A 288,358-nucleotide genomic window follows, 5' to 3' on the forward strand; every position below is an offset into this window, starting at 1 on the left:
TGGGGGATGTTCTCAGGTATTCAGATTTGCCAGGTAAACTTTGTGCTGCCATGTGCAGGAGGCAAGAGTGTGGCAGGCAGGAAAAGGTGGCTGAGTGTGAGAACCTGCAGGTGGCAATGCAAGAGGTAAGTGCCTGGCAGCCACACTTCTGGAGGAAGTCACTTGACTGCTGACCCTCAGCAGGACTGAAAAGGAAGGTTCTTGGGGCAGGATGGGATCTCTGAAACAATCCCAGTTAGCAGGGATCCCTTGCCCTCTTGAATCCAGACTCTCATTGGATCCCACTCAGCGAGGCTGCGGCTGTGGGCGAGGCTTGCTTTCCCTTGGCTCGGCTACTGTGTGAAGGTGAGAAAACCAAGAGACAGTGTGAGTCTGGATTGTGGCTCCCTGTCTCAGCAGTGACAGAGAGTCCCACTTCACACGCCTGTCTTCAGGGACAGTGTCACATGGCCCTGTCAGCAAAGGAAGGTGGCTTCTGTCCTCACACGCTGAGTGGGTGGTGGCAGCAGCAGGGTCCCCGGCTCGGAGTGCTAGGCTTCAGCGCTGCCTGTGGGGATTGTGCAGGGACAGAGGGGACGCTCGGGCACAGGCCCTCAACCTTCTCAAGAAGCCCTAGTAGTCTGGGTCCATTTTTATTTTTGGTGGAATTACTTAGAATGAAGTTTTACTTAGAAGTTTTTATTAGAGAAGTCTAATAAAAATGATTTACTTAGAGAACTATAATAAAAAAGAAGATAAATAAAAATGGGAAAGTAAAACACATAAAAACTTTATTGTAAGTATCACACACCTAAATTTGCATCAATTTGACACATTGCTGCTCATCTGCAGAACACACCCAGTGCAGTTTGCTTACAGGACAATCATCAACTCCTAGAGCTATTCTTGCTCACAGTGGGCCCTCCTGCCTTTACCTCCACGACTGTGTCCCACAGGGGGTATTCCTCACCCTCAAGGGGGCAAGGATGGGCAGCGGGAATCTGTTCCCAGAAGGGCTGTAGTGTGTGCAGAGGGCCAGCAGGTTAACCCAAGTGGGACAGGCTAGGATAACTAGCTAGTCTCTCCCAGGCTGAGCCATGCCAGCAAGCTCTGTGCTCTCTGCGCAGGCCCCACAGGAAGCAACTTTTCTCCCTGCTCATTTCACCCTTTACTCTGCTTCACCCTTTAGCCAGAGTGGCCACCGCAGGGCATTCTGAGCAAATAACCCCCAGTTTAGTATTAGGGGCACTCCAGAGCCTCAAGTTGGCACCGGATTTGTTACTTTTACCAAGAGCAGGGAGGAGTTGGGCCAGATTCCTGAGGGTAGAGAGGGCTCACCTCCTGCTTCCTCCCTCATGGAGGAACATCTGGGCAGTGTGGGCAGAACAGCCACTGGGATGTGAACACGTATTTAAGGAAAAAATAGTCCATAAAGAGCAGCGTGACACAGCCTTCCTGAGGTCACATGACCGGAGGTCACACGACCGGTCCCCCTCTACTGAGGACAAGCAGACTGTTCCATGTGAGCATCGCAACAGCTGCTCCCGTCTGCGAGCTGTAAAACTGCCACAGAAGCCTGCAACTGTCATGCATCTGAACATGTCGAGAAAGGCCCAGTAAAAAAATAAAGATAGAAAATACATGCTAATTTAATGGCAAACTTATCTGATACTACAATGGTAACCATCTTGGAGTTAAGGACAGTGTTGGTGGGGACCACCCTCTCCTCTTGAGAACTTCTGTGCTGAGTCTGCTTGGTCCTCAGGCTGATGTGGTGGCAGGGACACACCCCTGCCATTCAACAGCTGGGCTGAAGGTCAGTGCTGCAGCAGGAAGTTGGTGGCCACATTGAGGTCATTGTTTGAGGCCCTCAGGGCCTCCAAGGCATCCCCTCTGGAAAATCCCATCTCCATGAGCCGGGCAACCTGCAAAGAGAGGAGAAACTGAGGGCCAACACCACTAAGTTCATCCTCAGCCCACATGTTTTTCACATGACTTTGTGGGAAGTTCAAAGCTTCTAAAATAATCAGAACCCAGGTCAAACCTGATAATAAAAGATTATTAAGTCTAGACCTGGTAGAACAAGACTATAATTTCAGTAGTTGGAAGGTAGAGGCAAGAACACCAGGAGTTCAAGGTTATCCTGGGCTACAGAGTGGGTTTGAGTCTAGCCTAGGCTACATGAGACCCTGTCTCATAAAACAAAACAAAGAGGCTGAGAGGAGGGCTCAGCTGATACATCATCTGCCCTGTGAGCATAAGGCTCCCCCAGCATCCATGGAGAATGCCAAGTACAGTGGACTGCATCCCAAGGATGATTCATACCTAAGGCTGCCTGCCAGTGTGCTCTCTCTCTCTCCAACAAAAATGACTAAAGTAAACCTTTTCAGTGCTCACTGTATCACAGGGAAATCCCTCGTGATCCTTACTGTGCTGGTGGACTTTTCTTGGTGCCATGACTGCACACCTGACAGAAAGTGACTTGTGGAGAGGGACAGTCCACCCTGGTGAGGAAGGCAGGGCGCGGTCTCAGTGACCAGGAGCCAGAGAAAGCGGAATGCAGGAGCTTGGGGCCTCTTCCTGTTTCTAGCTTTTTTCAGGCTGGGAACCCAGCCACAGGAGGGTGCTGCCCACGTCAGACGGACTTCCCTCAGCTAAGTCTCTGGAAACATGCCTGACGACTCGCCCTAAGTGTCTTCTTAATCCAGTCATGCTACCAATCAAAATTAGCTGTTACACACAAAATAGTGAGGAATCAGGACTTCTGAGGCCCTGATGTGGCCCACTGGGCCAGGCTGTGGGACGGCCAGTGTAGACAGCCTGAGCTCACTGGGCACACGCTGTGTCAAGTGTGATCCTAGAGGGAGGGCTAGGAACTGTGGTGTGTGCACACACAAGCCAGCAAATGTGCCACTGGGGTCTCACTTTCGATATCACACTGATGCTCACCATGTGCTTGGCTGCTGGCGTGCCAGTTTCTTGCCTGCAGGGCACACCATGTGCTGAGTCCTGCCTGAGGCCTGGGCTTCTGCAGGTAGTAATGTCCCTGTGCAAGGAGAGCTGAGACAGGGACAGTAACCTAGAAATGGCGGCAACCTAAAGCCACTGGGGGCAGGAAGCACCAGGCTTGTACAAACCACAAATCTTGGCTGAGTATGGAGGCTTCCTGTACTTTGTTCACAGGCAGTCTCCAGTGTAGACAGGTGGTCCCCAAACTTCTCCATCACTTTTACCAAGTAAGCAAAGAATCCAGGCTGCCTGTAACCACAGCACTTGTGAGCCAGAGGCAGGGATTCAAGTCCAGCCCCCATCACAGTGAATACAGTGCTCGCCCAGGCTACATAGGAGTCCATCCCTGTCTCAAAAACAATCAGAAAAACTAAACTACAACAATAAAGTCACAAAAATATTTATAGCCTGGACTACCTACAGGATAAAACATACGGCACCTGCAATAGCAAACAGCAAATAATGAGACTTAGGAATGCCAACTCTTTGCTGCTACAAAGGGACAGATCTGATTCTTGGTCACTGATTTAAATTTTCTCTCTCGTTGCAGGGCAAGTACCGGGCACGATACATGGGAAGACCACAGGGGAGGCTGATGTGGGCAGTGGCTCTACTAGGAGGATCACTACTAAGAAGTGGGTGCAGCACAGGGGACCTTACATGATCCAGGAGCCAAGGGAAGACACACCCACGCACACTGGTTTGAAGCTGGAGTTTTGCTCATGTTGTTCAAACAGAAGGTACCATTCATCTCGATTATGGTCATGAGCATGTAGTGGGGCTGAGTGGAATTTTAGATTCCAGCAGGAGGTTTGTCCTGCAGGGCTGCATTTCTCACTGCGGCTGTGGTCTGAATGGCACGGTGGATTCAGCTCAGCCTCCCCTGCTGCGGGGAGAACAAGGCCACCTTTTTAGTGTCCGTACTCGTGTGAGCAGCAGGACAGGGCCTGCTCTATGGTCTAGACGGGGAGTTCTTGCTCCTGTGGACAGAAGTGGTCATCATGTGATGGCTGCTCTCCTTGCTCCCTCACTTCCTTTTCTTCTCTCCGCTGGCACCCAGCTCTGGGCTCACCCAGCTCCAGCTGGCTCTGTCACCCCTTCCAGGGGCTCTTCCCTCTGCTGCTGCTGAGGACTCTTCCTCACCCATGTGACTTTCTTTGTCTCTCTGGCTAGGATTCCAGACTAGAAGACCCCGGGGTCCACAGACTCGTGTTCTGAGAACACCTTTAAAAGGATCACTTTCTCCCCTCATGGCAGAGACAGCACTATGGAGCAGCTAACATCATGGCAGAAAAGAAACAGAGAAAGGGACGGGTAGGCACCAGGGACAGGGCATCCCAAGGACCTACTTCAGCTAGGTCTCCTTTCTAAGGTCTACAGAACAACCCCAGTGTCACTAGCTGGGCCTCAACCCAGGAACCTGGGATGGACATTTGTAGTCACGTTAGAACATCCCCAGGGCCAGGGATGTGGCTCAGGCAGTTCCGTGTTTGCCCAGTGCACACAGAGTCCTTGGATTTAGTCCCTAGCATTGCACAGACTGAACATGATGGTACACGCCTGTACTCCTAGTACTTGGGAAACAGGCAGGAGCTTCAGGAACTCAAACCACCTGTGATACATAATGAATTTGAGGGCAGCCTGGGATACATGAGACTCCATTTAAAAATTCACCCATCTTCGTCAGTGTTCAGTTGCTGTGAAGAGACACCATGGTCACAGCAGCTCTTATAAAAGAAAATATTTAAAGCACAAAGCTCGTTGCCATCTCATACAGCAAAACACATTTAGTCCATCTCTCAGGCTCTTGGTCTTAATAAGTCCATCAATGTCTAAACGTCTCTTTGAGACTTAATGCAAACTCTTAGCTGGCTTTAAGCCATGCTAAACAGGAAAGGATTACCTACACCAACACAGCACAGCATATGAAAACAGTTCCCTTCCAAAGGCAAGAACAGGAGTAGTGAGGCCAAAAACCAATAGACCAGAGGCCACACCCAGCAGAACAAACACCACCCCTGCTCCCCATGCCTGGTGTTGAGGGCACACATGGTCTCACACTGACTTGAGGTCTACTGGGCAGCCCTGGCTCCATCCACTGTCAAGTTCCTTGTTCCTGTCACTGCCAACAACACCACCTGCTCAGGGACTGCTGTCTATTACTCAGCCTTGCCACACTGCCTGGCCTCCCAGACTTCCCTCTGAAATGAGTAGAAACTTCCATGAGTCCGAAACGCCTGGATTCTGCCTGCCTACACCCCAGGGATGGTGCCGAGCTCTGCTGCCAACTGGGGCAGTAGATGGACCTCCATGGACTTGGGGAAGCAGCTCCCTGGGCGTCCCTGTGTACGCAGGGGGCCTGGAGACTCCGTCTTAGCAGGGTTTCAGTGCTGTGAAGAGACACCGTGGCCGGGGCTGGCTTCCAGGGCAGAGTTCAGCCCACTGCTGCAGAGGAAGAATGGTGGCACAGGCAGGCATGGCGCTGGACAGCGATGTCGGGATTCTGCAGGCCTGGCTTGAGCATCTGAAACCTCCAAGTCCACCCCAGTGACACACACCTCCTCCAAGGCCACACCTCTCAACAGTGCCCTTCCTATGAGCCTATGGGGCCACTTTCATTCAGACCACCACCAAGTCTTTCAAGTGAGTTTACAATCTTACATCCTGGAGAGCTGTGGCTTGGGTCCGGTCAGTTCCTACCACACTGTGATGGCTATTCTTGGTTGTCAACTTGACTACATCTGGAATTAACTAAAACCCTAAAGACCGGGCACACCTATGAAGGATTTTTTTTCCTCCTTCCCCCTCCCTCTTGATTTTTTGAGACAGGATTCCTCTGTGTAGCCCTGGCTGTCCTTGAATCACAGAGATCTGCCTGCCTTTGCCTCCTGAGTGTTGGGATTAAGGTGTGCGCCACCACCACCTAGCAGCACACATGCTCTTGAGGCATGCTTCCGATATCCCAGTAAAAAGTGCCACTGATTCCACAACCACATCCTCTTTGTCTAAAACTCTCCACACTACTCTTCAGCCAGACTGCACAGTTTCAATCCTTCTGCTCAGCTTTTCTGCTTGCAATTCTCACTGCAAATCTGGTTAAAAGTGGGCAGAAAAGGCCAGGCTTCAGCCAGAGTACCATGCTATTTTGAAATTTCCTTCAGATTAGTTACTTTAAAACTTAGCTTCAAAGTCTTAGGACTTGGAAAAAGAATTCAGACAGGTTATTTGTCAAACTGTAACACAAATCCCCTCTCCCGATTCCCAGCAGCACCGCACGGCCTGGCATTTACTGTGCCCTTATTGGCATTCTCATCTTTCGAGCTTCTTCCAGCCCACTTCCCCAAACTTTCAAATTCTTCCCACAACCCAGCTCCACACACTTAGGATTTGTCACAGCAATGACAGAATTTCAGTACTAAACTAGCTGATCTGTGTCCTGTGACCAGGCCACCTGGTAGAGGGACAGGGCTACTGTGGCTCAGAGGTCTAAAGCTCTAGGCCACAGTCACTTTGCCCCCCTGTGCCTGGACGGAACATTATGGACGTGTATGTGGCAACCAGGAGGCAGAGGATGAGACCAGGAGTCAGGGACGAAACACCCAAGAACCTGTTCCCCTACAGGGCCAGGACAACCAAAGACCTGCTCTCCTTCAGGGACAAGACAGCCAAAGATCAGCTCTCCCAGTGTCCTGCTCCATCCAGTTAAATCTCACTCCCTGAAATTTCTAGAACCTACGGAAACAGTGCTACCAACTAGGTACTGAAGTTTTAATACATGAGCTTACATTGAAACTCGTATTAAACTGTGACACTGTGTCTCAGGCTCCAGTGTTTTGTACCCGTCCTTTTCTCGTTTGCAACATCTGAAAACGTGGTACCCAGAGCAGCGTGCAACTCCACGGTGTGGGTCTGTGTGCCCGCGCATTCGTGTATGTGCATACACATACACACACTTACGTAAAGAGTTTACAGCATATAAACTAGTTTGGCAGTTTGGCAGAAGCCTGCTAAAACTTGAATATTTTCACCTGGCACACTCAGGCTGGGTGAGGTGACCGCGTCTCCGGCCGCTCTTCAGCCCAAAGGAGTTACTTTTCATTCTGATGCTGTTGTCAATCATCCTTCCCAAAGTTGTATCTCCCCAGTATGCTTAGCAAACCTCCAAACTCCATTTGAATCATTACTGAAGACAGTGTTTAAACAAGTTAGATCAAAGATAGAGCCCTGAGCCAATGAGCAACTTCTATGTTCAGTGGTTAATCAGTTTCAAACCCAGGTCATTCTGTTTCTACCCTCCATTCCACAGGTGGATGGACATCTCTACAGTGATGAGATGTCGTACCTCTCAGTGACATCTCTGTCAACAGGGTTATTTTGGTATCCTCAGCCCACAGAGATTTTTCTGACATTTACACATCACCTAGTTCTAATCTGGTTCATGCCGTCAGATACCAAATTTGTCATTTAGATTTCTAGGCTATTCTCTTCTTCCCTTGGGGCCTTTTACAGTGAGCGTTACTCACTTTTACAGTGAGCCCACCCTCTCCAGCTTCCATCAGCTTGAGTGACAAGGGGCTGGGGAGCTTGTGGGACACAAGTCACAGGAGAGAAAAACCTCCCTGATGTAAGCACTCTGCTGTCTCGTTCCAGCCTTGGGTTCCAATGATACCTTAAGGTGGTTCTCTGCACTGTCTCTGGGCCAGGCATAGTTGGGGGGTTCCAATTTGCTTGTGTGTTGTCTATGAACATGCTCCCAATGCTTCCAACAACTAGGCTGCTCCTGATGACTGAGTTGTGTGGGAAAGGGCCCTCTTCTATGCGTGCTGTCATCTAAGTACTTCAGGCATGGCTGTGGATCACTTGTGTTTGTATCTGGCCAGGAGCAGGTCTGTGTGCTGCTGACAGGCAGTCGTCTCAGGGGCTGACAAGGGCAGGCACCGATGTCTGGCCACAGCTTCTACCTGGTACCTGCGTTTCCCCTGTACTGATGATGCACATGAGAATCCAGAAGATGCAGGTACAAGGTGTGAGATGCACAGTGGCAGGCAGCACAGACTGCATGGGAGCCCTGGGTCTGGGGCGCTAGGCTGCCCTGTAAGCAGTGTCTGGCATGAGAACGAAAGCTTTCTGTGTGCAATCTCCCGCGATCGCTCCTGTCAGACGTGAACAACCACGTGTCCACCAGTGCTGGTTTGACAAGTGAGCTGGGTTTTTCACAGGTCTTCGCTGAAGAGTCTCGTCCTGCTAAAGGTGAGCAGCAAGCTTGGTGCTTCAGACGCTGTGGTCAGCCGCTAAGTGCCTGTGACTGCATCTGGCTGTCATGCTTGTTTTTTCAGGCTACGACGACAAGTTTGTCTGGTGTTCTCGCTGCTGACGGCCTGGTACGGGTTTATCAGACAGACCTTTAGGGCCTGCCCTGAAAGCTACAGTAAAGGGGGTGGCTGGCAACCCACTTGCTGTCGTTTCCCTGACAGACGATGACTTCACCAACGTCTGGGGCCAGGTCAACCTCTCCCCAGCAGGAGGAAGGCTTGACATGCCCTGTAGCCCAGCACGGGTTAGATGAAGGCTGATAGTGACGTGGTCAGGCTCTGTGATGTGAGCTCCTTAAGGAATAAAGACACGAGAACTCCGCACAGCCACCAGCAGGCCACACACGCTGCATCCAAGTCATTACCAAACACAAGGTTGATAGCAATCTGTATGGGAAACTTACAAAATGCCCCAAGGGAGTTTTCTGAAAAGCCTTTCCCATCTTTGCTGTCTCTCTCAGCCCACTGGGTACCTCCCTCCTGCTCTGGGGCCACGGGAGGCACTGTCTAAAACCACTGCCAACTACCAGCTTAGCGTGCCATGAGGGTTCTAGTCCAAATTCTAACCCACCCTCCGCTCAGCTTCGTTTAGAATGCAACCACAGGTGATTAATGCTCAACAAGGCTACTCCGCTCTTGGCCTCTATCTGTGTGTCTGTCTGTCTGTCATCTACCTATCATCTATCCATCATCTGTCTGCCTATCTATGTACCTATCTATCTAATCTATTTTTGAGACAAGGTTTTGATACATAGCCCTGGTCTTAAACTGTGCAGTTCAAGGTGGCCTCAAGCTTGCAGCAATCCTGTGCCTCAGCCTCCCGAGTGTGGGGTTACAGGTACAAGGGACCACACCAGCTCCTTTCAGTCTTGCGGAATATCCAGTGCTTATTTCCTGTGACTGAGGCGAGGGCCTGAGACAGCAGAATCTACCGGGCACCCAGGGAGCCTCCTCTCTCCTCCTCCCTGGGTTGAGTCCCATGGAGATGGGACTGTGAGTCCGGCCAGCTGCCTGTCGTCACAGCTGGTGTCAGTGGCCTGCTCAGCCTCCTGTGACGTGAGGAAGCCTTGTGGCTGGCTGACCCAAGAAAGGGGACACGATCGGAACTGCAGCCACCAAAGGGCACTGTCACTGTCAGCTGACAACAGGTAGACCATACTTTCCCCTCCCACGTGTTCTTCGGAAAACAGACCACACTGCGAGGAAGGAGACAGACACGCAGACGCGGTTCTTTCCTAGTTTTTCTTAAAAAAGAAAACTTTTTATTTTTCCAAATAACTTTGATGACCTCTTCACGTCTCCCTATTTCAGTATAATTACCTTATTTCTCCAGCCCCAGCTCACCTCCTGTGATACAAGTCGAATGGGACAGACCCTCATCCCAACAAGACACAGCAACACCTTCAATGACAACGGCTTGCTTTGCTCAACAAAGCTGTGGTTTCCTTTAACTTCCCTTTAGCTAAGACTGTCAAAAACAAATGGTGTTTTGGGTTTTAACTTCCCAAATTCTGGTGTGTATAGCTAGAGATGCCCACCAGATATCGGCCCCACCCCGTGCACAGCTGGGCGCCTCTCTGTGCCAGCTCATGTGCACACTCTGATGTGACAGGCAGGGCAGCATTTGTTACCTGTTAGTGCCAGCTCCCTCCCCAGTGCTGCCCTGGACGGTCCCTTGTGGGGATGCAGCTCTTTTTCATCCTAATCTGACCCCCTCTCACCTCCTGGCCGGCCAACAAGGGGTTCTCTGTTATTAACATCCCTGCCAGGGACCCCTGTCCACAGCTTAGCACGCAGCAGGTCCTCAGCAAAAGGCAGCTCCATGCCCACGCCTGTCTTCCCAGCATCATTAGGGTGGGCAGTGCAGCCAGGTTGACTTCGGGCTGACGAAAGTAAAGTCAGACATGACTGGGAAAGGAAGTGCGATTCCCCTTCTGTCAGCTTTGGTTCAGCGTGTTTAGCACATTTGTGTGGGACTACCCGAGAGCACACCGTTTAAGTGCAGGGATATTTGATATTTCCCTTCTTCCTTTGATTTACAAACAAACAAAAATATATAAATTTGACAAAATGTCATTATTTGTTACTTAAAACCTTATTCAGGGACCAAGATTATAATGTTTGCTTATTTATGGGCATGTGCCATCGTGCTGCGTGAGGGTCACAGGACCATCGTGGGAGTCAGGTTTTCGCCTTCCACCACATGAGTCTCGGAACAAACTGAAGTCATCAGGATGGTGACGCTGATTTGCTAGTTCTTAAGAGTGAGTGTGGTATCAGAATACCTGGCCAAGCAAGCGGGATGGTGGCCACCGAATTCATGAGCTCACCGAGCAATGACCACTGCACCGAGTGCCAGGGCAGTGGGGGAGGGGCTCACAAATCCCCAGCCCCAGCTGAGGAGCTGAGGAGAGTTAATGGTTGCTAGGGAGGAAAGTCATCTTTCTCCTGTGGTGTAGCCATCAGTGCAGAGCCCATGCTCCAGAGAACACCTGCACCCCGTGCTGATGCAAGCAGCCTTCGTCTACTCAGTGGGTGATTATGATTAACAAAGGACAAAACCATAACAGTGGGAGAGGGACTTGTCCAGAGGGAGTGAGAGAGAACAAGAAGGAAGTTGGGTGGGGTATGATTGAGTACATTACGTACATGAATAAAATATCGAAGACTAAATAAGAACTATTAAAAAGAGGATACAGGGCGGGGAGGCCAGTCAGGAGCACGTGTAGCTGCGGGAAAGGGCTCTCAGCCTTCTGAAGTCAAGCTCTCCGGGCCACTCAGCAGCCTCTCTGCAGCCGCACCCCTCCCTCAGCATGTCTGGCTCCCCACGGCATGTGCCCCACGGCTGGTCTGCAGTAGGCATGCCAGCATCTGTGGACCTCTCCCCATGGGCGGCTGCCCTCCTTCAGTTCCTTGTCACGGTGGTCTCCATCTCTGCCCTGCACACAGCACTGGCAACCCCGAGGACCTCTTGACAGTTCTGGGGACAGGCCAGGACTGAGTTTCTCTGATGTTCCTCACTGCACATCTCCCTAAAGAAGGCAGATGTGACATCCTGTCCCTTGGCTTCGTGGGATCACCTTTGGATAGAGACCCAGTGATGTACGAATCTACCTTCACCCCAGCCTCCTCCATGAGTGCCTCTTTCAGGTATACGAAACGGAACTGGGATACCATCCTCCAATGGGTGACGAACTGGCAAAGAGGCCATGGTTCTACCTACTAAAAATAGGGTGGGTTCTGAAAAACTTGGAATCTCAAAAAAACAAAAGTAACAGAAGCAGCTGTGATGGCAGGCATCGATGGCTGCATGCTAATTTGTGACACAACACCTTAATATACAAACGTTTTCTTTGAATATTGGCTTACAAAGCCCATGGGTATAGTTCCCACTGACTGGGTTTGCTCGCACAACTTTCACTAAAATCCCTGAGCTCTGTGTGCATAGGAGGATTTTTTTTTTTAAATTTTTCTGAGTTTAGAAAGTCACTGTTTTGTTTTTGGTTTTTTGAGACAGGACTTCTTTGTGTGTTACTGTTTCTTTGCTGTATTAAAGTTACATGAGTCAAGGGTTAGAAAGGGGCTCAGTGGTTACAAGTGTACACGGCTCTTACAGAGACTACAGCTTGATTCCCGGCACATGGAAGCACACTGTGCGGCTCACGACCACCTCTGGCCTCTGCACACACTCACTCGCACACGTGTGATAAATGACAAGTCACATGACTCAGGGAGGATGTAGTTCATCCTTAGCTTTGCAAAAGCAAACAACATGGGACCCTAACACTTAAAAAATACAAACACATTTAATTGAAAAATTAAGGATAAAAGTATGATCATATTTAAACATGCTAATCACAATTTTGATAGTGGCCAACATTAACAAACTAATTGAGATCACACACCAATTATAACTCTCTGGACTTAACTGTGAGTCTCTAGAAGTCAAGTCTTTTTTTCTAAGAGACAGGATCTCACTGGACAGCCCTGGACAGCCTGGAACCTGCTGTGTGTGCAGGTTCAACGTCACGGAAATCCACCAGTGCTGGGATTAAAGGGTGCACCACCACACCCCGCCAACACCAGCTTTTCATTCTTCTATGGTAACACACCAAGAGTGTGCACAATTATGGGCTGTGTGAACACTGATGGTCTGCCCCTGATCAGGAACATCGAAACAAGATTCGGGAAGCAAGTTGAGAAAGAGAGGGGATGGGGAGGACAGAAAGGCGTGACAGACGGTTGGAGAAAGGCGGGTTGACCTCTCCTGAGTGTGTAAATTCTCACAACAACTGTGAGGGAGAGTTCACAGCTCCTCCACAGTGATATTGACAACATGTTATCCTTAGCACTGTCATGCCGGGAGGATCAAGGAAAAACGACTCATTAGGGGAAACCCCACAGACAATGACACATTTTCACATTCTCCTCCTCCTTTTGATATCTTTTTTTTTCCTCTCCCCAAACTGCCAAAACCAAGAAACAGCTCACCTGCAGATACTTGAGGAATGTGACTCACAGCAGTCTTGGTGTCTGTTCTCACCCCACGGGTGCCTACTCTCTGTCATCACAAGGGTGTGACAAATGCAAATGACAGAGACATTTCCTCCTCACCTCTGGGATGGTATTTGCCTATGGGATTGTTTTTGTTTGCTTGTTTTTTGTTTTTTTCGAGACAAGGATTCTCTGTGTAGTTCAGGCTGTCCTGGAATTGCTCTGTTAGAACAGGCTGACCTCGAACTCTGGGATTAAAGGTGTGTGCTGCCACCCCCAAAGAGAACTGATAAAGAAGATGGGGCAGATGAACTCCGCTGGCCGGGTGCATGGCACATCTCTAATCCCAGCACTAGAAGGCAGAGGCAGCAGGACCATGAACTGAGACCAGCCTGGGCTTCAGAGGCCCTGACTCTAAAAATAAAATAAGCAAATAAAAAGGAGCTCTGGTTGCACACCTGGCCCTCTGCTGCTAAAACCTAGAGAGTTGGTGAAATATAAGCCTGAAGCAAGAAACTGCCAGGCTAAGGGACTGACAGACCCAACGATTAGCAAGTCGTCAGGCAGGTCGACAGGTTTCTGGCAAAAGCCCTGACCCAGGTCTCGGACAGGGACACGGGAGGAGCCTACTCATGCACTTCTGATCACCGAGTGTGGAAGGACAGTTTTGTAGCAGAGGCTGTGGACAAAGGGCCTGGCTGGTGTGGTCAGCTATAAACCAGCCTCTCCCAGGAGGGAATCTCAGGTGTTCTCACGGCAGTGCTGTGGATTTTAATATAATCTCACACGTGCAGCCTCAGAAGATCCCTAGGAACCCAGAGTCGGCAGTGGTGATCTTGTCGAGTGGCTTCACCTCCAGCCACCTCGCTCCAGCTGCTGGCGAAGCTTGAAAGCAGGGATCTGACACTGGTATTCATTCTCACCCAGCCTAGAGTCCACTTCACCATCAATTAACAAGATGGCCTTTCGCTGAGAGATCGCTTCTCCACGATGCCCAGCCTGGTTCACAGCTGCCCCATCTCCTCCAACCTGAGCAGTTTGTGACATTCTTACTTTTGAAGAATACAGGTTATGATTTTACAGGGGTCTCTCCAGGTCGTGCTGTGCCAAGTTATGTATTTTGAGTCCTTTTCAGGGTATAAATACAACACTTCTTCCATTATCGGCAATGTTAGTTTTGGTGACTGCATGGTTGTTAGTCTCCTCATGGAACAGTAAGTATCTCACTGATGGGGAGACACTGAGAGAGCACAGAGGCCAGTGCTTCATACACTGGTGCCTTTCCCTTGAGTTAATGTTTACTATGGTGGTTGCAAAGCTCTGGGGTTTTTTATTTTGTTTTTAAAGAAAACAGTGCCCTTCCTACTGTACAGAAATGCGCCTCCTTCTGTGCACACATTCTGTAACATTTACCAGCAGTGTCGGCACGGTCTCTGCATCTGAACTCGGTCCCCAGTCAGCGACGTTGTCGGAGATGTCTAGGTGGTCAAGTCCTGCTGGAGGAAGTCTGTCATTGAGGGCGGGATTTGAAACCAGAAGCTCGCTCCACTTCCAGTTTGCTCTGTGTGTCTGCTTGTGTCTGAAGAACTGAGAGCTCAGCTCCTGCCCCTGCGGCCTTGCCTTCCCCTGTTGCCACGCCTGACAGCTAGACTCGCCACTCAGACACTGTCAGCACAAATAAGCTCTTCCTTCTATGCAGTCTTGACCATGGTGTGTTACCACAGCAACAGAAGTAACTGACAGTCGGTGTGAGCACGTGGGTTTTGTTCCCAGTGGATTACACGGTATGACTCTTCTCACGTGGATGCTTAAAGCTGATGTCACCAATATGGCCAGTGGAATCCTCTGTGATAGTCTCTGGAGTCCTTGTGAGATGCCATCGGTCATGGATGGGCACAAGATGTTCCTCCAGGGTTTCTTGTCACCCTACCATGGAATCTACCATGTCTCTAAAAATGCCAGCTTACTTCAGTGGGCAACACCAGAGCAGTGGCTGTGCTTGTCACTACTGGGACATCAAGAGGAAGAGCACAGTATATGTATGTGTGTACTTACACACAGAGGCACCCACTCATTCACACGCACACAGAAAAACCACTGTGCTGTGCATACACTGCTGACTTCATTCCAACCCCAGTTCTCGAACTACTATGGAAAAATAACCTATAAACAAGTTAAGATATGTGTGAGGTTTTAATGCTGTCTCGGTGTATTCTGTTCAAAACTTACTAAAACTAACCCCCTCTTCAACATCAGGATAAAGCTGGATATCACATTTCTTTGCAATTTTAAGACAGTTCCCTTTTTGGTAATTTACTTCTTGAACATGTAAAACATTAACATGATTTAAAATTATAAAAGTCAAAACCACACAAAGGAGCTGCTCTCTTCCAAGCTTCTGCTTCTCTCCCAACCCTCTGTAAAGAGCCCACTTCGTCCATGCATTTTTTTTTTATTCTATTTTGGTGATGAGGTCTTGTTATGTGACCCAAGTTGTTCTGCAATTCAAGATCTTTTTGCCTTAGCCTCCAATATACTAGGATTACAGATGTATGTATGTGCTCACACACACGTGTATGCACATGCTCATGTATGCCCATGAAGAGATCAACCTTGGGTGTCCTTCATCAGCTGCTGTCCACCTTGTTTTTCTGAGAACTGAGACTTGCCAATGAGGGTGGTCTGGTTGCCGACAAGTCCTTAGCCTTCCCATCTCTGCCTCCCTAGGACTGAGATGACCAGTGCTGGCTTCATGACAGGTACTTTACCAACTATCTCTACAGCCCCAAAGTAAGCTTTGATTTCTTGTTGGTCCACACTGCTTCATGCCTGCCTGCGGTATGGATAGACTAAGTACAGGTGTCGCTGGTTACCTGCTCCTCTGAAACTTCCAGGGGAGGAGATGCTCGCGGCTCAGACCGAGGGCCATCCTGATAGTTGATATTTCGTCGCTGACGTAAAGGGGGGAAAAGCCGATTCCAGTTGATCATTCCTCCCTACGAGACAGCACAAGGGTGGTCAGGAAAGGAGCAGACCCAGACCGCTGCACACCTCACGGAGCCTCCCCCAGCAGTCACAGCCCCAGCTGGGAACGAAGTGCCATGCTGCTCTGTGGCGCTGTGAGGCAAACCCCACATCCCCAACCGGACCCTGGCACAGGCACAGAGAGAGGTGTCCTGTGCAACTGGATCCAACCTCAGCCTCACTGACCCTGTCCCAGGGTGGTCACGGCCACATTTCAGGAGCTCCGGGCTTTGCAGGACACAGACATGGAACAGGAAGTGAGAAGAAAGTCACGGCTCCCCCCGCAGTCCTGCCTTCTGTGCATTTACTCCTGGGCATCAGGTGATACAGCCACTTTGGGCTTCAAATCTCAAGAAAAATGCACGGCACCACCCTTTCTAAAAGTGCCTGTTTTTAGCTGTGTGCAGCTCTTTGAATTTACTAATTTAGAAATGTCTATTTTTAGACATCTTAGACTTCCTGAAAATTTATAGACTGTACAGTCTGAAAATCTTTCTCCTCATAAAGACCTAAACCACCTAAGGAAAATACTTAACACTGGCTGAATGTAACGGGAAGAAATGGGAATCCTAAGGTACCAGAAACAAGTAGACATGGAGAACCCAGCAGAAGCAGGCTGGGATGTAGCCAACCAGCAGGGACGTCAAGAAATCAGAGGCAAAGCCAGGCACAGAGGAAGTCAGCCTGTTTAATAGTCAGGACTGCGGTGATGGCCTAAGACATAGAAAGTTAAGGTTAGACTTCTGTCTCAGCCGGCATGCGAAGTATGCGCCACAGATTAGTGACCAGAGCATGGGAGGTGGGCCAAGTGTGCGCCACAGATTAGTGACCAGAGCATGGGAGGTGGGCCAGGTGTGCACCACAGATTAGTGACCAGAGCATGGGAGGTGGGCCAGGTGTGCACCACAGATTAGTGACCAGAGCATGGGAGGTGGGCCAGGTGTGCACCACAGATTAGTGACCAGAGCATGGGAGGTGGGCCAGGTGTGCGCCACAGATTAGTGACCAGAGCATGGGAGGCTAGACTGTTAGAACTCTGAGACGAGGATACTTTCATGTCATCGTGACGAGGAAAAGATTTTTCAAACAAAAATATGAAAAATGCGGCAAAAATCATTATATTACCGGTAAGAATGTGCATTAGAAGTTCAGCTGCTGTTGACAAAAACAAAACATCAGAGTTACCGACAACGGCACACACCGTAGAAGGAGATGTTCACAGCCTGTGACAGACAAGAGCATTCACATACACAGAAACACTAGTGAGAAAAACCCCAATGACAGGAGCCAGCAGAGAGCGTGTGTGAATAGACATTTACAGCAGAGGAAGCCTCAGGTCAACAGATACCTACTATTGGGGAAATGCAGATCAAAGTAAGGTGTCTCGCACCGGCGGGACAGAATAAGTCCGGCACCACCGCCTGCGAGGACGGTGAAGGTAATGTGAGCCCTATGGCTGCTCGTGACGGTGCATACTGGGGAGCCCCGTCTCGGATTGGGGAACTCTTCCATGCTAGCATCCACCTCCATCTCTGGGAGGTAGTGAGGGCTGAAAAGATCCTTTAGGAAGAATGTCCTGGGAGGCAATGAAGTGACAGTAACCGAGCTCTACCTTGTCCCCCTGCTCTGTAATACAGAAAGGTGCTTCAACGGAAGGTTCCAGGAGCTCCTGGCTGTCAGGCGCTTTCACACAGGGTAAATATGAACCTCTACAAACAGGAAGCACTTCCCTTACGCTGTCTTTTTCAAAAGCAACAGCCACACATTTCACAGAGGTGGAAGGAAAGCTTGCATTTTGACAAGATGATTTCTAAAGAAAGTATCTTGTGCAGACAGGCAACTGTCCCCCCACTCCTGCGCTAAACAGCAGTGACTGTTTCTAGCATCTTCAGCAGAAACTGTGTGAAAAGGCATCCACGCTCTCCAGACTGTGGTGCATTCTGGGTGAGGACCTAGACCAGAGGAGCACACTGCGGCCAGGGCACACATGGCCTTACACTGGAGCTGATCATCTTCTGCAGGGAGACAAGACGCCCAGAATAGAGAAACCAAAACAGTGACTTCTGGCATTTCCAAGGAAAGACATGAAGCACAGCCAAAGGGCCAGAGAAGCCCTGAGTGGACCTCAGCCAAGTGTGACCAGGGCATGGTGGGCCTCAGCCAAGTGTGGCGCTCAGGCTGAATCAAGGTAGAGCGTGAGTTTAGCTACGGGGAGAGCACAGGTATTTCGTCAGTGTGCTCAAGGACAGAGCAGTCTCTAGCACTAGAATGCCTGGGGGTTCAGACCACAGCTCTGCCTCTGCCTGTGGGATCCTGTCCATCAGTTTCCTCATTTGTACAACGGGAACAGTGCCTCGTGCTCAAGGGGGTACGTATGAAGGTGTGATGAGACCACTCTACATGCACTTAGGACATCTGAAGACAGCAGCCATTCTATGCCGCTGCCTTTCTTCAGCTTGCTATGGACCCTGGAGGCCCTGAGGGATGGAGGGTTGACACACCCCCTCTTCCCTGCTGTCTTGCCAGCCCAGTGTTACCCAGTACAGCTGGAGCTACTTCCTTATCCAAGAGGGTGCTCTGAAAGATTGAACTGGGGAATGCTAACAGGATATTGTGAATGTGCTGTCTCAGAAAACTTAAATGCTTCCAAAGCACCCACACTGAAAAGGGTGGCCTCTGGGGAAGCTACCCCTGTCCTCAGTTTCTCTGTCTGGGACATGCGTTATCAATCGGCTAGGAGTGAAATACGGCACTCACACTTGGGCTACTGCTGACGGACACTGTGCTGGAAGACTAAGACAGTCAAAGGTTAGCACCAAATGTGGAATGAAGGGCTAAGGAGAGGCTCAGAGGCTAAGAGCTCATACCATGCGCTCTCTCAGTGGTCCGGAGCTGTAACCCTCACTACAGGGGATCAGGTGACCTCTTCTGGTCTCCTAGGACACCCACATCCACACACTTGAGAGAGACAGAGAGACAGACAGAGAGACAGAGAGAGAGAGAGGGAGGGAGGGAGGGAGGGAGGGAGGGAGGGAGGGAGGGAGAGAGAGAGAGAGAGAGGGGCGCAGAGACAGACGGAAAGAGGGAGACGCACACACACACACACACACACACACACACACACACAGAGAGATGTACACATATACAAATCAAAATCAAAATGACTCTGAAAACTAAAATGACCGCTCAGGGACCCTGTGCTAGGACCGAGGCCGAGTTGTATGCAGGCTTCCTGACCCTGCCACAGAACAAGGCTCTCCAGGGTTTTACCTCATGGCACATACCAAAAACACAGGCATGCACAGCACGGAGGGCAGCAGGAGCAGCTCATACCCTGGAGCAACAGGGGATCAGTGTCCCAGGCCATTTCTGGCCATGGCACAGCACTGAAAAGCTCCAGTCCAGACCTAGTGGGAGGCTCTAATGGAGGACACTGCAGCTACGGTGTCCTCCGGAGTCTCCTCATCTCGTGTCCCTAAGGTTGTGTTTCGGGAGTTTCCTTCTCCATGTTCTGCTGACAAGCCCGCATCTGCTTACAGGGCTTCAGGCACCACATCTGTGGTGAGGATTCTGGCCGCGTAGCTATAGAAACAGGTGTCCTGGAAACACCTCTACCTAAATGTTCCAGAGGCACTGCACATGGAGCATGTCCCACCCCACGCTGCAACTCAAGAGTGATGTCCACATCTGCTCCCAGCAGGAGCAGGCCTAGCTCTGTCCCCTGGGACCACACTGCTCGGGTCAGACCGCTTTCCACGGCTTTCCTGTGTCCTTCCTCTACTTAAAAGCCCTTCAACCACCCCTGATGTTTTAAAGTTTTTTCCATTTTATTTGCGTGTGTATGTGTGTGCATTTGTGCACACACACCAGCATGAATGTGGAGGTCAGAGAGCATACAGGGTTTTATTCCACCATGTGGGTTGTGGGAACCGAATTCAGGTCGTCATCCTCAGTGTGCAGGGCCTGCACTTACTGAGACATCTCACAGGCCCCAAATGCTAACATAACAACAAGAGAAAAGGAACTGAGGAGAGCGCTGTTTTCTGCGTCGCCGACCTCTTTACTGTCTGGCCGAACAGAAGAGGACAGGTGCACACTTGCACCGTCAGTTCTGCTCTACCTGGGTCTGAAGCAATGGATATAAACAGAAACCGGAGGGCAGCACATACCAAGTCTTCCGTACACTACAGACCACACTCTGGCACCACCAGCAAGTCCCCAGGACAATGGCTTTTCCAGGCTGCTGCTTCTAGTGATCTTTGTTACTAACCCACCCTCGGCTCTTCTGCTTTCCCCATGAGTGGGGCTGGGAATCTCACCCTGCTCACTATACAATTCAATTGCACATTGACTGGCCTGACTCTCACACAGGCTATACACTCTACCAGGGCTCAGACTCCGTTCTGTTCTGTGCAGGCCTGGCACATTAAATACTTGGGAAACAGCCACTGCATGGATGAGTGGACAGGGACATACGAAGCACACCGCACAGCTGCGCTACATGGGGCTCTCTCAGCGGAGATACAGTTACTTATAACCTGTAACACTAGGTAGCGGGGTGCAAGGGTGGGAGGGCTGGAGGAAGGAGGCTCACGAAGTGGAGGCTGAAACAGGCTCAGAGCGCAGCAGTAACTACAGTTCTCCACACCGCTCCCACAGCTCCGCGGGAACTGCAGCCTGCCCAGTAAGCATGCACATGCTCGGCTTCACTTGTCAGCGTGCAGCATGGGAGGGGCCAGGTGAGCAGACCCACAGAGCTCAGCTGAGTTGACAGATGCACAGGCAGCACCCTGGATGGCGCAAGGCAGCCCACCGACCTGGGCACTGAGAGTAAGTTACTAGCTTAGAGGAGGGAAATACTGTCCAAGGCCACTGCTCAGCAGGAACTTCCTGGCAAAAACGGGGGAGAAAAGAAGACAGAAGTCTGCCTCCATCACCACACATTTAAACCAGCAATGCATTTTTCACGTGGCCAAGAAATGGGAGGCATAGGACAAGGCACTGGATAAATGCCCATCTGAAAAAAAACAAAACAAAATCCAGTACGCTGGCAGTATCTTGAGGCCATGAAGCTTCAGAGAAAACCCCAGAAGGCTGTGTGTAGTGCGCCAGCCTCTCTTCCTGTGCATTCAGCACAGGGCTCTGTCTGTCTGCTCTGCTATCAGAGCAGTGGCGTAGGAGGAACCGGGTGACCACTGACCCAGAAGCCCACGGGGCTGTGATGACTCTCAGTTTCAGTTTTTCTATGGTTCATCTTGCTGACCCGTTTTTGACTGAGAGCCTTCAGACTGCCCGGGTTTTCCAGCAAGTCCCATGGTGGCTGGATAGGAGCTCCACATTCTGCTGCTCAGGGGATAGCAGTTCTGGCAACATCGCCATCCTCAGCCATCTCTCTCATTCCTCTCTTGCGGTCACGAGCCTTGCTCCTTTCCTTGGGTTGGCAAGGCTGGGGCCACAGCAATGTTTCCGGAGACTGACCTGGGGACAAGGGGACACCAGGGAGGGGTACAGTGGTACGGGAAACCTATGTTATAGCCCCAAAATAGGGCTCAGCAGTCCTTGCAAAGGACTCTTCAGCCAGCACTGAGCCGGCAGACAGATGGCCCAGGTTGCTCCTGAGAGAATGGAGACAGGAGCCACTTTCACACTGGGGCTAACGACCGGTTACATCCGCTTCAACATCAGCTGCAAACTCAGCTGTAAATATTTTCTCTTTGATTCAGCAGGCAGGAGACCTGGCAAATCCTACGTGGGGAGCCACAGGAGTGGCAGGGGCACCCTGGAAGAGGAGGGCTAAGGTTCTACTTCAGCTTTTGTGGTCACCTTGGCCACAGGCTTTGGACACTGTGGGCTCCTGTGACTACAGGCCAAGTCTCTCTCAGGAGGCTGTGATAACTGAGGATGCTAACGCCTACCCGTGACTAAGCCACACAGCAAATGCACTTCTGGTTGGTTTGTTTCAGCCACCAAGGAGGTGGTACAGTGACGTGTGGATGCGCGTGCGCGCGCGCGCGCGTGTGTGTGTGTGTGTGTGTGTGTGTGTGTGTGTGTGTGTGTAAGAGAGAGAGAGAGAGCGCTAGCATGTGGGGTGTATATGTTGTGTGTGTGTGGATTGTGAGCATGTTGGGTGTGTGTGTGTATGTTGTGTGTGGGGCGGGGGTTAGGGTCTGCACAGCCCCAGTCTTGACTGGAGAATCTCTTGCACGGGCAGATTACACTGCTTCTTAGGTCGAAGGTATCTTTCCCCTCTTGATTTGACTTCAGAGCTCACGAACACCACACACAAGTGTAGGACGCACAAGGTAAGGTCTCACACATGCTTTCCAGAAAAACTAGGAATGAAAGCACATTGTCCAGCAGAGGCAGAGTCCACTCCTGCCCAGCACCTCCTTCTTCTTTCATCCTTTGGTTTGCCAAGTTTTTGATCGTTTTTTTCCTGCCTAACTTTAGTTCTATACAGAAATTAGTTACATGTTAAGTCAGAACTAGAATTGCCCCTGACACTTGTGACTGGTACATGTTTTGATAGAGAAAGAGGTGACTTTGTTGAAAATGCGAGAATGACTCAAGATTTCCCCCTTCTATGTACATCTCCTCCCTGAGATGCCGTCCATTTTCATGTCTTCAGCAATCAGCTCTCATGCCGGACTTCGGTAAGCACTTTGCCAGGGCGAACATCAGTTTTCCAATCTAACGGCAGCCAAGCTCTCCTGCAATCCTTGGTGGCTCTTCTAGGCTCAGCTCTACTTGTATCTCAAAACCTTCACACTCAAGGACGATTAGCTCTTCCTTTATGGGGTCTGCCACTACCTGTTGTGTCTTTGCTGTCCCATTCTGAGGTTATATCGTTGGCTTCTTGATGACACGGCTGCTATTCACACTTTCTCCAATGTAATCTGCACACCACTGTGGGCGACTGCACACAAGCCTCCCACAGCAGCAGCACCACAGCGGAAAAAACCTCCCTCATGATGTCTGAAACATCCGTCCTGTTTTAATGGTCCAAACCAATCCTGTCTTAAAGTATCTCCTGCCACTTCACAGAACTCTCTTCATGTAGTATACCGTCTCTTCATGCAGACCTGTGTTTACACCAGTGATCTGATTCCTTGGAATATGTGTCCCAATTTTCCTGGGGCTTCCCCCTTCTCTGTGCAGGCCCAATTTTTATTTCATGTCCACATTGCTTCACTCGCCGAAGTGCTCCTTCCTCTCCTCTGGCAGGCTCCGTGGGGCACAGTCACGGTGCTAGTTCCATAGAGTAAACCCTGGGGTTTGGGTTTCCACATGTACACGGCGGCAAGCTGAACTAGATGGTTCTTAAGCCCACTGAGTGCCTCTTCTTCCCTGGACTAGTGAGCACCTTGGAAGCTGAGCAGTGTTCTTTCTGAAAGAGCTTTCCCTGTTGGAGCGGAGCCTCCGTCCCTGCAGAGTAGCTGTGGACAGAGCCCCTCGGCACACAATGGACATGTCCCCCATCCCCACTCTCTTGAGCTCCTTTGGTAGCAGCACTGAACCATGAGGATCTGAGGGAGAAACAAGCTCCTTGGGTGCCAATCTTGTAGAGTCAGAGCAGTGGGTGGTGTCCTCCCAAGGAAGGAGGGTGGAGAAGTAAGTGAGTGTCTCTCTCATTTAAGGGATGTGCTGAACCACAAAGCATGGGCACACAGTCTGGGGAAAGTGTGGCATACACACATGGAGCTCATGACTTCATTAGGAAGATCTTGGCAAACCTTGGTTGGCCAACACGTGTTACGATCTCTGGAAAGAGGGCATGGCTCACATCTGGAAATTATGGGCTTCTGGCACATGCTGAGGGCTCGGAATGCTGGGTGCGAGGGGGAGACTCCGTGAAAGCCCAGGCTTCTCAAGATAGAGGAGTTCCAGTGCATTCTGTCTCTGCGACCAAGAAGAGAAGGGCTGATGGCTCGAGTCTATCCACATCTAACATGACGCTTCCTGGTCCATCTCTACACTCATTTAGGGTTCTAGAAGGTAACTAAAAGTGAGCCGAGGAAGAAAATCCAACAGAGAGTTAGAGTTGATTATAACTTTTGGACCTTCAAAGAAAATTACCGTCACTTTCCTACCCCTAAAGCACCATGAGACTGTGTAGTGCTCCTCTTTCTCACCAAGACACCAAAACAGAATGGAAAACAGAAATGATTTTCACGAATGTCACTTAGTGAGTCAGGTTTGGAAAAGAGAGTTTGACTGATCCTATCTTTGGGGCTGAGTCTCGTCAGCAAGGCCAGGGAGAGCAGTGGCAAGGCAGGCAGACGGCCCCGTCGCAGCAGGCGCAGATCGCCATCAGCAGCTTTCGGCTTCGGCTTCACCCAGAGCTCCTGCGTCTCGTTTTCACTTAACTGCAGATTTTTATCGACTGAGCTCTAGTGACTTATCCCACATCTGACACGACACACTCACACACTCATGGGAGAAGAGTCATAAAGGAACCGGCTCTGGCTGGTTAGACTTTGTTGACAAAGAAGCACAATAATTTGATGAGAATTATTTTCAAATCAAATCACATCAAAAAGTGAAAGAGCACAGCCAAGTGCAGATGCGCGTGGGCCAGCCTGCGTGGCATCGCCCGAAGTCGGGCCTCCGTGGCCTGTTCCCATTGGGTCCCAGCGGGGACTTGAAACGTTCACAGGAATAGAGGTGCCGCTGCCACCTCTGCCTGATGATGACGCGACACTGTATTGTGACTGTCTCGTTCTCTGTCACATCAAGCTCAGGACACAGTGCCTGGCTCGCAGCTAGCATACAAAGCAATGCGTTCCGTATAGATTTTTGTATACACAGGCACACGCGCACATGCATACACACATACACACACACATACTTTGTTCTCTCCCCACCCCTCTTTCTGGCCCCCCGTCTACTACGCTCCTCTGCTTTCATGTCACGTGTATCCACTGCTCTGGACACACAATTTGGATGCTAACAATGGTCTGTAGCTGACTGTGGTGATATTATGTAATTCTGTGAATGAAAATTAGTGACTTGCACACTTTACGTGAATTACTCAACAGAATACTTTCCTATACCAGAAATATTTATTAAATAACAAATAATTAATGAAAAGGACTTTCATACTGTGCAAGGCAGGTATGAGTCATGCTGCAGGTTGGGAGGCACCTGACAACCCTTCTGCGGGTGGAGGAGGAGAGAAACAATCTTCACAGCCACAAAATCTTACTGGGGGTAGGTGACAGAGTAGCTAATGTGCTTCAAGCCTGAGGAGCTCACTGCACTGCACGTGTGAACGGTGGTTAGATGCTGGGGGCGGCATTGACACCTGTCCTTGCATGAAAAATGACTACTTATCACCAAAACAGGTGGATGGGCAATCAGGGGAAACGCTGACACCAGCGGCCCCAAGTCTCCAGGAGCCTATACCATGTGCCTTCACACAGGGTTCACCTTAACCCCGCTCCTACGGGACACCTGAGGGTAAGGTTCAGCCTCAAGTGTGTGTTGTGCTACACGGGATCACCAGGGAGCAGGAAAATGGTTCACGCGAGTGAACAAAATGCAGGGAACCCAGGTTTTCCATGAAGACTAAACTGAAAGGTGCTGGCACCACACCTAAAGGGTGACGGCCATGCAGGACGTACTAACCCTCTGAGAAGAGGCAAAAATGAGGCCGTTCTGTAGGGACATAAAGATTGCTCAGCTCTGAACTCTACAACAAAAGGCGGCCTGGTGTACGGGTGATACTATGTTCAGCTTTGTTCTAGAAGTTGAAGCTTTTAAGGGCGACAGGTTAGCTCCCAGGTCTGGACATGTCTCAGGCGTCCTGCAAGGTACAGAATGTGTGCCCACGGCACGGCAGTGACCAAAACTCCAGAGCTCTTCTGTTCCCTCGGAAACCCTTAGGCCATCCTTTATTCCCGCGACAACCATTAGACTGTGTGTGGCTACCCTGTCTACCCGGAGCTGTCTCCCTAAATGCTATTATTTTTTCTTTTCATTTTATGACTGTGCTCCACACTGTGAGCACACGGGTTACTCAGAACAGTCCCACAGCACTCCTCCTGGCAGATGCATGAGGGTAGGGAAGGGGCTCTCAGCCCGAGCCATTCTCCAGGAGACACCATGGCAGTCTCAGACTGAATTCTAACACTACGCATGGCAGTGAAAACAACAGCAGATTCAGCCGCACCACGCTGCCAACCTGACCTGACGCCACACCAAACCCTGCACTGCACCTGTACTTCCGACTGGCCGCCGAGAAATCGAGCCCACGACTCCCTCCTCTCAGGGGACTCAGAGACGACGGCGCCAGATGAACACAGATGAACAGCAGATGGGGAGATGCAGGCGGCACAGCGCAGGAGGGTGTGGGCTCTCTCTGGGCACCATCCTCTAGAAACCTCCATGTGTTCCGCTATGTAGGAGCTACTTAAAACTTAGTCCCTGTGAGTTTTTGGTTACGTCATGAAGGCACGACTGATTAAATCAACGACCACTGCTATCAGCCCATCCTTCAGCCTTTGTTCCCACGGGAAAGCTAGGCATTGTCTAAAAGTTCTTACCTTCCCCTCACAAAGCCAGTTCCCCTGGCTGGGCCTCTATCTATGAAGAAGAGCGTCATGGGGCTGGGCAGGAGCTAGCTGCTCAGACATCCCCACGTCACAGCCCAGGCAGCCTCTAACCTGTGACTGTCCTACATCTGCCTGGGAGTGCTGGGATTGCAGGTGGACAGGCGTGGTCGGCCACCCCTGACCCGTCGCTGTCAGCTCCTTACGGCAGCCTCAGTTCCCACAGTGTTTGGGGACCCTAGTCTTTTTCTTTTGGGGCCCTTGCACCCCAAATGATGACCTCTTCAAGATTCCTTCAAGCAACCTAGACTGTGCAGGGATGCTGAGCCTCGGGAGGAACACGGTCTGCTTCACTGTCAGCAGCTGCGGACTTCTGGAGGAGGCAGGTAGTGTCTTGCACACTCACGGGGCAGTGCACTCATTGCACTAGAGCTCAGAAAGGCACAAATGGGTAAAACTGTCTTCTCTCCTCCAAGAGCTCATGGCTGGCGGGGACTAGCACGAGAGCCCATGGCTGGCAAGGTGGTGCAAGGACGGGCAGAGTAGTCGGATTTCTGAGTCTGTAACTAGCCTGGTTTGAATAATGAGTTCCAGGATAGCCAGAGTTACATAGTGAGACCCCCACCCCCATACAAACACTGGCCCTGGCCGCAGCAAGCCGGGCACTATAGGAAAGTGACTGTGACCTACTGGAGCCAGCAGCTATGTGTCGGCACAGAGACGTGAGGCTGGGAGAACAGGGCTAACATGTCAGCCACACATCATAGACGACAGACACATTAAACAGTAAGGCGTCCAGGGGAGAAGCATAACTACTTGAAGAGGAGTCCAGAGAGACCCGCGGGAGGGTCGGGGCACACCTGGAGCATCACCACGTCTGGACTTCCGGAATGCAAGGCTGCTGATTCTGACTCTGTCCAGACATCGGCCCCATCCCCAGATGAGGAAAGTCCTGGAGAGACGACAATCTGCAGGAGTGGCACAGCTGAGGAGCAACGCTCGCAGGAACGTGAGGTCACCGCCAGCAATGCTCGCAGGAACGTGAGGTCACCGCCAGCAACACTCAGGAAAGAGAGGTCACCGTCAGCAACACTTGCGGGAACGTGAGGTCACTGCCACGTTGCTACGGCAGATGTGAGCATGGGCTATCTCACACCAAGGCACAGGTTGCGTGGTGCTTCTCAGTGTCCGGCCATAGTCCCCCCCCCCCCCCCAGAAGCTCCTCCTCTGCAGCCCTATTCCTGAACTTCCAGGCTGTTCTGTGAGCCTAAACATGAGCTTGGTCTGTCTGTCATGACTTGTTTTCAGCTTGCCCTTGCAGGACCGCCATGTGCCTTTCCAACTCCGACTGTTAAGCTGGCAACAGCATTCGAAGTAACCCTGTCAATATTTACAGACACACATTTACTCATAAGTTCCCCAAATATTTGCTAAGCTCCTGTTGGTGCCCTATTATCCGTGCACTGGGGAAGCGGACAGCCTGCTCTCTGCATCCCATCACATGGCATAGGTGCCCATGTTTTGTGGCAGAGCTGGGTGGCTGCAGAGGCCACAGCTCTGATGAACTGCAAATGGCTCGGCAAGGCTTGTGTGCACTGTGGGGAGGAGGCAGGGGCCGTGTGTAAACTACCCTAACAGCTAAGAAGAACTGCTGAAAGATTTCTGGGAGTGATGTTTCAGAGACCACTGACGGAGCAAATGACGGGGGCAGACGCTGCCGTAGGAGCAGGCAAATGAGGCCACGGGCATGAACTCAGGTGGTGGAGATGATGGGGGCAGGAACAACCCACCGACATAAAGGACATCTGACACTTCACTAGAGCAGGGGCAAGGTGTGGACGGGCGGAGGGGTGCAGTGGAGGGGTGGAGTGCAGGGCCACTGCAGACAGGAGCAGGGAGAAGTACCTATTGAGGAGTCAGGGCAGCCTGTGGGACTGAGGAGGGGCAGTGAGTGCAGCAGAAATGTCTCTGGGAGACACGTAGGGCATAAGAGCATGAGTCCATCTGGGGGAGAGGGAAGGCCGTCCCATAGATGTAAACTGGGTCCAGGAACTTCAACGGGATAGCCTTGAGGCTTTGGCCCAGTGGTTACCTGTTTGGGTGGCCTTGAGTGGCCTCGAATGCAGCCCACTGCGTGAGGGGAGAGCTCCAAATAGACGTTTCCAAGAGCAGGACTGAACCGGTGCCAGGGGCAAGTGGTAGGCATAGCACATGATGTCCTTGCTAGTGATACGTGAAGCACGCCAGTCTGCAAGTGAGGCAGCGAGCCCTGCGGCGAGCCCTGCGGACTGGCTGCCCTGAAGCTCCATAGCAGACAGCAGCCCTAGGTCTACTGTAGGATAAGCATTAAGAACAAATGTGTTGGGAAAAATCTATGAAAACAAGCCCTTCCCCCAGATCAACGTAACCGGCATACAAAGGTCTCACTCACACACAAACACGGGAATCTTCCATGGGGGTTTAACAGGCAGAAGATTACTGTGTACTGGTCTACCATGCATAAAGATAAAAGGTCAAACAGCCCCATGAGGAAGTTCAGCAGGCTGTGGTAATAAAGCTTAAGAAAATAAACCTAGAAAGCTTAAGGGCAGATGCTCTTGGCTGTCCAGGCTGCTTTCCTGCTCTGAACTTCAGGCCCTTGGAGAGTGGAGAGGCGTGGCAGACAGCAGAGAGAGCCACAAACAAGAGCTGGTGCCGTTCCCAGCGCCAGTGGGAATGCATTCTCAGGGCGGACGAGAGGGTTGGTGCTTTACTCACTGGGGAAGATTGTGTGGTTGACAGAGACACCGTGTGGTATCTGAAGGCATCCATAAGAGAACATGTTGGCTCCTGGGGTCCCAGGCAGGGAATATATGATTTGTAGAAGTATATCCCCACAGAAAACTATGCTATACCAGAAACCGCCTAAGAATAAAGTGATTTCAGTGTGTGTAGTGGAGACCCATCCGTCTGCAGGCCCTGGAAACCCAGCAGAAACCCGCTGCCAGAGTTAAAGGGCACACCCGGGGTCAGCATGGGCACGGCCAGAGGGCACAAGGGCGCTGGAAAAGCAAATATGCCAGACACCATGCCAACCACCTCTGCTGCACCAACACATCTCCTAGCTCACACCTGCCACAAGTGGTGAGCCTGTGACAACCGTGAGAGAGGACACTGGCCAAGTATGGTTCAGGGACAGTCTTGAAAATGCGCAGGGAGATCACTGGAAGACAGAAGGGAACTCCTCCCATGGGAGGAGCTGGCTAGTTCCCTCAGTCATCCACTTAGCATGAAGAGAAGTGGCCTGTGGGTAATAAAATGCAGCCTGCAGATTTACCAGGCTAGCAAAAGACTTGGTTGCTCAGCCAGGAAACTGGAAGGTAAGGGCCAAGGAAACCCGAGGGAAGGCAATGAACCCAACTAAAGGGACTCTGGGGAAGTGTTAATTCCTACCACAGACATCCATCATAATAAAGGCACCAAGCAGGAGGCAGATGGAATGATAACAACCTAATTATTGCCCATCTCAGTACTGGTACAGGAAGAGTAGCCACGGCGACAGGATGGAGGTTATGCATACGCCCCATGTACCCAGGTGATCTAGATACTGACATCATCGACTAGCTAACCTGCCATCAGCAGACAGCAATAAGCTTGATAGACCACTCTCAAGAAAAAATGAGCACGTAGTGCCAACCAACACTGGGCATTGACTCTGCAGAACCACGAGTCTGTATGTTGAAAACCTACTCCCTTGGCAGGACGGGATTTAGACACAGGGTCTTCAACGGTTAATTAAGGTCAAGTGAGGTCATTCAGTGGGCCCTAATCCAAAAGAAATGGTTTCCTTATGAAAAGAGAATTAGGGCTCAGAACATCATGCTCCAAAGTCTGGCACCTTGATGTTCTGAGTTCTTTGAGGTGAAGACTCTGGATGCCTCTGAAGCAAGGTCTCTCCAGCCTTCGCCTACCATCCCATCTGTAGGGCACAGAAACCAGAATTTCTTTCCCCAAGGCAGGCCACAGACACTAGAAACCCACTCACCCAAAGTGCACGACAGAACCTACAAACCTCCCTTTCCCCATAAAGACTCTCATCTCAGAGGGTCCTATGCTGCACCCAGGAGGGGAGGAAGCTACAAAGGGCCAGGAAGAGTGTGAGCAGCCAGGCCTTGCTGGGCTCTCTATGCCATCCATCCTCCCCTCTTCTCAAGGGTCCTGTGGATCCACTGCCTCCTGTCAATCACAGACTTCACTTCCGCCTGTGCTGACTGTAGACAGAACCCTTCTCACGCCGCTCTGTGCTCTCTGTTCTCATGTACAGAGCTGAGGTCTCAGTCGTTTCCACCCCACGGCTGAGTCCCTACAAGAGCACGCGCCAGCTGTCCTCGAACATGTATGTCATACACCTGCATCGTGTGCTCCGAAGTAATGTCAAAGTCAAACAGGTCTGTAAGGACAACTCTGGTTTCTTTCTCTTCTATCCCAACCCTGGAACCCACATTCCCAATGGGGGCACAATGACATCAGACTAGATAGTGGCCTTCAATTCTGTAGGCCACTGAGACCTAAAGCCCTACCGCCTCACACCTGGGCGAGAAGGCCGGAGACAGAGAGAGGGCCGGAGAAAACCTTGCATCTCTCAGCACCCCAGAAGATGAAGGAGGAGGCCGGAAGTGAAGAGCCCAGTGTCCTGGATCATGCAAGTGTCCAAGGAAGATGCCAGACTCTTTGGCTGGCTCGAGAGCAACTTCCCCTTTCCTTGTGCCCCTTGAAAGACAAGTGTTGCGTTGGAGTTTTGGCTAATGTGGTATTTGTAGGTAACTGTGCAATGGCCCCTGGCTGCTAATGGCACACATTTATATGATGTAATCACTGGTTGTTCCCTTCATGCTTTCTTACCTGTGCTCACTTTAATCCAGGACAGTCATGAAGCTTTGCGTTCGTTCCTCATCCAGGGCACATGACTAGCCCTTTAACAGGAAGACGCTGTGGCTTTGACAAGATTACAAACACTGATACATACCCTATCCTGTTAACTAGTTGGTGTTTCTCTCCGAAATAATGCTAAGAATGAGAATGTCCATTCTGATCCACTGCTCAGCTCTGATGTATGTTACCTTAAAAACAAAACCCCTGACACTGACAAAGGCCACCCTGAGACCTAAATTCTCAGTCTCCTGCAAACACATCAGAAGCTCAGTATACAGCACAGGAGTACAACAGAGGCTCACAGGCTCACACGCAATGTGTGTACACGCGCATGCCGTCACACCTCAGGGCCGTCACGCAGGTCTCACCTGCTGCTGCCTTTGTCGCCTCACTTGTGCAAACTGAGAGAGCATCAGCTGCCGGTCAAGCTGCTCCATCCTCTGCTGCCTCTGGATGTCCACGGTGGCTCCCATCCCAACTCTGGCCTCGCTGGTTGGCTCTGAAGATGAGAAGATGGGCTCGAGGGCCCAGGAAAAGAACCGGGCCATCCTGCCAGGGATGCGAAGCAGCTGGTGAACCTGGAACACTTTGCGGTCATAGCACATGCCTGAAATCTAAGAGAAAACACCCAGCTGATTGTTCAAACGTAACAAAGACTGAGATGGTATATTTAACAGGGACTCGATAGTGACAATGTCTCCAATGGCATTTTCTAGTTGTGGCAGTGTTCCTAAGTCCCGCCACGTGGCCGAGCAGGCAGCACTCCTAAGCACTCCTGCTGTGAGAGCGCTACTCACACACAGACCAGCGCGGATTGAACTCAGTAAGACAAGCTTGTTCTATAATCAGGAGTTAGCAAAGGCCTGACCATTTCACATACCACGTACAGATACAGATGTAAGGAGAATGTCTCAATTTTAAAAGAAATCCAGGGGCTGGGAGATGGCCTGGTCAGTCAAACGCTTTCTGGACAAGCATGGAAACCTGAATTCAGTCCCTGACTCCCAGCCATACCTGGCTGCATGTGCATATAACCCCTGTGCTGGGGAGGCTGAATCATACAAATCCCTGGGGTTCACCGACCCAATAGCCCACAATACCTAGGTCCAAGTGAGGGAGCCCATCTGAAGAAGCCAGGTGGACAATCCTGGGGCAGATACCAAGATTGACTTCTGGCTTACATACAAATTAAGTTACAAAATACAAAAAAGATTTGATTATCCAAACAATCTCACACTGGAGCAACTCCGTGGTGCCCCACTGGCAAATAGCCTGAGGGACACACAGGGCCAGAAGGGAAGGACACGTAAACCCCAAATTTACCCATCCAGGATTCAAACATGGCTCTTTCTCTAGATGTTCAGTTACTCATTAATATTAGTTAGCAATAGTTACCTGTGGAAAATACTTTTTACAAACAAATCTATTTGTTGTAAAGATCGTTACAAAAGACATTTATATAGAAGGAGAAACCTCAGGATTTCTTCTTAATATGGCTTTTTAGGTAAAAATCACCATGCATATTTTTTAATACTTAAAAAACTTTAACCGGGTGATGGTGGCTCTCGCTTTTAATCCCAGCACTCGGGGTAGGGGATGTAGATGCAGGCAGATCTCTGTGAGTTCAAGGCCAGCCCGGTCTACAGAGTGAGTTCTCGGTTGCCAGCACATCCATTCCTTCACTGGCATTGGAGCCGACTTCTTTGGGATTCCAGCATACAGAAGACCAGCTGAGACACCCAGCTGCATGGGACTGAGCAACTACTAGGTTCTTGGACTCTCCATTCATCCACTGTTAGATTAGCTAGACTGCAGCCTCTAAGTCAGTCCAATAAATTCCCACATATAGATACATATTTATAAATATTCATATACATATAGAATGAACCCCCCTCTCTCCATATAAATATAGAGGGGGTTCATTCTATAGTGGTATAGTATTTGTGTTGTAATAAATAAAGCTTGCCTGAGATCAGAATGCAAAGCAGCCACACTAGTCAACCATGCAGACCAGGCAGTGGTGGCACACACTTTAATCCCAGCAGCCACACTAGTTAGTCATAGAGGCCAGGAGGTGATGCACACCTTTAACCCCAGCACTAGAGAAGAATATAAGGCAGGAGGAGACAGGTCTCAGTCTGAGGATTGTGAATACAGGATCACCACTTCGGTCTGAGGTAAAGGTAAGAGCCAGTGGCTGGCTGCTTTGCTTTTCTGATCTTCAACTTGAACTCATGTCTCTGGGCTTTTTATTATTTGTGTTACATCTAGCACCCAACATTTGGGGTACGAATTCATGAAAAAGCCGTTTGCCTGTGGCTTTACAACCACCTTCATAGGCTGGAGCTATGAACGGCCAAAGTCACAGCCCTACCAGCTAGGCGTTTCTTTCTTCTCTAATGGGGGGCTCTCCCTAAATCCCCTCCTCAGGCTGATGCCAAACTAGTAGCTGCCTTGAAATCCAGTCAGGTTTTTACTGTCCTACGGAGAAGCAATCAGCCTCACATCTTCATCATCATCATCTTCTTCATCATCATCTTCATCATCATCTTCTTCTTCTTCATCATCATCTTCAGTGGCAGATTTGGTGAGAAAACTGAGAATTATTTAAGGGAGGAATGATAAAAGAGAGATTTTTCCCACATTAAAAAATTGGGAAACACTATTACAATGGGAGTTATGTCTCTGTATGATAATTCACTGAACAGTTTGAAGACGGAACAATTAAATTTAGATGGGATTTATGTAATGTCAAATGTAAACACCAGCTTTATCAATTTTGTTTTATCACTAAAAAGTTGGTTAATCTGAGTGCTAAGATACAAATTTTAGAAAAACAACAAAACAGATCATAGAGATATTCAGATCCAGACAGAGGAATTTAATGGAGAATCAATTGCATTATAAGAATAGAGAGGAACAGCCTAAGGTTTTCTAACAACCAACCTTAATATATCCAGTAACCTTATAGGAAGTACCAAATGCTAGAGGCTCTGTAAGAGCTGAAGGGACTCCAATGGCAATGTTAGATTTTCAGGAAGGAAGCAGTAGTCTCCTCTGGCAATGCACTCACCTTTTGTGAAGCAAACGTTAAGAATGTGGTCAGCTTGTAACAGAACTACCCCCTAAGACTGGACAGACTTGGATACAGTTGTTTTAGAGCCCGGTCCACAATTGCAGTGGAGCACTTGGTTCAGAAAAGAGGCTAAGACTATGGAACAACAGAGTAAAGCTAGAGGTAAGGAAATCTCCCAAGATCAACTTTTTAGAGAAGGAGAATATGCTACTATAGAAAGAAAAACTGTATATGATGACCACACCCTGGATTTATGCCATGGAACAGCTCTGAATTCTTGGGATAGAACTGAAGAAGTAGAAGATTGAATTATTTACTAAAGTCATACAGGGTTCAAAAGAAACCTTCACAGAGTTCTTACAAAGATTGACATCAGCAGTAAATAGAATAATACCAAATTCAGAAGCTAAACAAATAGTAACTGACTTACAGGCTTTTGAAGATGATAATTCTCAATTCAAAAGGATAATTAAAGGCAAGATCAGCACCCCTTGGAAGATTGGGTTTCAGATACAATCAATACTAAATCTCATGATGATGATACTTGGATAGGAGAGGTGATTTCCAGAGGTTTGGAGAAAAATCGCAAAGTGTTTCAATTGTGGCAAACAAGGTCACCTTAAAAGGGATTGTAAACAGGGTGTTCCTAGAAGCAATGTTTTTTTCCAAGCATAATCCACTCAGAATGTTCCTCCCTTCTGGACCATGCAGAAGGTCACAAAGGCAGGCATTGGACTAATAAATGTAGGTCAACAAGGGATATTCAAGGTAACCTTTTGCCGTCAGGAAACTGCCTGAGGAGCTTCTGGCAGGCCCCTGTGTCAAATCTGGCTCTGTCATTTCCTGCCATCATAGAGGAAACTCCTTAGAGAGCAATTAAAGATCCTCATGCCTAGTGTAAGAAACCATACTGCTCTAGATGACAGAACAGCTATAGAAAAGAGGAAAAAATTCAGGAGAAACTATAGTTGAGTATTTTGGCAAACTTCTATAAATGAACAAAGACCAAAACTATAAATGCAAATAAATGACATTATCATTGAAGGCTTGGTAGACACAGGTGCGGATGTAACACAATTTTACCAGAATGTTGGCATCCAAATTGGCTCTTCAGGAGGTAAATGTTCAGTTTTTAGGAACTGGAACTTTATCTCAGGCAAAGCAGAGTGCAAGATGGGCTGAGTGTACAGGGCCAGAAGGACAGAGAGGAATATTCAAACCATGTGTAGCTAACACAGCAATGAATTTGAGGGGATGTGATTTGTTACATCAATGGAATACTCAGATTAACATTTCCCCAATCTTAGAAACAAACCATAAATTAAAATATGTTTCTGGGAAAAATATTACAAGATAGTACAAAGAACCGCCACTGATCACTCATGTTGTACAAGAGCAGGGCACAACAGTGGCTGATCTCCCAACAGCCCTACCTTTAAATTGGTTGTCAGACAAACCTGTATGGGTTAAGCAATGGTCTTTAAAAATAGAAAAACTGCAAGCTTTAGAATAGCTAGTACAGGAACAACTAGATTCTCAGCATCAACCAGTCCTTGGAAACCTCCTGTATATGTTGCTAGAAAGAAATCTGGAAAATAGAGAATGGTAACAGATTTAAGAGCTGTTAAAAGGTAATTCAACCTATAGGCTCTCTACAGTCTGGAATTCCTCTGCCTTCTCTATTGCCTAAACAATGGCCCCTTATAGTTATTGATTTAAAATATTGTTACTTCACTATACCTTTATAAGAAAAAGACAGTGCCTACTTATAATAATTCTCAGCCTGCTAAAAGATATCAATGAAATATTCTCCCACTGGGAATGTTGAATAGCCCCACCCTGTGTCAATATTTTGTATGGAACCAATTGTAAATGATACATAAGCAATTTCCTGAATCTATAGTTTATCATTACATGGACAACATTTTGCTATCTGATTCAAATATGGATACTTTAGAAAGAATCTTTGAAGAAGTAAAGGAAATTTTGCCTTGTTGGGGATTACAAACTGCTCCTGAAAAAATACAAAGAGGGTATTCTATCGCTTTTTTAGGCTATAAAACAGGTTTACAAAAAATTAGGCACCAAAGGTGCAAATTAGGAGATTGATTGCAGACTTTAAATGACTTCTAAAGATTGCTAGAAGACATTTTTTATCTACAGCCCACTACTGCGATAAAATCTGATGGACTGATTAATTTAAATAAAACCTTAGATGGTGACAAGGACTTAAACAATCCCAGGAAAATATCAGCTGATGCTGAATGAGAATTGGCTTTGATTGAAGAGAAATTACAGGAGGCACATATAGATCATGTGGATCTGAATCTTAACTGCATTCTGGTCATATTACCCTCCAAACATTCCTCTATAGGGATTTTAATGCACAGGGAAGTTATTATCTTAGAATAGATCTTTTTATAACATAAACCAAGTAAAAAATTAAAAACTTACATAGAAAAGGTCTCTGAATTAATTATAAAAGGAAAATTGAGACCGCCAATTAGCAGGAATAGACTCAGCAGATATTAAAGTTCCTTTTAAAAAATGATGAAATTGACAAATTATGTGCAGAAAGTGAACCCTGGAAAAAAGCCTGTAGTAATTTTTTTTGGGGGGAGAGATTAACAACTATCCCCAAAAAGAGAATTGAACTTATAAAGAGAACTAGCTGGATCCTTCCACACATTGTACATGACACACCCAATAACTGGAGCCTGTACATTCTATACTGATGCAAATGAATCAGGAAAGGCAGGCTACAAATCAAAAAATTTAAGTCAAATGTATCAAAGCCCTTATGATTCTGTCTAAAAGTCAGAATTATATGCCATTCTCATGCTACTAATGGATTTTAAAGAACCTCTCAACATAGTTACTGATTCACAGGACACAAAAGAAAATGCCTGCCAAACACTGTTAAGACAAGGCTAGTCAGCCCCTCAAATATCCTGCTTCACAGAAAAGTCTATTGGATATGCTAGGCCTGTAGGCCAAAGACTGAACTTCCATGAACTGGAAGTTCAAAATGGTTAAGATACCAATTTTCATCAAATTAATATATAAATTCAATGTTTCAAAATAAAATCTTATTTATTTATTAAAATTTATTCAGTTTATTTTACATGTATGAGTATTTTATCTGCATGTACGTATGTATGTGCGCCATGCGTGTGCCTCAAGCCTACAGTGATCAGAAGAGGGGATGGAGCTCCTGGGACTGGAGTCGCGGATGGCTGTGAGCCGCCCCACGTGGTGCTGGGAATCAGGAACTTTAATATCTGCTGATATTAATATCTGCAGATATTAATATCTGCTTTTAAAAATGATGAAATTGACAAATTATGTGCAGAAAGTGAACTCTGGAAAAAAGCCTGTAGTAATTTTTTGGGGGGAGAGATTAACAACTATCCCAGGTCTTCCGCAGGACCACATGTGCTTGCAACCACTGATCCCTCTCTAGCCCTCAGCGTCTTCTCAACTATTGAAGATTTACATTCTTTAAAGCAGCATGATGGGAAATTGAAGCTGAGCAAAAATGACTGCACACTTTATGACTTCCTCCTTGTCTGACGTACGCAGAGGTGGACTTCTTTGAAGGCCCAGATGGCGAGCACGTGTGCCGGGGCACACACGGGAGGAAGAGTGCACACGTGTCTAGCACTTCACTATGACAGCACTGTGCAATGTTTCAGATACTCATGGTGGATTAGAGTACATAAAGCTTAGCAGTTCATCTCCCTATGAATAGATTTACCTAAGTCTCCATAGTACTACTTAGGTTATATTAAGACTCCTTTTAGTTTTCTTGAGTCAGGGTCTCATTAGGCCGAGCTGGCTTTGAACTCACTCTAAGTTCGGATCCCCCTTCTCCATCTCCTGAGAGCCAGCAGCACAAATGTGTGCCACCATGCCCAGAGTGCACCATTCTGTCAACCGGGTGACATCCTCAGTCTCAGACAGTCCTGTCTTCAAAGTCGTGCTTTGCTGAAGAAAACAGGGGGCTTTAAAATCAGAGTATGAGTGGGGAAAAGAGTTGAGCTGTAGAATGCCTGCTTAGCACGCATGAAGGCCTGGATACAGTCTCCAACAAAGACAGGGAGAGGGAGGGAGGGAGGGAGGGAGGGAGGGAGGGAGGGAGGGAGGGAGGGAGGGAGGGAGGGAGCGAGGGAGGGAGGGAGCGAGGGAGGGAGCGAGGGAGGGAGGGAGGGAGGGAGCCAAAGGACAGAATGAGGTGCCAAGGGTAAGAGCGCCGCTCTTCAGAGGATCCGAGTCAAGTTCTAGCACTCACACCAGGCTGCTCACAGTCACCTGGAACTCCCGCTCTAAGGGCAGCTGTACTCACACGTGTGCATACCCATACACGCACACACACAATAAATCTTAGAAGTGAGGCCAGATGCTAGAATCTGCACAGCAACAGGCCAGGAGGAACTAAGCCAGGACCAGTTCTGAGGTAGGATGTCCAAAGAGCAGTGTGAGGGCCAGCAACAAAGATAACAGTAGATGATAAGATAAAGCAAAAAGGAACACACACACGCACACATCAGGGGCCAGCTAGGCCTAGAACGGAGCATCTAGCCAGGAGGTCGGGAACCCTGTTTAGGAAACAGGACACCGGCACCAAACTACCAGAGACAACTCTGGGCCCACATCTGTGAGATATCTGGGCCAAGGTCCCAGGGTGTGGCTCTAGGTTATAGGCAGGAGTCCCCACATGGCAACGACAGCAGGTATTTCCTCACAAGCCTGAGAATGTAAAACAGGAAATTGTTTTCTTCTTAGGACGCTGAAAATATGAACGTCAACTGCACACTGACTCAGGTTTCACACCATTAACCCTTCAGGAAGGGAGCCCCAGAGCAGGCCCAGAGTCAACAAAGACATCAGTTTGCTGGTGGGGGACAGGTCAGCACTCTTGGTTAGAGCTAGCCTCACCTATCTGGTCTTGTTTACAACACGCTGAGACCACAGCAAGCAGAGGCAAGAAACCATGACCCGCAGTGACACCAGGTGCCGAGCCCTCTGTCCAGCAGGGTCCCTGGGGACCACAGTCCCTACACCCCATGCGTCTCCACGACCCAAACAAGCCTGGGGGCAAACGCCTCCCTGCATATGAATGGCAGCAGGAGCACCCGAGAGCAGACCTGCTGAGGACTCGTTTCTTTACCCAGATACACACTGACTCTTCTGAAGGCCAGGCTGCTCCAGAGCACAGTGGAGAGGAAGACCGAGAATGTCTCCCCGATGGAGTCCCCCACTCCGCCACGCTGAATGCTAATAGAACAATGAGGTCAATGGCAGTCATTGCTGGTCACCCCAAGAATGAGTCTGCACGTTAGAGATCCTCAAAGGTATCTGTTTCTTGTGAGCAAGCTAGAAAGGATCACTGTCTCCATGACACGCAGAGCCAGGTGGCTATGTATGTATCAGGAGGGTGAGGAAAACTGCAATGTGGACAACTTCCAACAAGATCGCCCTGTGCGGGGTGCTGGGTGCTGGGTGCTGGGGACCTGGCCTCGGGCCCTCATGCTGTGTAGTAAGCATTGAACTCACAGCCGTCTCCTCTGCCCCACCTTGTGCTACTTATATTCAGCATCACAGGAGAAGCAAAATACAAGGCACAGATGGGAACAGATAGGGCTTTCCTGACTGCATGACGATGAATGTGGAAAACATAACAAAAGCAATGAACAACGCGAGTAAACCCAGTAGGGACGCTGTCTCCAAACAACCCTGCTTGCTCTGCACCAGCATTAAGCAAATGGAGAAAACCGCAAAAGCAAGTCTCAATGGCAGCTGTGCGAGGGTTACATATGGGAAAGCTAAATAAATGTGGATACATGCCATGCTCTGGATTGGAAAACGTCATCCTGTTTATGTGCTGGCGTGAGATGTGGGCTCCGGAGAAACAGAATAGGTAAAACTGCATGGCTCAGAGCAGGAGGTGTTTATCAGCCACGCAGGCTGTTCTTTCTATGTGTGAGGAAGGGATCTGGAAGCAGCTTAGCTGGGTAATGGTTATGACTCAAAGTCTCTCAAGAAGCTGCATTCAGTCGAGATGTTAGTCACCCTCGACTCATCTGAAGACCTGACATGACCAAAGATGAACTTCCAAGATGGGTCAAGAGCACACCTGGCAAGTTAGTGCCGAATGCTGAGAGAAAGGCTGAGCCCCTGCCATGGGCATTTCCGTGTCTCCAGGTCACAGCAGCTGGCTTTCCCAAGAGAAAGCAGAGCAGAGCAGAGCAGCTGTGTCCTGACCCACTCTTGGGAGTCACAGCATCCTGCTGGTACACCTGTCCATTTCAAGTCAGTTACCACATACTACCTAGATAGATACTACCTAGATAGGACAGCCTGGATTCAATCCATGGCACCTTAAAGGTAGGGGTGCTTGTCCCTAGATAGGACAGCCTGGATTCAATCCATGGCACCCACACGGCAGCTCACACCTGTCTGTAACTGCAGTTCCAGGTGATCTGACACCCTCACACAAACATACAGTCAGGGAAAGCACCAATGAACATAAAATAAAAATAAATTATTAAAAGAATAATAGAAAATACAAAAGACTTCAGTCTTAGTCACTGTTCTATTGCCATGAAGAGATACCTTGACCAAGACAACTCTTAAAAAAGAAAGCACTTAACTGGGGGCTTGCTTACACTTTGAAAGGATTAGTTCATGATGATCATGACAATAAGCAGACAGGCATAGCACTGAAGGAGTAGTTGAGACCTTTACATCTTGATCCACAAGCAACAGGCAGAGGCAGAGACACCAGGCTTGGTGTGGGCTTCAGGAACCTCAAAGTCTATCCTCAGTGACACACCTCCGCCAACAAGGCCAAAGCTGTTCCAATAAGGCCACACCTCCTACTCATTCCCAGACAGTTCCAGTAGCTGGGGACCAAGCATTCAAACATCTGAGCCATGAGGGTCATTCTCATCAAACCACAACTTCATATTCTACAAAATACACAGACTTCGAAAAGAGCAAAACAGTCGACAGAAGGCCCATGTTGCTGCAGGGGTAGATGGCTGGAGATTATAAGACAGAAGAGAAATATCAACACAGTTAGCTCCAAAGAGGAATAAACATTGTACTCGCCTATTTAAACACACGCACACGCACACACGCACACGCACACACACCAACCTAACAGCTCTAAGATAATCAAAACTGATTAATAATGCCCAGTCTCTTGCTAGGCAGACAATGTGAAGATATTATGTCATGTGAATGACAAGCTAATCTACCAGAAATCTCCACAGCGCACAGTGCTGCGCCTTGTCTTTGTCTCCACCTCTCCATTCTGTAACTAGCACCCTGAAACTAGCTGACGGTGCCTTACACTGTCTTCTGTGTCCACCACCCACGGGAAGGTGTGAAATACATGGTGAGGATGAGGCCTGGGCTGTCCACAGAGGAGGCTGTAGAAGGCTGTTCCTAGCTGTGTCCTTTAGTGTCAGGCTTGCGGAACTAGAGAGGCAGCCCACCTTACAGGGGACCTGGCTTCAGGAGCTGTGACTCCAGTTCCAGGGATCCCACACTCTCCTGGCCTCTACAGGGACTGCACACACATGGCACATAGACTTACATGAGGCAAACTCATTCACATACAATGTTTTTTTATAGAGACAGAACTATCATTTAATACAATAATCCCACCTCTAAGTACATAATTAAAAAATTAAAATCAGGATGTTGGTGAGGTGGCTCGGTGGGATATGAAGGGCACTTGTCGTTAAGCCTGACATCCTCAGCTGGATACCCAGGATCTGCATGAGAAGAACCAGCTCCAGCAAGTTGTCCTCCGACCTCCACATATGTGCCATGACATGTCACCCACACATATGCACATACACACACAAAATAAATGAATAAACAAAAAAATTAATGTAATTTGAAAAACTTAAAAAATAATTGAATTAGAACCCTCATTTTCCCTGTAGTGCTATCTACAATAATTGATGATCAATGTCCACTGATCCATGAACGGATAAGCCTTTTGTCTCTGAAAGGGAACTGAAATCCTCCCTATGCAACAATCTAAATGAATCAGAAAGCTCTCACACTAACTGAAACAAATGACTAATCACAAGACAATCAATGCATGATGTGTAACAGTCCCTAAGAGAAGCCCTGGGAGCAGAGTGGAGCGGTGGCTGCTAGGGATCCAGGCAGAGCAGAGCAAATTATTAAGCTCTAGTGAAGCAAATGAATAAACTCGAGAACTAACATGTGACACTGTGATTGTATCAACAACACATTTAAATGATCAGTGAGGCCAGATCTCATTAAATACTCACATCGCGATATACAGACGTGTATAAACGTGTATGTGCAGACATACACACACACAAGGAAGGAGGGATAAGAAAAGGCTTGGGTCAGGACTTGAACAAAATGCTAGAGGAGGCAGTGATGTATGGTGGGGCTGTATCTGGACGCTGGGCTCTGATCTGGGCAAGGTGACTGTGGGGATCAACTGAAGAGCTGCCCTGTGCAAGACATGGCCAGCTACGGCCAGCTAAAGCCAGCTAAAGCCACTAGCATGAACATCTGCCAGACGCAGAGGTGTGTGCCTGCATGCCTACAATCTACCATCTATGAGGCAGGGATGTAGAGAATAGGTCTGAATGCAGCTTGGGTTACGACATATGTTTCAGGCTACTCTGGGTAACAGACAGAGTGAGAGCCTATCTGAGAAAACAAACAAAAGCCCCTAAGACGATGCCAGTAACAGCAGCATCACTACCACTGCCACACGTCTATGGTCCCTGGGCCCTATGTGACCCCTGTCTGGAATTCATTGATCACTGGCCCTGGACTGAGATGCAACCTCCAAACAGATCAACCACCAAACAGACTGCCTTAGTTAGGGTTTTTATTGCTGTGAAGAGACACCATGACCATGGCAACTCTAATAAAGAAAACATTTAATTGGGGTGGCTTGCCTATAGTTTCAGAGGTTCAGTCCATTATCATCATGGTGGGGAGCATGACTGTGTATAGGCAGACGTGGTGCTGTAGCTGCAGCTGAGAGCCCTACATCTTGCAGACAACAGGAAGTCAACTGAAACACTGGGCAGTATCCTGAGCATAGGAAACCTCAAAGCCCACCCCCACAGTGACACAGTTCCTCCAACAAGACAACACCCACTCCAACAAACCTCCTAATAGTACCACTCCCTATGAGACTATGAGAACCAATTACATTTCACCTCCAAACAGATGACCCTCCAAACAGATGACCCTCCAAACAGATGAACCTCCAAATGGAACAGGTGGTTTCTTTTAGTGGGTCCAGGGTCCTGGGGTCAGGACAGAGCAGGGGGAGCAAAGAGGGAGGCAGGAAGGGAACAACCGCATAAACGTGGGTATGACTCTGTGTGTGACATGCACTGGGGTCATAACTGCTCTTTGTTTCTCAAAGGGTGAAGGCTCCCTCTAAGTGTGGGTGTCTCCTTGGAGTCTTGGGTGGTCCTGCTTCTCCTTGTGGGCCTTCAAGGCTAAGCAACCTCAAAGTTTTAGCCAGCCTTGATTTCTCTTATAGCCTCTGACTTTGTTTCCAATGAACTGCTAAATTTGGGACTCTAGCTTGTGAATTCCAGAGTTCAGGGAACTGAAGGCCTTGATCAATACATGAATTATTCACCCTGCTACCCTGACCCTGTTTGGTCAGTCTGCATGAGAAGTCTGGGGAAGAAAGAATAGACAGAAAAAAAGGAAACACAAAGAGAAGAAAAAGACACACCCAGGCTGATGGCCTACACATTAGTTCTCACCACCCGGGGGGAGGGGGTCAGATCCCCTAAATTTACCCACGTTTCCACCAGTCTTAAGACACTGGTTTGTTTACTTATTTGTTTTTGTCTTTAGAAGTAAGCCATGTGAAGAAGAGGCAGGCAAATCAGAGCCAGCACAGGAGACACCTGACGGCTTTGAGGTAAACCCATCTTCTCTTTCCGCCGCGTTCATGAACACCCAGCAGGAGCGACAATCTTGTACCATCTGAGTGTTTGCTTGAAGAGCTCTGAAGAGCCTAAGTGCCCACAGAAAACAACCCCAGCCCAAACCACACTCGGGCTCGATACAATCTGGCTTCTATGTACACTTCTACCCTACAGTGGGTAAGAGATTCTTTTTCACACTAAGATCAATCACAAGATAACCCAAGTCTGATGTGCTGTGCACAGGCCAAGTACAAAGGGTACCATGCGGGAACCACATGCTCCTGGGGACTGGGAGACAGAGGGGCAGTTAATCTGCTCTTAAATAGCTTGAAAAGGAGCAAGTGATAAAGACGTGGACTGTGAGAACATAAACCTGGCAGAAGCAGGTTCTTTCTGTTTTAATCATGGCTGAGGCGGACCACGCTTTTGAGAGTCAAGGTACATCCTAGTGGCTATGACTCATTACTACGATTCATGAAACTGCAGGAAATGGAGAAGTACCAGGACAGAGATGGTGCTAGAGGGACAGCCCCCCAACCCCCTTCAGCCCCCTACTCTGCTCCCACTACATGCTAGCCATGAACCCCACTTGGCCTTAATCCATCCTTTGTGTTACAGATACCTTTTGTATCTATGTGAATCTTCTCTGAGAATTTCCCATGGATCCAAAGCCTGTGCAAAACGTGGTCAAAGGAAACCCGGAAAGTGGTGGCACCTCATGAAGCAGGTATTTGTACTTGGCACTGAATTTTGGAAGCTTCCTTCATGAGTAATCATTAAGAAGAAACAACACAAGAAAAGATAGAAACTGTTCAAACTAACAGAAATCAGCGTATAAAAAACTTAAACTCCAGCTGAAGTTAGCTTTCCAGGAAAACATGAATAGCTTTTAGTTTCAAAGACAGCAAATAACAAACAACTTACGTATTACACCAGTGGCTCTCAGCCTTCCTAATGCTGCAACCCTTTAATAAAATTTCCCCATGTTGTGGTGACCCCAACCATAAAATTATTTTGTCAATACTTCATAACTGTAATTTTGCTACTGTTATGAATTGTAATGTAAATATTTGATATGCAGGATATCTGATATGCAACCCCTAACAGGTTGAGAACCGCTGTTTTACACAATGTCCCTGGCGCTAGGTAGGGACTAAACCCAGAATCTTATGCATATTATGCAAGCATTCTACCACTGAGGTACATCCCCAGTCCTGCCCACTCGCCCCCAAATAAAACAAACCACATATTAATTGCCAGAGTTAAGTAAAATTATTTCATAAACATGTATATATATTTTATACATGATGGCTTCCGATGGTGAAAGTTTATGTATATATATGCTCATACAGGTAATGACTTTCATGACATTTATTTATTTGTGCATGCATGCGTGTGTGTGCGCACCTGTGTGTGTGTGGGTCACTGGATCGTTAGGCTGGGCAGCAAGCACCCACCAGGCCATTTGGTGGCCCCACAGATAGGTTTTGTAATACCGTTTGCAATAAGGAATGCCGTCTGTACAATTCTTTCTTGTAGCATGAATTTTAACGTTTAGGTATTTTAGTAAGCATTAAAACCAAAAGGAAGAAAGAAAAAGGAAGTTAAGTCATCTACAGGGAAAAGGAGAAGTCACGTTGAGTAAGAGGCCTCTGGACGGACTGTGGCTTTGTGACTCTCTCAGCCATTCACAAAGAAGGCTATTGTTCTGGTTTTGCTTGTTAGAGACAGGATCTTACTCTGCAGCCTAGGCTGGCTTTGAACTCACAATCTTCCTGCTTCTGCCTCTTGAATGCTGAGATTATAGGGGTGCAGCACCATGCTCTGCTTATAAACCAAACCCCCTCTTATCTTCACAGCCTATGATATACGACCTACGGCCTCGTGATGAGAGAAAGTCAGAGAGAAGCAACACTCGGAAACAAGCGCCAGCACGCATGGCACAGTAGAAAGAACACTCACTATGCTTAGTGCTGCTACCAATCATTTTATTTTAACCAACACATCATGCTGGGGGCACCATACACGCTAAGCTCATGAGCAGTCATCGGAAACAAACAAGGTGTTATCTATATGCTGGAAAAATAAGAGATTAATATAAAGATTTAGCAGATTTGGGATAATTACTGTAAAAGAAAAAATTCAATTGGTTCATGAATGGTTCATGATAACAGACTCCTCGAAATGCCAAGTCATCCTGGAATTCTACGTCAGACACAACGGGGACCTATTTACTCCTCTGAAAAAAAAGATTTTTTTTTTTTTTTTTTTTTTTTTAGAAATTATTAGGACCCTTGAGTCCTTTCAAAGGTTAACTCACTTACTGGCTGTTAGGATGCAGACTGCAAGAGACACGCCTTCCACCTCAACACTTTAAGAGTCTAGAAAGACTAACAGCTGAGAAAAGCACCCCCAGTTCTAGAACCCGACTGTCACAGAATGAGACTTTCTGAGGTGACAGTGAGCACCGAATTTACCACCACAAGTCTAAAAACAGAATAGCGAAAGAAAGAAAATAGGACACTTAAAACAAACGTATCATAGTGTGTTATTAAGACAGACACGTTACAGTTGGATAATGAGCCTGCAGAAACCCCGCACAGTGACAAAGGTGGTTCCCATGTTCCAGCATGCTTTAGAACATCCGAAAATGAGGCTGGAGATCACCACTGCCGGCAAAACTCCGATGCCACTGCTCCTACCTGCAGCTCTCAGGGCAAAACTGACCCCTGAATGACCCTAAACCACCTCAGGTCTCAAGAACACCAGATGGCTCTCAACTGTGATCCCAACAGGACAGGACAGCTGTGAGCTCAAGGTGAGCGTGGGGGGCAGAATAAACCCAGACTCAAGGGGGAAGGGGGGAGGAAAGAGAGAGGGGGGAGGGAGGAGAGGAGGGGAGAAGAGAGGAGTGTAGGGGAGGGGGAGAAAAGAAGACAGAGAGGGGCAGAGGGAGGAGAGGAGGGAAGGGGAGGAGAGAGAAGGGGAGGGGAGGGGAGGGGAGGGGAGGGGAGGGGAGGGGGGAGGGGAGGGGAGGGGAGGGGAGGGGAAAAGAAGAGAGGGGAGGGGATGGGAGAGGAAAGAAGAGAGAGGAGAGAGAGGAGAGAAGAGGAAGAGAGAGAAGAGAACGGACAGGGAGAAAGGAGAGAGGGGTTTGGGGAAGAGGGGAGGGAAATGAGAACCAGTGTCCCCTGGAAGCCTCACTATGGGGTCCTGGGTAAATGATCCTCAGAACCTTAGCTGGGAGCACAAGATAAGGGAAGTGAATGACCGCATACTGTCTGAAGTGACCTAACAGAGTTTAGAGAGTCTGGAGAAAGTGTCACAAGCCCTCAGGGTGGCCCAAAGTCCTAGTCACTCCTTCAGAAAACAAGGGTCAGTGTGACTGACTGGCAGGGAGGGTCTGCAGTGGGGGCGTAAGTATTGTCCCCCCTTGATACGACGCACATTTCTATAAACCCATTCTGTAATTTTCTTAACTTTTTAAAGAAAGAGATGAAAACTATTTTCTATGTACACTTGTTACAAATATATGTCCACAAGTTTACATTCAAGTCATGAGGCATCAGTCTCAGCTGCATGCTCAACATTTCTTTTAAAGTGTTTTTTCCCCCCAGACAGGGTTTCTCTGTAGTTTTTGGAGCCTGCCTTGGAACTAGTGCTTGTAGCCCAGGCTGGCCTTGAACTCACAGAGATCCACCTGCCTCTGCCTCCCGAGTGTTGGGATTAAAGGCGTGCACCACCACCGCCAGCCCGGCTAAAGTGTTTTCTAAAGTGCAATGAATTTTTGTGGACCTGGGAAATCTCCAGGTGAGGATACCAAAACCTCCAGCATGCTCCCTTCTCCCCCCTCTGGCCACAAACACCGTGATCTTGGTCCCACACAGAACCACCTGACTTGGCAGGTCACCTCATCTTTTCCCTCCACAACCATGTCTCTTACACAAGTGGAGAAGCTCTCCTGAAGTGGAGTATCTCTCCTGAAGTGGAGAAGCTCTCCTGAAGTGGAGTAGCTGTTCTGCTCAGAAGGGCCCGGCATCTCCCTTCTTTGTTATCTCTTTTTACTATGAATTAGACCACTGATGCCATTTAAAACAACACTGACAAAAAAAAACATCGAAAACCTTCTTCATTCAAGTAACTCTGAAACTCGATACCAACTGTTCTCCTTTGCCTTGATGCTGGTCTTCCGTGTAACTGCGCTATTTTAGTCACAAAGGAAGGAACATCAAGCTACACCTGACACGGGTAAAAACACTGGAGACACGTGTGTGTGACCTACAATCTAAGCATGGCTTTTTTTCCCCATATTTTTTTCTTCCTTTTAAAAGATGAGGGAAATCAGGGGAAGGAGGTTAAAAAAAAAAAAAATCACACTTACAAGTCCACTTATGGCTACAATCCAGACGTAGGGGCCAGAGGCGAAAAGCTACAAAAGAAAAGAGAAGGCAGCTAAAAATGAGATCCCACACAGCCACAGCACACGCAGCCTTACACACCGCGGTGGCGGCCACAGGCACTGCACATCAACCATGCATGGCATAATTTAGGGAAGCAATGGAAGGCAAAGGAACAGCAATTCTGTTTATTTAAAAGAAAATAGGATGTTAAGCAAAAGACTCCAGGCTTTCTGTAGCTGATAACAAGTGTTTGAACCTGGCCCCTGACATGCAAAGGAAAAATAACTGAATTTCAAGGACATTCTTACAAGCGGGCCCGTAGTGACTTACAGTAAACAACTATAAATAAATAATCAGCATTAACGATGTAGAAATACTAGCCATTGTCCTTACTGGGGCAGGTAATGCTCTTTAGAGCTGTTCATATGACTTTCCTAATTCTAATTTCTTACTGGGGCAGGTAATGCTCTTTAGAGCTGTTCATATGACTTTCCTAATTTTAATTACTTACTGGGCAGGTAATGCTCTTTAGAGCTGTTCATATGACTTTCCTAATTTTAATTACTTACTGGGCAGGTAATGCTCTTTAGAGCTGTTCATATGACTTTCCTAATTCTAATTTCTCATCCCTGCTTTGTGTACATTTGGGATGGAGAACTTGCCAGCATCTGCGTCCATGACCGAGAGCACCCTTTTTTGGAATGAAAAGGCTCATTCTACTTCATCCAAGGTAGGGAGAGCTAGTTCCCCAGGTCCTCTGTGCGTGGCTACAGCTTCAGTACGTTATGGGACTCCTTGATGTGCGAACAAGTGGGTCTCTTGGGGCTCTTTCCTTCTGTTGGTTTGCTTCATTCAATTTCCCTGTGGTGGTTTTTTGTTTTATCTTATTATTATCTTATTTTGTTAAAAAAAAAAAAGTAAAATAAAGTTGTTAAAATTGAAATAAAAAGAGTATCTAGTAAAAACAAAGCAAAGGTATGAGAGCATTAGAATTTTATTTTCTAATTAATTCCAATTAGAATTAGAAAAGAATTTCTTATTTTGTTTTCCAAATTTTTGTCTGAGAGATGTGCTCAAGGTTCTAAGAAACAAAACAACAACAAATCACAAGGCATCTCCAGTGTCCCATAAGAATGAAAGGCCCCTGGCTTCCTGCAGAGTTTCGGAAGGTTCCGTGGGGAGCTGCAGAGCCAGCGGAGAAAGACAGAGAACACTGAAGCAGTGCAGTTCAGACTCACTGCTGCTACTGCGCGAAACAGACGCTTCAGGGCTCTGCACACACAACACAGGAACACGGAACACAGACATGCACGGAGGGAAAGGAGGCCGCAGCCTGTGCTCCAGTGGCTCCACTGTCCACCTGACGTTCCGTCTGCACGACGCTAGGCCGATGTATACCCAGCTCTCATAACAAGGATGAGGACAATGTGAGCAAGCATTTCCTCTTGGGAGAGGATGAATCTAAAAGCAGCCACCATTTCCTAGAGCCAGGCACTGCTCTCCAGGCATTTCATATACTAGGGTTTCTCATCAGCCACCGAGGACTTGCTCTGGGTCAGGCAACAACAGGAGGAGTGACTGGGGCGTTCTGCCCCGTGGCTCTGTGCTTGTCACCCTAGTGTCTCTCATATACACGTAAAGCAGCTTGCCATTCTGTCAGTAAAAGAACAATTTCTTCAGCCTCTGACCTCCCTTGCCTTAGCACCGCGTGCTTCTGTTTGCACTCTGAAAGGGCATGAACGTGCTTCTGAGCTGGATTCCCTGGGAAGTGAACACCTAACATTTACTACACCGCTAAGCCACCGTCGATGGCTTACATATGTGTCCCCAAACAAGCACTCCGGCTCTTAGGATGATTAAAGTTATTTGCCTGTCTACCCATCTGTCTAATATTCCTGGTTTCAAGTGTCCGTGGTAGGGAGAGAGAAAGCCAGAGAAATATGCAGGAGAGGAGCTGGGGCTGTGGGGAGACGGCTCAGTGCAGCAGTGTCTGTTACACCATCATGAAGACCTGAGTTCAGATCCCCAGAACACACAGTAAGTCAGCACAGCGATGCATGGGTGTAACCCCAGCGTTCAGAGGCTGGATTCCAGTGAATCTCCATCTCCAAAAACAAAGGTGTCAAGCAATCAGGAAACACATTAAGTCTGCACACACACCTATGGTAACAAGTATAACACACAAACACACACATGGAATATGCAAGAACACCCAGAGTGTATGGAGGGAGGGGAGGACGAAAACTTCAGGCATCTGGACTTTACAGTGGAGAGCAGGGAAGTGGTGCTGCAGACGAGGACCTGGCTGTCATTCTGGAGGCGCCTCCACTTCCATACGACACCACCTCCTGCCTCTCCAGTCAGTGCTCCTCTTATGACAACAGCAGAAATCTGTATTGACTTGGAAACTACCTGAGGTAGTGGCACTGACATCTCTTCCCTCGGGCAGGGCTAAGGGGCTGTAGTCACCAAGCTGAACCCCCCGAGGTCCTAATGGCTTTCACCCACCCCGTAACTAAGGACCTGTATGTCCTTGGTGCTTTCACCTAGCATCAGAGAAGGGAGAACCAGTCACCAGGAGACTCCAGGGGTTTCTGAACTTGACAGAGAAAGCCATGGCAGACAGAGTGAGGAGGGACCCACGTGTCATGGTGTAAGGCTGAACGGTGAGGGGTGAACACACCATGGTGAGAACACCCCAGATGAGTCACTGATAGCTGAGGGTGACAGGGAGGGGGAGGGGCACGTCACTGTGAAGCTGGCCTCTGGTCTGCCATGTGTGGGATAAGGGGCATAATGAGCGCTATTGGGGTAATCAAGGCCAAGCTACACAGGGTGCCACAGGAAGCTGCGAGAGGAAAGGAAGAAAGTGCCAGAGAATGCAGACAGAAACCTGGAGAGCACCATGCCTTCTAGCACACTGGGTGCTAGGGCAGCCGACCTTCAAAGTTTGCTTTTCAAGTCAGACAAAGGCTCCGGTGGCTTCACAGCAAGGCCATCGTAAAGCACGACTTTGCCACCATGTCTGCACCAAAGTGGGCGATGCCACTTCCGCCTTCTCTCTGTAGGAGAGCATGCTGGACCTTGACCTGGGGCCCTGGACTGGCTGGGCAAGCATTTTACCACTGCGGTTTCTCTAAGGTGTCTTCTCACTTTAAGAATTCTTTTTCATCTCATGTGTGTTTGTGTGTGTGTGTGTCTGCGGGCAAAGTCAGAAGCCAACATCGGGTCTCCTGGAGCTGGAGTTACAAGCAGTTTTGAGCTGCCTGAAGGGGGTGTCGGGAAATGCTGGGAACTGACCCTGGGTCCTTAATGGAGTCATCTCCACAGCCCCTACTGCTGAGACAGGCTTTACTTATTCTGCAGCCAGAGTGGGTTCTGGCCTTGAGCCTGCTTCAGTCTCTGAGTCTTAGATACTCAGCTTGATCATGCTTCCTGCAAACTCTGCAGCTCGGACGGCAGAGCACGCTGGGGTCCCTGTCATAGCTTCGTGTGTGGCACAGCACACGACAGACCGACTCTGACATGGATTTTCCATTTTCCACTATTCTCGTTCCACTTCAAACTATGATTCTTAAATGTAATTACAAACAACTACGTTGATTAAGTGAAAGTATTTTCCACTGATACAGATTACAGTGGAAGCTTTTATCAGATTTTTAGAGGCTATCAAAGTATTCTAGCATGTCTTCACCTTGATGCCCTCGCTCCGTAACACTTCCTCTGAGCACGATAGAGATCATCAAGACTTATGGAAACATTGTTCAAGGAGGGAAAGACAAAAGAAGAGAGAGCAAAACAAAACCAAAACCCCAAGCCACCCAGATCTGGTCAGAGAGATGTGAACATACAACGTATACTGTACCTGCAGTCCCAATATATAGATCAGTGTCTTGTTTGTGATGGACAGCGGGCCCAGAATCTGTGCCACTTGGACTCTTGGGATGGAGCAGTAAAATGGTACAAAGAGAGCAAACACGGGCGCCAAGCTATGCAAACAAACAAAGAAAAACCACTATGAGAATGGATTTCCAACACTGGCAGGAAGACATCTGAAGAGACACTTAGCCTCATTTCAGGGTGAGAGACGCATGTTGGTCTTCAAACACCCTCATGGCCAAACAATGGTCAAGTGTGTGACTCCCATCCTCACTTCAAACCTCTGGTAAGTAGTTGGGCAACGACCAAGTGTGAGTTCAATTCCCACGAGTGGCCTGGGATCTGACGAAAGAGACTGTAGTCAGCAATGGAATCTTTCCTGGTCAGATGCGAAGTCACGTAAGACTCTGGCCGGTCATCCAGCCACGGCACAGACACCTCTCACCGCCCTACTCTCTATTCCTCAAATCTCTTCCCCTTTTGTCTTAAACTCTTTTCCTTGAGGGATTCTCGCTGACTCCTCACATGGCCCTCCCCTCCCGGGTCTCCCGTTTCCTCCGTTCTTGCTCTAGTCTCTCCCTGAACACTCTCGGTGTTCTCTGTGGCTCCAGCCAGGGAAGTGAGTTTGGTCCTAACAGTGGCAGCCCCAGGCTCAGGAACTCAGCCTGAAACCTTCCCTTCAATATCTGGCTTAGTCACGTGTGCCCCGTCCTTGCTTCTCTGAGCACGTGGTCACATCCCTGGCAGGAGTCGCACTGCCCGTGCAGAGGCAGGTGTCCATCAGCAGCCGTTTCCACAGGGTCCCAATAGCACTGACTTTCCCACGGCTGGCCTCCTTCTTCTTCCCTCCCTCCATAACTCACTCCACACCCCAGCAGTGGCTGGCTGGACGCAGGCTCCTCTGGCTGGTACACATGGACATGGGTGATCCTTTCTAGAACTTCCTCTTTACTCCCTGCTTAGCAAACTCTTCTTACATGGCCCTGCTTGGGTTTCTGACTCCTCCTGATAGTTAGCAGCTCTCCCCTTCACCCCCAGAGTCATGCCGGTTTGTCTGCTTCAGTGTGTTGACGAATCGGCAGGACGCTGAGCATGTCACAGAGGATGCCCAGCACCTGAGCAAGAAGCAGCCCCTCGCCTCCAGCACTGCAAGTGCACGGTCCTATCAGGGCATGGATGCATGCACACATGAGCTGTGTGTGTGTGTCTGTCGGTATGTCTGTCTGTCCATCTCTCTCTCTCTCTCTCTTTGTGCATGCATGTGTGAGAAGAATGGTTTAGGCATACTCTTGTAACTGTTTTCATTAAACACTTGATTAGCCAATATTTTCCAATTTTGGAAACAGCATCAGTACAAAAATAATTTCATAATCACAAGGAAAATACAAGAACTACTTTTTGCCTGTATAAAGAAAGCGTCTCACACCACATGCCAGCCCAGTAACACGGTGCCCCTCCTGGTCTTCTGTACATCTCCCAATTCTGATAGCAACTATGCTATAAAAAGCTTCCTTCTTGATTATACTATTGAAAACAAAATCAATAGACACAAGCAAGGGATGGTTGGGGGAGAATATACACATAAAGCAGCTTTAACAGATATGGGCACAATGGAATAACACTACACACACACACACCACAGATACCACACATACCATATACACACCACACATACACCATACACACACACACCACACACACCATATACAAACCACACATACACCATACACACACCACACACACACACACATACACACACCATATACATACCACACATACACCATACACACACACCACACACATACACCATACACACACACCACATACATACACCACAGATACACCACACAGACACCACACACAGACACGAGAGACAACACACCACACACAGACACCAGACACAGCACCACACACAACACCATACACACACACCAGACGCACACACCATACACACACACCAGACGCACACACACACACACACACACACACACACACACCACACACATCACACACATCATACTCACCACACACATACATCATACACACACACCACACACACACCATACATACACACCACACACACCACACATACACCATACACACACCACACACATACACCATACACACACCACACACATAAACCATACACACACCACACACACACAATACATACACATATCACACACATACAACTACGAACACACACCACACACACACCATACACACACACAACCACACACATACACCATACACACACACCCACACACCACAAACAACACCACACATACACATACACCATACACACACACCACACACACACCATACACACACACCACACACACACACCATACACACACACCATACACATACACCAGACACACACACCACACACATACACCATACACACACACCATACACACACACACCACACACACACACACACCATACACATATACCATACACACACACACCACACACACATACCATACACACACACCATACACATACACCATACACACACACCACACACACACACCATACACACACACCATACACATACACCATACACATACACCATACACACACACCACACACACACACCATACACACACACCATACACATACACCACACACACACACACACACACCATACACACACACAACCCCCACACACACATATGGGAAACAAATGCAAAAATCCTCAGTAAAATTCCAGCAAAACGAATACCCGCACATATCAGTACCGTCTACCACAATCAAGCTGGCTTGATCTGACAAATGCAGAGTTGATGCAGCATATATAAGTCAATAAATGTAATAAATCATAATAGACTTAAAGACAAAAATCACATGATCATCTCAACAGATGCAGAAAAAGCCTTTGACAAAACCTAACGTGCATTTGTGACAAAAGCCCCAGAGAGTAGGGCCGGAGGGAGCAAACCTCAACACACTGAAGGCTGAGCGGCAGCCCCACAGCCAACATCATTCTAACTCGAGAAGACCCTGAAGCCGTCACATTAACGTCAAGAACTAGGCAGGGATGTCCACTGTCCCCGCTCCTTTTCAGTAGGCTGCGAGAAGCACTGGCCGGAGGGATAGGGCAAGGGAAGAATTAGAGGGACACGAGCAGGAGCGAAGTCAAATGGTCTCTATCTGCAGACAGTATTATACGTGAGATCCCAAGAATTCCACCAGAAAACTAGAAATAATTTCAGCAAAGTGGCAGGTACAAAAACAACTTACAAAACGCAGTAGTTTTTCTGTACACCAAAACCACACACTGAAAACGAGATCACAGACACACTCCCATTCACAGGAGCATCCAAGACAACAAAATGTCTTGGAACAAACCTAATCAGGAAGGCAAAAGCCCTTCACAACAAAAACTTAAAATGTCCGAAGAAAGAGTTTAAGAATGGCACAGAAAATGGAAAGACACCTTGCGTTTGTGGGTTGGTGGAATCAATATTGTGAAAAGGACCATTCTACCTAAACCAACCTACAGATTCAATGCAATCCCAGTCAGAACACCCGCAGCGTTCTTTGCAGAAATAGAAACAGAAAAACAAAACTAAAACTCATATGGAGCCAGAAGACCCCTGAGACCCAAAGCAATCTGGGACAGAAAGAACGCAGGAGGGATTGCTAGTCCAGACTTCATGATACACGACAGAGCCATTATATTAAAACAATACGGTGCTGGAGAAAGACAGCACCTTCTACAGCCGGTGCAGGGAACCACACATAATCATGAAATTAGACCCGGTTCCAGCACCCAGCATGGAATCAGACCCGAGTGGATCAAAGGCCTCAATCTGAACCCTGGACCACTCGAACTGCTGGAAGGCAACATGGAGCTCCCTACTGGACATAGGCTCAGGAAAGGACTCTGTCAGGACTCGACCTGCCAAGGAAGTAAGCCGACAGAAGACAACGAGGCTTCATAAATCAAAGAGCCCTCTACACAGTACACAGCTACCAGTGAAGGAAGCTTCGCCTCCACATGTGAGGGAGAGACCCACAAAACAGGAGAGAGTCTTTCAGCTCCGTGTTTGACAGAGGGTTTATATGGTCCAGTTGAAATGAGCTATGGCTCTGAACACAGAGTTCTCAGGAGAAGAAACAAAAAGAGGTAAGAAATACCTCAAGAGTGTTCACTACCCTTAGCCACCAGGGAAAAGCAAATTAAAATACTCTGGCGACTTCATCTCCCCAAGCCAGCATGGTCAAGATCAACAAGACAACTGACGACAAATGCTCGTGAGAACAAGGACCTCACTGCAGTGGGCGTGCAAATCGGAACAGTCCCTCTGGAAATCAGAATGGAGAATCACCAAGAAGCTGAAGATGAGTCTACCATACAGCCCAGCTATATCGCTCCTTGGCATACGCCCAAAGGACTCAAACTGCAGTCCACACATTAGTCATGACTGCTACGTTCACTGCTACCCTATTCAGAACAGTCGGGAAGTGGAAACAACCTAAATGTCCTTCAACAGATGAATGGATAACACGGCACATAGACGCAACGGAATACTAACCAGCTGCGAGAAAAAATGGAATCACGAGAAACTGCAGGCAAATGGATGAACTAGAAACGATTACATTAAATGAGGGAACCCGACCCAGGAAGACAAACCATCTGTGGTTCTTAATTCTAAGTCTTCAGGTGCGAGTACGTCAGCTGGAGTAACGACAAAACCCAGAAAAGCACTAAGGGACCATGACAGGCTGGGGTGACAGGGAGGAGACAACAGGATACAGGGATGAAGTGGGGTACGCAGTAATAATGGCGGAGGGGACTCCAACTGGAGAGTAGGAGGAAGCTTGAAACAGTAGGGGAGGGACAAATAACATCAAGGTTGTTTGATAATCCTCAGGGGATTATAATATTTCATACTCACCTAAAATTATACAGAGAATATATACATCTGTGTGTGTGCACGAATGCATGTGTGCACTCACACACACATGCACACACATCTTGAGGCTAACAATGTTCTCCACAAGAACCACAGACTAACAAAATCCCAGTATCAGACATGAAGGGAGTCTGAATGACTCCCAAAGCAAGAGAGATTATCAATGTAGCCCTTGGTTGTCTCTTAGAGGTTGAGGGTGGCCCCTACTGCTAGAGAAACCACACACTCAGAACACACCACTCGGATGACGTGAGCTGGATCTGCCTTAAAAGCATCTTTCCTATGCTCTAGCCTCAACAGTTCCAGAAAATACTACACAAACTGCCAGGGTCAGGGAAGGGCCAATCCCACAGTCCTACCCAGCTTCAATAGCTATGATCCATGACTACGAACCATCATGGCAAAACAGGCATAAAGGAGCAAGAAGTGGCAACCGCTGGCTGTCTAATTTAACCTATGGCCAGTTCAATAGGAGGGAGCTCATTCGGGCACTGGGGCCTAGCCAGCTCCAGCAGGCTGGTGAGGTCATGGGCCTCAGAGAAGAATCTATCACCACAACTCTAACTCCATACTGCACTCTCAGTCCTGCCCGTACACCACAGGCAGCTGCAGCCAACACTCCTCACCAAAGAAGCCTTTCTACAGCAAATGGAGACCATCACAGAAAAGCACAGCAGAGGACAACACAGAGATCACACCGTGGAAAGCCCAGGCCCAGTGGACGGAACATCTACACGACAGATCCCGGAGCTATGGCTCAAGGAACGTCACGGAGAGGGGCAGACGACTGTCAGATTACTGGGAGATCAGCTGTGAAAATCTGTCCTGAAAATGGCTGCATACGCCAGATCAGAACGACAGCAGTATCAACAGATATGTTAACGTGGATGGGGCATTTCCCTAAGTCCCACCTCTGGACAAAGGACTACCGTACTGGTCGGTCAATGCAGAGTAGTCAGCCTTGAAACCAATATAGACGCAAACAAGTAAGGACTCAGGAAGTTCTATTTGTATGTATTTGTGCATGCATGTACATACATGTTTAACGTATGTATGTAAGAATGGAGCACCTGCTAAGAGCAGAGAAACTACAGAGAACATTTCAGTGTAAACACTGGGTCAAACCTGGGGCTACAAAGAGTGTGGCGACAGTAGGAACGGGGCCGAGGAGGTCGAGGCACAGGGTCAGCTGGGGCTCCTTTTCTCCTCCCGGCCCTGGTATCTCACAGGGTCCTGCTTAGGAGTACATGCAACTGGGGGATGGGGGGCCTCTTACTCTTGAACACTTTGCTTTGAGTCACGGTCTTATTATGTATTCCAGGTATCACCTGCACTTGAGATCCTCCTGCCTCTGCTTCCCAAACCCTAGAGTTACAAGAGTATGCCATTACACCTAGCTATGACCTGCATTCTAATTAACTCTAGAGTTTTGAACTTTTATTATTACATTATAACCCCAAGAGAAAGAACTATAAATGACTGGAGTTTTATGTTGCCTTATGGGGAGCAAAGACTCACATTCACAAACACTGACACTCAGCTTTAGGTGGATAAAAAAAACAAAACCAAAAACAGAGCAAGGTCTAAATGCCATACAAAAGAACATATTTTCCCTAACACTACCCTAAACACAGCTGAGGCAGCAGCTGTGGTTCCTTCTCATTGAGGAGAACCAGTTAGTCATTTGTAGGCCTAAAACCCTCCCAGGTGCCATACCTCAAAGTAAAGCCCAAAGTCGGGCATGGCCCATGGTGCCCACTCACACCTTCAAATCTGAGACAGCAACTTGCCCAGAGCAGCCTTCCCCAACCACCCCAGCCATCTACTCCGTGCTCCCTGCTCTGGCCATCCTTCCCCTCACAACGGCCACCTCTAGGCTGGGATCCACTTATGTGGCACCTCTCTTCCCGGCTACAATGCAAAGACAGGACAGGGACTTTAGCCTTTATGTTTAGAGAATGTCATGACTGTGGGGGAGGGGGCACAAGTGTCACCGAACGTGTGTGTGAGTCAGAAGACAACTTGGGGGGGGAGGGTTCTCTCTCCTGTGGGTTCCAGGGACAGAGCTCTGGTTGGTCATCCTACCTACTGACATATCTTAGCTTTGGCCATTTCTGTTTAATACCTTATCCTTACTCTCTAAGGCTCAACATTCTCAATGCTTATTTGTAGGGCAAATGAACTGTCCCTTAAACTGGTATAATAGCATAGCAGAACTTGCCTTTTGTTACACACACACACACACACACACACACACACACACACACACTAAAATACTAAAGCAATCTCAAAGCGACCCTGCTTTGCTGGACAGCTGCACTGTCTCCCTTCTCAGGTCACAGCTCCTCTGCTTGCATCTGCAGCAAACGTGACTTAAACAATGCTGTAAAGAGCACGAAGCCCAGCGCTTCCTCGAGCTCACATCTCACAGAATCTCTGCCCTCCCAGAAAAGAGAATGGCAGAAACTTCAGAGCTCAGCACGCACTTACCCAGCAGGAGAGGAAGTGCAGAAATCCCTCAGACCCCAGGTCACTTCTGTCACTTCTCACCATGACTAGACACGAGACCACACGCGGAGACACTGCCAAGGCGCAGTTTACACCACGACTTCTGGGCTGTTTGGCAGAAATTTTGTGTTGCTATTTCTATATACACAAGGCTTCATAGAATACCAAAATGTTATTAGTCATGGACCAGTTTCTCCTTTTCCTCAGTTTCTGACAGCATCTGCTCTTTACACTGATGACTGTCACTCACGATGACCTTCTACATGGTGTCAACAGCTAACTCCTTATCTTAGCGATGAACTAGAAGCACAGTAGAGAGAAAATAAGTGAGTAACTGATTCATCCACCTAGTATCATTACCAGTTCCTGAGCGCATGCTACACACGCATGACCGCAGTGCAGAGAGCGAGAAAAGCGCTTCACACAAATGTCTTCCTGATGTGTGCGGGACCTCGAGTCCACCAGAACAGTAGCCAAAGCAGCCACTGTAACTTTCAACAATAAACACGCCCCGTGTGATATCTCGTGTGTGGCTACAACGCTGTCTTCAGGTACTGCCTCTTCTTTATACACTTAAAAGACGACTCTTATACCAAAGAAAGCATGGACCCCGCCAGGCACAGAGACACGTTCTTTAATCCCAACACTTAGGAGTCAGAGACAGTCCAGAGTCAGGGCCAGCCCCTCTTGTCTAAAAAAAGATGATAGATCCTACTTGCCAGAACACCTGCTTTAACTAGCCAAGTCTTCCAAATTAGAAATCAAAAAGTATCCCACTAGGACGGGCTTCCAAGAAACTGAAAACTCCCAACAGTGTCAATTTCATTCTGCTCATGTACAGAGCTAGGTGTACATCCCAGGGCCTGGCACACGCTCATGCGCAGAGCTAGGCGTACATCCCAGGGCGTGGCACACACTAGTGCTCTTTGCACTTGGCCACATCCTTAGGCCTCACTGGTGTTTAAGGTGAACAGTTCAAAGTTACGTCGTGTTTACCTATCAAGTCATAAAACTCTCTGCATTTCCCCTTGTAGGGTTGGATTATCTTAGTGCTCACTTAGTTGAACGCCTTTGTTTTATACATAGTAAGGAATTCCAGATTTGGGGCTTGCTCTCCAGTTTTCCTCTGCAGACCTATAACAGCCCTGACAAAGGGCAATTTTCACAGAATCCTGCAGCAGGGAGTGCCTCCACGCTTAGGAGGCTGCCAAGATGGCTCAGTGTAAGGAACTTGCCACCAAGCGCAAAACTAGAGTTCAATCCCAGGACCCACGTGGCAGAGGAGGAGAATCAGTTCCTAAAAGTTGTTCTCTGATCTCCTGTGTATGCCCTGGCACAGCACGCTGCAGGCACATATACAACACCAACACATACATGCAAAGTAAATAAGTAACTTTTAAGGCCTCTGGGACATAAGCTACAATTTCCTATACAGTGACGCAATTCTCTCTACAGCATCCCTCAAGTTCAACCAGTTTACCAAAGCATCCTGTTTTAAAAATAGCATATCCCATTTTAAACAAAGTGGGTTTGACTTGAAAATCTGCCCCAGCCCCTCGTCCTACTAACCCATCTTCTAGTCCCTGGAATAAGGATGGCTGAAGAAAGCAATCTAAACTCCCACTCCAAGCAGGAGACAAGGGCTGTGGTCCCGAGAAGACTAAGCATCCTCAGCTCACTCAGTTACTTGTTCTATGATCTCTGTCTGCCACCAGCCCAGCTCCAGCCCCAGCGACTTCTGTCCTTCCAAAAGCAGCACCCCATATGACAGGCCAGATCACAGGGGAGCCAGGGGGATCACTCTGCTCTGGCTTGCTCTGAGCACTGTACACAGCCCGGGCTGGACTCATCAGTGACGTGTTCCCCAGCTTTCCTCCATCCTCCTAAGGCCACAGTCGCTGCTGATTCAGGAGGCTCCCTTGACTGGAAACAGAACTAATTTATGTGCTAGGAGGGTCTTTCTCCCTCACTGCAGAAACCTGTTAGGATTCGGGCAGCATAAACTACACTCCTGATACCACCATGTGTCCAGGCAGACAGCACTATTAGACTTGATACTTTCTTTAACCCACGCCCCCACCTCTCTCTGCAGAGTTTACTGCTTCAAAAAAAAAATTTTAAGACTTAAAATCTTTATGGAAAAATTTTAAAAGTTCCATAGATAACAGCAATTCACAAAGTCCAAGGGGCTTTTGAATAGTTTTTTAAAATCAGTATCAGAAAAAAAAATCTCACTTCCCATTTGAAAAAAAACCACACACACATTTGTGAGGCTAACTGCTGCAGCTATACTCAGTCACAGAATGACAGGAAAAAGGCACCACCATAAAAGGACGCCTGCTCAGCCTCTCTTAAAGCAACATGCCCAGTTAACGAACCAGTGTGGGCAACGCCGACTGCTACAGCGGAGGTCCTAGCCACCGTGACATGTGAGTACCGGACGAATACTTTGAAAGCCTAACTTTTAAGGTAAGAGAGAAAGAAAGAATGACACTAAACAGCTAGCTGCTCGGATTTCTTTGGGGTCATTGGCAGTTCAAATTAGCTACTAAGTGAGATAGAAGCAGTGAATGAGACCTTATTACCAAAAAGCAGGGCTGGGTTTACACACTTCAGTGTGAACTCACAATACAAGAAAACATTAGCAAATAACATCAATATTTCAGTTGTTTAATATGAAGGGAAAGGAACAATGTCACTAAAACAGTGTTCCTACATTCAGATATATTTTATATACATATGACCAGTCACACTAACTTTTAAGAGACCGTTCCCTTTGACTCCCTGGACTGCGTCTATGGACAGAAAAGCCGTTCTGATACTTGTGTTTCTCAGAGACCACTGGCAGGAGAAATCCTGGGGCAAAGGTTTATTTTCTAAAGCGCCAAATACAGAACAGTATTTTCTGCTTTGCAAAAATATCTTATCAATATTCTCCCACCAGCAAAGATTAATGATCAGCCCGGTCTTTGCTGCCTCAGAAGAAAAATCATTCTAAAGATCAACTCTTAATAAGAGAAAAATAAAATCTATGTCATTGGTTTCTATTATTAAGTGACCAGTAATGCTAAATAAGCCTGCATACTAATATTCTAGAAATCTTTAAAGAAAATCATAAAAATAAAGAATTATATGTAGTGATTTATAAAAACCTCAATTTCCAGGGTGAAAGCAGAGGTTTTACAGAAACATAAAACAAGCCATGAAGGGACTTCCTCTCAAGAATGAGGGGCTTTTGTTGGTGTGGTGGTGTTTTCTGGTTAAGGGCGTGAATCTTTTGGCGTCACCCTGAGTACAGCAGAGTGTAACAGTTGAGAGAGGAGCTTGGGATCAGTCTTCAAACCTAGGCTTGGCCTCGGGCTGAAGTTGCTCAAGGTCTCTGGCTTCAGCTGCTTCATTCGTAAAGTGGGGAGAAATGTTTCTGCCAAGTTCTCCTGGCACCGCCTCTCGTAGTAGGTGCTGGGCCACGGCTTGCCACCCTCGCCCTGCCCGGCAGCCCACAGAAGGATGAGGCGAATAGGCAGCGTTTCCTTGCCCTATCATTTCTGTGCAAATTATTTTCTGAAGATGTCTACTTTCTGTGATATTTTATGTGAAGCCTCAGCAGGTGCGGATGTTCACACTGTGCTTTCTAGTATCTCAGAGCGTTCGTCTCTGGGGCCTAACGGTGCTTTGTGAGCCTAAACCTACCAGAGCGTGTGGCTCCTCTCCACAGAGCAGCCTCCTCACTGGCTCGCTCTACACGTGGGTGGCTGTGGAAATAAGTCCTTCTCTAAGCTACTTTTGGCGGGCTTCCTAGAGTTAACTTGGGCCACGGTCAGTCGGTCCCAGCACATAGGCTAGGCGTTTATAGAGTGACTGGGGTTAGCAGCCTATGATGTAAAAATGCACACACGAGGGCTGCTGAGCTTGACCTGCAGACACCAATAAACGCAGTGTCTACAGGGAGACCTTCTCTCTGCCACGGTAAGAGGTGAGGCACTGGAGGTGAGCAGTGTCCTCCCATCTGTCCCACACTGTTGCTGCAATTCTGGCTAGGTCAGTCTCGCAGAATTCTCCACATGTAGTGGAGGTGCCAGGACTCATGGTGTCCTGCTAGCCCAAAGAGGAGAGAAAGTATGTTGTCAGAAATGGACACAGCCCTGAAACATAGCACAAAGGCAGGTCAACATCATACAAGCTATGCTGGCCTTCAGTGTTCTCTTCCAATTGAAAACGGCATTGTTAAAAATAGTAAACTCCTTTCTAAATCTTCAGTCAGAGGCTGTGGACCCGTCTCTACCATGTTCTGAGCTTGAGGCTAACCAGGAGTGCAGAGACCCTACCCTAAAAAACAAACCAAACCTCAAATACTCAACTGTCCTTCATTTGACTTAAACATGTCCTGAGTTAGTGATTACTTCACTTAGGGTCTCCCATCGCCCTCCTCCTCCTCAGTCACAGATAAGTAGGCACGTGTCAAAAGCTCTGAAACACCTTCCTGTTTTGTTGCTTTCCACTCCTTGTGCCTCCATCTGGGAAACAGGAACTCAGGACAACACATCCTGTGTTGAACGTCATTTTTCTGGCGGCAAAGAGTGAGTTTAAACTTAACGGCTACAGCTGTGCCTGCGGCCACCTAGGCGCTCTGTCTCCGCTGCCTGAGTGGCTGGCAGAGAACTTTCCGGCAAGGATTAGGGCAGCTGAGATTTGGCCATCCTTTTGTATCTTTGGGGTGTAAGAACTGCCGCTGACATCCCCACTCTCGAAACTTCACAGGAGTGCGAGAGACAAAACCACAACTTTACCAATGCTTTGCCTTCCTGGGCGGGGTGGGGTGGAGGGGGAGCAGAGGTTTGGAAGCTTCCAGGGACAGAGTGAAAGATGCCAGAATAAAGAGGGGAGATTGGCAGGGGCACAGATTCCCAGAGGAACGCCCAGTCACCAGAGGAAGCAAGGAGAGAGGCCTACGATGAAGGAAGCAGTGATGGTTAGCTTTCCACCTGCCCTGGGCCTGTGGGCCCCAGATGGCGGGCTCTCCAGAGAAGAGGCCGCCAGGTCACTGCACGGCATAGAGAGGAAGGACTTTAGACAGCAAGGTCACAGACAGCAGGGAGGCAGATAAGGACTCGAAGCTGTGGGGCAGGGTGAGTGAGGCGCAGTTAAGGCTGGAAGAAAAAGACCCAGCAACTGGGGAAGGACAGAGCCCTGACCTCCCAAATGGTTCACACCTCAAAGAATCCTGAGCAAATGACTGAACCCACCCTTAATTCAGCACAGCCACAAAATAAGGAGGTTTAGCTTAAAGCTTAAAGCTCCCTTCAGCTGGAAGGGCACAAAGTGAATGCTGTTTCTAAAAGCACTCTGAACCCAGAGGAGTAATTCTGGGCGCACACACCCTCATTACAAAGGCCTTTCTATACGCACAGAAGATCCCACCAATCCTGCCACATGCACACACAGGGCATCTGCCCTCCTTGTGCTGAAGTGTGCGTGATAACGGCCACCTTTAAATCCTTACAGTAACTTACAATGACATCACCAGTTCTGATAATTATTACAGCCACTGCTAAAGCTGCCAAAAGCCACACAAGGGATAATTACTGAAAGGTTAAAAAAATATCTGGAATATGTCCAGCCCCAAATATGCAGGACAGAGCTCAACCAAACACCCCTCCCAGACACCCCCATCCATTCTAACAGGCAGAGCCCCAATAAGCTGTGCCCACTGAGTCTGACACCTGAGAGGCACCAAGGGCAAACTCAGACAGGTGGACACCACTCTGCTGTCCTGACAATGTCCCTGTGCTGTCAGTGGTTGGAGGCAGGCATCTCACGGAGATGATTACTCCAGTCCTTGATTTGTCACACTTCCAAAAGCTAGGGAAAGCAAGTTCCCTTCGAGCAGGCTGATCATGCTCAACACTACCGTGAATAAAATCAATGTGTTTTGTTCAATTTGGGGATAGGATACACGAGAAAAGTAGAAAACAGTCAACAGATATAGACACAGCTATCAAATCAGGATTCAGAAATGACTGCAGAAACCACTTAGTAACAGATTTACTTAATCAGGGCACTGTGGCGTGTCCTGGTTAGCGGCACATGTAACCAGGAATGGACAACTGGGCAAATGTATCTGGTGCTCCTTCTGCAAGCTGACAGAACACTTGCCACCTGCCCACTGTACAGACACACTGTACAGCACACGCAACAGCTGTTAGCCAACTGAAAGGGGAACAAACGCTGATCTCATGCTGCAGGTGTTGACACTGGGCTAAACTCAGATGTCCCTGTTAAATGAGAGCAAAGACGCGTGGACACACTTGATGAGTGCTCATGCAGCTAGGTAATCAGAAAAGAGCAAGGCGTGGTTTCTTCCCTCCCGGGAGCAGCTCCTTATCAAAGGCATTGAAATAGCCTTGGCTACTGGCCTGCTGGGTCTGTGCCACGCTCTGTCCCTTTAGAGGACAACCTGGTATCCCAGCATCCCATGTCTTCACATCCCCTCCCCGTATCCCATCATCCTGTGTCTTCACGTCCCTCCTGGTATCCCATCATCTTGTATCCCCCCTTTTCCACCCATTTCATCTCCCCCGATTCTAAGCATTTTTTCACAATCTTATCCTTTTTCAAGATAATAGCCCAAACTATGCCAGCAGAATCCCGGGAAGGGCTGGGTCATTTGTAACTTGACACCAACCCCCCCCCCATGATTTCTATCTGAGCCCATTGCTTTTAGTGGCCCCTCTGCTTGTTTTTCAAAGTGTAACTTCCTCTTTGGCACACACAAGCAAAGTCATCCCTCTGACCAAGGCAGGTCTCAATCCAACCCAATCTTACCAAGGTAACAGACAGCTCAAAACATTGTTAAAGCTGAATGTTGACAAAGGCCCCCTCTTTGACTTAAGGCATTGATAATTCTCAGATAATGGTGACACTTCAAACACCTTAGAGCCCCAAAGCTATTACTTTAGCATGAACCAAATCTTTGACTATGATGAAGGTTTTGTTCTGTTTCTGTCATGAGTAAGAAGAGCCCTCTAATTCCCCAAGCAAATGAATTAGGCTAGCAGAAGTCTATGTAGCCTTTGAAACTTCACAAATGCCTTCATGTTGGTTCTCAGAGTAAATGTTTCCTGAGTACAAATTACATCAGAGCTTAGGCAATTTTCTTAAACACTAAGCAGTGAGTTTTGGGAAGATGTTTCCCTTCTTTTCTGTGGGAAGAAAAAAAACCAGTCACTTCATGTCTACATGCCTGGTTATGCAAAGATGAAATGATAATATCTCAAGAAATGTTGGCAACTCTACAGGCAAAGAAATAAGTTTTACAAACAGACAGACACAGACAGACACACTTTCAAGTACACCAGGGAACGACTCTGGAAGGTAGTCTGCAGAAGAAACGGCTTCACACACACGAGGAGGACAGTGGGAGCGAAAGGAGCAGACGCCATGTTAGACAGAACAAACCGTCTCTGCTCTTAGCAAGAAAACAAGAGGATAACAAGATTGCCTCCAGGTGTCCATCCTCAGGAGGAGTGGGAGTTGGGAGGCAGACACATCCTTTTGTTCGTTCATACGTTTAGCAAATAGTGCTTTCAATGTTTAATGTTTTGTCTGCGTGTGCTAGATCCCTGGAATGCAGATATGATTCCTTTTTTATATTAGAGGACAGATATAAAATGGAAGGAATGGCTGTTCCTCACAAGGGTCAACCCTGAAGAAAAATCCCATTTTATGCACCTCAGTTACTGTCTACGCCTTTGGGGAAGACGTCAGCAACTTGTGTTGTCCTTTAGTATGTGGAATGTGGAGCCAAGTATACAATTCATCAAAAGCATTGTACTGAAACTATCATTCTTGTAAATATTAGTGTTCTAAAGGAAACAGATTTAGGGCACACCCTGAGGGCTTTTCCCTACTACAGTGACATATTACAGTACTTTCAGGTTTAACTCACACACACATATGTAGGTTTATGTATGTGTGCATACAGAAATATTCTAAACATGTCAGAAGCTGCTGCCTAATCATAATTAAAATGAAAAATAAAGAGCACTAAAATGTAAGCTATACTTTGAAAAGGCCAATTTGAGACCAGTCCAGGCAGACTAAACACAAGGGCACACATGACACTGGCGTGTGTGAGAAGGACAGCAAGCAGTGTGAGCTAGGACCTCGTGAGACCGAAAGAACATCCAGGCATGGTATCTAGCCTTCAATTCTGGACCCTCTAAGATAAAAAGGTATCATTTCTACATGCCCAGGATCTGGCATATGTAGACTAAAAACACTACAAGAAGTGTTTGCTACCTTAGGCCTCACGAGAGTAATCCAGTAGATGGTTAAAGAAAGGAACAAGTTCTAACTCTGAGGGCACATAAGAAATTGAGATTTGCTGAGCAAAGGAATTGAATAACAGCAGCCAAGGACACGAAGGATTTCTCCCTCAATATGGAGATGATAAAGTCACCTAAAATGACAGCATTGAGGACACAGAAGATAGAAGCAAGGTTTGAAGACAATGGCAAGGTAACCGTTTCCTTGTGGACTCAATCCCCAGAAGTTGCTAAATACCCCAAATGAACACATTTACAAACTATCTCATCTCCCTTACCTAGGCCACTTTCTGACCTAACCTGTTTACATGTTCACACTCTAAACATGCTGGCTCTGGCTGGCTCTGGCCCAACAGTGGTCAGTTAAGATCCCTGCCCAGCCTGGCCTCGGGGCTGGCATCCCCTGCTCTTAGGAAGAGTGCCCCACCTACCCTGGGGAAGCTGACCACATGCGTCATGCTGCAGTCTGAACTCTGAAACCACAATGTCTCAGTTCTTTAAAGGCTCATGAGATAGCTGCCCCTACAAAGGACTGGTCAGAGAACCATGGAGCAGGACCCAGCATGGCCTTTAACCCTCAGGTCCATAGGAGGTTCCTGCCAGACACAGTTCAAAGGTAGGCACAGCGAGTGAGCAGGAGTCATGTCTGAAGAGTGTCGGGTGGTGAGGCTCTTGCAAGAAGACCTAAGTAACATTTCTTCCTCCGGTGAAACAAAAAAACATTACCTCACTTCAGTCAATCCATGCCGGTGTTCCGAATGGAGGCTGTATGGACACAAGTCCCCAGATCACTCCTACAGTGTTATTTACTGGCATATATACTATCCAAGCAGACCTCTTTCTCTTGTGTGTGCGTGTGTGCACATGTGCATTTGTGTACGCTCTCCTCCCCAGAGTAGCATGTCGTGTGACTGGGTTTCCTTAACGTAACTTCCTGTTGAGAAATAGTCATGTGTTGCTACTTTCACGCCCCACAGCATGGGCGAACCATAGGACATCCTGCAAGTCGCTAACTGGGAGAGTCTGTGTTGTAGTTAATGCTGAGCTGAAGGCTCCTGCACCCGAGCTGTTCTGAAACCACTCCCACTTTTAGGTGTACCAGGCACGAGAACACATTGCGCTGAAAGCCTCGCCCAGCAATCGTTAGCAGCAGACACACAACGGCATCTCTTCCCTCTCTTCTGCTGCGGTGGCTCTCCTAATCTTTACAGTCGTGGTTAGCGTAGAGATTTGGCAACTCCACACACATTTCCCCCCATGAGCATTTTTTTTTTTTTTAAGATCAGATTCCAGGAAGTAGCTTTGGAGAACTCCTCAAAAATGGTAGGTGAAATTTTCAGGGGAAGAAACTCTGCAAAGCTGGAGAAACATTTGTCAGAGTTGCTGGCGCCCGCTCCTCAGCGACCGCCTTGTCTAGAGGCCGCACTCCCCTGTGCCTAGCCTTGCGTCCTGAACACGGCAGAGGAAGCCTTCCCACAGAAATGGGTGGATCCCACTTTTATTTCTTTCACTTCCAAGGCAAGAGCCTGAGTTTTTATTCCTACACAAACCATGAAGCCATGTCTGTCTTTGTTGTGTTGGTTTTGATTTCACTAATTTCACAGTTGTCTTTTTATTTACTTCTGATTTTGCTGGACAAATTTGGTTCTCCGGCTTCTTAAGCTGTACGGGTAACAACTGTTTTTCAATCTTTCTTTTTATTTCATTTTAAGCATCTCAAAAACTTCCAGAGTGGTGCCTTCTTTAACTCAAATGTCTTCATTTCCGAGTTCAATCTTCACTGCTTCACCGTTGGTGTCTACGTTAGCTGTGTATAGTCGGGCTGTGTGACCAGCTCCGGCTTGGGAATCTTCTGGCGACCTATTCTGTGGCTGAGCTTGAGACACCTATGTCTTCCACACACATTCTGCTAACTTCTAAACCATGCTGAGCAAATCTTCAAGGCGTTTCATTTTCTTCTCAAGGATATTATTCATATACACACATGACTGCCCATTATGATTGTGGACTTGCTAGTCTTTCCTTTAAACCACATCAAATTTTGATAGCTTAGGCATATTTCAGAATTATTCTTATATCCTTTGTGGACTGCTCTCTTTGTTTGTGTCTGGGTCTCTCTATGTTGGTTATCCTGGAACTTACTCTGTAGACCAGGCCTTGAACTCAGAGCTCCACCTGCCTCTGACTCCCAAGTGCTGGGATTAAAGGTGTGTGCCACCACTGCACAAAACCTATTCTTTTTTTTTTTTTTTTTTTTTTTTTTGGTTTTTCGAGACAGGGTTTCTCTGCAGCTTTTAGAGCCTGTCCTGGAGCTAGCTCTTGTAGACCAGGCTGGTCTCGAACTCACAGAGATCCGCCTGCCTCTGCCTCCCGAGTGCTGGGATTAAAGGCGTGCGCCACCACCGCCCGGCAACAAAACCTATTCTTAACTTTGGCAGTAATACCATCTTAGCTATTGGTATCAAAGCTGCCTTGAGTCCCTTTTCCTGAAGTTCTATTGCAATCCACCTGTCCTCAGTGGATCTGGCTAGTGTGGGTTCCCCACAGCTTTATCCTGCACCTTTCTACATTATTCTGAATTACATCGTCTTCGAAAGCTCCACATGGGTAGTCTTCTCTTTAATAGATAAGTTCAATCCATTTAGACTGGTTAGGACCTTTCCACTGCTTTCCGTCCCCATCCTCTCCTCTCACCTCACCGTTTCTTACTCTGCTTGGCTGTGCTTTAGGTTTTACTTATAGCCTGTGAGGGCTCATCTGTCAGCACCACACACCACCCAGGGCTCGGGGCCAGTGCCCATCTCTCTTCTCAGGCTGTCAGACAAGGGAACAGAGACCCCGTCGTCCACCAAGCAGCGTAGGCATAGGAGTAGATCTGGAGCCAGTGATTCCAATCGATCTTGACAGACGACTTCCCCTTTAACACACAGCAGCAGCGGAAGAGACATCTCAAAGGCTCCCTTAATACTGGGATTTGTATACATACATACATACATATATATATATATATATTGAAATTTATAAAGACAATCTACAAAGAAGTGATTATTTTCTTTAAACTATAATCACAGAATTTATTGCTCAGTGTTCTTGCTTTCATTGGTGTTCACTCTTTTATGTGGAATTTTGTTGTCAGAATTCTTAGATTTCCAACTCAGGACTTGAAATTTGTCTTAGCATTATTTATGACCAAGAAAAAGAATTTAAACAACCCAATATGCAGTGAGGAAGTAGCTACTTAAATTATGCACTAACACACTGGAGTACTGAAGAATATTGATCCAACACTTTGGAAAACTGGGCTATCCATCAGACGCCTCACAGAACCCAGACGTTAAAAACAGGTAAATACACTGCCATGGACATTTATTACTACTAAGACACAAAACACCACATGATGTCACCGCTCCTGGGCACGTATGTCAACACATACGATACCCTCAACTTAAACTTCTCATCTGAAGCTGCTTGAGTCTCTGTGCCCCACACATCCCCAACACCTCCGCCTCCAAAGGGAAGGGTGCCCACGGCTGAACGGCATGGCTAGCCCTTGGGAATTCAGGTTTTTCCTCACTTTTTTTTTCATTTTGAGAAAGGATACCTGAGCTGCCCTCAAACTTGTTAGCCTCCAGAATAGCTGGCATTACACTTTTTCATCTTAGTGATGAATACTACTTTACTCTCAGCTCTACCCGCCCGAGCGTGTCTCACGCTAGGTGAAGGCAGACCAGCTTCACTGCACTGCATGTGTCACTGAATGCATTTCCTGGCAACCTGGAAGAAAAAAAACTCAACCTAAATTCAGATGAAAAGTCAAACTTAATGCCCATCTGAAATGTGGGGAACTCTACACGATTTTATTCTTAACCACACAATGATTCAGAAACGGGGGGATTTCTGCCTGAAGTTAGTGCAACTTCTCTTGTTGCAAAAAATGTACTGACCTATTTAGATGGTTCTATTTCCTTTGCCGGAGCTCTGACAAAGTCACTAACTGTAAAAGTAAACACATAAATTTTATTCTCAGTTTATTCCAGTTAAAGTTTACACACTGAGAAGTTTTAGGTAGATGTATAAATGACTGAACAGCTGAGTTAACTAGTTTTAGCTAAACAGTCCCTACTTGCTTTCTTCCTAGTGACCCTGACCTCTGCTGGATACAGAAATGGCTAACAATTTCACTACAGCGCTGGCAGCTTCTCAGGGCAATAACTGTGACCTCTATGCACACCACGGCACAGCCAGGATACTAATGCCTCTGCATTACAGCCTTGTCTTCATCATCGGGCTGGTGGGAAACCTGCTGGCCTTGGTTGTCATTGTTCAAAACAGAAAAAAAATCAACTCAACCACTCTCTACTCGATGAACTTGGTGATTTCTGACATCCTGTTTACCACAGCCTTGCCCACTCGGATAGCCTACTATGCCCTAGGCTTTGACTGGAGGGTCGGTGATGGCCTGTGCCGGATAACTGCCCTGGTGTTCTACATCAACACCTACGCAGGTGTGAACTTCATGACCTGCCTGAGCATAGACCGCTTCTTCGCCGTGGTGCACCCTCTGCGCTACAACAAGATCAAAAGGATCGAATACGCGAAGGGTGTTTGCATCTCTGTCTGGATTCTAGTGTTTGCTCAAACCCTGCCTCTGCTCATCAGACCTATGTCCAAGGAGGAGACCGGCAGGACAACTTGCATGGAATACCCAAACTTTGAAGAGACGGCTTCCCTCCCCTGGATCCTGCTTGGGGCGTGCCTGCTCGGCTATGTGCTGCCGCTCGTAATCATTCTCATCTGCTACTCCCAAATCTGCTGCAAACTCTTCAAGACTGCCAAGCAGAACCCACTAACTGAGAAATCGGGTGTCAACAAGAAAGCTCTCAACACAATCATCTTCATCATCGTGGTGTTCGTTCTCTGTTTCACGCCTTACCACATATCAATCATCCAACACATGATTAAGAAACTCTGCTCCCCTGATGCCCTCGAATGTGGCCAGAGATATTCCTTCCAGCTCTCCCTGCACTTCACAGTGTGCCTGATGAACTTCAACTGCTGCATGGACCCCTTCATCTACTTCTTTGCATGCAAAGGCTACAAGAGGAAGGTCATGAAGATGCTGAAGCGGCAAGTCAGTGTGTCCCTCTCCAGCGCCGTGCGGTCAGCCCCTGAGGAAAATTCACGGGAAATGACGGAGTCCCAGATGATGATCCACTCCAAGGTTTCCAACGGAAGGTGAAAGGACACACCGGGCTTCACAACAGAGTGAGCTGCGCAGTGGCCTCTGCAGACGGAGCTCAGTCCCACTGCTGCTCCGCCAACCGATGATGCACTGAGATCCAGTCCATCTCGAGGGAACAACAAAAGCAAGTTCTACTCCGTAGCTGAAATACTGCATGTATAAGGGAAGGCTGCCTCAGTCAGTCTTGATGTGAAAGCACTGCTCTGTGCTCCTCAGAACGCAATCGTTGCTGTCTCTGGCAAACGGTTAAGACAGATTCCACTGTACGTTATCAGTGTAAAAATGTTAATACTGTAATACAGCAAACATATTTCTTAATTTACACCTTTTAATTTTAGACTTTATCTCCCCAGTTTTTATTTGCTTGTTTGTTTTGTTCTGAGACAGGGTTTTTAAGGAAAAGTTTGTGGAATAAAGAACAGGAGGTAACAAAAGTATCAGTATGGCGGTGCCAGTGACCAGCAGTGGTTCCAAGTATAGCAAACGAAGGGTTAATGTAGAGAGCAAAGTGCAGGTGAGCATCAGTGGCTGAGCACGGAGCTCCTCCCAGGCAGCCAGGACAGCACTCAGGAAGAAAGAAAGGGCTCTCCAGGGAGGCTCTCAGTAGAAGCATGGCTACATGCTACACTCCTCACTCCTCTGAGGACAAAAATATGCATGGATGCTTTGTGTTCCTTGGCTTTCCAAAGATCTTTTTTTGGAAGTTGGTAGCACCTGGCATATATATATACCTGTAGATTAGCTTTTAAAGCAGTGGGAGCAGTGAGGATTACAATTATAATTGCCATACTTGCCTAAATAAATCAGGAAGTAAATGCACAATTTATAGAGACAGGATTTCTCTGTGTAACAGCCTTGACTGTCCTGGAACTCACTCTGTAGACCAGGCTGGCCTTGAACCCAACAGAGATCCACCTGCCTCTACCTCTCCAGTACTGGGATCAAAGGCATGTGCCACCACTGGCTGGCTATTTTTTTCCTTTTTAAAAAACTTTTTTTTATAATTTATTTTTATGTGTGAAGATGTTTTGCCTGTATGTAAATCACCACACCGTGTGTGAGCACTGCCTGAAGAGGCTAGGAGGTGGCATCACATCCCCTGGGACAGGAGTTACAGATGGTTGTGAGCCACCATGGAAGTGTTGGAAACTGAATGTGGGTCCTCTGGAAGAGCAGTCAGTGCTCTTAACCACTGAGCCATCTCTAGAAAACCCTTTTCCTCATTTGAGACTCTATCAGTCTAGCTGGCCTGGAATTCTCTGCGTGGAGAGGCTAGCCTTAAACTGTGTATGATCCTCCTGTCTCCTGCCTCCTTCATGCTGGGACTAGAAGTATCACAGTGGCTTGCTGGGATTCTTTGTGACATTATACACCTGCTCACAGGGCTGCCTTATCGGCAGCGTGGTTTCCTAAACACTGTTTACCTGATCAAATTTGCTTTCCCTTAGTCCTGAAATTTCCCCAGTATAGTTTCTCAATTGGTAAAGATACCAATTTAGATAGTAGGGAAGAAATAAAACACTATACCATGAGTCATAATTTCAATTTTTATTGAGGTGTATGCCCTGGAAATACTTTATTTTAATAAAATTAACCTGTTTTGTTATTTGTCTTTCGAGACAATGTCTCATTATATAGCCCAACTGGCCTTGAACTCATTATGCACCCCAGGAAGGTCTTTAATAATTAAAACCTTTCCTCGGACACATACTTGTAACCCCAACAACTTGGCAGTCAGAGGCCAGCCTGCAAGAGGGCTACAGTGTAGCAAGCTCTGCTCCAAAAGAAAGATGAAAGTGAGCCTCCCGAACTGGGCCCAGCTTGGAAAACACATCTTAACCATCACTGCTGTAAATATGCTGAGAGTGACAAATGGTGTCACTTTCACAGGGCCATCTGGTCTTAAAGCCACTAACAACAAATGGCTGGTCTGGGGGAGGCAGGTGAAGTCCAGATCCTGATTCCTTCCCCCACCCCATCTCTGCATTTTCCAAGTGAGGGTGGAAAGAGCCAAACAGTACATTTTGTCAGGGTGTGGCTAAGCCAGATTTCTAGAAAGAAACACTCTTAAAAACCAGGTTTCTTACCTTCCCAGCCCTGAAGGCCAGCAAGTTGGTTCTGTGACCTCTCTGGGGCAGAGATGGCTTGAGTGTGACACGCTCTGGTGCCTGTCAGGCTCCCCTCCTTCTCCCCCATCTTACCACGGATAAGTGACTCTATCTTGTCACCTACAGCACATAGCAAAATGGTGACCTGCAAGCCTCTCTTCCACTATGGCGTGTTAAGTCTCTGGGTCCAGACAAAAGGGCCACCAGCTCTCCACTCAAGGCTGCCAGTGCTCAGCTCCATCACCAGGCAACTGCTCACACGTGACCTGGGCACACGCGCCCCACCTTGGGCTTCACTCAGCCTTCCTTTTCTTCCAAGCATTTTACCAGCAAGTGAACTTGGTGCATGAGGGCAGTGGTGAGCATGGAGGAAGTGACCTGCCAGACCCTGGCCCGAGTATTTGTGGTATCTACTGCACAAATACGACAAACTCTAACAGACACATAGTAACAGGAAGCTGCAGACTCTTCAAGGAGAGCAGGCAGCTACTGGATAATCTCACTCCTCTTTTGTAACCTCATTTTTATCTCTAAAAATATCATTCAGTTAATTTAAAAATTCTCAAAGCTATTTAGTCTAAGCTCTGTTAAATGTGAGGCTGGAAGAAAAAAAATAACATCTTGAAATTTGCAAGCAAATGGATGGAGCTAGAAAACATCACCTTGAGTGAGGTAACCCAGACCCAGAAAGACAATTATCACATGTACTCACTCATAAATGTTTTTTAAACATAAAGCAAAGAAAAGTACCCTACAAATCATAATCCCAGAGAACCTAGACAACAATGAGGAGTCTAACAGAGAAATACATGGATCTAATCTACATGGGAAGTAGAAAGTAGAAAAAGACAAAATCTCATGAGTAAACTGGGAGCACTGGGGACTTTGGGAGAGGGTTGAAGGGGAGGGGAGAGGCAGGGAGGGGAGCAGAGAAAAATGTAGAGCTCAATAAAAATCAATCAATCAATCAATCAATCAATCAATCAATGTGAGGCTGGAGAGATGAAACCGTGGTTAGGAGCACTGGCTGCTTCCAGAGGACCCAGTTTCAGTTCTAAGCACACACATGGCAGCTTATAACCACCTTTAACTCCAGTTCCAGGGAAACTGATGACCTCTTCTGGCCCCCTGGGGTACCCAGTATGCACAAAGTGCACAGACATACAAACAGGCAGAACACCCAAGCACATAGCATAAATAATAAAATTATTTATTTAAAAAAGGTGAGTTAAATGCACTGACTCCTCAGTGAAAGTTCAGAACAGTAAACACCAGACAGAAACAGCACTGGCTACATTTTAAAGCGCTCCAAACTGTCCAAAGTAAATAATTTCTATTATCATATTCTTGGCTTTCAAAATTCTGTGAACCAGACAAGATCTTTCACACTAATTCTAGAAAAGGCAACTGGCCAACCAGAGGCAGGATGGGGAGGGTAGCCTTAATTCCACCAATAAGCCATGAAGCCACTGACTGTGTGGGCATAAACAAAGGTAGGAAAGGCCTCACTGCCACGTTACACCACAGACTACAAACCCTTCCCGTAGGGCAAATCACTCGGCTCTGGGGAGGTATAAAGTCGGCCGTGGACTGCATGAGGTCTGGGGCTCGCTGTGCACACAAACTTCTTGAGTACTGAATTTCTCCATGAAATGAAAATACGGAAGAACACATGAACTCTGCATGTCCTAGAAGATCCTCCAGGTCAGACGTGTGAAGAAGCAGAGCTCGCTAGCCAGGGGCTCAGCCACGGAACTGGAGACAGAAGTACGGCTGCCTGGACATAATCTAGCGTTTCAAGAGGCATGAGCAACAGCCCAACACCAGGAAAGGCAGCGTGCCGTTTTCAAAAGGGACACACCCATCTTAACTTAGCCCTTAAAGGACCTATTCTGGTAACTTTTCAGCCTGCTGTAATTTGTTATTCTCTGAAAACATCTAGCTATTAAATATTCAGATGGAGGAGAAATGGAAAGTGAGGGGTGACTGGGCCCAGGGGGGTGACCGGAGCGGAGGTCACAGGAGTGTTTGCTGGAGCTGCTCGCAGTGGGCGTGACACAGCAAGCTTAGAAATGGCTGAAGACCAGACACAAGGGCACAGGGAGGATGGAACCAGGGCTCGGCCTTGTCTCCCCTCAGCAGCCTGGCTGGAAGCAAATCATGCTGCTGCCTGATGAGCATGCTCACTAGTCAGTCCCCCTCTCAGCAGGCCCCAGGCTTCCACTTCCTGTGGCTTTCTGTGCTGAGGACCTTCCTCCATCACCCATCTGAACCTCGGTCTGTTTCCCAGAACAGCCTGTAGTTTCTCCACCTGCACAGTCGTTATCACCTGCCCAATCGGCCTCCTCTGTGAGGAGGGTCACGTGGTGTGGAAATCTCTGCTTAGGCTGCTCTGCTCTTCTCCCACAGCCCCGCATCACCCCAGAGACCAGAAGCTGGCTGCTGGGCATCTATATTACCTGAGCCTCTCCTACCTGCCTCTCAGCTGGAGTCAGAAACTGTGATTCTTCAGGATGACACACTAGTTCTGTGACGACCGGGGTGGGGAGGAAAGCTGGGATAGAAATGAGGACCTCAGCATGTTCTGAGTGCTCTACCACTGAGCTACACCCTAGGGTTCAACTACTACAAAACCAACCTGCCTGAGGAAGCAGGGAACTTGCCCAAAGCCTCAGCAGTAGGGAGCAGGCTCTGAGCTCTCGGCCCTCAGCATGACACTTTCTCCACAGAGGGAATCACATGTCCCTCAGAGAGCCTTGAAAGAGGTGCCGCCAGTGCCCCGTGTGTGTGCCCTGTTTACTGTGAGAGAGGAGGGAGGCGTATTTCCCCGACATTTCTATCTTGCCACGGAGAGGCCTCCGGGTAGGACAGACCTCCCACTTGGGCCCCATCTACTTGTGCTGTGCAGACACCAGACATCCTCCTGTGCACTAAAGCCCTGGGGTTCTTGGTGTGTTTCGTACCGTAGCAAAGCTAGTCAAGGATGATTAATTCAGGGTTCAACCTGCTTGGAGAGAAGGAAAAAACACTAGCATATAAGGAAAGCAAGGTGTGGTCACTATCCAGTTCTGGGGCACAAACGTGCTCTCCCCTTAAGCTCGCTTCCACGGGGTCAATAATTCCACGCCCCAAGACTGACAACAAGTTCCCCATCATATCCAAGTCCCTCTCCCACATTCTCAAGTCCTCCCAACCTGATTTCGCTCCATTGCTCAGGCGTGCCTTCTGAGTCAACAGGGCTGCTTCTGTGGCGGGTGCAGAGAGCCCACCCTTGGTTCTCATTCGCTGTGTTTACTACTCGGCTTCCTCCACGCACTGTTAGTTCTTACCCCAAATCCTAGCTCTTCCTTTCACACCCAGCTCCCTTCCTTTAACACATTTTAGTTAGTTTTTACAATCTATGCCACATAGTTGGAACCTGATCCACAGTATTAAAAATAACAAAACAAAACAAACAAAAAGAAAACACTGTGCTAGCCAGAGACCTCAAGCTTCAAGTCTAGCTGGCTACTGACCAGACCTTTCCGACTCTGTCCAGTATTTAGCCTTTCTAGACCTCAGGGTCCTTGTCAGCGAATGAGAAGGTGCTAACACGCAGTCTGCCCAGCCATCACTGCCTAGCCTGAGAACAGCTGTTAGTGCATTCTTGTAACCTCCAGCTGGAACATTAGAACCTTCACTGCTCTCTGTTCCACGCCGGGTGCGGGTCCTCACACTGCAGCTATGTGCACCTCAGAGCCTGGTGGATGTGAGGTTTGTGTACCGCATGCCATGTGCCCTAGGCAGCAACAGGGAACCAAAACATGTTTGCACTGAACTAATAATCATGCCCAACACAGCAGATTAGAAGTCAGAATGTCAAACCAGGGTCCTTTTCATTTTCTGCTGACAATGTAAGAAGATACCGCCAGCTCTTCCACTTCCTTCCACACAAGAAAAGTGACATGGTGTTTACACGCATTGATTTCTGATGGCTCAAATTCAAACTCGCTGTCAGAAGAGGAGGACGGCATGGGGAAACACAGAGCAGCTCGGTTCTCGTCCAACTGTCTCCCTCCTCACCAGCACACAGAGCAGCTCGGTTCTCGTCCAACTGTTCCGTCCTCACTGGCACACATGAGTGCTGCTTCTCACTGATGAGGCCGAGATGTCCTGGCCTTTTCTTGCTAACAACATCATCTACAGTTTTGTTACAAGAACAACCTGCAAGCCACCCTGGGGCTGGCGCACACTACTTTCTGTCCCACGTGGGAACTACTACGAGCAATTCAAAACAAAAACTAACGTACGTTTTGATTGGCTTCTTTTCCGTTTTCTCAGAGTGTGAAATTTATTTCTGGCTTCTGTACTTGTAAGAACAAGTTTTCCCATGCAGGTTGCGAGAGAGAGAAAGAAGTCTATCAGAAGCTGCACAGACTACAGAAACCTAGAACCTTCTTCTGAAGCTGTAGCATTCTCACTGTTTGTGAGAACAGCCCCAGAGCCCATCCCTCAGCCCTAGAGTGCACAGAAGGGTAAAGCCAGGGACGGCCATGGAGTGGAAGGGAACTGGCCTTGTCTAAAGCCCAGCTGTGGGCAGGAAGACCCCGTGAGACCCCCACAGCATCAGGTGAGCAGAAACTGAAGCAGTCCTTAGCCTTTCCCAGAGTCCTCTGCGGCAGGACAGGGCTGAGGGCCCCCCCCCCTCTGCACTTGGTGTCGGGAGAGTCCGGGCTGAAGAATCCGGTGCAGACACTATAGGCTTGACATGCAGAATTCAGCCATCAAACAGAGGAAAAACGAGACAGTTTCTCATTATGTGTTATCAAACTGTTTGAAGCTGTATGGTAGACGAAGAGCTAGTAAAGTACTACTTTCTGTACGCCTGACATTTTCTGTAGCAAAATTCTAAACGAGGCTCAGCATAGCTCACGCTTTCCCACAGCTTTGTTACAGCGAGAGTGGGAGCTGAAACTCGGGAGAGTGGAAAGGGCGGGGGGTGGGGGGGAGACCTCTGAATTGCCACAACACAAATCACATAAGAATGAAGACACAGTGGCCACATTCGTCCTATGGTCACACGTGAGGGCAGACTCAACAGATCTTCACAAATCCTAACTAAGAGGCAGAGGGTGGGGACAAAGTCACCATCAAAGAACAAGTTATATCAGAAATCCACATGAAATGTGAACTAACTCTCTCTCTCTCTCTCTCTCTCTCTCTCTCTCTCACACACACACACACACACACACACACACTCATACACGCACGGGCACATGCACACACTCACACACACACCAGACCTGGACACACTGCTTTGCACACATATAACTGAAGTAAAACGTAACAGTGACATTCTTGGATGTCCGTCTGTCAACCATGGTTCAGTTCTAGAGAACGGAAATCGCTCATCTCCTGTGTACAGAAACAGATTCGGTACCCAGAGCTGGGCTCTTATGAGGTCACTGACGGGGCTCCAGGGGACGATGCAGGTCTTCCTCGAGGGCCCGTCTCCTGGAACAACACACAAGAAACACAAGGAGCCACAGGCGCCACCCTGGTGGGCCTGGTGAACTGCGCCAACAAAAGGTGGATTTCTTGTGTTGGTTCTCTAGCTGAATCTGAACTCAAGAGCCACATGGAAAAGGTGGACCAAGACTGAGACTATTGGCCTCTACCTGCACATGCACATGCCTGAATACACACACACGTGGAGTTACACATTCAGGCAGATGTGCACATGCACATGCCTGAATACACACACAGGTGGAGTTACACACTCAGGCAGATGTGCACATGCACATGCCTGAATACACACACAGGTGGAGTTACACACTCAGGCAGATGTGCACATGCACATGCCTGAATACACACACACGTGGAGTTACACACTCAGGCAGATGTTTTTTAAGTTTATGTCACATGCACAAAGTCCTGGGTTTGATCCCATCGCAGTGTCTCACCACCAAAATAAAACTTTCCTCAAACAGGATCATTTTAATATTCATTCTTTAAGGTCACTCCACATGTTTTCTCCATGTCGTCGCTGCTATCAATCAACAAATAACCTTTGTCTGGTTAGTTCTTAAAACATGAAAGTATAGCCGGGCGGTGGTGGCGCACGCCTTTAATCCCAGCACTCGGGAGGCAGAGGCAGGTGGATCTCTGTGAGTTCGAGGCCAGCCTGGTCTACAAGAGCTAGTTCCAGGACAGGCTCTAAAAAAGCTGCAGAGAAACCCTGTCTCGAAAAACCAAAAAAAAAAAAAAAGAAAAAAAAGAAAAAACATGAAAGTATGTATGTATTTACTGCATCAGCCAAGGAAGACAGAGCAAGTCAACCTCCGACGCCCGGCTTAGGTCACACCTTAGTATTAAACGTGACGTGCGTGGTGCAGTTTGAGCAGGGGAGAACCTTGAGTACCCGCCTCTAGCCCTGAGTATCTATGGCATCTGCTGCTGAATCAGCCAGACGCAGGGACCGACTGGGCAGCCCGAGCGAGCAGGCCTGCCCCAAGTCTGGCCCCTCAGAGCCACTCTAGGCTTTTCCTCGTCTGACCTCAGATGACAAGGATATGGTTATTTCAGAACTCAACATGTAACATACTCAAAGATTCAAGGCTACCTAAAATAGGTATGAGATTATTTTCCTGTGTTATGTGTCTCGCTATGGTTACCAAGACGTGGTTAGGATTTTGAAATTTTTTTCTTAGAACAATACAACGATCTGATTCTAAAATCTTTTGTAAGGTGCAGCTTTCCAATGATAAACAAGAACAGGAAGTGAATCTTGACTACAACGAGCCTTCCGCTTCACTGCTCGGTGATCATTTCACTGTCACCTGCGTCTGACTGGACCGGGGTCACATTCCCCTTCACCCAGTCCTGAAAGTTTCCCTACTTTGATTCCTGTCTGAGCAAAGCCTGCTCCTATCAGGCTGGAAATTGTGACACACTCAAATATTTTGAGTCCAAGAGGAAGACAGCTGAAATAAGGGAATTGAGCAGTAAAGCAAATAAAAAGCAGAAATGAAAACAGATGTTAAACTTCTTCGTAACAAGTTTTTACTAATAGTCTCCACCGAAGCTATTTCAGTCAACTACTAGAAATATCCTACCTGATTGGGGGCCTTAACAAGCTTCACTAGTCATGAGCCTCTAGGGTGGGGGCCAACTCTTTCCAAGGTTCTATTTACTTCCTCTCAGCCAGGCTACAGCCCAGCACTGAGCAGTACCCTCAAGTGTCATTTGGTAACACCTGGGAACATGTGAGGGAAAGCTGGGGTGTGATAATGGACAGGAAAGCACCCCACAGCAAAAGGCCATGTGGTCGAGGCCAGGCATAGTAACACATGACGGTAACGTTGGTACTGGGGCTGAGGCAGGAGGAGCCGTGAAGTCACAGGCAGCCTGGTACATAAATCAAGTCCAGGCTGGCCTGACAGGAACTACACAATGAGAACCTGCCGCGCCCCCGTGTCTGCGCTCTGTGCGCTAGAACCCAGTTCGCGAGCTTCAGGCAAGGGGCTGGAGGTTGAGAATACACACGCAGAGACAGACCAACACGCAGACCTTCCAACACTGGTACCAAAAGCCCCCCTTTATTAACACCATGGAGTCTTAAATACGCTGCTGTCAATGGCCAACAGGTGAAAATCCCATCCTCTGATCCTCTAAGCTAGGCACAGCTTCTAGTAACTTCAATTAGAAGGTTCTAGGAGGGAAAGGCAGCTGGAGGCCAGGACTCATTAGTCCCAACAAGAACTGACCTTGAAAACTAGTGAAGCCACGATGTCAGACACGCCAGCACCGAGACAGCTCTAGTTTAACTATGCCACTGCCCTTCACGTGGGAATAGGAATTCACGGAAGACACAACCTTGGCTTCACACGCCCTTCCAGTGACGGCTCGCCGAGCCTTATAAGCTGGATACAATAGGTTTATCAGATGCCCTGGCAAAATGATCTGGGCACTGAAATGCCTGCAGCGTTCAAAGCTTAAGTCTCCGACCACATAAACCAAGCGAGCAGCTCCGCACAACACGGGGATTCTGAAGGCACCATTATTATCTCAAGCAAACGGACTCTTCACTGTCCAGTGCGCAAGCAAGACACACTCCCTCCTCCTTCCCTGCCCTCGAGCACAGTGCTGTTTCCTCCACCGGCTTAGGGAGAAGGTTACTGAAAGGTGCTTAGCTTGCTTCTTTGATGGAGTCCCACCTTCCAGGGTTACTCTAACGATGGCTGGGTACATGCCAAGGGCCAGGTGTGGGGGACAGCTCAATGTCTGACTCAGGGCCAAATGTTAGATACCTGCCTGGTACCAGACACCCAAACCCTGAATTAAAGCAAAAGTTTGAGAACTTTTCGGGTGAGAAAGATATTCTGAGAAAATGCAAATGAATGGATTCTGTTTCTAGGTTCGAACCTGCAAATGATTTTCCAAAAATAATATTTCAATCTTTTAAAGCTACCCCTAAGCCCAATTTTCTTTTCATGTGAACCCAGGAACTTGTGTGCACTCTACTCCTGAGCTACGCCTCCAGAAACCTGAAATTCAATCCTTTTATTCTTTTCATATGTATTATCTTAGGCAATTTACCAAAGGAAAGTAGAGAAAGAAACAAGAGCGGGAGAAGCAGACATCGACGATTCCTGCAAAAGAATCAAGGGGGATCTGGTGTGCAGCAGCTGGGATGTCGGTGACAGCGGCAGGTTCTGGAATTAGAGGATTCTCTCTGCTCCCTGCTGAGCGGCTGGGAGGAGACAGTATATAATTACAGACCCAGGCACGCTCCGCTCCAAGAGCACAGGGAAGGGATGGTTCACTCAGGGCGAAGCAGGAGTCACAGAGCTAGATCAAGGAGATTCACATTAGTCTTGTGAGGGAGAGAAAGTGGTAATCAGGTATGGGCAGGAGGGCTTGAAATGACACAGGACAGAAAGGGAGTGCTGAGCGAGGCGACTCGGATGTTAGAGCGGGCAGAAAAGCAGAGAACAAGGCTTGACCGGCTGGCCAGCTGGCCGTGGTTCCCTACAGTTCCTGGGGAGGAGCGATCAGCTGCATGTTTGTAATGCCTGTGCCCACTGCGGAGGTGCACGGGCTAAGGAAGAGCTATTGGCTGACTGCTTGTGTCCTGTAAAGTTCACCATGAAATCTAATTTCTAAATTAATTGTGTGTGAGTGCTTTGCCTACATGTACACCTGTGGACTATGTGCACCGGGCGACTGCTGAGGTAAAGGAGAGAGCATCAGATCCCCTGCAACCAGCTACAGAGGGCTACGGCCACCATGTGGGTGCTGGGAACTGAACCCAGGTCTTCTGGAAGGGCATCAGGGCTCTTAACTGCTGAGCCGTCTCTCCAGCCCTTTTGAAATCTAGTGTGGTGTCAGTAGGAGCGGGGCTTTTGGCAGGTTAGGCAGAGAACACAGTCTTAACAGGATGCCCTTACAGAGGGCATGTAGCCAAATACCTCCTCTGTCCTGCCGCGGGAGGGCAAGGAGACAGACAGGAAATGGCCATCCCAGCCCCTCATAGTAAGAAATAAGTCTGCATGGTTTAGAAGTGTAAATCTACGTATTCTAGGAACCTGAGTAGAAAAAGACACTGAGGCATCGTGGTGAGAAAGACTTGTCAGACACAAGATACACCCTGGTGAAGAGGCAAGGGTCAAACAACACCTTCCTTATTATTTCGTTTCTATGAAATTATTAGCAGTACCGAGAAAAACTGGTGGAAAGAAAGACCCACAAGAGCCTGTGACCCAGTTAAAGGTGAAGGTGGATGAAGAGGCGCAGGTTGTGATGTGGAAGCCCTCCCTGAGACTGCTGGATGGTGGCTGTTTATCTCATGGCTTTTGTTCTAAATAAAACTGAGAAGAGGAATTTTCTGTAGTCACTTTTGTTCTGGGTCATTGCATTCAAGTCTTCCTCTGAATGGCCTAGCCATACCAACAGGGAGGGGACAGGGGGATGGGGAAGCAGACAGGATGTGGAAGGCAGCCAGGGAGATGATTAGTCACTATAGCATCTAAATTACCCACTGAACTAAGTTCAGACCCGCAGCACCCCTGGAATAGCCATGCATGGCTGAATCTTAAAACCACCAGGTGTGGGGACACAGGAGTGAACACAGGAGCTGGGAGCTCCCTGGCCACCCAGTCTAGCTCTAAGAGTGAGCCCAGGTTCAGAGAGAGACCAAAGAGGACAGCAACAGAGACTACCCAAGGCTGACCTGTGTGTAGGGAGAGCAAGGAAAAAGAAGGAAGAAATAGAACAGATTCAAGTCTAAGGCCTGAGCTACGCTGGGGCATTCACCAGGAGCAACTGACAGGGGACAAAGCGCCTGAACATCTGTTGTGACCAACACTCAGACCATGCTCTCCACACTGACAGACAGCAAACCGCAGGCCAGCCACTTCTCTGGCTTCACTGCGACCAGAGGGCCATTGCTCTGGGGTGAAATTCCAACTCTGTCAACTGAGTTACATATTCCTATACATATTTCGTTGTCCAAGAATAGTTTCTTGTGGATAAAACACCTAATATTACCAGTTATGCAATGATTCTTTTAAACAGAAATTAAGGGTGTCAACACACACGGTGCCTGTTTAAGCGCAGCTTGCCTAGTCTACAGTCAAGTGCACTGAGGTGGCCACTTCACACGTGGAGGTCCTGGGGCGCTATTTGGAGAAATATCACTTCTAAATGATCATCTTTCAGGCTCTGACTATCTACCTCAGTTCTCACCAGGTAGATGAATAAGTTAGAGGGCTAACTGCTGCTTTCTGTTAACTGCACCCACATTACCCACTTCCCTTAAAGTATCCCAACGGCTGATATTCACACTGACCACAGATGAGGTGAGCAGTGCTCTCTGTGGCCGCATCTAGACTGCCCAATCCCCAAGTCTACGGCTTGGCACCAACTCTGTCATCACAGGCTCACAAAATTAAAAAAGGAATACACAAGATAGTGAGGGCTGATTCTGATAGTGAAAGATTCTGGTGGGATGAGCTCATTTGTTGGCCTTCTGAGTTCTCTGGGCTAGCCCTCGAGCGCTGGCTTCATCCTGCGCCGGGCAGAGAGAACAAGCTGGGTAAGATGGGACCTGTAACAAACTCATAATCTGCTCAGACAACGGGAAAGGCTGGCTGCGTCCGGTGAGGCAGTCTTGCTGATATGGGTGTTTTCAGAAGGAAACATCAGGTCCCTGTGCAGGTCAACCTGCAGGAAGTTCCCTCCTGCTCCCTCTATTACCCTCACCCTGAGTGCAGAGAAAGGAGGGTGGTCAGAACTCAATTTGTAAAGAAATAAGGCTTCTCTGCTGCTGTGCTAATCACCAAGGCAACCTGGGGAGGAAAGGATTTATCTGACTTACACTTTCACCCCACAAACCATCAGAAGGAAAGTCAGGGTAGGAACTCAGGGCAGAAACCTAGAGGCGGGAGCTGATGTGGAGACCACAGAGTACATACACTGCTTGCTGGCTTGCTCTCCATGGCTTGCTCAGCCTGCTTTTTTTATTCAACCCAAGACCTCCTGCCCAGAGGTTAGACCCTCCCCCTCAGTCATGTCAAGAAAGTGTCCCATAGACACGCAGACGGGCAGCCTTCCCAGGTGACTCCAGTCTGTGTCACGTTTGGAGTGAGTCTTGAGGAGATGCTCATGTTGGTTTGGCTGAGCAGGAGTGGGCTGCGATGGAGGCTGTGTGAAACGCAAAAGGGACCAGGACACATGTTTGTGGAGTAAGACAAAGCCTGCTTGAGGGAAACCAGGAGCTTCTGGTTGAAGCCTGTGCCAGCAGTGGGGCAAGATTCCAGCACGAAGAATAGCCACTCAGGCTCTCTCCCTTCCAGACCTCGGGATCATGGGGAAAGGCCACTGGCTGAACGGGGCAGCCCTAGTGGCTTCTGTTTCGTCTTACCACCCACAGCATCTCTGTGGTCACCTTGTGTACTTTTCTTAAAAGAGAAAGAAGGAAAGGAAGGGTTGAGATGCAACCTGAGCACGGCCAAGAGAGCAGTCTTCGCCAACGCTCACCCGATTACAGCTCTCCCGAGGAGTGGGACCCACCCACCACCACCACCCCATCTCTCTGAAAGTCACGGGATAAGAAACTGTGCTGTGCTGGGCTCTACTTTCATTTGTGGTCCTGGCCAGTCCCTGGCCCCCGCTCTGGTAAGCAGGCCACGCCAGACTAAGGCACACGATGTAGAACTTCCTACCAGCCCCTAAGAACTGCAAAGGTCAGCTGTCCCCTTGGCTGGGGCTTCTCAGGGTGCCCCCCCATGGCAGCTTCATCTCTTATCCTTCCTACAAGCTGCATCCCTTCAGAAGGCTCTGCTCCAGTCTGAAGGCCCTGCAGGGCCTGGTGCACTGCTCTCAGGGTAGTCTCTTTCTAAGGCTTTCCCACCTCGAGGCCCAGTCATGGCCCCCAAGGCCTGTCCTGAAGGGCACTGACTGTGTGCTCCTTCCCAAGCAACTCCTCCCTGCTCCAGCCTTCTCTTCTCAACCCTTACTTCCCCCCCAACCCACCGAGATGACACTCTGTCCTGAGAGCCTCTCCTCACCCTCGTGGAAGCTTCTTTTAAGATATCTCTAGAGGAATGCCCAGCCACGCCTACTGCGCTAGCTGGTCTTGCCGTAAATCCTGGCTGGTACTGAGCAGGGGTCCTAAAGGGTCTATGGGGACTCCTCGGACTGACGAAGGTGGCAGCGTGCACTGCTCCTCCGTCCTCTCACCACTACAACACGACCTTTAATAAAAACTTTGAATGCTTTAGAAGTAATCTTGTAATCTTGTATAATCAACAGAAAGAAAAAATGTTCTCACCACTGCCAATAGTCTTAAAATGAGACAGAAAACAATTCTGCCAGGTAAGAAGGAGCCGAGCCCCTGTGGGTTCATCCGTTTCCCCCAAATGCGTTAGAATGGCACGGAGAGGCCTTTTCTGAAGGCACACAACCACCACGACAGAGAGCAGCTGACGGTAAAGCAATGATTCCTGGCTGGAGAACAGCACTGCACACCTCCTCTGACCCTCAGACTACCGAGAACCTCACGCCGGGAGGGCAAGGCAGCCCGTGCCACTCCTCTCCAAGGAAGACAGTTACACGGTGCTCACAACCTGCTGGACGTCCTTGCAGGAGCCTGAAGCAGCGATGGTGGTGATGGTGGAACAGCCTGACCTGGACTGCTTGCCAGACATGCCTTGAGCCCTCTATTTAAACCCAGAGCTCGTCCTAACACCCAGGTGTACATGGTGAGAACGTGGCCTCTGTTTGCCTTCCCAATTCCCTTTTGCAGGTTAGCAGCGTCGCCTCGTCATTGGCTGGGATGAGAAGCCAAACTGGCGTATCAGGGCTCAGACTCTGGTAACCTGTAACCACCAGGACAGTCACAGCCGAGTCAACCGGAGACCAGTGGTGCTGAGCTGCAGAAGCCGGGGACTAACCACCCAGAGGCCCACAGGGCAGTCACAGGTGGCCACCAGTCTGCCTACCCACAGCGGTGGGATACAAAAATGCCTCTTTTTGATCTTTGTTCACTGTTCCTAGAAGAGAGCTCCTAAGCCCTTGGGATTTCCTGCCTGACAATGACAGCGGCTTTTCTGACGCACAGCCTGCCCCTTTCAACAGCTTCTGAAGCACATGAGTCAGGATCCTGAGAGCCCCACACAGGCTCGGAGGGAACAGGAAAGGTCAGACAGTGGAAGGCTGGAACTTTCAGCCCCACCCACGCCCAGGAAGGGGTAGGAGGGTGGGGGATCCCTCCTGCGTCTGCCTCCCGTGTGTAGGTGACCCCACCCAGATTTGTATGTGGGCACTGGGAACCTGAACACCAAGCACTTTCCCAACTGGGTCCCTCCCCTTACCCCTTCCCCCATCCTCTTTTAAACTAGATCTTAAATGTGAACGGCAAAGGAGCACAGAGTTGAGCAAAACCCCGACTAAGAAAATCGGAAAATAACCAGGAGACAGGGAATTCGGGAGAAGCAGACTCTGGGAGAGACCAAAGGCGCTGTTCTTTCCTGTCTGTCACAGGAAGACAGAAACACTGCCTCTGTGGGACAAAAACAAGGCACCAGGAAAAACCAAGTTGGAAAGTTAAAAAAGAACCAGTTACACTTTAAAAGGAGATAGCCAAAATGTTTACCTAAATAAAGAACAAAGCAGCGGTTGCAGAGACAGTCTCTCGGGCACTAAGGCAATGTGAACTATGAAACTAAGTGTCCCCAGCTCCTGCCAGGTGACTGAACGCAAGGGCTCTAACACTCTGGAGTTAGCTGCCCTGCCCAGAGGACACTCAAACAGTCCCAAGAAGAGGAACAGAGGCTTCCTACCCTCCACCACAAGGATGAGTAACTCTGGAAAATGAGTCTCCAGGTAACTCTGGCTCCTGCCTGCCTGACATTCTGAGGATAACTCATGAGGACCAGAATCAGTAACGTGTTCTGGAATTCCCGACCAACAAGAGATAAGGCAACAATCTTCAGTGGCTAAGCATGAAGAACATGCACTCCAGCCTCCAACTCTAGATAAACACCCAACAGAAACCTGTGCGTGTCCATGCAGAAGAGGAAGAGGGTCACAGAACAGCACTACAATACCCACATTACAAGGCCCTTCCATTATCGTGTGTGGATTAGCAGCAGTGTAGTGATTTACACAACATTACCCTACACTAATGGCAAGAAAGGCTCCATACATGTACTGCCAAGATAGAACTGAACACAAGACAAAAACAGATCTGACCCAGCCAGTGTCTCCATTATGTGGGCTGAAGCTGACAGACTAAACTGGGGCATTAAAAGTCAGGGTCATGTTGAAGAAGTGGTAACCGGGGGCACAAAAACAGGACTTCAGGGAAGGTGCTAAGGAACGACATCCTTAAAACTCAAGATCTGAGCTCAGGGTGGTCTATTTCAGTACTGCAGAAGCCACCATTGAGGGAAGGACAGACACGAGTGTTGGGGACCCCGAGCTCAGGGTGGTCCATTTCAGTACTGCAGAAACCACGGCCACTGAGGGACGGACAGACACGAGTGTCGGGGACCCCCGAAAACAGCTCAAACTGAAACCAAGTCTACCAGCTGTCAGGGCAATGCTACTTTAAGAAGTTATTCTCTAATAAAAAAGATAGATATTTGAACATCCACACATAAAAGTAAACAGATAGTTTTCAATGTATGCTTTAGATTCTACACAAAATTTCAATAACTTGAGAACTAGAATTCAAATTTAATTTGATAACTGTAAATGTATTTTAAATAATTAATATTTTAAAAGGAATCAAATCAAAGATTAAAAACAGTACAAACCAAAACACCCGCACCTCCCAAAGAAACGAGCAACAGCTCCCACCACTGCGTACAGGCTACAGCTTGTAAAATGTCACAGCAGGGTCTGTGAAGTTCTGTGAACTGCCTGTGGAAGCTCCTTCTGCCACGGTGACACAGTCTGGAGCCAACAGGGAAGGAAGCTGACCTGTGAGCATGTCTCTGAGGGATCACCTAACCGTATTAATTGATGTAGGATGACCCAGCCCACTGTATGGGTCCCATTCCATAGGCAGGGGGTCCTAAGATGTGTGAAAGTAGAGAAAGCAAGCTAAGCCATAAGCAAATATGCATTGATTTCTGTCAGCTCTTAACTGCGGATTTATGTGACTAGCTGCTTCAAGTATCTGCCCTGACTTCCCCATGATGATGGGCTCAAGCCTGGAACCATGAGCCAAATAAACCATTTCTCCCTTAACGCTGTTTTGTCCAGGTATTTATCACATCAGCAGAAAAGGAATAAGAATGTTGCCTCACCCTCCTGGCCCATCTCGTACCAGCCTCTCAGTCCCCATCACTGTGTAGCTCCTCATCACCAAGGTCACACCTCCACCCGAGGCCTTCGCACTGCAGGTCCTCCACTTCCATCCGAGGCCTTTGCACTGCAGGTCCTCTATCCGAGGCCTTTGCACTGCAGGTCCTCCACCCGAGGCCTCCGCACGGCAGGTCCTCCACCTAGAAGATGATTCCCCACCTAGAAGATGATTCCCTAAGACCTCACCCACATGGCTTACTCCTGATTCTTTCAGGTCTCTGCTGAAATGTCCCAACTTCTGAATGTAAACCCAGGAGAGAAGCCAACCCGGGACACCTTGTCACTCCTTGTCACGTTTATTTCTGTAAGAAGTACCTGGAAGATTGTAGATCATGATTTTTTGCTTTACTGCCTCTCACTCTGAGCTACAAAGATGAAGGGGCCACTGTCTGTTCTGGTCAGAGCAGAATCCCGGTGCCCATGATAAGGACGGGTCAGAGAGGAGAAAAGCAGGAGAGCTGTCACCCTTCCTGTGCACGAGGTGTCTGTGTGCTCAAATGCCCACAATGTACAGAACACACCCAAGGCTCCTTTCCTCACCCTGAAAACTGTTCTAAAAACTGACTAGAATGAGCTTTGCAAAGAATAATTCACCATAAAGCATTAGCACATTTTCTAAACTGCTTTATCCCACCCAGTGGGATAAAAGCCATTTCATGAGTCAACTTCCTGTTCCTCATTTTACCCTTTTTTAGAACTCACGTGCACGTCTCCACCAGCCGCCAAGTCCTTCATCACCCCTCCTCTGGACCACGCTGTGTCTCTTACTTACTTCCTTTCTGAGCTACAAAGAATGTGTGTTTATTGTTGGCATCCGTACCTTTGGTCAAAGAAATGCCAGAGGTGGGTATTAAGATCGACCACTTAATCTGTACTCAACATTAACCACATGTATGATATGGAAAGACCATCGCTGAAGTGTGTGATGTATGTTGATAATATTCATACCACTGGATAGACAGACTACTTTCCTATCAACATTTACAGAATTCTGGTAAAAATACAGTTTGTGCCTCACACAAAACAGCTACTAAACACTATCACTAAATCTCCTTGATTAAAAAACATCTGCCTCCGACTTTCCTTGGTTAGTCCCATAACTTTCAAATAATGGTAAGTATTTTCTCTTAAGGCAAACTATTAGGGTCGAGTTGCACGTTACCTTACTAGACACAGTTAAAGTCTGGATTCTGAAGCTCAGAAAATGGCTCAGAGGGTAAGAGTACTTGATGTGCAATGGGACCAGAATTCGGATCTCCGGCAGCCATGTCAAAGGCTGGGGTGGCTGTGCACACCTGTACCTCAGCTGTGGGAGGCAGAGATGGCGGATCGCTGGGGCCTGTTGACGGCCAGTCTAGCAGTCAGTGAGACCCTTTCACAGGGGAACGAGGTAGAGAGGCACACGCAAACACAGCATCTCCAATGGTTTGAGATATGCTTGCTGTGTGGTTTAGGAATAAATCAATAAACATGTGCACAACAGTAAATCCTTAATTCTCTCTGTGGCATAACTGCTTCTGATTTAGGGCAGCCAAACTGTTAACGCTGTTTCTGGAACCTTCTATACCATCCTTCTATTGATTTTAGTAGAAAAAATGTTATCACTTAATAACCTTTTAGCTCCTTTTAGTAATATTTAATAACAGCCAAGCCCCATGTAACAACAATTTTACCAAGTTCCAATACTACCACCTAGTGGTTCCAAGTGTGACTACAGGCAGAGCATATTAAACTACAGGAAAGGCTAGCATCTGGGTTATCACTAATGCGCAAACTTAGAAATCTCTCTAAGAATATCTAGGGATATGTGAGAACACAGTTTACTGGTGACATCTGACCTCATGGGAGCTTCAAAGATGACCGCTTTCCAAATCATTTCTGTGTAGCCTTAGCTGTCCTGGAACTAGCTCTGCAGCCCAGCCTGGCCTCCTGCCTCTGCCTCCCAAATGCTGAGGTTAAAGGTGTGCACCACCACCAGCCAGTTCCCGTTCACCTTCAATGCCAGGATTCTCTCGTTCTGTCCATACTCACCACGGTTCCTAAAGGAACGTACTCCAAACTTTACAAACAGGCTTCGCTGACAGGACAGCAAGTCCATCCCTTAGACGACCAGGTAATTTATCTCACTGATGGAGGCCCCTACACGGCAGTGAGTTCTGTCCAGGACATGTTCCACTGTATTGCAGTGGACAGCAGGGAACTTCCGTAAAACAATGCTCCCCTGCTGGGCTCTGGTGAGCACACCGCTCCCACGCCTGGCTCTGGTGAGCAAAGCGCTCCCATGCCGAGCTCTGGTGAGCACAATGCTCCCATGCCAGCAACACAACTGCCTCCATGCTCCCTGCCATGATGATAATGGACTGAACCTCTGAAACTGTAAGCTGCCACTTCAATTAAATGTTTTCTTAATAAGAGATGCGGGATTCCCCTCTGTATGCTGCAAATACCACTGGTTAATAAAGAAAACCATCTTGGGCCTGCACAGGGAATAGGTAGGTAGGGAAGACTAAACTGAATGCTGGGAGAAAGGAGGCAGAGTCTGAGAGAAGCCATGTAGCCCCTCTGGAGAGAGATGCCAGAAATTCAGCCTGAAAGCCGCAGACGGCGATACACAGATTAATAAAAATGGGTTAAATTAAGATGTAAGAGTTAGCCAATAAGAAGCTAGAGCTAATGGGCCAAGCAGTGATTTAAATAATATAGTTTCTGTGTGCTTATTTCTGGGCTAAGCGACCAGGAAAAGACAAGTGTCCTCCTTACTGCAAATTGGCACTCAACATGGGGCATAAAACCTGAGAAAGCTTAAAAAGAAATTCTAGACACAAAAAAACAAAGTTTAATACAGTTTCTTGGTAGCCACCATTTCTTTTTCTAGAAGAGTTTGCAGCAAGGAAGGTACCATGGGCGCAGTAAAAACTGCGTGATTTCTTTAAAAAAAAAAAAAAGCGGCAGCTTCCTGGTTTGCCAGCACAAACGCTCTGGCTCTTTTCGGAGGTCCAGCTATGGAGCATTTAAACGGGGTTTGTGACCTGAGTGCTACAACTTGCTTAATGACAACATTAGACCTGCTGTGTGCCTAAAAATTGGGCTTAAGGTTAAGGGCTGCTTTCCCAAAGGACCCGTGTGTCTACGATGGAATATTACGGATTATATATTCTTCTATATGATACAGGAAGGAAATATTGACACATTACATCATGGATGGAACCTAAGGACCTTGTGCTAAGTGAAATGAATTGGTCACAAAAGACAAACACTGGGACTGAGGGATTCAGCCGCTACCGTGTTTACTGCACGCGTGGGGGCCTGAGCTCAGCTCCTCGGCACACACGAAGCTGGATGCAGCAGCCCTCACTTGTAACCCAGCAATCCTACATTGAGAAAGGAGCTGGAGACAGGATGCTCTCCAGACATGCACAGCAGTAAATGGGAGAGCTGAGGTTGTCCTCGGACCTCCAGGCACTCATTGTGGAGGGGATAGAGATTTTAAAAAGACAGGTATTCTTCCATTCTACTTCTGGGGTGGGAGAGTCAGACTCCAAAAGGCAGAAAGTAGACTGGGAGGTTTGGGTTTGAGTGGAATCTCATTTGCTGGGTGCTAAGCTTCAGTACGGGAAGCTGAAGTAATTCTGCAGACGGGACACAGGACGATGGAGTGAACTCGGTGCTGACTATCCATTTACGATTATGAAGACCTGGGGCAGGAAAGGTCAGACAGGAGAGATGAGAAGGTTGGAGATGAGCTAACCCAAACCAAGGATGTATGGGAAACCTAATACTTGCAAAGTAATTTGAAAACATAATTTGAAGACAAAAACCCTACGTGGTGAGCAATGTGCCCCTCAGAAGACGAGCTATTGAGTACAAGTCTCGGGGCTAGGCAGTGGTTAGGGAGGTTGCAGAGGCCCTCCAATGGAGGCTCCCGCCTCTTCTCTTGGCTGCCTACGAGCTCTAGATGTAAGATCCTCTTGCTGAAGACCCGTTGCACTCTGGGTGAAGGACATGTAGAAGTCCAGCCGACACTGCGCTGGGAGCTCGCTCCCTGCAGGCTATCACATGCACGCCACTGAAGGTTATCCATGGGTATTATCCAGCAGGAACCGCAGAACGCTACAATACTGACTGCCAGGCAGGAGGAGTCCACTGGCACCACCGCAGGATGAGGGTTATGGTGCAGCCAACCGCTTTCCGATTGCATCTGAGACATGCTCTATGGGAAGGAATCTGAGCCTGGTGCTGTGAACGTGGTCAAAAGCCATGGTTCAGGGGGTCATAGGCCCTGTGGTAGGTTTTTTGTTTGTTTGTTTTTGTTTTTCGAGAGAGGGTTTCTCTGTAAACAGACCTGGCCTTGAATTCACAGAGATCCCACCCCCAAGTGTTTCCTACTACCACCAGGTGGTAGTTTTAGTGAGATTGGCCCCATGGGCTGATTTGTTTGGATATTTGGTCCCCAGCTGGTGAAACTGTTTGGAAAGGAGCAGGAGGTCGGTCACTAGCGGCAGGCTTTAAGGGTTTAAACATCTTGCACCATTCCCACTGCCTGTCTGCCTCGTGGCTGTGTCTCTCAGCCTCCGCTACAGCACCGTGACTGCTGCCATGCTCCCTACCATGATGCTCACAGGCTCTAACCCTCTGGAGCTACATGTTCCAGATAAACTTTCTCTTCTATAGATGCCCTGGTCATGGTGTTTTATTGCGGCAACAGAAAGGGAACTAAGGCAGGCCCTGGGGAAAGACCACTACTGCTGCTTTACTGAACGGATGGATGCGTCATCAAACTGCCCTCTAAATACTGATGTGTCTACCAATGGATCAGCTCTGCTCTGCCTTCAGGGGCTGCAGGGAATGTAGATTCATAACTGGTCAGAGTGCCGAGGAGAAGCCTGGGTCCCCTGCTCAGGCGAGACATCTGTATGGAGCCACTGCCCCTAGGGCTCAGGGAACATGGCAGAAGTAAAGGAACGTAAAAGACGGGGGGTGGGGGGGGGGTGGTGGAAGAGTGCTGGAAAACTGTCTTCTGGACGTGAGTGCCCACGGCTACGGGGACCTGCACGAGCTGCGCCGACAAGAGCTGTCAGCATTCTGGAGGGCAGCACTGACTGGACTGAGCCAGGGGAGAGAAGGGAGGAGGATGCAGATGGGATCAAGACACACTGTATACATGTATAAGATTGTCAAATTAGTAAAAGGTATTTTTAAAAGTTAAGATGGTAAATTTATGGTGACATGCACATACATTTTGAAAACATGACGAATTAGTTCCAATGCTACCTCACATTTAATTATTAATCAAATACCAGGTACATGTGATATTAAAAAGTGGAACCCTACAGAGGAAAACTGTTTCCTAAAATAAACAGGAGGCTTCTAATGAGGACAGAAATAGTCTATAAGCCCAGATGTCTCAGAAGACTGAAGGGCACGTGATTACAGGTTACTACATAATATAGAAATAATCCCAAGTGAATGTTAAAACATCTGCACAATTTATCACTCAATATTCTTTTGTTGTAAAGGGGCTGCTTGTTTGTCCCCTCTGCCTGGCTAGCTTACACCCAAAATAACCACACAGAAACTGTATGAATTAAAAACACTGCTTGGCCATTAGCTCTAACTCCTTATTGGCTAACTCTTACATATAAGTTTAACCCATCTCCATTAATCTGTGTATCGCCATGTGGCTGTGGCTTACCGGCAAGATTCTAACTAGTGTCCATCTGAAGCAGAGGATCCATGGCGTCTCTCACTTTGCCCTTCTTCCCAGCATTCAGTTCTGTCTTCTCCGCCTACCTAAGTTCTGCCCTATCAGGCCCAAAACAGTTTTCTTTATTCATTAACCAATGAAAGCAACACACAAACAGAAGGAACTCCTATACCAAACTTTATTATTTTATTTCTTAATTTATTTTCAATTAATTTGTTTCAATTTAACGAGATTTAAAATCAGGCTAAAGGTCAAGAGGCAAGTGTCACCAACCATCTGTAAAAGCATAGGATCCTATCAGACAGCATTGACAGCATCCATCACCAAAAGGAGGTAAATGTGAATGAGGAATCAGAAACTATTCCACGTCTAACTAGCTGCATAAGGACTCTTCCATTAAGTACGTTACAACCAACTTCTCTGGAAACAGCCAACTCTAACCACCCCGAACACTGTCACATTTGAGACAAGCCTGCTGACCAATCTAACCACCCCGAACACTGTCACCATTTGATGTCTTTAAGATGACTTCTGTCTAAAAACAATAGGCATCCGTTTTAAGCCACAGCACAACTTGAGGAAAACCCATTCTGGTTGGATCACTAGGTCTATAACCAAGGGTCTCCAACGGGAAGCACGATGCTAGACACTGAAATATCTGAGATGCCAGTTCTTTCCTAACAAAGCCCATAAGATGAGAAGAAAGAAACAGAGGGAGAAGCAGCCAAGGATCAGTAAACACACAGAGATGCCACAGACACCTCCTGCTACTAACTCTAAAGCTGTAATTACCAATCCCTGACAAAGTGTGACCTCGTACACAGGCAAGGGCAACGCCTCGCTATACAAAGAAACACCACAGTAATCTGCCCTGTGTGTCTCTCCAGCCACTCCTGTGTGTGCGTGCCTACAATGCACATGTGTGGGAGGGGTCAAAGGACAACACGGGGTATCTTTTCTCAGGCACTGTCCACTGGCCCGGACAGTATCCTACGAGCCTGGAACTTGCCGAGCAGACCAAGCCCTAGGATTGAGCTGCCACTGCCACTCCTTCCCCAGTGCTGGATTAAAGCCATCAAGTTTGGATATAAGAGTGAGTATATGAGTGAGTGTGGGGGTGGCTGGGTGAGTGTGTGGGTGAGTGTGGGGGTGGGTGGGTGAGTGTGTGGGTGAGTGGGTGACTGGGTGGGTAGTGGGACGAACAAACAAATGAACAGGAGTCCTGGGGAGCAAACTCAGGCCCCCCATGTTTAAGCACCTCGCTGACTGAGCTACCCCCACGTTTAAGCACCTCACTGACGGAGCCACCCCCGGTGTCTAAGCACCTCGCTGACTGAGCTACCCCCGTGTCTAAGCACCTTGCTGACGGAGCTACCCCAGTGTCTAAGCACCTCGCTGAGCTGTCTTTGCTGGGATTCTTCAGGGCCTGCACTGCCTGCTGGAGACAAACCAGCAGAGACTGTCCATACAGAAAGAACAGTAAGCAGACAGCACCGCTGAGACGTCACCTGAACTGTCAGTGTGTTCAATTACTTCACAGTCCGGAGAGGAAGACCTATGGACAGTTCTGCTTAACAAAACCAGGGTAGCTTATCAGGAAGGGAAAAACCAACAACAGGGATGCCCCTGCCACAGCAGGCTGATCGTGTCTTCAGGAAGTGAACTTCAAAATAAACAAAGTACAGAGAAAATGCGTGCAAAAGATCGCAACAAAGGACCAGTGAGGATAGGACAGCAAGGACAGCTCGACGGGGCCCAGTCTTCCCAGAGAGGAGTCCAGGCAACTGAGGGTTTAAGCGCAGAGAACCCTGCCAGGCCCCATCCTACGAGATTCATTTATACTCATCCAGAAATTTGGGGGGGCCAAAGTGCACACTGCATCGCAAAGTAAAAAGGGGGTTGGTTCTCTGTGCGACCGCACAGCGCCAAGGCCGGTAAGCCAGCCCGGAGGAGCCATGGTTCAGGCAAAGCTTGAACAGCCACCCAGGCCCAGGTGACAGGGAAATTCACACATGCTGCAGGGACATTTCAGTTAGGCAGAGACAAAGACAACTAGCATCTGGTTTCTACAGAACACAGAACAGAAGCTACCAGGTACACAGCAGTTTGCAGAGACTCCACGTGGTGGAAGTCGCGCTCCGCAAAGAGCTTCAGAGGCAGTAGCTGCCTCATCCCCACATGCCAACTCTGACAGCCAAGCTTTCCTGCAAAGGTCTCTCTGAACAGGACAGGAGATATACCACACGCAGAGAAACTGTGGCATCCTCAAAAACCGTCTGCCTCTTTCCCCTCCTGGTCTTGTCCTGCCCCTGAGGCTGAAGGAGCCCCTGGCTTCCAGCCGAGTCCCATAAAGAGAGCAGAGGGCAGACGAGAGCTGTCTGAGGTGAGGGCTTATTTATTCCTTGGCTCCTTCCTGCAAGAGAGCCTAGTCAACACCTCTGTACACAGCCGATTCACAGGGCTCTCTCCTTCCGGGCTCTATCACCTCCTGCCTGCATCTCTTTAGGTCTATGGTGAGGGTTACTGAGCAACTGTCCTCAGGTCCTGCCACAGGGGCCCTGCTACATCTTGACAATCCATACTGTTTCTACCCACCAAAGCAGTGACCACCTACACACTTACTGCAGCCTGGCCACTTTGTGGAAGCCACAAAAAATGGAATCACTCATTAGGGATTTCTTCTCGCGCCACTTTTTGTCATGAGGTTCATTCGTGAGGGTCCATCCCTGGGCAGGAAGATCATTCTGCTGTGCACACACTGATTCCAGTCTGTGGCTGGGGAGGCTGGGCTGCTCCTACTCTGGAGCTTTCCTGTCTCCTGGGGCACATAAACATTCAGTCTCACTGGCTAGGTACTAAGGAGTGGCCCGAGCTGTGGCATCTGTACAGCTCAGTTTGGGTACTTAATATCAAAAGGTCTTCCGTGTTTAAACTCCTGCCAACACACACACATTAAGCCTTCCTCCCTGTAAGCATTCTTACAGGTGAGCAATGTTATTTTGCAGGTTCAGTTTTCATTTTCATGTGCACAGAAGAAATTAGCAGACATGCACGATTGCTGATGATGTGAACACACTCGGGTTTTCGTTTCGCTTTGCTTGAGAGCCTGTTCATCTCGGCCACTGGGTGGCAGAGTTCCTCCTAGATGCAGATCCACTGGCTGGGAGAATCCAGCCATGAAGTAAGTCTTCTGTGGTGAGGAGAGAACAGGAAAGAACTGTCTGTTCCCTCAGAAATCGCTACTTCCGAGGGCCAACTGTAACAGCGCTGGGGGGAACAGACAACCATGGTGCGCCACCGTGCCGTTCACACCACACAGTCTTCGGCACACGCCGGGGACAGCAGGACTGATGAGACCGTGGCTATGAAGACCTGCCTGGTGGAGAGACCCTCCCACTGCTCTTCTCAGTGATACACATAATGGCAGAAAAAAATCCAAATCAAGTAATTAAAAGATGTTCATTCAGATGCACTCTTGGCATGCAGAAGCCAGTACAGTAAAACCCTGTTTCCCACATACTGGAAAACAGGCTTGTATTTAAACAGCCTGGAAACAACGCTCTTATTTCTTTAGCAGTCAGGATTAGTCAGCTTTAAATCACTGTCACCAGTAACCAAGATAAACCTCTAAACACAACAGGTTTATTCTGGCTCGGTTTTAGAGGCTTTCATTCTGAGACTGGCCCCACTGCCCCAAGTGTGTGGAAAAGGATCACACACTCAAGGCAGGGAGTGCATAGTAGAGCAAACCATTTATCTCCTGGCTGCATCTCAGACCCACACTGAGGGCATGCCAAGGACCTCCCACTTAAAGGTCCGTCCCACCTTCTGAGAATAAATTCCAGGCTGAAGACTAAGCTTTTGAGGATCCAATGACAGCACTGGCCCACCTAAGTCCTCTTTCTTCTGACCTGTGACCTAGTGTCACACGCAATGTCCTCGGTCCTTTAACTGAAACTTCAAGTGCATCACAATAGCCCTGGGTTCTCAGGGAGAACTCTGTGAACCTTGGCCGGGGCACAAGACTTCAGCAGCTGCAGGACTGGTTAAGTTGCCAGGTGGAGTCCTCTCTAGAATTTAACGCAGTCTATGACTTTGCTGCTTAGTAAACTTATCTGTCATATTGATTGTCATATCTGGGTTCAAGTCCTTCTTTATGAGGTAAGTAACTGTCTGATTATATGTTCATATCATTTTTAAGCTGCACAAAAAGAGACAGAATGGGGAAGGCTAAATCACAGACAATTTAGAAAATTAAAAGAAGCTTCTCTTCATTCTAAGTGGCTATAAGAGTATGTCTATAAATCACTGGGATTAAAAAAATACATCTAGATCATCTCTCAGACTTTATTCAGAAATTCCTACTATTCGAATCACCCTGACCTTCAACTCCTGAACCCTGCCCTTTTGAAGCAGCAACAGTTGAGACACTGGTCTGAGAAAGTGAGAAGCAGAGACAGGGCTCCCCTGTCACATTGGAGTGCCGGGGCGGGAGGGGGAGCGCTAAGGTTCCTCCCTACTGTAGCTCTCTCTCTCTGTCGTGCTCACGTCTCCGTGGGGACGGCTGTGGGCCGGTCTCTGAGAGCTTGCTCTCCACTGTCCCACGCTGGGACAGGCCAGGTGCACAGTCTGACAGCTGTCTCTGGCTGGAGTGCTGGCAGGGGATCAGGATGAACAGCTCTTGCACTTGTATGGGTGACCATGACACACCCACCCGTGGCACAAACAAAGCTTTACCCAAGGAGCGTCTTCCGCGGAGGCAGGCTGCGTACAACTAGTAAGCCGTTTCTACTTTCAATGGTGTCCTAGCTAAATCATATTTATTCAAAAGCTGGGTTCTCGTACTAAAATAAAAATTCACTCACACAGACCAAAACATCTGATAAAGTGAAGAGAACCTGCAGCCCCTGGGAATACGAGGAAGCCACTTTGGCAGGAATCAAGTTCCTCTAACATTCAAAACATAGTGAGGAACGGCCCTGAAGTTCCGGTGTGAGAGTAAGAATTTCCCGCAGGCAAAGGAGACTTAAACTTTGACCCTTGACCTACTGTCTCCTGCCGCACACTCTAAGCCAATGTCTTTAGCTCTGAGACCCTTCCCAACCTAGAGTCACGGTGAAGAGCTCAGGACGGCCACACACACAGACCTTCCCCCTAGGCTCCAGGTCTCGAGCTGTCCCTGCAGCTGTCAGACATCATCAGCTGCTCCTCAGATGTGACCTGTGACAACTCTCAAGGCACAGGATGCGGTGGCAGAGCATCAAAGCCATCGACACAAGCACAGAGCTGGGTCAAGGAATCTTCCAGGCCAGTTCCGCATGAGAGGGCAGAGAACAAGTCTGAGAAATGGCAGCCAAGGAGACGGTCTACAGGTGGACCTGCTGAGCCTTTGGGAAGTCCCTAATCTGCCTGGTGCCTTGCACTAAAAACTGGAAGTTCTCAATTAGGAATGCTATGTACAGGAAAAGACTCACGTCTTAATGAGAAACACCCCAGACACAAGTCTGCAGCACTTCCTGTCAGAAACCTTGTCATGGACTGGGTGATGCAGCAGAGGACACACTGGGTCCCAGTCACACTCCTGTGCGGCACAGGAAAGAACATAACTCCATATAGAACATTTGTGATGCAATTTAGCAGTGATGAAGTCACATCTAGAAAAGGAGCCAAGGCAGTCATTACTACAGTAGCAGAAGGCCGGGCAGCCTCTGAGTACCACACGCTCCATTTCCTTACTGACAGGAAGCACAGCAGTGGCCTCCAGTGACTCTAGAGTACATTCGTCTGGTTCCCGACAGTTTGTTACCTTTGTAGAACGAATGGTTACCACTTGTGAGTCAAGAAGCAAGGCTCTCAAACTAGCTCAAGTTCAAGGAGGGCGGGGTGGGAGACAGAGGCAGGGAGTTGGGTGCAGTTCAAGGCCAGCCTGGTCTACACAGTGAGACCTGTCTCCAAGGGGAGGAAGGATGAGGTGGCTACAGCTGTATTAAATCCCGTATTAAGAACGGAGAAGGAGCTGTGCTTGGTTAGCCTTTAAAATCTGGCAAACCCTGTGTGACTGATGTGGAGACACTGAGAACTCGACAAGAGGCAGCTCACTTTTAAGAGAAAGTTAAGTGCAGAGTAGCTAGACAGCAACGATTTGGGCTGCTCGATTCGCCTCTCGGAGGTTTCACTTCCCTTCTTAACTGAGGACACTCCTATATGCAAATTCTTCCATCACTCAACCGGTCCTTCCGAAGATTTGCAGAGACAGTCAGGCAAAAAAAAATAGTAAAATAAAATAAAAAGATGGCTGCTAGACGTCCTTGAGGTGGGGGGACAGAGTGGTGGGAGCAGATCCGCAGGACAGAGCGCAAGCAGGAGCCACGGGGTCCAGCTGCAGGTGCCTGGGAATTTGGAAATGGGAGACGCACTATGACATAATTTACAAACCTGGGAGACGACTGAGGAGCCTGAGTGGCAGGTGCCCTTCACAGGAGGGACTTTTCTGGAGTAGATTCTGCGAACTTCGGTTGTAGATCCACACAGGCCAACAACAAAGCTGGACACAGTCACACAGCCTACAGAGAGGCCAGGCTTTGAACCCTGCTCTGCCCACACCAAACCTCCTTTCTATAAATGACACAGACTTCTGACATCAAAACAAGCAGTTACTTCAAGAAAATTTCCATTCTTTATGCCTTTCTTCAAGATATGCTATCATTTCAAGAGGAGCCTGAGCGGAGCAGGACTTCATAAACAAATCACTTGTGAAAGAAAAAAACCACATCCAGGGTAAAGCCCCATGCTGAGAACTTATTTCAGAGCACTTCCTGAAAGAGGCCGTGCAGCACTCAGCCCAACAGCCCCATATCGGTACTACATCTCCAAGAGCCTTTCCACAGCACAGCGAGCCGAGATAGAAGCACCACTACTTAACCCAAGCTCCGAGAGCTCTTCACCGGACCCGCATATCGGCAGAGGTAAGCGCCATCCAACAACCTGGTGGTAAATCATCATTATCAGAAGGTATGCTGGGTTTACTGAACCAAACCTCTGCTCCGCCTGACAACACCCTGGAACACGCAGCTGTCCTTTCTCCAGGACCTGACACTCGTTTCCAGAGTTTTATGTTGACAGTAAGGGTAGAGTTTTAGAATTTTTTATTTTTGAGATTATAATTAAATCATATCTTCCCTTTCCTCTCAAATCCTCCCCCTATACACCTCCTTGCTCTTTCAAATTCATGGCCTTTCTCATTAATTGTAGTAACACACACACACACACATGCATGCGCGCGCACACATGTACACACATGTACACACACATATGTCCTGCTCAGTGTGTGTAATGTTACTTGTATGTAAGTCCTCAGGGCTGGCCATGCAGCACTGGACAGCCAGTGGTGGGCTCTTCCCTGGAGAGGGCCATTTCTCCCACTTTCAGCACAGGAGGTACCAGTCATTCTTCATGTAGGGCTGAGACCTCACGGTCTTTCCCCCCACCCATTTAGCACAATGTTGATGACACAATATATCATAAGGTATCTTGATGTCTTTGTTATGTGGTGTCAACTATATTGTTTCATGAAATTTGTTGGTTTCAAGAAAAAAACTACAGATAATCATGGAATTAAGTATTTCGAAAGTTAACCAGAAAGCCAGTCAGTTTTCAACACTTCCCCAAAACCTTGCAGAAAACAGCCGGTACGGTAACACGGAGACACATCACCACACTGGAGCAAAGGCACAAGAAGAACTGGTGACAAGTGGACTACAGAAAAGCACCCCAGGAGGGTGAGGGCAGGGCAGCCAAGCTGGTTTATATGTGTAAGCATTTCCACAGCAGTGTCAGAGAGGAGGAGGAGGACTCTGAAATTCATTCACTCTGCGATGCTATTCTAAAGTCCACTGAGAGTTAAAACGTTTAAGCCTCTAAGTAACCTTTGCTTAATAACAAAAATTTAACTTTTCAATGCAGTAATTTTATCATTTGGGTAGAAACTAATATTCTAGTTATATAAATGTTTGGGAGTGCTTTTCAGACAGGGCCTCACTGGCTGCCCTGGGACTCACTGTGTAGAGCAAACCGGCCTCAAGCAGAGCTCTGCCTCCCTCTGCCCTGAGCACTGGGATTAAAAGCAGGTGCCACCATTCTCGGCTTTATTTGGAAACGTTAATACACGTTTTTATATATAGGATTTTATTCCAAAATTACATTTAAGCCAAATGTGGGACAAACAACTATGGGAAGAAGGGAGGGAGGAACACACGGACCTCACGCTTGTCCATGGTCATCGGCTGGCCATGGGCTGTGATCCCCCTGTGATTTCACTGAGGAGATATCCCAGGCTGAGTCAGAGATGAGCACCCTACAGAGCGACTCTGGTAAAGACAACTACTCACACACCCCCACATCACAAAGATATGCCTCCAGGTTCCATCTCTTCAGAGTGAGCGTTTGTAAGTCTCTGCTGGCATTGCACCCCGGGAATTTCTTCACACTGACAGCGCCTTATTTATAAACACTATTAAACTAATTTCTTTTCTAAATAAACACTTTCGATGGTGGGATTATTAGTTTCTATATACACAAGTAAGGACTTCTCAGGCCTACTTGACTTTGACAGAATTTACGTGCTTCTAGGCCAGCAGGAGCAGTAACTAGAAAAAACATCCTCAAAGCACTGCTTTCTCTGCCCCACTGATGTAACTGCACGTTGAGGAACAAAACATATCAGCCCCTGCCTCAGATACTCCGAACTGTCTACTTGTTGCTCTAGGATGCTAGTAGATCATGACAGAATCGTAGAGAGCCTAGACCTACGACACACTAGTCCAGACCTATGACACAGTAGTCCAGGCCTACGACACAGTAGTCCAGACCTACGACACTAGTCCAGACCTACGACACACTAGTCCAGACCTACGACACACTAGTCCAGACCCACAACACAGTAGTTCAGACCCGTAACACAGTAATCCAGACCCACAACACAGTAGTCCAGACCCACGACACAGTAATCCAGACCCACGACACAGTAGTCCAGACCTACAACACAGTAGTCAAGACCTATGACACAGTAATCCAGATCCACGACAATCTTAAGAGAGTTTAGGGTGACACTGGGAGAAATGTCTGCAATGTCAAAAGAAGGTGTAGGGTCAACAGAGAACTACAAGACCTCACTGACAAGGCAGGCCAGAGCCGTGAGGGTCAGCTCACCCAACGCTCACAGACCACTGAGCGCTTCCTATCGTGTGCTAGAGGGGCAGCAGAGACAGAGCAGCAAGAGAAACCCAAGTTCCTACGCGCTCACACACGAGAGCTGCTGTCTCCGCTGCTTTGGCTCCGTTAGTGTTCTGATGCGTGCTTTGTAAGTTATGATCGTATCCAGTGAAGAAAAAGTATCTGAACATTGCTTATTTGAGTTATAAAATAAAGAGAATGAAAATGATAAAATTTGACAGGCCATTTTATAAAATTTAAAATCCAGATGGGCCCTTTCCCCATTACTCCAGAGAATTCTTACTGTCTCTTAATTGATTATTTGGGAAAGAGATAGATAAGCAAGGTCAATGAAACTGGACAAATCTCCAAGAGCATCATGGTGCCTGAGGACATCTGAACTGACTGGGGCTGGGCGTGGTCGTGTACACCTTTAATCACAGGTAACTCAGGAGGCAGGGCAGGTAGAACTCTGTGAGGGGAAGGTCAGCTTGGATTAAATTGTGACTTCCAGGACAGTCAGGGTTATATAGAGAAACCCTTTCTCAAAAATAAAGGAAGAGAGGGAGGAAGAAAGGAGAAAGGAGGAAAGAAACTAAAGAAATCAGTAAATAATAACAATAACATCTAGGGCATATGTTCTTGAAAACTACTAAGGCGTGTACCTGGACTCTTGGATATAAAATGCCCTCAATATTCAAGTTCACTAACAGCAGAGAGACCTGATGCTGTTCAGCCTGTTTCCAACCCCAAGCTCTTATCCCCATTTCCTTAATGGTCCTTACAGTTTCCACACATCATGGGCACCGGCCAGCTGTAAGATGACCACCCCCCGCAATCGCGACCAGGTGGCCCTTTCTAACAGCTCATACCCAGATGAGTACAAGATCGCGGCCCTAGTCTTCTACAGCTGCATCTTCCTGATTGGATTATTTGTTAATGTCACCGCGCTATGGGTTTTCAGCTGTACGACCAAGAAGAGAACCACCGTGACTGTCTACATGATGAATGTCGCGCTGCTGGACTTAATATTTATTCTGAGTCTACCCTTTCGGATGTTTTACTATGCAAACGGTGAATGGCCATTTGGGGAGTACTTCTGCCACATTCTTGGGGCCCTGGTGGTGTTTTACCCGAGCATGGCTCTGTGGCTTCTTGCTTTCATCAGTGCTGACAGATACATGGCCATAGTACAGCCAAAATACGCCAAGGAACTGAAGAACACCTGCAAGGCTGTGCTGGCCTGTGTGGGCGTCTGGATAATGACCCTGACCACCACTGTCCCTCTGCTCCTGCTCTATGAAGACCCCGATAAAGCCTCCTCGCCTGCCACCTGCCTCAAGATTTCGGACATCATCCACTTAAAAGCCGTCAACGTGCTCAACTTCACCCGGCTCGTGTTCTTCTTCCTGATCCCGCTGTTCATCATGATCGGGTGCTATGTGGTCATCACCCACAGCCTCCTGCGGGGGCAGACATCCAAGCTGACGCCCAAGGTGAAGGAGAAGTCCATCCGGATCATCATCACCCTGCTGGTGCAGGTGCTCATCTGCTTTGTGCCCTTCCACATCTGCTTCGCCTTCCTGATGCTGAGCGGGGAGGGAAACAGCTACAGCCCCTGGGGTGCCTTCACCACCTTCCTCATGAACCTCAGCACCTGCCTGGACGTAGTCCTCTACTACATCGTCTCCAAACAGTTCCAGGCTCGGGTCATCAGCGTCATGCTGTACCGCAATTACCTCCGCAGTGTGCGCAGGAAAAGCTTCCGATCTGGCAGCTTACGGTCACTTAGCAATGTGAACAGTGAAATGCTTTAAGTCAGAGCAAGCAAACTGTCTTTAATCTCATTAAAACTCTCTGTCTACCTACTCGTGGGTGAGTCAGGATTCTATACCATTTTACCGGCCTCTTCTCTGGTAAAAAAATAATAATAACAATAATAATAAACTTTAAAAACTTCTGTGCTATTTTATTATTCCAGCAACATAATTAAACCCTGAGTATTCTGATATGCTCATTTATTTTTATCTCACAACTTGTATAAGACATGTGCATGAGCCATTTGTGGGGGTCATGCTTGTGACCCCAGCATTCAAAAGGCCAGCCCAGGCTACGTGGTGAGACTCTGTCTCAAAAACATTAATAAAAATACAAAGAACAAGTTCACGAATTACTTGTGGAGGGCCACCCAAATCAGGTTCCATCCCAAGCCTCATCTGAGCAGTCTGTGAAATGCCTTAACGTTTTTTGATTAACTTCTGCACACAAGTGAGGGAAAAATAAGTTACTGTTCAAAATGATTTGATAGATCCCCTTCTGTCAGTTCACACTTGGAATGGCGGTCCAAATTCAGTGTGCTATGTTCCAAACACAGCAGCTCTGCTCAGCCCACCACAGGAACACAGCTGACGGCAGCAGGGAGCTCCAGCGGCCCCATCCTTTCTTTCAACAAGCGCCTGCTGCCTCCCAAACCCCAACCCAAGGCAAACGCTGGGAAGGTGACTGAGACCCCATCTCTGCCCCACTGAACTGACACGCTCCTAAGACATGAGATGTGCAGTGGTCAAATAACTTGTTAGCCACACTACCAGCAGCTTGCTCTTACACGGCTAAAGATACATTGTAAAGGTTTTTCCAGGCCACATGTTGGATGGGTAATCTCAGCTCTGGTCCTGGCCTACCCATCTGGTTTCTCCATAAAGAAACGTCTTGTCTAAAAGCAAAGGATCTGAACATCACATAAACATAAACCACTCAACTGAAAGCTTCCTCTACAAAATCACCTCCATGACTCTTCTGTCCTGGAGCTCAGAGACCCACCTGCCTCTGCCTCCCTTCAGGTCTCGTACCAAATGTTCAATAATAAGCAAACTGTTTACAAAAATGTCCTGTCATAACTACTGGATGCAAGAGCAAAGGAGGAGGTTTTTGATGCAGTCTCTCAACAGAGATAAAATAATGGAAGATTTCAGGCGCAAGCGAGTAAAATCCTTTAATAACGCACACAAAAGGACAAGCAATTCTGTCAAACAACAAGAGGTAGCCAAGAGCAAGCTGGCTGGGGAGGCTGGGAGTGAACAACATCGGATTACAGAGCTCAAGGAAAGAAGGAAACAGAACATGGGGCTTGCTCAGCGCCCCTCATGGCCCTGAGCACCTCCAACTCATGGGTGCTGGTCAGGCAGAAACCGAGCTCAGAAACAATGGGGTCCAGGCACTTGCGAGATGTCACAGAACTAGGAAGCTGCACAGCTGGAACCCAAATCTGTGACGGCAAAGTCCTTGCTGTCTGCTCCTCCCACTCTAGATGGAGTGGAGTCTGACCCTTGTTCCAAAGAAAATGGAAATTCAAGGTTTGGGGATTTTTGTTTGTTTTGTCTTTAATCCTAGCACAGCTGTGACAGCTGTTTCCCTTCTTTAACGCTGATTTTTATAGTGTGTACGTCTGTGAGAATGTGTATGTAATGTGAGTGTATGGAGAATGTGTGTGTGAGCGTGTGCAAATGTGTGTGTGAATATGTGTGAGTATGTGGAAGTGTGTGAGGATGTTCAGTGGGTGTGCAAGTGCGTGTGCAAGTATGTGTGCTTGTATACACGCATAGGGTACAGCACACATATGAAAGTCATAGGACAACTCCCTTCTCTGCTTTCACCTTTGTGTGAGTTTCAGGGATCTGGTGTTACATTATCCAGTCTCATTCTTACACCAACACATCACACACATGCCTCAAAACTCAGTAAGCAGCCTTTGTCAGGAACCAATAGGAGTTGGCCAGATGGGAACTACTCTGAGAGATACAAGTGTCGAGGTGAGCACAGAATCCTTCTCCAGCACCACAGCCTGCTCACAGGAGCAGCAGCCCACACCCCAGTCCCACATCAACGACAAGGCCGTGCAGAACGACAGAGAACGCGGTGTTCACGCTCAGGTAAGGCTCAGAACCACACGTTACTAACACAGTGAAGGGCGCCGCTTATGACGAGTCTGACGTAACACTAGTTATTCATCTACAATAGAGATCCAGCTTTAGAATCAAGGGACCTAATGCACCCTACAGTTCTCAAACCCACACTGTAAAATTAGAACAAGCCTAAAGTTAGTGCGCACAGAATTTTAAATATCAAGTTTCCCCAATTTCACGCTGCTGTGCACGCCTCTCAAACACAGGCTCATCTACTTAACCCTGATATGCGCTGGGTCGTCTGCAGGCGCCGACAGCTCTGCCCGCGGCTCCCACAGTCCTGCCTGAGCATGACTGCTGGTCGGTCACTGTAGGAAGCACAAAGCACAAGCTATCAGTACCCGTGCGCTGACGTGGCTCTACCCTGGGGAAGAATCTAAAAGTCCCTTCAATTTTAGTACATTTATTTTGTTATTCGGGCTAATTAAATTTGGATTTTTTATTTAATTAGTTCATAAAATTACAACAGCAAATTATCACTATAAAAAAATACACAAAACAAATTCAATTTGAGGAATTCAGAGTGGTTTATCACCACAGCACCTGGAAACCCTGAAGCGAAAGAATCGCCAATTAGAGGCCATCCTGGCTCCACACAAGACACTGTCTCAAAGAAACAAATTACAGAATGACTCAGAGCTGAAAGGAAAAGGGAAGAACCATGACACTGATTATTTTGGGAACATGAGGAATATGTAAACATACACTGGATTTTCTTTACACACACACACTTACTATATCTGAAAGTACAAAGTATCTTTTATTAGACAGACTCTCACTCACTAGGTAGCCCTGACCGACCTGAAACTCACTATGTAGAGCAGGCTGGCCTTGAGATCACAGACATCCCAAGCACCTGGGCTAAAATTGTGGCCACCACAGCCAGCTTAAAAGACCTTTAGTGAAAGTTTGTGAATCACAGTATTTCAAATAAGACTTAAGAATCCTAAATAAATAACTCCAAACCATAAGCCACTTACAATCCAGAAGGCAAATTATTGGCCACGGGGATTCCAAATGAATACTGGACAGCTTCCACAAGGACCAGGTCAAACAAGGCTGACAAGACCCAGGAGCCCAGCAAGAAGGACTAAAATAAAATGAGAAACAGAGAATGAGTAACAATAAATAACAGCCATTTAGTTAGCACGAATTCAGGTATGGGGGGGCAGGGGGTTATGGGTATACACACACATGTATATATGCATATTACATATATGTATACATGTATAAGCATAGTTTTATATTATTTTTGTTACTTTCCAAAATTGGCAAATAAACCATAACTGTTCACATGTACTAGTTTCTAGAATTTCGAGACATGATGAAAAACGACATTTAATTAGGACATACTGCTAATAAGTAGCACATATACTATTAAGCCAAGTAAGTGAGGAGCATTTTATTAGCTAAAGTTCTGGCACACACAATGCTGTGTATCTCCATCATTTCAACGGTTTTATCACGCTGTCGGCATAAATTTAAACTTTTTCTTTGGCTGATGCTGAAGCCACAAATCAGATCTAGAATCATGTAATTTAAGAGATAACTATAAACATTACACTAAGTCTTAACTAAGGACGGCATCTGAAACAAGGGTCCGGAACAGTGCTGCACGACTGTGATCCCCATTCTGGAGCCTGAGTGGGCGGTTACAAGCCAGCGGCCATCTTGGGAAAAAAGGGAAGAAGACTTTACTTCCGAGTTTGGCTGGAGATGTAGCTGGAGGCAAACCGCACTTGCTTAGCACTCAGGAGACCCTGGGGTGCCAAATGCGCAAACACAGACTACAGGGAAGGTCGGTTCACTCTGAACCTCAGCAGAAACATCAAATAACTTACTGCAAACTTCCTGCTCCCGTATCGTCTCTCAAATATTCTGAAGTTATAAATAAGAAGACCACTGCAGAAAGTGTCTTTCAAGTCAAGGCAAATAATCCTTCCGCATATCAGCCTCCAAACCTAGACAGGGATGAAAACAACCGCAGGTGAGTGCGATCTGCTCAGGCCCCTGACACACTGTCCAGCTTGAGCTCTTGGCGGTTACCACGCACATGCAAAAGTAAACTCAGTAGGCCTAATGTTAAAGCGAACCCTAGGTTCCCTCCAATGGTCACTATAAGATGCATCTTGTTACAGCAACAGAGAACTCCTTGTAAAAATGTCACCAGTCAGAGCACCTGCTACCAAGCCTGACACTGTGAGTTCAATCCCGAGAACCCACATCTCAATAAAAGGAGACAACTGATTCCACCATGGCATGCTCACCACCACACACACACTCGCGTGCACACACTCATGCCAACCGCACTACCAAAGCAGCCCACAGCTGTCTCTGCTCCAAGATGCCAGGCACTTTGTCACCGTGAACTCCAAATTCTCACAGCACTGGACTGACCCAGGGAAGGCCACGAGACTCATCTCCCTGCCTACTCACTGAACCGTCAGCACCGGAAGTCTCTGGCCAAGGTTCAAGAGGAAAAGGCCCTGAAAATGCAGGAGTACCACCACAGGCAGCCACGTCACAGAGCCCACAGCTGACACAACAGTACCACAACCACTGTGCAACTCTAGGCCAGCAAAGACGACCCCAGGCTGTGGGCTCAGAAGGCTGCTGGGCTCAACTACGTACGACGGCAATGCCTGTCATCAACGTAGAGCAGCTAAGGGACAACTGCACACTGTGGTCAAAGCATCCTGACACCCACCAGGACAATCTGGGGAGTATGACAATTAAGACCACAGTTACTAACATGCAGTGAGCTGTGCTTAATGTCAAAAACAGCTGGTAACTAGTCTTGAATAATTCGGGCTTTATTGCCATCCTCAGGGATGTGGTGTGCGGATACCTGTCATCTGACCCTGTGACAAGATGAACACCCTATCACCCACCAAGCCTGTGTCAGCTCTCCCGTGACACCTGCTGTACAGACCCGAGGGGCTGGACTCCACTGGGCACCAGGGGCAGAACACCCTCTCTTTGGTACTATTTCAGCTGCCCTTCCTCCCAGACCTGCTAAAAACATCCCCATGCTCCCCAGGGATGCCCACCCAGTCTTGGTCCCTCTTGGTTTATCATCACCCAAGGATCTAGCACAGACTTGGTTCCTCACAGTCCCCTGCTCTTATTTGCGTGTTTAGAATTCCCAGGGCAGAAGTGAGACTCCTCACCGCTCCAAAGCACTTCCTGCGAGTGCACCCAGATGCCCGAGAAGATGCCTGTGGGCAGCAGGTGGGCCAGAAGAAACCCAGGAACTGGGGGCTCTACTGCTGTGGGACACTGCTCTTGTACCCTGTAAAGATTAGTCACTTGTACTGGCTTAATAAAATGGTGATTGGCCAGTAGCCAGGCAGGAAGTAAAGACAGGGCAACGAGAACAGAATTCTGGGAAGAGGAAAGGCTCAGTCTGCAGTCATCAGATGCAGAGAAAGCAAAATAAGAACACCTCGCTGATAAAGGTGCCAAGCCAGGTGGCTGACACAGACAGAACTGTGGGTTAATTTAAGATGTAAGAGTTAATTAAGAGAAGCCCGGGGACCAGTGGGACGGAACCCTCTGTCAACACTCTACATCTCTTCCAGAAGTTCTCAAGGCTGACCTCACACTAGAAATCCTAGGGATTGCTTTTTTAAAATTAACATTAAAAATTAAAATCTTTAATGTCCATCAATTGCTCTTTTATATATAATTAAAATATTTTCCTTGGCCGGGTGGTGGCTGCACGCACCTTTAATCCCAGCACGTGAGAGGCAGAGGTGGGATCTCTGTGAGTTCAAGACCAGCCTGGTCTACAGAGCTAGTGCTAGGACAGCTCCAAGGCCACAGAGAACCCTCTCGATAAACCAACATATATATTTCCTTTTTCTTCTTTCTACTGTGAAAGTAACTGGGTCGTGTACACACGGTACCTATGGAGACCGAAGAAGACGCTGGATCCCTGGCACTGGAGTTTAAGGTGATTGTCAGCAAAGTTACAGGTGCTGGGAACTGAACCTGGGTCTTCTGCAAGAGTAGTGAGTGCTCTTAACGACAGAGCCATCCCTTCATCCGTTCTTACTCAGCTGGCCTAGGGTGAGATTCCATGCTCATGTGTATGTTCTGTGTGTGGTGTGCGTATGAATCTAAGTGTATTTTTCCTGAGCCCGAGGTGACGGTGACACAGAAGCCTCCGTCTACTGTGGCAGAAGCAGTGACACGGGTAACGGACAGACGGACACTCACGGGGACTCTGCATCCACTGTAGGCAGCGGTGCCAGTCATACCACAATGAAGGAAGAGGTAAGTGAGCTGAGACAACAGTTTATGCTCAGGGTGGGGCAAAGGAAGCCGCCAGGGCACCCACGCAGCTGGTCCTAACATCCTGACCCCCACACAAGGCCACTCATCAATCTAGAAAGCAGAGCTCTGCTCTTTCCAAGAGAAAAGTGATTCCTCGTGGTTTAGCTCTGTGATAGAAACAACAATCGGTGTATCATAAGCAAAGGAACTTGAACCATCTCATCAAACACACAGGCTGAGACAGTTTTTGAGAATGTTAACTGTGCCTACTTGAAAGGTGGGCTCTCTCCTTCCACCATGTGGTCCCAGTGGGGGAACCCAGGTTCTCAGACTTGGTGGCCTTTTATGACAGAGCCATCACACTAGCCCTAAACTCTCTTCACAGTATAAATTGCATTTCCATGAGTAAAACCTAGGATACAAACTTAGGAGTTCAGCAAAAGGTAAACCTGCAATTTCTCCATTATAACCTGCACTGCTGAAAATATCCGCAAATGTAACTAGAAAGCATGCTTGTCAACACAGTATTAGGAATACTTGTTACAGACTTGGGGACTTTGTGCTCAGCCCTAAATGAGGTATCTATCTCACGCTACGCCCTCCTAAGGCGTAGGTAGCACTGCCAACATGGGGAGGGAAGACTGTGAGCCAGGTCTTGGGGAGAGGACACGCCGAGGCTGCGGCACTCCTGACTCGGGTGGTGGCCTCAAAAGGACCTGGATGGAGAGGGGCTGAAGAGGCCCTGGTCCCAGCTAAGGCACTTTTGGCAGCTGATGGCCTTTGAACGGTTTTCTGTAGAGGTGTGACCCCGACGGGCTCTGGGGAACGGCCCTGCGTCCATGAGCCGACGTGCAGCGGTACCTGGACTCCGCTATGGGGGGGAGGTTAGGAGAGCAATGTGGTGGGCATGGGCCTGAGGAGCTGCACGGGAGAGAAAGACTAAATATAATTAAAATACAAGGATACTCTTGAAGAACAACTTTAAAATACTGCTTTTGAAACTTCAGGGGTTTTGAGGGGCTAACGAACTGAAGGAAGAGGAGGCAGGTCTAGAAAAACATCCCCTCTCCTCCCGGAGGCTAAAGGAGCAGTGTGCCTACCTGCAAGTCGTTCTTGACAGCATGGAGGTCGTACACGAAGAACTCCTGACAGTGGGGCAGCAGGAGGGGCAGCAGGGACAGGGCACTGGGGACCAGCAGGAGACTCTTCGACAGCGGAGCCTTGTCTGGGGGGAGGAGAACACGTCCAGAATGACTGGGATTTAGAAAGCAAACACAAGCAAACCCCATACATATGAAAAGCGGGGTAACTGACTGCTCTGAACGAAAACGAAGGCCGAGTCCAGAAGGCCCGGCATTTGGCTCTTACTAAAACGTCTACCAGCAGTTATGGCCAGGGACAGAAGGCAGGCGTGACCCTCTGCTGGCACTCACACAGTAAACACCCAGTAACCTCCGTACAGCACCAGACAGGAAAGGGTGAAGAACCTTCCAGCAGCTGGCCCCTGAGGATGACGGAGATTCACACATTGGTTTGAAAACTTTTTAAGGGGTTTAAGCGCTAACAGTGCTCGCTGAAGGGGTCTCCTGAGGTGTTTCCACTGTGAACACAGGAGGAGCCCCATCAGGTGTCCCATGAGGGCCCTGGGGACCGCCGCCTCATTGTAGGCAGACATCAGCTTTGTGGCTCCTTGGTACTGAGGCGACAGGTGACCAAGCATGTGACTGTGGTGGCAGGAACTGAGACATTCCGGAAGACTTGCTGCAGGCAAAGGACTTCCCGTGACAAACCTCCAGGTCATTTCATGACACGTCACAGGGAAAGGAAAGTCCTGGAAACTGAGCCAAGCCCAGGTGTGCGACAAGTCACAAGTTCTTATAGACACAGAGCAGAATGTCTTGAGCACTAACAATGTCTGCACAAGACACAAAGCACTTACAACTCAATGTCTAATATTTTTCATAAGTTATGGTGTATTAAATATTAATGTTACTACTGTCCATTTCCCTGCACATGGAGGTCAGAAGACAGCTGGTGACTGTGGGCTTTCCCTCACCACATGGGAGGCAGGGCTTCAGGGCTTCAGTGGCAGAGCCACCGACCCCAGAGACGTTTTAAAGTTAAAACTACGTACACTTACAACAACCAAGTGTGTGCACACATGTGTGCGTGGGTGCCTTCTCCCACACCTAAGTGACCAGGCAAGCGCACGGGTGCAGAGGCCATCCTCCTCTCCTGCTCGGTCACATGCTGTCTCACTGGACCTGAACTGTGCCATCTGCACTGGACACTGGCTAACAAGCCCCCAGGACCCCTCTACCCCACCCCTAGCCTGGAGCCACAGCGGCACAGGCCCACGTCCAGCATTTCCATGGGAACTGAGGACCTGAACTACGGTCTTTAGCTCGTCACTCACTGGGTCTGCCCTCAGCTAAGACACTTTGAAGATCATCAGGACGACACAAACTTTCGCCCGGTTTCAGCTACCACAGCCACTGGGCTCCATCTTCTCTCCTGGGACAACACCTGCATACCCTACCTCCCGCTACCTCACCCTTGCTCCCCAGACGGCACTCTGGGCCGCCTGCCTCCAATCCCAATGGGGTCCCCTGCTCTCTGGATCCTCTGCTGCACCGTGCTCTGCACCTCACTTCTTCCACACAGTGGCTCCAGTTCTGCTGGAAGATGTCTCCAGACTTCTTTCAGTGTCCCCCACTCTGCGGCACTCCTCAGGGTGTGGAGGACACATGCCTTACCCTGCAGAGCACAGCCCCTCTGACAGAGGACATTTCCAACTCACTAATGGCAAGGCCCCAGGAGACATCACTGAGGGTCCCTTTCAGATTCTGTACCTTATTCATTAGAAATTCCCTGCGGGTAGATTTATCCGTTACAGATGGTGCTGTGGTTATGGTGTTTGTGCAAGCATACAGAAATAGCCCAGCTATTTCCTCCCGGGTGAGACCCTGCACACATCTATACCGGAACTGCCATACAGTATTGCTCTCTCCGCCAAGACTTGCCAGATCCCAAACCTAACAGAGCGAGCACCATCCTGCCTGGGGCCTCAACAGGACAGGAGGACACACGTTGAGACCACAGCCAGCCTTAGACTCGCTGGAGCCACAGAAGTCTCTGTTCTTCTAGCCTGCAGAAGGGGAAATGAGAGTTTACCCATAGAGTATCAGAATGCATGAGGGCTCGGTGGTAGGCACTCCCCTTTCTCCCCACTCCGCTCTCCCAGTGACTGAACAGGGTGCCTCGGCTGTCTCCCTAATCCATCTCTAAAATCACTAAACACCTGCTATAAACCACGCATGTCCCTAGGTCCTGGGGTTCAGCAGGGCTGTCAGGACAAAGGCCTTACTCTTATGGTGTTATGGTGCACACCATCCACAGGAGAGAAGAAAATAAACAAAGGTAGACATATATGTCAGCTGGAAGCAAATGCTGCAGAAAACCCAAGCAGGCAAAGCCCGAGGTTACTACCCACTATGCATCCCCAGGGGCTTCCCACGCACAAGGAGGTGTTGCTAATACACACTAAATGCATTAGGTGTGGCAATGTGACTTGCTTGAGCCAGGGAAACCTAAGATATGTTACTTCCAGCCACACTTAAAGCTAGTGATACATTCATGTTCTGTCCTTCACCAGAGCTCAAGACGGCAGCCACCCCATCAGACAGATGTTTCAGCTGAAGACGGGCGTAGGGCAGATACCCTACCCCCAGGTGATTCTCAACGGCTGGGAAGTGTTCTTGCTCTTGTAAACCAGGCCTCTGATACTCAGCCTGAGGAGTGGAGTGCCAGCGGAGAGATAGCCAGGGGAACCTTTCTCAGACGTAATATTTGAACAGAGACCTTAGCAAGTAGGCCTTGCAGTCTGTAGGGGAAGGAGCTCTACCAAATGAACAGAAAGTATACACGCTCTAAGAACCACAGTCAACAGGCAAAGGGCCGTGCACACACAGAAGGACACATGCTCTAAGAACCACAGTCAACAGGCAAAGGGCCATGCACACACAGAAGGACACACGCTCTATGAACCACAGTCAACAGGCAATAGGGCCATGCACACACAGAAGGACACACGCTCTAAGAACCACAATCAACAGGCAATAGGGCCGTGCACACACAGAAGGACACACGCTCTAAGAACCACAGTCAACAGGCAATAGGGCCGTGCACACACAGAAGGCGGGATAAGCACACAGCACATAGGTGGGTCCTAGGGCCAAGGACGTGGGGGGCAACAAGTAGAACCTGAGGCACAAGGAGGTTTTCAGCCTCCCCCAGGGTGGCAGGATGTCTATGGTGGGGAAGGGTTAGGGAGAGGGATAACACCATCCATGATACGTCATTTGAGATTATGGGAAGACAGAGGAGTAGAAGCCGGGTCCAGTCAGGAGGCTGCTAGGATGATCCAGGTAAGGAACAATGACACTCACCCAAGGAGCCCAGGAAAGAAGGCTGCTGGGCACCTACAGGGACCTGTGCCACCATCCTGACTGCTCTATACAAAATTTAAATGTGGACTTGGGTTCACCAGCTCCAGCTGACTTGTCAGACCACTGCATCTAATAAGACAGAGACATGTTGCCAAATACTCCAAGAAGTCACAAATTCTAAAGGTATACTTCAGTTTTAAGAAACACATCCGTTAGTTCCCACTACAGTTCCTCCAGAGCACAGGTTCCTGGCGGCTGCTGAGTCTGGCATGCTCGCGGCTGCAGCCAGGAATCCCGAAGGCACTCGGTGGGTGTCTATTAGATGGAAGGGCTTGGATGGAGAACAGGTACTTACCCAACTGTCCTGTGATAAATACACAAACAGAAACAGCCACGTGTATACAACGGGATTTAATTCAGCCACGAAAGGGAAAGGAATTCTGATCCGTGTTTGTTACAGTATCAGTGAACCTGAGGACACTGAGCTGACTGAAATCAGCCCATCACAAGAAGACAGCTCCAGCAGAAACCGAGCATGGCCCCTGGTGTGGACAGCTCCAGCAGAAAACCTAACGTGGTCCCTGGTGTGAATAGCTCCAGCAGAAAACCAAGGGTGGCCCCTAGTATGGACAGCTCCAACAGAAACTGAGCGTGGTCCCTGGTGTGGACAGCTCCAGCAGAAAACCTAACATGGTCCCTGGTGTGGACAGCTCAAGCAGAAACCGAGCGTGGCCCCTGGTGTGGACAGCTCCAACAGAAAATACCTGAGTGTTTCCACAGCACAAATAACTTGAAGGGTTTTACTGTTGATGCTCCTTTTAAAAGGTCACAAATCTGGGCGGGTAAGGAAGAAAAGATGGGTCTAGGAAGAGCTGAGCGCTAATTATTATTAGCTGGAATTTCCAGCTTGGAGGCAGTGTTCCTGACCACATCCTCAGCACGCCAAGCAGCAGCTCCCTGGAGCTGCCTCATTCCAGACTCCGCCCCTGAGATGCCTGGGACCACGCCTACCATATCTTTAAGACCCAGCCCATAGACCTGACAGGGTCCTACTCTGTTCTGTCCCCTGCCTTCCTGAGAGTCACCAGGGAGTGCTCTGCTTTGCAATGCTGTTTATTAAATCTGGATTTATTAATTTGGTTTTATTTGGCATATTGCATCGGCAGTGGAGGAACCCAGCAACTGGGGATTCAACATTTAACAATTATGAACAAAATGTGTTGTACAAGACTCTCAAAGAACTAGTAAACCTTTTAAGACTACATTATCAGGTTGGCTCCCACCAAGTGACAGATCAGTGAGGATGTTATAAGGAGCTGCATAAAGGTATCTAGAGGTATCACCCATCACCTTCCACCCTTCAATAGTCTAGACTGGCCTCTGGGGGGTGGGGGTGGGGGGATCCTACTGGAGGAAGAAGTGAGCACAAACAAAGGTTGACCAAACAGCACCCAGGGGACAGACGGAATGAGAAAGGAGGCTGAGCAGACAGAAAGGGTGCATGAGAAGTGGCTGACGGCAGTCACGCCAGTGGCATCCCCTGGAATCTAATACTGATACAACCATATCCTATGTTATATACCATGCAGCATACCGTGAGTACCCACAGGCCAGTGGGATCCTTACCTTGCTGCAGATAAAGAGAAAGACGTGTATACAGCCACAAAAGGCACTAACATCTTACAGTGGTGCATGTCAGTAACAAGTAAACGCAGTTCTGCATGGAGACAGCGCAAAGAATCCAGACTGCGGAAAGTGTAACCGTGTGACGGATACACACTAATGCTGACACCATCAAAATGACAGCTCCGGTGTTGATATGAAATGCACCCCAGAGGCTGTTGACAGACGGGCCCCCGTGCAGCAGTGTGAGGTGACTGGGTGCTATGGGGCTGGGCCAGCGCTGGACAGCCTGTTGTAGAGGTGTGACCTGGCCCTGCTGTGGGATATTAGTGTAAGATGTGCTACATCTGCTTGTGCCGTGGGACATTTGTTTAATGATGCACAGATGGGTTGCATTCTTTTATGCTGCGTTTGTTTAACTCTGTGAAGCTGTGTTACTCTGCCTGTCTAAAACACCTGATTGGTCTAATGAGCTGAACAGTCAATAGCTGGGCAGGAGAGAGATGGGTGGGGCTGGCGGGCAGAGAGAATAAACAGGAGAAATCTAGGCTTGGAAGAAGAGAGAAGAGGAAGAGGAGGAGAGGAGGACACCAGGGCCAGCCTCCTAGGCACACGGGCAGCCACAGAGCAGGCAGCAAGCAAAGAGAGGAATATAGATAGAGAAGGGTTAACGCCAGAGGAAACACAGACGGGGTAAGTTAAGAAGAGCGGCTAGAAACAGGTCACGCTAAGGCCGGGCACTCATAGGTAAGAGTAAGCTCTGTGTGGGAGCCGGGTGGTGAGCCCCAACACCCTCCATCTCCTCTCTCCTCCTTCCTTCCCTCACCAACGCCCCGCCTTACACTTCTCCCCCCATCTTTCCACCCATCACTTCTGGCTGCCATGAAGCAACCTCTGCCATTACGTTCTCACCACCATGGTAGTGCCTCACAAAGTCCAAAGGCAACGGAACCAACTAACCACACTCACACGCACACACACGCACACATACACATACAGACACGCATGCACGCACACACACGCGCACACAAACACACACGCACACATACAGACACACATGCACACACACAAACACGCACGCACGCGTGCACACACACACTCACACGTGCATATGCTCACATGTACACGCTCGCACACACGCACACGACACTGAAGACTCAGGCCACAGCAAGTGCCATGGATATGCACAAAGCTTGTTTATCACAGAGATACTCTCCTTGCATTGTCTGTATTACTGTGAAAACAGCGTCTGTAAATATCCAGATGGAAAATGGAAAATTAAATTATGTTCTATGCGGAAGATGGAGTGACATTCAACACTAACAAATGGGTAGTATAAAAATACTTCATGCCTTAAAAAGATGTTCCTAAAAATAGTGTCAGTGGCATTATAATACAGTCCTTTAAAAAACAGCACAAAAATAGATGTTCTGTAAAGCATCTACCAAAATACTAACAATGACAATGATGGTCTATTCATGAGATGTTTTGCTTTTCACACAAATCTGTTTTGATTTTAAAAAGTAATTTTTAACTAGCTACTTATTCGGGGAAAAGTTCACCATATCCTCACACTCGGAGCTCAGGCATGTCACTAGCTAGCTTCCTGTCTATGAGTAGGATCAGAAAGTAGTTTGCACATCAGAGCCCAAGCAGTAAACAAACACGCTTTTAAAACAGACATCTCTCTACCTTAGAAGACAGGAACGCTATGGCTGAAGGAACAGACCATGCACTAATCTGAGTGAGTCAAAGGGATCCATCTATGGCAAACATGGCACAAAACACCACAGTTAAGACTTCTTGGGGCCATTTGGCTCTTACTTCTCTTTGGTATGATCGAGGCTCACCACCATTATTTGTGGCAATTAACACCCCTCAGGCTGAGGGGGCTGACCATGAAATAATGAGTATAATGACTCCATTCCTGGTGGATATCCCATGACGCTACCGTCCTGATAAAAGGCCTTCCCCGGTCTCCTGGGGGGGAGGAATTCACCACTCACAGACCTCAGGTGAAGAAATGGGCTAGAAAGCTTAAATAACTTTGTCCCAGGTCACAGTTTGATAGTTAAGGGGCTGCTATTTGAACCCGGTCCTGCCTGACTATAAAAAACATGTTTCTAATATCTACCAAGAGAATATACTTTATATATTTACTCTTAAATGTAAGTAAAGTTTTGATCTTCAACAAGTCAAACATAGAAAACCATGACTCATAAATTCCACTCCTAGACCATATCCAGAACAGTGAAAGCAGGACCTCAGGCAGAAGCTGAGACGTGAGTGCTTAAAGCAGAATTGTCATAACACGTAAGACACAACCAAGTGACCACCAACAACTGAAGACATATAAACAAGACACACTCCACACAATGCAACATTGCCTGGGGGAGAGGAGTGGCATCCTGGTGCCTGCTACCATCAGGGGCAAACCTCACAGCACAATATAAACACAGCAACAGCAGCAAGCAAATGCTTTAAAAGGCTGGAAGGAGAAACCTGCTGTGTGAATTTTCCCTGAATATTTTGAGCACAGAAGACACTAACCACAGGTTTTGCTTAACCATGTGGGCTGTTACAGAAGAGTGCTAGCTGCAGACACAACGGGGAGCAGCAACCTGGTAACTGTGCCTGCCCCCACATCTGGCCTGCAAAAGTACACGTCAAAAAACCCAGTGTGGTTCACACCCTTCAAGCAGGGGCCACCAAGCCCCACCACACACACTCATCTTCCCATTAATGACTGTTTAACTAGTTGGTAAGGTTCTCGGGCTTCCCATAAAAAAGGGATCATTTAGTATCTCACAAAGTCACTTTCTCACGATTTTTTTATGAGAAAGGGATTAAACAAAAGCAAGGTGTACAGTAAGCCACCCACGAGGAGAGGTGCCTTCAGCTTCCTCCACAATTTAGTTCCCAGGCCACTCAGCTTCCTGGGAAGGATCCTGAAAAACTTGTCTCTGGTGACCATGTTGCAATTTGATTAATGTGTGCTTCTGGTGACCAATTCCACGGAGACCACTCTAAGAATGCCCAGAAGCCAAAGGATCCCGGTTTACTACAGCTACACTCATTTCCCAAGACTGTCTTCAAAGGTTGGAAACAAGACTGGAAGCCATCATGGAAGATCTTTTGTCCCTTATGCACTGGGGAGAATTCTGTGATACAAGGCACCTGCCTCATTGGCTGCTCCTTACCAAGTGCCCAGGCAGACCCTAGCTGCTGTACCAATGGTTGTATCAGGAAAATAAACAGGATAAAAGTGCTGAGAAGGTTCTAGAGCTAAAAAAAAAAAAAAACCAGGAATGAGAACTTGTCCTCAAAAGGGTGTTTATCTAAAACACCTAGACAGGATGAGTTGAGGGCAGGGGCAGTAAGTTTTAAAGGGTGTTCTCAGACAGCAGTGCAGGCTGAGGCCGGCTCCCAGGTCACAGAAACGCGCATCAGGCCTGTGAAGCATCAGCAGCCGCATCAGACACCACATCTGACTCGGGGCTACCACTGTGCTCAACCCTAGCTGTGCTCAACGCTAGTCTAGTTGGCTTTATGCTCACTGGGGAGACTTAATGTAAACACTCACCCCTTCATTAGACATAAAAGGCAGCAGCTGTTAAGTGTGCTAATCAGAGGAGAAACACGGTTACAATAAAAGAATTGTAAAGTGAGAAGGGGTAAGGACACACATGTTTCTTAAACACAGGGTAAGCCCTTCGATGGCAGACACAGCTCACAAAAGTGAGTCAGCACGCTTGTGCAAAGGTGAGTCAGCACGCTTGTGCAAAGGTGAGTCAGCATGCTTGTGCAAAGGTGAGTCAGCACGCTTGTGCAAAGCTCTCCGCCTGCACAATAACCTGTAAGAGATAAGGAAACACAATTCCAAAGTGTGGAAATATGAGGTGGGTGGCAAAAAAATGAGTTACTGTTTTTAGAACCTGGGCCCAGTCATGCTCAGTAGCCCAGGCAAGTGCCCCTTGGCACACACTCAGAAGACCCTGTTGCCAAGCAACAGTGCCAGGTCACTCACCTCAGGAGAAACCAGAAATCTGGACATGTGTGAAGTCCGCGGTTGTGAAATCGCAGCAGATAATCCCCTCCCAATGTTGGGGAATATGACTTTACGGTGTGTCTTTTGTTTATGCTGCACTTGTTCAACTCTGTGAAGCTGTGGTTCTTTGCCTGTCTAGAACACCTGACAGTCGTGATAAAGAGCTGAAGGCCAACAGCGAGGTAGGAGCAAGGACAGGGGTGCTGGCAGGCAGAGAGGATAAACAGCCGGAGAAGAGGGGCGAGAAAAGGAGAGGAGGACACCGGGGCCTGCCACCCAGCCGCCCAGCCGCCCAGCCGCCCAGCCGCCCAGCCGCCCAGCCGCCCAGCCACCCAGCCACGGAGCAAGAGTGAAAGTCAGATACACAGAAGTAAGATAGGAAAAAGCCCAGAGGCAAAAGGTAGTTGGGAAAATTTAAGAAAAGCTGGCAAGAGACAAGCCAAGCTAAGGCCGGGCATTCCTAACTAAGAATAAGCCTCCACGTGTGATTTATTTGGGAGCTGGGTGGCGGGCCCCACAAAAGACCTAGAGAGCAAAGAGTCAAAGGAGCAAAAACAAGTACATCCCAACCCTTCCACAGCCCTCTATGTCAGACCTGTGGCTTGCCCATTCCCCATCTGTGGACGCACTGCTGAGGTGGGCATCCATCAGTAATGCCAGCGCAGGACAGGGCTGAACCTGGCAGACCACGGCCCATGAGAACGCTACAGATGAAAACCTGGCCATGCTAGACCTGCCAGGGACCGCTCCAGGCATTCAAACACTCAGCACCTCACCCGAAAAAGGAAGGTCAGGCAAAGGCACAGAGCTACAAGGACACGCTAGGACATCAGAGGAGACACCTTCGCTCACTTGAAAAGACACATGTGAAACACGCGTCTGCAGGGTAGAGAGGCCCGAGTCTGACTGGAGAGCTTGGGTGATGAAAGGGCCCATTCTCTGTGAAAATTCAGAGGAGCATCAAGCTAGAAACCACTGGAGTCTGGGCTTCTACGTGACCTCCTAGTACCTCACTGGTCTGTGAGCTGAAGGAAGAAAAGGTCCCACTCAAACCTCAACCCCAAACAAGTGAAGAGTCAAATGCAGAGAGGGGAAACAAATTCCAGCCTGACAGTGAAGCGGGACCCTTGTCCAGCTGTTCTGAGATCACAACCCCCAAGACACCAGAGACGTGCAACCTTTCAGATGCAGCCAGGGCACAGGGAGCTCTAGGTGCAGCTCCCCGCACAGTGCACTCTGCCCGGCAGGAGCACTGCGGAGTCCGCCCCGTTCTGGTACCTTCTGCTCTGTTAGTTATGAGTTCCCACACTGTAACTTGCATGCATAAAGAGTTCTCTATCACTGCATTAAAAGAGTCATTGGTAATTGGAGATGCTAACTGCAAAAGTAAACACACTTCTAACAGGACGGTCACTCTAGTCTACTAACTTTATTGTTGGCTAAAAAATCCTGGCCTGCGTCCTGTTCTCTGTTACGATGGGAAGCTGATCTATTAGACAGGTGTTTATACGAACACTCTGAGACTTCTCTTTAATATAGCTGTGACTAAGAAAGACTAAAGGGTCTTTACTGCTGGGCCCAGCGCTGTCTAAAGCTACCTCCCAGTAAGAGCGATGCCACAAGCACGTCAGTGGGCCACTTGGGCCGTCCATAAAACCCTCCCCAAGCCTACTCCCACACTCTTTCCCACAAACAGCTGGACTGGGAAGAAGGCTTGCTGGCAAATAAAATCCTACAAAATTCTACAACGGAAGCAGCACATGCAGGGCTGGAAGTCTCCAAGGAGAAGAGAGCGTGGGGTGACGTCAAATTTCAGAAAAGGTAATAGGGCAACAGGGAAGAGGGTAGGACCCTGGAGATGACAGAGAGGGGACAGGGAAGAGAGGACACTGGAGATGACAGAGAGGGGACAGGGAAGAGAGGACCCTGGAGATGACAGAGAGGGGACAGGGAAGAGAGCAGGACACTGGAGATGACAGAGAGGGGACAGGGAAGAGAGGACACTGGAGATGACAGAGAGGGGACAGGGAAGAGAGGACCCTGGAGATGACAGAGAGGGGACAGGGAAGAGAGCAGGACACTGGAGATGACAGAGAGGGGACAGGGAAGAGAGGACACTGGAGATGACAGAGAGGGGACAGGGAAGAGAGGACCCTGGAGATGACAGAGAGGGGACAGGGAAGAGAGCAGGACACTGGAGATGACAGAGAGGAAACAGGGAAGAGAGGACCCTGGAGATGACAGAGAGGATACAGGGAAGAGAACAGGACACTATAAAGAAAGAACTTCACTCAGAAACAAAAGTCAGAAGAAGAGCTGAGCCCATTCAACTGGGACGGCTATCGAGTTCTCAAAACCATCTGTCAGCTCCTGCCCAACCTCTGTGCCTTATATGGAAACAAACTCGTAAGTCTTACTCACTGAAAAGGGTCTATAGTCTGCCTGAGGTTTGAGAAATAGCCCTGCTCGGTGAAACGGTCTACCACAAAAGAAGACTCATACTTTAGAGTAAAGAACCAGTCACATGGTACTAAAAAAGACCAGTCAGGCAAGCAGCTGGAGACTGAGTGGCCTGGCTGGTCACGTGCTTGACTAGCATGCATGAAGACTGGGGTTCCATTCCCCAGAAATGTATCAACCAGGATGGCAACACCATGCCTATAATCCCAGGACTCAACAGGGGGAGGCAGGAGGGTCAAAAGCTGTCATTCCGGCAGGCTAAAGCAGGGGCATCTACCTGGGACATGAGACTCTGTCTCAGAGAAACGCTGCCCTTGCAGAGGACATGGACTGTTTCCTCGCACCCCCGTGGGGTGGCTCATAAGCACCTGGAACTCCACTCCCAGGGATCTGGTGCCCTCTGTCCTCCGTAGGCACTTGTGCACATGGTGCACATACTGACAAGCAGGCACACACAGAAACGCTAGGCAACTGAAGTTCACAACCCGTGCGTGGAGAGTTTACTCCAGCAGGTGCCACAGAAAGTGACGCGAGAGTCTGACCTCGTGTGGAGAGTTTACTCTAGCAGGTGCCACGGAAGGTGACACAAGAGTCAAGGAGCAGCAGCAGAGAAGCAGGAACCGGAAACGGCACAGAAAGAGACCGCTGGGCTCCTGTATGCCTTGCAGGGCAATCTCCTTCTGTCCCGAGTCCCGGCCCTTGGATCCACAACAAATACACAATCATAGGAGTGTTAGGAGATCTAGTGACTTGTTTTCCACATAAAAATCAACCCAGGGAAGGAAACACAGAGCTTAGGAATTTGTTCCTGGGCTGATTTCTTTTTCTGTTGTTGGTTTATTTTTGAGACAGAATGTCACTGTGTAGCCCTGGAACTCACAATAGGCTCACTGTTCATTTTCATAGTAGAATCTACTGATTATGCCAAAAAATCGATCAATTAAAAATATTTGTGTATATTCTTTGAAATTATGCAAATAGTATGTAAAATACAAAAATCAAAACTGTAAGGTAAATGGCTAAATCACACACAAAAAAGTGAAAAAGACTCACTATCCCAGCTCAAGAACTGCAGGTTCTTGAAGAGAACATGGATTTTAACATTTAACACGTTAACATTTAACGTGTCCATTGATGAAACTGTTTAAATTATCATGCTCAATGGTTACAAGTGTGCAGTGAGGAAGACCCGCCCTCCACGGCTGACACACGCAGAGGACACAGCTCTCACGGCTGACACACGCTGAGGACACAGCCCTCACGGCTGACACACGCAGAGGACACAGCTCTCCACGGCTGACACACGCAGAGGACACAGCCTTCCACGGCTGACACATGCAGAGGACACAGCCCTCACGGCTGACACACGCAGAGGACACAGCTCTCCACGGCTGACACACGCAGAGGACACAGCTCTCACGGCTGACACACGCAGAGGACACAGCTCTCCACGGCTGGCACACGCAGAGGACACAGCTCTCCACGGCTGACACACGCAGAGGACACAGCCCTCCACGGCTGACACACACAGAGGACACAGCTCTCCACGGCTGACACACGCAGAGGACACAGCTCTCACGGCTGACACATGCAGAGGACACAGCCCTCCACGGCTGACACACGCAGAGGACACACGGCTGACACACTCAGAGGATTCAGCCCTCCACGGCTGACACACGCAGAGGACACAGCTCTCCACGGCTGGCACACGCAGAGGACACAGCTCTCCACGGCTGACACGCACAGGATACAAGCTTCCTATCCCAGTTTGGCTGTACAGACCAAGAACTGTACAATGTTCCATTCTTTGCTCCTATAATTTCATAACTGTGATTATTCTTTGTGGGTGACTTCAAGAATATGACCACTGCCATAGCACACACCTTTAACCCCAGCAGATGGGGTTAATCCACCAAAGACAGGTGGATCTCTGTGAGTTTGAGGCCAGCTGGTCTCTACATAGTGAGTTCCAAGTCAGCCAGAGCTACACACTGAGACCCTGCCTCAAAAAAAAAAAAAAAAAAAGTTGTACTGGTGAGAGGTGGGCAGTGGGTTAAGAGAACCGGCTGCTCTTCTAAAGAACCCAGGTTCAATACCCATCTGGCCTCTTTGGGCAACCAGAAACACATGTGTGCACAGATATAAATGCAGCAAAACTCCCATACACATAAAATTTTAAAAATAGGAATTTTTTTAAACAAATAATAAAGTTGTCCTTTAAAAAAAGAAAAAGCTGGGCAGTGGTGAAGCACACTTTAATCCCAGCACCCGGGAGGCAGAGGCAGGTGGATCTCTGAGTTCAAGGCAAAGAACGTGACCATGAGCTCGGGGCATAACTCAGAGGCAGAGAGCTTGCCTGGTACTCACTGGAAAACCACCAAACAACAAACAAGTCAAGGAGGACAGAAAAGAGAAAGAGCGATGTGATCCTAACTTCCATAGACATTCAGCTTGATGGTTTCTCCATGGAAAACACTGAAGGGAAACATTGTCGGGGGAGAAAATGCCATGAGCAAGCAAACCTGTGATTTCACATATATGTAACGCTGTGTCTCAGAGAAGAGAACACACCATGAATAGCCAAGGAAAAGCTGCAGCCAAGCTACCAGCGCTGTGTACACGGGAGAGCAAGCGACTGCACGAGACTGGCCCTTTCTGCACTAGACATTTGTCTGATTTCAGCAAGCACGCTTCAATTCAAGACAAAACCAACATCACAAGTCAGCTTTAGGGATTATTAATGTGGATAAATTCACTTAAGGTTAAAACTTTAAAATGGAATCTATGACATTAATACTTGCCACAATTTTGCTTTCAGAAATGTTTACATACAGGAGAGAGCGGAAGGAGGAATGAGGTAAAAGCAAAGATGTCTGATGAAACCTCAAAGAACTGAGTTATTACACTTACCTAAAGTTACACGCAGTGTGTGTGTGTGTGTGTGTGTGTGTATGTGTGTGTGTGTGTGCACTTTTTGTCATATTTTTTTATTTATTTACATTTGGTTTTTCAAGACAGGGTTTCTCTATGAAATAGTCCTGCCTGTCCTGGAACTCACTCTGTTGACCAGGCTGGCCTCGAAATCACAGAGATCTGCCTGCCTTTGCCTCCACTGCCCAGCTAATATTTACTTTTATCAAATGAAGCTAAGCCACTTGTCTGACAGTGCTCCCCACTTTCTGACAACCACAAGGCCAGGCATGAGAAGCATACATGCAAACTTCTGGGCAGCTAGTCCAAGTGACTCCCAAAACAATGCCATCTCCCTAGTGCAAAACGACCTTTTCATTATGGATTTGCTCAGAGCCTTAGCAGTATTAATTTTCACTGCCAATCATTAAGTAACAGTACAGACAAATATTAGTGCCTGCTCTGTGGGCTCCTCTGCCCATCCTGCACAAGAAGAATGCCGGAAAGTGCTATCCTCGCTCCCCTAACGCCACTTACTGCTTTCACCACCAAACCCTGGTTGCTCCCTGAGCATCTCCTGTGTCTCCACCTGGACTCTGAAGACACTTCAACACTCACCTTCCAAACAAACAAGCTTCTCCTTCTCTGCATTTCCCACTTTAGTGAGCGGTAACCCAAGATCATAAACCGCCACCTCGGATCCCTTCTCCTCCCCTCGATCTACAGGGCTTGACTGACACACTACCCAGCTCAACACCTTTCTTTCCACTCCTCCCTAGGCTGTGGATACCGGTTGGTTTTTACCATCTTGGCATAAACACAGACACATCTAGGGAGAGGGGTCTCATGAAGACTTCTGCCTCCATCACATCAGCTTGTGGGCAGGCCCAGCCCCCAATGGGTGGAACAAAGGAAGCTGAGCCAGTCACAGACAGCACGGTCTCTGCCTCAGTTTCTACTACAGGCTCCAGACTTGAGCTCTTGTCCTGCCTCCCCTTCATGTGGCCTGTAAGCTGAAATGAATAAACCCTTTCCTCCAAGTGGCTGTCAATCACGGTGTCTTTATCACAGCAGTGGGAACGAGGACACTGTCCGTTCTCAGTGTTACCATCTTAATCAGGCCTTCGGCATTTCCCCACAAGACCGGCTATTCTCCCTCCCTTCCTGCAGGCCCATCTCTCGCCTTGATGCTCGTTTAACTGACTCTCGGAGAAAGCATTTAAAAAGACAGATTTCAGAAAGCTGAGAAGGGAGTCCAGATTTGGGTAGCCAGATCAGCCCTTCGGAAGGTAACTCTGAGACGGGACCCAGAAGGCATGTAAACACACTCTGCGCTGGCTGGAAACTTCAGCTCCGCTGCTGGAAACCACATCCCATTTTCTTCCACCATGAGCAGCAGACTCAACACCGGTCCTAGACCTTGTCGCCTCCTCCCGCACCTCAGGACTCTTCACCCTCACAGGCCCCACTGGGTCAGGTCCAACAGTGTTAACAATGCCCCAGATTGTCTCTCTGGATGTGAGCTCTCCTGTGATCACCGCAAAGCGCAGCTCCCCCATGTGACCCATTCACGAAATGCATCTCCAGTTCACCGTTGCCTCTCTGCATCCTACTCACTCCTTGGTCACTGCAAGCTCACTTATCTCCATGACGACGGGACAAGCTGTTCTGGAAAGGTTCTGGGGTGCCCCTTCCTTCCAAAAAAGACCACATTTCTGACTTGGTTTTGAATCTTGGCAGCGTTTGTCTATGAACTGCTCCTTCCCTTGAATCTTCACACATGCACACACACCATCCTTGGCCGCTCCTCGGGCAGCTTCCCCAACTGTACTGCTTCTCGCTCACAGACATTCTAACGTCTACAGGTTGTGGCCCCAGTTCCTGTCGCACCTTACACTGCCCTCTGAGGACTTCATCTCAGGACTGCTCACTCCAGCCATCAACACACCCCTAGTTCTTTACCTCTTGCATCTTGACCTTGTCCTGCCGTGTTTAGCGCTCTCCACTGTTGGGCCTAACAAACGTTCACCTCAATCAATCAATCCATATCAGCTCAAATACTGCTTCTTGCAAGCAAGTCGGTCTCTCCCCCACCAGACACCCTGTAATAAACACACTGCCCTGAGCACAGCTGTCCTGCTAGACACGGAAGTCCCTGGGAACTAGACCAGAGATGAGAGATGGAATACATCAAACATGTAATTAGTGTTTTCTGTGTGCATCATACACAGCAAATATATACTGTGATGCGAATGAGTATCTCATATTAATAAAATGACTGCACGTATGATTCCGTGCAGACTGGAGCGACAGAACTATGCACTACTCACAAGCACATTTAACCAATCCTAACTGACACACAGCAGGCCCTCCCCCGGCTCACAGCCCTGGCAGCACACGCCTCCTTCAGAATGCTGTACACAGTCTGCTGCACCTGCGCTGATCTTCATGCACGCTGCCTCCTTTCTCCAAAACGATCTTCTGTTGCAGATATTCGTTGACACTGTAAAGATGTGTGTGTCTCTGCCTAAGGCACCTTCTGATTGGCTTAATAAGAGCTAAATGGCCAATAGCTAAGCAGGAGAGATAGGCGGGACTTCGGGCAGAGAGTGGAATCTAGGTGCTTGAAAAATGCCAGCCAAATGCGGAATGATTCGGGCACCCAGAATGGGACAGAGGTAAAAGTCATGTGGTAGAATGGAGATTCATAAAAATATGGGTTAATTTAAGTTATAAGAGCTAGTTCAAAACAACTAAGCTAAAGACCAAGCTTTCATAATTAATAATACGTCTCCAGGCCATTATTTGGGAGTGCTGGCAGCAGAAAAGAAAGTCCGACTACAGCTTACATGCCTGGCTCCTTTACATGCCCAAGGCTTCTTCCCTACACACCTCTGCCTTGACTGCACGTGACACCACTGGAAGGTTTTGATTACTTATTAATCTATTTCACGGTGGATTCCTTTATTCTCCACTTTACCATCTAGATAAACCACACACGGTTTCAGGAGGTACTCACACCTGCTGAGTGAATGGGGGTACACTAACAGACACCTGCTGAATGAATGGTGTACTCAACAGACACCTGCTGAGTGAATAGGGGTACACTAGCAGACACCTGCTGAATGAATGGGGTACCCAACAGACACCTGCTGAGTGAATGGAGTACCCAACAGACACCTGTTGAATGAATGGTGTACCCAACAGACACCTGCTGAGTGAATGGGGTACCCAACAGACACCTGCTGAATGAATGGGGTACCCAACAGACACCTGATGAATGAATGGGGTACCCAACAGACACCTGCTGAGTGAATGGGATACACTAACAGACACCTGCTGAATGAATGGGGTACTCAACAGACACCTGATGAATGAATGGGGTACTCAACAGACACCTGCTGAGTGAATGGGGGGAATAACTCTAACAGACACCTGCTTGAATGAATGGGGGGAATAACTCTAACAGACACCTGCTTGAATGAATGGGGGGGTGGTGTTAACATTAAAGCGTCCTTATCTCCTAATTACAACGTGAGAAAGATGCAGGTGCAGGAAATCTCTCTCTCCACCTCTAGGGAAGGCAGAGACGCTCACCCTTCCTGAGGACACTCACTCAGGAGCAGACCTCTGCTTCACCACACAGCTGTCAAGCTGCCTATCTGAAGGATGTCACTCCACGGGGTGGTTACACGGGAGAAAACGCTGACACAGGAAAGCCACTAGCATTCAGGACCTGAACTGGTTCTATGGGATGGAAATAACTGGTGTAGGAGAACCACCACGCTCTACAGTCAACGCAAGCCCTGTGTTCCCAAAACCAAACACACATGGGCCCTGAATACCTGTTAAGTGTACACAGAAAGCAGGTCCCACAAGGAAAAGCCATCCCATTAACTGCTACACTCTGACACGCTTATTTCAGACGGTGAGGAGAGCCGAGCTACCTGTGCCATCGGTAACAAGGAACCACCTTTCCTAGAGCTCTGCCGCTTCAACCTGGACTACCTAATCCATAGCATGGTACCACTTGCTATTAATCAGATTTCTCCTGCATGCGTGTGTGTGTATGTGTGAAAGTTGATGTTGGATGTCTCCCTCAATCACGCCTCACTTACTTATTAATTTATGTACTTACTTATTTTGGGGGGTGCACAGTCTCCCACTGGACTTGGAACTTAGCAGCTTAGCCAGACTGGCTGGCTAGCAGCCCTGGGGATCCTGTCTCCCCCTCTCATTGGCAGGGTTACAGACACACACTGCCATGCCTGGCTTTTACCTGGGTACTGGAAATTAGATCTTCACGCTGCCCGTGTAAGCATCTTACCTGCTGAGCCACCTCCCCAGCCACTCTCTCACTTTTTAACACTGACGTGTATGTTTGGTGGAAAAGGATGCCTCAATGTGCCAAGAACAACTAAATCGAAGAAATTTACTGCCAATGCCATATCCACCTACTGACCGTAGCCCTTGGAAAGACACACTACCTTATTCCTCCAACAAGCAGTTTGAAGATGAACTCACCAGTAGCTCTGATGGATCCCATAAATCAGCTATGAAATATGACGGAATCGTAAATAAACATTAAACCCATTTCAAAGCCTAAGGTGAGACGGGAGAATGGTCTAGGATGATGTCGTTGGCTCTGGCAGTTATTCACTCAGCTCTCTGCACGACTCCTGACATTCACAACAGAACGTACTTTTCTGGAGACGCCAGGCACTTCTGTGCTCTGGCAACAGAAACTTGGCATGCGGAGATGGGAAGTACCAACAGCGATAAGTAACTGCGAATTGAAGCTTGTTCAAACAGTTTGCTACTGGAGTATCAGCGCCTAATCTCAACACTGTGTAGTTAGGAGTCCGCTCTCTCTAAAGTCAATTCAACACAGTGGGTGTGGGGGAGAAGAGCTTCGGAGGCTGAAACTTCTCGGCCCTCTACCTCCTGACCACCGCTGACACTCCATGCGGGTGCAGCTGATTACATCCAGGAGCAAAGCGTGCGCTCTGTCGCCAAATGACTTCCTAACTGCACTTTAAAGCGCTTTAGTCAGTTTTCCAGCTCCCCAAAACTCTTCAGGGACAAAGGGGAAGAAGTACACGAGAGTTAAAACTGAGGGGGCAGACAGATCCTGGTGGGGAGGGTGAAATTGACACGTTCCAGGAGTCAGGTGGGTCCCAAAGCTGCTCGTATGAATGAAAGGGGAGAGGGAAGCGGGCAGGATTCCTGCGTCGCCCCGACGGGGATGTCGTCCAGCCCCGCACTAGAGCCAACAAGGGCGTGCGTGGGCCTGGGCCACGAGAGCTGCGGGGCAGCCGGCCGGACCCCAACTGCCCAGCCCACCTGCAGCAGGGCAAGAGCTGCTGCGAACCGTGCCCCGGGAGGCGCCGGGAACCGACTGGACGTGACGCCCCTCTCGGCCTTCGGAGCTGCGGTGGGGACGGCACCCGCTCCCCGCCCCCAGAACTGCCAAGGCTCGGACGCGGGACGCAAGGGGCCCCCTAGCCTTTTGCAAAGCCGAGTCCCCGGGGCCCCAAAGCCGGGTCCGGGAAGTGCCCAGGACGGAGCGAAGAGAGCCCCAAGGATGGAGAAGCCGGTACTCACAAAGCCCACTGGAGCCGGTGCTGGTGAACATGGTCCCGCCGGGCCCGGAGCCCCCACGGGGCGTCAGGGGGAGGGGAGGTGGAGGTGGAGAGCCCCCCAGCGACCGCGCAAGCGCACTCTCAACCCGAGAGCAAAGTCGGCCCGGCGAGGCGCTCCCGAGCCGCCAGGAGGAAGGCGCATGCGCGGCCCGTGGGGCGAGCACGCTCGGCCTGAGTCCTCCCCTTCCTGCTAGGACCGGAAGTGCGTGCGGGCGGGCGGGTCGGACGCTCAGATCGTGCCGGTAGTCCCGGCTGGTCTGGGAAAGGCGGCTGTAGACGCCAGGGTTTCCCGGTGCAGAGCTTCTGCTCGCAGGACGGGCAGTGGCAGTCGGTCCTTCCGCAGTAGAGTACCGGGCCGTTCTCGAGACCGCCGGCCTCGGTTTGCACGCATGCTCAGTACCTCCGAGCAGGCCGCGGGGCTCAGCGAACCCGGGTCTGAGAATATAGTTTGAGCTTCCGGTGACCCGCCGTAGAAAATTGTTTTTAATTTTTTTTTTTAAGACTATGTACTATAGAGAAGTTGAAAGGACATGCCACAGAAGTATAGGCAGAATGCTTTCTAAAAATCTTGAGAATTTTTGGGGTTTGGCCAACATGTTAAATCTGGGTTTAGATTTGTAAAATATCTTTAGTTCGGTAGGTCAGACTATTCACATTATTCCAGAACGTAGAGGCGTGAGTGATTTTTTATGCCATTTAGCCATTATTTTTAGTTGATTTATAAGCGTGAAGTACATTTAACTTTGTTCTTCCAATTGAGGTTTGTTTTTTTTTTTTTTGCCGGAAATGATTGTCCGAAGGTCTGTGATGTTTGCAGCCGTAGGGTTTTCTAGTTAACCAGCGCCAGGCAAAACGGCTGGAACTGCGAGGCAAAGAAGTAGGCGTTAAGGCCGTTCCCTAGCTGCCGCTCATCTTAAAGAAGCTCCCATTTAAACTTTGGCATTGCATGAAAAAGGGGAAAGATACCTACTGAATCTAAAAGGGCCACTGGAATACCTGCTTTTCCAAATCCAGATCTCTTCTGGGTGAGCTTTCCTTAATGTACTCCTTCCAAAACAGACCACAGCAAACTGAAACGGGAAGTACACAGGAAGCCCTCCTGAGCCAGACATCAAACGCATTCTTCCCTAAAATGGTTTCCCTTGGAGAGCACCCGGTGTCAGAACACATTTGAGTGTGTACTGGACCTTTTTGTCTATTTTAGCTAAGAAATGACCATCAGATGATGAAATAAATGAGATGACAGAAGTAGTTTATAGAGATTTAGGGGAAGTTTCAAAGTCATATTATTGTCTCGAAGTTTTGTTTTGGAATTTAATCTTACGTGCTTCAGACCTATATATTATTGATATTTACACTTTATAAAAGGTTATTATCCAATAGGAACAAATTCAAGTGCGTGCCTCATTCTGCTGAACGCTGAGAAGTGTTGAGAAGGATCTGGGTGAAATCTGAGGCGATCGAAGCTTAGCTGTGAACCGAACGGCAGTTGAATATAGTGACTTATATCAAAATAAAAACTTGGCTGTCAACAAGTGCACGATTCGTAGGGAATGAACACTGAGGAGAAATTTTATTTCCCCATATTGCCAGCAATGGAGTAGTTGAAACTTGAAAGCTGGAAGTTATTCCGCAGGAGCCCTTGTTTCCTCTTCCAGTGCCAATGTGCAACATCGGAGCAGCTGGTCCGCTGGCCACCTGGGCTTATGAACAACCAAAAGGTAGCAGAGCATCCACCGGGAAAGTCGGTGAGCCAGGGAGCCGGTGATCGACACGCTGAGCCGCCAAAACTTTTACTGAAAAACCCACACGTCCTTGAATGTTGTCAGTGCCTTTAACAAAATTAACTCCTCAAATAAAAGATCCTTCGTGAAGAGAGGTTTGTCTTGTTGTGCATAGGAAACAAAGCATTTCCCCCCCAAAAAAATTGTTTTAAAATATCTACTCTTTAACACATATAATTTTGTTTCTTTAAGTAAAAAAGTTAAGTAGTTATATCAAAATATGAGACAACTGGATATATATTTTACTTATATCAGAAGTGTTAAATCTTAATTTAACACTTAGGGTATTAAGCTGCAAACAAGGTTGATATTTTTAAAGAAGAATTATAACATTTTCAACAAGTTTAATCATTTTCAGAGAACTTTTTTTTCACAACTCCTATCTCTAGATTAGGCTAGTTCTGAGGACAGTGGCTTGGAGTCATATTAAATAAAAAGATTTTGGCCGGGCGATGGTGGCTCGCGCCTTTAATCCCAGCACTCGGGAGGCAGAGGCAGGCGGTTCTCTGTGAGTTCGAGACCAGCCTGGTCTACAAGAGCTAGTTCCAGGACAGGCTCCAAAGCCACAGAGAAACCCTGTCTCGAAAAACCAAAAAAAAAAAAAAGATTTTATTTAGTGTGTATGAGTGTCTGCTTGCATGTATGTATGTGCACCATGTGTGTGCCCAGTGTCAAGGGAGGCCATCAGAGGACATCAGGGCCTCTGGAACTGGAGTTACAGGTGGTCGTGAGTGACCATGTGAATGCTAGGAACCAAGCCTGGGTCCTCTGGAAGAACAGCCAGTGCCAGTGTTCTCAGCCACCGAATCAACTCTAGCTCCGCATGTTGCTAATTTTAATGCTATTTTAGAAAGTAGCTCTAAAAATGCATTTATATTATCAGAGTAGACAATTAATCCACTCACAAAGGACGTAACAAGTGAGTGTATGTTTCCAGGATATGTTATTAATCTAAAAAAATTACTCGGGACTCAAAAGACTCAGTTAATGTAACTCCTAAAAGTGGTCTTAGCTAAGATCTTTGCTAGACTTCCTCTAAAAATACCATCATTGGCTGGGCTTGGTGCCGGCATCAGGGAGGATCTCTGTGAGTCCAAGGCCAGCCTGTTCTGCAAATCTGGTTTGAGGCTACACAGACTACACAACGAGACAGGGTCGCAAGCAAACAAAAGTGTCTTAGATTGTTTCCAGTGCACATTCTGAATGGTTAAGAAGGAAAGGGTTTCAGGGAAGCAGAAGAGTTACTGCACAAACATCAAAGAGTAGTTTGGCGTTCCTCTCAACAGAATTAGACCTACAGATGAAAGTATTTCACATCCTTGCCTTCTGTTTCACTCTCTCTTGAGACAAAGTTGTGCGTAGATCCGATTTTGTCTGGGGAATGGTCCTAGGAGACTTCACTCATGGGAGGGCAGGGATCATCCTAACAAACCAGCACTATGGGAAATGAGCCTGACCCCTCTGAGACCCAGGTCTTGGAGGACGCCAGCCACCAGGCAGAGGGGTAGGAGTGCTCATCCACTCGCTCCCACAGTTCCTAGGGCTTACTTCCGAGCTGTGACAATTCCCTACTACCTCCTACTCTAGAGGCAGGGCAAGCCCAAGGTGAGAGCCATGATTGAGAAACGTGCTTAGATGTGATCGACTCAAGAGATAGGGCAGTAGCATCCTGGATGCACCTTTTAGGATCTTATAAACTAGTGATTTTATTTTATTTCCTTTGTTGAGAAAATTGCATGTGGATGCTATAGTGTGGGTGTCTTCTAGGGTGTGCTGGGGTGGTCTGAGAACACCTCACCACTTTTCTGGAGCCCTTAACTTTCCATCTCATCTGTTTCCCACCATACTGCAAAGGATGTGGTCTCCAGCCTCCTCTTTAAGTTCTAGAAATGGAACTCATACCCCCACACAGTGGGCTTCTGTGACTATGAAGGTGTTGCCTCAGTTCTTCTCAAAGGCAAGACCTCAGCCAAGGGACACGGACACTTTAAGCAATTTATTAAAGAGAATCACGTACTTCAGAGAGATGAGAGTGGGCTGACGGGAAAGAGGAGGGAGGCAGCACTCCGAGCTGTGTGTTGTAGACTTTTTAAATGTTATGACTTTCATGAGGTGAGTGGCATGTTCGAGAGGAAAGTGACTCTTCCTCCCACATCACGGTGGACCAGATCTCCTGTTTCGGCCATTTCTCCCAATGATTGTTTCAACAAGCCCGAAGGGGTGGGGTGAGACATCAACACCGTGCTACAAATGGCATTTTAATGAAGAATAGGTCTTTTGAGGGTGCAGACCCTTGGTTAGCACACCTGAGTTGCAATTGGGGAAGTGAAAGGGCTTTGTAACTTTTTAAAATCTAGATTTATTATTTTATGTGTGTGACTGTTCTGTCTGGTGCCTAAAGAGGGCAGAAGAGGGCAGCTCCCCAGGGTGTGAGCCTCCCCTGGAGTGTGAGCCACCGTGTGATCGTGGGGAGTCGAGCCAGGTCCTCTGCAGGAACCAGTGCTCTAAGCTGCTGAGCCATCTCTCCTACCCCAGCCAGCTCTATCTCAGTTAGGAAACTAAGTTTTCTGTGAAACCTCTTCACTGTGTTCTTCGGAGCACAGAGCACATCATGGGTGTGAGGCTCCAGCCCTCCTCTGAATTCTCCATTCTCTCTGAAAGTTGTTGTAGACTCCCTTTCTCAGCATCCCACGCAATCATATCTGACCTGTGGGTGCCAGCTGTGTCCTCGCCCAACCGATGCTGGGTCTTACTCTGCTGTGCATCCTCCTTGGCTCTTGCACATTTATATCCATCGAGGGCCTCGAGGCTTCCCCATCCCGGTTCTCCTCCATAAGCTAGCGTGTTTATAAGTGGATACAGGCCTTGGCATCTAATGCTCGTCACACCCAAACACCTACAGATCAAAAGGCGTAGCGTTTTATTGTAAATGTCTCTTCTTTATTCCGCCTTTATACCAAAATAAGGACGTTGCAACGATTATTAAAATTAAAGCAGCTTTGGGTTTCACTTCAGATATTAAAAAATAGAACTACAGAGTATTCGTGATAAAACCCAGAATGGTTGCTTGTTCGGTTGGCCGACTTGCTTGTTTCTGGAGTGAAATCTCACTGTGTAACTCAAGACTCATTTCAAACGTCTGATCCTCCTGCCTCAGGCTCCTAAGGTTACATGTATCTACATCTTTGGCTCCTTCCATGTGGTATTTTAAACTAGGTCCCGACAAGACCAAAACCCCAGAAAGTGATCTTCTGTGGAATTAGAACGGTAGCAGATGCAGATAGTTCAAATGAGCTCAGAAACACAACCAATTAGACTGGTGTTCTTGTGGGAAGAGTCACAGTGGAGAAAGATGTGGTGACAGAGGCCCAGAATGCCAGGAACTGCAAGCCCTACCCGAAGCTAAGAAGAAGCAAGGAAGGCACCCCCCCCCATCCGTGCCCCACCAGGTTTCAGAGGCGGGGCCTTGATTTTGAACGTCTATCTCCATAACCTTCAAAGAATAAGTTCCCCTTGCCTTCACCCCGCTAATGACATTTTTTGAGACAGTGCTCTCTGCCACAGTCATCTTTTCCTCTGACTTCTAGGTGTCTAATTCTGTTTGTGTTTGGCTGGTTCACCTTTCTCCCTTAATTCCTGCAAGTAAAACGTAAGCAGAGGCATATCCCCCAGAAAGCACGGAGTCACACCCGAGCCAGCGCCCAGCTCCCGTGCTCTGCTATGGCAACTCCAGCATTCCAGAAGGGACTCTATGTCTCACCTCATAAAACTGCGTCACATGGCAAACTCGTGGGCCCGAAACGTGCAAGGGTAGAAATCTTTCTCCTGGATGTCAGCCAATCTGAAGTTGTTTGAAATTACAGTTGTGGGTTCGTGATCTGTATAATGATACATTTTTATCAGAATATTTCTTGATCCCTCCAAAGACTGCAAAGTTGAGGTCACTGAGACTATGTATTTAACCTGATGCCCTACTGTGTACTCAGCCTGTTTAAATGTAACCTGCCTTTAAGAAAACAGTGTAGTCCATTGTATCTCCCTGCAATGGGTTTTTACAACCTAAGGGTATGCATAGCTTTAATCTTAAATTGCATTCCCTTCCTTGCCTCTGACCCAGAGCAATGTATACTGTAGGCGGACGGTGTGGTAATCATTTGTGGAATGCAACCAACAGTTTGTTTGAAGCAGCAACTGGAGCAGGCTTTGTTTGGGGGCCACCAACCAGCTCCCAAACAGTGACAGGGAACCTTATTATTAGTTACAAATGTTCGGCCTTATCTTGTGCTTGTCCCGCTAGCTCTTTTAACTTAAGTTATCCTGTTTCTCTTCATCTGCATTTTGCTTTGGGCATTTTACCTTCCCTTCATCCTGGGCGCTGGCTCGGGTGTGACTCCGTGCTTTCTGGGGGGATATACCTACCCCACTTCTGGCTGGCTGGTGAACGGGGGTGTGGCTGGCTGGCCCTGGGGACTCTCTTTTTTTTTTTTCTCCTTCATTCTCTCCTTTCTCCCTCTCTCCTAATCCTAGACTACATCTCTTCTCTCTCTGTCCACCAGCCCCACCTGTCCTTCTACTGCCTAGCTATTGACCGGTCAGCCTTTTATTAAACCAATCAAGTGTGTTAGGCAGGCAAAGCAACACATCTATCTATACATCGCTAAAAAACAAAACAAACAAAACAAAAAATGCAACATAAACAAATATAACACATAATTACATAGTTAAAGCAATTTTAACAACAAATATCTATCATAAATGTTGCAAACAACAGGTAGAGATAGCTTGAAAGAGCCTGTTTCCATGTGGATCAACCAGAAGCAGTAATTTAACTTCTTTAACTCTGTTAACGACTTCTATAAAGAATCCTTAACTCCTTTTTCATGCCATAGTTTCCTGTGCTATTCAATAAATACTGAGCAAAGCCTTTGTTAAAGATGGGTGGAAGATACAGGGAGGGACGTGGAGGATTCAAACTAGGGTTCACTCTTGGTGAAACTACCCTGAGAAGAAGCCTGTGTCCTCATTCCTTACTGGGAATCAGTTCTTCACCTTAGCTCCAACTTTCCATAGTCACCCTGCACTCTCTCTACGTTCAGGCCCAGTTAGGATAAAGGTAGACATTCGAGCTCACTGAGACGTCTGCTAGATTTCACTTCCTTAGGTTTCCTCCGTCCTTGGACTGCCCTTGAGCAGTAGGGGTATACTGTGGTCATCCTGCTAGCATCCCCCCCATTTGTGTCCTCTGCTCAACCCGGAGCAAGAATGTTTTCCATCTCTGCTCCCCAAGGCTTAGCACTCTGACACAAGGAACGAGGAAGCATAACGTTGTCACACACGGGCGTCATCCGGTTTTGACAACTGGGTTCTGCTTTTCCAGAGGGCCAGTGTTATTCACGCCTGCACCATCAGACTTCCTAGTCTTGCTGTTTGTCTTAGTTTGCTTCTGTGTGGTCATGATGAAACAGTCTGACCAAGAGAAACTTGGAGCAGAAAGGGAGTATTCTGCTTACAGGTTACAACCGATCATCGAGGGAAGCCTGGGTAGTGGTTCAATGCAGAAGTTTGAAGCAGAGGCCATGGAGGAGTGCTGCTTACCGTCTTGCTCCCTCTGGCCTGCTCAAACCCACCTTCACAGGGATGGTACTGCCCAGAGTAATTAAGAAAATGTTCCCTACACATGCACACAGGCCAATCTGATGGAGGCAATTCTTCATTGAGCATCCTTCTTCCCAGGCATATCAAATTAGAAACTGATGCTGGGCGTCTTCACTGGCTACAGCTGTGATCTTGGGTTTGCTGTCAACTCATTGAGGCTGCAGCAATCTGAGCTTTGTCCCAAATACATCTGGTCAGGTGGTTTCTGTGTTGGTATTTCCCCCACCCACCCTGGGATTTCATGAAGCCCAAGCTATATTCAAAGTCAGAATAGCTGAGGATAACTTTGGACTCCTGATCATCTTGCCTCTACCTCCCAAAGGCTAAGATGGCAGACAGGTACCACAAAACCACGCTTGGGTTTTTGTTGCTGTTGTTTGTTTAAGACTTCTTTTTCTGGTGTGAATGTTTTGCCTAAAAGTATGCATGTGTACTACGTGTGTCCCTGGTGCTGGGGGAGGTCAGAAAAGGGTGTCAGTCACCGCAGAACTGGTGTTTCAAACAGTTGTGAGCGACCATGTGGGTGCTGATAACTGAACCTGCATCTGCTACAAGACTAACAAGTGCTCTTAACCACTGAACCTTCTCTCTAGCCCCAGCTTGTTTATGTCATTTGGTTTTTTGTTTGTTTATTCTTTTGTTTGAGACAGGGTCTTGCTATGTAGCCCAGGCTGGCCTTGTACTTGCTGTGCAGCCCAGGCTGACCTCAAACTCACAGCAATCCTCTTGCCTCAATGTCAACCTCTCAGGCCCACAGATTTTGAATTTGCCAGACCCTGAAGCCAATTCCTTAAATCCTCCCCCCTTTCCCTCTCTCCATATGCACATAGTACACACACCATTCATCCTGTGTCTCAGGAAAGCTCTAATACATTACCCCATCTTCTTCTGATTACCAGTACGCTGCCTTGAAATGCCAGTCTTGACGACCTCCCTGCTGAGAGATGTCCTTGGCTTTCCAAATAGGGGGTACTCTTGACTATCCTCTGGCCCTATGTGATGGGTCCACACTCATGTCACGGTGTGCCCTGACACTAGCCAGACACAGCCCGCCCCAGACTGTGTGTGCAGCTGGACAGAGCTTGCTGAGACTTTCCTGTGGGGGTGGGTCCTAGACCCTTTGATTCCTGTGGCCCAGGGATGTGCAGACGTGTTGAGAGATGAACTGTGTTCCAGGGGAGTCCTGGCAAGTCTAATGTGAGAGTCTCCTTTGTATAACAATGAAGTCATGTGTGTGTAAAATCTGGAATTGATTAAAACCTGAAAGCCAGATGGTCCTTGGATTTGTCAAATGCTCCTTACCCCTGCTAGACTTACAGAATTTTTCGAAAGACTGACTGAACAGTGAGAACCCTGCCAATACCCGAGAGGAAACAAAAGAACAGCAGCACAGCTTTTGTGAGCCGGCAAGCGTTTGTTGTTTTGTTGTGTCGTTCTGGGGATGCTAGGGGATGCTCTACCCTAAAGTGAGTACCCTGGGCACCCTGTCAGGTGGAGAACAGGACTCAGGTAGACCCCACATGGGGTCCAGGACAGTGTGTGCACAAGAATGTGGGATCTTACCATAGCGTTAACTTTTCCTAGTCACCCTGAGCTCTGTCTATGTCAGAGCTCCATGCTCAGGCCCAGTTAGGAAGGAAAAGGTCATCCTGTGTCCTCCTGGCCTCTGTTCTGTGACCAGTCTCTGGGTAAAACACTTCCATCATTGGTGACCACTCTGCCTCGGGTACCACGCTGCCTTGATTTTGCTCCATTGCTGCTGCCCCACACAGTGTTCTGGAGCAAAACAAACCCACCAGCCTCACAGGGACTGAATATCTGTTCCATGTCCTCTGGGCTCCTCTTCATTCTGAACACCGTTCATCCTTCTCTTCCACAGACTAAATAGTTCTGTAATGTTTCAACCCTTTGATGGGTTTATTTTGGTCCTTTCCTGTTTTCCTTGCTATTCTAACACTAGGAAGTTTAAAAGCTGTTAGTTTACCCAGAGACTAGCCATATTAAAGCCATTAACCAGGACACATTCGTGACTGTAACTGGTAAACTCCAGCTAATCCTTGTCTCCTGACTCCTACTGGAGGGAAAAGGTGGCTCCACCTAGTTCTGCTAAGAAACCCAAAGGTCGGACTGGCAAGCAAAACGATCTACTTGATTTTTTAAGATCAAAAGCACTATTTTTAAAAGTTATCTCAAGGCAGACGTGATTGCACTTGTTTAATCCCAGGATTCTGGGAGAATAGTTCAGGTCATGCCAGGGACAGCAATGCATAGCTGTAGTTCCCACACCTGGACAAAGGGACAGAGCCATGGTGACGACCACAAGTTCAAGGCCAGCCTCGTCTACACAGCAAGCTCTAAGCCAGTCAGGGCAACATAAACTCAGGTGCTCTGTCTCAAACAAAACAGAAGAGTTCAAGGCAAGCTTGGGCTATGTAGTAAGAAAGACACCCCCCCCCCAAAAAAAAATTGATTCCAAGCAAGCACACATCAGAACTTCCTTTTCTACTAGTTTATAGTTTCCCAGATCAGGATAGGGCATGAGGCTAAGGTGGTAGAGGGTTTGCCTAGCAAACTTTTGAATTCATCCCCAACACCGCATTACCTGGGTGTGGTGGCATATACCTGCGATTGCAACACTCATCAGGGAGAGGCAAGAGGATTAGAAGTTTAGGCCAGCCTGGGCTACATAAGATCCTGTCTCAAAACAAAATAACAAAACGGGAATTGTAGCTAAGACTCCGTCACACAAATGTTAGTGCGTCAATGGTGATATTAAAATAAGTGATTTATATATTGGTGTCATATATTTTAATTACCTTAAAAGATAATTATACACACACGTTACACACAAAAGGTATAAAGAAAAAGTGGCTCTCTTTCCCTCAGCAGACATATACCACCTTTAACTTCCTCACAAAGGATGGGGCTTGGGGTCCCTGAGTGTTCCTACTTGTATGAAGGGAATGTTGATAACAATAATACCTGCCTCTAGAGACCTTACAAAGTATTAAATATATTAATAAACATTTAAAAAGCACACTCAGAACAGGCCTTCACACAAAGGCTCCTGTTACTGCCTTCATTTTAAGGATCACTCTCCAAGCAAGCTGAGCAAGTGTGAAGTCCATTTCTCCAGGAACATTCATGGAACAGTTTGTCCCTGAAGCAGCAATTAGAAATGAGGACCTAGAACAGAGAGATTTTGCCATTTGAAGAAGGAGCCAGCCACACAGATCCCCAGCATCCTGGTTCTTTGGGGAGTCAAGCGACTCTCTCTGCATTATTCCCAGGCTGTAATAAAACAAGAGAGAACAGAAATGCATTCTCCTCCTTCTGCCTCCACCTTCAGTCTGTTTATGATTGTGACTGTCACTCACTAGCCTGTAGGGCAAGGTACACTCAAATGTCTATAGGCACTGCCAATGAGGGAAGCAGGCACACACACACACATTTTATTGCACAGTAAGCCCCACTTACATAATAAAAGATGTTCTCTTCCAGGTGATTTATTTTCAAGTTTACTGCTTTTTATACAGAGAACTGCTCTGTGGGGATTTCCAGCAATACAGACAAGCTAAAAACTACCCCAAAGACTGTAGAAGTGAGGCAGGGGATGTTTTGTGTGACATCTCTCACAGACACTGTGTTTGAGTACTCTCGGCCCCAACCTGGCGGCACTGGTTTTGGGAGAGTGTGGAGTCTCCGGAGTGGGAGGCATGGCTGGCGGAGGTAGGGAACTGGGGGATGAGCCACAGAAGGCTCTAGCTTGGCCTGTCTCCAGTCTCAGCTCGACACTGAAAATGGCTGGACGGCGAGTTTTATGCTGTGTGTGTTAGCCACGTTTAAATATTTTTTAAATGGACTAGATGAAGATTAAAGCTGGAAATACAGGTGGGTGGCCCCCTGCCTGATCTGTCACATGTTCCCATATCCCCATTGTGTTTCATATCTCAGCTCACTTTCCGTGAGTAACAAAGCCAGCCTTCCCTTGGCCCCACAGCACATAGTCCTCCGACGCGCGTGCGTGTGTGCGTGCGTGTGAGCGTGGCCATCCCCTCCATTAGTGACATCACCAGATAATACTAGTTAATAGGGAATACTTACACACATTTCCACAGCTATTATTATCTACAGTAAGTCTATAGTTTCCATACTATTATAAGGTCCTGAGGTCACCTCGGAGAAGCAAAGAAACTGAAGTTGAAGTCAGTAGAGGCAGAACCTCGTCGGCCTTAGTCCCGGGACTCTATCGCCCCCTAGCGGGATCCCTGGTCTAACAATGTCTCACCCATATTTAGGTACATTCCCAGCCTCCCCTCAGCGCCTCCTCTCCTTTCTTCCCTCTTCCCCTTCCTCTCTCAAAGAAGTAATTTAAAATCCATTGTCTATTCCCCATCAAGCTTTCTTCTGTAGCTACAGGGGCCTCCTCGTTTTCTCTGCACACCTAGTGAGCTGCCCAGGACTCTGGCCTCTAGTAGCCTCTCCCGGCTCCCTTGACCCGACTCTTTGCCAGATAGGTTGGACAGCTGGCTGGGTTCTCGGCATTCTTTGGTCCCCCTGTTGTTTCTTCATCTTAAGCCCTGGTTGCCTTGGGGAAACCTCTTGTTGGACAGAACTGAGGCTCAGAGACAAACGCTCCCAGAACGGCACTCCCGAGTTCTGGCCATGCGCCCCTTCTGTTTTCTTCCAATGTCGTCAGTCACAGCTCAGCCTATTCCGCAGCTGCTCTACGTCCTTGGTCTGCTGTGTCTTTGGAGCAATTCAAATGTGTCACGTTGCGGGAAGCGCAGTAAGAAGGTGCCAAAGCCTGCGCACTCTGGCCCAGGGTTCTCTACCTTTCTGACGTCAGATGGGCAGATGCGTTGTCTCCTGTCACTGAAACCTTTACAGATAACTGCAGTCTCTGGGGCCCCAGGCAATAAGGGGAATTGGTATTAGTTGGCTCCCACAACTCTTACTTTCTTCACCCAGACATGACTCTAACAAAAGGTCTGAAATTTGGTTCATTCTCTACTCCCATGAGTGAGCCTGACAACGGGATGGAGAGGCGCCACATTCATCTTGAAGCATCACGAAAAGATGTTTGTTTCTGTTTGTTTGTTTTTGTGTTTAACAGCTAGAGGGACACTCTTCACAGACTGCATCTGAAAATTGGAGTCCTAGGACAGGCTCCAAAGCCACAGAGAAACCCTGTCTCGAAAAAAAAAAAAAAAAAAAAAAAAAAAAGAAAAGAAAGAAAGAAAAGAAAGAAGAAAATTGGAGTCCTAAAAACCATAAAAAGAAAAGCGGCTGCCAAAGCCAGTTTTACATCAATTCAATCAGCCAGGGATGGTTTGACGTAAGGAATGACACACCTTGAAATGATCGGCAGTTGCAGGTCAACCACTCTGAGTGGATGGCTTTCATCAACACACCTCTGAGGGGCAACCGGCTAAATATGCCTCCGACAGCAAACATTCTTTCACCGAGCATGTCTCCAGTCCTGAGCAATCTCTATGACCATGAACCACTCTCAGTTCTGCTCTTAGACCCTGTGCAGCATGGGCGGACTGGAGCTTATAGACCCTGTGCAGCATCGGCGGAGCGGAACTCATAGACCCTGCGCAGCATGGGCAGAGCGGAGCTCATAGACCGTGCGCAGCATTAGCAGAACTGAGGCGGCCAAGTTCTACCTCGCTGTATAACCAGCACACTCAGTTTTATTTCGTTTCAATTTGCAGTAAGTGGTGATTTGGTCACAACCGAGTCAAAATCACATCCCTTGTCTTGCTGGAACCCTCTGTGGATATGTCACTCCCCAAGCAACGGCTGTAGACATCTTCGTTCTTGTACACAGAGACCTCAGTTGTACAGGAGGAGAGGAAAAGCAGGTGCCTAATGTCCTGGAGCTGGAGGACCCCCGGTACTGGTTATCCTTAGAAATGAGTATTTGAGAAATCATGAAAGAGTGTGAGGATTTGATTTGGGATCCAAAGGAACACTCTAGGGGAACTCTGCTGCACATTTTTTTGTCAACTGGACACACAGTACGGTCACCTAGGAGGACATAACCTTAACTGAGGAAGCATCGCCATCGGATTGGCCTGTGGGCATTTATGGTTTTATGTATATGAGCATTTTGCTTGAATGTGTGTCCGTGTACCATTTGCACGCTTGGTGTCCACAGAGATCGGAAGAGGGTGTTGGATCCCCTGAAACTGGAGCTGCAGATAGCTGTGAGCTTCCATGTGAGTGCTGGGAATCAAGCTAGGTCCTCTTCAAGAGGTGCTGAGCTGCTTTCACCCTGCATGACATTTTCTTGATTGTTGATTGATGTGGGAGGGTCCAGGCCACTGTGGGTGGTGCCACCTCCATGTAGGTGATCCTGGGATTTATAAGAGCCTTTCACAGCCTGGGGAAGCATGCCAATAGGCCTCTTTCCTTGTGGTTCTGGTATAGCACAATTGATAAAAACCCAGAGATAGATATTGGGGTTCAACCTGAAGGTCAGAAAAGCAAACAGCCAGCCACTAGCTCTTACCTCTGCCTCAGTCCGAAATGATGATCCTGCCTCCAGGAATCCTCAGAATGAGACTGTGTTGAGAGCTGTCTCCTCCTGTTCTATAGTCCTCTCTAGGGCTGGGAGTGAAGTTGTGCACCACAACCATCCGGTTTCTATGGCAAACTAGTGTGGCTACTGGGATTAAAGTCGTGTGTCACCGCTGCCTGGTTGTTTTCATTTCTTTAGTTTTTTTTTTTAATTAACCATAAACTATGCATACAATTTACTGCCTTAGCCATTATTCGTGTGCAGTTCTGTGGTGTTAAATTCATCTCCAGTGCGTCCATAACTTTTTATCACCCCTCCCCCCGTGGCCAGTTCACCTTGATCTGCTTTCTAAAACTTAATATATTCTCCACACCTTGCAGAGGCTCACATAATACTTGTTCCTTCCGCTTGGGTTCTTCCACTTAAACATGTTTTTAAGATTCGTCCATGTCATAGCAAGTGTCAGAATCTGTTTCTTTTCTCAAGGCATATACAACTCATTTTCTCTTCCTATAAATTTGCTTTCACTTGGATTCTCTTTTCCTTTTTTGCTGTTACCAATAGTGCTACAACGAACACCGTGCGAAGCATAATTAGTTCATTCTCTCACGCTTTGACATATTAACCTGTAGGACATTTTTTTTAACCTGTTGACAGTCAAAGCTTAAAAATGTCAACAGCACACAGCGATGCCTACTGAAGTCGCAGCACTGGGAAGCTGACCCAGGAGGTCAGAAGTTCAAGGTCATCCTCCTCAACACAGTGAGGGTGAGGTCAGCCCGGACCATATGAGATCTTTTTCATTTAAGTTTTTTAAAGCAGGCTTTGTGGGCTTGTTTTGTTCTTTGAGATCTTGGCTATCCTGGGACTCACTCTGTAGACCAGGCTGGCCAAGAACTCATAGAGATCTGATTGCCTCCCATTTGCTGGGACTAAAGGCATGTGCCACCGCCACTCAGTTTAACAGGCTTTCTTCAGAAAACAAAACAAAACAAAACTTGTAGCCCTCTAATTTAAGGGTAGGGTCACCATGGAGACTGTCTTAACAGAGTCCATTCTCGTGAGGTGATGAAAAGAAGGGACTTTCTGTGACATGGTGGGAGCAATGGTTTGATCTGGATTAGCTTGCTAGGGAGGCTGTAACAATTGCCGCAGACTGAGTGGTTCGTGTGATGACATTTTGTTTGTGATCTAACAAATAAGCTTGCCTGAAGGTCAGAGTGCAGAGCTAGGGAGTCAACAAGGCAGGGCATATCAAGTTGAGGCAGGGCCATTCTCCTCCCCCTGCATCAAGGCTGGGCGAGGTAGGTCAGCACGGGGAATAGGTTCCAAAACCAGATCAGGTGCCAGGAACAGGTCCTGACCCCACTGCTAGGAACCCCACAAACAGACCATGCTGAGGGCCTAGGCTGGTCCCATGCCTGCTCCCTGGCTGTAGGTCCAGAGTCTGTGAGCTCTCAAGAGCTCAGGTCAGCTGTCTGTGGGTTCCTCCACCATGACCCTGACCCTGGCTTGTAGGATTCCTCCTCCTCCCTCTCTTCAACAGGTCTCCTGGAGCTCTGCTCAGTGCTTAGCTGTGGATCTCTGCACTGCTTCCATCAGTTACTGGATGAAGGCTCTCTGGTGACAATTAGAGTAGTCAGCAATCTAAATACAGGGGAAAGCCGGTTCAGTCACCCTCTCCACTATAGCTAGGAGTCTTAGCTGGGGTCATCCTTGTGGATTCCTGGAAGTCGCCTTGGAAAACAGCCATATTCTTAAGGACAGAGACTTAGATTATCAACATACACATTTTGAAGAAACACAGGTTGACCATACGCGCCCTCTCAGTCCTTCAACAGCTCGACATATTCCTGCCCCAACTCGTAGTTACGGTATTGCAAGTCTGGCTTTGTAAATACTGACTTCACAGGGCAGAGCTTGCCAGCAAAGAAAATTTACTTCTCTAGGGCTTCCTGATGTTGTCTTCTTCATTAAGCAATTAATTGCAGAATTTCCTACATTTTTTTCATTACGACAACAAAAAGTGAGGGAAAAAAGCCCTCAGTATAAATTTAGCAGCAATTAACCTGAATTCTTATAGAAATGTCTGCACTGCTGTCCATAGCTCAGCAAGAGTGGCCAGTTGAGGTGTCCTGCTTGGAATTCTGGATCCACACCTTTCCCCTGGGCTGAGGGACGTCATTACCTCCTTCAGTGCTGCCTGTCATCATCTCTCTTTACTTAAAAAAAAAAAGTAATACAGGCTGCTTTGAAGGCATATAACCAGATAAACACTGAGGTCAAGGAATGTCCCCTTCCTCCCCTGCCAGGAAAAGCCAGGGCTGATTTCTCAAAGAACCCCTTCTCCCGGCTGGTTCAGAGACAGAAAACATTGTTTCTGACCCATGGTATGAAAATAAGGGGAGGAAAGAGAAAGAAAGCTCACAGACCTCCATACTTGGAACCCCATGTTAGAATCGAGAAAATAAACTGAGATATTTAGATTGATTGCTGTCTAGGGTGTCGGAATGGGTTCATTCTCTCTGCTGACTAAAGAGCCAAATGGCAGGAAAGGAAGCGTTGATGTAAATCTTGGGTGGCCCCAGCAGAGGCAATGTACGCGTACCTGGAAAACCAGGGATCTTTCTTGGGTTCTTGGTCTCATTAAGAAAACAAAATTAAGGGGGCTGGAGAGATGGCTCAGAGGTTAAGAGCATTGCCTGCTCTTCCAAAGGTCCTGAGTTCAATTCCCAGCAACCACATGGTGACTCACAACCATCTGTAATGGGGTCTGGTGCCCTCTTCTGGCCAGCAGGCGTACACACAGACAGAATGTTGTATACATAATAAATAAATAAAATTAAAAAAAGAAAACAAAATTAAGAACAGCCAGGTGGTGGTGGTACACAACTTTAATCCCAGCACTCGGGAGGCAGAGGCAGGAGGATCTCTGTGAGTTTGCGCCCAGCCTGGTCTACAAGAGCTAGTTCCAGGACAGCCGAGGCTATGCTGAGGAAACTTGTTTTACAAATGACAGAAGTTGAGAACAAGTGGAAGCTTGTGGACCAAGACTGAACTCAGGAGCTTATGGACAACTTCTCAGGGTTTAACAGGAAGACTAAGTTGAGAACAAGTGGAAGCTTGTGGACCAAGACTGAACTCAGGAGCTTATGGACAACTTCTCAGGGTTTAACAGGAAGACTCCAGGGCTGTGAAGCTTGACATCCCTGGCACCAGGGAGAAGAGACAACATAAGCCATGCTGCTTGGGATAAGGCAGTATGCAGGTTGGCCACCCAGATGGATAGTCACTCCCCACTGTGGAGGAAGTGGGGAAGTTTAAAGGTACAGCTGAGCTCTACCAGCATCAGAAAGAAAAAGACAAAGAGAAAAACCATTCTGCCTGTGTGAGTCAGAACTCAGGAAGCAGGTCCCTTACCTGCCCCTCTGGACTGTCCCTTAAGGAAGGAGACAAGGGCATGTCTCCATCTAGAGGGAGTTTCCATTCTTGGCAAACTGGCCTTGTTTCACTTTAGGACACTGGAGCAGATTCCAGTCGAATGAATTTTGCTCCACGGAAGTAAAAGATCTATGTATGGGAGAGATATTAAGAAAATCCTTTAAAAAAAATACTGCAGAACTAGATAATGCTTCTAGCACCCAACACTGGTTCAGGGAATGTAAAATATTTTATATTGAGTAGTGATTCTTTTGGGGGGCAGGGGGGTCCACTGAGGCATTTTGCTTATGTGTTTGTGTCCCCAGAAAGACTCCCAAGATTTTCATTCTGTGTGTTTGCATCTTGCTTTCTTCATGGTCATCAGGATGGTTTAAGTTGACTATCAACCTGACAGGATCTAGAGTTACCTGGTAAATAAACCTCTGGCACATCTACGAGTGAGTTTCTAGATTGGGCTAAGATGGGAAAACCCAGCTGTCTTAGTTATTTTGCTATTTCTCTGAAGAGACACCATGACCAAGGCAACTTCTAGAAGAGCTTACTGGAGGTTTACAGTTCCAGAGGGTTAGAGTCTATGACTGTTATGGTGGGGAGCATGGCAGTTACAAGCAGTTATGACCTGCCTAATGGGATGACCCAATTTGGGTTCTCTGCAAGAACAGTGTGGTAGTTTAAATAGGAATGGCTCCCATAGGCTCATAGATTTGAATGATTAGCCACCAGAGAATGGCACTAATTTGAAAGAATTAGGAGACATGGCTTTGTGAGAGTCCGTGTGGCCTTGTTGGAGGAAGTGTGTCATTGGGGGTGGACTCTGGTACTCAAGCCAGGCCAGTGCCTCTCTTCCATCTAACTTCAGATCCTGATGTAGAACTCTCAGCTCCTCCAACACCACATCGGCCTGCATGCTTCCACGCTTCCCACCATGATGATGATGGAGTAAACCTCTGAATTGTAAATGAGCCACCCCAATTAAATGTTTTTCTTTATACGTTGCTGTGGCTATAGTTGTAAGTTATTTAAAAACAACACAAAGAGAAGTCACGGCATGCAACAAAGTTCACATAGGAGGTTTATTTGAAGAGGAGAGAGAAGGGGCAGAGATGGGGGGACAGAAGGGGACAGAGATGGGTCCCTGGGGACAAGAGTGGCAGAAGAGAGAGAGGGAAAGACAGAAAGAGAGAGAGGGAGAGAGAGAGAAAAAAGACAGAGAAAGAGACGAGAGGTGGGTTGTTCACCTTTTATAAGGGAACTCAGCTAATGTGCACAGGAGCTGCTTTTAGCGGCGGCAATTGAGGACGCATCCTGTCAGGACCCCAAGGGCAGGCCAGTGCAGATGCCTGAATACTAACAGTCGCGGTATCTCTTCACAGCAATAGAATCCCAACTAAGACAAGCAGTCCGAGCTCTTAACTGCTGAGCCATCTCTCTAGCCCTAGACCACATCAATTTTATACTTCCACGGCAGAGACTATTTCCTACTTATCTATCTTTTGTCAGTACTTGGTATCATCAGATTTTTAAAATTTATGACAGTCTGGTGGGTGCAAAATGTTCTCCTTTGAAGACTAAATTTGCATTTTTTTTCCAAATCACTAATGAGGCTGAACATTGTTTTATATGCCAATGTCCATTTGCAGTTTCTCTATGGGAACTGCCTCCCATGCCCTCCTCTGCTTCTCCTCACGGCTTATGTGCCTTGTCTCTCTAGCGTGGAAGCATTCTTTATATATTCCACATCATTCAAAATTTCCCCAAGTTGTGCTTCATACACATCTTTTAAAAATCATTTTTAAGATTTATTTAGTGTGTGTATTTATGTGGGTGTGGGTGTGTAAGTGTGTCAGAGTGAGTGAGTGTGTCACAGTACCTTTGTATGGAGGTCAGAGAACAACTTGTGGAATCAATTCTCTTCTTCCACTAAGTGAGTCTCAGGGATTCAAACTCAGGTTCTTGGGCTTGGTGGTAGATAGGGTAGACGCCTCTACCCACTGGGCCATCTCGATGGTAGAGGCCTCTACCCGCTGGGCCATCTTGCCGGCCCCTGCTTACCCTTTATGTTTTTCTGTGGATTTTTTGCTGTCATTGTTTATTTCTGTGTTTATTTTTTGAGGCAGGGTCTCAATACGTAACACGGGCTGACGTCGGGAACTTGCCATGTAGACCCAGTTGGCGGCCAACTCGCAGAGATCGGCCTGCCTTTGACTCTTGAGTCGTGACATTAAAAGTCATGCCTGTCTCCCATACCATGTCCACACACAGTGACCTTCAGTCATTTTTTTTTAAAACGATTAGTGTCTCTCTTGTGTGGCGTCTGCTATTTACATATTTGAGAGATACGGTCATTCAGCGAGGTCACATAAATGCCTTAAATATATTTGCCTACAGCTTCTTCACAATATTTTTGTAAATGTTCCCTTCACAGGCAGGTGTTTCATCTGAGTGAGGGCTGCTTTCACAAAGTCAGGGAAGGTGGGTGTGTCTAACACAGTCTACAGATGAACACTCTTGCTTAGGTCTAGTGAAACTTCAGGAACACCTCACGTGCGGGCTTCCTTCCTCTGACCCTTTGGTTCATTTCTGCTTCTGTCGGTGGTATTTCACGCTTGGTACCTTTTAAGTGACAGGGTACCCTACGAGCCCTGTCTCTTTCTCTTCGTTTGTCTAGATGGCCATCCCTTCAGATGACCTCACTCTCGCCCATGGGTCCACAGAACTCCGGCACAGTGTGCTTTCCCTGTCCATGGCTCTTTCCCGTTCCTCAGGTCTCCCGGGTGAGGTCTCCTCTAACCTCATTATGTGAACAGCGCCCGTTCCTTTCTGCCATCCACTTTGCTTCACTTCACACCAGAGTTTCAACGTTACCTCCTCCTGGTTCCTTCCTTCCTTCCTTCCTTCCTTCCTTCCTTCCTTCCTTCCTTCCTTCCTTCTTTCCTTTTTGAAACAGGGTTTCTCTGTGTAGCCCTGACTGTCCTGGAACTCACTCTGTTCTGAGATCCACCTGCCTCTGCCTCCTGAGTGCTGGGATTAAAGGCGTGCGCCACCACCACCACCACCACCACCACCACCACCACCACCACCACCAGGCACCTCCTGCCTTAGGAATCTAGGGGGCTGGAGAGATGGCTCAAGGTGAAGAGAACTGACTGCTCATACAGAGGACTGGGATTCAATTCCCAGCACCCACATGGAGGCTCATGACTGCCTGTCACTCCAGTTCCCGCGGATTCAACACACATGAGCATGCACACACATGTACATGCATGTGTGCACGCCGCCCCCCCCCCACAATTATTTTTGTTTTTGTTTTTTTGAGACAGGGTTTCTCTATAGCTTTGGAGCCTGTCCTAGGACTAGCTCTTGTAGACCAAGCTGGCCTCAAACTACAAATATTTTAAAAATTCGTCTTCAAAAGAAGTATACTATCTGCCAAATACTATACTATATGCTTTATGGATTTTGAATTGTCTAAATGTCTCAGAGCAGTACCCTGCATACCCCACACACAATTTTTTTTTTTTGTTTTTTGAGACAGGGTTTCTCTATAGCTTTGGAGCCTGTCCTGGGACTAGCTCTTGTAGACCAAGCTGGCCTCAAACTACAAATAAATATTTTAAAAATTCGTCTTCAAAAGAAGTATACTATCTGCCAAATACTATACTATATGCTTTATGGATTTTGAATTGTCTAAATGTCTCAGAGCAGTACCCTGCATGCTCTATAAGCTCATTAAATGTTTGCAATAAAAGAAGCAATGGTAACCATTTAGCACAATGCTTCATCACTATGGGGCCTTTTTATAGTTCTATTCCTCTTCGCACCAATTTCATCTGCAGAGGCATGAACTTGCCCACAGCTGTGAGTATCAGAACAACATCTTCGGTGGTCTTTTAAAAACCATGACACGGGCTCCCTGGGTTTATTCCCAGTGCTGTGCATTTTTTTAATATGTGACCACCACCTGGAGAGATGGAATTATAACAGTTCCAAGAGAACTTTACACTCTACTGTTTGCCTGTCCATCAATACTTTACATACAAGGAACGTAGGTTCGGACAGAGTGACAGGCATTTCAGACTAATGCATGCACAGGCTTGTGGGTGCGAGAGTCTCAAGAATTCCCGGGCTGTGGAGATGAATCATTTGCACTTGTTTTCCCATAAAAACGCGTGCCCTTGGGGACACATTGATCTTGATGATTCCATAGATATTTCTGCTTGGAGCAAAATACTCCACAACATTCCTCGCAGCTGTCAGCAGCAAGCGTGAAGAGTCACAGCCCTCAGTGACACACAAGCTCATTCACCAGATGTGGCTTTGCTCCTAACTGCTCCAGGAGATGCTACAAGGATGATACCCGGATGGCTGCCCACCTCACTTTATTGGTAAGCCAGTAGAACCTATGCAGCTAGGTTGATGAAAGCACACATCTGGAAAGTCTGAGCTGCCTAGGAAATTCATGCCCTGACTGTGTCTTCTGAGGGTGCTTAAGCTACACCTGTGAGAATTCAGTCACTTGTGTTCAATGACTCCCTTGCAACCTGATTTGTTCCCTACGCAAACAGAATGAAGCTGTGCTCATCTCTCTCCGAGGATGTGAGACGAGACTTGAGAGATGAGCTTTGCAAGCCTCTGGGAGGTTTGCACGCTGGTAAGGTCACGGAACATTCTGGTATTGGGACTCAGACTCTCCTGTGTGCTAATAGTTCTCAATCTCAAAGCACACATTGAAGAAAATGATGGGAAAGATTCGGGGTACTTCTCAAGGCGTGGTGAAGCATGAAGCCTGGTGGGAGGATTTGCTTCCCTTTGTGAATAGCAGAGCTACAGCATCTCCACCAGAGGACTCTTAAACTTTTTTTTTATCATAAACCCATGAGTCAGAGTGTGACTGTCTTCCAAAGAGAGTGAACTGTAATAATCCAGGAAAACAAAGCCCTGTGGAGTGTACTGCCTCTTTTCAGACATAGCTTGCTATTTTGCTCACAGTTAAAACCTGTGGATCAACCGTGAAATAAAGATTAGACTGGGGGATCTGGCCCTATGGAGGAAAGAGTAGCACCAACCTAGGTGTAGGTCGTGATCCCTTCGAGAGTGTCAAACAACTCTTTAACAGGGATCACCTAAGACCACCAGAAAACACAGATATTTACAATTCACAACAGTAGCAAAATTACAGTTATGAAGTAGCAATGAAATTAACTTTATGGTTGGGGGTCACCGCAACATGAGGGCTGCAGCAATAGGAAGGGTGAGAACCACCACTCTCCTCAGTATGGTGTGGATTTGTCAGAAGTGCTCTGCCTAGCATGTGATATTCAGTCTTGTGGTTTTAACCGAAACAAGAGTCTCAGTGCAAGGTGGGTTGGTGAGAATAGTATTGATTAGCTTTTGTCTTAGTCGTTGTCCTATTGCTGTGAAGGAAGGCAACTCTTACGAAAGAAAGCATTTAACTGGGGGTGAGAGGGAGAGAGAGAAATGCTGGACCTGGCCTGTGCTTTTGAAACCTCAAGGCCCACTCCCAGTGACATGCTTCCTCCGACAAGACCACGCCTCCTAATCCTTGAAATACTTTCTGATCAAACAGTGCCTCTCCCTGGCGAGAAAGCACTCAAGTATACCAGCCTGTGGGGGCGGTCCTCATTCAAACCCCCACAGCGTTCCATTGGTTTGTTCTGGCCCATGGTTTCAGAGGGTTTAGAGGTCTAGTGGGCAGTTCTTGATATCGTGTACTAGGGCAGAGTGTCAAAGTGGCAGAGAAATTCTTTACATGTTCTGAGTAGGCGAGATTTGTGGGCAGGGAGCGTAAAGTCGGGAGAGGACTTTAGGCTAAAGGAAGAAAGAAAAAGAGACACTATGGTGCATCCGAGGGACCAGACAGACAGACAGACGTGGAGAAAGCAGGAAAGCAGGACATACAGAATGAAGGGAAGGGGAAATGTAGATGAATAGATTCCAGTTTGTAGAGGTGGCCCTATGGTCAATCAGATAATCTCACATTTATCTTCTCTTGAACGGCCTTCTTTCTGCCTAGTCCATGTGAAATTGCTTATAAAGAAATTAGGTTTTGTTTAAAAAATAATTTAAAAAGCCAACTTGAAGTTCAGTACGTTATACACACAATTAGGGTTAGTTGGACGATCTTCTTAGCTCTTCTTTCAATGGTTGTGCCTCCACCAAAACAAGTACTGTAACGCCCCCATTCCAGGGTCCCACTGAACAGAGATGTACCTGGTGTGGGATCGAGGCTTCACGTCAGTGCACAGTACACTCTGCCTTCCTGACATCAGGGACGTTATTCAGAAAGCCCTCTGAGTTAGTGGAACTAGAAACATTCGGTAGCTCAGATCCAACCAAAGAGCGAAGTGAGTTCCAGAAGAAAACTATCTGCTCTCTGAATAATGAAACTCCTCTCTCCTCTAGTTTAAGTGATAAGATAGGGGGTCCTGGCCCCTCCTAAAGCAAGGAGAGATTTTTCCTGTCGATGTTAATCCCACCAGTTAAGAATAAGACCACTACCACAATTTAAACCCAAATTTGAAGCAAGCTTTAATTAAATACTGGCCAGGTAGATGGGCTCTGGCCAGGTCCACACCCAGGTTTCTGGGAAATGGTTCCGAGTCAGGTTTTGCAAGGACTTAAGAAGGAAAATCCCTAATTCATTGCATTTCCCATCAGGTCTAATCAGGGGCAAGCATTCCGTCTTGACTTTGTTCCTGCCTACGTACCTCCCACCCACACGTGGTCAGGCGCATTTGTTGCAGGTGGGTCAAACAAACTTGTTTGGTGGAGTGAAAAGTGAGCCTTGTTGTCTCCCGTAAACAACAGCCTCCAGCATTTTAGAAACTGTCTGTCCTTGAGCAAGGAGCTTATGGATTAGAGGCGGGTTTGTTTCGCGGAACTCTAAGGCACAGTAATTAAAACTTAAAATGTAATTTTGGCTCTCACAGGAAATATAAAGGAGAAAGCAGGCGGAGGGAAGAGTCCAAGCTAAACACAGCCGGCAGACTATACCAGACGAGAGAGCAAAAGAGAATCTGTTATCCAGGAGGCAGCCAAGGTCGAGACTGGAGTAGCTAAAATGGCTGTTATATAGGGACCAGGCTGGGGGAAGGGAAGTGGAAGGCTTTAGGATGGAGAGTTTTAGGGTTGGGGGAAAGAGGTGGGATGAAAAGTGGTGGGAGGAGCCACAGGCCCTGAGTGATGCCAGGAGAGCTGGCCTGCAGCCATGGCGGGTGGTGGAGGTAACTCCTTAGGAAGGAAGAGGACTGATAGAGGTTCAGGACTTGGGATGGGATGTGTAAAGTGAAACTGGGGGTGTTTCCTGAGTTCCTGGTAGTGCCATGAGCCGACTCGGAAGGGTACATCAGAGAGGCGGGGGAACCGTTTCTACTGGCCCAGTATGCTATCTGAACTTTTGGATCGGTGTGGAAGCTTCTGCTCTGCACCTAATGCCTTCTGACTTCCTCAGGCACTGGGCACTCACGAGGTGCACACGCACATGTGTGTATGCGAACGCTGATGCCCATTTCTCTAAATATTAAAAATTTGAAAACAGGTCAGGCATGGTGGCACACACCTTTAAACCCAGCTCTTCAGAAGCAGAGGCAGTTGGATCTCCATGAGTTCCAGGACAGCCAGAGTTTATAATGAGACCCCATCGAACCAACACCCATCAAAAAACTCAAACATCCTGAACCAATTAAGAGAACAAACAAGTATCAGTCAAACAGGAGAGAGAAAGACCTGTGGAGCAGACCCACCTTGTGGAAGCCACAGGAAACAGAAGGAAGAAAACAGATACCTTGCCAGAGGGCAGTTCTGCATGGCTGAAGGAATGTGGCGGGAGAGAGAGTCAGTAAGTGACACTGGCCCCATCTGCACCTGGAGGAAGAGGTGAGTGTCTGAGCTCGCTGCTGAACAGACCTGCTCTTTTGGCCCCAGGCTGCACCCCTACCTACCGCACCCTCAGCCACAGGCAGCAGCATCCTTCCCTCCTATCCCCACCATCCCCTGCCACACAGGCAACCACTGGAGCCACAGGCAGCAACTGGAGGAAGATAGGTGGATGGTAGTGTAAGAATATATTCAACAACGTGAAGAGCAGAAGGCACCGCCAGAGACCAGCGGCTGTACAACAGCAAGAGCTGAACGTTCCAGTGCAGATGAAGCAGGAGAAAATGACCTTAAAAATAACTTTATGAAGATGATAGAGGCCCTTCAAGAGGAACTAAAAAGTTCCTTAAAGAAGTGGAGGAAAAGACAAACAGAAAATTGGAAGAATCAATAAATCCTTTACAAGAAGCCAAGAAAACCAAGAGAAAGCCAGTATGCAAAGCTATTTATTTGTTTGTTTGTTTGTCTGTTTTGGTTTTTCAAGACAGGGGTTCTCTGTGTAGCCCTGGCTGTCCTAGAACTTACTCCGTAGACCAGGCTGGCCTTGAACTCAGAGATCCGCCTGCCTCTGCCTCACGAGAGCTGGGGTTGAAGGCGTGTGCCACCACTGCCCAGCCAAAGTTGTTTTGAGTGGTTTCTAAGACCTGTTTAAGATCACTGCACTTTCCTGTGTGTTTTATCTCAGTTGAAAGATAATTTTAAAGGCCATCACTAATTTTTTCTTACAAACGATTTGTAGAAATTTTCCTTTGCTGATGCTATTTCATTTCTGCTTGTTTTCCCAGAAACTGTCATCATGCCCATTGCTTCTCTTCTTTTTCCAGCACAAGGAGATTGCTTCCAGAGGCGGGTCGCAGAGGAGCTGGGGACACAAGGAACTACACAGAGCTCCTGGCGTTCTCTGCCTCCCCAGCCCCAGCCCCAGTTTCCCTGTTTCTTCACCCACCTGAAGACCGGTGTGGCTTTAGTAGGCAACATGACGGTGCCACACAAGGAGTCTGCAGCAGGGCCTGGAGAGATAGCTCCATGCTCAAGAGCACTGCTGTTCTGGCAGAGGGGCCGTGTGTGGTCCCCAGCTCCTGCACAGCGGTTCACAGTCATCCACAGTGACTCTCGTTCTAGGTGACTGATGCTTTCTTCTGACCTCTACAGGTACCCAGAACATGGTGCACAGAAATGCAAACAGGCAAAATACTCATAGATGTAAAACAAATCTAAAAAATGTTTTGAAAAGTCTGATGAAAGCACCCTACTGCCCCAAGTTCACGGGGACCTGCACCCTTAGGGTTCTCTACACCTGCTCATCAAGGCAAGAGTCAATTCTAGGCAGTGCTTTGGTATGGAGATGTGGTGGAACACATTTGTTGCACGATTAATAAAAACCCAGAGGAAGATATAAGGGCTCAACCTGAAGGTCAGAAAAGCAAAACAGCCAGCCACTGGCTCTTACCCTTACCCCAGTCCAAAATGGCGATCCTGCCTCCAGGAATCCTCAGAATGAGACTGAGAGCTGTCTCCTCCCGTCTTATATTCCTGTTAATGGCTGGGATTAAAGACGTGCACTGCCTGGTTTCTATGGCAAACTAGTGTGGCTCCTGGGATTAAAGGTGTGTGTCACCACTGCCTGGTCTGTAAGGCTGACCAGTGGGACTGTTCTACTCTCTGATCTTCAGGCAAGCTTTATTTATTAAAATAGAAATGAAATATCACTGCAGTCATTGTCACTGTCACTGTCTTCTTATTCTTCTTTATTAAAGATGTATTTGCTTGTATGTTTTTGAGTATTTGCATGCATGAATGCGTGTATATAAGCCTGTGTGCCACATACATGCCTGGTGCCTGCAGAGGCCAGAAGAGGGCCTCAGATCCCGTGCAACTGAAGTTACAGACCGCTGTGAGCTGCAGCACACAGGTGCTGGGAGCAGAACCCAAGCCTTTGTAAGAGCAGCAAGTGCTCCAACCTGCTGGGCCCATTTTCCTGTTCTGGGAATAGCCCTGACTTCCCATGTGTCTTATGGTTTCTACTGTTGCGATGAAACACCATGACCGAAAAGAAAGTTGGGGAGGAAAGGGTTATTTGGCTTACACTTCAGCATTGCTGTTCATCACTGAAGGAAGTCAGGACAGGAACCAGGAGACAGGAGCAGATGCAGAGGCCATGGAAAGGAGCTGCTCACTGGCTTGCTCCGCGTGGCTTGCTCAGACTGCTTTTTACAGAACCAGGACCCCCAGCCCAGGAATGGCAACACCCACAGTGGACTGGACTCTTCATTGTTATTCTGTTTTAAAGATACAAGGGTGGGGGTAGAAGACCCGTCCTACAAGGGGTGGCAGTCCCATGAGGCAGAGGGTTCCCAGGCCTCGGCAGGTCCCCCAGGCCTTAGAGAGTCCCCCAAGGCCTTGACGGGTCACCTTGGCAGGTGGGAGACCATGGCTGGTGAGAGACAGACAGGTATGCCATGCAGAGGTAGTTTGGGTATAGAGTTTATTTAGTGGGTTATGGAGGGAAAAGGAAAGGGTAAAGGGGAGAAGGAGGAAGAAGAGAGAGAGGCAGAGGGGGCTGGGGAGAGAGAGAGCAGAAATTACCTCTTCAGGAGAGAGACTAAAAGAGAGTGTACAAACTGGAGGAGGGGGAGATCCCCTTGCCTAGGTGGAAGGGGAGGGTTGGGAGTGGGCAGGGCTTGTCTCTTAAAGGGACAGGGTACCCAGGTGATAGACCAGGCCAACAGATTATAACACTTGTGAAGATATATTGAAGTCATTCTTTGGCTGCAATAGCATTGTGACCCTCCCTAAATTTATTTGTGACCCCTCCATGCTTTAGAATGTGATCTTATTTGTAAATATAACCCTTTATAAAGGTGATGAAATTAAAATGAGGTCATTATGGTGGTCCTGAGAGTGTTTATATGTGTGAAGGGGTGTATGTGCACATGTGATAGACCTAGGAAGGGGTCATGAGGGGAAGGGGATATTAAAGGGGGGAGATAATAGAATTCAAGTATTAACAGAGCAGAATGGTTGACCATCTGGGAGAAGCCTGAGGTGTTAGGTTTTATAGGGAGGGAGAGTACAGAAGTTTCCAGAGAAAGACGCTGTGATAGCTAATCTTGGATGTCAACGTGGTATGCTCAACTGAGGAGTGGCCTTGTGCGGGAATGTTGGTGGTGGCATTTCCTCCCTTACTTACTGATATAGGAGGGTCCAGCCCACCATGGGTGGTACTATTCCCAGGCAGATATGCCATTTAAGAAAGGCAGCTAAATATGAGGTAGGAAGAAAGCCAGTAAGCAACGCTCCTCCACGATGTCTGCTCCAAGCACCTGCCTTGAGTTCCAGCCTCGGCTTCCACTGATGATAGACTGTAACTTGCAATAAAAAACAAACAAACAAAAAAAAAACCCACGTTCACTCTGAGAGATAGTGCTGGCTGGTGTTTATCACAGGGAGAGAAGCAAACCACACCAGGCACTGAGTGAAACTGTCCTTCAGGCAGACACTTAGGAAAGAGCAGCAGGCAGGACAGCTCGGAGTCTGAAGCAGTTTCAGACCAGCTAGACAAAGCTCAAAGGTCTCTGAAGGAGAGCAGAGACCATGCACTATGAGGATGCAGGTCTAGTTACACCTGACATTGGCGGGTGGGAGGATACATGTGGCTTAGGCCACACGAGAAGATACACCCCTTCTTTGGGTAGGACAGTGGGGCTTGGTGAATGTGTGGCCTTTGAGAGCTGACCATAGTCAGGCTGTGCAAGGGGCATGGGTATGCCCCCACTCTGCTTGTACCTTTCCCTGTCTAAGACCTGTAAGATATAACAAGAGGGGGACTAGGAGCATGGGAGAAGAAATTAATTAAAACAAAATGTTATAACACAAATGTATAAAAAAATAAAAACCACATTACCTTGCTAGTCTAACAAATTAATGCTTTAAAATAAAAAAAAAGTAAAATAAACCACTTAGAACATAGCGACACATTGTACCAAAAAAGACAAGGAGAAGATGGCCAAGAAGAGAGGCCCGGAACAGAACCATCCTTACAGTCTGTGCAGACTAACGTTTATCCTGTGCTGGGATAAATATGGTCCAGTGTCCTGAGTTAAAATGAAGACTGGGATGGGCTGTCAGTCCAATTTGACAGACATTCCTGTAACAGAGATGAGGGTGCAAGGAGAGTGTGTGCAGTGAGGACAGAGGCGGGGACTGGTGTATCTCCAAGCCAAGACACAGCAAGGACTACAGGTAACTTCAGAAGAGGAGGATGCGGGATGAACATGCGATTTCAGAGAGCATGCAGCCTCCGTGTAGGATTTCCCCCAGAAGTATGAAAGAAGACATATAGTTCCTCCAAAGGCTACAGACCTCCCCCAGGAACTTGACCTGTGGGAAGCAGAATCAGCCAGTGACAGAAAACCCTTCCTGTAGTGTGACGCCAGCCACCTGTGAAGGCCGTGGGTACAGTTGGAAGATGATGGAGCCTTTAACAGGTGGGGCATTATGGCAGGTGTTCAGGTTGTCGAGGAAGGCCCTTGAAAAGGACTGTAGGACCCTGGTGCCTTTCTCTTTCTTTGTTCCTAACCCAGTGTGGTGTTTTGGATGAGTGTCCCCATAAGTCTTGTTTCCCAGTTGGTAGGACTGTTTGAGAAGGATTGGGAGATGTGGCCTTGCTGGAAGAGGTGTGTCCCTGAGGGTAGGCTTTGAGGTTTCTAAAGATTCCTGCCATTCCCACTGTGCTCTCTGCCTCTTGCTTGTGTGTGAACACACAGATGCTCCTACTGCCGTGTCTTGGCACCAAAATCCCAGACTCAGTGCACTGGGACTGGAATCTGTATTAAACGCTTTCTTTTATAAGTTGTATTGGTCATGGATGGTTTAGCACAGCAATATAACGGTAGCTAAGACTCAGGTCCCAGGTAACAGAACCAATTGACCATGGGCTGAAACCTGCAAAACTAAGTTTTTTTCTTTATAAGTAGAGAATCTGAGTTTTTTTTTGTTAGTGTGTCAGCGATAAGCTGACCAATATTGTAGCTCTTCATCAAAGAGCAACTGATACTGCCTGAATTTAACGCAATCCGAGAATCTAGACAGTGGGGCAGAGACGGAGCGGCCTCGTTCATTGCATCAGCTTTACTTCGTCTGTGAAAGCAGAGTTAGCAAGATTGATGCCGACTCCTAGACCCACATTAACTTGGTTTTTCGTTTGTGCTTGTGTGTGCTACATTGTGGGCGCCCTTAGAGGCCAGGGCAGGACGTTGGATCTTCCGGTGCTGCAGTTACAGCTGCCTGAGGTGGGCGCTGGGAACCAAACTTGGATCCTCTGCAAGAGCAATGTTCACTCTCAACCTCCGAGCCATCTCTCCAGCCCCAACCTGCTTAGCCGTGAGCAAAACTTGGCCATTTGGGTTTTAGCTGTTTTTTCTGCTGCAAGGAGATCATAACAATATATTTACATTTTTTCCCTAGGAAATGTTCACAAAGGGTATGGGGGCTTCCATTCAGCTGCTATTTGATGGCACAATTCCACATTGATTGTTAAGGTACTTTAATGATTGCAGGCGGTAAGGTGCCAATTCTCTGGGGCTTCCAGAGTCCTCCCTCTGTCCTGTCCCCTTCCTTAGGCTCACCTTGGGCTTCTCTAACTCCCTGCAATCCAAGGGCCTGGAATAACTGTTGATCCTGATGCCATGGCCACGCTGCCCATCTGACCACGAGGCCCAGATCAAGCACCTGCTACACACCTAATCTGGAGAGCATAGCTATGGGCTCAAGCAAAAAGAAACTGATAACCCTGCCTTCTGCATACGTGCCGAGGACGAAGCAAACTCCGGCTGGAAAGTAATTACACGCTCACATGTGCAATCCTGACACGGAAAATGTGCACGCTGTCTGAAAGAGCAATCTAAAACCATGAAACAAGGGTACAGGAATGTATCCTGAAGGTTGGGTCCACCATGATATAGGTCTCAGTGAAGCTCTGGGGTTTTAATGCAATTGTTATTGCTTTTATGCCGATTGTCACAAATGAATGATCTCTTTTGGTAAGATACCAGGAATGTGTAGACTCCTATAATCTCTCCTTTCCTTTCTTTTAGATTTCTTTTATTTTGTGTATATAAGTGTTTTGTCTGCATGGATGTCTGTGTACCACACCTGTGCCTGGTGCCAATGGAGGGCAGAGGAGCGGGGCAGCTGCCCTGGAGCTGGAGTTACTGATGGTTGTGATGCCCTGTGGGTATTGGGGATTGAATCTGGGTCCTCTAAAAGGGCAGCCAGTGCTCTAAAGTGATAGCCCATCTCAGCTTCGGGATCAGGATCTGTGACAGCATGTTCATTTCGAGCAAAATAGACTTTCCTGGAGGAGGAAAAACAAGCAATGCAAAGCTATCTGTGATTTCTTAGACATGGTGCAAGCCGTGTGGGTGAGAAAGTGGAACGGAAGGTCATGGAAGGCCAGCCGACTTCTCCATGGAAGACTTTGAAATGCAAGACCACTTCCACTTTGAGGTCAGAGCCTGACCACAGACCAAGCCGACAACAGCTTTTTAATGAAATCACACAGACCAGCCATCTGCGGTTGCTTTGGCCCCAGTGTGTTCGCAACAGATAACAGTTTTCTGAGACACAAGATGTGACCAGAACCGACCCGAGATGACTGCTTAATTGGTAGAGTTCTCGGAGCAATCTGCAGTCCACAGATGACAGCACGGAGTAATTGACAGTCACAGTCCCACTTAGGCTAATAAGGAACAGGCACTGGAGGAGAGACTTGGCTTCCTTCCTGGTAGTTCAGATGGACTTTGGAGCTGTTCAGCGCACAAAAAGGATACGTTTCCTTATTCATTTTAAATTTAATTTTATTTATGTATTTCTTTAGGGACAGGGCTTGTTCTGTAGCCCAGGCTAAGTCACCTTGCTATCCTCTTGTTATGGCCTCCCAAGGGCTGGGACTATGCATGTCATCCTGCCTGGCTCACCTGTATTTTAATTATAGGTGAGTCTCTGAGTCGAATATCATCCTTGAAATTCACTTGTCTTTATTTCCTACAGTGACTGAAGAGATTACAGCCCACTGATATGCCTCTCGCAAAGAGATGGGACCAGAGTATCCCCGGCTCCATACTTTCTTGTGGAATCATGAGGGGTGGGGAGATGGCTCAGCAGACAAAAAACTTGGCTCCCTAGGGTCCCACAACCAAAGAAGGAAATGGGAACAAATGAGTGGTGATATTATGTTTGTGCTTTGACAAACAAGGCTTGCTTGAAGACCAGAGTGTGCAGCTAGCCCCACTAGTTAGCCATAGTGGTGCACACATCTTTAATCCCAGTACTCCGGAGGCAGAGATAGATGGATCTCTGTGAGTTCAAGGCCACCCTGGGTACGTGAGATTGAATCAGTCTAGAAGAGAAACAGGGCTCACGCCTTTAATCCCAGCACTAGGGAGATGGAGACAGGAGCTCAGAGCATGCAGTCTGAGGGTTTGGGAGACAGGACCTTGCCCCTTTGGTCTGAGGATTCGGTAGAGGTAAAAGGTCTTTCTGGTGGCTGGCTCCTTTACTTTTCTGATATTTCAGCCTTATCCTGATATCTGACTCCAGGTTTTTGTTATTAAGACCTGGTAGAATCTGTGTTACACAGGTATGAGTGTGGAGACCCACGAGTGAGCCCAGTTCTCAAAAGGCAGCGACTGGACGGGGATCCTTGTAGAAAGCTCCATAGCCAGCCTAGCCTTGCAAATGGCTGCCCACTCCTCTCACATAGAATGCCCTATATAATGCTGAAAATTGTGGGCTTTGAACATCTGTGGCTGAGCTCCGAACAGCAGCTCAGTATGACTTTCATCTGTAGTACCCAGCACTCACCTGGCACACAGAAAGAGCTTAGTAACTACCTCCGCTGCCTGAAAAGCCAGTGAGCCATAGCGAAGGCGGCTCACTGTGCCTGTGGTGGGCTCCCTGATGAAGCAGCTCCCCCTCTTCCATGAGTCGTCGACACTCATGAGGTCACCTCTTTGGATCCATCCTGCTGACCTCAAGGCATGCCTTTCTTCTGTGTCTGCTCTGGGCTTGCTCCCAGCCTTTTGTACCGTATTCCAGATGGCTCTGTGCCTTCATTGTGGATCTGGCTCAGGCAGGTTTGCTGACACTAGGAAGCTGTGTGGCAATCTTCAGAGCCTCCCTTCCAAGCTTGACATTCCTTCCAGGCAATGGGATGTACAAGATGGGTGGTTGGATGGTTCCTGGAGCATTGCAGTGGTTCCTTTCTCGGACACCCTCCAATAGCTTGTTTTCTCCACAGCTCTGAAACATAACACCAAGTCCAAGTCATTTTAATTTATCTATTTATTTTTTTCCACTTCATATAAATTAAGGAACCCAGAAATTGAGGTCTATAGATTGAGGCCCCTGTCCTCCCTCATTCCCTTTCTCCTCCTCCCCTACCTCCCTTCCTTCTTCGATTCTTCCTTCTTTTGATAGGGTCTCCAGGAACCCAGGCTGGTCTTGAACTCACTACCACAGCTAAAGCTAGCCTTCATGTTCTAATTCCCCTGCCTCTACCTGCTAGGATTACAGACATGTGCACCATGCCCAGCTCAGTTTCATATTGCTGTGTAACAAACACATCATTGCAAACCAAACCTTGAAACAACATAGGTCTATGATGGTACAGCTTCTCCGGGTCTGGATGTGGGCACAGCTTAACTGGCCCCTGTCTACAGTCCAACCAGGCTGAAATTCAGATGCTGGCCCACATAGCAGAGCCATCTGAGGCTTGGCTGGGAAAGACCCACTCAGGCTTGCACGGGTTGTTAGAAACTTCATCTCCTTACATAAATCTGTAGGACCAAGGTCTTATCCTTCTGGCTGGTTGTCTTGGTCATGGTTCTACTGTTGTGAAGAGACACCATGACCAAGACAACTCTGATAAGAGAAAGCATTTTGGGGGGTGCTGCTTACAGTTCCGGAGGGTTAGTCCATGGTCATCATAGTGGGGAGCAGACAGGCATGGTGCTGAGCAGTAAGGAGCTGAGAGATTAACATCCTGCTCCACAGGCAGCAGGCAAAGAGAGTGAGACGCTGGGCCTGGGGTGGACTTTTGAAACCTCCTCCAATAAGACCACACCTTCCCAAACAGCTCACCAACTGGGCACTGCAAATCCAAGAACCTGTGGGGGCCACACTTATTCAAACCATAATACTGGCTGCTGGTCAAGGGTTGCTTTTGGTGCCTTCATACTGCCACTGGGGGGGGGGGTGCACTGGGGGGAGACGCACAACAGAGAATCCCTACATCAAGCTGCCTAGTTAAACTAGCCCATCTCTTTGTGCTCTGGGTTCAACTGAGAGCGCCTGTCTCCGTTAATAAAATGGAGGCCGACCAATGAAGACTCACAACGCACCAATATGGCAGTTTCCTTCTGAAAAAGATGACTTCCTCAGACTGTGCAACTGAGATGGGATCATTATTTATCTAGAAAAATACATGTGTGTTCAAAAGGCAACAGGAATGCTATCCTACGACTTCTGACATATGATATCCATTCTACTGCTGTGAAGGGATACCATGACCACAGCCACTCTTATGAAACAAAACTTTTATTGTGGGTTTGCTTACAGCATCAGAGGTATGCAGATGACATGGAACTGGGATAGCAGCTGGGAGCTTGACATCCTCTTCTACAAGAAGTCACAGGTCTTTTCCACGACGAGGGGAACACACAGGACTTAAGCACAAATGGCACTTGAGGTCACAAAGAGTAAGGTAGACCAAAACAAAGACTCTTGAGTTCTTCCTATAATCACTGGGGATGTATTGAAGACCAGCACGGGGCTGGACTGATACCAAGACGGAGGAAGGGTGGGAATTAGGAGGAAATGAGGATGGGTGTGAAGAAAGGCATGGCAGCAGATGAGGAGCACCTGACTGGGGTTGGTGGGTAGGAAGATGGCCAGCGAGCCCAGAGAGAGGGAATCACGCTCACCACAGACAGAATGATCCAGATTTGAGGACCAAGTAACCATATGAGAGGGAAGAAAAAAATGGTATCCCAGAACCTCATGATAGCAGGGGCACCAACAGCAAGAGCAGAGACACATCCTGGAGAGGAATCCCTGGACACTTTGCTCTTAAGGCACCAGAGAGAAAGTCACGTGGAGACGCTGAGTGAGAGAACAGAGAATGTGTATTTGAGGAGGTGAATTCGAGGGCAGAGAAGCTGATTTGTAGGATGGATATTGAGCTCATTCCCCAGGCTCCAAGGACACAGCCAGCAGTTGTGTTGTTCCAGGAGACAATGCACTTGAACTTCCTATTGGGAGTTAGGCACTTTAGGGCAACGGTTATAGGATCAGATTAAGTCAGAGGGGGAGAAGAAGAAGATGAGCAGGAGGAGGTCAGAGAAGAAGGAAGAGGAAAGAGAAGATGCAATGACCCCACCTATCCCGGGGAGGATGAAAAGGAGCTAAGGAAACACACCCCATACACAGGATCACAGGTCAGGAAACCCTGGGAATACAACATCCATGGGCCCTGCATTATCTGGGAGGACTGACTTCCCAACATTCTCTTCAGAGCGTGTCCTTCACATTATAAAGGATTTATTTGATGCTGGCTTAAAGCTTCTGAGGTTTAGTCCATTATCATCATGGCAGGAAGCATGGTGGCGTGCAGACAGACATGGGACACGGCGCTGGAGAGGAAGCCAAGAGTTCTTCTACATTTGGATCGGCAGGCAGCAGGGTGAGAAAGAGACACTGGCTAAAGCATCTGAAACCTCAAAACCCACGCCCAGTGACCCACATCCTCCAACAGGGCAATACCTAAGAGTACCTCTCCCTATGAGGCCATGGGGACCGTTTTTATTCAAACCACCACACCCAGCATTCATAAGGTACTGTGTTCAACTATCAACACTAGAAAGAGAAGGAAGAAAAAAAACAAACCACAACCACCACAACAACAACCTTTGATATCCACAAAGAACTTACATGTTTTTGCTGATTTCATCTCCAGCCAAGCCTGCTTCTGACAGCGATAGAAAGCACTTGTACATTGACAGATACACACACGCAATGAAGGCACAGAGGCCATTCTGCACATACATTCTCTCTTTCAATACAGAGGTCATTCTGCACATACATTCTTCTCCTTTTCAATACATAGTCTCGTTTCCCTGATTTCCCAGCAAGAAGCCTGGTGGAAGTGACCTGGAGTTACCTTCTCCTCCATGGCCTGGACGAGTCAATGGCTCCTGCCCTCTTATTGCTCAGCCCAGCTAGCTCATTACTGCTCCTCTGTGCTCTGCGCTCAGGAGCCTGTGGTGCCCAGCATGTTCCAGCATATGAGAATTATGTGCTCACCTTGACCCTTGATGAGAATAGGAGCTGACAGGTTTCTGGAACACACACACACACACACACACACACACACACATTGTTCTCACTCCCGGGGCTAGATCTGTCTTTTAAGCTGTTGGGGAAGAAGGGAAGGCAGGAGCAGGCTGTCCTCTCCAGTCTCCACGTCACAGACTCCTCTATGAGCCCCCTCTGTTTTCATTCCAGGAAACCTGTCGTTCCTGAACTTCATAGGATCAAATTAAATCCCCCAAAAAAGTACATCGATAGTGGCTCAAGGAGAGAGAGACAGAGACAGAGCCCATTATAGCTTAACCGAACTTCTCCCAGCTTCCCTTGAAAATGTTATAGAAAAACATGAACGACCTGGGTGTGGTGTTGCGTGCCTTTAGTACTGGCACTTGGGAGGCAGAGGCAGGTGGATCTCTGAGTTTGAGGCCAGCCTGTTCTGTAGCAGGAGTTCCATGGCATCCAGAGCTACACAGAGAAACCCTGTTTTGAAAAATGAGAGAGAGAAAGAGAGAGAGAGAAAGAGAGAGAGAGAAAGAGAGAGAGAGAAAGAGAGAGAGAGAGAGAGAGAGAGAGAGAGAGAGAGAGAGAGAGAGAGAGAGAGAGACTGTACATTCAGCTGCCTCTGTGAGTGTCCAAACTGCAGCCATTGATACAGCCCTGTCTGAACACATCCCCAAAGACTTCACTTTCTGTGAAGGGCCAGCTCGCTAAGTGAACCCATAAAATTGTCCTCTCCTCCTCCCTGCCTCATCCCTTCTCCCCTACTCTTTGAGACTGCATGCTCCAAAATTGTGTGAGTATTTGAGATCTGAGCCTGCTGGCTAGCCAACCCTTCCTTGTCCTCTCATTCTTCAAATCCTCTTGTGTGTGTTATTGCTTCCAGTTATGTCTTTTAATTTAGCTCACTCATGATTTCAATTTATTTATATATTTGCTATATTTCTTAAGCTTTGTTTTCAGGTTGGTTTTATTTGTTTGTTTGTTTTTATTTTTGAAAAATGGTCTCACTCAGTCTGTGGTCCAAGTTGGCCTGGACCTCTCAGAATACCATCTTGTTGCTTTCATAGTGTGTAGAACCTTCTACAAGTCACTTCATTTACTTAGTAATGTACACTTCAGTCCGTATCTTTTCCTTATTTGATGATTGTGGTGATTTGAAAGAAAATAGCCCCCAAAGGGAGCGGCACTATTAGGAAGTATGGTTTTTATTGGAGGAAGTGTGTCACTGTGGGGATGGGCCTTGAGGTCTTCTATGCTCAAGTTCAGTGTGAAACACAGACTACTTCCTGTTACCTGCAAGCCAAGATGTAGGACATTCAGGAGGCTAATTCCCCAGTACCATGTCTGCCTGCACACCATCATGTTGCACCATGATGATAATGGACTAAACCTCAGAAACTAGAAGCTGCCACCTCAATTAAATGTCTTCTTTTATAAGACTTGCTTTGGTCGTGGTGTCTCTTCATAGCAATAGAAACCCAAAATAAGACAATTGAATGTGAATTTTTAGCACAGAGTACCATATGCCATGATCCATTTATCACTTCATTTTCCAAAGGAGGTCTTGGTTGCTTTATGGTTTTGACATTATGGACAAAGTTGCAATCCATGTGGAGGTCATTGTGTGGGCAGAGTTTGAATTCTTTAGGGTAAATTGGATCATATAATTTATATATGCTTAATTCTGTAAGAAACTGCCAAAAACGGTACTAGTAATGGAATCGAGATCCTTGTGCCTCTGAGGTATAGCTTATTACCCTCTGAAGATTTTTGAGACAGGTTCTTGCTAAGTTGCCTAGACTAGTCTTTTACACACATTGTAGCCTAAGCAGATCTTTCTCTTGTAATATTTTGATGAAGGATGCTTAAAAATCCCACACTAGTTCAGAATTGAGTATAATAGAGGGTTATTTATTTAGGGGTAGACTCATAGATCACAATCCTCTGCTGGAACAGGAAAGAGCAACCAAATCCTGCAGCTGGGAAAGAGTCCAGATGCATGCTTTACATCAGCATAAATAGTATAAGAGGCCAGGCCTAAGTGGGCGGGTAACTCAAAGGCTACTGGAAGTAGGAATTCCTACAGCAGCAACATTTCTTGCTTTGGCCTCCAGGTCTGTGCCACCAAGTCCTCCTTTTGGCCAAAGGCTAGATGGTTGTATTTATGTGTATGAGCCCTGTGCTTCACTGGTCTAACTTTTTGTTGTTGTCTCAGAAGTTGGTAGTTTTATAGTAAGTCTTGAATTTGAATAGTGTCAGCTGTTCATTTTGTTCTTTTCCTTTGGTATTGTGCTTGTTATTCTGGGTCTACTGCTTGCCCATATCAACTTCAGAACCAATCTATCAATAACCTAAAATAATTGGTCAGTTTTTAATTTAGGTTGCATTGAACCTAAACATCAAATTGGTAAGAACTGACATGGTAACACTATTGAGTCTTCCTGTCCTTCAACATGGAATATTGTAGGGATATTTTTGTTTGTAATCTAACAAATAAAGCTTGCCCAAAGATCAGGGTACCGAGGTAAGCCACTAGTTAGCCACAGAGGCCAGGCAATGGTGGCATACACTTTTAATCCCAGCACTCCAGAGACAGAGGTAGATGGATCTCTGTGAGTTCAAAGCAACCTTGGGCTACACGAGATTGAATGTGTTTAAAAGAGAAACAGAGCTCACACAAAGGAGATCCCAGCACCTGGGATTCCACACCTTTAATCCCAGCACTAAAGAGGCAGAGATAGGAGAGATATGGCTGGCAGAGAGGGAGGAATATAAGGGGGAGGACATAAGAGCTCAGAGGCAGCCTGAGGACTTAGTCTGAGCATATAATCTGAGGATTCACAGAGACAGGATCACACCTTTGGTCTAAGCACAGGTATGAACTCTCTAGTGGCTGACTGCTCTGCTTCTCTGATCTTTCAGCATTAACCCCTCTATCTAACTCCAGGTTTTTATTATTAAGACCAATTAGAATTCATGCTACAGGGGGCTGGAGAGATGGCTCAGTGATTAAGAGCAGCGACTGCTCTTCAAGAGGTCCTGAGTTCAATTCCCAGAAGCCATATGGTGGCTCACAACCACCCATGATGAGATCTAGTGCCCTCTTCTGGCAGACAAACAGGCAGAACATTGTATAAATAAATAATAAATATTTTTTTAAAAAAGAATTTATGCTACAGAATATCTCTTCGTATGTTTAGTTCTTCCTTGATGTCTTTTTAAAAATTTATTTATTATGTATACAATATTCTGTCTGTGTGTGTGCCTGCAGGCCAGAAGAGGGCATCAGACCCCATTACAGATGGTTGTAAGCCACCATGTGGTTGCTGGGAACTGAACTCAGGACCTTTGGAAGAGCAGGCAGTGCTCTTAACCTCTGAGCTATCTCTCTAGCCCCTTCCTTGATGTCTTTAACCAGTTTTGTGGGCTTTGCTGTGCAGACCTATTTATTGCATGCTTTGTTAACACATATATGTAAGTTTTTTATATATTAATGTAGATAACATTGCCTTTTAGAATTCAAACTTCTTAGCAGTCTTTGGGGGCCTGATTTTTATAAAGTTTTGAAATCTCCTCGGGGTTTCCTCATTCTCTAACAGAATAGCTGTGTACTTTCTGTTACCCCCCAAATACTGAACAAAACCCAAGATCGTCTCAGAGGAGATCTCTTTCTAATCCAATTAATTCTTAAATTTAAATCCTGCATCCAAAAACAGGAAATAAAATTTCCTTTTTATTTAGGAACTTGGTGACCCTGTCATCACAGCTCCCACTTTTAAGGGAAGAGCATCTCTTTTCTTTTACTTCCTAAAAATTAATGTTTTCTTTTCTAGGGATTACTGCCTGTGGAGGCCTGAAAAGATGAGCCTATTTCCCAATTGACCAAAGGTCAGAGAGTTGGAATTCCCCTCTAGTCCTTCCAGTTATTGTGCTTCTGCCTCAAACAAAGGTTCCACCTAGAGATAGCTCAGTGAGTTCCGATCTTTCAAGGTTATTGTCCACAGGTGTGGCTAGAGAAGTAGATTGCTCCTGCCTCAAACGAGTCTAAGGGTCCAACTAAGTTCCAGTTCCCTTAAAGAGATGGCTTTGGATTCCACCCAGGCAGTGGTTTGCTTACAGAATGTTCTGATCTAGGGTGTGTGAGAGAGACTTGTTTTGTTCTAGCAAAGAATGCTTAACTATGGATGTAGCCCGTGACCTTCAATTGGTATGTTCATTTCCTTGTATCATGGTAATGTAGTTTTTTGTCTTACTCCTACCTTTTGGGGGTCACGGGTATTTAGAGCAATTGGAAATTAAAGGCAGGTGAATTTTCAGTACTCCCTGGAATTCCCTCCCTATACTATCCTATATGTTTCTCCGTTTAATTATTTGTGTAATGGTCTATCCTGTCCCTTTAAGAGATAAGCCCCGCCCACTCCCTGACCCATCTGCTGAGGTGAGTGGATCTTCCACTTCCAGCCTGAGCACCTACCTTTCCATCTCTCTTTGGGAGAGGTGGCTGCTGCCATGGCTCCTCTCCTCTCCCTCCTCTTCCTCCCCCCCCCTCTCTCTCTGTTCTCCCCCATTCTCCCCTTCCCCATTTTCCTTTTCCCTCCATAACCCACTAAATAAATACCCACTTTCTCAGCATGGCATGCCTATCCGTCTGTCTCTCACCCGCTGTGGCTCATCATGAAACCAACTGACCCGCCGAGGCCTCTCGCCTGGCACATGGCTCCCTGGCTGGGATCTGCTGCCCCTCGTGGGCCACAGGCCCTTCGGGGAACAGGGCTGTTATTTTTACTATTACATCATTACAATTTGTGTCTTTGTATCCTTTACTATATTTCTAAATACCCACACCTCTACCCTGGCAAGAGGTATTTTTGTTGAAGCTGGTCCCCAACAATTGTCAAATTTTCACCTTCATATCCATCCTCTCCCATCTCTTTTTTCAAAATATTTATTTATTTATTTATTTATTTATTTATTTATTTATTTATTTATTATGTATACAATATTCTGTCTGTGTGTATGTCTACAGGCCAGAAGAGAGGGCACCAGACCTCATTACAGATGGTTGTGAGCCACCATGTGGTTGCCGGGAATTGAACTCAGGACCTTTGGAAGAGCAGGCAATGCTCTTAACCACTGAGCCATCTCTCCAGCCCCCTCTCTCATCTCTTAATGGATGAGAATGTTCTCACTATAAGCTTAGAACCAACCCTAGCGGCTGGGGGAATGGCGTGGTGTGCAAAGTGCTTGATAGGCAGGCAGGGGACCGGAGTTGGAGCCTCCACAACCAGCTAGAAAGCCAGGCTTTGCAGTTTGCGCCTGTAATCCTAGCCTTGGGAGGTGGAGACAGGAGGACAGGGGCAGGGGGCGCTGGCCAGTGAGTCTAGGCAATTGGTGCCCTTCAGGTTCAATAAGAGACCCTGTCTCACAGACAGACAGACAGACAGACAGACTAACAGAGGAAGACAGGCAACCTCAGTCTCTCACCTTTGTGCATGTGTATAGACATTTATGCACACACACACCACACACACACACCACCACCACCACCAAACTCTCACTTCTCGCCTGTTCTTTGGCAACCATGTCCTTAGCTGTAGTAGATCAAGCCCTCACGCCTCCCACGCTCCTGGGTTTCTGTAAACTTGGTTCCAGAACCAGTGAGGGAGCGACTCTTCTCTTCTTGTCGAGCTCAAGTGTTCCTCGACGTCTGAACTCACTTTTGTAGTCCAGCAAGTGACTTTAACTGGCCCGAGGGCTGCCGTCACCATCGCTAGTCTGCTTGGGTCACCGCTCTCTCTTACTTCCTGTCACCACACCTCAGTCTGCACAGCACCCGTAAGTCACCTCTCCGAACTTCAGAAGTACTGAAGGCAGATCCGCGGGCAGCCACACCCTCTCGCCAGGGGGCGTGCTGCCTGACCCAGGCCCCTCCCCCAACATTCTTCACCCCAGCAGTCTGTGTAGCCCAGGTGCACCCAGCAACTGTCTGCTCCGGGAGAACCCGGAGACTTCCCTGAAAGGTAGCACCTCTTATTTAACTGTATACATAAATATGAGAAATAGTGCAAAAAAAAATTAACTTGGTTCTCATCATCCTTATAAAATGCTAAAATCTGATGTTCACATTCACATTTGACCTGAACTATATGATTCAGCTTCATCGAATTCCCCACCGCAGCCAACCCTTCTCAGGATCCCCACAGTTCTGTCCTCTCGTTAAAGTATCTCAGGAAGACCTGATGTCTGGAGCTGCGGTAGAAACCCTGTGGCAGGCTCAGCTCAGGAGGAGGGTGGTGGACACGTCCTCTGACAGCAGCCTCGGAGCCGTCAGCATGCCCGTTCCGTGACTCATTTCCTCAAACACGAAAAACACGAATCCAGTGCCAACCTGCCATAAAAGGGGGCGGGAGGGGGATGAGGATGCCGGTCACGGGGCCATTACAGTTTTATTTCATGGATGTTTTTGATCGTAAGTGTTTATAAAACGACACTCCAGTCTAGGGTTGGTTTGAAAATCGTATATTATGTTTGGCTTTGCTGTGAACTCTACAGAGAACATGATGGAAAAATCACTCCCTGTACGACAGTCTGGGCTGCAGCATCCATAAAAGGCAGCCTGCTGGCTCGCCAGAGTGAATGATTTCATAATCAACCTGTGAGCCCAGATTCTGCGCCACAACTGAAAGCCCACGGGCACAGAAGGGAGAAAACCCCCCACCTTCACATGTTCATCCAGATCCTTGTTCAGGACTTGTAGCTGGACGCCTTTTCCCTCCTCCACGGGAAGATGGCAGCTTCTAATAGTCAAAGAGTCAACCCTCCACCCCCCCACCCGTAACGCCGAAATCCCACAATAGTTAGCTAATCTGCGGAGCTTTTAGCTGAGTGCCTGCTAGGTCTGCTATGTGCTAGATGCCGAGTCTCCTAGAAACAGAAGGCTGAGAGAGGGTCAAAGTGCAAGTGAACAGGAGCGTTGCAGGGAAAGATACCGTCTGTCCGCAAGCCATGGAAGACATTAAGAATCAAGCTTCTGCCAGGCGGTGGTGGCGCACGCCTTTAATCCCAGCAGCATTTGGGAGGCAGAGGCAGGTGGATCTCCGTGAGTTCGAGGCCAGTCTGAGCTACAGAGTGTGTACCAGGACAGGCTCCAAAGTTACAAAGAGAAATCCTGTCTCCAAAATCCAAGAAAAAAAAATCAAGCTTCTTCCCCAGCTACGGATAGCTGGAGGGAGCCAGCAGGGTCACCCAACCATTTCATCCAGTGCCTGGATGGACAAGAGGTACAAGTGAGAACTGTAAAATCTTGTTATAATTGGGGTAACAAGTCTCAGGGCCTGGGTGCAAACCTGGAGATACATTGAGGAGCAGATGAGCAGTGACCGGGTCTAGGTGGTATTGGGCTGTGACGAGTCACCAGTAAACACACATGTGGTTGCTGGCAGTGGACAGGAAGGAAACACCCGAATTTGGCGGCTCCCCAGGAAGAAAACCCTTGCATAGCAATAAATCTTAATGGGGGGGTGGAGTGAGGATCTCCAACTTCCCCTCGCTCTCTCTCATAGGGTGGACTCACAGAAAATGAGCAGAGGAAGCCTGCTGGGAGGGACAGAGGGCACAACAGACCCAGGACAGGGGAAGCATCAAACGTTCCCTTCAAAGTGTTTCCTCTGATGAGGCAGTGACTCAGGTCAGTTCACCCGATGCCAAGACTGGCCTAAGCCCAGCAGCTTGCAGGGAGGGGTAGCTAAGATCCTGCTGGCTATGGGCTGATCTGGTCCTGGGAGCAGGCAAGGCTGGGCTGTGAAACAGGATGCTTGCTGCTGGGCGCCAGGGCAGGTGTTGTGGTGTTGTGTGACAGGCTTTTCCTGGGGTGGTGCAACACACACACACACACACACACACACACACACACACACACGTCAGCTCACACCAGTCAGGGGTGACAATCCTGGAAAACCGTGTCCCTAGAGTCCTGGTGGCGGATCACCCTGAGTGCAAACGTCTCTCTCTGCACATTGGCAGGACACAGTCTGCATCCCCAGCAAGTGTTGGCTTTTGTTTTTCACTGCTGCAGAAGAACCCTCAAGATTTTTCCCACTTCCTGTTCTCCCCTATGTGTGACCTTTCTTTACCTTAGAGGCCACCCCTTCCTTCCTGGAGCAAATGTTTCAATTTGGAGAGAATGCAGCAATTCAGAGGAACATGCCTCTCCACGTAAGGTTTCTGTGGGCCTGGTCCTCCGGGCTCTAGGATGATGTCCTCCTCTACATCTCACGGACCTTTCTTTTGTTGGTCCTACCACTGCCTCCATCTGTCCCCAGAAAGTTCCTGTCTATAACACAGTGCGTGACCCAGGGTTCTCTTTTGGATAGTTGTGTGTCCTGAGAAATTGGGAAGGTTGTGATAAAAAAGGTCATGACTAAGAGCTGGAGAGATGACTGCTGTTCTTCCAGAGGACCCAGGTTCAATTCCCCGCACCCACATGGCAGCTCACACCAGCCTGTAACTCCAGGATTAAACTCCCTCACACAGACATACATACAGGTGAAATGTTGACTGAGGTTTTTGTCCTACCAGGTCCCATAGCCGTTCAGTCCCAAAGAAAACACACAGAGGTCTACATTAATTATAAACGGATTGGCCCATTAGCTCAGACTTCTTATTAACTCTTCTATTAGCCCGTTATTCTTATCTGTGTTAGCCACGTGGCTTGGTACCTTTTTCTGCTAAGCAGTCACATCTTGCGTCCTCTGTGTCTGGGTGACAACTGCAGAATGAGCCTTTCCTCTTCCCAGAATTCTCCTGTTCTCATTGTGCCACCTCTACTTCCTGCCTGATTGCCCCACCTATACTTCCTGCCTGGCTACCGGCCAATCAACATTTTATTAAAATACGAGTGACAGGGTACAGACCATTGTCCCACAGCAGTGAAACACCAATAAAATAAAATAAAATAATTAAAAAAAAAAAAAGATTGTGACTAATGTCCCCTCCCTGGTTTCAGAGAGATTCTTCTATTTCCAGGAAGATGGAGGTGCAGTGAGGACAGGTAAGCGGCTGGAGATCTCTCCTGTCGAGGACTTCCCCTCCGACCCCCTACTTCCCTTTCAGACACTCTATGCAGGGTGCTGCTTTCCAGTGCTCTGTGGTTGGGAGTTCCCTCCACTGGGAGGGCCTTTCTGCTTATGGAATTTTACATGTTCTCAACCTTTGCTCAGGTGACCTCTCATTGAAACAAAAGGACTCTGCCCCACTGCAAACCTACTGAACTGATAAAGGAGACCTCTTTAGGCTGGGGGCGGGAGTGCGTGCTGGGCCCTGGGTGCAGCGGTGCACGCCTGCAATCCCAGCACTTGGAAGGTGCAGGCAGAGGATAGCCCTCAAGATTATTTTCAGTAACAGCAAGCTGGCGGCCAGCCTGAGCTAACACTGTGATTTGTTTCATGTTGTCTGAAACTTACAGCATTCTGAGATTTCAGACTGAAACGATCTGAGAATGTTTGGTAACAAAGAACAACATTAGAGCATGTTGTTACCATCTCATTCGAACCCAAAGGAAAGACAACGAAAGCCTTTATGATGATCCATGCCCCCCCAATTCCCCAACACCATCTTAAGGAAGGAGCATGATGCATACCTGTTGGTATGCGAGCCCTGAGGCCTGTGAGTTCCAGATGTCCGCAAATTTGCACAGCTGATACTCTTCCATTCTAATTAAGCTTCCAAACGTGGCTTCTTTAAAAAGGGAAGCAGCCTTTGACTGTTCCCTGTGCTCAGTAGTACCACCCTTACGTTCAGACACAAACACAGGAAGCCGTTCCATTTATCTAGAAGGCAGAGGAGCTGGGACAAAGCGTACATGCCTTGTGAACGTTCTCAATTTCATTTTAATTGCATGTTTATAGGTTAGTGAGAAATTAAAAACGATGTGTTGTTACAGCAGGCACCACAGCAGAGGGACAGAAAGGATCAGCTACACAAAGACGGAGAAGGAAAAGCAAGGGGGTTCCACAAAAGGAAGCCCAGAGGAAAGGGGTAGGATTGCTTTTTATCCTACCCCAAACCGAGCTGCAAGAAATGGGAGCTTCCCTGCTGTGGCTGCTGCTAACTCCCATTCATGTTGTTAGAGTTTGAATAATGTTAGACAGCCGGTAGTGAACCTCATAGTCTCTACCAACAACATAGCTTGACATATCACTGGAGAGGTAGAGATGGGTGGGTCCCTGGGGCTCTGGATAATCCCCCACAGAAAGACCAGTTCCACAATTTCTGAGCCAATCTGAAGTAAGTTTTAGTTAAATACTGTCCAGGATGATGGACTCAAGCCAGGTCCACTCCTGGGTTCCCAGAATATGGCCACAAATCACATTTTACAGAGGCTTAAAAAGGCAAAAACACAAGGCTATCACATTTCCTATTAGGTCCAATGGGGCAGGCACACGTTGTTAGCATCCAGGCACACCTTGGCCATGCCCCTTGGGAACCTGGCACAATATGTCACCCCTCTGGGCATGGCAAGCAGTACCCTGACTGTACGCAGGTGTCAAGGTCCCTTTAAGAGACAAGCCCCGCCTACTCCCCCTTTTCTTTCTTGCTGCTCTTCTGAAAAGGCAGGCTGGACTTGCCTCTTGCTCTTCCTCTTTCTCTCTGTATCTCTTTTCCCTCCCCCACTTCCTTTATCTCAATAAAATTCCCATATAAGCCCAGCTCTGCCTGTCTCACCTGCCCTGTGGCCCCTTGGCCCACCAAGGTCTCTTTCTTGCACGCGTGTGTGTGCCCTTTTACAATGTACATCAAGGACGTGTTTCCTGCCTAAGTACCTCCCGCCCACAGCCAATCAGGCTGTTCCAGTGCAAACAAACTTGTTTAGCAGACCAAAAACACGTGGCCTGCTATTTCCCAAGAACACAGCCCCCAGCATTCCAGGAAGGTATCTGTCCTTGGGCAGGCAGGTGAGGCTTACAGGTTAACTTTGTCCTGTCAAAGTTTGTAGACAGTCTGTATACAGACTCCTTGGTAAATTCCAGGTCAGTGAGAGACCCTGCCTAAAAATACAGACAAAACAAAACACCCCAATTGGATTACTGCAAACGGAGGTTTTTCTGTCCCACGCTCCAGTTCCTGACTAACCACTCTGGAGGTTTAATATCAGGTTACTGGCTATCTCTAACTATAAATTACCCCATTTCTAATAGTTTATACATCACTATGAGGCATGCGGCTACACTGCATCTCTTGACTCCGCCTACTCCCTCTCTCTATCTCTGTTGGGATTTTCCTCCTGGCTGTACTCTGCTAAGCCATTGGCTGAGCCAGTTTTATTCATCAACCAATAAAAGCAACACATATTTGCATCGTACAGAAGGACATCCCACATCAGATTACACCTGAGGGGCAGTTTCCAAAGTCGTCTTCTGGCCTCCACACGAATATGGACAGACAGACAGACAGACAGACACACCCTCAAATATATCAGTTTTGATGAAACACTTTTTAAAAACATTATTGCCCATGAATCTGACTAAAGCACACTGATGAACTCACTGACATGTGATGGCTCCTCTCTTTCCATTTTTATTGAGAACACCTCCACAAACTCTCACTCTGCTAAAAGCAGGAACTATTTTAAAATTTAGGTTAGGAGTGTTTTCTGCTTTCCTTAAGTCTTTGAGAAATGGACACAGAAGTAGGCTATGCCCTACTTCTAGAAGAGGCCTGCGCTAGCTCAGGGACACACAAAAGGCACAGCGAAGACGCACATCCTCTCTGTTCTGAGCTATTGCCAGTGGTAAAGTTGAATCTGCCCAGATAGATGACTTTGTCTCTTGTAGGGGGAGAAAGACGTGCGTTTGTGTACTTCAAGACTGGAGCGAAGGTCTTGGCAAAAAGAAAGACAAGGTCCGTAGAAAAATAATAAAACACAGAGCAAACGAGGGTAGATTTATGAGCGGCTAAAAAGAAGAGAGAAAACGAAACATCTGTTGACGTTGCAGGAACAGGAGTGGACAGTCCAAATCCAGGAGGCCGCAAGTTTTGGGGCTGGAGCCCAGGGTAAGCAAGCACCCGACCAACTGAGCTGACCCCCAACCCCAGGGCAGAAGTTTGAAAAGTTACTCTCTGATTTTTCACTGTGAAATAGACGGGCCAGAGAACAGATGTCTGAGGAAGTCAGCCTTGTCTCATGATTGGTCTCCTTTTAAACGATTTATTTATGTTTTATGTGTATGAGCGTTTGCCTGCATGTATGTATGTATGTGGGCCAAGTTTGTGCAGGGGCCTGAAGAGGCCAGAAGAGGGCGCAGGACTTCCTGGAACTGGAGTCCCTTGTGAGTGCCGCGAACCAATCCGTGGGCTCCTCTGTGGGAGGATCCCGTGCTCTTGGCCAATTAGCAGTCTGTGCATCCCTCTTCTTATTCTTTTTGAGTAAGGTAAGATTTTACATTTACTTTTATAACAGGTCCAAGAACGGTTTACTTGTATATATATTTTTTCTTTTGTCTAGAGGAGGAGGGAGTTGGGCAGGGGCTCCTTGTATCCCCCAGGCTAGCCTAGGTCATGTGCTCCCCCAGCCTTAGCCTCTGAGTGCTGGAGTTACAAGCCTGGACCACCACACCCAGTTTATACTTATTTGTTTTTGTTTCTTTGTTATGAGAGACAGGGTTTCTCTGTGTAGCTCTGGCTGTCCTGGAACTCACTTTGTAGACCAAGCTGGCCTCAAACTCACAGAGATCTGCCTGCCTCTCTGCCTTCCAGATGCTGGAATTGAATGTGTACACCACCACTATTTCCTTCCTTCCTTCCTTCCTTCCTTCCTTCCTTCCTTCCTTCCTTCCTTCCTTCCTTCTCTTTTCTTTCTTTTAATTAAAAAAGATGAAATTATGTTTTATGTGTGAGTCTCTGTGCTGTAATAAACCCGTGAATGCAGGTGTGAAAGAGGCCAGCAGAGGCCTTGGCTCCCCTGGAGCTGGACTTTCAGATAGTGGTCAGCTGTCAAGTGTGAATGTTGGGAACCAAACTCAGGTTCTATGACAGAACGGTGGGTTTTCCTTAACGTCAAGCCCTCTCTCCAGCCCCTTCATTTATTTCTAGAGCAGGAATCGACATGGATGTTTGAGAACGGAAGCCTGGTATGGAATATCATGGAAGTCACTAGCATGTTCTTTGAGCGGAGCATGGTGACACACACCTTTAATCCCAATGCTTGGGAGGCTGAGGCAGGCAGATCTCCGTGGGTTTGGGGCCAGCCTGGTCTACAGGTCGAGTTCCAGGTCAGCCAGGGATGCACAGCAAGACCCTGTCTCAAACAAATAAAACCTCCAGTAAACAAAACCCAGGGTGTTCATTTCATTGATCTTCAGCACCTCGCAGCCCTGACCCTGCAAACCTCCAAACAGTGCCAGGCGTGGTTATCACTGTGTTACATGGTTATCACTGTGTTACATGGTTATCACTGTGTGACAGGCAGAGACAGGATGAAACAACTTGCTGCACATGAAAGCACAGAGAACCCGCCTGTCTCCATGTCAGACCGGACTAGATGCCAGAGAGGCAAGGATGGAGAGCAGAATGCAAAGAACACAGCTAAAAACCCGACACTTTCCCAGAGCTGTGCATAAATGGATTTGGAATTCAGAATGTGAAGTGGTTGAATGGAAGAAAACCCCGGGCTCGGCAGCAAGGTGGAGGGGCACTGGGATTCACAGTCCTTTGAGGTAGGGACGGCTCCATCGCTGAGGTCAGGATAGGGTTTCAGTTCAGTACTGGAATGTAATTGTTCTAAACATTCCTGATGAGGAGAGTAGCCCTGGACCTGCCAAGGCCTACTAGATCCCTGGCCCCTCTACTCGATCCCTGGCCCCTCTACTCATCCCTGGACCCTCTACTCGATCCCTGGCCCCTCTACTTGATCCCTGGCCCCTCTACTTTATCCCTGGCCCCTCTACTTTATCCCTGGCCCCTCTACTCGATCCCTGGCCCCTCTACTCATCCCTGGACCCTCTACTAGATCCCTGGACCCTCTACTAGATCCCCCTTGCAGGGAAAGCCTGGAATCCAGCCGTCAGATCAAAGGAAAGGTAGGGAAACCCGATGGGAAGCATAATGCCCACCAAGAACATCTCAGAGCCCGTTCTAAATGCCAGAGAATTAAGCCAACTCCATGCGGTTCATCTATGGGTTGAGGGTGCCTTTTAAAACGTTTCTTAGGTGATTCCAACGGGAGGCAGAGGTTGACATCCTAGGTAGATGGTTAAAGATGAAGCGGGTATCTCTCTCTGAGTTCATAAAGCCCTTCACCCCTCATCAATGACAACCGTTATGCTGTGGTTGGTTTACAAACATCTGTGTACTTGTTCTCACATCACTGTAACTTGCCTCAGAGGACAAAGAGCAGATGTCAATTGTATCACCTACAATACTTAACACTGTACTATCTATAAAAACTGTATTTTGTAGGCATCCAATGGACATCCTGAACAGCTCTGACCCAGGATAAGAAGCACTACATGTGAAATCACAAATTTGCCCAACAAAAGCGAGATTCATCTCTGCCACACATTATCAGGAAGTAATGGTTAAGACCATTCACTACTGTTGTAGAGAACCCAAGTTTAGTTCCCAGAACCTGTGTCAGGAGGCTTACAACCCCGGGCTCAGGAGGATCCAGTGCCCTCTTCTGGACACTGTGGGTATTGCACTCACACGTGTGGCTAAACATACACACATACTTGCTTTTTAAAGATGTAATGCTAAGGGGTTTGTTCATCTATGGATTTCAGGGAGCTTTGGCCCTCCAGAGCATCCTGTTATCCACACCCCTGGACCAGCAATTTCTCAGTAGCTCTTCTCTTTGTTATTCATAAGATGGGCCCTTTAGCAACTTCCTTGATCTATAGGGCCCAGTTTGGGGAATCCAGTGCTTTATGAATCAATGTTATGAAGCTCTAGGAACACACATGGAGCCCTGAGATGACATGGAAGAAGTCCAATTACCTCCAAACCACCACACTCAAGGTCATACTTGGAGGGTTCTGGAAATAGCACATAAAAGATGAACTGTCTAGCCAGACTGTCAAGTCCCTCTCCCAAAAAGTGTCAAATGATCAAAAGCCACATTTATCCTATTAAAACATATCATTTAAAAAATCAAGATGATGCCCAACCTATAACATGAAGGAACATAAAAGGTAAACAATCTTAATAAAACAGTGATGTGGGAAGTCCTTCTGAATATGTTTTGTTTTTATTGGTTGATGACTAAAGCTGTTTCAGCCAAAGGCTTCACAGAGTAAAGCAAGGCAGGAAATCCAAACAGAGACATAGAGAGAGAGTAGGCAGAGTCAGGGAGATGCCATGTAGTTGCCGAAGGAGAAGACACCTGCAGGAACCTTACAGACAGGCCACAGTCTCGTGGTGATACACAGATTAATAGAAATGGGTTAATTTAAGATATAAGAGTTAGTTAATAAGAAGCCTGAGCTAATAGACCAAATAGTGTTGTAATTAACATAGCTTCTGTGTGATTACTCAGTCTGGGCGGCCGGGAAATGAACGAGCTGTTTCTGCTTTTAAAACAGTATTATTTCACTGGGTGGATGTTCCTCAGGCGGCCTACCAGCTGCTGGCAGCAGTGGAGTTGCGATTGTTGAGGAAGACAGCCGTAGTTTAAAAGGTAGACAGTTAAATAGAGGGCAACACATAGACATCAACTCAGCCACAAAAGCTTTGTTCTACAATCTGTCCTGCCTGCAAGACGTACTAGGACATTGGTGTCACAAAGCGTGTAGGGGTAGCCAACCGATTTCGGATTTCCACTGAAAATGCATTCTACAAGATAGAACCCATTTATGACACTCAAGAACCAGAGGCTAGACAGCCCAAGGACCTGGGGTGGAAACCAAGTATGACTAGTCTTAAAAAAAAGGGAAAAAGTAGTGGTAAAATAACTCCGAATGGTATTCTGATAGACTTGTAGCCGCATAGGTCAGGGCTTTGTTTGGCCATCATCAGAAAGGCTTCCTCCTGCAGCAGATGGGGACAAATACAGAAATCCAGAAGCAGATATTATGCAGAGATGTGAGAGAGAGAGAGAGAGAGAGAGAGAGAGAGAGAGAGAGAGAGAGAGAGAGAGAGAGAGAGAGAGAGCGCTTCAAACACTAAATAGGATGTCTCCATCAAATCCCTCCCCTCAGAGCTCAGGAAGAGAGTGTTAGAGCCAGAGGAGATGGAGGAGACCAGGAGAACAAAGGCCTTGAATCAACACGAGCAAAGTTCATGTGACCTCACAGAGACTGAAGCAGCACGCACAGGGCCTCCTCCTGTCTGCCCCAGGTCTTCTGTATATATACTATGGCTTCCAATTTAGCGTTTAGTTTTAGGGACTCCTGAGTGTGCGAATCAGTGCCTTCTCAGATTCTTCCTTCTGTCCCTTTGTCTTGGCCAACTTCAATATATTAGTTTTATTTTATATTTTATTATTAACTCTTAGAAGCCTGTTCTTTCCCAATGAGAGGCAGAAGTGGAGTGTATTTTGATGGGAATGGAGGTGGGGAGGAACTGGGAGGAGCAGAGGGAGGAAGACCATAATTAGGATATATTATGTGAGAAAATAATCTATTTTCAATAAAAGGAGGTAAAAGTCATCAGGCAAAATGCTTGCCATCCAAACATGTGTTTGAATATCCAGAAACCACCTTACACGGAATGGAAGCTTGTATCTCCAGTCCTGCACTCCATGGCAAGATGGGAGGGGGAGACAGGAGAATCCCTGGAGCCTTGTGGGCCAACAAGCCCGGCATGTACACCAGAGAACAAGACACTCTGTCTCAAACAAGTTGCAAAGCACAGCCCCAAACCTGAGGTTGTCCTCTGACCTCTACATGTGCCCTGTAGCGCATGTGTGTCTATGCTCACCTACGAATAGTCACACATGCATTTATACATATATGAACACATATGCACATATTTAAGGTGGTGGGCCAGATGGCTCTGCAGGTAAAGACTCTTATGATGCAAGTCTGGTGACTTGAGTGTGATCTTTAGAATCCATGAAAAGGTAAAACTGCAGAGCAAACTCCATAAAATTGTCTCCTAAGCTCCGCATGCATGCCGTGAGACACACACTTACACACAGTTTGTTTGTCTCCTAAGCTCCGCATGCATGCCGTGAGACACACACAGTTTGTTTGTCTCCTAAGCTCCGCATGCATGCCGTGAGACACACACTTACACACAGTTCGTTACTTTCTGGGAAAGATGATAGTTGGGTTCTGATACATCTTTCCCTGCTGTTTGTTTGGAGACAAAGTCTCATACATTCTGAGAATTCTCAAATTCTCCATGTAACCAAGGTGCCTTTGCTGACTTTCTATGCCTGTGAAGAGACACCATGACCAAGACAACTTAGAAAAGAAAGCATTTAATTGGGGTCTTGCTTACAGTTTCAGAGGGTTAGTGCATGACCATCATGGTGGAGAACCTGGCAGCAGGCATGCATGGCTCTGGAGCAGCCGCCAAAAGCCGCTATCTGATCCACTAGAGAATGAGAGGGGTGGGAGGGAGGCAGAGAGGGAGACAGAGACTGAGTTTGTTTGGGGCTGTGAGACCTTAGAGGCCATCCCCAATGGCACACCTCCTCCAACAAGACCACACCTCCCAATCCTTCTCAAAGTAGTTCCACTAACTAGGAACCAAGCATCTGACATATGACCCTATGGAGACCATTCTCTTCCAAACCATCACACAAGGATGACAGTGAGCTCTTCCTGACTCCCGTTCCCACACCCCAGAACTGGATTGCAAGTGTGTATACCACCACATCTGGCTCATGTGGTGCTGAGAGTGGAACCCAGGGCCTTCCCCTGGATGGGTGCTGCTCCTAATATATTTGCACTGCCACTTGTTTTGCATGCAAATACCAAAAATAGTTTTTACACTGTGAAATTGCTGGAGGAAAAAAAAAAACCCTGATTTGAAAAGGATGAAAAGGATACCAAACTACGGCAAGTGAAATGGCATAAAACATCAATTTCCATGACTATAAACAAAGCTTTATTGGAACACAGCTATGCTCATAATTCACGCATTGTCCACGGTTTCTTTGCACCACCATGGCATAGCTGAGTGGCGGCAATGGAGACTGTATGACCCGCAAAGCCTAAAATACTGCCTAGTCCTTTCTAGGAAAAAACCTTACTGACCTTTGCTTTAAACTGAATGCTCCAGCAAAATCCAGCATAGGATTATGGCCACAGACTGGAATTTTCTATGAATTTTATGCTCTCAGATACTGGGTCTTATTTAAATCCTATGGAGAATTTTTTATGTTTGAGTTTTAGCATTTAATTCATATATCTATATATATTTCCATTCTTATTCCAGAGTGCATTTATTCATATTTCTAATGTATATACACCTATATTCTCCTCCCCCTACAAACTCTCTCTCTCTCCTCTCTCTCTCTCTCTCTCTCCCCTGTTGAGCTTGGTCTAGACCCAATGGAATTCGGTCATTGGAAGTTTTTCCTAGTGTGGCATGTCAATGCAAAAAGAGAGTAGCTAGGACTGTATGTGGCCAGAAGATCAACAGTGGAGACCTAACCCATGAGAGCTACAGGCATTAACAGGATACAATACTAATGTTCAAATACTAATGGTGGAGAGAATTTGGTAATACTCTCATTTTTACGGCTGATACAGTTTCGTTATTTTGTAGGGTTAGGATCCATTACAGTCAATCTCAGTTACCAAATGGTGGAACCCAGACTGACCCAAGCAAGGAGCCTCTGGGCATGCCTATGATGATGTGCGTGTGAGGTTAATTCGAGAAGGAAGACCCGCCCAGTGGGTCCCAAAGTGAACACCAACATTCTCTGCTCTCAGTTCCTGCCACCGTGACCTCACCACGGTGGACCTTGGACTGACCTTGGACTGCAAGCTAACCTTCCCCACCTCAGGAGTTTCTTGTCAGGCATTTGACCCAGCCATGATGAAAGTAATTAAGGAACCTGTTAAGAAGAGTGTTCATCTCATGCTTGGTTTCTTTCGCTCCAAGAAACTTAGAGCTTGTTTTCCTGAGTCTACTGCCCTTTTCTTTTTTCTCCCTGATATTGGGAACATAGGGCCTCAAAGCTCCATCGCTAAGCTACAATCCTCAGTCCTAGACTGCCTTTTAAATCCATTACAGGCACACCCAGAATCTCAGCACCTGGGAGGTAGAGGCAAGAGGATAAGGAAGTTCCAGGGTTTGCATGGTTACATAGCAAATTTGAGACCAGACTGAGTTGCACGAGATTCTGTCTCCAATCAAGCCTGTTTGCTTCCTGGCATGGAGAGTAAGATTCTCCTCTCCTCATATGCTGAAAATCATGGCGTGAGATGTTGACAAGGCTCCTGACAGTTGGATATCATCTTATTTAAAGCCTCCTATCACGGACATATGAGAAGGCAGAGGGAGGCCCCGGAAGAGAGATCCAAATCAGCACAATGGAAATCCTGTATCACCTGCAGCTTCAACTGTAGCAGGGACTGTCTAAAAAGCAATAACCATTTTTAGGTGTGTAGGTTAGTGGCATTAACTACATTCACTGGTTTTTCTATTTTGAGAAAGGGTTTCAGGTAGATCAGACTAAACTCACTACGAACAAAAGCTCACTATGTAGCTGAGGATGCCTTTGAGTTGCTGATCCTCTTCCACCTCCCACGCGTTGGGATTGTGAGTGTGCACGGCCACCTTCCCAGTGTCAGCATCTGTCCCCAGAGTTCTATGCATCTTGCTCTGGGCTCACTGAATGGTGAGTCCTTCATTCTTCCCTTCAACCCCCTGTAACCACCACCCTCCTTTGTGTTTCTGTACAGCTGATTTCTCCAGGCATCCATCCGTCTTACAAAGTGCAGTCGTATAGGAGTGTCCATTTTGCAAACAGCTGATGTCATCTAGTAGGTTCCTTCTCTGTTATGGCTGGGTAATAACTATGATAGGAATACGCTGTGTCTGTTTGTCCGTGTACCCGTCGACGGAAACTTAGGTCGTTTCTGCTGGTTGGCTGTTATTAGTGCCGGTGTTAGCAGGGACTACAAATCTCTCTTCTAGAGCTTGCCTTCAATCAATTCCTTGGAGATTCTGTATCTGTATGTCTGTCTGTCTGTCTGTCCACCCACCCACCTACCTACCTATGTATAGACATTCTCAAAGCTTTCTGAAAATTGTTTCCCCTTTCACAGTGACCTCTGCAAGTAACTCAATGTTCATGAATTATCACCCTTCTAGACACTGGAGATGGAAAACAGAAGGGACCTGCCTTAGTGGCCTCCAGGAAATGTCTGAGGGGATACCACACCAGGCCTACTTCTGTGCCACGTGGGTTCCCTCTGCTGTCCCTACCCCCCAAATTTATTCTGCTAACTTTCTTCCAGGGCTCAAGCATTGAGAATAGCATTTTTCTGCAATGAGATGTGATATGTTTTTAATAAACTTTGTCGACATTCTTTCCCCCCTAATTCTCATTCATTCAACTCATTTTTAAAATATGCTTTTTACTATATTCTCCAGAAAAACTATACAAGTTTTACTTGGTCAATCTTTTTTTTTAGGAAACCAGTTTGGGGCTGTTTTAACCAGACAATACTAGTAGATACTTAGTTTAAAATCATTCAGAACTGGTGCCTATGACTGCTGTATTAGCTCATTAGAGATCCCTGCAGACAATGGGAATAATGGAGGAGAAAGCATCAGTTGCTTCCCCAGACGACCCTCTGGGCCATTTTATGTTTCCATGTGACCGAGTCATAGGTTGCCATGGTAACTGGTTAAACAGCATTTTAGGCAAACCCATGAAGGTATATTTGGAAGAAATTATTGTTTGACTTTGCTGACTGAATAAAGCAGCTGGCCTTCCCCAGAGCGAGAGGGTGTCACCTGTTGTGCGGATGTGGCTAGTTATAAACAATAGAGAAAGGCATTCTTTCCATTGAAGCAGAGACGTCTTCTGCCCAAATTCCCAGACCTCCGACTCCGTCTGGAATATGTACAACTTGTTCTTGGGTTTCAGGTCTTAGATCAAAAGCGTCAGCTTTGGTGGGTCTCCAGTCTGCAGCTGGCAGAATCTAGAGCATCTCAGCCTCCACAGACGTGTGGGCCAGTTCCATTACCTGTCCCCTGTAATAATTTCCCATCTTGGCCTGGTGCCGGATACACCCTGTATCCCTGCAGTTGGGAGGTGAATGCAAGGGGATCTGGAGTTCATCCTCAGCTACCTAGCGAGCTCCAGGTCACTCTGGGTTACTTGAGATTCTGCCATACAAGGCTGAAATGATTTTCATTATATTTATTTTATACATTTTTCCTTATATTAGCACCGTATATGTGTGTGTGTGTATGTTTCTGTTTTGTTTTGTTTCTGAGAAAGAGTCTCACTATGTAACCCTGCTGCCCTGGGACTCATTACGTAAACCAAGCTGGTCTTGAATTTATAGATTCGTCTGCCTCTGCCTACCCAATGCTGGAATAAAAGGTATGCTCCACCATGCCCTGCTAACATTTTTGTTTCTTAGGCAAATCCAAATATATCATCCAAATCTCATTTTTGCTTGTCTAAGAAATACCAAATTAGTTAGGAGTATATCTTGATTTGTGCTATGTTTGTACACTTTCACAAACGTTAACACATTTATAAGAGCAATGTGGGAATTCATTGGACAAGGTAAACATGGTTTACATAACAGCATGTTATCAAATAGGCTATTATTAGGTGATTATACTTCATTGTTCTTATGTATTATCCTTAGGTAATTATACACAGTAAGGCAGTGATAACAGGTTGTTGACATTTAATAGCATTAAAGACAATTTTCAACTACCCATCCATTATGCTGACAGGTCAGGCTTGAGCAATGCAATACTCAGTGTTACCAATGGTATTCTGGGCCCTGCGTACAGGTCAAGAAAGGAATTGAGCAAATAGAATTGATGTTTGGTGTTGCCCAAACTATATGTAATATTAACGTTGTTTTAAAACAAGAATGGTACTACTTGCGACAAGAGGCAGGGAGAGCAGGGTTGGAAAAGGAGAGAGAGAAGTTGTGCTGAAATACCTCCTTAGGCACGGGGCGAGGGGTCTCGTCTGTGGTCGGGATGCTCTCTGTGCACAGTGAAGAGCTTTGCCGACACTCTCCGGAAACCCTTGATAAGTATCTAAATGCTGATAATTTCTTATCATATATGGTAGGACAGATTTGCTGATGGTTCCTTTTCTCTGTCAAAAGCACCCTAAAAACATCTCTTCTGTCTAAAGATTTCTTTATTGAAAATTGTTTTAACAATACTAATCCCAGAGTACTTGGTTTAAAACAACAAAGTACAAAAAACACAGTAAAAACAAATTAAGTTTTATAGGCCCTGGGTTTATTTATTCATTTTTATCAAAATGCAGGAATTTAAAGCATTCCTTTAATTTGCAATTCTTTACTGTGGGAAGCCTGGGATATCAACCCTGTTTTAAGTAACAGAAATAATAACAGGATAATAAAACATAACTTGGATTAAAAAGTTTTTGGTTGAATGAAAATTCTCTAATCAGTGAAAAGTAATTTTAGGGATTTATTTTATGTGGATGAGTGTTTTGCCTGCATGTATGTATGTGTGCATTGTGTGTACTTGGTGCCTGCAGAGGTCGCAAGAGGATGTCAGATCCCCTGGACCTGGAGTTACTGTGAGCCACCGTGTAGGTGCTGGGAACAAAAGCAGCCAGTCCTCCGAAGTGCCCAGCTGTCTCTCAGCCGTCTCTCTGGCTCCAATTGTTTATATTTTATGTGAATGAATGTTTGGCCTGCGTGTATCATACATGTACAGTACCTGTTAGGCCAGAAGAGGGCTTTAGAACCCCATGTACTGAAGTCACAGATGGTTGTGAGCTACCATGTGGGTGACAGAAACCCAACCCAGGTCCTCTGCAAGAGCAGAAAGTGCTCTTAACTTCAGACCCATCGCCCCAACCCCAGTAGCTAATAATTTTTGATAATATACTATGGGATGGACTGGTGGTGTTTTTGTTTTGTTTTGTATTTTTGTTTTGGGGTTTTTTGTTTTGGAGATGGGGTTTCTCTGTATAGCCCTGACTGTCCTGGAACTTGCTTTGCAGGTCGGGCTGAACTTTAACTCACAGAGATCCACCTGCCTCTGTTTCCCCAGCATTGGGATTAAAGGCACACGCCACCATGTCTGACTCTGATGGCATTTTCTGTACATCATCATATAAATTTGTTTCACCCAAGGTCTTCTGTGCTGCACCTTTGTGGATCCCAGTGACAGGACTGTGTTCAGGGAGAGGCCAGTCCTCTGTGATGCTGGCCACACATGGCTCTTCTTTATGAAGTCAGCCATTACTCCTCCACGCCATCTTCCTCCCCATTCTCTCAGTCTTCCACACTATTCTCTGAGCAGATTTTCAGAGATATGGAAATTATTTCTGTTAGTAGAGGCAGGGTCTCTTTGTAGCTCGACTCACCTCACCATCCTCCTGTCTCAACCTTGTAAGTGCTCAAATTACAGTGTATAAATCACACCCAGCTTGGGTGGTTAAGTTTTACAAATCAATTAGTTAACAGACATAGTACCCATTTGCTTTGGACTGGCAACACCCACCTAGTTTTCTAGGATGCTTCCTATTCTCCCTTGCCTTGGCCTGACACAGCTGTAACCACCTCCAACCTTGTGGCTTGACACCAGTTCCATTTTTGATTGTACCAACCCAGTGTGAACACTACACTTCAGGAAATGGGTGATCTTCTGTAAGGATGACTCAGAGGTGCAGGCACCTTCATGTCTGGTTCCCATGGTTACTGTAGCAGAGGGAAGAGTGGGGCTGGAGGATCATGCAGGGAGCTTTATGGCCAGGCATAAAAATTTCATGTGCCACCTCCATCTACTTCTGTTAACTAGACCTTGTTGCACGGTCGTAGTCCACCACAAGGTGGTTAGAAGTTCTGTCTGCTCATCCAGGGAAACAGGGATGGTGGACATCTACTGACATATTCCTAGGCTCAAAAACCCAACAGTGCGTTCCCAACTTACACAGTCACGTTCAAAGTCAAGACGGTGTCCTCAAGCTTGGTCCCACTCTATATCGTATGGTGCATTTAGTTCTTTACAAGAAGAAATTTTATGCTTGTTGGGGAATATTATTTTCAGGTGTGTGGCTTTTGTTTACGCTGCATTTGTTTAGCTCTGTGGAGCTGTTACTGTGTCTGTCTAAAACACCTGATGGCCGAATAAAGAGATGAATGGCCAATAGCAAGGCAGGAGCAAGGACAGGTGGGGCTGGCAGGCAGAGAGCATAAATAGAAGGGGAAACAAAGAGGAACAAGGAGAGGAGAGCGTCAGGGGCCAGCCACCCAGCTACACACAGCAAGCCATGGAGAAAGAAGTAAAGAAAGGTATACAGAAATAGAGAAAGGTAAAAGCCTAGAGGCAAACGGTAGTCGGGATAATTTAAGTTAAAGAAAACTGGCAAGATGCCGGGCGGTGGTGGCGCACGCCTTTAATCCCAGCACTCGGGAGGCAGAGGCAGGTGGATCTCTGTGAGTTTGAGACCAGCCTGGTCTACAAGAGCTAGTTCCAGGACAGGCTCCAAAGCCACAGAGAAACCCTGTCTCGAAAAACAAAAACAAAAACAACAACAACAAAAAAACTGGCAAGAAACAAGCCAAGCTAAGGCCAGGCATTCATAACTAAGAATAAACCTCCGTGTGTGATTTATTTGGGAGCTGGGTGGCGGGTTCCCCTAAAAGCTGAAAGAATAAAACACCACACAATATATGGTCGTTCTCAGTTTTCTGCAGGATTCCCTTCCCAGCCAATGGCAACCACAAACCTAGTTTCTGCCTCTGTGGATTTGTTTCTTCTGGCTCTGGACATCTTGTGAATGAGAATTCCTGGGAAGAAGCTGTGTCTGCAAAGATGTCTGCAGTGATGTAGAGGGGTTGGGATGTTGCCGGTCCAGAGCTAACTCCCATATCTCAGCTAGCCTTAGCCCCATGAGTAGTCATTCCCTGCCTGCCTCTGCGTCCGCACTGATCCTGTGACAAATACATAAACACCTTTGGGAACCCATTAACTTAGTTTCCAGCAGCCTCAAAGCTAAGGACGTCATCCAACAGCATCTGAGCCCTGTAAAGAAAGCCTCCCCATCTTGCCGTCACCACGCCTCTCTGATGGTACCCACCTGCTAGAACATGGTCCAAGAGTGGAGCTGTGTGAGGAGCATTCTGAGCACGCGTATACAATAGTCTGTCTGTATGTCTGCCTGCAGAACAGAAGAGGGCATCAGATCTCATTTCAGATGGTTGTGAGCCACCATGTGGTTGCTGGGAATTGAACTCAGGACCTTTGGAAGAGCAGGCAGTGCTCTTAACTGCTGAGCCATTTCTCCAGTCCGGCCTTAGTTTTTTCAAAGTAGAATTGTTCTTGGAATATGTTCTCGTGCCCCTCCCAGGTAGAGTGGATAGAAGTGAGTTTGCTTTAGATCATTCCTTATGGCTGGCTATTTTATTTGTTTCTATGCCTCTATGCAAAACAAGATTCTGCTACAGGCAGCGTGTCCTTGTGATAGTGACTCTTAACCCTCAGGATAAACCGGCTCATGCCCTGAATAAAGTAGACTATTACACGAGGCTTTAGTCCATCTCCTTTTGAAGCTCCATTCTCCCAGGTCCCTCTGCCTCTAGAGCTATGACATCCACGCATGTTATTTTAAACTTACCTTGATTCATGATTTCCTTTGTTCTGTAAAACTGTACAACTTCACGAAAATGCTTCCACGTTAGGAAATGGAACGTGGGGTAACCTAAATTCCCAGGCCATGGCCACTCAGATTCGACTCTAGGATAAACTATCTTTTTATTCCCTTTAAGGTGAGAGCTGGCTTTTCGTTGTTGTTTTTGTGTTGACGACTTTGTATTCATAAATAAATCACGTGTTAAGCGACCTTTGTATCTGATTGCTTATACCCAACATTCTGGTTTTGAGGCTCATGTACATTATGACATAACAGTCTATGTTTTGGTGGTTGACTGGTTTCCCTGCATGGAGAGTCCATGGTTTTGCGTATCTGTTCATCCATGATGGAATTTTGATAGGGATTGCACGTATGTTAACTGGAAGACTTTCGTTTGAACAATTTAGTGTTTGAGACAAAGTCTCCCTATTGGCTTAGGTTGGCCTAGAACACACTTCATCCAGGCTGGTCTTAAATGTATAATTCTGCCTCGCCTCCTGGATGCTGGGATCATAGGCAGTGCCACTATACTTTGCTTTTATTTTAATAATATTATGTCTTGTAATTTGATGTGAGTCCCTCTGCACTGTCTTTCAATCACAGATTCTAGTTTTTAATGTACAAGTTTTGAATTTGTTATAGGCATAACTTTTATTTATTTATTTCTGATGGTACTGTAGGTTGGATTGTTTTCCTAACTTGTTTTGGATTGTTCAGTTGCTAGCACATAACACAAAATGCTTTGTGGATATAAATCTCACGTCTTACAACACTGCAGACCTGGTTTATTATTTTTAGTAGGTTTTTGCACGTGTGTACGTTCCTTAGACTCTTATGTAGAACACCATGCTGTGCCTTTGTCAGGACTTTAGCAGCGCCTCGGATTTTCTGTTTAGCCTTGATATCATTTTGGCTGTTTATAATTTGTCCCTACTCTTGAAAAGCAGGTTTATTTTTCCAAGATTTAACTTTCAATTTTTATGTGTATTTATGTGTGTTTGCCCATATAAATGTGCATGAATGATTCGGTGCCTTATTTATGTGTATGTACGTGTGTTTGTCTGTATGAATGTGCACGTATCAGTTGGTGCCTTATTTATGTATATGTACGTGTGTTTGCCTGTATGAATGTGTATGTATGAGTTGGTGCCTTATTTATGTGTATGTACACGTGTTTACATATATGAATTTGCATGTATAGGTTGGTGCCTTATTTATGTGTATGCATGTGTGTTTGTCTATATGAATGTGCATGTATGAGTTGGTGCCTTATTTATGTGTATGTACAATGTTTGCATGTATGAATGTGCATGTATAGATTGGTGCCTTATTTATGTGCATGTACATGTGTTTGTATGTATGAATGTGCATGTATGATTCGGTGTCTTATTTATGTGTGTGTACACGTTTGCATGTATGAATGTACATGAATGAGTTCGTGCCTTATTTATGTGTATGTACGCGTGCTTGCCTGTGTGGATGTGCATGTATGAGCTGTGCCTTTGGAGGTTAAAGAGGACACTGATTTCTCCAGAGCTGGAGTTATAGGCCGTTGTGGATCTCCATGTAGATGCTGGGAATTAAAACCCCGGTCCTCTGGAAGAGCAGCCACTTTGACAGCTCCTGGGAGAACCCACTCTTAGCAGGTTACTTTTTCTTCTTTCTTTCTGAAAATAGATATGCTCTTTCAAGACTTCTGAAAGAGGTTTAAGGTGAACCACATTTCCAGGTGGGTAAAGAATGCTTGTAACCCCAGGACGGGAGCTTGAGGCAGGTGCATCATAAATGGAGACCTCTTAGTATTGAGGAGACACTTCAGAAACCAAACAGAACTCATATGTCATTAGAACAGGTGCTATCGCAGAAAGGCCGTCAAAAGGTGGGTAAAAGCTTGAACTGTAAATACTTGGCTGCGCTAGTCATTTATATGCAAAAATCTCAAGCCTGATTATAATTAAATGTCTTCAGTACTTGCTAGACTCATCGCCAACACAAAGGAAACTTTCTTTTAGATTTGAAAAAGGTCAGGCTCCTCCCTCAAGATAAAATAGATGTTGGCATTTCTGAACCTCACCCACCAGGCGTGCCTGACTCGAAGGGGCGTCCCTGGAACTAATGGCCGCCTTCTTCAATAGAGCAGCTGCGACTGCTCAGCTCGCAAGGACCACAAAGATGCCGTCTTGTGATCACTTACGTTTCCTTATAGAAGGTGCAGGGAAACTAACTGGACCCCCCACGGGAGGTTCCAGCCACTCTCCCTGCACGGCTCAGCAGCTGTACGTAATTCTGCCCTAAATGCACGTGGTCCTCGCGGTCTCTCGAGGAGAGAGCCTATATAGTGCGCGGAAGGTTCCCGGCATTCCTCGTGCTTGCTGAACCGAAAGCCAAGGGCGGTGCGCGCCGTCGCTTCAAGAGAGCGATGCTTCTGTAAGTAGCTCCTTACACAATGAGCCGGTAAACTCATTGTTTCCCAAGCTGGACTTCCACGTAACCATACTTGGGTTTGTTGTTGGCACCCTGTTTACAGGGAGCGGCCATTAATTCACTCCAGAAAGATTTCAAGCCATATCTGCGGATCAGTGGCACTTCCTGTGCTGAAGGACCTCCCCCTTATTATGAATCTGTCTCTTCAGGAAAGAGCAGATGATAGGGTAATACGGTTCTGGGATTATTATTTTTTGCTTTTTTAAGACAAGGTTTCTCTATAGCTTTGGAGCCTGTCCTGGAACTAGCTCTTGTAGACCAGGCTGGCCTCGGACTCACAGAGATCCGCCTGCCTCTGCCTCCAGAGAGCTGGGATTAAAGACTTGTGCCACCACCTGGCTTATTATTTTTTAAAAGACAGGTCTCTCTACAGAGCCACACTGTCCTGGAACTGGCCCTGTAGGCACAGCTGGCCTTGAATTTAAAATCAGCCTGTCACTGCCTTCTGAGTACTGGGACTAGAGGTGTGCACCACTACGCAGGACCTACTGGGGTTTTAAAAAGCATTTGTACTTAGGTGTTATAGCTTGCAGCAGCAACCTCAGGACTAGGGAGGCTGATGCAGGAGGATTGCCCTGAATCTGAGGGCAGCTTGGGCTACAGAGCCCCTGTTTCAAGAAAACAAAACAGTCAAACAGAAAAAAAAAAAAAAAAAAAAGACCTTGGAGAGAACTCGGTGTCTTTGCAGACTGACCTATAGGCCAGATCCAGATCCTTCATTTAATTAAGACCTGTAGAGCTGCTGTAACGCAGCTGGGGTCCAGTTGGCTTCTTAGACAGTTGAGTTCAGAGGGCTCCGTGATCTAGACTAGTATCTCAGTTCATATACCAGGGCTGCCATCTCCAGCGAAGCTCAGAGCCAGAAACACAAGTCATGGACGGTCAGACAAAACTGTTAGTTTCGCCACAAAAAGCAGGGTGTGGTTGGCCTGCCCCCAGCTTCATCACCACGTAGTTCTACTCTGAGAAATGTCTGGGCCATTCCAGCTTTTCACAGAGAAAAAAATTCTGATGCGTAATTAAACAAAAACAACAACAAAAAACTTAAAACAAGGAATTAAAAAAAAAAATCTTTCAACCTGGCAGGCTCGTTCAGTGTTACATCCTGCGGACTCAACTCAGTAGGGGAAAAGAAGCCATTCCAGCAAGCATTTATTGAGTACCAACTGCATGCCTGAGCTCCGAGTCTTACTGTGTCAGGCCTGCTCATTAAGTTCAGAACGGAGGTTGTTTTGCCCTCTAAACTAGGTTATTTTTCGCCCTTCCCCTTTAAATTAGCTTTTGGCCAGGGTTTTGGCTTTTGGGGGAGGTGGGTCGCAATTCCAACTTTTTCCAAAAAGTCTCCAGAAACTTGACCACGAGGTGTCCTGAAAAATCGCCCCGCCCCTCATTTTGAAGGCCACCAAAGCCAGGTGGCTGACCGGGCAGGTAGGACCCGCTGACGGGGGTGCGGTGGGGTGGGGGTGTGGCTTGAGCAGTCGGACCAATCGGTGGAGCCTCCCTGAATTCAGACAGGCTTTGGGCTGGAGAACCCGCCCAGACCGAAGCCCCGGAGCATGCGCCGTAGGCAAAGCTCCGTTTTCTACCCGCGGTCTCCCCACCTGGCCATGCTTTGGGGAGCGGGGGGGGGGGGCGATGGCGGGAAGGGCTGCGCGAGACGCTCCCCTCAGAGGCACGCGTCAGCAGCGACGACTCCGGGGTTCGCAGGCTCGGCCCCGGGATGCAGACCGATGGCGGTGCCGCTGAGTCACACCAGCCTCTTGCAGCCCGCTGTCCTCAGGCTGCAGCCGAGATAATCCAGGTCCAGGAGTCCTGCTGGCGCCCAAGGGGACGCAGCACGCGGGCTGAGGTCTGCGTTGGGTCCTCGCCTGTCTTGATCAATGCTGTCCAGTTCCACCGCCGGCTCGACGTCTGGGGATCCACCCGGTCGCGGTCTCCAGGGAGAGGATTTGTGTCTTCTCCGCGTCACATTTAAAAATAAAAAGACTACTTTGCTGGATGCCCGGTCCAGGGTATCATGGTGCCACCGAGCCCGCACCCTCAAGGGCTCTGTGAGGCCTCCATAGTTTCTTGGGGTGACCTACTTGCAGGCGCTTAGGGTCCGTGCCCTCCGGGTCTGGTCCGGTCCTCCCTCCAGCTCTCCAGCCCCCCCTCTAGCACCCGCCCTCCCTCCGGCTCGCCCGGCCCCGCCCCGCCCCGCCGGACACCCCGCCCCTAGGAGGCGGCCGCACACCGAGGTTGGTGGCGGTGGCATAGGGGAGCCGCAGCGGGCGGGCGCTGCACGCAAGACTGTCCCGAGTGAGCCGAGGCGCCTCCGCCGCAGGCACTGGGGCCGGAGGAGGACACCTCGGGGCGTGACGCGGCACCGAGGGCGTGGCCTGGGCTGCTGCGCCTGACGACTCGGCGGGGACCCGGGATCGCGTGCCGGGGGCGCACCTGGCTGCGGCTGCGGACCGGGCCGGATCGCGCGCCCGTTCCGGGGCCCACGGCGACGGTGGAAGCGGCGGCGGCCGGAGGATGGCGCAGCAGCCGCTCCCCGCGTCCACGGAGACTCGGAAGTTCACCCGGGCGCTGAGCAAGCCCGGCACAGCGGCGGAGCTGCGGCAGAGCGTGTCGGAGGTGGTGCGCGGCTCGGTGCTCCTGGTGAGCGGGGCGCGCAGGTGGCGGGCGGGAGGGCGGGAGGGCTTGGCTGGTGCTCCGGTAAATCCGGAGCGGAGAGGGAAAGAGGAGGGTGGGGTGGGGGAGGACGACGACTCAACTTCCAGAGTCCGAGCTTGCCCTCCCGGGGCTGTTCCTGTCCTCCTGGGAAATTTCCGCCCTCTGTCCGCTTCCCTGCCCCCACGTTACCTGTCCTCTGCCAACTGGGAAGTTACTCTGTCCTCCACCCCATAGTCGGTGTTTTGGGGGGCTTGGCAGGTGCCCAGGCCCGGGAGAGTGTAAAATGAGGTGGGGTCTTTCCCACCTAACCCGGGGTCCAGCGTGGAGATGTTCCCACGGATGCTTTGGGTGGGCAGATCTCTGCCCAGTGTCGCGAGCTGGCTGACGTCCGGAGGCTTCTCATGACTGGTTAGGGGTGGGCTTGCTCATCTCATCATCGGTACAAATTGCTTCGAAGTCTGGGGATTTGAGGCTAGCAGAGCAAGGCAAAGCAAGATGAGCCTATTCTTGGCAGCAGCTCTGGGGAGAACAGGCCTCTGGGTGGTGAGGAAGGTGAAGTTTTTAAGATCAACTTTTCCGCATCCAGGGACGGCCCTGGTGTATTTGGAAAAGAGGGCACGCTCAGATCGCTGGTCTGGTGCCGGGAGAGCAGCAGTCTGTGCTGGGGGGAGCTCTCCTCAGGGCAGCTGGAAACTTTTAGCAGCTCTTCGCGTTTGTTTTCTTGAAGGGGACTTGTTTGTGGGTGTGTTTGCTGGAACATGTGAGGAGATGGGCCTTGAGAGTAATCGTCTGTGGCCTTTGTGGTGCTGTGTGTGTGGGATTACCAAAGGAGCGTTGTTTATGAACACAGGGCAGATGCTTCTTCGGTTCGGTGGCAGATCGATGCCCTTCCTGGGCAGACAGGATTGCAGGAATGATGTTGGTGGAGGTTGGTGTTGATTTCCATATCCAGTCTGCTCAGTTTGAGTTTCCTGTCCTTTGCCAGCCCTGCTAACTCACCCTGGATTTTTCAAGCTTCAGTTTGATCTGTGATAAACACAGGTTTTATTTCCAGTTTCATAGAAGTTGATCGGTTGAAGAATGGAGCAGATGCTGGGAACAGAACCGGCCCCTCTCCGTGATATAACCCTTGCTGAAGCGCCATTGCTTGTTGGCATCTGGAGATTGCAGGAGAGAGAGGATATCAAAAGAGAAAACCAGCATCCCCAGCCGCATCTCTCCCCTTAGCTGGAACTCTTTCTTATTTGGGGTGCTGTGCTCATCAGGGATGTTAGGAAAAAGTAGAATCAAGGCAGCGTTTTATAGTGCTGTGATGTCTGTAGTGCCCCCCCACTCCCTGAAGTTTTATGAGCCGTTTATTCAGATATTCAAGGACTGCAGCCCATAGGCATGGCACCACGAATCACCCGCGGGCTGCAGTCCTGGAATATCTGTGTCCTGGATGAGAACGACCTGCTGACGGCCTGTGTACAATAGCATTTCCATAGGCGACACGCCTCTGCTGCTTTCGTCTAATGACACAGGTAGTACTATACGATTCTGGTGTCTCAGCTCTTAATTTTGTCTGTCTGTGGTCACTTGTCTGATGAATCCTGTGATGAAATAATTACAAAATTCGAGGAAACGGTTGAGCCAGCTTCCATCTAGTGTAGGCTCCTGGGCTGGATGGGGAATGCATTACAGGGGAGGAGTCTGGGAGAGTTGTCAGGACACTAAAAATTACCCATGAATCTCACCTTCTCTCCTCCTCTTGCTGCCCCAGTGCGTGCCAGGAAGTCACAGCGGGTGCACCTGTCACATAAATTCCTGCCCATCTCTGTCCTCTGAGGACCTCAGGTGATCCCGATTCTCTCAGGAGGCCGAGCAGCAACCACACCCTGGTCCGTCCATCCATGCTTAGATGAAAGCGTTGTTTGGCTCTGCCTTTGGTAATGTGGGTTACTGCTAGCCCCATGTCCACAGCGTGTTTTCCATCCCTGAAGATGGCACGAGACAGTTAGCCATGTGTGGCGCGACCTAGCTCTTCCCAGGCCTCTCATACCGATGAGTGAGGCAGTTCGGTGCATAGGCAAGGTTGCCATGGAAAGAACTTTGACGCAAGAAGTGACGTGCTTGCACAGATTTCATTGCTCCGTAGATTCTCCCCTCCCCTTTTATGGACTTAGATCTGTGGGCTCTTCCAGATCATTCTGTATTAATTTGAGGAGCTTAAGAATCAATATACAAAAATCGAGACTACTGTGGTGAACCTTTGTTTCGTCATCTGAACTAAATAATTACCAAGGTTTTGCCAGATTTGGTTTATGTACACTTCATCTTCTCTGTCTTTCTCTCTCTCTGTCTCTCTTTCTCTCTGTCTCTCTCTCTCTCTGTCTCTCTCTCTCTCTCTCTCCTCTCTCTTCCTCCTTCCCTTCCTGCTGACTGTGAGTCTCAGGCCTCTTAACATATCTCATGCCTATATATATGGTATTTATTTTTAAAAACTAGAATAGTTCTCTACATGACTGGAATACTTTTTTAATGACACTAATAATCTAATGTTCAAATTTCTTGAATTAAAAACACCTATTTGATTGCTTTTTAAAGACTCATGAAACTTCTGCAGGGCTTAAAAATGTGCTTAGCTTACTCACGAACCTTAGAACGATTTATGTTGGAGAAAAACTCCATGGGGTGGGATTCTAGGTTTTAATCCTTGAAGTTGAGGAGTTGGGCGCATGGGTTGTGTTTCTAGCTCTGTCCTTTACCAACTGTGCATTCTTAGGTGTGCAGCTTAACATTCGTAGGCCTCAGTTTCCCCACCTGCGGAGTGGGCATGGTTTTCAGAGTTTCCGGGCAGGGAAATGAACGGCCCAGTTATAGCTCTTGGTGCTAGCATGGATTCTGGCAGCTGCTTACATTTGCTTGGTCTGTTGCTTTTTCTCTGGACCTCAGGACTCTTGCTCTGTTAACAGTTCAGACCAGTTTGTTTGCAGAATCTTTCACCCTAACTCCACAGGCTTTGCTTCCGAGCGTCTTTATGAGCAGCACAAATACTGCTGGCGACGTTCCTAGCTGTAGTCTTTGATTTCTGGTTATGACTGAGAATCTTCACAGACGCAGAATATCACACTTTCCGTGATTTAGAATAGTCGAGAGGGCTGAGGGCTGCAGGTTTAAAATGTATGCTTACCTGGCAGGAATGCCAGAACCGAGTCCCATCTCAGGGTCGAGTTGTGATTGCTTTTGAATTCCTGAAGGAATTTTAACTGTCATCTGTGTTAGACAGCATTGTCACAACCTAGGTTGAGGAGAATAAACCACCAAAGCATACGAAGAACGCCTCTTTGAAACGTTCGTTCGTGTGTCACAATACTCCAGCTAGGCTTGTCGATATCCTTACACTTGGGAATTAGCACACAAGTCATCTGGCTGCCTGTCCCTACGTCCTTGCTGATCTTATCTCAGTGTGTTCCCCTTCAAGTTCTCCTTGGACGTCAAGCCCTTGCCAAGGATACCATTCCACACCCCACTGAGATGCAGCCCTATGAAGTGACCCAGGTCAAGTCATCCCTGGCTCTTCTTTTGTGTTACTAGAGAAGGGAGGCGGGTCAGAGGCATGGGGAGAGAATATCCTGCCTGCACTCTGTGCTTGCGGCCTCCCCCCACCAGGTAGTGTTATCTGAGGTAATCCGAGACCCGGAATCCTCAGATAAGGTAAAACCTCATTTTGGCTATAACTTTAAATGGGATATGTTAACACACTGTCAACTGCACTGGCCTGAGAGCTCCCTCTCTTGTCTTTCTCCACCCTCTGGTGGAGTCCTAACAAACAGAAATGTCCCAGAATACAGGAAGCAGGGTGGAGACCCATCTCCAGCTAGATAATGAACAGCAGGTTCCATTTCTTTCTTCCTAGTGCATTTGAATGTTAGGGGCAGCACGCTCGTGAGTAATACCCTGAATTGGGTTGAATGGGGGAGGAAGGAATTTGTAAACCGATGTTTATTCTCGGGCACTGCTGGGTGCCGGGAAGATGTTGCAGCAGCAGTAAGTTCTCTGTCTGGGTAGAGCACACATTCCAAAGAGGCAGACACCGCAGACACCTTCAGTCAGACTGATGATAGTACGCAAGAACACTATCAAAACCAAGGTACATGTGTTGTTTGGAGGCTGCCATGCTGATACAGACCTGTCACCTCAGCTCGGGAGACTGAGGCAGGGGGAGCACCGTGAGTTTGTGACTGGCCCGAGCGACAGAGCCTGTCTCAAAAATCGCGGAGCAAAAAACTTTTAAGAAAATGTTTTAAGAAAAGGTTGGGCACGGGTGCCTACACCTTCGATTCCTGGACTGTTGAGGCAGAAGCGGGCAGATCTGTGCTTTACAGACAACCGGGGCCACATTGTAAAACAACCAAAAGTTCCCCGAGTAAGGCATGCAGAGCTATTTACAAATGTGAGCTTTTATTGTCTTAGTGTAGGAAGGACTGGATATCTTGATAATGCGAACCTGGAGACAGCATTTATGTAGCACGTACAATGTTCTCTGATGCCTGTGAGAACTTCACTCACAGGGAGGTTAAGTCTTCTGAGGTCGTCCCCGTAAGTGAAAGGGCTGGGTCTTGAACTTCTCACCCTCAACTCTTAGATACTGCCAACTGCTGCCACATCTTCCCGTGGAACTTGTATTCAGTATTCCAGGAGCCATCAGTGGCAGTCGGTAAACTCGCGAGAGGGCGCTTTTCCTCTGGTGTTATCTGTCGCTGTCTGCTGTGTTGCGAGTGCCAGGAGTCTTCCGCAGGGCGAGCCCCGTGATTGGCTATCCAGTACCCGTCAGGCAGTCCCGAGATTATATACATACAAGAAACACCAAATGCCCTGAGCGGGTTAGCACACTTTTATATTGATACACGGAATATATGTGGAAGATAATACGAAGAGGTCTTGCGTTTGAGAAGGGAGTAGGGGTGAACATGGAATAGGTTGGGTGAGGAAAGGGATGAGGGGGACGACATGATACAATTATTATACTTTAACTTAAAAACCTTATGAATCTTACACAAAGTTTTAAAAAGAAAAGCATTCCGAAAGAAATAAAAAGCAAAAGTCATCGCATTAGTATGCAGTTCCTCGAAGAAGGGACTATAGTTAGCAAATTAATAATCAAACAACAGCAAAGCGTTGATTCTTGCTAATTAAAAAAAAGAACCAACCAAAGCAAGATACCCTTTCTGTCTTCCCGATTTGCTGATAGAGAAGATGCGTTTGCAAGGATGGGTGCACGTTGGTTTGTAGAGCTAGTTTGCCCCCACGATGGCAGGTCCCTGCTCACACGGTGTCTCACGAGAACTGAGTCTCCTGGAGCTTTATAACATGACAGATGGGTGTAACCTCTTTGCACTTCAACACATGCGCATGTGCACACACGCACGCACACACATCAAGAACCTTGGTGTGCTCCCATCCCATGGCCCAGTGTTTACAATCACAGGCCCATCTGACCTGAAATGTGCACTGGAGTCAGTGTTGCTCATTCAGGGCAGAAAGTGTGAAATGCCGACCGTGTGCAAACTGGGTAAAAGTCATACAGTAGTCTGAGTAAAACACAGGTCCCTTAAAAAACCCAAGAATGTCCTCACGAGATAGCATGGAAGGCAGTGGGTTCGTCTGAGGCTTATGGGACACCCTTGCTTTGTTACTAACCGGATACGAGGCGGTGGGTTCGTCTGAGCCTAATGGGACACCCTTGCTTTGTTACTAACCTGATACAAGGCGGTGGGTTAGTCTGAGCCTAATGGGACACCCTTGCTTTGTTACTAACCAGATGGAAGGCAGTGGGTTAGTCTGAGGCTTTGGACAGGGCCTTTATGGGACACCCTTGCTTTGTTACTAACCGGATGGAAGGCGGTGGGTTAGTCTGAGGCTTTGGACAGGGCCCTTATGGGACACCCTTGCTTTGTTACTAACCGGATGGAAGGCGGTGGGTTAGTCTGAGGCTTTGGACAGGGCCCTTATGGGACACCCTTGCTTTGTTACTAACCGGATGGAAGGCAGTGGGTTAGTCTGAGGCTTTGGACAGGGCCCTTATGGGACACCCTTGCTTTGTTACTAACCGGATGGAAGGCGGTGGGTTAGTCTGAGCCCTTATGGGACACCCTTGCTTTGTTGCTAACCGGATGTAGCATGAAGAGCGCTGAGTTACTGAGGGCCCAGAATTTCATGTGTGAGACGTGGGCGTGTCTGTAGCGCTGATTCAGAGTTTTGTGGATTAAATGAGTAAATCCTGTCAAAGCTCCAGGAATATTGTCTGACACATTACTGAGGTTTAGTAAATGTGGCTGGCTGGAGCTAAAATCCCTATTAAAGGGAGTAAAATCCAGGTTGAACTATTTATAAGTATGAACCAAGGTGCGATTTTACAAAAGTATGCAGTGAAATAAGGAACACTGGGAAGGGATATGAAGAAAAAATGTTTAGCCGTAATGTGTGTTCATTCCAGAGAAACTCAGAAAACAAACAAACCAACCATGTGATTTTTGGGCATAAGCCATCCAATGTGATAGGGGTAGTTTTATAAGAATGAGGTTGGAGGTGTGTTTCTATGGTAACATTGTTTTATCTAGCATAAATCTCTCTGTGTGGTGCCTACGGTGCCTGTGTAGTCTTCTTCATGAACTTGATTGCAGCGTGGTCGTGGCTCCTGTTGTTTGGATAGGGGGTATAGAAAGGTCATGCTTTGTCTTTTTATCTCCCCACGTCCTTTCCCTAGTCCTTCAATCTGTGATTCCTTTTGCTATTTTGAGGTTTATTGGCAGGAGTGGTGAATGCCACTGTGCTGTGATCTGGGGTAAGCGGGCAGCACTACGACCGTCATTTCCTGTAGTTTTTTTTATTTTGTATGATGACCAGTTAATTTCATTCCTGTTGTGTATTTGAGCACCCGTGATTCTATGCCACTTAGAAATAAAAATGACGTCCCTCAGATCAAACAAACTGGGGAAAGAAAGGTTGCGATCGGGGAGTTAGCTGAGATGCTGCCTGCAGACCGTCCCAGGCGGTCGGTGGTCACTGAGGCCCTTGGTTCTTCATGCCAGGCTATGGAACCTTCCTGTTTTCTTGTTCACCTCCTGGGTCTCCCTGTGTCCTCATCACCCTTAGCTTCCTGGCCTCTGTGATGGGCTTCTGTCTGTGTTGGGTGGACCTTAGCCTGACTCCACTGGCCTCTCTCTGGCCTTTCTCTCTGTGTCCCCACTGCTGCCATCTCCACTCTGCCGCCCCCGCCCCCCACCGTGTACCCTGCCACAGGGACGCTCGCTGGCCTGTAGAATCTAATCTCTCCCCTCATTGGGTGGGCTCTCAGAAGCTGAGCTCCGTGCGAGTTGGTCTCCCGGCTTTCCTGTTATCTTCTGGTACCTGTCTTCAGCTTTCAGTGCTTGAGTTTGGTGATGAATCCTAAGTTCTCACTTTTCGTCTCAAATCATACGTTTTCGCCTTTGTTTTTATAGACAGAGTTTCACTTTGTAGCCCCAGCTGGCCTGGGACCCACTATGTAGACAAGGGTGGCCTTGAATTCCCAGAGATCCACCTTCCTCAGCTTCTTGAGTGCTGTGGGACTAAGGCGTGTGCTGCAACAGCTGGCCAGTTTTGTTTGTTCCTAAGAGGAAACTGTCGTATCGCCATTGACTGAATTTCTGCTTGTCAGGCTCTGCCGCGTCATGACTCGGTCCGTAGGGTCCGAGAACCCCAAATCTGTGCCGGAGAGCCACAGAGCGTTCTCAGCACCCTACCTCAACATTGAGAGCAGGTTGTGTGCCCAGGTGATCTTGTCCTGTGACCTGGGTTGATGCAAACAGCCACCATGCTGAATCATCTTGAATCTTTGTGGAGGACGGTGACCTGGCCTACCAGGCTCATAGGCCTGATTGGCTAAAGGACGTCCTGTGGACACGCCTAACTCCAAAGGGCAGTTCTTCAATCCTCTGCAGGTGTGCTTTGAGATTGGCTTGTAATGTAGTCTAGCTTGATCCTGAGTTTCTTCTGTGTGAGGGATGATGACCTTGAACTCACGGTCTTCCTGCTTCCCCTTCTCGCCCAGATTAAGGCAGGTTTGGCCACACCCAGCAGTGGCGGGCCTTTCTGCCGGTCTGGAAAGGAGAGCGCAAATCTTCAGTAAGCCGTAGCAACGGCTGCCACAGCCTGTTTCCCCCTTCTGTCTGTGACCTGCCCTGCAGAGCTGGGGCCAGGGTCCCTCTTATCTGGGCTCCGCGCTTGGTTCTCATCCCATCCCGGGGCACCCATCGCAGGTTTGGTGCTCTATCTTGAAGATCCCCATGCTTGCCACAGCTCTCACCTTGCCATCGAGGGCGCTCCATAGGAGGTGCCCCTCCCACTGCTCACTGCCTGGGCTCTCACTTGGTCATTATGCCAACCTCAGCAGAAGGTTTTCAAGCAGCCTGGCATAGTAATTACCTCCCCCCCCCCACCCCGCACCATCCCGTTCAGCTGCCAGGCATGCCCCGTGTTCTCTGCATCCGTACTTGGGCTGCCTCTCCACTAAGATGGACCCTCCCTTCTCTCCTTTTCCTTTGTGCCATTCAACATGATTTATGCTTATTTGTATATGAATTTAATAATCTCTTCTGCTGTTCACTGTGTTTTCCCCAGTTCTTTTTGTACACAGCAGAATCTCTGTGCATACATACATACATACACATCAAACATATGTGTGTCTGATTTTTTTTTTTTAGACAAGATCTTGCTCTGTAGCCCAGGCATGGCCTGACATGCACTGTAGGCTAGGCTGGCCCCTCAAGCTCACCAGGCATGCTCCTGTCTCAGCCTCCTGAGAGCTGGGATTATGGGCATGAGCTACTGTGTCCTACAGCATTTTGTCCCTCAGTGAATAAGCAAATTCACTAAAGTTAATACACCTGCCAGGTTTCATTTTCCCCCTCTCGGTTCCCCTAGTCCTCTGAGTTTCCTCCCTTGTGCCCTAGTGTCTATTGACTTTATTCTACCCCGCTGCCCATTGTCCAAATTAGAGTCCATGCCACACAGCCCAGTATGCTGTTTCTTGTTGCCACCCATGGAAATCCCACCCCTCCCTGACGGGCGTTGTCAGGTTGGCTCTGTGTTTGCATCTAGAAAATGCAGGTCAGGTTTGTTGCTCTTTCCTGGGTAGTCTTTTTACATACACTTCGAATACCAAGGGAGACTCGTTTTCTTCTATTCTTCATTTGTTTCCCCAAACTTTGTAGAGCATCCGAGGGTGGCTTTTAAACTAGGTGTTTGGGAACTCATTTTTCAAAAAAACAGAACCAAGGTCAAATACTGCCAGTTAAAATCATCAGCCAGGTATGGTGGTCATCCAGGCTGTGAGGAGGCTGAGGCAGGAGGGTGGCTGCAAGCTGAGGCCCTGGAGCCATGGACAATACTGTTCATTTGTTCATACAGTTCGAGTCCCTCAAACTAAGAAGTACCAGGATGGTAGTTGTCTTTTAAACTTTGATTTGCTTGCTTTTTACTTTTTCTGTTTGTTTTTTCCTCTCGTTTGTAGCTTGAATCTTCTGTGGGTCACATCTGGATCCATAAGGGCACATTTGATCTGGTCAGAGCTTTGAGCCATCACAGTGCAGACTCCCCTCCCTCTCTTTGTTGACTGGGATAAGCAAATTCAGATAGTGTGTGGTCAGTGACCGCTTCTCACTTACTGTCTGTTAATCTGAAAGCGAAGGTCTGGGTGAAGGCGTGAGCTACCTCAGGTCACATTTGACTCCCTTGGAATTTATGCTAAAACTCTGTTCTTTGTCTGACATACTGTATTTTCAGAAACGTTGAGACGTTCATCTCTGGTTTATGTGGATGAGCGTCTGCACGTTTGAGTGCACCATGGGAGTGTCTGATGCCCCAGAGGTCAGAAGAATGTGTCGGGTCTTCTGGAACTATAGTTACGGCCAGTTGTAAGCCGCTCTGTCTGTGCTGGGAACTGACCCTGGGGCCATCTGCAGGAGCACTAAGTGCTCCTAACCACCATCTTTACAGTCATCTTTACAACCCCTAGACATTGTGTCTTGCCAGAAATTGCATGTTTGGTCATGTGGATATGAGACTGTTCTAACGAAGGATGTTTAGCATGTTACAAATAGGCTGTGGTCGTCTGTGTGTGCACAAACCGGCTTACCTGGGAAAAGAATAAGCAGCGTTTTATTTGTGACAACGCTCGATGTGCTCACAGATGCGATGGCAGAGTGTCCTTCGTTGTAGTTCTAGATTTCATGTCGGGGTTTCTTCGCAGAGTGTGTTGGTGGCCTACCAGTGTTTCCTGTGTCTAGGGTGGCATTCCTGCTCTCGATGGCAGCGGGTAAGGATGGGGCTGGGGGGGCGCTCCGGTCTGCTCTTCCACTTCCTGTTTCTGTTTCTTCATCCAGAGAGTGGACAGCCTAATAGCACTTATCCCGGAGATCTTTGGGCAGACTGAATGGCTGCATCTTCAGCCCTTAGCATAGGAGCACTGGAGTAGGGCTTGGCACACACTTAAGTGCCCACTCGGCGCTTGCTGTTGTCGGTCCCGAGGACAAGATAAAGGGAAATGGCATCTCACTTAAGCCTGCTGCTCATGGAGAGCCATTCCTGATGCACATTTATACTCTTGTGTAAGGATGAAGCAGGATAGAGGCGTACAGGTAGCCACATTTGTGAACTGTCACAGCAAGAGAGGACATACAGGAAAAGGCAGGAATGTGGCATTCTCTTTGCACGTTTGAAGGTTCTCAGGTGTTCGATTTTCATGAGTTAATAATCCAGAAAGGATGTGCACCTTAGTGCCCGTGCAGGTGTGCATGGCAGTGTGTTCCTGAGGTGTGAACTCCTGTACAGGTGTGCATGGCCATGTGTTCCTGAGGTGTGAACTCCTGTACAGGTGTGCCTGGCCGTGTGTTCCTGAGGTGTGAACTCCTGTACAGGTGTGCCTGGCAGTGTATTCCTGAGGTGTGAACTCCTGTACAGGTGTGCATGTCCATGTTTTCCTGAGGTGTGAGCGCCTGCACAGGTGTGCATGACCATGTGTTCCCGAGGTGTGAACTCCTGTACAGGTATGCATGACTGTGTGTTCCCGAGGTGTCAACTCCTGTACAGGTGTGCATGGCCATGTATTCCCGAGGTGTGAATTCCTGTACAGGTATGCATGACTGTGTTCCTGAGGTGTGAATTCCTGTACAGGTGTGCATGGTCATGTGTTCCTGAGCTATGAGGGCCTGTACAGGTATGCATGACCATGTGTTCCCGAGGTGTGAGCTCCTGCACAGGTGTGCATGGTGTTGTGTTCCTGAGGTAAGGCCACGTGTGCATTTTGTTAGCAAAATATTGCCAGCTGGTTTGCTCAGGTGGTGTGGTAGTTTGAATGTAATTGGCCCCCATAAGCTCATAGGAGGCATTATTGGGAGGTGTGGCTTTGTTGGAGTAGATGTGGTCTTGTTGGAGGAAGTGTGTCACTGTGGAGGTGGGCTTTGAGGTCTCATATATTCTTAAGTCACATCCAGTGTCCCAGACCACTTCCTGTGGCCTGAGAATCAAGAGTCTCAGCCCCTTCTCCCACACTGTGTCTGCATGCAGGCTGCCCTGTCCCACCTTGACATTATGGCCTAAACCTCTGAACTGTAAGCTGCCACCCAGTGAAATGCTTTCCTTTGTAAGAGTTGCTGTGGTCATGTGTCTCTTCACAGCAATAGAAACCCTAAGACAGTTGGTAAAGTGCTTACCGTGCAGATGTGAGAACCTGCGTGGTTGTGTGCGCTGGTGTCTGCTGGCAGTCTCTTCACTGAGGGGTGGAGGCAGGAGGATGCCTATTCTAATCTGTGTGCTTCAGGCCCCAGTGGGAGACCCTGCCTCAGAGTAGAAGGTTGATGGATCCTAGGAATGACATCTGAGGTTGGCTTCTGTCTTCCACACACACCTGTCCATGCTGGAACACACACACACACACACACACACACACACACACACACACACACACACCCTCTGTCAATGTTTAAGAACCATGGGTTCACTGCTTATAAAAGAGGTTTATGGGAAACCATGAAATTTTGTGTTTGATAGTTTTATAATGTCTACCCCCACCCTCTGGGAAAAATAAAAACAAAAACCCAACACAAACCTCATCTTGCCTGAGCCTCTGGAATATCTGGATGATTTTAACTTTCTGGTTTTTTTTTTTTTGTTGTTGTTCTATTTTTATTTTTGTTTTTTAGTTGGGAAACTGAACACCAGGGATAGGAAGTGACTTATTTACGGTCACACAGTTAAAATTTACCTTTTATTTTTCTTCTAACAGAATGGTGAGAGACTGCCTGTATATGCATATTTTTATATGTATTTTTTTCCTTTTTTGAGACACAGTTAAGCTGTAGCTCAGGCTGGCCTTGAACTCACTAGGTAGCTCAGGTGGGCCTCAACCTGGAGACAGCCCCCCTGCCTCAGGCTCCTGGGTGCTGGGATCACAGACATGAGCCACATAGTTGGCCAAGATACCAGGGCAGATCGCAGGTCTCTTCAGTGCTGAACTTGAGCTTCTGGAAAGTACCACAAATTCTCTGGACCCGTAGAAACATACATTCTGGAGATGGAAGGTCACTTAGAGGTTAACTGGTCTAGCTTCCTAATTTTAGAGGCAGATGAGGTCCATCACAGCTAAGAGATGGTCTGTGGCCATAGCTAGTGTTAGAGGCCAGAACAAAAATCTGCTTTACTGACTCCTGGTCCAACAGATTTTCCCCTGATGGCCGGAAATGATTGCTTTGGCATTGCCTTCGCCTCAAGTATCTCCACAGACCATGCTAATCGGATCATGGCAGAATGTGAAGCATCCGTTGGTACTCTGAATCTCCTCCTTGTGTGTGTTTTATTAGTCCTGGGCCAGATTGAAGGTGACATTTGACATTCATGAGTCTCTAAGCCCAGAAAGGGGTTAGCAACGGTGAAGGACGAAAGACTCGTAGTCAAAGAACCATGTCTGGAAGGGAGGCCTTGTACCGTCGTACATGTAATACCATCGCTGAAGTAGGTAGTGGGTCCCTCTTTAAAGATAAAAGTTTGTGTGAGTGTGTGTGTGTGTGTGTGTGTGTGTGAGAGAGAGAGAGAGAGAGAGAGGGGGGGGGGCATCACTCTCCTGGGTCTTATTTTTTTTTAAAGATTTATTTTGTGTGTATGAATGTTTTTTACTTGTATGTTTGTATGTATGCATACATGCGTACCTGGAGTCTTTGGAGGCCATAAAAGGCTACCAGAACCCCTGGGGCCTCTGCATAAGCAGCAAGTGCTCTTAACTGCTGTCTCTAACCCCCTCTTCCCGGGCCTTCTACCTAGAGTACATTAATATGGAAAAAATGGTGTTAATGTAGGGCATTCTACCTTTCTGACTGCTTTGCCTTGGCTGAAAATAACTGTACGTGGTGATTTGGGTTCATACTGTTTTATTATAGGAAAGGTTGTGTATCTTTGTTGTTGTTGTTGAGACAGGGTCTCACTGTAGAACTCGGGTTTGCCCAGAGCTCCCTGTCTAGACCCAGCTGCTGACATTGAACCCACAGAGATCCCCTTGCCTTCACCTCCCCAGGGCTGGGATCAAAGGTGTGTGCCACCATGCCTGGCATATTTCTTTTTAAAAATTTTACTGTTGATCATGTACATGTGTTGTGTGTTTTATTTATCTGTGCGTGCAGGCGCCCATAGAGGTGAGGGGTGGTGTATTCCCTGTGTGTTTTATGTATCCGTGCGTGCAGGCGCCCACAGAGGTGAGGGGTGGTGTATTCCCTGAGTTGTGAGCTGCCCAGTGTGAGCCTGGTCTTCTGGAAGAGCAGTGTACTTAGCTGCTGAGCGGCCCCTCCAGCCCTAGGAGTTGTCTTCCTGAGATTGTCCCGAGGAAGTTTTTATTTAACCGGCCGTTCTCGCCATGCTGTTTTCCTGGGTGGAAAACCGAGTTCCCACAGTGACCGCGGAGGTACTGTAAAAACCGAGTTCCCACGGTAACCGCGGAGGTGCCGTAAAAGCCGAGTAGCAGATTCATTTATAAACGATTGTTTTTGCTAAAACTGGCAGAGTAGGTAATCTCTGGGTTAACATCTTAGGCTTTTACTGTGTTCATTTTGCATTTTAGTTTTCTTTATTGTTCAAAAAGTTTCTGTTAATGTGATAAGAGAATGCTGTTTTTTCTTCCCTAGAAAATTTTATGTATTTTTCTTATGAATCTGAAGATTGTATATGCCAGAATTCCTTGGAGTTGATTTTGTGAAAAACCAATAGATAGTAGTTAGAATGTTTTGAGTGACATGTCTCTGTTTCTCTCTCTCTCTCTCTCTCTCTCTCTCTCTCTCTCTCTCTCTCTCTCTGTGTGTGTGTGTGTGTGTGATGTGTGTGTGTGTGTGTGTGTGTATACATACATATACCATGCACACATGGAGGTCAGAGGACAGCTTGTTGTGGGACTTGGTAGCAAACGTCTTTACCCATTTAAACTCTCTGACCCATATATTAAGTTTTCAAGGGACTTTATTGGCTCACCAGTAACCACAGAGATTCCTGACGGCTGCTGGCCTCCTCTGAAGGAGCTAGTATCCTAGATAGCCTGAGGAACCACTCTGCGTTAGAATTTCTGTGTGAGAGGTGGCTTGAGAGGGGAGGGCTCGCCAGAGGGAGTGTCTTGTGTTAGGAACCATCACACTTACAAATTTCCCATAGGTATGCATGCCCTGGGGTGGTAGAATGGATGGGGCGGGCTCCTTTGATAGGCATGTCTTAGGGTTTTCTATCCCTGTGAAGAAAGGCCATGACCACGGCAGCTCTTAAAGGAAAACATTTAATTTCGGCTGGCTTACAGTGCAGCGGTTTAGCCCATTATCTTCATGGCAGGAAGCATGGCAGCATGCAGGCAGACATGGTACAGGAAGGACAGCTGAGGGTTCTACATTCAGTTCAGCAGGCAGCAGGAAGAGTGAGCCAGTCACTGGGCCTGGCCTGAGCTTCTGGAACCTCAAAGCCAACCCTCAGTGACACACTTCCTTCAACAAGGCTACCCCTCTCGTAAGACCGGCTCCCTATGAGTCTGTGGGAGCCATTTTCATTGAAACCACCACAAAGGAGTGGGTACAGCATTTGAGAATCGCTTCCATTGTCTGTCTGTCTGTACAGTGCAGTCTTGTCTCTGCCCTAGGAAGTAAGCCCCAATCTGGTTCCACCAAAGTCTCCCCAGCTTCTCATTGGAGAATTGGCAGAGCCCACCGAGTGTGGCATAACATGCCAGGAAAACTAGGTACAGCCTGTGGTGATTTTTGTGTCTTGACCTGGTGCCTGCATGTGACACCTGCATGGTGTGGGGGGGAACTGACCAGCTGCAGTTGGAGTGAGCTACCGGATTCTTTCTGACCCTCTCCTTGGGTTAGAGGCCAGCTTGGTGCAGGATTGGAGCCAATCACTTCTTCGCGTCTGTCTTGTGACTTTTCCTCCCACGTTATCAGGTCAGGGATTTGTGTGCTGGTGCTTGTGGGGTTCTGAGCAGATTTGAGTCATTTTTAAGCTTTTAAGAAAAAAAAAAATGACATTAACTGAGAAGAATGCAATGCCATGGTAGTAATTTTTTTGTTCTTTTGTTTTGTTTTTGAGACAGAGTCTCTCACTCTAGCCCTGACTGTCCCGGAACTCACTGTGTAGACCAGGCTAGCCCCATACTGCATGCACCACCATACCTACCATTATGGACTTTTTTTTTTTTTTTTTTTTTTTTTTTTTTTTAGCACTGTGCTGGCCCACTTTCCAGCTCTCAGGTTGTCTTTAGTTCACTTTCCAAACATTGAAAGGCAAACACTGGTTAAGACACTGACGTCGCCTTCAGAGAGCACGGAATCTAGATGGGAGGGGGTGGAGAGCATTTTTTTCTGTTCATGCTCTCATCAGGAGCCTTCTTGGCACTTTGACCCTCTGGAAGAAAAAAATGGAGGTTGTGACCATTTTGTGGGTCAAATTGTGGGAGAATTGAGCTCAGCCTTTTGGGAAATGGAGGTATAAAACGTGTAATTTTATTATGAACGCTTGAAAACCTGTTTGAATAATCTTAATAGGTTATGTGTATGAACACGTGTGCATGTATGTGCGTGCATGTTTGTGTGTGGGGGAGTATGAGGGCGCACATGCCTGTGTACACCGTGGCAAAGGCAGAGGAGGGCGTTGTGTCCTCCTTGAGATGAGGTCTCTTCCTGAACTGACTTCTTTGCTTTTCAGGCCCAGGATCCACCTGTCTTTGCCCCCGCTCCCAGCGCTGGGGTCATAGGCTCATAGAGCCATTCTCGCCTTTTTACATGGGTCCTGGGATTTGAACTCAGATCTTCACGAGTGCAAAGCAAGTGCTTTATCTACAGGGCTTCTTCATGTCACCTGTGTATCCGTGACGTGAACACATCTGTTGAAACCTGTGTATCTGTGACGTGAACACATCTGTTGAGACCTGTGTATCCGTGACGTGAACACATCTTTTGAGTCTCTGTTATAATGCCAAGAGTGCTGTGCGCCCAGTGTGGGGCAGGTGTTTTGGTGAGCCGGGATGGAAGGTATTCCTGTCCCATCTGTTGACAGACCAAGATGGTCAAATAAGCTTTATATAGGCTGGTGTTGTTGGGGAGGCGTAAATAAAATGTGGAAGGGGCCTCAGGAGAGAGGTGTGACCTCCAGGTAGGGACTCCCAAAGAAGACAGACTCGGAGAACCCAGCTGAGATTGCATAGCTGGAAGTAGATCTGGGAGGTGAGAGCTTTTCTTGAGGGAATGATGGAAGTGGGGGCTTAGAGGAAGGCGATCGTGGGGTGTATTTGGGGAGTCGGGGGTAGTGGAGTCTGCTGAGTTGTAAGGAGATTTGGGGTGCAGATTCAGCCACCCAGGCTTGGGAAGGGTGGACAAAGGCAGATGTGGAGGGTTGACTCTGTTCATTGTCGTGGGCTTTTGTGATGGAAGACCCCGAGGTTGGATTCTGCTGTGGAGTACGGTGACTGTCCCTGGGGTCTGGTGACCGGAACATGGATTGGTACGGTGACTGTCCCTGGGGTCTGGTGACCGGACATGGATGGGTACGGTGACTGTCCCTGGGGTCTGGTGCCCGGAACATGGATGGGTACGGTGACTGTCCCTGGGGTCTGGTGACCAGACATGGATTGGTACAGTGACTGTCCCTGGGGTCTGGTGACTGGACATGGATGGGTACGGTGACTGTCCCTGGGGTCTGGTGCCCGGAACATGGATGGGTACGGTGACTGTCCCTGGGGTCTGGTGACCGGACATGGATGGGTACTGAGCTGGATTTAGATGTTACTTAAACGTTCGCCATAATTTGAGAGGACGTGTAAGTCATGCGTGAGATGTTTCGGGAAGCCAGGGAGATGGCTCAGCTGGTTAAAATGATTGCCTTGAGAGCACACCTGTGTTTGTATCCCTACCATCCATATAAAAGGCCAGGCGTGGTGGTGTAGACCTGGAATCAGCGGTGAGGAGAGCACAGACACATTTCTGGAGTTTGCTGGCCAGTCCGTCTAGCTGTATCAGCAAGTTCCAGGTTCAGCGAGAGATCTCGTCTCAAAAATCAAGGTCGGGGGCGAAGGAGGGGCACACCTGACATGGACTTCCATGTGCTGTCTCCCCCCCCCCGCTGTGACACGTGCACACATCATAACCATACCCACACTGTAGACACATACACAGGAAGAAATATTGGTGACAGAGCCAATTTGATTCTTTTTAAAAACAAAATGTATTTTATGTTTTGAGTGTTTCACTTGCATGTCTCTCTCAGTACCATGTGTGTGTAGGGTGCCCATGGAAACCAGGAGAGGCTCTCGGATCCCGTGGAACTGGAGTTACAGACTGCTGTGAGCGGTTATGTGGATGATAGGAATTGAAGCCTAGTCCCCTAAGAAGAGCAACCAGTACTCCTAATGCTGACTCATCTTTTCAGTTAGATGTGGGTGTATGCACGCGTGTGTGCCTGTGAGTGTATGTGTGTGTGCGTGCCTGTGTTTGTGTCTCTGCACACGAGTCCTTTTTACCACCAGACAGTGCTAAATTTGCTCCCTGGTGAGGCGAGGGTGCCGTTAAGCAGGAGGTATTAAGGATAGCTTTAGATTTCAGCCATGTGTCACCAGGAGGGCTGTGAGGCAGAAATCCGAGAACACTCCCCCTGCTGCCCAGGCCTGGGGAGAGTGTGGAATTATCTGCTTCCAGATAAAGTGTCTTAGACAGATGAGATTCCTCACCAAAGGCAGGATTAGCAGTGAGCCATTAGGGACCTTCATTTTTCAGAGTGTTTTAAAGCCATTCAGCTAGTCCACTTTAAAATACCCAGCCATGGCCAATACCGGCTTAACCATGGGTACACCTCCCCCACCTGGCTGTTTTCTGCCCATGGTCTTTATGGCTGACATTCTGAATTTATACCAATGTTCTGATCAATCTTTATGAATCTCAGTCTCTCTCTCCTCCTCCTCTTTTTTCTTCCCTTTCTCCTCCCCCCACCCCGGTCCCCCTTTCCCCAGGTTAGCCTGGGGTTCCCTATGTGGCCCAGACTGGCCTAGAACTCCTAGTGCACCATCCTCAGCCTGCAGAGTCCTGAGATTGTAACTATGGCCACCATGCCTGGCTTCCATTCTTTTCTCTAAGGGAAAATGGAGGGGAACCTTATACACAGTGGCCTCCTAAACAGTCATTTAGAGAAAGGCTATGCAGTCTGGTAGCGTGTCTCCTGTGTCATGCGTGGTTGTGTAGTTGACTTGTAGGTACGCAGAGGGAGATGCAGTTATTGTATGTCTGGGGCCGAGTTTTGTTTTGGATGTGACGCTCTTCAGTGTTTCCAAACACAGGCAAAGTCACTGTGTAGACCAGAGAATTACAGATGAATGGATGTGCTCGCCTTCCTCCTGGATTCCTGTGCTGCATGTGATTGCAGGTTTCTTCTCTTTGAAACCCCATCTTCCGTGGGTGCCCTAACACCGTGGTTGCTGCCTGCCTCCTAGTTAATATGGTCACAGGGGTCACTGCCCCTCACATCTTCCTCTCAGTGTCTCTGGCCTTGCCCCAGAAGGATGGGTCCATCCTGCCCTCTCTCCTTTCAGTGCTCGGCTACTTCCTTCCCTTCCCAATAACTCAGTTATTCTTGATTCTCTTTCTACAAAGACATCGGTGAAGCCCAGAAGAAAGGTGGTTGAAGGAGATTTTGGTTGAAAGAGGATCAGTGAACATTTATTCCAAATAGAAGACTCAAAATCGGTCTTAGCAGAAAGAGGTTAAGGCATGGTTTCCTTCTCATGCTGAAGGCTTTCTTGTAGTGTGAATCAGGCATTGTGTGTGTAGGGGTGAATTGTGCATGCAGGTGTGAATTGTGGGTGTGAATTTTATGTGACAAGAGAGCTATAAAAATTAAGAATAAACGTCTATAGGCTGGACATGGTGGCACACACCTTTAATCCCAGCACTCCGAAGACAGAGGCAGGAGGATCTCTGTGAGTTCCAGGCCAGCTTGGTTGACATACTAAACTCTAAGCCTGGCAGGGAAGGGTAGAAAGACCCTGTCTAAAGCAAACAAAAAAGAATAAAGGTTTAGATGCTTATAATCTATTGAAACTAATAGAGAATTTGGAATTGTGTTTTACATGTCCTTGTTTATTTCACTTATTAATTATTCTTTGTATTTTGTAAAAGCATTGGTCCACAGGGGACTGGAGAAGAAAGTGGCCCTTCTCCACATAGTCCGCAGAATGTTGCTCCAGACCTGTGGGGGGAAAAAGGTGGGGGGTGTTTTGTTTGAAGTAGTCAGGATATATATAGGTAGGCAGACAGGTGCTCACCTTAGCACCTGTGGTGGAGAGCCCTGATGGCTTGGAGGGAGTTAGACTGGCAGAGGGGGTGTGGGGCACATGGACCCCGGCATCAGGTCAGGCTCAGCTCCAGCATTTGTTTGGGATGTGGGGAGGGGTTTCCCACAGTCTGAGTGGGGGCCCCTTGGCTTACTGACTGAGAAGAGACAGCCATACCTGTTGAGGTGTCTAAGCTCCTGTCTGATCTTTGTCTCCCCCTGTTCCTCTCTGCCTTGACTCTGTGTAGATGTGGCCTGCTGGGCTTAACAGCTCCCCAGTCTGGTGTGAGAATGAGTCCCCTGTGCACTGTTTTCTGGGCAGTGCTTCCCCATGCCTACGCCTTTTCCTAATTCCGTCCTTTATCTGACGGGGCCAGTTTGTCTTCCTGAGTAAGCTGGAGTGTTCAGGGATGCCAGGCTGACCTTACACCAGCGGGGCTTCCCAGGGTGACGGGGTAAGGCGCCACAGGCCTGGGGGCAGCCCTCGACTGGAGGACCAGCTTTCGTTTCTGTCCTGTGGAGCCTTGGGGTGTACTCGGAGGGGATGTTTGCCCTTGCAGGACCAACCCACTTAGTATTGAGAAAGCAGGAAAGCAGGTTTTCCTGTTCCTCTGCAGCCCTGAACAAAAAGCAGAAAAGCAGGCAGGGGAGGGCGAGGTCCTGTCCGGCTGGCTGGCCCTGCAGGGGCGGACATGCGTGCCTCATTCTTGTCTTTGAGGAAACCGAGGAGCTGGGAAGGCAACGGGACGTTTAGCAGGCCAACTCCGTGTGGTTTTCCCTTTATTTATGGTGTTTAATGAGGGATATTATAAATGTGTGCTTTGTGATTTAAAGCAGCCAGAGAGCTATAAACATGACAGATTAGAAAAGTGAGACTCCCCCCAGCCCCCACTCTGCCCCCCATGAGGTCATGTTGAGTTTGCCTGGGAGGGGCAATGACTAAGACAAATGTAAACTTCATATTAAAGTCCTGCTTTAACTTGAAGCATCTCTGAAAGATACCAGAATTCTTGCTGCGTTAAGCTGCCACACGCTGTTAGAACCATTCTTTGGTACTTCAAGGCGTTTTTTCCTCACCGCAAGAGGAACACACATGAGAGGAAAATCAGAAAGCTTGTATGAGCATCAAATAGTGAGGAACACGGAAACAGAAAACTAAAGGTCTTCCCGGAGCAGCGGTGATAGGGAAGACCTGCCAAGGACCCTCAGCAAACGCCCTTGTCCTGATGTCCCTGTCTGCTGTGGCTTGGTGGCCTTTTGAATCCAGTCTGCCTCTCTCCTGGTCTGCCACAGACCTAGACGTGACCCATCACCCAGTCCTTACCCAGCTTCAGGGTTTGAACTTAAGTGGAACAGAGGGAATGAAGAAAAGGACAGACACAGAAAAGCTGGGATCAGGTGGGCTTGGCACTCAATGGAGAAGCCACAGCACCCCCAGAAGCTCAGCATATTTTTATAGAATGTACCATGGGTGGGCTCAAAGCACACAGATGGACAAGGCGGGTTAGCTAGTTTTTGGCGAGAGTGGTGTCAGTCTCTGTAGGAGCAGACTTCAGGCCATAAAACTGTGGGGGGTGAGGAGGAAGCTATGCTGAACACTTGATGCACAGACTGTCAACCCTTGCTTTGCCGCCTTCTAAGCCCTCCTGCCCTGGGGAGGGGTTTGCTGCCCTCATGGGTCTGAGGCATCAGGATCCTGACATGGCGCGTGCCTGTATCAACATACATTCACCCAGGATGTCATCCACTCCATGTGATCATTCCAGATTTAGTTCAAGGAGACAAGATGAGAAACCTATTAACTCAAGTGCTCTCTGACTCCTGGGGGTGGCGGGGTGGTGATTCCATATGTCTCTCTACGGAGACAGACAGATTCACGTCACAGTGGGATGTGTGTGCGTGCGAGAACCTTGGGGTGTAAGAGAAGGTGAAGGAGCAGTTGAAGAGGAAGAGGGAATGCCCCCACGGCCTACCTGTCCTTCCTGCATCCTCACCTTTCCCGTCCCAGTGTATTGACAAACGCTTAGGTGTTGTAGGGAGAGACCTGGTCTCTGTTTTACCCCAGTAACTGTTTACAGAGCAGCTGTCAGCACAGTGTACTTCTCAAGTGTATCTTACAAGATGGATCCTCGTACAACGTGGGGTTCAGAGGTCTTGGACGACGTTTTTGTCTGTGAAATACATTTGCCAACGGGTCTACTGTTTGTTTTATTAGGGATTGTAGGATTAAACATGTCAGATGAAAAGTGTGGGTTGGATAATCCTTTGATTGGGTAACCCATTTAACAAAATATGTATGGAATATTGTTACTTTACAGCAGCTGAGGAGAGATCTGTATCTAGGGACACAACCCGTCTCTGACCTCAGAGACCTGACAGCGTTGGTCAGGATGTAAGTAGGTAATCAGTTCCCAGTAAATCAGTAAAGAGGGACAAAAACTTCAAAAGGAGACATTGAGAGTAGCAGACGGGAGGGACAGGACAAGACTGGAAAGATAGGGAACTGAGCTCCTTGAAGATGTCCCTGCGCTGTAGCCACAGGAGAAGCAGCATGCACACAGGCTTGGAATGAAATCGGAACTGAAGATGGATCAATAAATAAAGCCTGTGGCACCAGTAGCAGCAATGGGGATGGGGGTTGACTCCAGACTGGTGATCGGAGCTCAGTGTGAAAGACCCTGCAGGGCATTAAGAAATGTGTGGGAGCCCGGCAGTGGTGACGCCTTTAATCCCAGCACTCGGGAGGCAGAGGCAGGCCTATCTCTGTGAGTTCAAGGCCAGCCTGGTCTATAAGAGCTAATTCCAGGACAGGCACGAAAGCTACAGAGAAACCCTGTCTCGAAAAACAGAAACAAACAGACAACCCCCCCAAAACCCCCAAACAAACAAACAAAAAACAAGAAAGAAGTGTGTGGGATTGTGCAGTTATACAAGACATGAAAATACAGACCTCAACTGTATTTCTATTAAACTAGGCAGCACACCCTGGAGATGAAATTGAGAAAACAGTGACATTTACAATAATATCATGGAGAATGAAATAACTTGGGAATAAATTTAACAAAAGAAGTGTATGATTTTGTATACCCAAAACATAAAAATAAATAAGCAAGTTAGGGTAGTCTAGCACACTTGAGGTCCTGGCCTCCCACCCGGCACTGGGGATAAACAAACAAAAACACCACGTAAATGGAAAGACAGGCATTTTGTGTTCATGAACTGGCAGTTGATTTCTTTTTCTTGTTTTTGAGATCTAGGGGTTCATATAGCCCAGGCTGACCTTAAATGATATCCAGCCAAGGATGATTTTGAATATGTGGTCCGTCTGTGTCCACCTCTACGATGCTGGGGTTATAAGTCTATATACTACATGCATAGCTTCCATACATACAGTTTAGTGCTGATTGAGAAGAAAGAAATAAGAAAGGGAAAACACATGACTGCTTGTAGGTACAGTGGAGAAGGTTTATCATAGCCGTGTGGGAGAGCGTGGCCAGAGGCGGGGACATACGGAAGAGTCCACACGGACATGGCTAGGACGTGGCTGGACTGAGCTGTGCCCTGTGAGGAGAGGGGGACCCAGCCAGGAGGCCCAAAGGCACGAAGAGTAGATAACAAAAATGCATGGATTATATAGTGAAGGGCGGCCCAGCCCCTTGGGCTGGAGAGTTCAGGGTAGGGGGTGGGGTGTGCCAGTTAGGAGATAACAGGTGGGGATGAGGGACCCAGGAGCCAGATCCACTTTGATATGTTAAATATGTACCCCAACCTTTGTCCCAGGTTTGAAACCTAACAAGTGCTGGAACTGACCTCAGGGACTGTGATTGCTAGGCAAGTTCTCTACCAACTGGACAGCCAATCCCCGAATTACATCTTCATATTGTTACTATAATAGTCGTAGTAGTCTTCCCACGGCGCTGTGGTATTTTCTTTTTCTTGTGCCTGCAGAACACCCGCGGAAGCTAGTACACGTTTAACAAGCGTTGTATGGAAATGCAAATAACCTAGTTTAGCATAGATCGTATCAAGAAAGAATCCTGGATTGGAAGAGGTGCACTCCCTGACGTCAAACCCTACACAAAGCTAGCGTGATACAAATAGCATGATACGGAACCAGAAGGAGATGGGATGGAGCATCCTGAGCTGGCTCTATGTGGTCGGTGGCTTTATATTCATTTACATGTGTGAGGTTTTACCTGCACTACGTATGTGCACTGTGTCATTCCATGGGATAATGCAAACTTTTGAATTCTTCCCCTAGAGCTTATTGAGTTACAAATTTACTATTAAAGTTGACCTACCTAAAATTTGAGGCCTGTTGTGGAAATTCCTTGAAGCCAGAGGAGCTTACAAGATTTCCAGTGGAGTGTGTGTGTGTGTGTGTGTGTGTGTGGGGGGCTGCTATAAATAGTTCAAGTATTGGGGGGATTCGGCCCAAGAGATGTTATAGAAGCAAGCAGTCATCCTGGTACCCTTAGCTTCTGAACTATCCAGTAAGAGCTGCGGAGTGTGACAGCCAGGGAAGGGCAGTGGGGCAGATTCAGTGCAGCCAGTGTGTGACTGCCACATAGGGCCCACAGGTTCTGCAAGAGGTGCCCAAGTGGGGCTGGAGAGATGGCTCAGAGGTTAAGAGCACTGGCTGCTCTTCTGGAGGTCCTGAGTTCAATTCCCAGCAACCACGTGGTGGCTCACAACTATCTGTACTGAGATTTGGCCCCCTCCTCTGGTGTGCAGGCATACATTGAGGTAGAATATTGTTGTATACATAATAAATAAATCTTTAAAAAAAAAAAGGCCTGTTGTGGAAATTCCTTGAAGCCAGAGGAGCTTACAAGATTTCCAGTGGAGTGTGTGTGTGTGTTTTAATAAATAAATCTTTAAAAAAAAAAAAAAAAAAAGAGGTGGCCAAGTGCTTTCTACCCTGCTTTCCTGGGTTCCGCCACATTCCACACTTGAATACAGTAGAACTTCTAGGGACGTGGTGTGTGTGTGTGTGTGTGTGTGTGTGCATGCATGTGCGTGTGCCCGCGCGCTTATGCATGCATGTGTCTCTCTGTGGCACACAGAACTGGTCTGGCCTAGCTGTGAGGATCCTGAATCAAACTAAGCTCAAGCAGATGCCACTTGTGGCTCTTGGAAAAAAAATAATAAATTACATGTGTGGGGGAAGGAAGGGGCACAGGAGTGTGAACGCCTGCAGAATGCACACAAATGAGTGTGAACGCCTGCAGAAGCATCTCGTCCCCTTCAGGCTGGAGATTGATGCATTCTTGCAAGCCACCAAGTGTAGGTCCTCTGCATGAGCAGTTCTCCCTCTTAAACCGCTGAGCCATCTCCCCAGCACCCCCCCTGCTCTTCATTGCGTGGTAGAGTCTACACCTCGTGGCTGTAGGATTGTCTGAGCTAGCATACCCAGTACTATTATTCCGGGTTCTGAATAGGCCCTTAGCTGGGGAATTCTGTGTTCCTGGTGTGTTGTTCACACGTTAGGCAACCTCTCCCTTCCTGTTCTGTCATAGCTCTTTGCCTATTGAATATGGTCTGGCAGAAACCGCAGGATTCTCTTAGGAATCAGGGTTTATGGGTTTTCATTATAACAGATTTACCATCACCGTGAGTGGCGGCGTCTTCAAATGTAGCTAAAGTATGGCAACTAGTTTACTGTCCTAAGTGAGTGGCCTGCTGATTGTTGAATGTGTTGGAAGCCAGCCTGGAACTCCAAGACTGCTTATCTGGGTTTTCAGAATTGCTGCCTTTAAAGAGAGGAAGTTTACTGTTCCTAAGAGCTTGAAGCTGCTGGATTTGCTGAGGTATCATTTGCACTTCAACCTTTGCAAACGACACTTAATTTTTTCATTATTTAAGGTGTCAAGTTAGCGTGAGAGGAACTTTAAAGTGCTAATATAAATATTATTTTATTTGGGGAATATTATGCAACTGCAAGATGTGGAAATTCCCTGTATGCAAAGTCCCCTGAATCAGTGGCTTAGTAAACACATCAGGACTGAGATGAAATCCCACTGACCAGTGCAGCTAGGATTTTTCTATGATTAGAAATTAGTATTTAGAATTATCATTTTTTTCTTATTTTAATGTTTATCCATTTTGTGCTTTTAGATTGAGGACCCAGTGTGTTACCCTCCTGGTACTTTGAAGCTATTTTTTTTCCCTCTCATGCATATGCTAGGGGATTGTCTGTTGTGGTATTATTATTGTTATTGTTACTAATATTATTCTCTGTTGCAAGGGACAGAAACTCAATCTAATCAATTTAAGCATAAAAAAGTTTGTGTTTTGAGATTTTATTTATTTTTAAGGTTCGTACATGTCTGTGTCTATTTGTGTGTGCATGCAGATACCTGTGGAGGCCAGAGGAGGGAACCCAACCTCCTGGAGCTGGAGTTACAGGTGGTTGTGTGTAACCTTGTGTGAACGCTGGGAACTGGACTGGGATCCCCCACCTGCAGGGATGGAGTAGGGATGAGGTAGGGACAGAAAGGGGACGGGACTGCCAAGCGATGTCCCTTATGTGAAGCTTATTGTTATTATTATTATTGTTATTGTTGTTGTTATTTTGCCTTGAGAGCTGGAGCTGGAGGGAGTTGTTACCGCGGACCTAACTCCGCTCAGCCGTGGCTTGGATTCAGGCGTCTTGTCTGGATAAATGAGAGTGGTATTTATTCAGGAAGCCTGTGTCGCGTCTAGGCGACTCATGATGGACAGACCACTTTTTTCTCTCTTAGAGTTTAAAAGGTAGAAAATGGTCTCCGGGGTCGGCAAGGCAGCTCAGCTGGCATAGATGCCAGCCACCAGGTCCTGTGGCCCGCGCGGATACCTGGGAAACCCGTGGTGGAAGGAGAGGACCAACACGTTTTCCTCTGATCTCTGCACACTCACTGTGCACACGTGTGCATGTACACACACACACACACACACACACACACACACACATGCAAGTCTAATAATTGTATAAAAAACATTAAAACTACTGGCTTCCATTTAAAATTTCCTCTTACTGTCTTTTGAAAGAGGACCCTCTCACTAAGCTGGAGCTGGCTGGACTAGCTGGCCAGTGAATCCCCGAGACCCTCTTGTCTGTGCCTCCTGGTCACTGGGATAACAGGTGGGTACTGTTCTGCCCAACCCCCCTTTTAACTTGGGTATGGAGGATTCAGATTCACATCCTCATGTGGGCAGGTGCTTAATCGATTGAACCGTCCGGTCCAACCCCTCCCCACCCCTCCTGCCTCTTTCTTTTCGAGCAGACTCCCACATTATAACCCAGCCCTCAACTCAGCAATCCTGCTGCCTCAGCCTCCTGAGTATGAGCCCCCGTACTTGGCTTCTCAGCACTGTGTCACGTGCCTACATGATGTCAAAAAGAGTAATTGGGCACTCAGGGAAGCTGGATTTCCTGTCATTGTTATTGCTCTGTAGGGCCAGAAGATCTTACGTTATTTTTCTTTTTTGAAACAGGGTTTTATGTATCCCAGGCTGGCCTCAAACTTGCTGTGTAGCCAAGGATGAACTTCAAACTACCGATCCGTCTGCCTTTCCCTCCCAAATGTCCCGCATTACCTGGCTTTCACAGCTGGATTTTCAAAAATAACTTTTTACACATGTGTTCAAAAATGACCTATAAATGTATTTGGTGGTTTCTATAGAAATAAATACTTGCAAGAAACACTTTGTGGTTCTCTGGCCTGGAAGAAGATCCTGTGGAATTTGGATTTGTTGTCTTCGAAGCATTGGTGTGGAATTTGGTGTGGAACACAGTAAGCAGAGTGGGGTTCTGTTTCACTCAGCCACAAAGACACTTTTATTACTGAGACTGTGCCCCTGTGTGCTCCGTGCAGCTGAGATTTGGTTCTGTCCCCGCAGTTGGAAAGCCTAGCTCTCTCAGAAAAAACCAGCTGCCTTGGGTTGTTGGGGTTTACAACAGTCCCTGGATCTGCTCTAGTGTGTTGGGCGTCCAGGATGTGTTGGGAGCAGCCTGGGCTGGATCTAGTGTCTGCTTTCCTTCAAGACCGGAGAGACAGTGTGCAGGCCGTGCCGTTAGCAGCCCAGAGGAAAAAATCAAGACCTAGACGAAGCTGTATTCATGTAATTAATTCCCTGCAGTTAATGTCACATGCAATTGCTGGTGACTTTCCATCAAAACCGCAGTCCGGATTCCTGGACTGTTCTTGCTTGCTGCATTGCCTGGATCCGGCTGGAGTTGAGGCAGATGTGGTGCTTGGCCCGCTGCCTCCCTTCCTTTCTGGTAACTCCCAATTACTTCTCCCTTCACCTGTTAGCAGCCTTCCCTTTTCAGGTGCAGGCTGGAGTGACCCTGGCCAGTGCAAACACTGCTGTTCCTGTTCTCCTGCCTTTCCAGTTCCTCACATAGGGGCCTTTCCTGTTTCTACCCAGGGACACGGATTTTTGTCTCTGGAAGTTTCCAGAACTTTCCTAGAAACTTTTATTCCTAGAAACTAGGAAAACGTTCCTATTGTGGTCTCCAGTGGAATGTATTTGATACCCAGGACATTTTTAACCCCCTCCCATCCTTTTTAAACTTCAGTCTCTCCCTCTCCCTCTTCTCCCTCTTCTTCTCCCTCTTCTTCTTCCCCTCCCTCCCTCCCTCCCTCTCTCTCATCATCTCTCCTCTCGTCATCCTCTCTCTATCTGCTCCTCTCTCTCTCTCTCTCTCTCTCACACACACACACACACACAAACACACAAACACACACACACGGGACTAGTCCAATGAAATCCCCTTTTCTCAACTACCTCAGTTGCTTACATTAGGGCACATTATAGATTATTTCTAGAAACCTCCCACCCCCAGAAATGTATGACCTGGATCTAACGTCTTTTCCACTCTTGCCATGTCTGCTCAGAATGTGGACATTTATTTGTGCACGTAGGCTAAGTAGGACTTAATTTTCTATCTTTGAAACCAGTGCAGAGAGTGAGTGTTTTCTCAAGAATTTATTGCTCTTTCGTTCACGTGTTCAGTATCCTTGTTCTTCTGCACCCTGTGTGCTGGGATACAGTGTAATTTGAGAGAGTCTGGAGAGAAGGTGGGGTGGGCCGTTGTGTTCAGCAGAGGGAGCGGGGCATGGACCCGGGAGAGCCTGAGCTGGACTGTCATCAGACTTTGGAGCTGGCCAGTTCCTGCCATCAGGTGCTCCAGTCCCTCCTTCCCCAGCTTCTGCACGTTTGCTGAGATGTAGCTCATCTATACACATATGTGTATGTATGTGTGTATTTTATATATGTGCATAATGTACACATATATGCATTATATATGCATGTATGTAGTCCACCCCTTTAAAGCATACTAAAGTGTTGTTATTGTTAATTTTTATTATGATAAATTGTATGTAGTCTAAATTTTACTATTTTAATCAATTTTTGTTTTTGAAATTGTGTTAAAATACATATAAAAATTTACCACCTTAACCCTGCCCCGCCCCCTCTGAGATAGGGTCTCACTGGGTACCTCCAGCTGCCCAGTATCTCGTGTATAGATATCTTGGTCACAGAGCTCCTCCTGCCTTTGCCTCCTCAGTGCTGGGGTTGAAGCTGTGAGCCACCACCCGACCCATCTTGCCCACCCTAAGTGCAGGGCTCACTGGCAGTACGTACACTGATGTCATGTTTGACCGTCGCCTCTCCAGGACTCTGTTTCTTTGGTTACTCTGCAAGTGATACCCGCGTTCGAGTTCTCCCTGGCGGCCGTCAGTCTACTTTCTGTCCCTGTGAAGTTGACTGCTGTAAGCTTGTCACAGGAGTAGACCCTCTCGTGGTATTTGCCCGTGTGTGACTGGTTCGTTTCACTCAGGGTTTGCTCTTAAGGGGTCATCCGTGTGTCGGGATGCCCTCTCTAATAAAGGCTGAGTAATATCCCATTGTGTCCAGCTACTTCATTTGTGTATCCATTTATCAAACAGACAGTGGCGGTTTTGCCTTTTGACTTTTGTGGATAATGATGCCTGGAACGTCATTGTACCGTGTGTATTCTGCGTGGAACATTGTACCTGTGTGTATTTTAGCACCTGCTTTCAGGATCTTTCGGGTATAGACCTGCTGTTGGAATTGTCCCTCCAAGTTTGCTGTGGGTTTGTGTAAGTTAAGTGGAATTAATTAAGTCATTGAATTCCCAGCTAGTGGAGCAGCACGTTTATTCGTTCGTTCATTCATTCATTCATTCATTCATTCATAGAGTCATTCAACTGATGTCAAAGCAGAGCCCTGTATGAGAGCTTTCCCATGCTCATCTGCTAAGGATGTCATGACTGAGTTAGCGTGTTGGTTTGCAAACCAGCTGGAATCTCTAGAGATAGGAAAGTAAGTAGGGAAGACATCAGAGGGATCGAGCCTCTCTCTCTCCTCTTCAGCACGCTGGTGTTAAAAGTGGCTTCAGATGCAAGGTGATTTGATTGTCCTCCTCCTTCTCCCCTCCCGCCTCAGCCTCTTCAGCCATCAGGAGGCATCTTTGATAGCTCTTGGGTGGGTGTAGTTAAGAATCTCCCAGCGGAGCTTAGCGAACATGAGGCGCAGGGTAAGTGGAGAACAAGTCTCATGGAACCCCGGTGCCTCTGCCTGGACAGAATTCCAACGATAAGCAAAACGAGCTGCTATCTCACACTGTCAACCCAGCACACACAAACCCTGGTGTCAGGTTATCCAGTTAGGAACTTAATTGTACTCTGTGTGCCTGTGTGGTTTCCCGTGCTTTTCTGTAAACTTTGGTATCGTTTCTGCTACGAATTCAGCAACTGTGCCTGCTTCTGAGGGTGAATTGTGATTTGTGGTGAAGCTATCTTGCCCAAGAGTTTGAAGAGACAGTAGGTTCGCCTCTTAAATTTTTAGCCAGAATTATCCTCCTTCTAGGGTCTGAGAGAATAAAGGGTGACATTTCTAGTTCTGAATCCTGTAGACAGACCTCTTCCTAGGTATGACCACTGTTTGTGGTTTTGCAGACATTGGGATTCATAAAAGAACTAGATTTGAGAGCAAGCCACACCCTTTGAAATGTGACCGGACATCAGAGGTCTTTTTCTGTGGAAAGAAGGAAGGTATAGACGGATCCCTCTGCAAAGATCTCAGCCTGGGTTTTGCCTGGAGTGCCCTCCCTTCACCTTGCCTTGTTTCTTTTGTGAGCCGTGCGGTCTTGGAGATGTATTGAGGCAATCTTACTCTTTCGGGTTTTGTTTTGTTTTTAACTGAAGAATTAATCTTGTCTTAAAAGTTGCCTGATATTTTCTTGAGAGCCAGGCCTGGGGGTGAGGTGGGGGTGGGGATGTAACCTGTGTTTCTGCTATCTGATGGGCTCATGCCCCATGCTGTACCATCACTGGGGACTAGGTAACAATCTGAGGTTTCTCAGTTACAGTAACTGATCCTCAGCCCAGGCCGTGGCAGGAAGCAGGATCCTCCAGGGCTCGCCCAGAACCCTACTTTTCCTGTCTTTCTTCCTTCGTGGGTGTGAGTGTCTGAGCCCCAGAGGGTTCTCCTTGTCTCCTAAAGTTCTCACTTGTCTCCCTCACATAAGACCGGGTGCTTTCTTAGTTCCAGTAACATAACAAGAATATCTTTGAAAATAATATTAATAGTTTAATACAGTTACATTTCATGGTCTCTTTTACGAAGAAAGGCGAAGGTTTCTTGGGTAAAAACATAAACGTGGTCTTTCTGATAGAGCGGGTGGGTGGTCAGAGTGCTCATGGGGAAGCAAGTGTAGAGAATGGAAAAGCTGGTGGGCTGATGTCAGTTCCTCAGGAGCCCGGGGAGGTGAGGAGGGCGTGGATGCTGTGCAGGTCTCATTACCGTGAGGCGCACGCAGGCAGCGGCTGATGGCTGCCCACTGAAGGCGCTGCCACTGGTGGGTGCTCGTTCCAATCCTCGCCACGCGTCTCTCTTTGGGTCCTTCTCCAGGTTGTGGAGCCTGTGTGTTGTGTTGGCCATCCTTATTTTGAAGCCCTGTTGAATTTACTGGGCGGTTAGTTTCTGTCCATTCTAACAATCTAGATGTATCAGGGGGGGGGGGGACCTGTTTTGAGGAATTATCTTCAGATTGGCTTGTGGGTATTGCGTGTCTGCGGAGTGTTTTCCGGATTGGTGATTGATGTCACAGGGCCCAGTTCACAGTGGGCAATGCCAGTGCTGGACCAGGTGGCCCTGGTTGGGATAAGGGGACAGGCTGAGCAAGCCCTGGAGAGTAAGCCAGTAAGTGGCACTCATTCATTGTTCCTGGTCTGACCTCCCGCCGTGCTGGGCCGCCATAGCCAGGTAGACACTTTTTCCTCCACAGTTGGCTTTCGTCATGGTGTTTGCCACAGAGAGGCCAGCTAGGACAGCTGCCAAGAGAGCCGTTCACGCCTGGCACTGATGACTTCAGGTCATTAGGGATATTTTGAGTGCTGAGGCAGGAATGGAATGGTTCCTGGCTGAGTATCAGTTTGGCTTTTGTTGTTCCTTCGATTTTGTCTCTGTTTTCAAAAAGCCAGCTCACTTCTCTTTCCTGTGAGGTGTTTCCTAAGGTTCTAGTGAGCAGTTTCATTATGAGGAAACTCCACAGATTGTGTCTCTCCCCACCACCCCCGGCCTTTTAAAGTCATTGTTCTTCACCTCCAAACTGGAAGTGCATCGTTGGGGTTCTGAGAGGGATTGGCCTGAGCAGCTGCTGTCCCCGTGTGTGTGTGTGTGTGTGTGTGTGTGTGTGTGTGTGTGCAGGAGGGCAAACATGATTGGCGGTGTGCTGCGGTTCCCGTGTTTGTGTGTGTGTGTGTGTTTGTGTGTGTGTGTGTGTAGAAAGGCAAACATGATTGGTGGTGTGCTGCGGTCCCCGTGTTTGTGTGTGTGTGCGTGTGTGTGTGTGTGTGTGTGTGTGCAGAAGGGCAAACATGATTGGAGGTGTGCTGCGGTCCCCGTGTGTGAGGGCAGATGGCAGAGTGTCATTGGCGGTGTGGTGGACTCGGCCCCTGCAGCAGGACCACCTACATTTCCGCCTTCTTTGATTCACTTGGGGCGTTTCTGTGTCCACTAGCTAACAGCTTATCAATGCCTTGTGCTGGCTGGAACTTACAAGGTTGAAAGACTTCTGCATGGTGCGATGCTTCCTGCGGGCCTCACCTTCCGTGAGAAGGTTGAACGGAAGTGAGGCTGGACAAGGATGGAGTGTCCTTGGGAACTTGGTCTCTGTCCCCACATGAAGCCGATTGGGGGATGGGTCGGGGTAAGTGTGCCGGCCTCCAAACGAGTTTGATCCCCTAGACTCACATGGTGGAAAGCAAGAACCGACTCCTCTGGGTTGTCCCCGACCTCCGCATTATTGGCCATGGCAGGTATATCCATCCACACCATCAAACACACATATACACAGTCTAATAAATTAAAAATTAAGAAAAGGAAGTGTTGGGCCTTGGTACGTGGCCTGTGCTCCTAGGCAGAAGGAGCATGAATGAGGTTTCCTTCAGTCGGTCAAGATCCCCACCATTTCAGATGACAGTAGAGCAAGTAGAAGGTGTGGGGGGTCAGAGGTCAGGTGTAATGAAGCAAGACACCTCTCATGTAGGTATCCCTTTCCCTCCCTCCCTCCCTCCCTCCCTCCCTCTCTCCCTCCCTTCCTCCCTCCCTCCCTCCCTTCCTCCCTCCCTCCCTCCCTCCCTCCCTCCCTCCCTCTCTCCCTCCCTTCCTCCCTCTCTCCCTCCCTCCCTCTCTCCCTCCCTCTCTCCCTCTCTCCCTCCTTGCTTCCCTCCTTGTGTGTGTGTGTGTGTGTGTGTGTGTGTGTGTGTGGTGCCCAAAGAGGCAAGATGTCACATTCCCCCAATGTTGACATTACAGGCTGCTCACAACTGCCTGTAAGACAGCCTCAGTTTCCCTGGTTGAGCAGCAGAGTGCTCTGAGCCACTGGGCCTCTTCACTCTCTCCATCTTTGCCCCACCCACTCCTGCAAGGTGAGCGATTCTGCCCAACTGTCTGTGCTGGCTCCTGCCTGAGAAGTTTTGCCCTTTGCTTTTGGGAGGTCACCGGTGAAAAGTGGACTCTCCTTTCATGGCAGTGCTGGGCGGGAAGACTGGGAGGCGTCCCTGCGTCTGCCGCACGGTGGGTGCTGATTACCCTTCGATGAATTAACGGGGAGAAAATGTGACTCCCACTGTTGGTAGCCTCTTCAGGCTCCTGGCCTCCCAGAGAGCTCTGCAGTGGATGTCCACAGGGGAAATGGGTCTGGTCTGCCTCCTACAGACCTGAATTAATGGAACGGATTATAGACATTTGATTAGGACGACACCAGAGTGCTAATTTTTTGTACTAGTGTGTGCGTATGAACACCGAGAGGCGAGGGGTCAATGCAGTTTTCCTTCTAGATCATTCTCTACCTTACGTATCAAGGCAGGCTCTCTTTCTTTGAATCCGGAGCTCCCTGTATCCAGCCACCCTGTATTGAATTCCTCATCTCCACTTCTGAGGGCTGCCCAGCGTTTATGTGGGTCCCGAGGATTCGAACTCCAGTCCTCACATTGGGTTGGCGGGTGCTTTCCTGCTGGGCCACATCCTCCTCTCTGGACGTGCAGGCTTTTGCTTTATGACACACTAAACTGTACATTCCCTGTGTCTCTCACACTTTGATTTCTTTGGAAGATCCAACACATAAGCAGATGCCGTCTTGCTTCTGCTTCCTCCTTCTTGGACAAGGTCTCACTATGTAGCCTTGTCTGTCTTGTAACTCACTATATGTAGGCCAGACTGGCTGCCAGTTCACTGAGCTCTGCCCTCCTCTGCCTTGCTCTATTCTGGGGCTAAAGGTGTGTGCCACCACACCTGGCTCAGCTAAATTTTAAAACCTTAGGATTCCCTGTAAACCTTAAAAATTTCATAGGTTAATATATATATATGTGTGTGGTATACACACATATGTGAATAAGTACATATATAAATCTATAGTGTACATGTTCCTTGCAATTTTAAGTGTTGAAGATGTTCTTTCTGGAATCATTGATAATCTGCTTCACCTCAAAAGTTCCTAATGAGAAGATGGAGTAAGGGCAGCCATGGGAGCGGCTGCTGGTTTCCTCAGAGACTATAATGATGGCCTGACATCTGTGCAGTACTAACATGCGTGTGCATGTGCACGTGCACACATCTGTTCATGTATGTGTGTGTATATGTGTGTGTGTGCACGTGTGTGTGTACTTACTTTTCATATGTTTTTTGAAGCAGCCCAGGTTGCTCTTGATTTGAAAAGCCTACTGACTTAACCAATGTGAATGCTGGGATTACAGACACGCGGCAGTGTACCTGTCCCCAAAGATACGTGTGTGCGCGCGCGCTTCAGTTCAGTATACACAGGCCTATTGAAATGTTTTATTTCTACTTATGTGTATAGACATGTCTGTGTGGAAGCACAGTGCCCGTGGAGGCCAGAGGAGAGCATCCGATCCTCTGGAGCTGGAGTGAGAAGCAGTTGTGAGCTGCCAGATGTAGGTGCTAGGAGCTGAGCTCAGGTCCTCTGCAGGAGCAGTAGAAAGGATCTCACTGTGTAGCTGGCCTAGACATGGCTATGCAGAGCAGGCTGCCTCACACTCACAGAGATCCACCTGCCTCTGCCTCTTGGGCGCTAGGATTAAAAACGTACACCACCACACCTGGGCGCGGTGTGCATTCTTAGCTACTGAGCCATCCCTCTAGCCCCAACAAAACATAGTCATTTTCTTTCTGTTTTCAGCTGTGCTATTGCCAGTGGCTACTGAGTAGCAAGCTGTGTTTCGGGATATATTTCACTAACAATTTTATCCAAAAGATGGGAAATCAAGGGAAATGATCAGCGATGGAATATAAAGGTGCAAGCGTATTACATTTAAGCTATCACGAGAATTACAGGGTACTAAAGGTCTAGGTATCGCGGGGATAGAGGGTTGACGTGAGCTGTTTCATCTACTCTGGTAGCCACTCCATTGGAAGTGTTTGGAGTGGTGAAACCAGGAAATGAGAGGGGTGTGTCCAGCAGAGGCTCCAGACGCTTCCAAAGGCCTCTGAAGCAGGCCTGGTCTGAGCACTGAGCTGGCCTGTACTTGCTCTCCATCAAAGAGCTTTCGTTGGCTCTGTGCTCTTTAGTTAAATGCATATATTATGTTGATGGATGTGAATGTTTGCTCTCTTCATACTTATTCTTGTGGGATGGAACTTTTTTTTTTAAAACTTATTTTATGTGTATTGGTGTTTTGCCTGCCTGTGGGTCTGTGTGAAGGTGTTCGATCCTGAAGTTACAGACAGTTGTGAGCTGCCATGTTGGTGCTGGGAATTGAACCTGGGTCTTCTGGAAGACCAGTCAATGCTCTTAACCACTGGGAGCCATCTCTCCAGCCCCAGGATGGGACACTTTATGGTGGATTTTTCCTTGGAAAAAAATCTAAGATTTTCAAAACCATGCCCAGTGTTGCAGCTTGTAGGCTCAAAGCACACATAAAAGTTAAGCATGAGATAGTCCTAGTGATATCATTGTAGAGCTGAGAGTTGTATCACAGATTAGATATAAGGATGAATACACACACACACACACACACACACACACACATCTGAGCAAATAATACAAAATGGAGTTTAGGGTTATGTGCATATTTGATATTTAGGACCTTCCCTGTCTGCTAAGCAAGGGCTTTCCAGGGACACCCCTTCATAGCCAGGCTAGTTCTATGGGATGTTTGCTGCTGAGACAAGTCCTGAAAATTTGGCAACCTTTAATTGCTGCTTTCTGTGGTGCCGCTGAGAGTCTCAGCACACTGGGCGTGAACTCCGTCCTCCACTGGAAAACCTCAAAACCCGTAAATGACTTCCTGTGTTAATCTCAGACGAGCTGGCGGCTGAGCTAAGAACGGGCCTTCACTTATGCAAGGTGCTGTGGTCCCACGGGTCAGGTTCTTCTTACTTAGGACCGATGGGCTTGAGTCCAGTAGAACCTGTTGATGGCCTCCGCCCCGGCAGTGAGGAAGGCCTGGCAAGAGAAATCGCTCGGTTGGCTTCTGCCCAGAGCTGAGGAGTCCGGGCTGGCCTGGTATTGGATCATGGCTCCTGCCTTACCTGTTTTGCTTTAGGTGTCCCCTGGTTGTTAGTGTGTCTTGAAATATGCATGATTTCAGCTAATCTGACCTTGTCACTGTGTTGTAAGGGTCTCTTGAACTTACTTACTACGTGAAACTTTGTATTTTGTGTCTTCCCAGCCAGTAGCTAACTTTACCCTCCCATTTCCTTTCATAAAGTCTGTAATTTTCTTAGCATCTACACACAAGCGATGTTATATAATGTTTGCCTCGTGTCTGGCCATCTCATGCCAACTGTCACAATCCATGCTGTTGCAAATGCCGAGATTTTGATTTTGAGTTTTGATAGTATCCATTTGTGTGCCTACTACTTCTGTGAACGGGGCTGTCATAAACGCGAGCTGCTGTAATGGCCGGAATGAGACATGTTCCCCAAAGTCTCTGACATTTGAGTTTTTTGTCCAGTTGGTGGGGATTACATCACAGCGATATGAATATGACAGATCATACCAACTTCTGGAAATCTGTTCGGTAGTAGAGTTGCTGGGTCGTGTGGTGGTCGTATCAGAAAACAACTCCTTTTGGACAGGAGTTTTGCAGCTAGCCTTGAACTCATGGTCCTTCCCCAGCTGAGCAATGGGTTTGTAGATGCGAGGCACTGTTCTTGCTTTCCTATAATTTTTTGAAGGCCAAATTGTTTTCCACATTGGCAGTATTAATTTAAATTCCCGCCAGTAGATCCACTTCCTCTATAGCTTCATAGTTACTACAGAAGGTCCATCTACTCGGGTGCGTTATCAGCCTGTGTCTTACGTTAAGCACAGCCAGCCACTCATCCTCAGTAAGCCAATTAAAACAGCCAAACTGGATGTGGAAAACGGGAGAAGGGGGTTTATTCACTGTGGCCACCTGGGAAGAAGACACGTGGATATTTATGCCCGGGGGAGTATGGTATGGTTCTCTGCTTCTGGCCTTTTCGGTGGTGGATGTCCTACTTCCGAGGACCCTGGTTAAGCATGACCCGTGAGAGGCATCAGTATTTGGGAGGAATATTACTTTTACCTCCAGTCCATTGTGAGTCACCCAGGGGAGCCCAAAGTCTGTCTTTGCAGTTAGTCATTTGCTTTTTGTTCTAAGTTTTTGCATTTTCAAGTTTGTTTTGGTGGTTAAATTGATACCTTTATGAAATGCTAGGGAATAGTTGATCCTCACTGCTGGATGAAATTACTGGGAAACAGATCTTTAAAAACCTCTTCCCTCCTTCCTTCCCTGCTTCCACTGTCCCCTAACCTCTTCCTTCCCTCCCTGTACCCTCAGTCCCTCCTCCCTTCCTCTTCTCCCTCCCTAGAAGGGTTTCAGGTAGCTTATGCTGACCTTGAACACCTGATCCTCCTCTTTGGGGATACAGATGTGAAACTACACACAGCCAGGAGGCGAGTTTTGGTTTTCTAGTTAATGTTGTGTGCTGGTCCTAGAGGGTTCAAGCCCAGCTGAGGATGGTAGCCAGTGGGGTAGCATTTGATGTTGCTAGGTAACTGCATAACTCGGCTATGAGAAGCATCACTTACTAATGGCCTGCTGTGAATCAGACATCCTGCTGGCTGCTGGCAGATCAAACGTGAAGAAGATCAGATGACTGCCAAGGAATGGCCTGCAGGCTTCTTGGCTTGGTGATGCCAGGAGAATCCAGTGTGCAGTCCTGGCTGATGGCTTCTCTCGGTGTCACCGTGTGTAAGATCGGTTTGTTTATTAAAACTCGGTCAGCCCCGACTTTCCGGTTGTAAAGCCGAGCAATGCTGCATGAGCGGTTGAACATGTTTTGTGACCGGTAAACCATGCCTGAGCTATTGTTGGCAGACGGTTTATGGCCACGGCAATCTGTCCTATAAGTAAGAATTACAATGGGGTTACACGGTAATTAAATGTAAGTGGTAAGTGAGCTGTTCACATAATTCATTCAGCCAGCGTTTATTGGCGGCCTCTGGCACCAGGCGGTGTGTGAGGTGCGCCCTTCCAAGGCCCGAGGGGCAGGATGGTCACACTAGCATTGTCTCGGCTGTAATGATGGCGTGTGTGGAAGGCAGTGGGGCAAGGAGGACGCTATCAGGGAGTCACCAGCCAGCTGTCATGGAGGGATTCAAAGCGGAGGGTGAAAGGGAGGGGCTGCATGGGAGGGCTTGTGGCTGCGCTGATTCATAGCGAAGGAACCGAAGGAACCGGTCTCCTCCTCTGTCATCACACCCTGTTTAACCCCGTAATCCTTATGCGATGTTTCTTGTTCCCCTCCCTTGACCTTGGTGTTGGGTGAGGATTTAGGCATTCAAAGTAGCTGTGTTTGTTTTCTTGAGACAGGACTTGCGTGGCCCAGGCTGGCCTGGAACTTGTTATGTAGCCCAGGCTGGGTTTGAACTTCTGATCCTCCTGCCTGCCCCCCTGTCACCCGCCTACACCTCGTTTGAACACTGGGGTTTCAGATGTACCACTTTAATATCTTGTTTTGTTCTTGGGTCCTATTGGTATACCTGGCTGTCTGCCTCCCTTTCCCCTCCTTCCCATACGCTCCTCGCTCCTGGATCCGCATGCTAAGTGCTGAAAAGGCTGAGGGGTTCACATCCCCTCAGTGCAAGGCTGGGGAAACAGCACAGGATGCCCCTTCTGTAGGTGGGAGGAGAGGGCCTGCCTGGGACTACTGACCTGGAGCAGGGTGCCATGAAGAAGTCCTCTGGTGGACAGAGGACTTGGCCATAGCTTCCCAGGGCCCAGGTATCTTGCAGCTTCCTTCTAGGGCTGGCTATCTTGAGGCCAACACCCCCATTTTCTTTCCTTTGTCTAAAGGAGCTTGGAGGTGACTGTAGGAGGTTGGGACTGATCACGGGATAAGGATGTGACCGGAGCACAAGTTTTGTTGGGCTTTGCTGGCCTAAGGCGACACAAGAGAAGATGTCACTGATTGTCTGAGACCAGTGAAGGAAGGGGACTCCCGAGGGGCGAGGACAGTGTAGGTGGCGTCTTGGGTAGTAGACATGGATGGCCATGGTTCTTAGGTCTCTAGGGACCTGTCTCATCAGTGGTGACAGCTATCAAGTCGAAGTTCTCACGGGGTGATGTGAAAGCAGCTAAATGGCTATAAATAAGCTCGTGCAGGCCATTTTTCTTATATACTATTGGAAATACAAACGGTGCATTTGCTGTCAGCAGGCATTTGAGCTGTCTCAGTTGACAGTGAAGAAACACCTAGGCCCTTAAATTATCTTTAGCCCGTTTAAACAGGAACGCATCTTTTTCTTTTTATAGTTGAAAATGTAAATGCATGGGGCTAGGAACTCATTTTGAGAATGTATTTCAGTCTCGTTTAAAAATATTTCCCGGTTCCTTCCTCTTTTGATGGGGTCACTGCTCCTGCTCCTACACCAGATGTCCAAGGAAAAGGATTATGGCCGTGAGAGGCAGGAACACACAGGCTTTAGTGGACAGTCCAGGGGTGGGATCGCGTGGAAGAAAATGTCTAGATGTCCCGTGCTCAGTTGATGCCCCTGAATCCTGCCTGATCTCTGTTGGTATCGGAGTCATCTTCTCAGACACTCAAATCCACCGAGACTCAAGGCTTCCATGTCAGAGGGACACCTGTGGACAGCAATGGGGGGGGCATGCTACCATGCTGGGGGGTAAAGAAGGACCCGTGTCATTGGCCTTCACTTTTGTTGACACTATTTGGAGGGGTCTCAGGAAATGCCACCGTAGCACATCTTGCCCGATCTCAAGTGAGCTAATTCTTGGTGCTTGTGTAGGGTGGAGATAGCACTGACTTGCAACTTTCTAGAATTATTGGCAAAAATAGATGCAGAGATTGGAGTGAGGTAGTTTAAGCCAAGGATGCCGCCAAAGCTGCAAGGCTGGGAGCGGCAAGGAGGGCTCTCTTCTTGAGTCCACAGAGGGCTCTTAATTCTGCTCGATTTTAGACTTCTGGCCTATGACAGAATGTTTTATAGCATGGTGAGAGATGGGTCAGTGGGTAAAGAAGGGACTTGCCACCGAGCTTGGTGGCCACCATCCTGTGGCGGGAGAAGAGATTTTACATTGCTCTTTGGCCTCCACATATGTGCCCCCCTCCAGTCAATAAATGTAGTAAAAATGTATTTTTATTGCTTTGGGCCATCATTTTTTTTTTTTTGAAACAAATCCAAGGAGCAGTGTGGTCAAGACTGGAAACTTCGTAGGGGTGAGAATTTTCTGAAAGCCTGTAGCTGAGTTCTCGGGGTCAGAACCTCTCTTCTGTAAGGACACTCATTAGTGGACTCTGGGCCACAGTGGGTTGACCTCACTTCCCATCCTGGACAGCAAAGCCCTGATTTTGAGATGAGGTCACATCCACGACTTCTGGGTGTTGGGAAAGGCTATGGGTGCTCCCCTTTGGGAAAGAGGCCTTTATAACCGTGGCTCTCAACGTCCCCAGCACGGCGGCCCTTCTGTGCATTTCCTCATGTTGTGGTGACCCCAACCATAAAATTATTTCCGTTGGTACTTCATAACTGTAATTTGCTGCTGTTGTGAATTGCAATGTAAATATCTAATATGTGATCTCGGAAAAGGTTGTCTGAACCCCCAAAGGGGTCACAACCCACAGGTTGAGAACGGCTGCTTTAGACGTGGAGTTCATTCTTACCTTGTGGTGGAACAGTAGGGGAGAAGACCATGGTGGCGACACCTTCATCCCAGCACCGGGAGCCTGCATGGTGGCAATGCCTTCATCCCAGCACGGGGAGCTGCATGGTGGCGATGCCTTCACCCCGGCACGGGGAGCCTGCATGGTGGCGATGCCTTCATCCCAGCACAGGGAGCTGCATGGTGGCGATGCCTTCATCCCAGCACGGGGAGCCTGCATAGTGGCATGGCTGGGGTCAGTCTGGACCTCACAGTGAGACTTTTATCTCGAAAGGAAGCAACAAGAAAACCTAAACCCACAAAACCAAGGAGAAAAGAAAAAGAAAACTTTGGGCTGGAGAGTTGGCTCAGAGGTTAAGAGCATTGGCTACCCCTCTGGAGAACCTTGGGTGAATTCCTAGCACCCACATCCTCACAACCCTCTACAGCTGCAGTTTCTAGGTATCTGATTTTTTGCTTCTGGCCTTCTTGGGGACCAGGCATACATGTGATTCACAGGCATTCATACAGGTGGGACACCCACACATACAATTAAACAAAAGTCAAAACAGAGCTCGGCTTTTCTTGCAGAGACCTGTGTTTGGTTCTCAGCATCCAAGTGGTAGCTCACCACTGTCCGTCTGAAGTGGTCTCTTTGATGAGTTCCCCGTGTTAGAGAAAACTGGGGAAGCGGGAAGGAGCAAATTTAGGGTGTCTTGTGTTTAACCAGTTACAGTGACTTTATTCCTGACCCCAGGGAGCTTGCCAGCTATGGTCCCTCTTCTGCCCCTCCCCCGCTGTCCTTTTGGTCTTGAGATCCTGAACTTCCTATGGTCTTTATCCTTAGTTTCCAGGCTGCAGTTTGACTAAGGGTGAGAGATGCCGTGAGCTGTTAAAAATGTACTTCCCTTATCCTGAGGATCTTCCATCGATCCACTAGATGGAGCACCTTGAATATATTTCCTGATTAGAGGGTGGGAGAGGTGAGTCCCTGCATCCAAGTTATACTGAGAGGACCCTTGAAGTTGGCCAGACATTTTCTCTGTTGCCCTCTCTATTAATATAAAATGTTCCTTTGCCATAGCATGTTAATATAGAAGTTTCTAGGAGTCCTGTCTGAAATATTGTGTGGAAATAATTCTAATCTGGATGTTTGTGGCTACATGACGGAACATTCTGCTGCAAACGTTCTGTGACATGCGGCCATGTCTTTGAACCTTGCTGCCCATGTTACAGTATGCAGTGGGTGAGGTATACTTTCTACAAACCGTAGGACGTTGGTCTTCTGTGCTATCCCATCAGGCTGGTGTGCATGAACAATGACATAGTGGGTCCTGTTTTCACCCAGAGAAAGTTGTTGTCACAGCCAGTGTCTATGATGTGGAGAACCCATGGCATTACAGGAACAGAGGGCCATTGGCCTGGTTGCCTCCTGGATGTCCCCGTTACTGGTCTCCGCTGTACCTAAGCACTCCTGGGGCAGGAGTTTCATTCCCCCTATATCCTGCTTGAGGACAACATTGGCTGTTGGAAGGATTTCTTTACCTACTGGGCTTGGTTATCCTTTCCAGGGGAACTTGCATTGCAACATCTAATCTTTCATCTTCAGACTTTTTCCTTTAGAACCAAACTATGGGACCTTCACTGTTAACTAGGGTTACCCAGATGACACGCTCTGCAAGGAACGGTGTGGACGGCGCCCGTGTACTCACAGGCCTGTTACTTATGTTCAGCTACAGCAGAGCATGCTGTACCAAGGAGCAGTCATGTTAGCAGCTCTGAGCACATTTGTCCCTCAGAGCCGGTGGCATTTTAGAATGTTGGAATCTGCCGCTAAACGTTTCATGACATGAAGTAAAAGCTTTCATTTTTAGGTAATTTCAGCCTTTCTATGGGAAAATTCTATGTGCCGTTTTACCATTTCTAGATGTTTTTAAAAAATTGTTTTTTATTTATGTTACGTGCATTGCTGTTTTTGCTTGCCTGTGTGTCTGTGTGAAGGTGTTGGGACTCCAAGAGTTGCAATTATACAGTAGTGAGTGGCTGTGTGGGTGCTGGGAGTTGAACCTGTGTCCTCTGTAAGAACAGTCTCTGCCATTATCTGGTGAGCCATCTTTCCAGGCCCTAGATGTTAATTTTTAGTTAAGGAGACATATGCTAAGTTAAAGACTTTGTAACATAGGTTGACACACTTGGGTTACCCAGCGTAGAAGAGTTTCATATCTGAAGACAGATTTTTCAGAAATTCTGTTGGATTATGAAGATTTTGGTCTTAACAATGAAGAAGCAACAGATGATCAAACCCCTTTAATTTATAGCATAATACGAATTAGCTCTTTGTAGTACTTCCTTTCTCTGTTGAGGAAGAAGGCTTTAGTCTTATCTTTTGCAAATAGAAGGAATTTAAGGAGTCCCACATCTGAATGGACTTTACAATCTATTTTAATAGTACCTAATCTCATTGGCATGGCCTACACCGGGATCCACTTAGCCCAACACTTAACCTTCTTCCTGGTGTCTTCTAGCCAGTGACCCACACTGGTGTCTCTGATGAGTTACAAGAAGGAATTAATATCAGGATGTTTCTTTGGTTCGTAATGAGTTTGATCAATCTGTTTATCATGGAATTAGGTAGCACGTCTTCCCAGGAGTGGCCTTGATTTTGTTTATTTTCGGAAGTTGTATTTCCCATGGCTTGGAAGGCTGAGGCCTCAGCTTCCGTTGTGTTCTGAGTAGAAAATGAAGCAGCCCCTTAGAGCAAGATGCTGGCCTTGGCTGTACAGGACCCTCCTTTGTTATCTTAGAGGTGATCTTAGGAGGCCTGGGCTGAGCGGAGCTGAGCTGAGGCTGAATGCTGGCTGAGCAGCGTCAGTTGGCGTCTCTTTGGTCAGGCTTTAGACAAATTCCCAGACTCTAGCTTTTAGTCCCCCAGTTATAAGACAGGTCTGTCTTAAGGAGCTCATGTAGTTAAATAAACAACTAGAATTTCGTATTTCACTTCAGAATCTTACAATCTTTAGTTCTTCCTTGTATTGTCGTCATTGTTCGTGGGATTTAATGTGACAGAAGAGGCCTAGCGCTCTCGTGAACACCCCACATGTAAGCTGTGTCAAGTTTGTTTTCTTCTCTGTCCGTGGTGCCTGCCATTGGACAGCTGTAAGTGACCCGTGTCTCGTGGCTTAGTTGACGTCTGGGTGTGATGTTGAAGTGGAACCTCTTAATTCTACTTTTTCTTTACATACATAGTTATATACTGGGATAAGAAGAAAATAGCTTTAAATTATAAAAATTACAAAAATAATTTTAAATATTAGTCCTTTAAAAACAATTAGTTTCAGAAAGCAGGATGTTTATTATATATTCAGGCTAGTAATGCTCCTTTTGGAGATTTCTACATGGATTTTTTTTTGGGAAGCCTTCAAAATATAAGCATGTTGAACTTTTGGTTAAATTTTAGTTCTTTCCTCTTAAACTCACCGTGGTAAGTGTAGACTCATCATCATCGAGGAATGGGCAAAAGAATTCAAGACTGGGGCTGTTCACTTATTGCTTGTCTTTGATTGGCAGATCTGCAGGGGTCCTCTTCTACATTCTGGCCGTACTCTGCTGCATCCAGTTTGTTTCCAGGGATGTGTGGGTGTTTAGATGTGTTTGAAGCCAGCGGTCGGTCAGGCCCTACTGTTCCTGTGATGTGGATGTGGTGTCATTTGTGAAAACATGTCCCCAAGGAACAAGAAAAAAACGTCTTCTGTGTGAGGCAGAGTTTTCTCGGCTTCATGAGGTTATCTTCCTGGCTCATGCTGGACCTGTCTGTTCTGAAGCAATGAAAATGTCTTCCGTTCTACACGTCCGTTTCTCTAATGCCTCACGCCGAACGTCGGGCTTTGCTGTGATGGCGTGGTCCTGAGGCTTGCTGTGTGTTTAGCACGTGAAGTTCTCTGTATAAACAGACATGGCATGGTGTGGTAACTTTATTTAATTTGATGTAGACCTAGAGTGTTTTAATTCGCCGTGATAGGGAAGGATAACGTGTAAACCCTGACATTTGTTCTAGAATTTAAATGTACGATTCATTGAATTTTAGCAAATTTGCAGATCTCTGCAGTCATCACCATGACCCAATTTTAAAACATTTCTATTATTCTCAAAAGACAAGTCTCCCCGGTAGCAGTGATTCTCAGCTCCCACCCAGTTCCCACCCAGCTCCCGTCAGCCACGGATCTGCCTTCTGTCTCCATAACTTCCTTTTCTGAATATTCCCGTAAGTGCTTGGCCTTTGTGTCTGGCCCCTTTTACTGCCTCAGGCTATTGCGGTCCCACCGGTCGTTATTATGTTACTTTTTTATTGCCAAATAGCATTGCATTCAGTTCTCCACAAATGCTCTGCACCGGCGGGGGGTCATGGGTGTCCTTCCACCTTTTGGCTGGAATTAGCGCTGTGGACACCATATACGCTCCTACGTATGCAACTATGCTTTCGCTTTTCCTGAGTTAGTCCCGTAGAGTTGAGTTGCTTGGTCACCTGGGAACTGTTTGGAGGCATCGGCGAACTTTCCCAGCCGTGGATCCTGCAGCAGCATGCACGTGCTCCAGTGGCCGTCAAGCCGTTGAAACGCTCGACTTGGCCATCTTCAGTATTTTTTTTTTTTTTTTTTTTTTTTTTGGTTTTTTCGAGACAGGGTTTCTCTGTAGCTTTGGAGCCTGTCCTGGAACTAGCTCTTGTAGACCAGGCTGATCTCGAACTCACAGAGATCCGCCTGCCTCTGCCTCCCGAGTGCTGGGATTAAAGGCGTGAGCCACCGCCGCCCGGCCATCTTCAGTATTTTAAAGCATTGTTTGGTGCGTGTCATGTGTGTATGTGCCGTGGCCCGTGGGGAGAGGTCATAGAACAACTTCCAGAATCCGCTTTCTTCTCTGTGTGGGGACTGAACTCAGGTCATTGGGCTTGCCAGCAAGTGCTTTAAAAATGCATCAGTTTGGCCAGTTTTAAAATTTTGTGCATCCTGGTAGGTGCGTGGTGAGATACCATTATAGTTTGATTTGCATTTCCCTGACATCTGATGTCGACTGTCTTTCCATGAGCTTTGGTCATCATTCTGTGTGTCCCCTGGTGATCGTCTCTTAAAAACAGGTTTATAACCCGGGACAGTAAACTATACTATTACAAAGAAATGTTGCACCAGGTGTATAACCTGGGATAGTAAACTATATTACAAAGAACTGTTGCTAAATGCAAAGGTAAAAAGCGTTAAGACTCCATAGAGGTGGGTCCGTAGGAAGCCACTTGCGGTGCTGCTGGGGGTACACAGATGTGGCTGCGTTGCTGACCCTTTGAAGCTTGAAGCAGAGGTCCCAGAAACTCAGACCTAGATCCGGGCGCCAGGTGGCTGGTGATGGCGGGTGTTCCAGAGATGTCACGAGGCTGATTGTGTTAAGTGCAGCAAGCCTATAAACCTGCTTCAGCTACCGCACAGAAAGGCAGTGCCACACCCTGTGTGTTCTAGGGTAACCTTGAGAGACCAAGGCCAGCAGAACTACTAGGGAAGGAGCAAGTCTTGTAATCTTTGGAGTCTCCCAGGGAGCCAATGGTGAAACAGAAGTGCCGGTTTCCTGAGTCCCAGCCCAGCATCCCCAAGCTAGGTTTAGAGGGTGTGGCGAGAGCCAAGACCGTGGGCCCATCACCGGCTCTCTTCTCTTTGAATTCTCAGTATTGACCCATCCTTCCAAACCTACTGGCTCTCTCATGTAACAGAAAACATTTGTGCCAGCCCTCACAGAATGTAGATGTCTTTTCCTGGGGGTGAGGGGTGGGGAAGATGGTTCTCAACAGCTCCTCCTAACGTAGCATCATTTGTCCTGGCACAGTGTCTGTTGCTTATGGTATGGGCTCAGGGAGAGAGTCCTGTTATCCATTTCTTGGCTTGGCTACGGTTTCGCTTCAGTATCCTGTGGCATAGTCTTATCCTGTAGAGTTCAGTGTCCACGGTTCTTATGTAAAATAATCCAAGGCTGTCTTAATGTTCGGTGGCTGTGCCGAGACCGTGACCACGTGGCCACGACGACTCTTAGGAAAGAGAGCATTTAGTTGGGGCTGGCTTACAGTTTCAGAGCTTTAGTCCGGTCTCGTCATGATGGGGAGCAGGGCGGCATGCAGGCAGACATGGTGCTGGAGAAGTAGCTGCGAGTTCTGCCCTCTGATCCGTAGGCAGCAGAAAGAGAGAAACGTTGGGCATAGCTTGAGCATCTGAAACCTGAAAGCCCACCCTGCAGTGACACACTTCTTCCTACAAGGCCACACTCCCTAATCTTTCTCAATAACGCTAATCCCTAATGACAACACATTGAAATATATGAGCCTGTGGGGGCCATTCTTATTCAAACCACCGCGATGTTTTCTGTGTCCCAGCCAGGCCTTCCCTGATCCAGATTCTTACTTGATGGGTCTTCTGAAGGTCTGCGTTCTCAGGCCTGCTGACAGTCATCCCTAGCTGCCTTGCTGACTCTTAGAAGTGGAAGGAAGAAGAAAGCCATAGTCTACCCTGACCTTGGGAGGTAGCACCCCAGCTCTCTGAACTGCTGGAACTGATGTAGTGAGACTTTATTTATTTATTTATTTATTTTGGTTTTTTGAGACAGGGTTTCTCTGCAGCTTTAGAGCCTGTCCTGGAGCTAGCTCTTGTAGACCAGGCTGGTCTCGAACTCACAGAGATCTGCCTGCCTCTGCCTCCCGAGTGCTGGGATTAAAGGCGTGCGCCACCACCACCCGGCTTTGTAGTGAGACTTTAATTCTGAGCTCAGGACCTGACATGTAGCTGGATCCAGTTCCTGTGTGCTACACGAATGCACAGCACTGTGCTTTTATTAATGTTTCCTTGACGTTAATAAAATTGACATTTCCTACACTGGTCAGATGACTAGACCTAAATATAGCCAGTTTTCTGACTTGAGTAATTTTTAAAAAATTCTTTATTAATCTCTTTCCATCCCTCTGACTTTTTGTCCAAAGGGTATTTTTGTCTTGGATCTTGAGAGCCTTGTGATTAAAGCCAAGATGAATAGCTTATGGAGAAGCATCCATAAAAGAAATTTCTTTGTACAAATTGGGATAGATGACCAGGAACTCAGATCCTGACTTTGCCTTAGACAATGAACAAGCCAGAGGGATCAATCTCACGAAAGGTTTCTGTTAAGCGTCCTGTAAATGTTCAGGACAGTAGCTTTCGCTGGCCCTTGGTCAAGAAACCATCCTGCTGTTTTTTTTCCCGCCCTGTCTTTTTCCACACGTACAGTGCCAGGAGGGCTTGCGGCCTCTGCCGTGTTAGAGGGTGTACAGGGCACCCTCCGGAGCAGTGCATCTTTGTGGTCATGTGTGTGCCAGCACCGTAGCAGGATGTGTCTTTCCCGCCGTGTCCCTCACTCGGTTACCCGGCACAGTCCGCTGGTTTCAGTCCATTCGTGCTTTTGTATCCCTCCCTGTAGTTAGGTTCTGACGTGGGATTCCCCTCTGCGTGCTGTGAATGTTTTATTGCCATTGGTTAAGAAAAGCTGTTTTGGTCTATGACAGTGCAGAAAAGACCAAGGTGGGGAATTCCAAGAAGAGATAGAGGAGAAAAGAAGGCAGAGTCAGGGAGATGCCAGGGAGACACCATGTAGCTGCCAAGGACACAGACACCCTGGAACCTTAACCGGTAAACCACGAGCCTCGTGGTAAAATATAAAATAATGGAAATGGGCTAATTTAAGATAGAAGAGCTAGCTAGCAATGCACTTAAGTGATTGGCCAAACAGTGTTGTAATTAATATAGTTTCTGTGTGATTATTTTGGGTCTGGGCTGCAAGGAAATGAATGAGCTGCCTCAGTCTACAGGGTTTAGGACATTCTTTTTTTTTTTTTTTTTTTTTTTTTTTTTTTTGGTTTTTCGAGACAGGGTTTCCCTATAGTTTCTAGAGCCTGTCCTGGAACTAGCTCTTGTAGACCAGGCTGGCCTCGAACTCAGAGATCCTCCTGCCTCTGCCTCCTGAGTACTGGGATTAAAGGCGTGCGCCACCACCGCCCGGCGGTTTAGGACGTTCTTATTCCCTCCTTTCTCGCTCAGTGAAACTCTGTACTTCTTGGCCATTACCCTCGAACCTAGTTCTAGGCTAACCATTCATCTGCTTTCTTCTTTATTTCCCTTCCCCTCCACCCCCCACCCCACCCCACCCCACCCCACCCCACCCCACCCCAATGCAGGGTTTCTCTGTGTAGCCCTGACTGTCCTGGAACTCACTCGAGATCTGCCTGCCTCTGCCTCCTGAGTGCTGGGATTAAAGGTGTGCACCACCATCACCTGGCCTCAAAAGTTTTTTTTGAGAGATTTACTTGACATGCCTATGTGAATTTATGTGCACATGTGTGTTCTAGGATATTTTACTCTTGCCTTTTTGCGGGGCCCCCAACCCAGCTCCCAAATAAAGCACATAGAGACTTATTCTTAGTTATGAATTCTTGGCCTTAGCTTGGCTTGTTTCTTGCCAGTTTTTCTTAAATTATCCTGACTTCCTTTTGCCTCTGGGCTTTTATCTTTCTCTGTTTCTGTATACCTTCCTTTACTTCTTTCTCCATGGCTTGCTGTGTAGCTGGGTGGCTGGCCCCTGGTGTCCTCCTCTCCTCGTTCTCTAGTTCCTTGTTCTCTTTCCGCCCAGATTTCTCCTATTTATACTCTGCCTGATAGCCCAGCCTATCTTTGCTCCTGTCTCGCTATTGGCCATTCAGCTTTATTAGGCCCATCAGGTGTTTTAGATAGGCAAAGAATCACGGCTTCACAGAGTTGAACAGATACAGCGTAAACAAAAGTCCCACACCTGAAAATAACAGTCCCCAACACGTGTGTGTGCTCCTGCCTGTAGAGACATGTGAGTCCCTGGAGGTAGATGCTGGGCTCCAAGCTCTGATCTCCATGATTGAGCAGCAAATGCTCTTCACCCCTGATGTGTCCCCAGCCCCGGGTCTACTGCCTTTCGTATGGGCGTGCCCGTTGTGTGCAGTGAGCTAGTGAAATGTGTGCTCCTTTGTGACTCATCTGTCACTGTTTCGTGTCCTTTCGTGACTGAGGGATATTCCGTTTTTATACCTCACTTTGTCTGGTCATCAGTGAACGGACAGTGGGGTTGTTGCTAAGAAATTTGTGTGGATGAGGGCTTTTATTTGTATTAGATGTCTAATTAGGAGAGGCTTTGCTGAATCACATGGTAACTACTTAAAGCACTGCCGTGTTGTTCCGAAGACACTGCTGTTTTCCGTTGGTGAGCTCTGAGCTTCTCTGCATCCCCAGCAATCCTGACTATATTTCTTCTTAAAGTTTAGCTGCCAGCTAGTGCTGAAATAACATGCCTGTGGTCCTTACCTGCATTTCCCCAGTGGCTTTTCACCTGCTTACTGGATATCTCTTTTTGGTCCTTTCCGTGTTTAATTGGCTTGGGTGGCATTGTCTGTAATCTCTCCTGTTCTTTTGTGGTGGGTGGTTTTGCTAAAATTACTTCACGTCTTCTCTGACCTAGTTACTTCCTATATATGTACCAGGGAGTGTTTGAGTGAAGTCTTACTAAAGAACAAATAAAACAAACCAAACAAATACCCCACCACCACCACCCACCATGGTTTTTCAGCTGGTTTATATATAAATTATTTTGAAAATTCCCTTGAGAGGTGGAGACAGAAAGATCAGGAATTCAGGACTAGCCTCAAACTGGGTTACATGGAATTCTATAATAAAAAGCCAGGGAGGGAGGGAGGAAGGGGTGGAGAAGGACAGAGCCAGAGAGAATATGAATTATTAAAGCTCTGATTTTTTTGTTTTTTGAGACAGGGTTTCTTTTTGTAGATTTGGAGCCTGTCCTGGAACTCACTCTGTAGTCCAGGCTGGCTTCGAACTCACAGAGATCCATCCCTGCCTCCCAAGTGCTGGGATTAAAGGCGTGCGCCACCCCTGGGTTTTCTGTCATTGAGAATGAAACGTCGAAGGAGTAGAGAAGTGGTCTGCTTTTTGAGGCAGGTCCTTTGCACTTAGCCCAGGCTAGCCCAGGCCGACAGTGAAATATTGGTCCCTCTGCTTTAGCCTCCCCGGGAGCGCCATTTCGCCCAGGAAGGATGAGGTTTTCGGTGTCCATTAGCAAAGCTACAGACTAGACTAGTTCTTTTTGACTGCGCTAGAAACCTAGAGTGTGTGGTTTTTGTCTTTTGACTCTGCTTTTTTTTTTTTTTAAGTTACTTTGAAAAATTAAGGGTTTTCTCCTGTGTTTCAGAGATGTAATGACTGAACTTTTTGCTGCCTATTTTTTTGATGTAGAAATTTTCTCGCTAATTGTTTCGGTATTTAGAGATTTTTGAAAGATTTACATATACATATGTGTGTTTTGAATGCACGTACGTGTGTGCACAATGGGCCTGCCACCATGCCCACAGAGTTCGGAAGAAGGCATTGGGTCCCCTGGAAGGAGGGTTTTCAGATGATTGTGAACCACCGTGCTGTGCTGGGAGTTGAACCTGGGACCTCCAGAAGCGCAGCCAGTGCCCTTACCCACCAAGCCAGCTGTCCAGCCCCCATTTATATCGGTGCTAAAGATGGTATGAATGTTTTTAGCTCGGTTTGGGCCTTTCTTTCTTTCTTTCTTTCTTTCTTTCTTTCTTTCTTTCTTTCTTTCTTTCTTTCTTTCTTTCTTTCTTTCTTTCTTTAATGAAAAGTGGTCACAGTGTTTCTATGCAGAGGACAGTAGACGGCCAAAGCCCGTCAGCTGCTCAAACAGTACCTGACCAGCATAGGAGCCGACGTTAGTCTGGGTTTCCCCGTCAGGACATCTTGGCTGCCGTGACTGTGGAAGTGGACACACACTGTTTGCAGGGAGCATTTGCGTGCATTTGCTTGGCTGCATCTGGTTGTTCAGGTTCATTGTGCAGCGTCTCAGCTTGACCTTTCTAGATGTCTGCCAGCGAGAGAATCCTTCAGAGAGGCTGCTGGAGGCTAGGATGAATCACAGGTGGTGCTGATTGCATTAGGCCCCTTCAGCTGGACGCCCTGCTTCCGGGTGCTCAGAGAGGTGCTGAGGCCAACAATGTGCTGCTTTGCTTGCATCTTGCAGTTGACACAGGCTCAGCATTTCTGGATTTATGGGTTTCTCTATAAAGATCTGAGCTCCCTCAGTAGCCGTGAGATTCGCTCTGCGACCTCTCATAACAGTAATTGGAGTCTGGCTGCTCCTGGCGTCTCCCAGCGCTGAGGGGTTAATGGATCCCTAGAACTCGGTTGCTTCGTTCTTTATAGCTCTCAACGGAAGTGGCCCGAGTCGTCTGTTCGTGAGTCAGAACTTGAAGCCTCAGCTCCCTTTTCTCTGCTATGTGCAAAGGGCTGTTCCCAGGAGGCCCGCACTGAGGAGAAATAGGGAATAAACACCACGAAGCTTGCTTCTCCAGCGTCTCTGCCCTTTGCGAGGGACTGAGGCACCATGGGAGAGAGGACCCGAGAAGACCAGGGCTTTCTGTCCTTAAACGCACTTGTTCCTTGGTTTTCTTCAAGCTTCTCAGCCATACTTCAGTAATCTCACCAGTCGGCTCCTCATGGGAGCAGAGCCACGCAGTCTCCTCGTGCCGGGCTTATCTCATCAGTACAGCATCCTCAGCTCTCGCTGGCGTTGAGCCTCTTTGCAAGTTTTCATTTTAAGATTATATCTATGTTGTTTAAAAGACAGGTTTTGACAGAATTCCGTCTAGGCTTCCTCATCTCCAAAATAGACAAAAGGTCTAGTCTAGATAGATGACGTCTCCGTTTGAAGTGCACAAGCTTCAGTTGATGCTTTGAGATCTTCCCCTCAGCTGCTTTATCTAGATTTCCTAGGAGAGTAATGAGGAAATCTTCCAAGCAAACGGATTTGACTTTTAGAAGACATTTAAAGAAAGACGCTGGCAAGGAGCGTGCCGCAGATGGGAAGGAGGATGGCTCCAGACGATCAGCTTTGAGGGGGCTCTGAGCTTGGGCTGCGCCTGCCGTAGGCCCTGGCTGCTCTTCGGTGCTTCTGTGACCGCCCAAGAGGCCGGCAGAGCTCAGCCAGAATGGACAGTCCATAGAGCTTTCTGGTGACTTGTTGGTCCCAGAACCCCTTACCCTGAGCAGCGTGTAAAACCTGTTCAGCTCACCCAGGGAAGAAAGTTGCATCAAATCACAGCCAGTCCTGTGAAGCGTAGAGCGAGAGGCGCCAGCTGTGCTTGTGAATGTGTCTTGGTTGCATTCTCTCCTGTTACCAGATTTGAGCCTGGCAGCTTAAGGAGCGGACAGAGAAGGTGCCGTTCTTCTCCCATTTCGGTAGCGGCTTTCTTAGGACACAACCCACTCTGAGAGTCCCTCTGCAGTAACAGGACAAGTGCCCTACCTGACCATACCCTGCCGAGCATACCAGCTCCTTTGAGGGTAACAAAAGGCATGTCAACCTCACTCCAGGACAGGCCCCATGCCCAGGTCAACACAAGATGGACCCGGTGTGTTGTAGAGAGCCTGTTAGTGCGTCCCAGCTGTTCAGCCCCGGATAATCACACAGAAACCGTATTATTTGCAATACCATTTGACCAATAGTTTAAGTGTATTTCTGGCTAACTCATCTTAAATTAACCCATCTCCATTCATCTGTGTATTGCCACGAGGCTGTGGCTTACCCAGTAAAGTTCTGGCATCTGTCTCTGGCGGGGCTCCATGGCTTCTCTGACTCCGCCTTCATTCTCCCAGCATTCAGTTTAGTTCTCCCCGCCTAGCTCTACTCTTTTGCCCTACCACAGGCCAAGACAGTTTCTTTATTAACCAGTGGTATTCACAGCATACAGAGGGGAATCCCACATCACCTTTGCTTTTAGTGTGTGCTTTTTATGTTTTTGTTGTTCTTTTTTGGTCTTACTGGTGTGTGTTTGTTTATTTGACCTTTATTTCTTGTTTTATTTATTTTTATTTTTTGAGAGAGCACGTGGGTAGGGAGAGAGATGGGGATGATCTGGGAGGTGTGTGTGTATGGAAAGAATGTGATCAAAATATACTGTATGTAATATATACTGTATGTAAGAATTTTTTTTTTATGCCGGGTGGTGTTATTGCACCTTTAATCCTAGCACTCGGGAGGCAGAGGCAGGTGAATCCCCGTGAATTTGAGGCCAGCCTGGTCTACAAGAGCTAGTTCCAGGACAGCTAGGACTGTTACAAAGGGAAACCTTGCCTCGAAGAAACTAAACAAACAAAATACAAAAAAAGAAAAGTAATTTTTTAATAAAAAAATTTAATGAGTCTTTCTTAGGGGAAGAAAACAGGGCGGCTCCCAGGGGTCCTGGGGTTGGTGAAAGAGCAAGGGAAGGCCACTGACTTGGGATTTTTTTTTTTTTTTTTTTTGGTAGGCATCTGGGATTGAAGGGTCCTTACAATGTTTAATTTCTTACTGGTGTCAGAGATTCCCCTGGACCTTCCTGTCAGCTTACCCAGATGGGGCCTGGAACAGAAATGAAATTCAGGTGTGCTTGCACTCAGCGTAGAAGTCATTCTTAGCATGAGTCATTTTGTCAGGATAGGCATAGACTGTGGGTCAGGTGTGGACTGTGGGCCAGGTATGGACTGTGGGCCAGGCTGTGGGCCAGGCTGTGGGTCAGGCGTGGACTGTGGGCCAGGCTGTGGGTCAGGTGTGGACTGTGGGCCAGGTATGAACTGTGGGCCAGGCTGTGGGCCAGGCGTGGACTATGGGTCAGGCATGGACTGTGAGTCAGGCTGTGGGTCAGGCGTGGACTGTGGGCCAGGCTGTGGGTTAGGCTGTGAGTCAGGCTTGGACTGTGGGTCAGGCTGTGGGCTAGGCGTGGACTGTGGGTCAGGCTGTGGGTCAGGCTGTGAGTCAGGCGTGGACTGTGGGCCAGGCTGTGGGCCAGGCGTGGACTGTGGGCCAGGCTGTGGGTCAGGCTGTGGGTCAGGCTGTGAGTCAGGCGTGGACTGTGGGCCAGGCTGTGGGTCAGGCTGTGGGTCAGGCGTGGACTGTGGGTCAGGCGTGGACTGTGGGCCAGGCTATGGGTCAGGCATGGACAGGGAGTCAGGCGGGGACTGTGGGTCAGGCATGGACTGGGGGTCAGGTGCAGACTCGGGGTCAGGCAGGGACTGGGGGTCAGGCGTGGGCTGTGGGTCAGGCATGGACTGGGGATCAGGCATGGGCTGTAGGTCAGGCGCGGACTGTGGGTTAGGCATGGACCGTGGGTCAGGCAGGGACTGTTTATGTATTAGTAATGCTCTAGTTTGGTGACATTTCCATCACTCCATGTGACACCACCCACATGGCAGTCATCACACAGTCCTGCTCCCCAGCCCTAGGGAGGTAAGCACAAGTCCTGCCCATCTTTCTTCCCTCCCTTCTTTCTCCTGTATAGTTTAGGGCATTTCCACAGTCATGATGCTCCTGCCTCAGTCTTTGTTGGGTGTGTTGTACACTCAGTTGTGTTTCCTGTCTCTGTAGATTGTTCTTGGCTGTTTAAGTGGAATTACAGTATGCAAGTCCTTTTCTGGTTGGCTTATTTCACTTAGCACAGTGCTTTCTCAGATCTGTTCATGTGGCGTGCATTGGTATTTTGTTCCTTTGTCTTTGAGGGGGGTGTATATGCGTAATGTGTATGTGCTAGATATATATGTATTTGCACATGCACACTCCATGTGTGCAGTGCCTGTGAAAGCCAGTAGGACAGAGAGAACATCAGATCCCTTGGAACTGGAGTTACCGATGGTTGTGAGCTGTCATGTAGGTGCTGGAATTTGAACCTGGGTCCTCTGGAAGAACATCTTGTGTTCTTAACTACTGAGCAATCTCTGCAGCTCTTACACAAGGTTTTGATGATGATGATGATGATGACGAGATTTTCAATATAGGCCCTTGCTATGTAACCCAGGCTGGCTTGGAACTTACTGTGTAGCTCAGGGTGATCTCAATTTCCAGATCCTCCTGAGTGCTGGGATAATAGGCATTCATCATGCCTGACTATTGACATGGGGTTTAAGAGCAAATTCAATAGAACAAAATATACCAACAGCTTAAAACTGGCTTGCTTATAATTTATAATCCATTGTGAAGTTCAAATATAACCTTTATATTTTTGAACATAATCTTTTGCATCTTAAGAAGGCTCTTGTTTCTGTACCTAGGCTATCCAAGATTGACAAAACAGATAAATTAAAATCTCTTGGTGTTGTTTCTGTTTCTACTTATTGTGTGACGGAAAGCAAACTCGGTAGACAATTTACATCATAATTTATATGCCCAATGTTTCAGTCTGCAGCATTCAGCTTGTATGTGATGAATTCCCATGATGTTTGCCTGCCTGTTGCAGTGTCTCGCGAAGACTTGGGTCTTCTGATGTCAGGTGGTTACACAGTCTCAAATCTTGCGTTTTTTGTGTATATGAGTGTGCCTGGTTGAACGTGTTTATGTACATGTGTGTGTGTGTGTTGCCGTGAGGACCAGCCTTCAGCAGCTCAGGATTTGATGGGGATTCATGGAGTCAGCAAACTAATCACTCAGTTGACTTTTCTGTCAGAGGAGTAAAAAGGTAATCTTACAAAAGATCTTAAAAGACCCCTTGTCTTTGGGTTTCTGTGCTCTGGAGAGACACTATGACCACGGCAGCTCTTATAAAAGAAGACATTTAATGGCCCAGCCAACTGTCGTTGTTCTTGTTTCTTGACCTCATCGCGTCCCTTGCTCAACTACATGACTTTCTAAATTTTAAATTTCCCCCCAAGATTTTCTACCTCAAAGCCACTGACAAAAACACCCTAACCCAGCCTTACTAACAATTCTGCACGTCTAAATTCTTTATAAGGGTGGTGGTTGAATCATTAGTCTGCTCCAGCAGCAATGCTTGGAAAAACTTAATTACTGTAAGTACCAGTACCAGTAACACTGCCCAGTGGGGGCTAGACACCCCATGGGAGTTTTCATACGACCCATAGGTTATGGGGGATGTGGTGACCTCGAAGGCAACAATAGCAGCATGAGGTCCTCAGGACACACAGTCCTCGGGGCGTTGTCTCTCCAGGGCTCACTCAGGTGTGGCTTTGCCAACTGCCCATGTGTGTTCCATGAGTTCCAGTGCTGTCTGTTGGTCCCCTCACATGCCCACGACACGTGTGTGTGTGTGTGTGTGTGTGCACGTGTGCGTGCACACTCAGTACCTGCCTGGTTAAGTGTGGGTGTGTGCGTGTGCCTGGTTGAATGTATGTGTGTGTGTGTGTGCGCGTATGTGTGCCTGTGCCTGCCTGGTTGACTGTGTGGGTGTGTGCCTGTGCCTGCCTGGTTGAATTTATGTATATGTGTGTACGTGTATATGTGTGTGTGTGTGTGTGTGTGTGTGTGCCTATGCCTGCCTGCCTGGTTGAGTGTGTGGGTACTCACATGTGAGCGTAGAGTCCGGAGATTGATGTCGGGCTGGCCCTCTTCTGTTGCTCTCCACTCTACCCATTGAGGCAAAATCTCTCACTGAACACAGTCCTTACCGATTCTGGCTAAGTCCGGTTGGCCAGCTTCCTCCTGGGAGAGTGCCGGGATGCAGGTGTCCACTGGCTGTGGGATCTCATCTCCTTCTTTATCCTCCGCAGCAAAGCACTCACCTACCGAGCATCCCCAGCCCCTACTCACGCCAGCCTTATCCACAGTGCCATTGCTCTGTGCGTGTGGCCGTACCTGCATCCCTTTAGTGGGATTTAAATAGTTTTTTTTTGTACGAATGCCAGAGAGATAATAAGTAGGTTTTGCTTTTCTTAGCCAACCTCGTGGCTAAACAAGACATACAGTCATTTGGGGATCATGTGACAGGACCGTGTTCACTATAATTCCCCTTACGACATCACATGGCTCTCTGTTACTTCCCCCAGGTACTCAATCGTTATCCTTCAGTGTTGGTTAGCTTTGAGATCTATGGATGGGAATGGTTGTCAAGGTCAGGAATATTGGACAGCTCTTAAAAGAACGGATGGCAACCCTGTTCTGGACATGTGTTGTAAGCGCGAGGCTTTCCCCACATGCCAACAGGGAAATGACAGGTGTCAATGTAGTATGTCCACGAAGAACTTAGCTGCTAGCCCTTCCTTGAGAGTCGCGTGCTATACTGGAGTGTCATTGAGTTGATTTGTGGTGGAAGGACCTGTGTTATTGATTGTGAATGGGACTGCAGCAGTACCTGCCTTAGCAGACTGTAGAGGCACATGGCCAGCCAGAAGGGGCAGCTCTCTGCCCGTGTTCTCTTAGCATCTTCGAGTACCAGGGGTAGGGGGATCCTCCTAAGCAGCACGGGCTGGGTTAGTCCTCTCTGGTGAAGCGCGGAGGTGGGCGGAAGTCAGGATCCCACAGCCACGCGTGTTCTCTCATGCTTTGCTGCCGGCAGGCTGTTAGCCATGTGCCTAAACGGTTGTTTGAAGTGTGCTTACACGTGTTTCCATGGCAGCGGTCCGCTCAGCGTTTTTCACTTGTTTTTAGACTGCCTTTCCCTCTTCCCTCTGTCTCCCCTGTTTCCTCACTGATGCAAGATTAAACAAGCAGCATATTTAGGTCAAGGAAAGAGTTGTTTGCTAATAGAGATGCTAGGCGAAGCATTCTGGGAGAGTGATTTCTCGCAGCGCAGAATCCTTTGTGGTTCAGCAGCAGCTTCTGCAGCAGGGTGGCTGTCTGGCACCGGCTCTTTCATTTTGGTCAGGTTCTGAGACTCAGAGCAATCCCAGGCAAATCCAGCGAGCCAGCACTCTCCCACCAAGCCCAGGTTAATCTTCTGCACATTTATCCTCCGTATAGCAGTGAAGCAGCGCCCTGGAAAAAGGCTACTTTCACGGTCTTGGTACATCTGAGGTGTGTCATCCTGCTTTTGCACCGCCTACCCTTCCCGTTTTACACGGGGAGCCTGGATTTTTTTTTTTTTTTGTCAGACTGTTGGACAGGAACGGATTCTAGTGTGACAGCTTGGCACTTCCCTTCTGTTCGGTGCCGGTGCCGGTAACTGCTTGTCATGAAGATGGTACAGTGGGAGCCTGCGTCTGAAGAGCCAAGGAAGCTGATGTGGAGATGGAGTAGAGATTGTTAGACATCTGAACGTCCACACCTTGGGGATGGGTTGCACCACCAGTGTGATTCTCTTCAAAGGCATCCGCACCGTTTTCGAGAGGAACTGTGCCTACATGTGCAAGCAGCAAGGGGAAAGTAATGCCCTTGAATATCCAGCATACAATTGGTCCAGAGAAGACTCAGAAGTATTGATCTCCTCCTGCCTGGTAAAATGCCATCTCGTTTAATTAACAAGTGCTTAACGGTGGTGGGGTAAAGCTAGTCTTTAAGTGGCAAAGCGGCTCTCGCCCATTTCCCGTGTGCTTACGTGTGTCTGTATATGTAAATGTGCACATACTGTCTGTATAAACGTGTAGCCAGGCATCTTAGATTTACAATTCGAGGCATCTATTTGTGTGTGGGAGGCTGTGAAGATGAGCGTAGGCAGAGGCGATGGTGTTTTATGAGATCAGTTCTCCAAGGCAGTTGACAGGCTTCTGGGCTTGGTCTGGTCTTAGCAATGATACATAGCAAAGCGCACACCGAGACATTTCCCATGCTGACCCCTTTCCCGGTGATTAATTATTCAGTCTCCTTATTTCTCAGCCTTTCAGTCGGCTGGCCTTGCTAATGCCTGTGGTCAGCGTTCTCATTCAGGGGATGTAAAATGGATCGTGAAAGAAAACTGTGCTGGACACGAGACAAATATTTATAGTATTATTTTCTTAAAACGCAACTCCGATGTTTATGGTTGGAGGATCGTGAGAAAACGCCGGGCTTGACCCGTCCCTTCTGTGTTCTGTCCTTGCTTGAAGAGGTGTCAAGTCACAGATGGGTGTGCCTCTCGGTGACCTCCCCTTCCACAGCAGGCTGCGAGGAAGCACATATCAGCCACCCCCTCCTGCAGGATGCCTTGCCATTTCCCCGTCTGTTCCAACTGCAGTTTTTTGTCAAGATGAGTGGGGACAAGTGTGTGAGAATTTGTGTGTGAGCCTTGCTGGCAGTTCCTTGGTAGGGCGAGGCACACAGAAGGATGGGGATGCTTCAGCACTGGTGACTGCCATCTGAGCTTGAGGAGGGGGCGTTGTGCACCATACGCACCTAGGGATTGGATCTGTGGGAGCCCAAGGAGAGCTTGCATTTTGTGGAGGGACTTACGTGATGAGCTCTCAGATGACTCGAGAGGAAGGAGGGAGAGCATCAGATGAGATGTCAGAGCAATGTGGAAGTCAGTGTTATATTTGGTAGGGACTGTAAGCGGTGCTATGTTAACTGTTGAATATTTTAAGCTCTGCTGTATTTTGAAATATCCTCTGGAGAATAACAGATTAGACGGGCAAGCCCATTACCGCGCTCTGCCCCATCACCTGCCCCTAGCCAGCAAGCAGCTTAGGACCTCAGTTGCTCCCACCTTGTGCTCTAGGCTTGTGCTTCTTTGGGCCAGACAGGCTTGTCTTTGGTTTACCTGGCTTGAGGAGACCCCTCCTGCTTTTCTTCTCATTTGATTGCACAAGACAGTAGTAATCTGTCTTGGGCTTTGTCAGACCTCAGGGCCTGGGTTTCTGACACACAGTTCCTATACTATGTGGGCCAGTGCTGGCCGTCAGGATGCTGCTGGGTACGGTGACTACTCTTCCGGCTCTGTCCGTGCTCCTGAACCCCCTTTCCACACATCAGGTGGAGTCAGTCTTTGGAAATGAAGGTCAGACCATGGTACCTCCCCGTGCTTAGGACCCTCCAATGCAGAACGCACACGGAGGTTTCCACACTGGGACCACCTCACTCTGGCTCTTGAGGCTTCCTGGGACGCTGCCATGCAGGCCTTGTGTGGCTCTTGCCTGAACTCCCCCAGGTTTTTGTTCAGCTCTTCCCTCTCAGTTAGTCACCCAAAACTACCCAGTGTGAGCCCTCAGTACCCCAGCAAGCCCATTGTCACCTCCATGTAAAGGCCACCCGATCTCATCTTCAGATCATATGGGTCCTTGTTAGGGTCCCCAGCTTTGGGAAGCTACCTCCCTTATCTGTAGCCCTGCCAATGCCTCCATCTCGTGACTCTGCCTGAAATGTCAGCAGGTGACAGCCAAACTTCACCTACCCTGAGAGTGCCTCTCCACCCTAACCCTCAGTTGGAGGGCATGTTTGTGTTGGGATGGGCTGTCCTAGAGACTAGGTATCCCAGCAGCTGCCCAGCAGCCAGAGAGCCTCATGTCTGCACCACCTCATTTTGGTCTTCGTGAAATTTCTCCCTCTGAACCAGATTTTGCGCCTTTCCCCCATCTTGTACTGATGCTCACTGTGACTGTGATGCTCACTGTTAAGGACGGGTGACGATGTGTCTGGCTTGCGTCTGGGTCAACGGGAGGCAGCGGAGTACATCAAGGTGTCTCTAGAAGAGATGGCTCCGGGCTTCAGAGCGCTTGCTGCTCTTGCAGAGGACCAGAGTCTGGTTCTCAGCACACACCTTGTGGCTCACAACTGACTGTAATTCCGGCTTCAGGGGCTCTGAGACCCTCTCTTGGCCTGCATAAACATCCATATACACATGTGCATGCTTGTACATAGACACACATACGTACATACATTAATGAAATGTAAGCTTTTTAAAGAGCGTGGTTCTGGAGCCAGCTGTCAGTTTTTAAAACCCACGCACATTACTTAGCGGCTGTGCGTCTGTGGGCAGCTCGCTTCCGCTTTCTGCTCCTCTTTCTCATCCGCTAAATACAGATAAAATGGGACTTAACCCAGGAATATTAAATGAGTGAATTGTCCAAGTCTCTCAGGATATTGTCTGCATCGTAAATAAGTACTAATTGTGATTGCATTGTGCTGTTTTGTTTTGGCTTTTCTTCTCTCCTCCCCCTCCTCCTCGTCTCCCTCCTCCTCCTCCTCCTCCTCCTCCTCGTCTCCCTCCTCCTCCCCCCCCTCTCTCTCTTTCTTTCTTTTTGTATCTTCTTTATGGCAAACCCTGAAAGAAATTTCTTCTCCCCATATTCTGAGTGGTCATGCTTTCCCAAGTAACAGCGTAAGAGCATACGTGTGTACATGCGTGCATGCGTGTGGTTTTGAGACAGGGTCTCTCTGCTGGCCTGGAACTTGCTTTCTCACAGATCAACAGCCTCATCCTCTTGAGTGCCATTTTAAAGGCATGCAGCGCGTCTTATTTTTTTGAGCTAGGGTCTCACTGTGTAGCTCTGACTGGCTTGAAACTCCGTGTAGACCAGGCTGGTCTCAGATTCACAGAGACCCACGTGCCTTTGCCTATTGAGTGCCGGGATTAAAGGAAGGAACCACCACTCCCGGCTACTTTTTTAAAAGTTTTTGATTGGACCCAAGCTGATAGGGTTTCAGACCCCCCGGAGACTCTTGACCATCACTACTGATAGGTGGGACCACTGGAAGGGTTCTTAAATTGTTAAGACTTGCTTGTTATTTCCTGGTTGTCGTTTATGATAATATGCTTTGTCCCGCCTGCTTATTTTGTTTTTATTATGTGTGCGAGTCACTTTTTGGAATAAGGCAGCATGTAAATTAGCAAGCAGAGCACTATATAGTGATGGAAAAGCCTCTTGTGATCGCCAGGAAGGACTTTCGGTGATCACCAGTGAGGACTCTTCGTGATTATCAGGGAGGACTCAGGAGTAGAACACAGATAATTTGAGTTCAGTCTTCAGCGCTGTAAGATTGGGGGGATGTGCAGCCTCTATGGAAAGTTCTGTTTATATTTAAACATTGAGGAATCTGTTTCATGGAGGGTGGTGCCCTAAAAATGAACTTATCTAGTAAGTGTGGGATGATTGAATTTCAGATATATTCCACTTAAATATGTATGTGTGTATGTGCATGTGTGTGGCTGCACGCGTGCAGGAGTGCTGGTGTACATGTGTGGAGACCAGTATATGGAGACCAGAAAACAGCCTTGGGGTGTGTTCCTTTGGCTCTGTCTACTTTGTTGTTTACTTCTTGCGACAGGATCTCACACCAGTATATTTATATTTAAAACATCGTTCTTGGCACGAAACTCCGTTCCTCTGCTTCCAACTGAGCCATCTCCCCAGCCTTATCCCATTTAAGTGTTGATTGCTGAGTCTAGCACAGTTGATACGGAAGATTGGGTTGGGATGGATCTCATTCTTGAGTATAGATTTTTCCTCAAGGATTTTTGCTTTACAAAATAATTGAATGAATTAGCTCACTGCATTGGAGAGTTTGTCTTGATTGCCTGTTCCTGCCGGGTGCGAAGCAGCTGCGGGGGTTGTTGCATTCGACGTTTCTGGCATGTGAGGGCTGCGCAGGTTCTAGCTGGCCAGGAAGCCAGCCAGTCTAAACCCTCCACAGGAGTGAAGGCTTCAGCCGAAGCAAAGAGTGGTCAAGTCTACTCTCTCGGTCTGAGAAAGTCCCGTTCTGCTTATGGCCAGATGGGTTATATTTTACTTCCTTTCTGTAATTGTGGAAGGGTTGGAAACCTGTTGTGTTATTCTGTGGTGTATTCAGTTTCTGCTGATTATAGAGGAGAAAGAGGTTGGTCAGTCAGAACCATGATTGCAGCTGCGTACTGGAGGGGCAATACACAGGCAAACTGCTAACGGGCACAAAGGGAGAAAACAATGACGGTTCTCCAGTTACTGTTGGTGCATGTGTGTGTTCCTGTGTGTACGCGTGTTCCTGTGTGTACACGTTTTCCTGTGTGTACATGTTTTCCTGTGTGTACACGTGTTCCTGTGTGTACGTGTACTTCTGCACAAGTGACAGCCGCAAGAAAACCTTGGTGTCTTTTCAGGAATACTATACACCTCATTGGAGACAGGGTCTCTCCTTGGCCTAGAGCTCAATAAGGCCAGCCTGGCCAGTGAGCCCCTATGTCTACCTCGTCATTACTAATTACAAGTGAGCCTGCCGTTTTTATTTGATTTCTGGGGACTAAACTCAGGTCCTCCTTGAAGGCACTTTGTTCCCTGAGTTATTGCCCCAGACCTTTGACTTTCTTTTGTTATTTATTATATTATGTTATTTATACTTAGTTATCTTACTGGGATAATGCAACTCTTTAATTTTTTTAATTCACAATGGACAAAATAAAGTTTCTCCTGGCTCTACTCGTATAGAATTTGCTAAATATCTTCAGAGGATTTCTTAGCATCTAGAATTTTCTCTGAGTACTTTAGCCTCCCCAGACTACATGGTCCTTCCTAATTACAAAAAAACCAGTATTGGCTGTGAAGGTATTTTGACTTGTTTACTCATTTAACAGCCATTTATTGACATTGGGCACTGTGCAAAGAGAACAAATTGAAGATAACTGGTCTCTTTGGCCACTAAGGCCCCCAGTCTTGGTTATGTAGATCTCTTTATGTTTTGGGGATATAGCGGTGTGTGGGATGGGGAGCAGGCAGAACTGGTGAATGCAAAATAGCAACATGTTCAGGAGCTTGAGGCATTTGGGGAAAGTAAAGGCTGGGTTTGATTGCTTTGCTGCTCTTTCCTAATGACCTCTTCCTGCCCGGAGTGGTGGGAGAAGCCTGTCGGCTCTCTTCTCCTCTACTGGGGCACTGCTACTCCTCCTAGACCAGGCTGCTCTCAGATTCACAGAGACCCACGTGCCCTTGCCTTGGTTCCAGCGCTGGTTACAGGACCCTTGGCAGCAAACAGTTTGTTTTCCGTGTTCCTTTAGTGCCTTTGCGCACAGTGCTCAGTGGATTCTGTTCTGTTTAGGTCGCAGGAGTTTTCAAGGAGCAGTTGGCTCTCATCCTGGAGGTTGCCCTGCTCAGTAGGAGCTACTTCCTGGGAGCCTACTGCAGAGGAGGAGGAGGGGACCTGTCTCCAAGGCTTCGTCAGCGTTCGTCATTTTACCTAAGAGTGGGACTTATTTATTTTAACGTTTATTAAACTATGAACAGGCAGTAAACACTGGAGATTGAGCAGCCTTATGCCCACTGTACGGAGAAAACCATGGGTTTAAATATCTCGAGGCAAAATATTTGCCACTCTCATCCATGTATATAGATCATAGATATGATCATAAGAATACGCGGAGATTGATAGGTCCGGGTTGTCTTTCCCCACCAGAATCAGATGCCCTGTTCTCTAAGGTGGCTTCTTTGGGAGGTAGTTAGGGTTACCTGAGGCCTTTGGGTCAGAACCTAATCTCATCTATGTTGTCCTGAGAGGAGTGTAAGAATGTTCTCCCTGGCACTGGTGGTTGGGTGATTAGGTTCTCTCTCTCTCTCTCTCTCTCTCTCTCTCCCCTTTCTCGATGGGGACACCTACAGATACCAAGAGGGCTGTCACCAGATCTTGGCCTTTTCCATACCTTGACTGCACACTTCCAACCTTTGAAACCCTAAGAAATTAAACTCTCACCTAGCCTGTGCTATTTTTTTTTATGGCCACCCAAATGTAGTCTGAGTTTTTCTGTGTCCCGGCAGTTGCTCAGAGACTTAATGTTAATTATAAATGTCTGGCCGATAGCCCAGACTTGTTTTTGGCTAGCTCACTTAAATTAACTCATTTCTTATCTCCTCTGTGTCACATGGAGGTACCTTGTTTCCACATAGCACGTTCCTTTTGCTTCTCTCTCTGCGTCTGTGCGTGACTCCCGAGACCCCGCCCTTCTTCCCAGCGTCTTCTCGGTTTGGCTCTACCTGCCTAACATCCACCTGTCCAGCTATTGGCCTGTCAGCTTTTTTATTGACCAATGAAAGTGATACATATTTGCAGTGTCCCATGTCAGTAAGAGCATTTACATCTCGTTCTTTATGGTGTTTCATCTTATCTATGTAGCATTTTATTTCACCTGTACTCAATATTGCATTTTTTTATTTTTATTTTTTATGATTCTAAATGTTATGGCCGGCATTCTTGCAGGCTGCTCTTGGAGGAGACTTCGAAGCCTGGAAAACTTAGGTCAGGGAACACTTACTTTTTAAAGGTCTTGGTATATATTGTGGATGGTTCTGCAGAGTTTAGAATATTTCAGACAGGGGCTGGTGATAGGGCTCAGCAGGTAAAGGCGCTTGCAGCCAAGCCTGATGACCCGAGCTCCATTCCCAGGACCCATGTGGTGCAAGTTGATACTGAATTCTAAAAGTTGTCTTCTGACCCCCACATGCTTGCTGTGGCATGTTGCTCCTGACTCTGCCCACCCCCAGTAATAAATGTTTACAATTGTTTCTCAGGATAAGCCAGTTTGCGCTCTCCCATTGTAACCCTGAGTGGGTGGCCTTCAGTTCTGCCTTCCATTGAACTGGTGATGGGGTTCTATGCCGAATAAACTGCAGACTTGGATTTCTGTCTGCATGTCTGTCTGGGGCTCCACTGAGCGTTGATTTTGCCTCTGCCTCTGCTTCTGGAAACAATACCATGAGCATTCTTCCATTTCCTAGGAGAATTCCGAAATGTTCCATTGAGGGGATGGAATGTGTTTATTCTGGGAGGTCTTCACCCTTTTGGGGTTGGGATAGCTGTTTCATGGACATTCAGAGGCGGAAGAGTGTCAGGAACCCCGAAAAGCTGAGGGAGGGATCTTTACTCCACCCTGTCTCTTCCTCAGGGTGGTCTCTGCATTGCTCCCATGGCCTGAGAGAGGAGCGCTGGCTATCTTGCTTTTTAAAAGTAACATTGTTTTTCTGTTGAGACTATGTAATTATTGTAGGAACTTCAGAGATTAGAGAGAAGAATAACCAGGAAAACAAAACTAGCCATAACCCCAAAGGTCAGAAGTCATTAATGCCTAACACCTGGTATATTGTTGTTTAATGAGTGTTTTCTGCACGTGACAATGTTAAAAGTGAGATAATGTTCTAACGTCTCTTACGTCCTTTTCACTTCTGTTTTATTAGAACTGATTTCTTATGTCCAGAGCATCTTTTAAAACATAATTCAATGTATACAATGCGTGCCCATTGTTATGCATATACCGTACTTTGCCCAGCTACTTCTGCAGGTGTACATTTCGATTGTTGTGAATTAAGTTTTACATCGAAGTGCTGTGTGGCTGTGCGGTTGTTTTTGTAGGCCTGATTCATAAAAGTGAATTTATTACGGCAAGAAGGACTTTCCCTGTTTAATTATTACTTCACAATTTATTTATTATTTTTTCATAATTTATTTATTTCGTGTGCATTAGTGTTTTGCCTGCATGTGTGTCTATGTGAGGGCGTCAGGTCCCCTGGAACTGGAGTTACAGACGGTTGTGAGCTGCCATGTGGGTGCTGGGAATTGAACCCAGATCCTCTGGGAGAGCAGCCAGTGCTCCTAACTGCTGAGATATCTCTCCAGCCCCCCTTAAGTTCATTACTTTTTAGGACAAGTTCTCGCTAGATAGCCCAGGCTAGTCTTTTTTGGTTTTTTTTTTTTTTTTTTTTTTTTTGAGACAGGGTGTCCGTGTGCAGCCCTGACTGTCCTGGAACTCACTCTTCGACCAGGCTGGCCTCAAACTAAGAGATCCACTTGCCTCTGCCTCCCTAATGCTGGGATTAAAGGTGTGAGCATCTACTGCCTAGTTTGCTTGTTTTTATGAATATAAATATTAAACCTTTATATATTTATATGTACCACATTCATCCACTGCCTGTGGAGGCCAGAGAGAGAGTGCTGGATCCCCAGAACTGAAGTTATAGATGGCTGTGAGCTGCTGTGGGTGCTGAGAACCAAATCCAGATCCTCTGTAGGAGCAGGGACTTTAGCCACTGGGCCATCTTCCACCCTCCAGAGCAGGCTTGAATTCATAACTTGGCTAGTTAAGTGTGTAAAATGTCCCATTTTATAGTTTGTACATTTTTTTTCTCTTATTTTTTTTTAAAAAAACAATCTATTCTCATTTTACATACCAATCCCCAGTTTCCTTTCCCTGCCCTCCTCCTGCTCTCCCCACCTTCCACCCCCACCCCCACTTCTCAGAAAGTACGAGGCTTCCCATCCAGAGTCAACAAAGTCTGGCACCTCACTTTGAGGCAGGACCTAGCCCCGCCCCCCCACCCCCCCAATATCTAGGCTGAGCAAGGTATCCCGCCATAGAGAATGGGCTACAGGAAGCCAGGGATTCACTAGGGATAAATCCTGGTCCTGCTGCCAGTGGCCCCATAGTCTGCCCAAGCCTCACAACTGTCCCCCACATTCAGAGGGCCTAGTTCTGTCCTATGCAGGTTCCCCTGCTGTCAGTCTGGAGTGAGCTCCCACTAGCTTAGGTCAGCCGTTTCTGTGGGCTTCCCCATCCATGGTCTTGACCCCTTTGCTCTCTTTAACTGGACTCTGGGAGCTCGGCCCAGTGTTCGCTGTGGATCTCTACATCTGCTTCCGCCAGTTGCTGGATGAAGGTTCTGTGATGACAATTAAGGTGGTCGTCAGTCTGATTACAGGGGAAGGCCAGTAAGTTAACACCCTTAACACTGTTGCTTAGAGTCTTAGCTGGGGTCATCCTGTGGATGCCTGGGAATTTCCGTAGTGCCAGGTTTCTCGCTAGGCCCAGAATGGCTCTCTCATAAAGATAACTCTTTCCTTGCTTTCCCTCTCTGTGCTTCCCCCATCTCGGTTATCCGGTTCCCCATGATCTCCTCCCCGCTCCAGGAAGGAGCTTTTTAAAAGCCTTCCATACACAGCACTTCACGACAGATGACTGAGCGAAACCCCGTGCCCAGCAGCAGTGTTAGGCCTGACAGTGTGTGGTTGTGGTAAACATTTTGGAGAGACGGATGGCACCTCACTAAAACGTGAAATCTTTTCACATCTATTTCAAATATCTTTGTCTTTTTAAAGTTTTTATTATTATTATTTATTTATTTATTTCAATACAAGGTTCCTCTGTGTAACAGCCCTGACTGTCCTGAAACTCTCTGTGTAGACCAGGCTGACCTCGAACTCACAGCGCTCCCCCTGCCTCTGCCTCCCGAGTGCTGGGATTAAAGGCGTGCGCCACCACCGACTGGTGGCTGTCTTTTAATTCCTTTTTTAAAAAAGTTACTGCATTTATTTTGTGTGTGTGTGTGTGTGTGTGTGTGTGTGTGTGTGCGTGTGCGTGCTTGCTCATGCAAACACGTGCACGCATGTCAAGTGCAGCGTGAAAGTCAGGACAGTTTGCAGGCGTGGGCTCCCTTCTTCCACCGCGTGCGACCTGGGACTGAGCTCAGGTGGTCAAGTGTGGTGGCAGTCGCCCTTTTCCTGCCGAGCAGTCTCACCATCCGCTGTTTAATTTGTTACTTGCTTCACAATTTTGCGTATGGATGAAACACACAATCATCTATTTTCACTGCAGCCTTTTCTCTGGCTTTCACATGTAGGAGTTCTTGCCTGTCTGAGGTTGGATATCCACCTGCATTTTGGTCCCAGTGTCTTTTTATATGATCGTCCATGGTGCTTTAACACCGGCAGCGTAGTGTTATTATGACAGACCCATGATATTTACTAATTGATATTTACTAATTACTGACTAAGAACGTTCATTGTCTGGCCTTCGCAGAAATGTGTTGATCTGTTTCCTTAGACTTCAGATATACTTACATGTACACCCTAGTGGAGGTCCTGATTTGATCTCTCCTTCCCTCCGTTTCCCCGACCCCCTTTGGAAGCCCACCCTGCCCATACCCATCGCAGTTCTTTCCTGTATTGTCCTGCAAAGTTCTTATCCAACTGCCAGTTTAACCGCATTACAGAAAAAAATGGAAATTAATTTGAAAAGAAATACATCAATTTGTATTTTAAAAACATAGAATAAAATGGGTGACTGCAGAGACGGCTCATTGGTTAAGAGTGCGTACTATTCCCGCTGATGATCTGAGTTCAGATCCCAATGCCCACATAAATCTATTCACAGTTTTCTATAACTCAGGTTCCTGGGACTCCAACACCCTCGGGCTTCCACATGTATAAAGTGTACATGTACATGTGTACGCACACATACCAAATGAATCTTTTAAAAAATACTAGAATAAATAGGTTATGAAGCATAAGTTGGTGAACTTAGTAAGCTTTTTTTTTTTTGAGGTTTATAGACAGATATTTGACATGTAAGTGGTCAGATAAAGCCTGTATTGGCTGGCATTCAGGAGCTAAGGGTTAACTGAATGCATTTGTAAATTCCTTTTATGGGAAATACTCTGTTCATAAAGCAGATCACACGAGTCTTTATATGGATTTCTGGTTCCTTCTGATGAAAGAAAAATTCCATTCCAGCAGCTGCATCCTCCAGTAGCCTTGCTTTGGTTTTCCATCTTCCTGTCTTTACTAACAAAGGAATGTCAACAGAGAAGAAGAACAGAGATGTCAGGCAGTGCCAAAGCGAAGACAGACAGACAGATACACAGGGACAGGCACACACATATACAGGGACAGACAGACATAGACACACACACAGGGACACACACACACACACACACACGCATGCACACATGCACCTCCAACAGGGACTCTGTCTTTACAGAGTTGATGCCAATGTCTTCCATAGCCCCCACACATCCTAAGGATAGTTGACGTCCTAACTCACCCAGATCTTATATCTATAGTGAAGGTTCAGTGCTTCTCTCTGTGTATGAGTGTGCATGGCTGTGTTTGTATGTGTGTTTATATGGTTTTGCTGTCCGCTTTAGTACTAAAAGGTTGAATGAAAGGCTGTCTTACCATTTTTCAAATATCAGTTAACAACCAGAAACACTCTAAAGATAACCAATGTATTTTCCAGCTGATGAAAACAGCTTAAAAAGCTAGCTCTGTTTGTGACTTACGAACCTACATGGAGGAACAGTTTAGAACTAGTTGCCAGCTGAGGTTTCTTGTCTCTCACCTCTCTCTCCCTCCCTGTTCTCTGGCCTTCTTTTTAGATTTTTTTTTCTTTGAGACTGTCCTGTGTAGCTGAGGCTGGTGTTGAGCCAGCCTCTGTCTCCTAAGTGCTGGGATTATATTCGTATAAACCAGGCTTTCCTCTCTTCTGGAGGACATAGGTCATGCCTGTGCTCAACCTCTGTGGGAAGAGTTTGTTTAGAAGTCCTCAGCGTTTCAACCAGAGCGCTGGTCTTAGAAGTTAGTATTTCTCTGTTCTTTTATTTTTGAAGAGCTGATGGCAGAGTGCCTCTAATCCCCCTCGCTGACCCCCATAATTTCTCTCTAATTATTAAATTACCATTGGGTGCTGACCCCGTAATTTCCCTGATTATCCAGTAGCCACTGGGTGCTGACCCCATAATTCTCTAATTATCAAATGGCCACTGGGTGCTGACCCCCATAATTCTCTAATTATCAAATGGCTACTGGGTGCTGCTAATCGCAGGGTGGTCGGTTCCTGATGGCCTGCGAGTAGACGGACTGGAGATGGAAGTCGGACTGGGTGGCAGGGGAGCCCACTGGAGTCACTGGCCAAAGAGTTTAAAGAGGTCGAAAGGCAGAATGGGGCCGGTTTTAGATGAGAGCCGTGGAGGAAGCTGATGCCTCTCGGAGCTTCTAGCTTAGCGCAGTATGCCGGGGCCTCATCGAGCCAGAGGACAAACGTGGAGGCACGGAAGTGACCAGAGAGCCTGCAGGAGGAGGCAGGGACAGGACCATCATGGCCTCGATTCTAGTATTTTAGAGAACCGTATACTAAAGATGGTTATTACTGTTCAGAGTCAGTATTTGGCTTAGCAGCCCAGACTACTGTGCATTCTCCTGCCGGGTTCTCCCAAGTGCTGGGATTACCGGACTGATCCCGAAATTTTAAGAAGATCCCTCAGACTGCCCAGTGGCTGGTGGATTAGAGAAAGGGGAATTCTCTAATGAGATCATTCTAACAGAGTGACAGGTTACAGTGGCCTGGGTTAAAGTGGTGTCGGAGGTGGAGAGAAGATGCCAGAGACTAGCAGGTAATCCAGAGGGGAGGGAGGAGATAGGTTATCTCTGGGCTGCTCTCCCCTCCCGTGTGTGTGTGTGTGTGTGTGTGTGTGTGTGTAGGGGGCTTACTTGCAGGCATCCTCAGGATAGTGGTGTAAGGCGGATCCCAGCAGAGAGTTGAGTACTGTTTCACACGGAAGCCACAGAAGCCCACGAAGCCTGGTAGGGGGTTCAGGAAGGAGTCCGCGCCCTGGGAAAGGCTTAGGAGTCAGGAAAGGTCTTGGGTTGAGTTTTCAGAGGCGTGCAGGACAGGCTGCTTCGCGTGTGTAAATAGGGTGATTGTGAACTAAGTACCCAGCTTGGAGAGCTCTGGCGGAATGTGGTTAAGACTCTTGCCTCCGATTCACCAATACCACCACCTCTCTGATTTTTTGAAATACTTACGAAAGTATGCTGTGTGTCCATTGCACTTCCGGATACCACAGGATCTGAAGAGAGAGCCCCTTTGCCCTTTAGAAGGGCCATATACCATAGACATGGAGTCACTGACGACAAAATGAAGCTGTCGTCCCACACTTCTCCCTCCCTCCATCAGAAAGGCTAACACTGACTGAGAGTTGACCACTTCCTCCTCCCTCCATCAGAAAGGCTAACACTGATGAGCGTTGACCACTTGTCCTCCTGTTCTAAGGCCCTGTGCCTCTATTTGCTGTTTGAGTCCTTATGGTAACACCATGGGCTGCATACTGTGATTTCTGTAATTTTATAGACGGCAGGTGAGATCATGGAACGGGAAAGGGCAAAGCCACCGGAAGTCCCGCAGCGAGGAGTAAAAAGGCCAAGCTCAGGCCAGCGTTTGGTTCTGAACCTAGCTGGTTAGCCGCCGGAGGAGTGTGCCGTTAGTGCCGTCCAGGGTGTGAAGGCGGCGTGTGATAGCTAAGTCGAGGCATGTGGAAAAGCACACAGAAGTGGACGAATCCGGCAGCAGCTGATGGTGCGGAAAAGCCAGACAGCAGCTGAACATGAGCCCATCGTGGTCTAGTGTGGGAAACAGACGTGAAGCCAAGGAAACAGCTGTCAGATTCCACCCAGGATCAAAAGGTCTGCGTGCACCTGCTGACCTGGAGCAGCCAGAGAACTCGGGTGCCGTCCGAGCCAGGCAGTGAGGGCTAAATCAAAGGCCCAGGATGTTAGGGTGCAAATGTGGAGGAGGCCGTAGGGGAAGTGGGGAGCCTGCTCTCGTGTTGCTGGAGGGCTGCTGAGAAGTTCAGGCTCTGGGGGCAGGACGAGCCAGCCAGAATGGCAGGAACAGCCTTGTGGGCTGAACCGTTCATGTTCCAGCCTGAAGCACGCACAGCCCTGGATGGGGACTGGTCCCTTCTGTCACATCAGGCTGGGCCCTCCATCAGATAGAGACTGAGTCTTGCCTAGGATAAAACCTTCAAGCTCCCCTGGAAGGTCAGGGCATGTTTTAGAGCTCAGGTTTACTGACTGCTGCATGCAGGAAGTAGATGGTAGCGCCAGGTCCTCTGATGCAAAAGGTGGCTGTGCTGCAGATCGGGAGGGCACGCGTGTGCTCTGCAGAAGGTGGCTGTGCTGTGGATTGGGAAGGCACACGCGTGTGCTCTGCAGAAGGTGGCTGTGCTGTGGATCGGGAAGGCACACGCTTGTGCTCTGCAGAAGGTGGCTGTGCCGCGGATCGGGAGGACACACGCGTGTGCTCTGCAGAAGGTAGCTGTGCTACAGATTGGGAGGGCACATGCATGTGGTTGGGTTGAGTTTGGATCCAGAGACAGATCCAGCTTGTGTAAGCCCCCTCATTTTTCCAACTTGGAATCCCTGCTTAGGAAAAAGAAAAGCATGAACACCAGATAAAGTGCAGGCCCCTGGGGGTAGCTCTAGAGAAAGCCTAGGAGCTTCTCTGAGCCCTCGCCTGCCTGGCAGCAGGTATCTGGGGTGCCCCAGGCTCTCCCTCTGATGCCTCCATGCTGTGTCATGCTTGGTAGTGGTCTCATCTTCTTAGCCCTCAGATGGTAGTCAGGTTAGCCCAGGGTCTCTGCTGCTGTATTCCTTAACACAGAAGAAAAACCCAGAAGAAAGGCCCCGGGGGCCTGGAGGGGCTGAGGGCTCACATCCCTTGTGAGGCCTGGGCTGGGCTCTTCTCTCTTCAGACTGAGGCAGGAGTGAGGAGTCTAGCAGGGAACTAGACTCTAGAGTATAGATTTATTAAAGGCATCTGGGGGCTATTCTGCCTAACACGCCTCCCTTAGATTAAACAGTTTCTTAACCCAGTTTTAGTGGTTTATTCCAGTCAGGGAGAGGGAGGCAGGACCTAGAAACTGTGGCCCCACTCGTACTTAGGAAGTGAGTTCTGTGGCAGCAAAGCCGGGGTGGAGAATAAATCTAGTCTGTGTGGGCAGTGCCTTGGATCTGCGGACAGCTTGTCCTTACAGGGAGGCCGTAGCCGCATGGCCAAGGATAGGAAACCATTTGAGAAGGTGCCGGGAGGCCCTTGGCTTTCTCCCCCACGTCTACACCCTGGCCTTTGGAAGCTCCCCATCTCTGTTTCATCCTCTGGGTGCCACCACCGAGCACAGGTGCTCAGAGTCACCCCCACTTCCCTGTGCCTTTCTATTCCCTGACAGAACAGTTTCAGTGTGTGAATGATCTCAGCTAGATATGTTAGGTTTCATCTGTTTTTAAAAGTCACACCGTGGCATAAATAGCTTCAGTGACTGATAGCTGCCAGAGGGCATTTGCATCTCAGAAGGGAGATCGTTAACTAGGGGTTGGTGGCACAGGAAGGGGCCTGGGAGGCTTCCTAACCGTGGAGTAAATGGAGCCTGGATTTTGCCAGACTGTGTGTCTTTGGAATTTCATGAGTTCTGTCTCCAGGAGCAGACAGGGTATGCTGGTGGTGCTTTGCTCTTCTCTTGGATGGGAGCTGAGACCCAGTTCCCACTTTCACTTTTTAGCCTGACGGGTCAGCCGCCTCTCGGGCTGGGCTGTTGTCACAGAAGGGATGCAGGCTGCTGTCCAAATCAGACTCTTGTGACCAGTATTGTAAAACTGGTGGAAACTCTGATCGTTTGTGCAGATGTGTGTTTATCTAAAAGAGGCTGGACCCCATCCAAAGGCAGAGCCTGCAGGAATGGTCTTAATTTTGAAAACAACCTCTAGCTACCACAGACATTTAAAACCTTATTTGTTTGCGTAAATTTTAATCACCCTCACTCTGTTAAAAATAAACATTAGAAAGAAGAAGAAACCGAGAAGGTAAGTTTCAGGGCTGTTTATGCTGTCTGTTGTGCGACCTCAGACATGGAAGGCCAGGCCTGCAACAGATAAACTGGAGGGAAGAGAGAAGGTTGGGTGACCCCGAGATAGTGGACATCTCACTTAAGAATTCTGTTAGAATTTATTTTGAAAAGCAACTTAAAAAAGTATTTGTTTTCCTTTTTTTAAAAAGATATTTTTAGGTGTCTTCTCCTTGGCAACTTTTCTTTTCTCCCTCGTGTGTGCGTGCGTGTGTGCATGTGTGCATGTGCGTGCGTGTGTGCGTGTGTGTGTGTGTGTGTGTGTTAGGAGTGTGTGCACATGCCTGTGTGTTCGTGTTCATAAGCGCTCCTGTGACTCAGGTTCTGGATCTTACCCACCCACCCTCTGAACACGGGAAGAATGGATGGATTAGTTGGAAAGACTGTTGAACTCAGGGAATGGGTGGGTGCCAGTAGATTCGTTTCTAAAGCAGACTGTGCTCGGCTTGCCATGTCTGTGTCTTCGAGTGGACATCCACTCATCCACATCCTGCTCATCCAGTCGTCTGTGGAGGGGCAATTGCCATAGCAAAGCCCTGACTCTGAGGTCGCTTCCTTTTTCTCCTCCTAGGTTACGATGACTCTGCTCCTCCATCATGAGTGCCTGGGGGTTGTGAGCTCATGTTGATCACCCGTCGTGTGATGTCATTATGAAGATGGCTGTGGTTGCTGTCTAGAAGGCTTTGGATTGCCCACTATGGCAGGCAGTCTGTACCACACTGGAAAGAACAGAGAGATTAGATAATCCAGCAGTCTTTGTGTGCCTCCACTTTGGGCTGAGTTACCAGCAGCTCTTGGAGTTCTCTTTTGGGGGCTCAGTTGGATGTGTCTAGAAAGAAGAGGTGATACCCAAGACCATGGCTCCTGGTCCTGGCCCACAGCTCTCCTTCTTTGATGGAGTTTACCAAGTGCCTGGAGTTGGGAATTCATTAAAGAGTTTGGCAGCTTGGCCTGGGATTCTTCCGACTTTGTGCGGATGGAAACCAAAGCCAGGGATGTCGTAAGTGCACTCGAGGGTACAAAGGGCCTCAAGTGCTCATTACATAATTGGCAACACATTTTCTGTTTGCCAGCCTCCTGCCTAGACAAGCCACCAGCCTAAATTGACATCCAGAGGGTAAACACAGCCTGCACCAGAGGAATGAGGTGGTTCCTGCCCTCAGGGATCTTCCATTTCCTTCGGAGATAATACATGCCCTCAGAAGTATGTGTGCACAAGGAGGAGTGTGCTGGCCAGGCTCTGGCGTGCCATTTCCAATGAATTTTTCTCTGACTGTAGCTGCTGCTTGCTCTGTCCGCCACCATGGGCCCAGAGTAACTGTCATCTGTGACTCACGGAGGTCTGCTGAGTGCAAAGGAAAAAAATGAGTGTGCCTGACTGGTGTCACCTCTGCCACCATCTCTGTGGTGCCTCTGGTGTTTACAGAGCATGTTGGAGAAAGCTGATTGCCTCAGCCTCAGAGTCTGGGGACACAGTAGACACTAGTTTTGTTAGTAACGGTTAGGACCAGTTTAGTATCACCCTTCGTCAGAGCAAAATCCTCTCTAACCCAGAGGTTAGGAAGCAGTATTATTCCCACCTGAAAGTGTGGTTTTTAAAATGAATTATTTTTTTTTTATAACAAATATGCACAAAGTCGGGGCGGGGCAAGGGGCGTGTTTCTGACCACCCAGCATTTGAAGTCATCATCGTGAGCTGTGTAGTCTGTGGAGCAGAGATGAGAAAGGAGTTCTCAAGAGGAAATGGGTGATACTGTGCGGGGTGGAGCCTTGGGAAATTGTCGGATGTTGATGACCAGAAGTGTTGAGAGAATGGGGACAAGAGAGCCAGTGAGTGGATGGCTTTATCTCACATCGGCTCTATCTGCTTTGGGTTCAGATGTGGGAATCTCATGGGCAGCCAGGCAGCGAGCCCTCAGAACCCTCGAGATAGAGATATTTCAGCCTCTCTGAAGTAAGGGCTCGATGAGGCTGAGATGGTCGCACAAAGGCTTCCTTTGGAGAGGGGACCCAGTGAGTTTGCAAGCCATGCGTGTTGGCGCTCCGAGGAGTTCTGCAAACGTCAAGTGTGAAGTTACCGAGAAGGGCTTCCACCAAGCCATTCTTCCATGTTCTCCAAAGCCTCTCAGCCTGTGTGGACCCTGGGGGCAGCTGCCCACGACAATCACGTCTTTCAGAGTAAATGCTGGTTCGCAGAAAAGCTCAGACTTTTCTGAAGGGTGGACTTCACCTACACGGGGTTTCTTGGGATCTCAGAAACCTTACTTTAGCCCATCCATTCCTCCCCTTGGAGAAAGCTATGCTGTTTGCTTCACCACTGGCAGAGACTCGCTGCAAAGATGAAGGCCACGGATTATAAACTCTCCCACCAGGAACGTTCTTTTGACTGGAATACATGGGCAATGCAGGATGTGTGGATGAGCTCTGTGAGGCTTGTGCGGACTTCAGCTCAAAATGACTTTAAAAGCTCAGCATAGCTATTGATGAGTGGGGGAACAGCATTTATCTCGGGTGTACTGAGGACCTGGAAGAAGAGATGGGGCCTGGTCATTGTGCCAGGTTTGCACAGTGGTTGGATACAGTGTGTGTGTGGTGTGTGGTGTGTGGTGTGTGTGTGTGTGACAGTGTTACCAAGGGCTCTGTATTCACCAGCATCCTCGTTCTTCGTGATTTAATTCACTCTTTGTTTTAACCCCCACCTGCCCATATGGGGCCGGCACCCACAGGTCTGTGTTCCACCCTCATTCATGTGTGGTCCTTCCCGGAAAAACTGCGGATGACTTCCTGCTTAGTTCAGGCTGAAACACGCAGTTCTTAGCCGTCCCTCCATAGCCAACAAGGCTGAGTAAGCTGCACATTCTGCTGGGCGCATTGGCACTGTGCTCCCCCTGACATTGCGCTGACACACTTCTGTCTTCTCACGTGGATTGGGATCTGAACTCACGTCCTCATGCTTGTGCGTCAAACACTTCACGGACTGAGCTCACACCCATCCCAATGATTGTAGATTTTTGACAGAAAAAATAAATAGTTGCTGTATTATCGGTTTTAAACTTTTGCTAAGCATAGTTCTGATATTTTTCCTGATGTCTCTGTCACTTTCAACACACACGCACACACGCACACACACACACACACACACACTCACATGCACGCACACACACACACGCCAAACCCACAAAACAAAAACATATAGAAAGGAAAGAAGCAAGAGTATCAACCACTTTATGTATAGATAAAGAGTAATTAGGGCCAGTGAGATAGCTCAGGGTCAGGGTGCTTGCTTCTAAGCCTGCCTGACAACCTGAGTTTGATGGCTGAGACCCACATGATGGAGAGAGAGAGAGAACCAGCTCCTGCAAGCTGTTTGAACTCCACATGTTCCCTGTGGCGTGCACACACACACACACACACACACACACACACACACACACAAATGTAATTAAAATTTTAAGTGATATTTAAAGCAAAATTAAAAGGAAGGAGTGAAGACAGTGACTTGATTAGGAATGTAGTCATACATATACGTCCATGCTGTGTTTGTCTACACACCTATGTGTTTGCATATAATTAGGATGACTGTAAGTATAGTTTATGATTTTATATATAAACAGCGTGACTAGATCTGAGTGGAACTACAGGATGAATATGCTGTTCTGTTTGGACACATTTTCTTTGTGACAAGATCACTCATGTGGAAAGTCATCCCCTTTATAGGACTGGGCAGATTTCTCCGTCTCAGCCCTGTTGATGTCTTTGGAATGGGAGCCTGTACATTGTGGACTCTGGCAGCTTCTCTGGCCTCCCGTCTCTCTTTCCATGGTGATGACAACCAAACAGTGTCTCTGGATATAACCAGATATTCCCAAAGAGTGAAAATTGCCAGAGCTGAGCTCATGATCAGAATATCTGATAGGTACAGAGGATCAGAACAAGCTGAGGTAGGAGGGCTGGACACCTGTCAACGCCCAGCAGGCCACCCTGGGCTACCGGACCATAGATGGGCACATGTCAACTCTGAACCCCCACCCTGGGCTATCTGGGCTCTAGATGAGCACTTGTCAACTCCGAGCTGCCACACTGGGCTGTCTGGCCCTAGATGGGCACCTGTCAACCCTGAGTCGCCACACTGGGCTACCTGGGCCCAAGATGGGCACCTGTCAATCCTGAGCCGCCACCCCGGGCTGTCTGGCCCTAGATGGGGACTCGTCAACCCCTAGCTGCCACCCCGGGCTGTCCAGGCCCCAGCTTCTGCTGGGATTCATGCATCCAGCTTCCCGTTGGCAGTGGATGGTCAGGTCTGGACTTCTGAAGTAGATAATATCTTCTTCAATGATTGATTGATTGATTCTATTTTTTTTCATTTTAAAGCACTAATACTATTTTTATTCTTGATGAGCCAGCTTTGCAAGGAGTTTCTCTTTATTTCCACCACCTCTTTGTTTGCTTGTTTTGATACAGGGTCTTTGTATGTATTTCTGGCTGTTTTGGAACTCACTATGGAAACCAGGCTGTCCTAGCGCTCAGAGAGATCTGCCTGCCTCTCAAGCGCTGGGGTAAAAGGCGTGTCTCCCAACAGCTCTTTAATCCGCCTTCCTTACCTGAATGTGGGGTTATCCTTCTGGAATCCCGAACACTGGATTTGAGACCATGCCAAAGCTTTTGGTCTTTGCACAACCAGGGAAGCTAAGAAAGATACAGTGAGCGCAAGTATCTTAATTTAACCGTACACGATTAAAACAGCCTGACATTGCCAGTTCCAGTTGTGAGTGTGTGCACGTGTGTGTGTGTGTTTTTTTTTTTTTTGGTTTTTTGAGACAGGGTTTCTCTGTAGCTTTGAAGCCTATCCTGGAACTAGCTCTTGTAGACCAGGCTGGTCTCGAACTCACAGAGATCCGCCTGCCTCTGCCTCCCGAGTGCTGGGATTAAAGGCGTGCGCCACCACCGCCCGGCTGTGTGTTTGTTTTAATAGTCCTTCTGCGTGCAGATGTGGCAGCGGTTATGGCTTTGATTTTTTTTTTCAAATTTTTGCATGTTAGTATTTCTGCTTGCCCAATGTTAGAAGCCAATGACAAAGGCCCTGATGTGAGATTCAAAATACACACGAAACCACTTGAAACTTAAGAAAAGGTTGTGTGTGGATATAGAATACTAAATGCAGTTTGCTTTGCATCGATAATATGGAAGTGCACACACACACATTACATTTATTGCATGTGTGTGGATGTGTATGAGTGGGTATGTGAGTATCATCGCACCCGTGTGGAAGTCATAAGACAGATTGAGGCAGACAGTTCTTTCCTTCTACCGTGGGGCTTCAGGGGTTGAGCTCAAGTGTCTTGCTTGGCAGCAAGGACTTTTACCCATTAAACCATCTTGCTGGCCCTGAAGGCCTATTTTTGAATGCGTTGCATAATACTTTTTTATTCTTTTTGTGCTGAAACCTGTCATTCTTTGCTTCCCAACACAAGGACATTCTATGTATCAGCTATATAATACTAATTATAGTGAGGAAAAAATTAAATAAACCTTTAAAGGCATCTTTAATCACTTTCTTTAACTGATCATAAGTGGACTCTATTCGAAGGGGACGTTTTTCTCATGCAGACCCTAAAAGTGCTACTAAGAGCAGGCCTGTTTGCGCGTTCTGCACCCAGGAATCCTGTCCAGTGTATTTACGTTGCCTGTAGATACAAATGCTTCTGTGGTCGGGTGGGATGGTCAGAAATGGAGCCGTGATTCTGTGGGTCATGGTTCACTGTGATCTTAGAGTTTTATTTTGTTTAGATTTTATTTATTTATTATGTATACAGTGTTCTGTCTGCAGGCCAGAAGAGGGCACCAGATCTCATTACAGATGGTTGTGAGCCACCATGCGGTTGCTGGGAATTGAACTCAGGACCTCTGGAAGAGCAGGCAGTGCTCTTAACCTCTGAGCCATCTCTCCAGCCCCCATCTTAGAGTTTTTGTGACTCACACTGTACCTTGCAGAGACTCAGCATGAACGTCTAGTTTTGACTTGGGTGTGTTGATACACGCTGTTTACTTTGCTTTAGACTCTTCTCAAAACTGAATCCCTTGAAATGATGCCCAGCGAAGCCTGTTGTCCCCCATCGCTGCTTCTCCTCCCCCCTCCCCAGTCCACCCATCTCCCTTTCCTCCTCCTCTTGGCTTAGTCCTGGCTTCTTCTCCCCAGGGCCATTATTCATTTGTGCCTCATCCAGTATAAGCCACAGCAGCGTAATTAGTGGACGATTTGCGTGTTAATGGTACACCTTTTCCTAGGAATTCTTTTCCTATCCAGCTCCCCAAAAGTGGTCGTGGAGGAGATTAAGGGCAGGTGTCAGACTGTGGTGACAGGCTCAGCGTTGTGTGGTGGGTCACTTACAAGAGCATACTGAACGACCTTGTCTTGGACCTGGGCCATAACCATCACAGCTTTGTACTGTACCCCTGCTGTGTTCCTGGGAATCGTGTAGGTCGCGGGAAGGTCTGCTTTAGAATGATTTCTTTGACTGTACTGTGGAAAGGGGGCTCTGCTTTAGGGGGCTCTGCTTTAAAGATGGCTCAGTGCTTGGGTGCTTGCTGCTCTCGCAGAGAACCGGACTTGACTTCACTCTCCATGTTGGGGGGCTAACAACTGCCTGTACTGGCAGCTCCCAGGGATCGGACTCCATTTTCTCTCCTCTGCAGACATCTGCGCACGCATGTACACACACACATGTGCACACTGGCACACACACACACACACACACGAATAAAACACCCCCAACAAAGAGGCAAGCCCCAGCTCTCCATGCAAGGCAGGGCATCCCTTCCTTTTGACCCCATCCCCCACTCTCCGTCCCTTTTTACACCTGAGTGTCCCTTCTCCAGAGTCTCACTAGACCAGCCTCTCCAGCATCAGAGTCTGGTGGGGATGTAGTTTCTTTCTCCTCCAGGACTTTTTATCCTCTTCTGTGGCTTCACAGAATCCTGTCTAAGCCTAAAGATTTGGCTCCCTAACTGTGCTTTAACACACTTGAAGCCTTAAAGGGCCAGCAGCAGCTTCACTTGGGAGCTCATTAGAGCAGATTCTCAATGGCATTCCACAATGGTGAATTGGCTCCCCTGGATTGGGGAGGCCTTGGCTGCTTGGCTGTTGGTAGCTTGCAGGAGGCTCTGGGTGGGGGTGGGGGGAAGTCTAGGTGCTCTTGGTGGGCCAAGCCTCCTACACAGACCTCCATGGCTGGATCACCCTAGAGAGGATTAGAAGAGGCCCAGCAGTCCCTGTTTTAACAAGCTTTCTTGGTGATACCGGCACTGTGGAGTCAGGAAGCACCATTTACAGATACCATTGCAATGACACCTCATCTCCGAAACATCTCCCGACAGCTCCCGGACACAGCTAGTCAGTCATCCTGCCTATTGTGACACCGTCTCATAGTAGGGTAATTAGTCCAGGGAGGCTGTCTGCTGTGATGAGCTGCGGGAACTTTGCCCTTTGGCGTTTATCTCCCAATGGTGACTAGATCCCGCGGGTGTACATTGGGTGGTCTTGGGTGTGACGGCTCCCCATCTTGTGTCTGCTTGTTGCTGGGGCCTCCTAGGAGGCCACCTCTGGAGTCTCTGTCTCCAGCAAACCCACAGGCAGAGGAAGAGCGTGAATGACGAAGCAGTGTGCTTCAGGACTGGGCTTAGACTTAGCCACACTGTGGCCTTTTCACATTTCCTTTTGCTTTTGTCTGAAGAAGGACACTTAAAAGAAATCCCACACTAGCTCCATGCAACATTTGTCTAAAAGAACTTTAATCTCTAAGTGCCAAGGAGATTGGAAAGTGTGTGAGTGTGTGTGTGTGTGTGTGTGTGTGTGTGTGTGTGTGTGTTTTCTGCCTCGGGGAAAAAAATGACAGAATTAGAGACCATCTAATATGGCATTGCCCAATAATAAAGTCTTTTTATTTTATCAGTTCTTTTAAAAAATAATATAGAGATCAATATAGGATCAATATATTAGATATATCAATATATTGATATATATATATCCTATCAATAAGATAGAATATGTATCCTCTCTCTAGCTAAACTCCTAGACCATAATATTTTATATATGTAAGTTTCACTGTATGGTAGCACATATATTAGAAAATATGTTTGTTTGCATATATAGTTATATATTTTTGGTAGCTGTATTAGAAACAGGAAAAGGAGCAGATGACATTGATTTTAGTAATATACTTTGTTAAACCTAGTAAATTGAAAATCCTTTTGAGCTTTAATCAGCAAGAAAATTAGTGATAAACTAGTAGTAAGAATTAGTAATAAGCTAGTTTTTATGACCCAGGTTCTTACTCTGGAGTCTAAGGATCTTGAACTGAAGGTCTGCCTTGGATTCTAGAGCAAATTTAAGCCTGGGAACTAGATACCCTGTTTCAAAAGGTAAAAAGGGTTGGGATATAGCTTAATGATGCAGTTTTTGTCTATGTGGAGGACTCTAGCTTTAATTCTCAGTCATGTGTATCCCGCTATTAAGATATTTACTGTTGTTTTTACCTTGCATAGTCTTTGAAACTTAGTTTGTAAACATCTCTGAGTAGCCATGCGGCCAGTAGCAAGCAAGCTGGACGGGGCAGGCCTAGCCCATTCCCTGCCATGGTGGATAATGAAGTTGCTTGTTTACATTGTTTTTAGACCATTGTACGCTCGTTCTGTAGGAGGCTGTGTGCTCCTGGAATGTCCCATTTTTATATAGTACTCTGTGGTTAAGATTGCTTATAGAGGAGGTGAGGAGATGGCCCAGTCCATGAGCTGACGCCTTAAAACACGTTAGAAAAAAAAAAACCTGGTGTGGTAACATACACTAATAATCCCAGGACTGGGAGGCAGAGGCAAGAGTGACCGGGGGCTCTCTGATCAGCCAATCTAGCCTACTTGGTGAGGCCATTGAGAGACCCTGCCTCAAAAACAAGGTGTTTGGCACCTGAGGAATGACAGCTGAGATTGTCTTCCACCCCCCACACTTACACATACACGCCCCCCCCCCACAGCACACATACACGCGTGCGTGCACACACATGTTCAGAGTATTTGAGCAGCAAGGACTTTCATACATGAATGGATCACTGGGTAAATGCAGAGGAACATTTTGGTTCTTTTCTGAAGTGTTCTCTGATGGGATGTACCTCTATACCCAGAGTCTGGCCAAGCCAGTGCTGTAGTAGAAGGATAAAGCAGGCCCAGTCAACTCTGGCCTTAATGTT

At 47.8% G+C, this 288,358-nt stretch overlaps 4 protein-coding genes and 1 long non-coding RNA gene across 15 annotated transcripts in view; 4 read left to right on the top strand and 1 right to left on the bottom strand.

Annotated features, from left to right (window-relative positions):
• Window positions 1-745: 745 nt before the first annotated feature.
• On the bottom strand, window positions 746-135,983 carry Ubac2 (UBA domain containing 2). Its single transcript, XM_038310109.1, has 9 exons — window positions 135,803-135,983; window positions 115,810-115,934; window positions 112,273-112,392; window positions 111,412-111,521; window positions 52,583-52,706; window positions 48,699-48,746; window positions 31,648-31,893; window positions 15,668-15,790; window positions 746-1,904 (listed from the first exon to the last, which is right to left on the bottom strand). The coding sequence occupies exons 1-9, from the start codon at window positions 135,831-135,833 to the stop codon at window positions 1,797-1,799; spliced, it is 1,035 nt and encodes a 344-aa protein (XP_038166037.1). The 5' UTR covers window positions 135,834-135,983; the 3' UTR covers window positions 746-1,796.
• Window positions 62,361-74,394, top strand: Gpr183 (G protein-coupled receptor 183). 2 transcript variants are annotated; one of them, XM_038310107.1, is made up of 2 exons: window positions 62,361-62,458; window positions 72,492-74,394. In XM_038310107.1, exon 2 carries the CDS (start codon window positions 72,519-72,521, stop codon window positions 73,590-73,592), a length of 1,074 nt encoding a protein of 357 aa, XP_038166035.1. In that variant the 5' UTR covers window positions 62,361-62,458; window positions 72,492-72,518; the 3' UTR covers window positions 73,593-74,394. The 2 variants fall into 2 exon arrangements, with proteins under 2 accessions (XP_038166035.1, XP_038166034.1); XM_038310106.1 differs by having other exon boundaries at window positions 62,400-62,498.
• Gpr18 (G protein-coupled receptor 18) lies at window positions 104,102-108,429 on the top strand. The gene is made up of 2 exons (XM_038310110.1): window positions 104,102-104,224; window positions 107,257-108,429. The coding sequence occupies exon 2, from the start codon at window positions 107,291-107,293 to the stop codon at window positions 108,284-108,286; it is 996 nt and encodes a 331-aa protein (XP_038166038.1). The 5' UTR covers window positions 104,102-104,224; window positions 107,257-107,290; the 3' UTR covers window positions 108,287-108,429.
• A 685-nt stretch (window positions 135,984-136,668) lies between the features above and the next one.
• On the top strand, window positions 136,669-137,714 carry LOC119800410. The gene is made up of 2 exons (XR_005283018.1): window positions 136,669-136,865; window positions 137,224-137,714. It is a non-coding gene; the product is annotated as an uncharacterized LOC119800410 (long non-coding RNA).
• A 65,454-nt stretch (window positions 137,715-203,168) lies between these two features.
• Dock9 (dedicator of cytokinesis 9) overlaps window positions 203,169-288,358 on the top strand; it is a 248,407-nt gene continuing 163,217 nt past the window's right edge. For 5 of the 10 annotated variants that reach the window (XM_038309768.1, XM_038309773.1, XM_038309772.1 and 2 more), the window contains exon 1: window positions 203,173-203,407. In XM_038309768.1, coding sequence (XP_038165696.1) covers window positions 203,282-203,407 — 126 coding nt within the window. In that variant the 5' untranslated portion in view covers window positions 203,173-203,281. Of the gene's footprint in view, window positions 203,408-288,358 lie in introns of all 10 variants that reach the window. The other 5 variants (XM_038309779.1, XM_038309780.1, XM_038309777.1 and 2 more) reach the window with 3 other exon arrangements.

The sequence above is a fragment of the Arvicola amphibius genome, chromosome 13, assembly GCF_903992535.2.
Source record: "Arvicola amphibius chromosome 13, mArvAmp1.2, whole genome shotgun sequence".
Taxonomy (NCBI): Eukaryota; Metazoa; Chordata; class Mammalia; order Rodentia; family Cricetidae; genus Arvicola; species Arvicola amphibius.

Excerpts from the sequence above, each read along its gene's own strand:
- Ubac2 (XM_038310109.1), bottom strand. The coding sequence starts at position 135,833 with ATGTTCACCAGCACCGGCTCCAGTGGGCTTT. Across the intron at positions 112,393-115,809 it reads CTGTCAAGAACGACTTGCAG|GTTTGGAGGCTGATATGCGG; the intron begins GTAGGCACACTG and ends ATCCCTGTCTAG. Across the intron at positions 1,905-15,667 it reads TGGAAGTTTCAGAGGAGCAG|GTTGCCCGGCTCATGGAGAT; the intron begins GTAACCAGCGAC and ends CTCTCTTTGCAG.
- Gpr183 (XM_038310107.1), top strand. The coding sequence starts at position 72,519 with ATGGCTAACAATTTCACTACAGCGCTGGCAGCTTCTCAGGGCAATAAC.
- Gpr18 (XM_038310110.1), top strand. The coding sequence starts at position 107,291 with ATGACCACCCCCCGCAATCGCGACCAGGTGGCCCTTTCTAACAGCTCA.